This window comes from Saccopteryx bilineata, chromosome 2 (assembly GCF_036850765.1).
Source record: "Saccopteryx bilineata isolate mSacBil1 chromosome 2, mSacBil1_pri_phased_curated, whole genome shotgun sequence".
Taxonomy (NCBI): domain Eukaryota; kingdom Metazoa; phylum Chordata; class Mammalia; order Chiroptera; family Emballonuridae; genus Saccopteryx; species Saccopteryx bilineata.
In genome coordinates this window covers 220,470,353-220,676,114 of record NC_089491.1, presented here as the reverse complement: position 1 = coordinate 220,676,114, position 205,762 = coordinate 220,470,353, and the positions used below count along the sequence as shown (strand labels likewise).

The following is a 205,762-nucleotide window of genomic DNA, read 5'->3' as shown; positions in this document are numbered from 1 at the left end:
AGATCACTTTCAGGGAGCCGGGGAAATTACCACAGAAGTTGACACTAGTCAGCCCCAGCGGCAGCCATGAATTCTTTTCAGAGACAATTGGATTTATTTAAACTTTTAAGCTTTGTAATGAGAAGTTCATTTGGAGTTTTACTTTCTCATAAACTTTTTCATTTATTTTTTGTTGCATTAGTATTAGGACGGAAGTCAAACTGTGAATGAGATACTGAAATGCACTAAATTGTATTAAATTAAACTGGAGTTACTTGATACAATGAAGAAATGCATCTGATCTGCTTGTATTTATTGTCTCAGAACTGTACGTTATGACAATCAAATGTTACTTGCCTAAACGCCAGGAAATTCAACTGGCTTCTTAATCATAAAGACCGTCAGCAAGTATTGTACCATAAACTAACCATTAAACATGAAGACCGTCAGCAAGTACTGTCACTGGAAATGAAAACCTCTCCTTGGAAAACCACACAAACCATCGACTCAAGTGTGTGTGATGTTGGGATCTTTTTCTATTTGTTGACAATCTGCTGTAGCTGACCATTGGCCAGTTCCAAAGGGTGATAAATTGTATACAGGGTGCAAATGTGTTATATGGACATTCCTTTTGTACACTTCATTTTTACAAGTTTGCTACTCACAACCTTTATGTAGTTGAGGATAGAGGTATTTTTGGTCTATAGGAGCTGGGGGTTGGGGAGCTATCTTAGACTTTAAAAGCCTGTGTCCCACAAAACTTAATGTTTGCCATGCTCTGCAAAGATCACTTTGTACATGGGCATGCGTGAGCCTGCCTGAGTGGCACTATTTTCTAGATAAAATGCTGCAGGTGTCGCACTTGTTTATTAAAGTTGCTGCTGTGAAAGAGAGGGATGAAATATCCACAATATAAGAGAAAGTGACTGTTTGTCTCCTTTTCCTTTGTTTCTAGTCTGCATAGATTTTTTCCCCCAGGGAAGTCAAGGACATCGGGCACATACTGGCCTGAGGGGGTGCCACCTGCACAGGCCACTGCTGCTGTCCTCCGGGCTGCCCTGCTCAGTGCACTTTCCAAGCCCTTGCTCTTCCTGTCAGTTGCCTTTGGAGGGGAATTGGAGGAGCACCATCATCTGGCCAAAGCCAGGGAGCAAGTTGATGCCTAAAGTCTGGCATGACTCTGCCTAGAAACGGGTCTTAAAAGCCATCAAGAACAAATAAATGGGTTTCCTAAGTAGGCATGTATATATCAAAAGCTATTTTTTGTAAAAATTTATTTTATGGAGAAAACCAAGGACCCCTTTTTCTTTATAAAGAAAAATTCTTGTTAGAACCAAGAGTTATTCCAGGGTCATATTTGTCTGTCTGAGGAAAATAAACTGAGCTAAAAGAGCCATGGGCGTCACTTCTGCTCTGGGAAGCGCCGTGCTGACCTGCTCCTCTGCTCTGCTAGTAGTGGAAGCTGGGCCGGGCCCATGACCACACTCAGCTCAGCTCCTTGAGAAATGGAGAGGCTGGTGCAGATGGGCCATCACATATAGCTGCCGTTTATTTTTAAAATACATTCTGAATCCAGAGCATACATGTACCAGCACATGCACACGAACATGCACAGGTGTGGAATTTGTGGTGATATGATATGGGAGATGATAAAACCAAAGGGCCTTGGTGTCACTTGGTATTTTTGTTTAATCTTTTTTTTTTTTTTTGTATTTTTCTGAAGCTGGAAACGGGGAGAGACAGACAGACTCCGGCATGCGCCCGACTGGGATCCACCCGGCACGCCCACCAGGGGCGACGCTCTGCCCCTCCGGGGCGTCGCTCTGCCGAGACCAGAGCCTCTCTAGCGCCTGGGGCAGAGGCCAAGGAGCCATCCCCAGCGCCCGGGCCATCTTTGCTCCAATGGAGCCTCAGCTGTGGGAGGGGAAGAGAGAGACAGAGAGGAAGGAGGGGGTAGGGGTGGAGAAGCAAATGAGCGCTTCTCCTATGTGCCCTGGCCAGGAATCGAACCCGGGTCCCCCGCACGCCAGGCCGATGCTCTACTGCTGAGCCAACCGGCCAGGGCCTCACTTGGTATTTTTGAATGGGAGGGTTGGGTCAGACCCTTGCCCCCTGTTGCACAATTCTACTTCACTTGTGTGCCTGGTCCCATTTGAACACAAGTGTTTATGGGCAGAAACAAGTGGCTGTGGAAGTCACTGTTGGAACCTCAGATCCTGAGTATCATAGACATCTGGGACACCCAAGAGATGGGCCAAGCCTACCTGCTTCTGCTGGCCCAGATTCCACCTCCTCTTTGAATCTGCTGGGGGACTTGGTATGTAGAAATTGGCCCCTGACCATGTGACATGATGAAAAGTGTGTAAGCATGCACATACACATATGCCCGTGAATATGTGTACTTGCATACATACATGTACCAACACACAACCTGTGTATGTACACATACATACACATGCACCTGCATGCATGTATACATACACACCTGCACATATATACAGGTGTACCAGCACATGCACACAAGCACACCTGAAAGAGTAGGGGGGGGAGGTACTTAAGAAAACCCCATTAGGAAATGGGATGAAATCACAGCCTACACTCTTGTGTGTGTGTGTGTGTGTGTGTGTTTCTGAACTTAGAAGTGAGGCAGTCAGACAGACTCTTGCATGTGCCTGGCGTGCCCACTAGGGGGCAATGCTCTGCGCATCTGGGGCATTGCTCCTGTTGTGGCCAGAGCCATTCTAGCGCCTGAGGCGGAGGCCATGGAGCCATGCTCAGCGCCCAAGTCAACTTTGCTCCAATGGAGCCTTGGCTGTTGGGAGGGGAAGAGAGAGAGATAGAAAGGAGAGAGGGAAGGGTGGAGAAGCAGATAGGTGCTTCTCCTGTGTGCCTTGACCGGTAATTGAACCTGGGATTTATACACGCTGGGCCGACGCTCTACTGCTGAGTCAACTGGCCAGGGCCACAGCCTACACTCTTGAATCAATCTTATTTTCATGTTTCCTTCTGGAACAATGCCCAAGAACATTGGCATGTCCAGGTGACCCATATAGCAGTGGAATTTGTGGAAAGAAAAGCTCCTCTTTTTTTTTTTTTTTTTTTTTTTTTTTTTTTTTTACAGGGACAGAGAGAGAATCAGAGAGAGGGATAGACAGGGTCAGACAGACAGGAACTGAGAGAGATGAGAAGCATCAATCATCAGTTTTTCATTGCAACACCTTAGTTGTTCATTGATTGCCTTCTCATATGTGCCTTGACTGTGGGCCTTCAGCAGACCGAGTAACCCCTTGCTCAAGCCAGCAACCTTGGGTCCAAGCTGGTGAGCTTTTTGTTCAAGCCAGATGAGCCTGAGCTTAAGCTGGCAACCTTGGGGTCTTGAACCTGGGTCCTTTCTCACCCCAGTCTGACGCTCCATCCACTGCACCACCACTTGGTCAGGCGAAAAGCTCCTCTTGAAGAAAGTGTTCCCTAAAGACAAAAGAAATCAGATTGTCCTGGGGCATCTCAGAGGAGTTAGTAATGACACTCGGTCTGGGCTCCTGCTCCACCAGGGAGTTACACCCACGGGAACATCATTCTAGAGGGCATGCTGTGTGGAGAGTGGGCTGAAAGAACGAAATGTATGAAACGTGTGACATAAGGGGTATTGGGATGGTGTGTTCAGTACCCCCAGGGAGAATTCTGCATGTAGCTGGAGGGGTTCCCCAGCTGTGTGGAGCAGAGCCGGACCTAAGATCACTCTGTGCAGTCTGGTGAGGCCTTCAAACTGTCTTCTGGAAGGGTGTGTCTTGCAGAAGAACAGGTGTGTAGCCTGTGGCCAGAGATGATTGCTTTGTCCGGGAGAAGCAAGACCCAGTGCTGTCTGAGATCTGTCCCCATCTTCTCCACAGGCCCAGAGTGTGAGGTGAGGACCTGGGAGTCAGCGCAGGGAGTTCTGGGGACCCCAGAGCACTCTGAACCAGTAAGTGTGTAAAGGAGGCTAGGGGTGTCCTTGGAGACTTTAAACGGGCTGAGATGAGGGGAGGGGACAGACTGTTTGCAAAACCACTGTATATTCTAAGCCCCCCACCATGGGAGCAGCTTGAGGGTGGGGCTCTCCTTCCTCTGCAAGGGACAGGAGCTCAGAGCTGATGGCAGAGGTCAGACTTAAAAGGACTCAGGCTGCTGTGTGCCCTTGCAAAGCTGGGATGCATTACACCCCAGCTGTCTGCAAAGGTGCTGCATACCTGCTCAGAGTGTCATTCAGCTTGTCCCAGGTCCTCAGTCACTATTCAGGACAAGAAAGCCTCCAGAACATTGATCCTCCCCCCCCCCCCGACTGTTTTACACTTCCCGGGAAAGTGTTCTTATGATGTCTCTGAATGCTCAGTCCCCTTCCCAGGACTTTGTAAGAAACCTGACCCACATACCAGAAGGGTGAGGTACCCCGGTGGTGAAGGACTGTACCAGCCCAGCACTACAGCTATCTGTTGCCTTTGGTATGGAGCTTCTGTCCTGTCCTGCCAGGACCCCTTGGGCTGGCTGACCCTTTGAGGGAGGCCTTTAGTTCCCACCAGAACTGGGCTGAGGCCTGCGGGCGGCTTGGCCAGGACAGCCACCCAGTCCTCTCAGAGCTGTGGTCCTCACACATTGCTCCCACATTCCCTGAACGGACACAGGGGAAACTGGGTTTTTATTAATAACCATTAAGTTCTCTTAACACTCAAAATGAGTATTTATTATGTGTGGCTCTGAGTCAGTCAAGTTTCAAGAAATTGTATTAAATATTGAATGTTGAAATAATAAACGAATCATTGATTTTCAGTAATCAGGCCATAGATGCTTCTGTTTTAGGCTGTGGGGCAACCATGTGTGTTCCTCTTGAGTGGGGACTAGGTCATGTGCATGGGCAGTGGAACCACGGCCAACTCTGACTGAGCAAGGACTCAGGGTATAGGTGGTTTATTTGCCTGTGGCCCCAGAGAGGGGAGTAAAGGAGTGGGGAGGGTAAGGAGGGAAGGACAAGGAGCCATGACAGTGCCTGTCACTGCTGGTTATCTCTGTGGGCTCAACCCCTCTGGGCCCTCTCAGCAGCCGAGCACCATGCACTCTGAGCAAAGGGAGGCTGGCATATTTATTTACCCACTTGGTGTGGAAGACCTAATGGAATGCCCTGGCACTCCTGCTTAGCCTGCTCAGGGCCTGGACCTGGGGCAGGAAAGCAGAGCCCCTGAGGGTCCCAGAGGTAAGACCTTACCAGTGTCCAGGCCACGCCACTGCAGTTAAATCAGAGTGAGCTGAGGGCATGTGGCCTGGCACCAACATGTCTATAGGGTCTGTGTGCACCACACAGGCCACTGTGACTGGACAACTTTACATTGTGCCACTTAGGGAGGGACACATGAAAATCTGGGTTAGCTGACACTGACGCTACTCTTATTGCCTAATCCAATGAAGTTTTGGTGCCCTCAGAGGTTGGCATTTTGGGCAGCCTAGCCCTAAACCTGGCCTTTCCCTCACCTCTCCTCTCCTGCCCCTGTCACCTCAATATTAGATATGCCAGAGGCTGACACAAGAGGCATTGGCTCTGTTGCCAAAGGCTAAGCCAGGCCACAGCTGGCTTCCACTCCCTGGGCTTGACAATAGTTTGAAAAGATGGATGGTGAACAGATGAGGCTCTCCAGCAAGGTGGTCACACCTGCCCCCTGCCTCCCACCCCCACTGAACAGGAACACCAGTAAGGGGTGGGAGGCTCGGACATGGACAGGCTTCTTGGGAGATAACCTCAGCGTGAAAGGAGAGAACAAGAATCCAGGCTGTCAGAAAGCCAAGAAAAAAGGCAACTGAGCTAAAAATAGGAGCTTTGAACAGAATGTCCAGAAATGCCATCCACAGAGCCAGGTTTGATTCCATCATCACTGATTATTTGTCACATGATGCAGAATAAAACCTGGGAAGAGGACACTGTTTCTGTACAAATAAATATGGAGAGTGGGCTCTTTATGAGACTAACACACAATGCTGAGGAGGATATGTGGGCCTGGGGCCTGGGTTGCACTTTTCCTGCACCCTTGAACCCCTGTGCCTCTGGCTCCTGTATGAAATAGGATGATGACGGCAGCACTGCTGCCCTGCACCTTGGCTTTGATGACAACATGAGCAAGGGGCTCAATATTCTGCTGTGGCTGAGCCCCAGGCAGTGGTGGGATTCAGCCAGTTCGCAATGGTTTTGTAGAACCGATACCTTATTTTTTGTTGAGTTTAGTGAACCGGTCGTTAAAATGGCACTTGTAATCAGGGTTCTTTCTAAAGTGGGCACCTGGGCAGCCCGCTCAACGTGGAAATCACAAAGTTACATTCCTTACTCTTTTTAAACATTCATCTGCGCAACGGTGTATACTAAGTAGTAATGTTCATTCCGTCCACAGGTGAAAAAAATTGCAAGTGAGGATGCCAATCAAGAAGCAATATGAAAATATATTAAATAATAGTTTTATTGTTTTTTTGTCAGGTATTATTTAATTTTTTTATTAATATTATAAAACTCATAATCTAGTTCTGTGTACCTCTTTTATTGTTATTTAAGTATTAAATGCATGATATAATAAACTACCTTTCGGTATATCGTTTGTTTATACTTAAAATGGTCGTTAGAGCAGAGAACTGGTTGTTAAATTATTTGAATCCCACCACTGACCCCAGGGGTCTGCTCTCCCATAGGGACCTGTGCCTGTACTTCCCCATCTGTGAAATGGAGATAGGAATACCTTCTCATAGGGATTTTTTGAGGAGCAATAGCATAGGGTACATATCTTTGAGGGAGAAACTGTCATGAGCCCTGCTTTCAGATGAGGAAGTTGAGACTCAGGAGAAATGAGGAGTATTTTCGAATCCACATACCCTGCTCAGAATCGGCTGCCTAATCCCAGTGCGTGCCCTTTGCACAGACAGCCAGCCCCTACAGATCAGTGAAAAATGCAGAATGGTGGAATGCAAAGGGACAATCACCTCCAGCCCAGGATCATCACTGCCAACATTTTGATGTATTCCTTCCAAACTCTTTTGAAAGACTTTTTGTTTTTATGTGGTTGTGATTGTATCTGTCACCTGTTCACTTTCTTTAAAGCAGGGGTCGGGAAACTTTTTGGCTGAGAGAGCCATGAATGCCACATATTTTAAAATGTAATTCCATGAGAGCCATACAATATGTTTAACACTAAATACAAGTAAATGTGTGCATTTTATGTAAGACCAACACTTTTAAAGTACAATAAGTCTCGGTATTCTTTTTAATAATGTTGTTATGCTGTTGCTAACCAATGATGAATAAAGTACTTCTTACCATTAATGCAACTCCTGGTGCTGCATGGTTTTGCTGATGGCTTTGTAGTCTGGCTGATATGTGGTGAGGTTAAGTTTCATACAGGCGTTGAGACTTCCATCCGTTAAACGTGATCATAGGTTGGTCTTAACATTCTTTAAATGTGAGAAAGACTGCTCACATGCATACGTAGAGCCAAACATTGTCAGTACAGCAATACTCACACGCTATAGTGTGTGGTATGTGACGGGAAGCACATTCCAAGTTTTGACAATCAGCTGGTCTGCAGGTTGAAGTTTTTTCATTTCTCCCCACTTGTGTTTGCTCACCAACTCTGCTTGCTATCATGCAAGTCTTTCCAAATCTTCATTCAGTGACTTGAACTTATTCACCCACATGTCGGAGGCCTTCAGGTCAGCAGCTTGTAGCTCAGAATCTCTGACGGAGACACAGGGGATGTAACTCAGGTCAGCGCTGTCCACTGCACACTCATGTGGGTGGGTGATGAACTGAAAAAGACGAGTGTGCTCACGAAATTCTCCAAAGCGCGCTTTGAATGACTGCAGGAGATTAGATGTGAAGCCCGCTAGCTGCTGGAGATCAAGATGTTGAGCAGAGTCACTTGCTGTGCATGCATCTTTAAACTCTCCCAGTTTTTCAAAGTGTAGTAAACGACCTGTTTCAATGTTGGCAATGAAGAGTTCCAGCTTGTTTTTAAATGCAAACACTGTTTGTTGAAGGGATAAGACTGTATTTCCAACACCTTGCATTTTCACATTGAGCTGGTTCAAATGTTCAGTCATGTCCACGAGATAGTAGAACTTCAGGAGCCACTCAGTGTTAGCTAACTCAGGATGCTCGACGTTTTTCATTTCAAGAAAAATCCGGAATTTGCTCAGACAAGCCGCAAAATGGCTGAGCACCTTCCCTCTTGACAACCAACACACATTGCTGTGCAGAAGCAGACCAGGATAATTATTCCCAACTTCATTCAGCAGTGTTTTAAACTGGCGATCATTTAAAGCTCAGGCAACAATAAAGTTGACCACCTGAATGACCAGTGACATCACCTCACCAAGCTGTTCGTCACACATCTGAGCACAAAGCGCCTCCTGATGTAGGATGCAGTGAAAATTTAGGATGAGTCTCTTTTCATGTTCACGAAGAAGCGCTACGAATCCTCTGTTTTTCCCCACCATGCACGGAGCACCATCAGTACACACTGAAATAAGTTTATCCATTGGTAGATTTTTTTTCTTTAGCGAACTCAGTGAAAGACTTGAATAAGTCCTCCCCTCTTGTTGTCTCTTTCATAGGCAAAACAGCAAGACTTTCCTCACATAGTGTGTCACTGACAGCATACCTTGCAATCACGCTGAAACTGGGATAAATGGCTTACGCCTGTTGACTCATCCAAAGCGAGAGAAAACAATGGTGCTGCATTTATGTCCTTCACTTGTATGGCCTCAATTTGATTTGCCATCATGATGGTACGATCGTGAACAGTTCTTGCCGACAGAGGCATGTCTTTTATTTGTTTGACTATCTTGTCTTTATCCGAAAAGTCATCAAAAAGTTCATTGGCAACATCAAGCACGAATGTTTTGGCATACTCCCCATCTGTGAATGGCTTTCCATTTCTCACAATTGCTAAAGCACCAGCAAAGCTAGCTGAATTCCAGTTACTTTGTTGGGTCCAAACACGGAGTTGCTGCTGACTAGCTTGCACTCTGCACAGTAGCTCTTGACATGCTTTCTTCCTGCTGTTCCCTGCTGGATATTTTGATGCAAATGTAGTATGGTGTATGTCGAAGTGCCGCTTTGTATTTGACCGTTTCATTTTATCATTGCATATTAGACACACTGCAGAACCTGCTCTCTCCACAAAGGCGAATTCCTCTGTCCATCCCTGCTGAAAAGTACGATACTCCTCATCTTTTTTTCTTTTAGCCATCTTCTTCGTCAAAAGGGTTTCTGCAATTAGCTAGCTGACTACTTGATTAAAAGGAGGAAAGTTTACTTCCTGGCCTCACAACGACCCGTGTATATTATGCATTATTCAATAAAAATTTGGTGTTCTGGAGGACAGCTGTGATTGGCTCTAGCCACCCGCAACCATGAACATGAGCGGTAGGAAATGAATGGATTGTAATACATGAGAATGTTTTATATATATATATATATATATATATATATATATATATATATATATATATGGGAATGGAGAGAGATGAGGAGCATCAATCATCCATTTTTGGGACTCCTTAGTTGTTCATTGATTGCTTTCTCATATGTGCCTTGACCGTGGCCTTCAGAGACCGAGTAACCCCTTGCTCAAGCCAGCAACCTTGAGGATTTTTTTTGCTTAAGCCAGATGAGCCCGCGCTCAAGCTGGTGACCTCTGGGTCTCAAACCTGGGTCCTTCCACATCCCAGTCCGACACTCTATCTACTGCACCACCGACTTGTCAGGCAAGAATGTTTTATATTTTTAACATTTTTTTTTAATTAAAGATTTGTCTGCGTGCCAGATGCAGCCATCAAAAGAGCCACATCTGGCTCATGAGCCATAGGTTCCTGACCCCTGCTTTAAAGGCTTTTATTTTAGCTTTTTAAGAGTCTACATTTATTCCTTTTAAAATGCTCAAGAGACTTTTAAAAAGGTTCAAAAACCTAAAGATATTCAGGATTCAGATAAGATTTCAGGTAGGTGTGGACTGTTGGTTTCTCCATTGCTAAAGACTAAGTTTCAACCTGTTCAGTTCTATGCCTCCATGATTCTGGTTGGGAGTAGTGAATTCCTCTGATTTCTGGCAAAGTTCCGTAAAGATGGCCATTCTGATGAAGACAGAAAAACAATGGCAGTAGCCATTATTGTCACTGCCAGGCAGAAAGTTTCATAATCCAGGGATCAACTTCGCTCAATTAACATAACAGACCTTTCTCAGACTATCAGAAACCCTTTTTAAAAATTGTTTTGATGGTGACGTGGTTCATCAATGGACAGGACATGATTTATATAACACAGTTAATTGATATGTATTTTTAGGTTGTTTCCAATTTTTAGCTGATGCCGCAAACAACGCTGCCATGTTTTTATTCATAAAGTTCTGGGAAAGGATTTCTTTTTTTTTTTTTTTTGGACAGAGACAGAGAGAGAGAGTCAGAGAGAAGGATAGATAGGGACAGACAGACAGGAAGGGAGAGAGATGAGAATCATCAATTTTTTGTTGTGGCCCCTTAGTTGTTCATTGATTGCTTTCTTATATGTGCCTTGACCATGGGCAGACCGAGTAACCCCTTGATCAAGCCAGCAACCTTGGGTCCAAGCTGATGAGCTTTGCTCAAACCAGAAGAATCTGCACTCAAACTGGTGACCTTGGGGTCTCGAACCTGGGTCCTCCACATCCCAATCCGATGCTCTATCCACTGCATCACCGCCTGGTCAGGCAGGAAAGGCTTTCTTTAAAGAGCTCAGTGTTGTATCTGAGGATGAAAGGGTGTCACTACCTTTTAAAAAGGTGGCACCTTTGAGAGTCACTGGAGGCACCCTCCAGCCTGCTGGTTGCCCTGGGTTACCACACTTTCCCCTTTCTTGAGGTGTCCTTTTTTTTTTCTCTCCCAAGTGTTTGTTAATTGTAGGAAAAAAAACCCAGTTTATACGACATTTCCTAAATTATTCATGAGGCAGATTAATTCTTTATATACTTGTTACTAATTCTATTTCCTTTTTTGTTGATAATTTGCCCACCTGAAGATATTGTTTTTGGAAGGCTTGGTTAAATGTACACATTAAATAGATGGAAGATGACCTCTGACCCAGAGGCCCAGCACTGCGTTGCCCCTAAACACCTGGGGGGAAGGGATGAGGTGCTAAACAGAGGGGCAAGTGACACACAGGTTACCTTATAAATTCTTTGTGACTCACATGTCACTATTTTAAAGTCAGCTTTTTTTAAATTAAGCTTTTATTTTGAGATAATGTAGGTTCACTTGCAGCTGTAAGAGAGATCCCAGATCCCCAGGAGTGGCACCTTGCACAACTCTAGTTCAGTATCACATCCAGGAAGTGGACGCTGAGGTGGTCCAGACACAGAACATTCCACCCCCACTAAGCTTTTTTTTTTTTTTTTACTTTTTCATTGATTTGAGAGAGAAAGAGAGAGAGAGAGAGAAGGGAGAAAGAGAGAGAGGGAGAGAGAGAGAGAAAGCATCAACTAATTTTTCCACTTAGTTGCTCCATCTAGTTGTGTATTTACTGATCGCTTTTCGTGCATGCCCTGACCAGGGATTAAACCACAACCTCAATGCGCCAGGATGATGCTTTATCAATTGAGCCACCCGGCCAGGGCCCCCACAAAGATTCTTCCTCTTGCCCTTTTATAGCCACATCCATTTCCTGCCTTACCCTATACCCCCTCCTTAACCCTTGACAACCACTAATTTGTTCTCCATTTCTGTAATTTGTCACTTCAAGAACATTCTATAAACGGAATCACACACCATGTGACTGACTATTTGGGGTTGGACATTTTGCATTCAGCATGATTCTATCAAGAGTCATCCAAGTCATTTGTGCATGAATAGTTTAGTCCCAGTCTTTTTTATTGCTGCATAGTGTTCTATGGTGAACCACAGTTTGTCTAACTAGTTCCCATCAAAGGATTTCTAGGTTGCTTCTAGGTTTTTGGCCATTATGAATAAACCTGCTGGGAACACTTGTTGGTTCAGTGGAGAGGACCTGAGCAATGGGACAGAGCAAATAAACCCTGTGGTGCCTCTGTTTACACCAAGCATATGCAGCATCCCAATACATAATTGAACAGGCTCTTTTCAGCCCAGACACAATGTAATGGGCTACCAGGAAAGGCCATCTGGGCTCAAGTTCCAGCAATCTTTAAAAACAAAAACAAAAACAAATGCTGTCTCAGGGCACAAGGATCTGAAAAAAGAATGGACATCGATTAGTAGTAATACCACCATTTTCACCATGATTAAAAGGAATTGCTAAGCCAGTATTTGTGCTGAATTCAAGCATTTTCTAAATTTCCAAGAGAAAAAAGAATTTCTGATAGTTCTTCTCAGAGAAAAAACAGCCCAAGAATCCCCCTATTGCCAGTGAGCCCAAGTGTTACCTAAAACCAAGCAGGAGACCTTTGCCCTTCCCTTCCCTCCCTCCAGAAAGAAAACGCTTACACATCAGAGCTGGCCAGTGGGGCCAGGACACAGTGTCTGCCTTGTCACAAAAAAAGAGTTGTGACTGTCTTCTCAGAATCTCTGGACAATGTCTCTGTGCGAACAGACTAATGACATGGAGACCTGGGCTTGGTTGGAGTCTACGTTTGGTGTTGTCATGTTTAAAAAAAAACACTTATTTTAGCTATTTGAGTAGCTATGAAGTGAGATGTCATTGTCTCTTTAGTTTGCATGTCCTTCCTATCTACTGACTGCTGAACCTCTTTTCACGTGATGACTGGCCGTGTGTATGGTCTGCTCTGGTTTCCATTGGTCCGTTGTTCCTTTCCTGCCTTCTTTTGGGTTAATCAAATGTTTTATGTCTTCCCATTTCACTTGTTCTACTGGCTTCTTAGCCAAACCTTTTTTATTATCATGTTTTGTAGTTTTGCTCTAGGGCTGGAAATTCTTATATCAAATTCTATTCAAGTCACTATTGTACTACTTTACTGTTCTCTCTTCATACATGAGACTTCTCATTTCCCACTTCCCATTTCATATCCAAAAGTTCCCATTTCATAAGCACAACAAACTCCCAAATGTGAAAGTCCTCTGTCCACCCCATCCTTTGTGCTACTGTTGTTATGTCTTATACATAAATTTTCTTATTCTTTTTTTTTTTCTGCATTCTTCTGAAGCTGGAAACGGGGAGAGACAGTCAGACAGACTCCCGCATGCGCCCAACCGGGATCCACCTGGCACGCCCACCAGGGGGCGATGCTCTGCCCCTCCGGGGCGTCGCTCTGCTGCAACCAGAGCCACTCTAGCGCCTGGGGCAGAGGCCAAGGAGCCATCCCCAGCGCCCGGGCCATCTTTGCTCCAATGGAGCCTCGCTGCGGGAGGGGAAGAAAGAGACAGAGAGGAAGGAGAGGGGGTGGAGAAGCAGATGGGTGCTTCTCCTGTGTGCCCTGGCTGGGAATCAAACCCGGGACTTCTGCACGCCAGGCCGACGCTCTACCACTGAGCCAACCGGCCAGGGCCCTTATACATAAAATTTAAAACAATCACACAAATTATTACATATGTTTGTCTCTTGAGGAAATTATGGGGCAAACAATCATAACAAATATGTTTGCCCCCCTGTTGATTGCTTCCAGGGGTGTCCTTTCTTTCCTATATGTCCAAATTTCCTTCTGGTACTGTTTCCTTTCACACTGAAGAACATTCTTTAGCATTTCTTGTAGTACCTGCCCGCTGGTACCACTGTTTTCTGGCTTACATTGTGTCTGATCAGAGGTCAATGGAAATTCTTATCATGAGTCCCTTGAAGGTAACGTGTCTTTCTTTGCTGCCTGCTTTCAAGATTTTCTCTTTATGGTTTTTAACAGTTGGTTGTGATGTGCCTGTATGTGTTTTTCTTTGTAAGTATTGAGGTTTTGCTGAGTTACTTAATCTACAACTCAATCTTTTTCACCAAATTTGTGGATTTTGGCCATTATTTTTCAAAATAAAATTTCTGCCCTAGTCTCACTCTCTTCTCTTTCTAGGACTCTTCTGACATGACTCTTAGGACACATTATTTATATTGTCTCATAGACCTCTAAGACTCTGTTCATTTTTCTTCAATATTTTTTCTCTTTAGATTGAATAATTTGAGCCCTGGCCGGTTGGCTCAGCGGTAGAGCGTCGGCCTGGCGTGCGGGGGACCCGGGTTCGATTCCCGGCCAGGGCACATAGGAGAAGCGCCCATTTGCTTCTCCACCCCCGCCCCACCCCCTTCCTCTCTGTCTCTCTATTCCCCTCCCGCAGCCAAGGCTCCATTGGAGCAAAGATGGCCCGGGTGCTGGGGATGGCTCCTTGGCCTCTGCCCCAGGCGCTAGAGTGGCTCTGGTCGCAGCACAGCGACACCCCGGAGGGGCAGAGCATTGCCCCCTGGTGGGCAGAGCGTTGCCCCTGGTGGGAGTGCCGGGTGGATCCCGGTCGGGCGCATGCGGGAGTCTGTCTGACTGTCTCTCCCCGTTTCCAGCTTCAGAAAAATACAAAAATACAAAAAAAAAAAAAAAAAGATTGAATAATTTGTTTCAATCTGTCTTTAAGATTACTGACTCCTTCTGATAATTTCCAATCTGCTGTTAAGCCAATGCAGAAGGATTTTCATTTCATCTGTACTTTTAAATTCTAGAATTTCCATTCTTTTTTATACTTGGTATTACTCTGCAATGAGTTCCTTTCTCTTTAATGATCAAGACATTTTAATTCAATTATTTGAACATATTTATTATAGTTTCTTTGTGGTCTTTATCTGTAAATACAATATCTGGGCTATTTGGGGGTTGGTTTTTATTGACTACCTTTTATTTTCCTTATAGAGAGAAACATCAATTTGGTGTTCCACTTATTTACGCATTCACTGGTTGATTCTTGTATGTGCTCTGGCAGGGAATTGAACCTGCACCTATGGCATGTCAGGATAAAACACCAACCAACTGAACTACCCGGCCAAAGACTGACCACTTTGTTTCTTGACTACGGTTTATACTTTCTGGTTTTTGCATGTCTAGTACATTTTGTGTGTATATTGGACTTCGGTAAATTATAAGTTGTTGAGACTCTGGATTGTCTTCTACAGAAAAATCCTGACATTTGTGGTAGCTGGAAGTTCAATTATTGTCTTTATCACCTTGATCTCATATAGGCTTGGTTTTATTCCTTGTTAGGCTGGATCTGAGAAATGTCCAAGGTATCCCCTACTTGGCAGAATGCAATGTTCAAATCTCTCTTGCAGATCTTATTACCGCTTTGCTTGACACTTTGTTAAGGTAGGTCCAGTGTAGGCCTTATTTTAGGGCAGGGGTTAAGAGAGGGCTCACAGGTCTGCTTTTGCATGGCCTTGGTGTTAAGTATAGTTTTTATATTTTTAAATCATTTTGTTTTGTTTTTAAATCACAAGAAAAAATGTGAGACAGAAACTGTATGTGGCCTTAAAGCCTAAAATACTCATCTGGGCTTTCACAGATAGAGTTGGCCAAACCCTGGAGATGTGGTCCATAATCTAGTGTCCCAGTTGAACTGCGTGTTAGTGAGGTCTTTTTGGTTGCCCTGCCTGACTTCTTGTCTTGGTGCCATTTTCAACTATGTAACATTCTCTTCCTGGTAAGCCACATGGAGTTGTCCTACATAAGGGCTTACAGAGATCCCCACATAGATGCTGGCTCACCACTCCTGTCTAACTCCTCCTTCCCAGGACTCTGCCTGCATCACGGGTTTCCAGCCAAGCCACCCTCGCTTTGGTCTTTGCCTCCTCACCCAGCTACAATGCACCACACATTACCCCCACATACTTAGCAGTTGTGTTCACAAACTATTTCACGTGTACATATGCTTTATTTGCAAAAGTTACCCTAAGCATACTTTTCTTACTCAGGAACCTTATATGCAGTTACAAGATCTCATTTTGTGGCAATCTCATTGCTTACTACAGTGGTTCTCAAAGTGTGTGCCAGGGCACACTGGTGTGCCCTAGATTTCCTAGAAGGTGCACCCTATGGTATTCCAGAGAAATATGTGCCTGTTGGGGACCAAAAAACCAACAGGGTTTTTGGAGTTTAGATTTTTGGGGGGACAGAGGGGTGGAGAATTGGCTATAAACTGACAGTCTGCCCAACCCCCACCTCACTTGCCTGATTAGGTTGCAAAAGGCTGTTAAGCTGTGGTAATGGATTGTTTACACTACCCCCCATGTTCCCCAGAAAGACTGGAGGCAAGTTTCTTCTATCCTTTGGTGTAAAGTTAAGATGATATGTATGGTGGGGTTTTTTTGCACTCAGCACAATTAAGAGTAAAAAGAGAAGAATTCTTCAATGTATTGACGAGGAAATGAGAGTTTGCCTTTCACATATATGCCCAAACATTGAAGAAATCGCTAGGACACATCAGGTTCATGTTTCTCATAAACACAAGAATGAAAAAACTTAACACATTTGCACCGGGACCTGCCGAATTCACTAAATCTTACTAAGAATGTATCTATATATATAAAAAAATAACTTTTTGTCGTTTTAAAATTTTTAACCTTTTTTTTACGAATTCTAAAAAGTATAACTCAAAAAATGTAACAAAAATGTTAATGTCAGAATAAATTTAATTTTGTTGTATTTATTTTGTTTAATTACCATAAAAGCATGCTTGGACTTTATATATTTTTTAATATTTGACTTAATTATTATAACATATTTCTCAGAAATTTGTATATAGTGCGCCTACAATTATTTGTAGGATTTTAAATGCACCCTGACTTCAAAAAGTTTGAGAACCACTAGCTTACTCCATGGGTGAGGGGTTGGGGGGAGTGGAGACAAAAGTAAAAGGCACTGTCACAGTCCCTAAATTCAAACTTTTTAGTGTCAGGACACAGGCAATGAGTGCTAACAGAAGTAGAGTCACCTGCTGTGGAAATTCAGAGAGAGGTTGCTCATTCCAGTGATCTGGAAGGATTTGTGGCAAGCTGGCCTTGGAGGTGAGCCTGGAGGAAGCACTGGGTGCTGTAGGGCCTTTGGGTGTAGTGAGATAGTAGTAATCTTGTTCTACTTTATGGCAATATTACTTCATAAGACCAATGTAACAAGAACACAAAAGAGAGTTTTGCAAGGGCTAACTGCCATTCACCCCTGTGGTAGGAGTTAATGTGCTGTCTTAACTGCTTCCAGGGTCCAGGGAAAGATAACAAGACTAGGTTGTCCGCAGCAGGCCCACAGAATGAGAATTCCCTGTGTCCACATGCCATTGTCAGCGACACCCCAGGGTCACCCCCTGCCCACATGCTGTCAGTAACTTAAGGCTCATGCTTATGCCCATATGTCATTTTCAGCGACTCCCCCGCTGCCCCTCGCCTTCAGGTCACCCTGAGTCCACATGTTCCTGTCAGAGGCCCCTGGGTTAGTGCCTGTGTCTACCTGCCGTCAACGACACCCCTGTTGGCCGCTGCCCCCACTTGGGGAATCTGAGTAGGGGGGCAGGGATCGCACGGCGGGGAGGCCAACGTGCTTCACCCAGGTGCGGGGCGGACGCAGCGGAGGGGGCCCTGTAGTCCACGTGCACCCACCCTGGGCGAGGAACGATGTCGTGGGAAACACGGCTTCCTCTCCTCTCCCAAAGGTCAGGTGCCGGATCCACCAGAAGGAGCCGCCGGTCTCGGGGGCGGCTCCCAGCGGTGCAGGCACGACAGCACGTCACGCTGCGGGCAGTAGCCACCGCCCACTTTCGTTTGCCGTTGTCTTTCCATCTCCGCAAGCCCCGCCGCACGGCCATTTTCCCGTCGGAGGGCAGTACCCGCTGGGGTGGGGAAAGCCCTTCCCTTTAAGACGCGCGTCCCGGAAGCGGTACCACGGAAGCGCCGGCACCGGAAGTGGATGCGGCCGGCAGCTGCAGGCAGTCTGCTGGGGAGCTTTTTCCCGCGGCCGGCGGCTCCGCTCAGGCTCGGGCTGGCCGTGCGGCCTCAGGGCTGCCCATGGGGCGCAGGGGGCCGGGCCGGTGACGCCGGACGCCCATGGACGCCCCTGAGGAGCCGCTGCCGCCGGTGATCTACACCATGGAGAACAAGCCCATCGTCACCTGTGAGTCCCGGTCGGCGCGGGAGGGGGCGGCGGCCGTTACAGGCAGCCCGGCCCAGGCTCGCCTGCCCCTTGGTCCCTGCGCTCTTGGCCGCGCCGCTTCTGAATGGAGGTGTGGCGGGGCGGCGGCTGCGGCGGGGCCTCCGACCCCGCGGGCAACGTTGTCCCGGGCCGTTTCCGTGCAGTTTGACAGCGCCCGGGTTTGGGCGCGCTCCGAATGGAGGGCGAGGACGGGGGCTCCGCTGAACCCCGGTCCAGCCCCCTGGCTCGGCCGCTGGGCCTGCGACCGGAGGGGACCGTCCTCCTGGCTAGAAGTTGTGTTTTCTTCCCGGTCACATCGCTCCCCGACCCCGGGGAGGGCCCTAGTGGCTTGCAGGCTGGGGAGCGTGGACGAAGTTTGCGTGCGTTTATCGTGTTAGAAGACGTGGGTTTGTACTTCAGTAAAGTGTTAACCGTTGAACGGCGCAGGTAGTCCGTCAGAGCCGTGCAAATCTGCGCTTGCACCAGCGCGACCGCTCCCCCGACCGAGCCGGGTCTCGGGCGGCCGGGACTGCGCCGCGCGCATCCTCTGCTCGAGCCTGTCCCCAGGGCCGGTGAGGCCCGCGCCTCCCGGACGCTGTTACGGGGGAGAAACCTTTTTCACAGATGAGGCTGTAGAGGTTAGGCGAGCCCCACTCGTGAATCCGCACTCCGGACAACCACACTGGCACCTCCTTTTTTTTCTTCCATATTTATGCATACCCAGAGGAATTGTTTTTCTGTTACAGAAAAAAAAAATCCCCTCTATATTTACAGCTGTAACTTTAGAATTAAATACTTTAAAAACCACTAAAGAGAAGGGTTGAAATTATGGCTGACATTTCAATTCCTTGCAGAGAGGTATTTCAAACTTGGGCATTTTGACCTTTGACAGTATTCTGTATTTGCATTTAATTTTTCAAATGGTCTTCCTTACCCTGAAAGGACGTACTTCTAGAGCAAAATTTGGGTGGCCAGGCCATAGAAGACTATTTTTTTCTCTCTTTTCCTGTTTTGCTTTTTTTCCCCCCTTTCTTTTCTGATTAATGGACACATTTTTTGTATGCTCTCTTGTCAGATCCCTGAGAAATGGTATATTTAAAGTGTGTTTGCTGCTTCATCTTAGGTGGTACACTTTTTTAGGGAAATGGACAGTTTCATCTAAATCTGGAGACTTGATGGTTCAGCAGTAGCTGTTTTCCTTTTCCCCCAGAATTCTTGTAACTGAAAGTCTTCCTCAGTGCCTTACCTTGGAGAGGACTGGTCTGTGGAGTTGATCTGGATGCCCTACAATTCCCAGGCACTTTCTGGATCCTCAGAACACAGGAGCCAGTGCCATGCTCAGTGTAGTCTTCATGGGAGGCAACTTCTCCCCAGGTGGTGTGCACATAGTGAGCACTGCATAATAACTGCTTGTGGGGAACCCACATGTCTAATTCACTCTAATCCCCCTTAACAAACCTTTTAATAGCAATGTGTTTCTGTTGTGTCAGTACATTTTTGGGAGGTTCCTAAAGCTCTGTTGGATTCAACACGACCAGTAGTAGTCAATGTGAGATCCATGTTAGTGTTTGGTTTCATACATACATACATACATGACAGATGGCTAAGTGACATTTCCCTTTTCTGCAGATTTGTTATATTGGCAGTGGTTTCCCCCTGTGTTTTCCCTTGAGTGCTGTCTGCACTAACAGCATCTGTCTTAAAAGGCACCTCAGTAAAGAAAGTGGCTTCAGTAAACTTTCAGAGAAAGCTTAACAAGTGAGAAAGATCCCATTTAAAGGTAAATTTTAAAAAACTTTTAGAAAGGCTGCCTTCATAGTTCAGCCTTGAAATGACACTTTGGGCTGAAGCCTTGGTGGCACTTGTCCTGGTTCCACTTTATACTTTACCTATTCCATTCTTTAAGCTACAGGAGCTAGTCTAAGTAAGCAGTGCCAAGATAATAGCAAAATTGCTTTAAAAAAAAAATCCATCCAGAAGCTTCACATTTTTTGATATTATGTACATAGTTCTCTTAGTGTGTAACATTTTTGTTTTTAAAAGTCTATTTATATCTTCTCCTCAAATACTTACTAGCCATTGTGCCCTTACCAGGTTTGTGTTTGTTCATTTTAGAATGAAAGCAGGGTTTGTGCTTGTTTTCAGTTTGTTTGTTTGTTTTGTTATAGGATTTAGAATGTTTTACTTAAATGAAAATGAATTGTGTGTAGACCTTTCCAAAAAGAGTGTAGAATGTAACTGGTTCAATTCTGTTTAGGAACTGTTTATATGTAGCCATGAGAAGAATGGAAAGTCCCCAGAAATTAGGGGTAAATAGAATTCATTATTACTTGAAAACCTTGCTACATTATTTTAATATTATAAAGTTAAAATGTTTTTTTTTTTTTTCCTGAAGCTAGAAATGGGGAGAGACAGACAGACTCCCGCATGCGCCCGACTGGGATCCACCCGGCATGCCCACCAGGGGGCGACTCTCTGCCTCTCCGGGGCGTCGCTCTGTTGTGACTAGAGCCACTCTAGCGCCTGGGGCAGAGGCCAAGGAGCCATCCCCAGCGCCCGGGCCATCTTTGCTCCAATGGAGCCTCGGCTGCGGGAGGGGAAGAGAGAGAGAGAGAGGAAGGAGAGGGGGAGGGGTGGAGAAGCAGATGGACGCTTCTCTGTGTGCCCTGGTCGGGAATCAAACCCGGGACTTCTGCACGCCAGGCCGACGCTCTACCACTGAGCCAACCGGCCAGGGCCTGAAGTTAAAATGTTTTAATGGTCTTTGGTCCATTATTATTATTATTTTTTTTCTTTTCATTTTTCTGAAGCTGGAAACAGGGAGAGACAGTCAGACAGACTCCCGCATGCGCCCGACCGGGATCCACCCGGCACGCCCACCATGGGGCGACGCTCTGCCCACCAGGGGGCGATGCTCTGCCCATCCTAGGCGTCGCCATGTTGCGACCAGAGCCACTCTAGCGCCTGAGGCAGAGGCCACAGAGCCATCCCCAGCGCCCGGGCCATCTTTGCTCCAATGGAGCCTCGGCTGCCGGAGGGGAAGAGAGAGACAGAGAGGAAAGCGCAGCGGAGGGGTAGAGAAGCAAATGGGCGCTTCTCCTGTGTGCCCTGGCCGGGAATCGAACCCCGGTCCTCCGCACGCTAGGCCGACGCTCTACTGGTCCATTATTTCTTTAAAAAAGATTTTGTTTATTCATTTTAGAGAGGACAGAGAGAGAGAGAGAGAGTGAGAGAGAGAGAGGAGAGATGTGGGGAGGAGCAGGAAGCATAAACTCCCATATGTTCCTTTAAACAGGCAAGCCCAGGGATTTGAACCAGCAACCTTAGTGTTCCAGGTGGACGCTTTATCCACTCTGCCACCACAGATCAGACTTTGGTCCATTATTAAAAGTTTCTGGGCCCTGGATGGTAGCTCCATGGATAGAGTGTCAGCCTGGCGAATGGACATCCTGGGTTTGATTCCCGGTCAGGGCATACAAGAGAAGCAAACATCTACTTCTCTTTCTCTCCCTCCTGTCCTTCCTCTCCCTCTTCCCCTCTCATAGCCAATGGGACACTGGGAGCTCAATTGGTCAGAGCACATCAGCCTCAGGCACTAAAAATAGCTAGGTACTCGAGCATCCTCCCCAAATGGGGTTGTCAGGTAATCCTGGCCAGGGTGCATGTGGAAGTCTGTCTCACTATCTCCCCTCCTCTCACTTAAGAAAAAAAAGTTTCTGGCCCTGGCCGGTTGGCTCAGCGGTAGAGCGTCGGCCTGGTGTGCGGGGGACCCGGGTTCGATTCCCGCCCAGGGCACATAGGAGAAGCACCCATTTGCTTCTCCACCTCCCTCCCCCTCCTTCCTCTCTGTCTCTCTCTTCCCCTCCCGCAGCCAAGGCTCCATTGGAGCAAAGATGGCCCGGGCGCTGGGGATGGCTCCTTGGCCTCTGCCCCAGGCGCCAGAGTGGCTCTGGTCGTGGCAGAGCGATGCTCCGGAGGGGCAGAGCATCGCCCCCTGGTGGGCAGAGCGTTGCCCCTGGTGGGCATGCCGGGTGGATCCCGGTCGGGCGCATGCGGGAGTCTGTCTGACTGTCTCTCCCCATTTCCAGCTTCAGAAAAATACAAAAAAGAAAAAAAAGTTTCTGAGCCTTCTTCCTACCTGCCTCCTCTATACTGACTTCCTCAGCAGCGGATCTTCTTAGAACCAAAACAAGTTAAGCTTTTAAATACTGGAGTCAGCATCTGAATGATATCTACAGGGATGGTAGGTGAACAGTAGTGGTACTAATAATGTGAGGACATTGGGTGATGAATTACCTAATCATAGCAACTTGAATACCCATAGCATAATTCATGAAAAATGCACAGTGAAACTGAAACAAATCCAGCAGATCCATTTGATCCAAATTTAAGTTTTAGCTTAGATTTTTTCAACCATTGAGTCAGTTCTCTGCTTTAGAATAAAGACTTTGGTTTCTAATCCACGGATATGCTAGGAAAGATGTATTCCTTTTTCCATGGATAGTGTTAATGTGATTCCTCTGATTTATGACTTTTCTTTGTTGAGTGTTGGCATCATACCTAGAATGGCACATACTATTGACATGGTATTGGATAGTATCTAAAAAATAACATTCCGTCCAAAAGATCTGTTCTCACCAGACACATCTTATATTGCCTATTTCATGTTTCTGAATCTCTGCTTTTGGGATTCCAGATCTGATATTATAATTTTTGAAAGGAGGAAAAAGACAACAAAAATGAGCAGATCTATAATGCTTTGCACCTGTTTGGAGTTTGTGGTTTTTTTTTTTTTTTTTTTTTCCCCTCTGAACGTTAAAATTTTAAAATTTGTACATTGTACTTTTCCACCAAGCCTGAAAGTATGGTGCTTGTGATTTAACCACTGTCTCAGTTTCATTACCAGAAAAGTAATTTATAATACCCTTTTAAAGAAATTGGTACACATCAATGCAAGTCTTAGTCCATTTTGGGTTCTGTGTGTGTGTGTGTGTGTATGTGTGAGACAGAGAGAGTGAGAGAGACAGGAAGGGAGAGAGATGAGAAACATTCATTGATTGCTTTCTCATATGTGCCTTGAGGGGGGGCTTACAGCAGACTGAGTGACCCCTTGCTTGAGCCAGCAACCTTAGGCTCAAGCTGGTGAGCCTTGCTCAAGCCAGATGAACCCATGCTCAAGCTGGCAACCTCGGGGTTTTGAACCTGGATCGTCTGTGTCCCAATCTGACGCTGTATCCACTGTGCCATCCTCTGGCCAGACCATATTGGATTCTTAGGCCAATAACAAATCAGTTGAAAAGTGGAAGAAGCAGGTCTTCTTGGGAAACTTCAGTTGTTCCATGGAGTACATTTGGAGGGCAGGGGCTGAACACTACCAAATATGCTTATCTTGCTTTGTATGTCATTTTTACTGTGTCTGGTTAAAAGGTTAGGTCTTATGTGTGTGACCTACAGCGTTCCATAATCTTGTCCTCATCTGTGAACTAGGGAAAGTAATAGTACCAATCTGATAGGGGTATGGAATTAAAGTAATGAGTATTGTAAAGTCCTCAGGAGAGTTATCAACCTGCAAAAAGTGTTAGCTATTTAGGGAGAGATTCCTAAACTTTCTCTGTTCATGATGGCCTTAGTGTGTCAGTAATTTTCTCCTGGCACTTCTAGGCCAAAAAGTATACTTAATAATTCCATTTATTAAGTAGTTAGGTCCAAATAATTTTATTAAGTATTATATCCTAATAACAGTTATTTGAAAAAATAATACACATAAATTGGGGAAAATGTTTATTTCATTCTTAGATAACAACAGTGACCTACTAACAGGGTGGTTGCATCTCTTGGGTATTGCACAGCCCCCCCCCCCCCCCCCCCCCCCGGAATTTAGCAGCGGAGAGACAGAGCGACAGACTCGAGACTTCCAATGCTCCCTACCAGGATCCACCCGGCATGTCCACTTGGGGGTGATGCTCTGCCCATCTAGGGTGTTGCTCCATTGCAACTGGAGCCATTCTAGTGCCAAAGGTGGAGGCCATGGAGCCATCCTTAGCCCCTGGGCCAGCTTTGCTCCAATGGAGCCTTGGCTGCGGGAGAGAAAGAGAGAGACAGAGAGGAAGGAGAGGGGGAAGGGTGGAGAAGCAGATGAGTGCTTTTCCTGTGTGCCCTGACCAGGAATCGAACCCAGGACATCCACATGCCAGGCCGACGCTCTACCACTGAGCCAACCAGTCAAGTCCTCTTTTCTTTCTTTCTTTTTTCTTTTTTTTTTTTGTATTTTTCTGAAGCTGGAAACAGGGGAGAGAGACAGTCAGACAGACTCCCACATGCGCCTGACCGGGACCCACCCAGCACGCCCACCAGGGGGCGACGCTCTGCCCACCAGGGGGCGATGCTCTCCCCCTCCGGGGCGTCACTCCGTTGCGACCAGAGCCACTCTAGCGCCTGGGGCAGAGGCCGAGGAGCCATCCTCAGCGCCCGGGCCATCTTTGCTCCAGTGGAGCCTCGGCTGCAGGAGGGGAAGAGAGAGACAGAAAGGAAGAAGAGGGGGAGGGTTGGAGAAGCAGATGGTCACTTCTTCTGTGTGCTCTGGCTGGAAATCGAACCCGGGACATTCACACACTGGGCTGATGCTCTACCACTGAGCCAACTGGCCAGCACCACTGCACAGCTTTTCTAACCTGAGAGTCAAATTGGCCACTGCCAACCTCTTTGATTTTGTTTTTTTGGTGGTCTTCTTATCACCGCAGCCACCGTTTTGAGATTATAATGGTGTCATTGAAAAGAATGTACCATCATCTAATATTAAAACTGAATTCCTGAAGCAGGGTTTGCTGCATTTCTAGCGTTGCTGTTTCCTCATAAATTTTTTTTGTATTTTTCTGAAGTGAGAAGCAGGGGGAGGCAGACAGACAGACTCCTGCATGTGCCCGACCAGGATCTACTCGGCATGTCCACCAGGGGGCGATGCTCTGCCCATCTGGGGCCGTTGCTCCACTGCAATCGGAGCCATTCTAGCGCCTGAAGCGGAGGTCATGGAGCCATCCTCAGCGTCCGGGCCAACTTTGCTCCAATGGAGCCTTGGCTGTGGGAGGGAAAGGAAGAGAGATAGAGAAAAAGGAGAGGGGGAAGGGTGGAGAAGCAGATGGGCACTTCTCCTGTGTGCCTGGCAGGAAATCGAACCCAGGACTTCCACACGCTGGCCAACGCTCTACCGCTGAGCCAACTGGCCAGGGCCTCCTCATAATTTAAACTATTCTTGGGACCTCTGGGGGCTTGCTGGTACTCTGAGACACCTGAGTACACAGTTTGGGCACCCATGTTATTAGTGTATTATCCTAACTCTAGGGTGGATTTGAACTGGTAATTTAGAAGTGAAAATCTTCCTTTTCTAATTGAACTTCAGTTCATATATCTGATTTATAAGATGTGTTTCTGAAGAGTATTTGGTAAAGTAAAATTTGGTTTATGCAAATAAAACTCAAGGGTCTGGTTTTTTAAAAGTGCTGATGAGTCGCTGAAGTAATCAGGCATGGAAGACATAACATATAAGCCAGTCTTACCTAGAAAGGAACCGAATGTTTTGTGTGATTTACTTAGTGAGATAAGAAAAGCTGAGCTTTCCTTTTATTATTTTTTTTTTGTATTTTTCTGAAGCTGGAAACGGGGAGAGACAGTCAGACAGACTCCCGCATGCGCCCGACCGGGATCCACCCGGCCCGCCCACCAGGGGGCGACGCTCTGCCCCTCCGGAGTGTTGCTCTGTTGCAACTAGAGCCACTCTAGCGCCTGGGGCAGTGGCCAAGGAGCCATCCCCAGCACCCGGGCCATCTTTGCTCCAATGGAGCCTTGGCTGCGGGAGGGGAAGAGAGAGAGAGGAAGGAGAGGGGGAGGGGTGGAGAAGCAGATGGACGCTTCTCCTGTGTGCCCTGGCCGGGAATCGAACCCGGGACCTCTGCACGCCAGGCCGACGCTCTACCACTGAGCTAACCGGCCAGGGCTTTCATTTTTTTTAGTTGGAAATGCAACTGACTTACTTAAGAATTTTTTTTGTCTAAAAATGTTTCTGCTAATTTTCTAATTGCAAAATTTAGTGTGTGGTCTCAAAAGGGATCACTTGCAGATGTCCTATTCCCTCTGCTCTTACCTGGTGACTTCAGAGCTAGGTGACAGACCACAGGTGGTAGAGAAGAATGCATGGCCTTACTACTCTTTGGGGTGGAAGACCCAGACTTTTCCTCTGTCCCTCTAGGTTCTTCTGGCCGGTCCAGTTATCAATTGAATGAGAGGGATTAATAAGAGGAAATAACCAAGTTTAATTACATGGATGGTAACCGCACATCTATGAGAAAGTTACAGACCCCACATGGGAAATAAGGGACATATGACATTCTGAGCTAAGGATGAGGTAAGGCACCTGAGGCTACAGAAGGGAATCGGGTCAGTGCGGGATTATAAGAAGAGCAAATGTCCATTAATTACAAATTTGCCCTGCTCTATAGATAGGTCAGAAAAAGTTATATCTGGTGATAACTTATTTTGGTCAAGGTTCATAATTTAAATTAAGGGAGAAAAAGTTTCTCTTGAACTTGCAGGGCCTCAGTTGCCTTCACTTTAAAATAATCCACAAGCCAAAGTGGCACATATCAGGGAGGCCTGGTCCGAACCCCTTAAACCAGCGGTTCTCAACCTATGGGTCGAACGACCAAAACACAGGGGTCGCCTGAAGCCATCAGAAAATACATATTTATTATACAATACATTTTTAAATAAAATATGTATTTCTGATGGCTTTAGGCGACCCCTGTGTTTTGGTCATTCAACCCCCGCCAGGGTCGCGACCCACAGGTTGAGAACCGCTGCCTTAAACTATAGACACATCTCTTTCTGAACAGCCTCCTACTATATTTATTAGCCTCAGCTCTTCCGTAGCTTCTTCTCTTCCTTATATCTTACCTTTCTGTCTTCTGTGCCAATCAAATCTTCTGTAATTTTTCTTAATGTGAATTTTCAGTGTATTCACAGTATTTTGGTCTTAGAGAATATTTGGTTTTTAAATTAAAAATTGATGAGCTTGGAGTGATTCCTGACTCCTCTTTTTCTCTCACAGCTACCATTCGGTCTATGAGCAAATATTTTATCTTTGACATTTGTTTAGACTTCAGCCACTTCTCCCCACCTTTACTGCTGCTCCTCTGCCAAACCCAAGCCACATTCATTTCTCCTGGGACTACTCCAGCACCTCCCAGTTAGCCTCCCTGTTTCTATTTTAGCCCCTGGAAGCTACTTCTCTGTGGGATTAAGGGTGATTCCTCTAAAAGGAAAGTCATAGCATGTAATTCCTCTGCATGGACCCCTCCAGTGACTAACCACTTTCCCAACAGAACATTCACAGACCTTTCCATTGGCCACGAGACTCTCCCTGATTTATAAGCCCCTGGCCCCCCCAGGACCAGCTTCCTGGCTGTACCCTCTGCGGCCTTTGCGGCTGTGTTCAGGTAGTGCCAGCATGGCTCTGCTGATCCTGAGTGTCCCTTTCTCCCTCTGGTGGCTGCTTAGGTGCCACCCCTTCATTCCATTATTGTTTAGCATCCCTTTGACTTCATTCAGTCTCTCTGGCTCAGCAGCCCCTGACATAAATGTTTGTTTTTTCTTGGTTTATTGTTTCTCTACCTCTCACCCAGTTGGCCTACAAACTGGATTGTGAGGTTCAGAATTGCTGGATCTTTACCTATTTTGTTCACTGCTGTTTCTAGCACCTGGAACATGCCTGCACATAGTAGCTGCTCAGTAAATAAACACTGCTGTGTGTCGTTTTCTTCTCTCTCTCTCTTTTTTTTTTTTACAGAGAGTCAGAGAGCGATAGATAGGGACAGACAGACAGGAATGGAGAGAGATGAGAAGCATCAATCATCAGTTTTTCGTTGGGACTTCTTAGTTGTTCATTGATTGCTTTCTCATATGTGCCTTGACAGTGGAGCTACAGCAGACTGAGTAACCCCTTGCTCAAGCCAGCGACCTTGGGTCCAAGCTGGTGAGCCTTTTCTTTTCTTTTTTTTTTTTCTCAAGCCAGATGAGCCCGCGCTCAAGCTGGCGACCTTGGGGTCTCGAACCTGGATCCTTCCGTATCCCAGTCCGACACTTTATCCACTGTGCCACCACCTGGTCAGGCTGCTGTGTGTTGTTTAATGCTTCTGTAAGTTAGAAGCTTTTGATGGCATACACTTATTTTCTTTAAATACATGCTTTTATCAAGATAAGACAGCTTTGTAGAATATGCTTGGAGAGTTTGAATTCTGATTACTCAGACTTGTTTCTAGGTGAACTGGTATATACTTAGTTGTTTTGGTACTGGAACATCTCTGTTTGGAGTTTTTATCTGAGGAAATACGTGTTAATCCAGTAAAAGAAGTAAAGTTCCCTAGTGTGTTAGGGACTCTATTCTTTGAAATGGACTACTGAACTTTGTGTTCAGATACACTTTCTTTACTACAAGTCACTGGAGACCTATCTGCAACTGAACCGAAATATCCTTGGGTCACTGATTCAGCCTCTGAGGTGGACATTTAGGTTTGAGGACTTTCAACCTTGGCATTTGGATGAAGTCTTGAAAGAAGGTGCATCTGTAACTTTTTACAACTAAACTCTAAACCTTAAAAAATGCATCAATAGGCCCTGGCCGGTTGGCTCAGCGGTGGAGCGTCGGCCTGGCATGCGGGGGACCCGGGTTCGATTCCCGGCCAGGGCACATAGGGGAGGCGCCCATTTGCTTGTCCACCCCCACCCCTCCTTCCTCTCTGTCTCTCTCTTCCCCTCCCGCAGCCAAGGCTCCATTGGAGCAAAGATGGCCTGGGCACTGGGGATGGCTCCTTGGCCTCTGCCCCAAGCGCTAGAGTGGCTCTGGTCACGGCAGAGCGACGCCCTGGAGGGGCAGAGTATCGCCCCCTGGTGGGCGTGCCGGGTGGATCCCGGTCGGGTGCATGCAGGAGTCTGTCTGACTGTCTCTCCCCGTTTCCAGCTTCAGAAAAATACACACACACAAAAAATGCATCAATAAAACAGAAATACATTTTTTTATCATAAAGAATGGAATCGGCCCTGGCCGGTTGGCTCAGTGGTAGAGCGTCGGCCTGGCGTGCAGGAGTCCCGGGTTCGATTCCCAGCCAGGGCACACAGGAGAAGCGCCCATCTGCTTCTCCACCCCTACCCCTCTCCTTCCTCTCTGTCTCTTCCCCTCCTGCAGCCAAGGCTCCATTGGAGCAAAGTTGGCCGGGGCGCTGAGGATGGCTCTGTGGCCTCTGCCTCAGGCGCTAGAATGGCTCTGGTTGCAACAGAGCGACACCCCAGATGGGCAGAGCATCGCCCCCTGGTGGGCATGCCAGGTGGATCCCGGTTGGGTGCATGCGGGAGTCTGTCTGACTGCCTCCCTGTTTCCAACTTCAGAAAAATACAAAAAAAACCCCCAAAAAACGGAATCTAGGAGTAGAATTGCTGGGTCAGAAAGTGAGAGCTTTTTAAATTTTGAAAACTGCTTCCAAGTCACCCTGTGATAACACACTACTCCAAGTTATATTTACTACACTGAATCATATTCATTTAAAGATTTTTTTGGCCCTGGCTGGTTGGCTCAGCAATAGAGCATCAACCTAGCGTGTGGAAGTCCTGGGTTCGATTGCTGGTCAGGGCACACAGGAGAAGCACCCATCTGCTTTTCCACCCCTCCCCCTCTCCTTCCTCTCTGTCTCTCTCTTCTCTCCCGCAACCAAGGCTCCAATGGAGCAAAGTTGACCCGAGGGTCCTGAGGACAGCTCCATGGCCTCTGCCTCAGACGCTAGAATGGCTCCGGCTGCAATGGAGCAAAGCCCCAGAGGAGCTGAGCATCGCCCTCTGGTGAGCATGCCGGGTGGATCCCGGTTGGGCTCATGTGGGAGTCTGTCGACTGCCTCCTGGCTTCTAACTTCGGAGGAAAAAAAAAAAAAAAGACTAATTAAAGTTTTTTTGCCAGTCTGATGGATGAGAAAAGAACTACCATAGTTTTTTTAAAAAAATAAGTACATTAAGCTTTATCTTTATACTATAAAATTTATCTTTTCTAAGTGTACAATTCTTTGTTAATTTATTTTTAGAGTTGTGCAGCCATTGCCATAATTGAGTTGAATATTTTCATCACCCCAAGAAGTTCACTTGTACTTTTTAGCAGTTAATCTCTGCTCCCACGCCCAGGCATAGGCAGCCACCAGTCTGCTTTCTGTCTCTATAAACTTGCATTTTGTAGACATTTTGTAGAAGTTAAGTTATGTAGTATGCAGTCTTGGTGTCTGGCTTCTTTCACACAGTGCTGTTTTTGTGGGTCATCCATGTTACATCTTTTATCATTTGTTCCTTTATGTTGCTGAGGAGTATTCCACTGCATGGATGGACTGCAGCTTGTTTATCCATTTACCAGCTGATGAACATTTTAATTGTTTCCAGTTTTTGGTTAATAGGAATATTTGCATGTTGGTTTTTTTTGTGTGTGGACTTGTGTTTTCATTTTTCATGGAAAGATTCTTCAGAGCAGAATTGCTATGTTGTACGATAAGTTTATGTTACTTTTAATGAAACTGCCAAACTGTTTTTCAAAGTGGCTGTACTGCTTAACTCTCCCACCAGCAATGTAGGAGGGATCCAGTTTATCCAGATCCTCACTGATACTTCTCTTTTTTATTAGAGTTACCCTAATGGACATAAAATGGTATCTAATTTTGGATTTAATTTGCATTTCCCTAATGCTTAGTGATACTGAGCATCTTTACTTGTTCTTATTAACCATTTCTATATCTTCTTTAGTGAAATAGTTATTCAAATTTTTTGCCCATTTTTAAATTAGATTGAGTTGTGAAGAATTCATTGTATTTTCTGGGTACATGCACCCCAACTGGGATCCACCCTTTTATCAATATAGATGATTTGTGGCCCTGGCTGTTTGGCTCAGTTGTAGAGCATCGACCTAGCATGTGGATGTCCCACGTTTGATTACTGGTTAGGACGCACAGGAGAGACGACCATCTGCTTCTCCACCCCTCTTGCTTCCCCTCCTCTCTCTCTCCCTCCTTCTCTCCCTTTCTCTCTTTTTCTCTTTCTCTCTTTTTCTTCCCCTCCCACAGCCATGGCTTGATTGGTTCAAGTGCATTGGCCTGGGTGCTGAGGATGGTTCTGTAGAGTCTCCACCTCAGGTGCTAAAAATAGCTCGGTTTTAAGCATGGCCCAGATGAGCAGAGCATTGGCCCCAGACAGGGATCCCAGTTGGGGTGCATGTGGGAGTCTGTCTCTGTAATTTCCCCTCTTCTCACTTAAAATGATTAAAAAAATAAGACAGATGATTTGCAAATATTTTCTCCTAATCTTAGATTATTTTTTAATGTTCTTATTGGTGTCTTTTATTTACTTATTTATTTTAAGAGAGAGACAGAGCTGAGAGACAGGAAGTGAGAGAGAGAGGGAGGGAGAGTGAGGGAGAAGCATCAACTTGTTACTTTGTCTTAGTTGTGCATTGATTGCTTCTCATACTTGCCTTGACTGGAGATGCGACCTTGGGCTCAAGCCGAGCTAGTGATCCCTAGCAACCTTTGGGCTCAAACTGTCAATCTTTGGGATCATGTCAATGATCCCTTGCTCAAGGTGACGAGCCCATGCTCAAGCCAGATGAGCTTGCGCTCCAGCTGGTGACCTTGGGGTTTCGAACAGATGACCTCAGCGTTCTGGGTCAGTGCTCTATCCACTGTGCTGCCACTGGTCAGGCTTAATGGTATCTTTTGAAGTGCAAATGTTTTTAATTTTGATGAAGGCCAGTTATTAGTTTTTTTTCTCTTTGTGGATTGTGCTTTTGATCTTGTATTTGAAAACTTTTTGTCTAGCTTAAGGTTATCATAGTTGTTTTGGTGATGATTAGTGAGGTTCTTTTCATGTGTTTATTGGTGATGGGACCTCTTCAGAATTACCTCTCCATCTGTGCTTATTTTGATACTTAAGAGGCATAGCCAAAAACATGTCTAGAACAGTGGTCCCCAACCTTTTTTGGGCCACGGACCGGTTTAATGTCAGAAAATATTTTCACGGACCGGCCTTTAGGGTGGGATGGATAAATGTATCACGTGACCGAGACAAGCGTCAAGAGTGAGTCTTAGACGGATGTAACAGGGAATCTGGTCATTTTTTAAAAATAAAACATCGTTCAGACTTAAGTATAAATAAAACAGAAATAATGTAAGTTATTTATTCTTTCTCTGTGGACTGGTACCAAATGGCCCACGGACCAGTACCGGTCCGCAGCCCGGGGGTTGGGGACCACTGGTCTAGAAGATGGAATTGGAATAGGAAGCAGTAGGAAAAAAAAATGTGCATTCCATTTTTGTTTTTATGCTAGATGTATTAATTGAGGCTGCTATAACTGATTCTTTAGTATTCTTATATCTAGATACATTTATCCAAAAAAAATTTTTTTTTTCTGTTTGGACTCTCCAATTTTAAGTCTAGTTTGGTTTCTGAGTGCTAGAGGTGATTGACTGTTATGCCCCTGGTAACAAGTGTTCACTCAGACCTCTTTAACACTTAGCATGTGTGCTAATTACCTTTCCTATTGAAAAGAAAAAAGACTTTGGGGCTTTTTATCTTGTGATTATTCTCTCCTTATCAGCTGCAGTCCCCTTTCTGCAGAATATCGCAGTTTAAAACTTGATTAACACTAGTATACTTTGTACTCTTTTCCCCTTTGATTACACCTACCAAGGGAAGCAATTTTTACATAGACTTGGTGCTGGAAACTTGGGAGAAGCAGAGTGGGAGAGAGCCTGCCTGTGTGTGTCATTGTGTGTGTGTGTCACAGTAAGGATCAGGAGAAGGGCTAGATGGTACAAGAAAAGTGTAAAAGCCAGTGAGGAAATGGCAGGATGTACTGAGCTGTGATTTAAAATCACCTTCACATTGGCAAGCCAAAATGTGACAGGTAACAACCAAATGAAGTGAGTCCCATCATGCGATGATAGGAATTGCTTTTCTTTTCTTTTTTTAATAAATAGCTAGTTTTATTTATTTTTAAAAATGCTTATATAAATATATATATTTTTTATTTTAGAGAGAGAGGAAGGGAGAAACAGAGACAGGAACATTGATCTCTTCCTGTATATGCCCTGACCAGGGATCAAACCAGCAACCTCCGTGCTTCAGGATGATGCTCTAACTAACCTAACTACCTATCCAGGGCAGGAATTGCTTTTCTTTAAATTTGGCCTCTGTACAGAGCTATGGGAGGGTTCACTGCTTTCTTCTCAAATATGTGCCTTCCAATAGAGGGAGGATAGTGTTTTTGCTTAGAATGGGAATCAGTTGCCTAGTCATTTTAGGGGACAGACTAGCCTGGCTTTCTGCTTGTAGAATCTGGGTAACATCTGGAATTTTTTTGTTTTTTTCTCATGAACCTTTACCTCCTGTTTCCACTCCCAGTGAGAGCCTGTAATGTGCAAATGATCTGGGAGGGCTGCTGGGAAGGTTTCCATATTCCATGAGTGTGCATTAGATAATAGTTTTCCCTATGAATGAGCTTCCAGTTTGAAGCATTAATTAATTTTTATTACTGCATTGACGATATACATAAATGTAAGCAAATTTGCTTTCCACATTATTGAACAGGCTGAAATGACTTCCCAGTTTATGACCTTGGACATTTTTATTGTCCATTTGAAAGTCTGTTCTGCCAAAAGCTGTTGAGAAATTAATGTTTGGTTCTTGGACAGGCACATGTGTTCTTAGGGTCTCTCAACACATTTTTGAGTGGGAATGAACTGTCAAATCATGAACTGTGGCTTTCTTTTGTTAACAGCATACTTAAAGAATGGCTGTTTCTGTAAAATTTTCTATAAAGCAAATATTAGAAAAATTATATATATTTCCTTTGACTTTTTTGTTTAGAAGTAGAATCACATAATCTCTTGCTTGGAAGGGCCTTGAAATGGGTTATCTAGTCCAAGTGCAGCCATTTCACTGTTGTGTGGTCTCTAGAGTCCCAGTAGGAATTACTCCAGATGTGGGACACTTATCCCCTCCACATGTAGGTTCCTCTGTCTTAGTTCAGAGCACGTCTTTGTGTTGAGCTAGTCTCTAACATCCTCCCTCCTGTCTTTCAGCCCATTAGTGCTGAAATTGAACCCTTTTAGATTAAGACGTCTCTGGCCTGACCTGTAGTGCGCAGTGGATAGAGCATCAACCTGAAACACTGAGGTTGCCTGGGCTTGCCTGGTCAAGGTGCATATGGGAATTGATGCTTTCTGCCCCCCCCCCCCCTCAAATTAAGACATCTCTCATTAGATAGTTGAAGACAGCCATCTTGTTAAAGGGCTAAAATAATCTGGATGTCTTCAACAATTCAAGATAAAACGAGAGATGTGTTTTATTGGAAAAGTTACTATATTCCTTTAACTAAGATTATACTAAAGACTTTGAAGAAAAATTATATTGTATGAGAGTATCAACAAATGTTTAAAATTTATATTTAAGATCTTTTATGCAATATAATCTCTAAGTAAAAATACTGATCTTGAAAACATATGGTCTCAAGTATTAGGAAAGCTTATCTCAGCTGCAAATGGGCTGAACATTTTGTTTTCCTTTCTCATGGTTCTAGTTTCCTTCTCCTTTTATACTTTTGTGTTACAACTGTCACAGCATTGAGTGTTTAAGGGTTGGTAACAATGGAAAGCAGATGACAGAAATGTTCACTCTGTTGGTGGCCGGTCTTCTGGAAGCTATCCAAGCAGTGTTAACACAGCCACTGCAGATTCATAGCAAACAATAAAACTGAGAACAGAAAAGCAGCACAGAGCAGGAGAGGTTGTTGAGTCCAGGGCCAGGCTGCCTGGCTGTGTCAGTCCCAGCTCTGATGCTCATTACCTGCTTGACCTCGGGCCAGTTAGAGAGGTTCTTGGTGCCTTGATTTTCATATGTGGGATGGCACCCTCTCCTTGGGCAAGTGTCAGGGTTCAGGTTGACTGTGTGCAGAGTGCCTAGGGTGTGCCAGCTCACCACGCTGTCTGTGTGGACAGTAAACATATGGCCTGTTTTGACTTGTTAGCCGGCTCTCACCTGGTGCCAAACCCTCTGTATCTTAGTAAGCTCTCCTGTGTCAATCAGATCAGAGATTTTTTTTTCCAAATTAAATTCTTCTGTTTTTCCTGTTAAAATCTTTCATGTGCTTTTTTAATTTTTATTTTTTGAGAGAGATGAGAAGCATGAACTCGTTTTTGCAGCACTTTAGTTCATTGATTGCTTCTCATACATGCCTTAATGGGGGTGTGTGTGGAGAAGGGGCTTCAGCTGAGTCAGTGACCCCTTGCTCAACAAGCTGGTGACCTCAGAGTTTTGAACCTGAAACCTCAGCATCCCAGGTCGACACTCTATTCATTGTGTCTCCACTGGTCCGGCTCATGTCCTTTTTATAGTTGTATTAGTTTGCTGTAGCTGTTCTAACAAATTACATAGATTTAGTGCTTTATAAAAAGTACAGCTTTATCCTCTTATATAGTCTGGAGGTCAGAAGACTGAAGGGGGTCTCCTTGGGCTGAAATCTAGGTGTTAGCAGGGCTGGTTTTCCCCCGAGACTCTGGAGGAAAGAGTCTGTTTCCTGGCCTTTTCCAGCTTCTGGAGGCCCCCACTTTCCTTGATGCATATTCCCTCCTCCATCTTCACAGCCAGCAGTGACCAGTTCAGTCTTAGTTCTGGCTCTTCTGCCTCCCTCTTCCCCTTTCTGGCAGACTTCTGAGTACAGTGATCCCATTTGGATAATCCAGAATAAACTCGTTGTTGATGGTCAGCTGGTTAGCAGCAACCTTCATCCACCTGCACCTTCATTCTCCCTTGTCAGGTAATGTAACCTATTCACAGGTTCTGGGACAAGGGATTGGAGTTCTGAATGCCCTTAGCACCTGTCTGGGGAAGAAACATAGGAGTAATGATTTTACGAGTATAAAAACCCTGTGTCCTTCCCAGCTGAGAGGTAACTTTTCAGTTTAAACTTGTGTTCCCCTGAGGCATAATTTATAGTTTTCTCTCGAGCATTCAACCCACATTTGGTAATTTATGCTGTTTTTCTATATAGACTGTTTAGTGCCAAGTTCAATCTTACGTCATAATTGAGTCCTAAAATATTTTTTGAATTATTGCATAAACATTATAGGAACATTAACAACAATAAATTTATAGCTTTTGATCATAGATACAAACATTTTCTCTTAGGTTAAAGAGAAATATGTGCCTTTAATTTATTTTAGTTTAGACAGCTTGTGTTTCTGAACTGCAGAGAGTGACCACCTATAATCTCATCCCCAAAATGAGCCACTTTGGACAGTTTGGTGTGGACGTAGATTTTCAGTGGTGAAGCCCTGGCTGTGTGTCTTCTTTGAGGCATTTCACACAAAGCAGATGCCCTGGGACCCTCTGCTCATTTTCAACTTAATAATGATTCTGTTCTGGTTGCAGTTGACTATTAAGAATTCAAATATAAATTTTAACATTAAATAACTTTGTGACTTTGTAGTTTTAGTGGACCCAAAGTAAGAGGTTTTGTGCATAAAATGATTGACAAGAAACAGTCAATTAGGTTGAGGAAAGGTAAAACAAATGACCTATGACTGTGATGATAGTGTGTAACTGGTCCAACCATGTGCTTGGTTAGCAGCAGCATCATTGTTGGGTTTGTCTGGGCCTGTTACTAGGCTTTGGTTAGACTCTTGTTTTGGCTATAGATAGTATCTTGGGTCTAAAACGACTGCCTATCCTACAGGATTCTATTTTTAGTTATAATTGACTTCTTTGAAGACTAGAGTTGCTTTAAAAATGGCCATTTTCTTACTGTCTTATTGTTGGTGATCTAATACCTAAATGATACATCTATATATATAGTGACTTGTTTTGTAAATTGGACTCATATTAGTGTCTTTTTAATGTTGATGTAAGTTACTAATTTCTTTCTCTATAATATAGACACTAAGTTCTTTTAAAGATTTTAAAATGTTAAGCAGAATTTGTTGAAGTGTGACCCATTTATTATTCAATCACTGAAATCATCTTTTTGAATTTTTCCGCCATGTTAAATTAGTTCTAATCTGCTCTTAATGTAAAACATTTAAAATTACATGAGTAATACATAAATATACACTTGTAAAAATCTCAGAGAATGCAGAAATAATTCAGGAACTGTGAAGGTCTGTGTCAGTCATCTGACCGCTTGTAACAGAAAATCCAGTTAAAGGGCATGAATAATAGGAAAACAGGTTCATGTAATTGGAAACCTGGGGGATCTGAATTGGGCTTTCCTTAGCCTGTGGGCTCTTCCTCAGCCTGGAGGCAGGTGCCCAGCAGATCTGGGCAGAACCCAGAATGCCCATGTCCCTCTCTTCAGAGCAAGGTCCCCTGATGTTTTTCTTCACAGTTAGTGTCTCTTGTGCCTACTCCTCAGTCATCTCCCTGCTAGGGATACTGTGTGCACTGATATGGCAAAGGACAGAGGACGACTGTGTATACCCCTGGAGCTGCCTGCAAGTGCTGGGGTTATTGAATGTTCTGATTTCTATGTGTCCCCTTGTTAGTGATAAGAACTAGTAACATATGTGTAGACATATACACACACATAGGGAGGGATTTATGTTAATGGGACTGTGCTTTGAATTACTCTTATTAATTATTTTGATAAACCTCTCTCTCTCACAAAAAAAAAAAAAAAAAAAAAAAAAGATCTTCATTGTTGAAATAGTCTGAGTTGACTTTTTTAATCGGCCTCTTGAGTCCCAAACATGAACACAGCATATTTCTGAACAGGGTTCTCTGAACACAGGCACATCAATCTTTAGCCTCATTTTCCTTTTTTTTGGTGTGTGTGTATATATGTGACAGAGAGAGAAACAGAGAGAGGGACAGATAGGGACAGACAGGAAGGGAGAGAGATGAGAAGCATCAATTCTTCGTTGCGGCATCTTAGTTGTTCATTGACTGTTTTCTCATATGTGCCTTGACGGAGGGTGGGGGGTGGTGCTACAGCAGACTGAGTGACCCCTTTCTCAAGCCAGCAACCTTGGGCTCAAGCTGGTGAGCCTTGTTCAAACCAGATGAGCCGGGGGACCTTGGGGTTTTGAACCTGGGTCTTCTGTGTCCTAGTCCAAAGCTCTATCCACTGTGCCACAGCCTGGTCAGGCTTATTTTTTCTTTTATTAGCTATTTTCTGTTAACTGAATTGTTGCTTTTTCTTTGTTGCGGGTGGGATTAAAATGAAAACAGCCTGAAAGTTGTTTACAGTTCAGACCTCAAAGCTTTAATGACTTCCTACTTAGTGGTTGGGCTATTTTGGGAAGCTACAAGCACATAATGTTAATTTAATTACCTGTCACATGAGCCAAGATTTAATTCTTTTGGGGTTTTACACCTAAGCCTCTTCCTATCTTTCCATTTTGTACTCTGGCTCTGTATAGCACATTTTAAAAGGAATCTCTCATTTTCATGATAGTAAAGAATTAAGAGTATTATAATTAATAATAGCTGTGTATTCAGAGAAAATCACAGTGGCTTTTTTTCATTCTTGTTCAATGTAGAGAGCTTCAATGGGTTAGAAGAATTTGACTTTCAAATGTAAATTAGGGTACTGTGTTAGTTTTCCAGGGCTGTCATAACAAAATACCACACACTGGGTGGCTTAAACAACAGAAACTTATTTTCTGACAGTTCTGGTGGCTGGAAGTCCATGCTCAGCATATCTACAGCGTAGGTTTCTGTAGCCTCTTTCCTTGGCTAATAGATGGCTACTTTCTTGCTGTGTTGTCACATGGTCCTTTCATACTCCAGAGTGTCTCTGTGTGTCCACATTCTCTTTTCTTATAAGAACATCAGGCAGATTAGATCAGGGCCCACCCTATAGACCTCATTTTAACTTAATCTCCTCTTTCAAGACCTCATCTCCAAATACAGTTTCAACATATGAATGGGGTAGGGGGCCCCACACAATTCATAACAGGCACTGTGGTCAAATGGTCATGGTAAGTCCTCAGTATTGTCAGATGAATTCTTTGCCCTTGACAGATGTGTGAGTAGTCTATAATATTTAAAAATTAAATTTTGGGCACATAAACTGTTTATTTCATGATAGAATGTAAGAAAAAATTTTTACTTTATAGTCTTCGTTTAGACAAGTTTTATTTATTGTATAACAGGATTCCTGTGGGAGATAGCTTACGAGGTGGCAGTGTGTAGGAGGCACTTCACTTTTTTACTGTGTGTGCATACATTAATTGGCACTTATGTGAGACTTTATAAAAAAGCAAGTGAAAGAGGAGAAAGCTTTTATGTAGTTGCCCTAACTTCTATGTAGCAGAGTCATGATTTTTGCACATTAATCTTGGAACCTTTTAAAGAGGCAACAGAAATCGGCAAAGATAATAAATCTAACTAAAGATTTTGTTACTTTAACCCTTTGAGTAGTGAGTTTTTTGTTAACCCTTTGAGTGAGGACGTAAACATTCGTATTACTCAAGGGTAATGATTTCTAGAATGACTACCGAATAAATGAACCTGATGAAAAATGGTAAGTTAAAACAAAAATTGTTTTTATTTTAACAAAAATGTAGTAATAGGAACCCTTATGAAGTGTTTGCTTGGTATCAGGCCTTGTTCAAGGATGCTGATTGGTGTTGACTTCTTTACTCTTTAGCACAGCCGTGTGCTGAAGGAGGTATTTTTCCTTTCTCATTTCACAGATGGTCCCACGAGGCACTGGAGGGTTCAGTGTTTTCCCCAAGCTATTCAGAGAGTAGGTGTGAAGATGAGATGGGGATTCTGGTATCCAGGCTGGCAGTGTCTGTTGTCACCATGCCGCACTGCCTTACACAGTTCAGCTGCCCAGAGGCATCACCACTATCAGCAGTGACTTGGCTTTGTTAGTTTTTCTTAGGTTCATGATAGCAAAACCATCAAATGTGTTAATTGCCTCCATCACTTCCCCATGATTTCTTTAAGCTCAATATAAAGACAGTTTGGAAAATGGTTAGGATCCTTTTGAGTATAAGAATTTGAGTAATCCATATTAAAAAGGTTCTTATCTAGTTTAAGTGTAACAGTGTGGTTATATTATCATTTTATGAGAGTTAAGTGGGTTTTTCCATTATGTTAAAGCTACTGTGGAAAGAGCTGAGTGAAAAGGTAAATGTGTGTGCAATATAAAGTCACAGGCCTGGGGGTCATGACCGGTGTCTGCCAGTGTGGCTGTGTGCTCTGAGCGCCTTGACTCTCAGACCTCACCTTCTCTGGGAAGTCAGCTCAAGTTTGTCATGGCCTCCTTGGAGTTACTGTGGGGACCGAATGAGAGACTGCATGGGGGGAGCTCTACATAGTATGTGTGTGTGGAGCTGCCCTGTGTGTTTCTGTTTAATGACATTTTGATGCATATTGAGTTTATTTTGAGAAGTTTATGTGCACGTGTATAGCCAGTAGTCATGGCCATCGTGGCCATGCACATGCAGGTTCACATTAGATTCGAGCAGACGGTAAAGAAACAGTGGAGCCAAAAAATGGTGGGCCATTTCTTTATTAAAGTCTTGCGCTGGCCGACAAGCAACACACACAGGAAAAAACACTTCCCTTTCACTCAGGGCTCCCAAAGCCACTGACACATTATCTGGTTCTACAGCCAGGAGAATCTTCTCCGGTTTCTCCTAGAATCAAAGGCCCCACCAGTCTCAGTGGAGCTCACAAAGCCGCTCATCTCTGGTTCTCCATCTATATATCTTCTCCCTTCTGCACAAACTGCTTCTTCCTCAGCACTCTGCATTCTTTCTGCTCTCACTCTGTAAACATGGCTTCTCTTCCTCCAGCACACATTAGGAAAACAGTGGCCCTTCCCAAGCAGAAAGGTAATTTGCAATTTCACAGATCACATACCTGGTGCTGCCCAGTGCCATTTTTTAACAGTAAAAGTGAGCAAACTAAAAATATACAAGTTTTACAAACTCATTTGCCCAACAGCACGTCTCTGGGTTTCCTTGTCTGCCTGGAAAGTTCTTGCTGTTCTCTTGCAGAAAGCCACGGCTGGGGAGCAGATTCAGTAGTGAAATGGGGTAGAGTTGAGGGGGCTCCACCCTCCTGAGCTCTGTGGCTTTGGGCAAGTTACACAACTTTCCTGATCCTCATTCTTCTGGGGGGGGGGGGTGGAATCACATTTACTTCAGGGAGGTGACATGAGGATTAAGTTTTACCATATATGTCAGGGGCCAGGTTTTCTAGAGACCAGTGATTTAATGATATGAGACAGTCTCATTTTGTGGTGTCATTTTACTAAATATAAAATAGCTTAAAGCAGGGGTCGGGAACCTATGGCTCGCAAGCCAGATGTGGTTCTTTTGATGGCTGCATCTGGCTCGCAGACAAATCTTTAATAAAAGAAAATAATGTTAAAAATATAAAACATTCTCATGTTTTACAATCCATTCATTTCCTACCACTCATGTTCATGGTTGCAGGTGGCTAGAGCCAATCACAGCTGTCCTCCGGGACGACACCAAATTTTTATTGGATAATGCGTAAGGTACACGGATCGTTGTATGGCTCTCATGAAATTACATTTTAAAATATGTGGCGTTCATGGCGCTTTCAGCCAAAAAGGTTCCCAACCCCTGGCTTAAAGTTACCGATTTAATAAATTTTAGAGCCCATTTTGCCCATATTTATCTAAAAATAGCCTAACTGGATTTTTCTTTATTCCTGTTGTAGGTGCCGGAGACCAGAATTTATTTACCTCTATTTACCCGACGTTGTCCCAGCAGCTGCCAAGAGAACCAATGGAATGGAGAAGGTATGACGTGTTTGTTTTTTGGCTGTAATCTTCCTCTTCACTCTTTAGACATTTATGTGAACAAGTGAGGTAGTAAAAGTTAAAGTCTGAGTCCTAAAGTGCACTGTGGAGAAGCCGAGTGACACCACAACCCGTGGGCCAGGAATATATTGATTTTCTTAACAAGATAGAGGATGGAAGAAACAACACTGTTCTTTTGAGTTACAGGCTCTTTTACAGACTTGATTTGTGATTCTCCAGGGTTCTTCAGACTCAGGCTGTCTTACAGGCATAGGCATTGTGGAAAGGAGACATGTATTCACTCAGACGCCCTATTACAGCAGAACATTAACCTTTTATTTGCACTCCCCTTCATTAAGGATGAGAAAATATACAGAAAAGTGTTTGTAAAAGTTAGGAGGGAAACCACATCAGCCACCCCAGCGACCCTCCTCTGCGTAATTGTTCATTTAATGACTTGTTCAAAGGCACTAATAAACTTTGAATTATCTTACTGGAAAACTTATTTCTGATGAGGTATTATTTTTTGAAAGTGTTTGGATTTTGATTTAACACAAGTAATCCGATTTTAACAAGGTGGCTAAAAATTTTCCCATTGTTAGTAATATTCATGCGATTCTGATTCTTGCTACATTATTCCTTTGCAACTACCAGTTTGTACCTCAGTATCCTGAAGAACTAGAGTGGATTTCTGGGATGACTCACCCAGGTTCTCTAGTGAATCTAGTCTCATTTTTGTGCCTGATTATTGTGTTATAGGAATGTGTTTTAATTACCAATATTTAATATAAATAGTGTACAGAGTGGGAGAATTCTTTTATGAAAAAATTACTCAACCTTTGAGGAGGTCCAGTGCTGTGAACAAGAGAAAACCGTTCATTTAGCAAGTGACGGAACTTAATGTCTGAAGAAATGGAGTAATCTGGAAAGGATTTCAAATAAGTATATATTATTTAAAAATTCAGAAAGATAAAATAAAAAAGTATGTCCATGAAACAATAAAGGAAACGAAAACAATGTAGAGAAACTACACAGATTTAATATATATATTCATTTCTTCACTTTCCTGGAACCTCACTCAATGAGAAAAAGGACTAAAATGGCACAGATATGCACAGGGTGGAGAAAGGAGTGAAGATGGCGGTAGCAGAGAGATGTGCACACCTTTTTGGTGGAAGAAAGAGAGATGGAGGAATTGGAAGAGTCAGCTAAGCCCCATGTGTCTTTGGGGGTAGGTCCCTGAGGAACAGGCACTCTCTGACAGGTGACAGGGCCTAGGACCTCGGTAGGTGAGGGCAAGACCAGGCTAGAAAGGGTGGTGGGAGAAGGTGTGGGCAGGAAGCAGTTAGATACAGGGCCCCCCCCTGTCCTGTGTTTGCACTGTATGTCCCTGCTGGAAGCCAGGAGTGGGGTGGGTGGGTATTCCTATGAACAGAGAAGCTCCAGACCCTTGGATAAGAGGCACTGTAGAAAACGGGGAGAGGTGCCATTCTGAAACCAGCAGGTCTAAGTCTGAACAGCGTACAGCTGAGACCCAAGAACTCTGTGCCACATCCATGCTCCATAAGCAAGAGAGTAGAGAATTCATTTCAGGAGAAACTAGGTGGCCCCAGAGATAAGACCTATCACACTCCCTGTTTTAGGAAACATTGGGAGGAGGTGCTTGATCAGATTTAGGACCCAGATGCATTCCTGATTGGAGCAGCAGGACTGTAGGCTCTTGGGGGATGTCACCAGGGAAAAGGAACCGATAGATTACCAGATGCCTGACTATGTGGGTAGTACTCAGAGGGTTTACTGTTCTGTTGGAGAGCTTCGTAAGATTTAAAAATGTTGACACTGGGAACTAAGAAAATAAAAAATGCCAAGAAGAAGAAAAGTTACATTCTAAAGCTACTGCAAGCACAGAGTGTTACTTGTCTTATTAGTGAACTGTGTTGCTACATTTAATAAAGGACACATGGCATGTGGGCAACAAACACTTGTGATAGAGCCATTGGGAGCGGGGAGGGATAGAAGAGTGGACAGACAGCTGAACCTGCATCTTCCATCACAGATGGTCAAAGATCTGGTCTAAAATGAAAGTGCATGGGGAGTTATAGTGGGTTGAGTTGTGGCCCCCAGAAGGTATCTCCATCTGGAACCAGTGGATGTGACCTTATTTGGAATAAGGGTCTTTGCAGATATAACCAAGTTAAGGATTTCAGTATGAGCTCATCCTGGATTAGGCTGGGCCTTAAAACCAGTGACAGACACATGAAGGGGAGGCAGAGATTGGAGTGATGTGTCCACAAACCAAAGAACGTCAAGGCTGGCCAGAAGGTAGGAGAGAGGCAAGGAATGAATTCTTCCTCAGAGCTTCCAGAGGGAACCAACACCTTGATTTTGAATTTCTGGCTTCCTAAATGGTGAGAGAATGAATGTTGTTTTAAACCTCTAGGTTTATGATAATTTTTTATAGCAGTTCTAGGAGACTAATATGTAGATGAGGTAAAGAGGACCTGTGCTTGTGTATGCGTGTGTGTGAAAAGCTAATTCATACTGTTTGACATTGTCAAGTATATACGTTATTACTTTGATAAAAACTCAAAATTAGCTCATTAGATCTAGTAGCTAAAAGATTGAAGCAAAAACTTTGCTAGATTCACTAAGCAGCTGTTTAGCTGAAGAACAAATTAGTGAGTTGGAAGATCAAGCTTAGAAATGCTGGAGTTTAGTGCTAAGACTGGAGATGGACAGCATGGAGAAAAGCTGAGACATGGAAGCTAAACCCAGAGGTTTCAGCATCCCTCGAATAGGTGTTTCAGAAGTGAGGGCAGGCAACATTTGAAGAACTAACACTAGGATTTTTCTAGAAGTGATCAGAGATGCAAGGACCTGCAGAGAGGTGAGCAGAATGAAAGCAGAACAAAGTGAGCCAAAAACAGTGCCAGGAAAATGGAGGAAAGGGAAACCAAATGTGCAGTCTCTCCCAGCATTGAAAATGCTGCATAAAATAAAGCATTTAGTAAGTGTCTTCTCAAAGTGCTGAGGGAAATACCTTTGAACCTAGAACTCCAGAGTGCCATTCAAATATGCTGTTCACTGCTTGCTGTGACATGGAGACAGTTGGGAGTCAGTGCAATAAACAATAACAGTTTTGGACATGTGTGATGAGAAGCCTTACCACCCTGTCTGAAATAGTTAAAGTATATATCTCAACAAGGAGAATGAGCTCAAATTCACAAGATGAAGAAGCAGCTGCCAGCAAATTTGTCATAAAACATTTTGCTCAAGTTAAGGTATCAGTCCTTTTAAAAATGAAAAGAATTGCCTGACCTGTGGTAGTGCAGTAGATAAGAGTATCAACCTGGAATGCTGAAGTTTTTGGTTCAAAAACCTGGGCTTGCCTGGTCAAGGCACATACAAGAAGCAACTGCGGGTTGATACTTCCCATCCCCCCACCCCTTGAGCTCTCGTTTCTCTAAAACCAATACATAAAATCTTAAAATAAAAATGAAAAAAATCTAAAATTCCAAATGTGTGGAAGAAATCAGAGAGAAAGTATACTGTTTTTCTTGTCTTATTCAAGAAGGATACTTGTTTACTTTAGTCTTTGAAGAAAATGTAAGCTTATGCAAATTAAAATAAAAATGTAACCAACAGCAGAATAGGAATAGATGGTTAAGATCTAAAAAGAAAACGTTATCAATCTCATGAGAACAGAAAATAATAGCACGCAAATAGGATATAGACCAATTTAGGGGTGAAGCTGGTTATATTCAACACAACTGGTGTCAGTTTCTTAAACACGGGTGTTTCTGAGATTGGAGACACAGCCTCTGGAGGTGGAAAATAAGGTTGGGAAAAAAGACATGGTGTAATTAATATTTAGAAGTATATCAAAATAGTACCCATATCCTCTGATAGCTTTAGATTAGATGTTGTAGCTGGCGGGGTTTCTATGTTCTTTCCTCTTGGGTTGAGAAAAGGAAGAAGGGTGGTCACCACGGCTTTATTTGAGCTCTGCAAACAAAACCTGTTCTTTTTCATTGATAGTTCTCTTTTCTGGATCACACAGGTGACAGAAGTGTTAGTGCCATTTAAAGCTTTCATAGTTTCAAACTGTTCTTTTGACATTTGGGAAGCTTCCCTTATAGTGACTTAACAGATGAAGTTAAACCCCAGTACAGTCCATTTTTCTCAGAAGTCTGTATTGTTGCACATAACCCTGGTTAGGTAGCATATTCCTGCACATGCATGTATCATTAAGCAAAATGAAAGATTTTATGCACAAGGAGCTTTGACATGTAGCTGTGAACTGTGATTAAAATAATTTAGCCTGACCTGTGGTGGCACAGTGGATAAAGTGTCGACCTGAAGTGCTGAGATTGCTGGTTCGAAACACTGGGCTTGCTCGGTCAAGGCACATATGGGAAGCAACTACTATGAGTTGATGCTTTCTGCTTCTCTCTCTTTCTCTCTCTCAAAATCAATTAAATTAAAAAAATAATTTATAGAATTTTTTGAAAGACTCTTACAGGGTCAGAACTCAAAGAAATGATTAAATTCTTGTTGCATTTTTTTCTTTCTGCTGAATGTTCTTCAGTTGTTTTTCTCAGTGACTTTAAAATTGTTTATAGGTCCTATGGCCGGGCTCCCAAGATGATTCACCTAGAATCCAACTTTGTGCAGTTCAAAGAGGAGTTGCTGCCCAAAGAAGGAAACAAAGCTCTGCTTACATTTCCCTTTCTCCATATTTATTGGACAGAATGCTGTGTAAGTATTCATTTGGGGGGGGGGGGAGTCTTGGAATAGGGTTAAGAACTCATGCGTCTAGGTTTTTTTTAGACAACTACAGTTTTCACCTGTACTTTCTGCTGTCCCTTTTATTCCAGTGTACTATTTTCTCCAGTCCTCAGCTGAGGTGTGGCTTTGTTGTGTCTTTCTGCTCTGGTCCAGTGCGTTACCCTCGTGGTCACCCAGTACAGTCTTATTCTCTGTGTTCCGAGTTCTGTGAGCCGTCTCTCTGTGCCCCAGTGGCCACTAGCTAATTTTAATATTTACTTTCAGCTTTATTTTCATAATCTCCTATTTTACCATCATGGCAGATAATTCCTGTTTGTCCCTTGCTGGAGTGGTGACTTTCTGAGGGCCAGGCACTGGGTCCTCCCTCGTTATCAGGGCCTGTCACAGGAGGCACTCCAGGACTGCCTGTTGGGGGCACTGCTGCCATAGGCCTTCACTTGAACTGGCAGATGTGTACACATGAATCCAGAAAGGAACTTGTCTTTCTTGACAGAATTACTCTGTTGAACTAATAGGAAATTTTGTGGGTCATTTCTTCCAATTTGACTCTAATAAAGCAGACTCTTAGCAATATACTGAATATATAAATCATTGCATAGCGTGACATTTTAACCTGAATCTGAGGGTGCAGAAGCAGTTTTTGTAATTTTAATGAGAAAGAACTCAAGGCTCATTCCTGGTTTCCCTGGACTTTATTGCGTACACCTTTTGCTTTTGCCCAGTAACATGTGTGAGATGTTGTCTATTGGGAGCTCATCAGAGATTCAGCACCCAGGGTTTTTATCAGGGCTGCTCACATGGCTCCTCTGCCTGGCATGGATGAAAACTCTGGAGTCTTAGAGGGGTAGCAGATTCTAGCACAGCCATCATGTTTGTACAGACGGTTTGGGCCTAGTGAGGCACTTGCATCACATGTGCTGAGAACCCTCTGAAACCCACATTTCCAGGTGCCAGCCAAGGGCCAGCCTCGTGAGGAAACCTAGAGGTGGTCACCGCAGGCCTGGTAACTCTTCTCTCTCTAGCTCCTTCCTCAGTGGTAATGTCAGATTTGATTCGTGGTCCAGGAGTTGTCTTGCTTCTCCATGCTGTAGGTCCATTTACCCCTTGCAGTTAGTAAGCCATCCCCAGGGATCAGCAGTAAGGCTGCGTGTATCCTTCAGTGTGAGTGCCGAGATTGTGCCCCGGTGGTGATTCTTCCCGGACCAGCCAGTATAGACACCACTCCCTCAAATTTATCAGCACTGTTCTGCTCGAGGAAAGAGTCTGCATGGGTTTTTGTTTAACTTAATGCTTTATAGTCAATTAGCCTTACTTATTTGATATTCAAATTGTCCCAGATTTGTCCAGCAAGGGTCACTTCAAACTTGCTCCTCTGTCTTTTTTATTTATTTAAGTTATTCATTTTAGAGAGGAGAGAGAGGAGAGAGTATGAGAGAGAGAGAGAGAGAAAGGGGGGAGGAGCAGGAAGCATCAACTCCCGTATATGCCTTGACCGGACAAATGCAGGGTTCTGAACCAGCGACCTCAGCGTTCCAGGTCGACTCTTTATCCACTGCGCCACCACAGGTCAGGCTCCTCTGTCCTTTTGAGCATTTTCTAACTTTCTGGGACAATAAGATGTTCGAGGTTCTTGTACCTTTGCTTGTCCTGGAATCAGCTATTTCTTCACGGAGCACTGATTCCTTTGCCACTAAGGAGTGCCACTGCATTAGGCCTTTTTTGTAGACAGCTAAGAAAGGGTATCTCCAGGTATCAGAGTTGATACTGATGCTGGATTTTAACCTGACCTCACAGAGCTCTTTTCTGGCCTCCCCCATTTCATGTTTATATGCACCCTGGCTCTTGATAACATCAGTGCATCTGTGGGCTCAGTCCTGCAATATGCATAACGTGGTTTCACAATTGCTCCTCCTGTACTGCAGTACTACGGCAGGAAACATCTTCTGAAAAGAGTTCAACAGTTGTTTGCAGTTTGCACTTTGCTGGACTGACAGCACACGTCGTTCCTCTCCGCTTGGGCTAGTCCTCCTCAGGGTTGGTCCTTCCAGTGTTTTCCTAGTTGTTCTTGCCTGTTTGTTTTTCCATGGGAACTTCAGTGTCAAGTTCCTTAGCTCCAGATTAAAGCTTTTTGGGTATTTTTATTGGGATCACGTGAACTTTATAAATTACTGTATGCAGCTCTAACATCTTGATGATGAGTTGCTGTAACCCAGAACGAGGGGGGACTTTTTATATCACCCCTTGGTAGACACACAGGTCTACCTGTGTCTTTCAGAGTGCTTTAACCTTTTCTTCTTAATAGATTTTAAACATTTTTTGTTAACTTTATTTTGAGCATTTTACTTTTTTGTTACTGTTGTAAATGGGGTTTTCTTTACCATTATATATTCTAGTTTGTGTTTATTGTGTATATGAAGGCTGTTGGTTTTTTCCATGTAAACCTTGCTGAATTCTTTTATTGTTTGAGTTAGTGTTATCATTGATTCTCTAGGCCCCAGTAGGGTTTTCCAGGTATCCTAACATGCCATCTTCAAGAACAGATAGTCTTACCTCTTCTTTTTCAATTCTATGCCACAAATTGTTTTCTCTGTTCTCAGACATTGTTAAGTAGTAGTGGAGGTAGTGGCTGTTGCCTTGTGGCTGGCCTTGGGAATGCTTGTTGTGGTTCCCCATTCAGTAAGGTGTTGGCTGTAGGACTGAGGTAAGTTTACATGATCATGTGAAGGAAGTCCCATCCATTCCTGTTTCCTCAGGGCTTTTATTAGGAATACATTGTTGAATTGTGTTAAAGGCTTTTTCAGACTCAGTGGAGATAATCATGATTTCTTTCCACTTAGATCTACCAATGTGTTGAGTTATATTAATGGATTTGGATTTCTTATTATTAAGCCATACTTGCATTCCTGGTATAAATCACATTTGGTCTAAGTACTATTATTATTATTTTAAAAACTTTTTTTCCATTGATTTGAGAGGGGGCAAGAAGGTGGAGAGGGAGAGAGAGAGCGAGGGGGGGAGGGGCACCAACTTTTGTTCCATTATTATTATTATTATATTTATTTTTTGAGTGAGAGACAGGGAGAAAGAGATAGGAACATCAAGCTGCACCTTGTATGTGCCCTGACCAGGGAATCAAAGCAGCAACCTTTGTGCTCCAGGACAGTACTCTAACCAACCAAGCTATCCAGCCAGGGCTTAATTTTTATTGATTTTTAGAAAGAGAGAGGAAGGGAGAGAGAGTGGGGAGGGGGAAGGGAAGCATTTGTTGTTCCACTCAGTCATGCATTTTTTGGTTGCTTCTCATGTGTGCCCTGACCACAGATTAAACCCGCAATCTTATTGTTTCCGGACAACACTCTTAACTGACTGAGCTAACTCGCCAGGGCCGTTATTTCTAAATACTGCCATTCTGTAGAGAACACACAGTATATGAGTATGAGGACAGTAATTCAAAGAAAACTGAATTTTGCAAGATGGTTTTCCTCTTAATTTTTAACCAAATATATTTTCAGATTTAAATTTGCTTCTAATTTTACCAGGGACATAGTTTTACATATTAGGCTAAAAATGATAAGTACTGCCTTTTGGAGCTTTTCATTTATTAATTAAACCAAAAGTGGGACTGGGTACAGAGTTTGAGATTTAACTCATTTATGGATCAGTCACATTAGTATATGTCTGCAGGAGTGTTTTCAAGAAGACTAAAGAAAATCTAGTGATATGGTCAGGATTATACGAAGGACTCTTCCATTTAAAGAGGGAACGTGTATATTTAAGCAGTAAGCTATTAAGTATAGTGTTTAAAGGTTTTTAAATGTCTAATTTGGAAATGAATTAGATATCTTGGTTTTAGATTTTCACTCTGACTCTTCTAAGTGCCTTTAGGGATTTTATAGGCAATTATAAACAGTTACAAATACCAAGAACAATTTCTATTTCCCTGCTTCCATCTGGAAGAGACTGAGGTGGACTCGCTGGCTTCTGTGCACGCTGGATGCTCTCGTTGGCAGCTGATGTGTAGAATTCTGAGTCAGGAGCAGTATTGATTTTTAGGACCAGGACGCTCCCCTGTTGACCCATGTGACTCATGATAGCTTTCAAGAAGCTTCAGATTTTCCTCTTTCCTTGGGTTCACATCTGAGGCTGCTTTAACCCTGGTGTGGCCTGTGTGTAGCATAGAATTTAAAGTGGTTCTGGAGTTTGGCAGAGAACTCAGGGGCTGTGGAGGGAGCCACTGGGCAGCTGACCTTGGCCCTCCTATGGCAGCCAGCGACAGTGATGACAGGCTTTGCACCAAGAAGATCCGTGCACCTCCTCACTGGTGCAGGGTACACAATGGATTGGATTCCTGTAGTGCTTAGGCACAGAGCTTTGGCTGTAGAGACCTGGGTTTTAAAGTCCCAAAATTTACAGCTGACTGTGTCACTGTTGACAGCTTCCTGAGCTGTCTGACTCTTGGTTTCTTCCTTTGTAACTTTGGAAACTCTTCCCTCAGTGTCCCAAGTATCTGGAGATAATATGCAGGGTGTGGCGCTGAGCCTACCTGGGGACCTGCAGGGGTTGCTCACGCCTGGGCGTCACATCCTAGAACCAAAGTGCTGTGGCTGCTGTATTATCCCCTGTTGTTAGACACATTTTGCCATATAAATGGAAGGATTGATTGACTTGCTTTCACAGTGACTTATTTATTTTTAGGATACTGAAGTATATAAAGCTACAGTAAAGGATGACCTTACCAAATGGCAGAATGTTCTGAAAGCTCATAGCTCTGTGGACTGGTTAATAGTGGTAGTTGAAAATGATGCCAAGAAAAAAAACAAAACCAACATCCTTCCCCGAACTTCAATTGTGGACAAAATAAGAAATGATTTTTGTAATAAACAGAGTGACAGGTAAGTGTCTCTTAAATTTACCTCATTGGACTGATGCTAGGAGGACACAGCTTACTGGCTTTGGGCAGTGATAAATGTTTACTCTAAGCTACTGTAGCATGCCTGGCACTAGAGCATGTGATGATGGGGTGCTTTCCTGGTGGAGCTCCCAGTCTGGCAGATGCAACCTGTACACAGTAACCCTTGTGGAGGTGCCCTAGGGCCCACTGACTGTGGGAGAGGCCACACAGTGGGTCCCCTTTCTGAAGATTGATAATAATGGGTGTCAGCATGGCAATGGTTTCAAGGAGTCTTGCCGTTCTGGTGTGCAGCAGGATTCCTTCAAAATAGAAATTATAAAATGCTGACTTCATCTTCAGAAACTGTGAATGGGACTACCGAAGCCTTGGTGGTTACTCTGTTGCATGGACTGGGTCCCTTCTTACTTTTCCCTGTGTCCTGTTCTCTTTTGGGGTGGCACATTTCCTCTATTTTCAGTGATGCCGTTCCTGGCTGAGTTGGCTAGTATATTTCTTATGCCAGTGTAATTTTGTTCTGTAGCTCATAGTGTAGTTCTTTAATTCACCCAGTTCCTAGGGGTGCAATAGGAAGCTTGGTCCCTGCCCTTCTACAGCGTGGTAGTGGCGGAGACGGACATGGCCTCACACCTAGGTCCTCACAGCTGCAGTTACCACCATGGCAAGAGCTCAGACCAAGGGTTCCAGAGTGAAGCAAAGGCCTGGAGTAGGCACTGACCTGCTCTGGGGCTGGGGGGACAGAGTGACTTCCCTGAGGATGCAGTGGTGGGCTAGAGTGAAGGATGCGAGGGAAGAATTCTGGGGGTTGGCTGGGAATACCCACCAGACTGCTGTGCAGCTAATTTATGCTGTGATTGTGTCCTGTGTCAGGGTCGCCCAGTTGACAGTTCTTCAGGGGAAAGAGCAATATGTGGGTTTCCTTTTCAGTAATGTTCAAACTTGCTTTATTTATAATTTCAATAAAATATTAGATTGTTGAGCTTATGATGTATCTGAGAATTTTTGTGCAATGTGGACTTGTGTGGGATTTTTTTCCTGAGGCCTTTTATTCACAAATTAGCTAGCCCAAAGGAATCAGTTTAATATTTTAGCAAGAGGTTCTGTAACTGAGTGGCCTCTCCTCTCTGTGATTCAGGGACACTTAATGTTTTGTTCTAAAGAGGAAGAGCAGATCGCCATGAGCTGGAAGCAGGGAGGGAAGAGTGGGTGGCCTGGCATAAGGAGAATCAACCCGGGGGCCTTGGGGTGCTTTAGTAGAACAAAAGACATTTTGGGGGGATTTTATTAGGTAAATAAATGGGTGTTAATGGAGTATATTAGTCTAAACTTGTAAACCCTTGAAATTGTATAATAATTTTTTCAAAATGCCTGTTGATTACTTTTAATATAATTTTTATCTAATTGCTAAAAGTATGTTTCTGCTGAGCCCATATAAAACTAACTTGCTTTTAATGACTGTTCTTTATACATAAAATTTAATTACTGAAGTTTTTAACATTTATTTCCAATATTTAAACATGTCTTCCAACACTTTGATTTTCATTACTTTGCAAAGCTACCTTTGACAAATCTATATTTTTTAATGTAAAAAGCTAGGCCAGATTTTCATAAATTTGAATTCTGTATACTGTCTATTGACAGTTACTTTATTAGACAGTATAATTTCTGTCTTTGAAAATATTGGACCACCTGGTCCTGAAGTGGCTATTTAAAAAATATCTGATTATAAATATTTACATGTTTATTTTATCTTTTTTTTTTTTTTGTATTTTTCTGAAGCTGGAAACGGGGAGAGACAGTCAGACAGACTCCCGCATGCGCCCGACCGGATCCACCCGGCACGCCCACCAGGGGCAACGCTCTGCCCACCAGGGGGCGATGCTCTGCCCCTCCAGGGCGTCGCTCTGCCGCGACCAGAGCCACCCTAGCGCCTGGGACAGAGGCCAAGGAGCCATCCCCAGCGCCCGGGCCATCTTTGCTCCAATGGAGCCTCGGCTGCGGGAGGGGAAGAGAGAGACAGAGAGGAAGGAGGGGGTGGGGGTGGAGAAGCAAATGGGTGCTTCTCCTATGTGCCCTGGCCGGGAATTGAACCCGGGTCCCCCGCACTCCAGGCCGACGCTCTACCGCTGAGCCAACCGGCCAGGGCCTACATGTTTATTATAGAATTATTAGAGAAAGGTACTGAGCAAAAAGAAAATAGATATTAACTTTTAGTAGTTAGTATGTATTTTTCAGACTCTTTCTCTTTATGGGTATATATGTGTGTGCATGTGAGGTACTGTGTATGCATAATGTTTTGTACTTGCCTTTTCAAACTAAATACTATTGTACCTTGTAACAGTTTTTCCTTTAACAATAAATGTATTTTTACGCCATTATTTTTAGTGAGTTTATAATATTCCGTAGCATTATTGTATGATAAGTCATCTATACAGTCCTCTGCTGGACTTATAAGTTATTGTTTACTTATTATTATAAACACCAATATTATAAATAATATTCTAGCTCCAGTGTTGTGTATAACTTTGTAATTTCCTTAAAATAAATCCCCAAAAGGCAAATTGCTGGGTAAAGGTTTTGTGCCTTTTCAGGCTTTTGATAAGTATTGCTAAGTCAGAAGGTTGCCACGTTATTGGTGTGGGTCACTGGCATTGGTCCCGGCTGGGAGCTCCTTATTACACTGCACCTCCCAGCAGCTGCCTGGCATAGCCGTGTGGCTTCGCCCCAGACAGGCCCCCATCTCCCATGACTTGAGCTGTTTTGGGCTCTCCCTTTCTGAGTTAACTATCTAGGCTTGATGTGAATTTCTTCAGTGCTTTTTTATCATAAAAAGATCTAGTAACATTAAAAGTTGAAGGGCATACATAATAAGGGATAGAGAAAATAATGATTGCATTGTCTAATAAGCACCAGGTCACTGAAAAAACATTGTTTTGGTGGTTGGCATTTGCATTAGTTTTTTCCCCATCTACCCCTAGGTACAGGGTCTCTCTGTGTCTCATTCAGTGCCTGTTCGGAAATAATGCTGATGATTACAATCCTTGAGAGTCTTTTAAGTATAAACTGCCAAACTGGTAGATTCCAGCAGCTCATATGGGGACTGAACACATTAGTCCTTTGGGGGAGGGGGTGTTCGAGGTGAGCCAACTGGACCCCTCCATCTTTCAGGAGAAGAATCAGTGTCCAGGAGGGGGTGGGGTGGGTGGAGTGAATGGAATTAAAGCCAGCTACAAATTTTTTGATTTTCTTCTTGGTGCTGATTGTTCACTATGGGCTGCCTTCCTGCTTTTGCCCAGTGACTTAACATTCCATAGAATTAGCCCTTTCTTGAAAGGGTGTGAAGGGTATAGAGAAGTGAAACTTAGTATCTATTCGTTTTGCTACTTGTTGGTAGTTCAGGTAAAATATTTAGTGAGGAGAGATGTTGAAACTCAGTACATCAATATTTTACAATTTGAGTTCAGACTTCATCCTTTTTCTAAATTATTATCAAGGATAAAGAAAGTTACCTTTTCTAACCTGTTGGATGGATATGTAGCCATTTCAAATGGGAATTCTTTTAATGTTATGCCGTTTATAGTTTACCTGAAAGTCTTTTTGGAGAAACTGTATCATATCTACCTGTTAAGCCTTTATTTATGATTTATTTATTCACCCTACTCTTGAGGTGCTCACATTCTTGTGGGAGAGATGGATCTACAAAGAGAGCAAGTGTTCACTGGGGGTACTTAATGTGGGAAGGGCAGAGCAGCTGGGAGGTGATTGGGTGGGGTTCAGTGAGGATGTGTCAGCTGAGCTGGGTCTTGAAGGGTGAATAGGACTATACTTGATACAAAGAGGGGAGCGCATGAGAAGATCAGTGGGCTCCAACTGGGAACAGTAACAATTAAAGCTGGACAGCTGGGTTGGATCCAATTGTAATGGTCCTCATGTGCCATGCTAATTGATTTAAATTTTGTCCTGTCAGTTACAAGGACCCAAAAGAGGTTTTTAAAGGAAGCAGGGGAAATGAGTTTTGGTAACAGAGCATGACATGATCACCCTATTTTGCAGAGAACCTGGAGGCAGAGTCTAAGACTCAGGATTCATCTGTCTCCTTCCCAGTCTATTCTATAGTGATTCTCCTTGGAAGATCAGTTAATGCTCATGTGGCATTAAACTTTTCCTAACCTGATTTCTCACCACCTGCCTAATGATTTTTATCAGTTAAAGAAGGAAAAAGAAAGGAGTGAGGGAGGGAAGAAAGGAAGGAGAGGAAGGAAATCATTGGAAGGAAAAATGGGAGAGTGATGCTGTGCTTGGAGAGTATTTTTCAGTTCGGTCATGTCTCTGCAGGTGTATTGTGCTCAGTGACCCTTTGAAGGACTCTTCTCGAACTCAGGAATCCTGGAATGCCTTCCTGACCAAACTCAGGACATTGCTTCTTATGTCTTTTACCAAAAACCTAGGCAAGTTTGAGGATGACATGAGAACATTGAGGGAGAAGAGGACTGAGCCAGGCTGGAGCTTTTGTGAATATTTCATGGTTCAGGTACTTGACTAATGACAGAACTGGATGGTTTCCTTATTGTCCCCTCCCCCCTTTTTTCTCTCTAAATAAGGCAGCTCTCTTGTGGTAAGTCTTATTCGCATAATTTTTAAATCCAAGAGACAATATAGTAGCTAACAGACATTTCTGTCTTTCGGCTTATCAAGCAGGAGATCAGAGATGGTGTACTGAGTAATTATATCATTGGCTCCCTGGAGCTTCAGAGCTTGGCATTTGGCCTTTTATGAAATGGCCTGGTCCTCAGGGTAATATCAGTATCCCGGGCCTTTGGGTTCATCTACCGCGGAAATGCTGTACGCAGAGGAGCCCAGTGGTGGTGAGGATCCTGACGCAAGAGACGTCCACTGACTGCCTGGCCCTGTGATTAAGTTATGATTTCCTAGGAACATTTCCTCTGTGGTTTTGTTTTATAATCCATCTAGGGTTCCTGTAAAACCTACTTTAAGCTAGTTTCTTTACTATATTTTAAAAGTTTTTAAAGTTTTAAAAAGTTTAGCTTTTAAAAATTATAGTTTATAACAGCTCCTTCTTTGTTTTAAGAAGAAAAGTCTTAATGAACCAAAGGGATGTGTAATAGTATAATTAGGGGGGAGGGGACCTTCCTTGTCTGTGTTTACCATAGTTTGAAAAAGCTTAATTTTTATATTTAAATATCACTTGCATATTGATTACTGAAGAAATAATACAGTTTGAACAAATAAAAGACCAATTCAGATGAAAAATTTTGATGTTTATCTCTTGCTCTGTTGCTTATGTTGTAGTGGCCTTTGGATAATTTGGTCCACATAAGGGAGTTTGAATGTTCATAATTTCCTATGTAGCTGGCCTACTACAGACCTTTCAGATTGCCCTGTCTCTTCACCCTTTAAGCTTATTAAATGTAGTTCTAAGAGTTACAAACAAGGAAAGGGGGATTCTAAATGAATCCAGTGGTGTTGGGTTGGAATCGGGGCATCAGTATGAACCCACACTATGGTGGTTGGGTGGGTCGATGGATGGATGAATGGATAGGTGGGTGGATTGATTCAGAAATATATGTGTATGTGTTTGAGGATTAGTACACATGCATACTTGCTCTGTCTTCTGGCAGGGCCTAAGAAAAAAATGATACTTCAGTACCAGTGAGCACACCTAGTGCCAGATCTTGGTTTCCAAACTCCATTTTTCACTAAAAGGTGCCAGAGCTCCTTACAGATCTGGTTGGTTCCAGGGTTGTGGCAGGGAAGATACAAGAGAGACCTGGATATCTGTAGATCCAGCAGGTAAGGAAGTGCACAGGAACGGTGGAGATCTGTCTGCCAGAACATAAGCACCACCTGCAGGAACCTCCCCATGGCCAAAGCCGGACCATTTGTGCAACAAAATAAATAATGACAGAATTGGATTTTAACTCATGGAGTTAAAATGAGGCTGCATAGATATAAACAAATAGCTGGTTAAATGAGTAAATAGAGAAGAAGGCCCACCTCTTCCACAGAGAAGAATCCAGTTAAAAACAGGTATCTGGGATGGCAAAGGGAATGCCAGGCACAAGAGGTTACTTTGGTGTCCTGTGCTGCTGCTGAGTCATGGAAGGTCAGAGCTCGTCTTGGCTCTCTCCTCCTTCATTCCAGTTTCTTCTCTGTGCTGCACAAATGTTGACATGTCATTCAACTAGAGTGTACTTAGTGTAGTGTGTTATTCATAATGCTGCATAATCCTCTCTGCTACAATCTTTAATAGTACATTGTGTTTCAAAATATTGATTTATGTTTTTGCTTTTTTAAAACTTTGGGTGAATAGGAGGAACTCGCCTTTGTGTTTGAGATGCTGCAGCAGTTTGAAGATGCCCTGGTACAGTATGATGAGCTGGACGCCTTGTTTTCTCAGTACGTGGTCAACTTTGGTGCTGGCGGTGAGTAGTGACGTTTTATATGCAGATGCTTTTCCCACACAGTTTCCCCGCTTTTAAGTAGTCTGGAAGCTGTCATGTAGTCACAAAATAACTAAATCATCTTGTGTTGTTATTTTAAAATAAATTATATGGGATATATTCTGTGGTTCCTGTAGTAATGAAATGAGAATTAAGAATTAGTCCCTTTTACTTTTAGAAGAATCCTAAATAATAAAAGCATTTAAGATGTTGTTTTCAGGTATAAAATGTCATTGTTACAACTTACAGCTGGCTGGTGATGCTTCTGCTTCTGTGCCTCCTTGCTGGCATAAGGATGGGACTCTACTTCTGTTGAGAGGTCATCTTTGTGATATTTGAATGCTCATTGCAGTGAGTCTTACAAGACACCATTGTAATGGGTGCTCACTTTTCTTTTAAATGTTCAGATAATTTCTTAAAATTTTTTAAAAGTACAAAATTAGCACAGTGAAACCATATACAGAGTTTCTAATCATCTTCACTATTTTTTGGTTGATAATTTATTTTCATGAAAGTGACATTAAATATATAGATATTTGCCTGTAGCTTGTTGTTCTTATGAAGAGACTATCACAGGCATCTCTCCAGGTTAACAGCTGAAGTTCTAAGTCATTCTTGTTCATAGCCACACAGTGCTTTGTGGTGTGAATTCGCTGGTTTATTCAGCCATTCCCTGTGTTGGACGTTTGGGTTGTTTCCACTCTGCCACCACAAGCAGGGCTGTAATAGACATCTTTGTTGGGTGTTTTGTTTTGTTTTTATAACAACCCTTGTCATAGTGTCAAAGAAAGGAGTGATTTCAGGGAAGTACAGTGTCTGCTGGAAAACCCATGGGAAGGAGAGGTCTTGGGACAGTCCACTTGAGCCATGGCACTGTCCTTGCTCTGCAAATGATGAACTGTCACTGGTGATTCCTACTCCAAGCCAGTTTTTATCAAGTTCAGGTTTGGCTAGAGTTGCTGAGACACGAATATAAACATACGACCAAAGCAAAGTGTTTGCTAGTTAAATTATAAAAATCTAGAAGAGATAAAATTACATTTTTACATTTCACACATATATATATATATCTTTTAAATATCTTACATATTGCTTACATTATATTTTATATAATTTCTTTGTGCTCTCAGTTTTTTTTTGTTTTTTTTTTGTATTTTTCTGAAGCTGGAAACGGGGAGAGACAGATTCCCGCATGCGCCCGACCGGGATCCACCCGGCACGCCCACCAGGGGCGATGCTCTGCCCACCAGGGGGCGATGCTCTGCCGCTACCAGAGCCACTCTAGCGCCTGGGGCAGAGGCCAAGGAGCCATCCCCAGCGCCCGGGCCATCTTTGCTCCAATGGAGCCTTGGCTGCGGGAGGGGAAGAGAGAGACATAGAGGAAGGAGGGGGGGGTGGAAAAGCAAATGGGCGCTTCTCCTATGTGCCCTGGCCGGGAATCGAACCCGGGTCCCCTGCATGCCAGGCCGACGCTCTACCGCTGAGCCAACCGGCCAGGGCTGTGCTCTCAGTTTTAAAATAAATCTGGGCCAATTTAAAATCCAAACATAAGCCTGGTCCAAGTATTGCAGCTGACTGATAAGATTGTTCTCATTTCCCCCTTCATTTTATAGGTACTTTTTGGGCATCCATGATGTATCAGGCACCGTTCTTAATGCAATGGGGACAAAACAAAATCAGATATAGACAGATAAATATTTAAGTTAAAATCAGGTAGTAGCAAATATCAGTGCAGGCTGCAGAAAAGGGATAGGAATAGGGTGGGAAGCACTATTAGTTTTAGACTGGTCAGTTCAAGAGGCTCTCTGAGCAGGTGGCATTAGCACAGAGGCCTAGAGGAAAGGGGGGCATGTGCCAGGAGAATCTTGAGGGTGGGGGACTGGCAGAGGAGCCTGCTGGTGTCAAATCCTGAGGGCCTGGCGGGCACTGCACTACTGTGCACTCTCACAGCTCTGAGTATAGATTCAAGTTAGTAAGGGGTGATACATGATCGTAGTTGGCACTTCACACATTCAGTAATGTCAAGTGCCATTATAGAGTCACTTCTTGACATGAGCGTAGAACGAAATGGTTATAATACCTCTCTTTTGTAGTGAAAAAAAATAAATATTGAATGACTTGTTATTGTAGATTCTTATGTTTATTTTAAGATCATATTTGAGTCTTGAGGTTATAAGTTTAAGTTGAGAACATTGTTAGAAATTTTTGACAAGCAAGAATTTCCCCCTCTGCCTCCTGCTACTCCCATTTTCCTTTGCCTGCCATCCTTTCCTCTAAGTGCAGGACTCAGGTAGTTGGTGTGGTTGAGTTAGAGATGGTGGAGTAGAGAAAAGAGTGGAGACAAGGAAGACAAAAACCCTCATGGCTGCATGAACAGGGTGCCCTCTAGGTCTCGTGCCTTCCCTCAGAGCCAGCAACCACAGAGCCCAAGGCTTCCCAACCCCTCAGCCCGCCAGTCTAACTGCTTTTGCACCTGTTAATGACCTTGTGGCATGGTGGTGCTGGTGCCTAGGTCGTGTTACCCTGTGCTCATTGTCAAGTGACAAGTCCTGAGTGACGTGCTTGTGGTAACAACCCCATCCCTGCATCCCAAGACTAGTTTCATGCCAACTGGAAGGGGGTGGGCCGGTGCTTAGGGAGTAACTGAGTGGTGAGCTGCTCGTGGTACCTGAGGTCCCACAGTCCCTCGAGAGTCTCGGTGAGGTGAAGGGATCTGTAGTCAGCCTTTCATGATGTTTGTTTGTTTAGATGGTGCCAACTGGCTGACTTTTTTCTGCCAGCCAGTGAAGAGCTGGAATGGATTGATCCTCCGAAAGCCCATAGATATGGAGAAGCGTGAATTGATACAGAGGCAAGAAGCTACCCTGTTAGATCTGCGCAGTTACCTGTTTGCTCGCCAGTGCACCCTGCTCCTCTTCCTGCAGAGGCCATGGGAGGTGGCTCAGCGCGCCCTAGAGCTGCTGCACAGCTGTGTGCAGGAGCTGAAGCTCTTGGAAGTGAGTTGTCTGTTTCCCCAATTTACCCTTTTCTTGACTGTTCAAACAGAAATCCCAGGCATTGAACTTTTGTGTAGGAAAGAGTTTTCTTTTTCTGAATGTCCTTAATCTTTTGTATATAATTTGTTTAGTTATTCTTTACATTGATTAATTGCTGGAAAATATAATTTCTGCTCTCAATATGGTGAAGTTCATGTTGACCCAAAGCAGCAAGCCTCTTAGATCAGTTTCTTAATATAATTTTGCAGGTGCCTTTGGCTTATTCTGTGGGAGTGGATCTTCACTGATAGAAAGTACTCCTTGATGGACATGCAGAATTAGGGTTCACAGGTAGATATTTGTTTTATTTCAGAACTGTCTTGTTTTACACATGAACATGCAGGTAACAATGCAATATACAGCCAGCTGTGCCACATTAATTAGTAGTACGACATTTAGTAGAAGGTATGTTATGAATATGTATGTGTGTGAAAGAAACCACTTAGTGAAACTGAACATTGCTGATCCATAGTGAAATATCACCTATAAAGATGAGTTCACCCAGGGCCCTGAACTCTTACTGCCTTCAGGGTCATAAACATTGTAGTGAGGAAACTGAGAGAGGGCATTCTTGCTGTTTTCTTTAGCAACCTCTTTACTCAGAAAAATGCACACATGTACATACTGACTGTTGTACGTCGTTTCAGCAGATTCATATATACCTTGCCCCATTCCTCAGTGAAGAACTGACAAATGAGGGAAGTGGGTCTGGAGGTGGTTAGTGACTTACCCAGTAACATAACTAGTCAGAGAATCATCAGACCATCCAAGCCAGGTTAGTGGCCCTTCTCTCGTAGTCCACACCAGCACTCCCAAGGGGCACAATTATGGAAGGTCTTAGAGTATAATATTACCTTGTTAGCTAAGCTGTTGGGAGGAGTAGTTTTCCCTAATAAAGGAACTTTTGTGCACTCTAGAATACTGAATACAGGCTCAACACTTAGTTTGAAATAATCTCAAGAGGTTTAAATCTTTTTTTTATCTAAATGAAGAGAAATTATTTTAGTTAATTTCTAAAGGAGAAATACCATGCCCAGCTGTCATAAACTCAAGAATTTAAGAATTTTATCAATTTTTTTTCTTGCCTTAGACATCTAATAAAGCAAATGAGGAAAAATAACATTTTCCACCTTGAAATGATATTCTTTGGCTCCCTCTAACCAACTAGATTTAGGTCACCTATTCTGGCTGCTCCGATCTTGCTCTGCAAACCTGGGGGAGCTGTGAGGTGACCACCCATTAACAGGACAGGCTGTCTTGTTCTGTTCGTGTGTGCCTAGAGAGTGCACCTGGTGTAGAGATTTTTTTTTTGTCTAATTGGTGTACTGGGGGAAAGGGGCTGTGTATTAGAGTCCAAATTGGGATGACGCCAGGAAGGTTGGTTAGGCAGTTCTTCAGGGCTTGGGGCAGGTGTGGGAAACCAGAGGTGGCGCAGAGCCCTCCCCTTCAGTGCTTTGCCCAGCCTGTCAGAAACTCAAGGATTTAAGAATCTTCCCAATTTTTTTTTTCTTGCCTTAGAAAGTTGGCCAGTCATAGCATGGCTGCCAACCTGTAGAGAGGAGAGGAAGCATTGCAGGAGCCAGAAGAGCAGGGGGCCTTGAGGGCTGGGCCCTCGGTGAGGGATCGCTGTCCCTGGGGAGGGAGCCAGCGCTGCAGCCACTTCCTCCTCCTCCTGCCCTCCTGTCTCCTCCAGACACCTGGAGGCTGGAAGGTGAGGGAGCTCACTGATACATTACATATACGCCAGCAGAGGGGTAGTATGACCTGGGGCATCCAATACAGAGTAGGAATGGGTCATCATGCACAAGTGTCACTGTCCCACCATGGATCTCTTATTCCAGTGTGTACAGATATGCAGCGGGTTATGGGAGGATGTGTGGTATCCCACTTGTCCACTGGACCATGGCACACTCACCTCTTGTCAGCTTTCCCCGCACACTGCAGGTTCTGCTCCCCTTAGCTTGTCTGTGCACTCCCGTGATGCTTCTGGCCATGGTGGGAGTGAATGGAAATGGGCCAATTCTCACCCTTTGCCTGGAAAAGGAATATGCAAGTGGTAGGTGGTGTGGGCTCCTGACTTCCTCAGTAGTACTGTGCCCAGGTCAGTGCATCGACAGATGAGACTGGGCTCGTAGGGCCCCTTTCTAGTGTGCAGGCACACTTGGGCCTTTCTAAATGCCTTGTGTTGTTTTCTGCCTGTCACATTCAAGGTGGTATTTTATCCCTGGCTCTTTTTTGTTCTGGGTGAAATGGTCATTGTCCTCTTGATCTTTCCCCAAGTGGAGTGTTAATCATGTTTTCTGGTCTGCGATGTCCCTCTTGTGGAGTGGGCCAAAGCTGAATGCTGAATGCAAGGTGAGGACACAGTGCCTGCTGTTTGCTCTCCATTCTCTCTCCTCCTAACGACCTGACTTCCAGTTACCTGCTCTCATGCCACACACAGCCAGATGTTGTGTGACTGTGTCATCACTTGGCATCCCCATTACCTCAGTATGTGCACAGGGTCCCAGGGCCTCTTAAGTATGCTGTGCCTGTGAAATTACCTGGGAGTCAGCCCATCCCAGGGATGCCCTACACCAGGGGTCCCCAAACTACGGCCCGCGGGCCGCATGCGGCCCCCTGAGGCCATTTATCCGGCCCCCGCCACACTTCCGGAAGGGGCACCTCTTTCATTGGTGGTCAGTGACAGGAGCATAGTTCTCATTGAAATACTGGTCAGTTTGTTGATTTAAATTTACTTGTTCTTTATTTTAAATATTGGATTTGTTCCTGTTTTGTTTTTTTACTTTAAAATAAGATATGTGCAGTGTGCATAGGGATTTGTTCATAGTTTTTTTTATAGTCCGGCCCTCCAACGGTCTGAGGGACAGTGAACTGGCCCCCTGTGTAAAAAGTTTGGGGACCCCTGCCCTACACCATCCTCGCCTGGTACTTGCTCCCCTATGTGTATACTCTGACACGAATGCTGTCCACTGCAGTGCTTCCCGGGAACTTCTTTTTCACTTTAGAAGTGTTTCCTGTTTGTACCAGCACTTTGACTATGGTGTGGTCAGGTGACCCATGTGAGGTTTTAGGAAGACAGGAGGGTGGGCTCTGGAGTCAGACTGTCTGCACTGGGATCCCACCACACCCCTCCTGACTGGGACCTGACTCATTTACTTAGCCCTTGGAGCTCTCTTTCCCAACCACGAGATGGAGCCAGACCAGTAACTGCCACATGGGTTGTCAGGATCCATCAGGTGACATGTGTATAGGGAGTGTGTAGTGCAGGGCTGGCCTGGCATGTCGTCAGCGTTTCATCCAAGTCAGGTCTTAGTGTGACCTTCCTTATCAATGTCTTCTTGAATGTTTCTTTCAAACGATAGAGTGTTCCACGTACTTGTACGTGTTTTCATTTTAAAGACTGTAAAGTTCTGAGACACTTCAGCATGAAAATTTTCTCTCAGCTTTTTCACCTAAGATTCTTTTTGGTGGGAGGATTAAATTGTTATATTTTATATATTTTGCAGTCGAGAGTTAACTTGAAAAGCTTATTTTCAGAGTTTCTTTTAAAATTTCCTGGAAACATTCAAAAATCAAAAGACTTAAAATTATTTACACATTTGATTCTACTCAAAATCATAGTCATTTCTCTGTGTCTGCTCTGGCTTTCTGCTGGGTTGTTTTTCATATTCATGTCGGTGGCCAGAGGCCAGTGTTGAGCCGTGGCTCTGACACAGAGGGCTGAGGTGGCTCAGAATGATGCCATCCCTGGCTGTGGGCAAAGCTGTGGCTACAGAAGCCAGGGATTCCGCCAGCTTGTAGAATGGGCTGATATGTGATTCTGTTAGCATTAGGCTTATGTTTGTTAATCCTTTTTAAGCCCAAAGCCTAAATATTGCAACTGGTGTGCATCTCTAATTGTGACATCTCTTTAGCAATCAATGTTTACTTTTGTGGTAAGGCATTGTCCTGGTAACCTCCAGATTGCCTTATCAGTTGATTTGAAGTATCTTCTTTGAGAAGAAGAGGGAGTGTGTTCTCATGCCAGGTGCCATGAGAACGAGCCCCACCTCTGTAGTTGGGCCTGAAGTCCACCTAGGTATGTTGGGTAAGAGCCTTGGACCAGTTCCCCTGATTGATAGTGTGGAAAAATGGAAATTGTACTTACCCTATACAGCTGTTAGGGATCAAGGAGTAGCATCCATAAAGTTATAACAATTCTGTGTGGGTTCACATGATTCCATTACAGATTTTTTTCTTTTTGTCCTACAACATTTAAATTTTTTTCCCTCTACTTACCAAAAATTGATTATTTTCTCTCTACAAGTTTGGAAGCTACAAATACACAGAAGGAAATGTCATGCTTATTCTGACAGCAGGAGGTCCTTTTTAGCCTTGGCCTTTCTGTCCACAGAGGAACTGCAGTCCTTTCAGCCAGTCCTGTTCTGAACAGCGCTGCTCGGGATACTTTGCAGTGTCTGTCCTTGGACATCATCGGGTTGCCGCATAGTATACAAGTAGAAATGCTAGTTCAAGGATACACTGTTCTTAAAGCATTTAGTGTAAATCATCAGACTGCTTCTAGAAAGATCTCCCCATTTTCAGATACAATAGCAATGTCTGTTTACCAGTCTGGTAAGTGAGAATAATATAAGGAAGGTATTTTCCAGAAGGCCATTATATATTTGTTACAGCGACTGTCCAAATGTTTTTTCTTAATGTGTTTGCTGTGACACTGATTTGGTTATCAGCTTAGGTTGTGATTGTGTTCACTGACAGGGTAGGCCAGGAAGGATCAGGACTCCTTAGGGTCCCAGAAGAGCCACGAGATGTCATGACAGCCTATTGGCCAGATTGTGAGCAGGGGCTGTGTGTGGTGGAAGCTTCCAGGTTCATGTGGAGGAAACAGATAAGGTGGGCCATCCAGGCTGTCTGTTTGGAATTGGTGTCCCGAGGTTTGGGCCCAGCAAAGGATAGAAACAGAGGTGTGGCTGAAGACTGTAATTCAGGGTCATTGAGTCCTGGCTGTGTACTGGGCATTCTGCTGGGCTTGTTGGTAGATACATGGAGGCTGCTGCGACCTTGAGCCATGAGGACCTGAGCTGGAAGAGCAGTGGGAATGGACAGGAGGAGGTCAGTGCAAAGGAAGGGTGTTGCTAAGGAGGAGCCAGTAAGTACTGAGGGCTCTCAGAGAAGAAAGGGCTGTCAAGCATCGTTCAAGAAATAGGTGATTGCCCGTCAGGCTCTGTGGTTAACACGGGACACACATGAGGAAGAAACCCACAGTCGAGTGCACTGATTAGCCGTGTATGCATGTTGTCAGCACAGTATCAGAGCCAGGCGCTAAGAGAAGAATATCCAAGTGCAGAAGAGGTCAGGCGCAGGGGCCACTCTGCACAGATACGTCTGTTTAGTAAATGTTGATGCCATGCCTAATGTGTGTCTGGGAAGGTTTCTAGAGGTAGTCTTATATGAGCTAGGTTTTAAAAGATTCCCTCAGTCAACAAATATTCATCAAGCACCTATTTTATGCTAAGCAAGCATTTATTTTAGGCAGTGTGTTTTTAGTAGAGAGCAAGACAGACCAGGCCCTACCCTGTGGTACAGTTAGTAGGCTGAGTAAAGATTCACCAGGTAGACATGGCTAGTGGTGGCAAGTGCAGCACTGTAATGGATCTTAGTCTGGTTATAACAAGGGATGAGGCGGGGCTCGGAGGTGAAAGCTACAGAGGTACTGGAAGCAGGCTTGGAGGGGAGGTTAGATTATGAAAATGCTTATGTGTCATTTTGAAGGTTGAATTCTATATAGAGAGCTAAGAGGTAGCCATTTCTGGGTTTGAGGCAGGGGTGCCCTGAAAGGTGTTTGGACTTGGTGGGATGGAGGGCAGAGAGGGCGAAGAATTAGATGGAGGCAGGGAGAAGACTTAAGAGACTTCTGCCATAATCTCAGGAAGAAAGGACAAAGTTCTAAACGAAGGCAGTGGGGTAGATTTTAAATAAATAGATTCAAGAAGAATTTATTACATGAATAAATGGTTCAGAGTTAACTATATGTAAAAATAAGTTTTGATCTCACACTATACACAATCTCAGGTGGAGTTTGGACCTAAACATAAAAAATAAACAAGAAAACTTCTAGAAGATAAAATGGGAAAATACCTTCTTTACCTTGAGGTTAGCAAATGTTTCTGAAATAGCACCAAAAGACACTAACTATAAAGGAGGAGAGTGATAAATTGGACTCCATGGAGGTCAGAACTCCTCTTTGTCAGTAGGACCACTCAGTGGAAGGCAAGCAGAATGGAGGAGTGTTTGCCAAGTGTGTAGTTAGGAAGGACCCTTACTTGGAATACACAGGGAACTCCCACAAGTCACTTAGAAAACACTGACAAATCAGTAGAAAAATAGGCAAAAGATGATATCCAGATGGTCAATAAGCACATGAATCAGTTAGTCATAGTGAAATGCAAACAAAAGCCATAGCCACAGTACCCCCCCCCCCACCACTGCCACTGCCACTGCCTCCCCAGGATGGCTAAGGCTTGCCAGGTACCAGAGAGAGGGTGGAGACCCTGGAACACATTCGTTGATGAGTGTGATTGGTGCCACAACTTTGGAATATTGTTTGGCACCACCTGCTGGAGCTAAACACACACATACCTCAGTGTAGACAGAAGCAAACGTGTGTGTGTGTGTGTGTGTGTGTGTGTGTGTGTGTGTGTATACCCAAAGGCACATGCAGAGTGCTTGTGGAAGCATTACTCTTAATTGCTAGAAGCTGGAAATAACCCAAATGTCCATGACGTCCAAGAGCTGTGTATGCCATTGCACTGTGTTCAGGCCATGGAAAGCATCCATCGGTGAAAACGGACGAACTTGTAGTAGGCTAATATCACCAATGTAAAGTGGAGCTAAAGAAGTCAGACACAAGAATACGCTTTTGGTTTCCTGTATGCAAAGTTCAAGATTCAGCAAAAATAGCCTTGTCATGAGGGTTTGGCCAGTGAGGGTTTGTATAGGGGATGGTGATTGGCAGGGGGCTCAAATGGGGGCTGCTGCAGCTGTGATTTCCTGGGGCAGGTGGGCATGTTGGGGTTTACTTAGGATTCAGTATTTGGATTATGCTAAGAAATACAGGTTTAATAGGACAAAGAATAAAAATAACACCTTTATTTTTAATTTTTGAAAGCAATAAAACTGCTCCTGTGGTTATTAATGATATTGGTCTTGGGACAGGAAGAAGCTTTAAGAAAACTAAAGAACATAGATTAAGAAATTAGTTTAGCTCTGGCCGGTTGGCTCAGCGGTAGAGCGTCGGTCTAGCGTGCGGAGGGCCCAGGTTCGATTCCCGGCCAGGGCACACAGGAGAAGCGCCCATTTGCTTCTCCACCCCTCCGCCGCGCTTTCCTCTCTGTCTCTCTCTTCCCCTCCCGCAGCCAAGGCTCCATTGGAGCAAAGATGGCCCGGGTGCTGGGGATGGCTCTGTGGCCTCTGCCTCAGGCGCTAGAGTGGCTCTGGTCACAACATGGCGACACCCAGGATGGGCAGAGCATCGCCCCCTGGTGGGCAGAGCGTTGCCCCATGGTGGGCGTGCCGAGTGGATCCCGGTCGGGCGCATGCGGGAGTCTGTCTGACTGTCTCTCCCCATTTCCAGCTTCAGAAAAATGAAAAAAATAAATAAATAAATAAATAAAAAAAGAAATTAGTTTAACAAGTCTGTTGTTCACAGAAGACGTTATCCAAATGGCCTAGAAGTCTGGAAGACTGCTCAGCTTCCTTCTTGCTAGGGAATGTGAATTGTCAAGTGTCTCAGCCTGCCATCCCATTCCAAATGAGACAACAGGGCCCAGAGTTCAGCTGGGCGGGCTGCGCTCCCCAAGTGGAGCAGAGGCTCGCTCTTTGTCGGGTTTGGGGGTGTAGGATTCTGGGAACCTGCATGTATGTGGGTCTTGGGAGGGACCCAGGAGGGTTTCTTGGCACTTCTGGCATGTTTGTTGAGTGCATTTGTCCTATACCTCTGCCATTCCTGGATTGGCTCCCTAAGGTGGGCTCATGATCATTTAAACAGGTTTAAACTGGTTCTAATGGTTGTTACCATGGCTGCAGAATAACCAGTCTTTTCCAAAGTTAACGGGACTTTGAAAAAAAATTTCAAGCTCCACTGTAATGGATAAAGTAATATTTAAAAAATATTGACAGTACCAAATTTTAGGACACAGAAGAATTGGAACTTGAGTGTGATGTTACAAGTGGAAATTGGTACAACCACTTTGGAGCTGTCTTTGGCAGTGTCTGCAGAAGCTTAAACATATGCCTGCCCTGGGACCCAGCAATTTTATTTCTAGATACTCAAGAAAAATGAGTTGAACCAGAAGGCAAGTATGGCAGTGTTCAGAGGAGCTTGTGACCTAGCAGGAGGCTTTAACTGTGGTTAATTTCCTAGGAATGGATAAAGTTGCTGTAATTGTGTTCCTAGGCAATATGACTTATAATCAGTCACCTCTGGTTAGTAGACTATCTGGACTGGGAGACTATGGACACTCTATGATGAGGCCATGCTCTGGGCCTGCTCACTGTCCCATACAGCTGTTACAGGAGATGGGGACTCCATGGCTCAGAAGGCTTCCTGACGACCCAGTGAATACAGGGATTGGGGTCTTCTGGGCCCGAGAAGGCTACCTCCCCTAGAGGGGGGCAGCATTGCAAGTAGTGTTATCCACAGTAGCCAAAACCTGGAAGCAACCTAAGTGCCTGTCAGCAGCAGGTGGATGAAGAAACTGTTGATGCCAGAGAAGGCCTGACACCCCACAGTAAAGCACAAGCTGCTGCTGGATGCTCTGGAAGGTTGAGCTGTGCTGATATTGTGTCAAATGAAAGACATACGTGCAGAAGAGCTTATGCTGCGTGACTGGGTTTATATGAGGTTTGTAGTCAGGCAGATAGCATTGCTGGTGACAAAGTCAGAATGGGGGGTATTGACTGGGAAAGCGGCTTGAGGGAACCTTCTAGGACAGGGGTTGGGAACCTTTTTGGCTGAGAGAGCCATGAACGCCACATATATAAGACCAACACTTTTTAAGTATAATAAGTCTCTGAATTCTTTTTAATGTTATGCTGTTGCTAACCAATGATGAATAAAGTACTTCTTACCATTAATGCAACTTCTGGTGCTGCATGGTTTTGCTGATGGCTTTGTAGTCTGGTTGATACGTGGTGAGGTTAAGCTTCATGCAGGCGTTGAGACTTCCATCCGTTAAACGTGATCTAGGTTGGTCTTAATGTTCTTTAGATGTGAGAAAGACTGCTCACATGCACATGTAGAGCCAAACATTGTCAGTACAGCAATACTCACACACTATAGTGTGTGGTATGTGATGGGAAACGTGTTCCAAGTTTTGACAATCAGCTGGTTTGCGGGTTAAAGTTTTTCCATTTCTCCCCACTTGTGTTTGCTCACCAACTCTGCTTGCTATCATGCAAGTCTTTCCAAATCTTCATTCAGTGACTTGAACTTATTCACCCACATGTCGGAGGCCTTCAGGTCAGCAGCTTGTAGCTCAAAATCTCTGATGGAGACACCAGGGATGTAACTCAGGTCGGCGCTGTCCACTGCACACTCATGTGGATGGGTGATGAACTTAAAAAGACGAATGCGCTCACGAAATTCTCCAAAGCACGCTTTGAATGACTGCAGGAGATTAGATGTGAAGCCCGCTAGCTGCTGGAGATCAAGATGTTGAGCAGAGTCACTTGCTGTGCATGCATCTTTAAACTCTCCCAGTTTTTCAAAGTGTAGTAAACGACCTGTTTCAATGTCGGTGATGAAGAGTTCCAGCTTGTTTTCAAATGCAAACACTGCTTGTTGAAGAGATAAGACTGTATTTCCAACACCTTGCATTTTCACATTGAGCTGGTTCAGATGTTCAGGAGCCACTCAGTGTTAGCTAACTCAGGATGCTCGACGTTTTTCATTTCAAGAAAAGTCCGGATTTTGCTCAGACAAGCCGCAAAATGGCTGAGCACCTTCCCTCTTGACAACCAACGCACATTGCTGTGCAGAAGCAAGACTAGGATAATTATTTCCAACTTCATCCAGCAGTGTTTTAAACTGGCGATCATTTAAAGCTCGGGCAACAATAAAGTTGACCACCTGAATGACCAGCAACATCACCTCACTAAGCTGCTCGCCACACATCTGAGCACAAAGCTCCTCCTGATGAAGGATGCAGTGAAAACTTAGGATGGGTCTCTTTTCATGTTCACGAAGAAGCGCTACGAATCCTCTGTTTTTCCCCACCATGCACGGAGCACCATCAGTACACACTGAAATAAGTTTATCCATTGGTAGATTTTTTTCTTTAGCGAACTCAGTGGAAAACGTGAATAAATCCTCCCCTTCTTGTCTCTTTATAGGCAAAACAGCAAGACTTTCTTCACATAGTATGTCACCGACAGCATACCTTCCAGTCACGCTGAACTGGGATAAATGGCTTACGTCTGTTGACTCATCCAAAGTGAGAGAAAACAATGGTGCTGCATTTATGTCCTTCACTTGTATGGCCTCAATTTGATTTGCCATCATGATGGTACGATCGTGAACAGTTCTTGCCGACAGAGGCATGTCTTGTATTCGTTTGATTATCTTGTCTTTATCCAAAAAGTCATCAAAAAGTTCATTGGCAACATCAAGCACGAATGTTTTGGCATACTCCCCATCTGTGAATGGCTTTCCATTTCTCACAATTGTTAAAGCACCAGCAAAGCTAGCCAAATTCCTGTTACCTTGTTGGGTCCAAACACGGAGTTGCTGCTGACTAGCTTGCACTCTGCACAGTAGCTCTTGACATGCTTTCTTCCTGCTGTTCCCTGCTGGATATTTTGATGCAAATGTAGTATGGCGTGTGTCAAGTGCCGCTTTGTATTTGACCGTTTCATTTTATCATTGCATATTAGACACACTGCAGAACCTTCTCTCTCCACAAAGGCGAATTCCTCTGTCCATCCCTGCTGAAAAGTACGATACTCCTCATCTTTTTTTCTTTTAGCCACCTTCTTCGTCAAAAGGGTTTCTGCAATTAGCTATCTGACTACTTGATTAAAAGGAGGGAAGTTTACTTCCTGACCTCACAACGACCCGTGTATGTTATGCATTATTCAATAAAAATTTGGTGTTCTGGAGGACAGCTGTGATTGGCTCTAGCCACCTGCAACCATGAACATGAGCGGTAGGAAATGAATGGATAGTAATATATGAGAATGTTTTATATTTTTAACACTATTTTTTTTTATTAAAGATTTATCTGCGAGCCAGATGCAGCCATCAAAAGAGCCACATCTGGCTTGCAAGCCATTGGTTCCCGACCCCTGTTCTAGGATAACAGATGGTCTGTTTCTTGATTTGTGTTGAAGTGACAGATATGTCCACTGAGCTCTAAATTTAGGGTTTGTGCCCTTTACATACCTTACTGTATGTATTTTGCAACTTTTTTTTAAAGTAATAGAAAAAGTATTAATAATAATTACATTTCACTAAAATTTCCAAGTCTTGGGTGACCCATAACTGAAGTTCTGACTGCCGTGGAGCCGATCAAAATGTATGGAGAAGGAGTGGGATTGCAGGCCCCTTTGGGGGATTTATTTGAAGTCTGGATGAGAGCTAGATAAATGATACTGAGAAGCAACAGATCACAGGTGTCATAAGATACCATGTGACATACCAGTCCATGTGCAGATGTCTTTCAGTAAAAACTTAAATTTAAACTGGCATGTGTAAGAAATGTAGGAAGCTGCGAAAGTCTGAAAATAGGGGCAATTAATTAGAGCACTGCAGTTACTGAGCAGACCTTGCAATAGGAGCATCGTGTGCCCAAGAGGCGGGGAGCACAGGGCGTGTGTGTCTCCCCTTGGGCGGGACTGCAGGGGGGTTTCAGATTTCACTAAAACCAACACTGCATCTGGACAGTAGGGCAGAGCACCCTAGGTCAGTGTGTTGTGTCAGCATGCCATCTGCTGGCTTTGGCCTCTTTCAAGTTGGAAGTGGAAGCTTTAGCTACGGCCTTTAGGTTTGTTTTTCACCCTAGAAAAGCTGCTGACTGTGTTATTTTTTACATGCTGTTCTTCAAGCTTACCAGGTGGTACTTGCTCTTTGCAGAAAACAAATAAACTCAGAAAGTATCTGTGCTGTAACCTTTCCACAGAGTGACCCCCTGTACCCATCATGGCAGGCGACTCTGCTTCCCTCACACAGACATTCACAGACGTGCATAGATGTGCCCTGTGGGTCCATTGCTAGCTTTCTGCTGCTTTCACTCCCACAGGCTTTGGAGAGGAACCCAGGACCCTGGTCCCAGAAAACCAGCGGCCTGCCCCTCGTCCTTGGTACTGGCAGCAACCAGTTCTTCCCTCTCAGACTCCCTGCTGTGACTGCTGGGTTTCCTCCGTGTCCTGAGTCACAAGACGCTGGACCTAATACATTGTGTAGAGCCCTGCCCAGCTCATACCCTTCATCCTACCTGGCAAATCACCAGCGTGTGTCTGAGGAATGGGCCTGTGTAGCAGAAGTCTCCATGGAACTGGCACCTGTGTTGTGGTCTTTTATTTATTTATTTATTTATTTCGTTTTAGGGAGGAAAGAGAGACAGAGAGAGATAGATAGATAGAGAAAGGGAGGAGGATCAGGAAGCATCAACTCCTATATGTGCCTTGACCAGACAATTGCAGGGTTTCAAACTGGCAACCTCAGTGTTCCAGGTTGATGTTTTATCTACTGCGCCACTACAGGTCAGGCGTGGTGGTATCTTATGAGGTGAAAATACCCAGATTGCCTGGCACCAGGAGGCCCTATGAGGTGAAGCCAGCCCAGCTGGCACACTCTGGTTTGATTGAGGGGGGGAGGAATGTGCTCTGTCCAGGATCCTGAAGCGGCGAACTGTGACTGCCAATTCTGTGCATCCTTTTGTTATGGCCCATTGGGCCAGAAAGTTGTACCACTTTATGAAAGCGGCTTCTTGATCATGTAATTTTTTTCTATGCTGACTTTTTTCTTTCAAAGGCTTCAAGTAGTTTATCTCATTTTTCAGAGACTAGGCAGTTTTGCTCTTATAGGAACATTTAATGCATCCCTCTGGTTCTTTCCAGTTGGTTCCAGGTCCTTTTATTTGTGCTCAGGGTGTGCTGAAAGAGTCCTTCTTACACAAGTCAGTTTCATCAGCATTGTGCAACCCTTAACTCGTTAGCTGACAGAGAGTTGCCTCCTAGGTTACCATCTGAACAGTACCAATGACCATCACTCTAGAACTGGGGTGCCAATTGTGAGCTACCCCATCATGTTAGTGCCACCAGGAAAGCAGTCAGCACTGCCAGCTGTGAGTGTTAAGATGTTGCTGATTGTGAGACACATTCAAGGATCAGAGGTGCTAAAATGTGAAAAAAAGTACCTTTTATAAATACTTGATCATATATAGTACATGCTTTTGCATGATATCACATTTGTTTTATTATTTTTAATGGAACAACTCAACTATATACTAGAGAGGATAGTATAATGAACTTCTAACATCACCAGCTACAGTAGTCTCTAACCAACATGTGACTAATCTCTTTTGTTATCTATGTTTCCGTTCACTTTCCCCTATGTTTTTTAGGCAGATCCCAGGTACAATGTTTTGTTTGTGTGTGAATATTTCGTTGTCTCTCTCTCAAGTAACAGGCTATTTTTTAGAAACATAATGGCATCTAAAAATATGAACTGTAATTCCTAAATATCATCTGATATCTACTTAATATTTAGATTCCTAGTATTGAATATGATTTTTCTGAAATGTGACCCAGAGTCATCTGAGTTCCTAGCTTCCTTTCTTCATAATATGTTCTCTTCAAACTGAGAAGTGACCAGATCACCAACTTAGAGTTAGTGATGATAGTTGGCCTTCTTGTAGGCTTCTTTTCTATGGTGGTAGGTTACATCCCTGCCAAGTCACTCATCATTATTCAAAATATAGAATCAAATCCTGTGTTTGGACATGGATCACTCTATGCTATTTGTGTGTGAACCAGTGTAATTGTTATTGTCCCCTTTTTCTTTTCTATAGTTTGGCAGGTGACAGAACCATTCGACTGGGTAGCTGCTTGAAGGGGTAGACTAGTGCCCTCCTTACGCCTCCGTTCTTATACCCCTGCAGGTCTCCGTCCCGCCCGGTGCGCTGGACTGCTGGGTGTTTCTGAGCTGTCTGGAGGTGTTGCAGAGGATAGAAGGTTGCTGTGATCGGATGCAGATAGACTCGAACATTGCCCACACTGTGGGTTTATGGAGCTATGCCACAGAAAAGGTAACTGTCCCTGAATGCAGACATGGCCATTGTCTGTGCACTGTGCCTTGCAGGATGGATGGAACAAGCTGTTTGGAGAAGTAGGGTTCACTCAGGCATTAACCCAGGTAGTTCTAGTTACTCTTAAGGCATGGCTGGCAGCAGCCATGGACTTCCTACTTGTATCACTTTATTTATCACAGATCAAGCACTTGTTATGCTTATGCTGAAGGTGTGGTTCTCCATCAACAATTGGGAGGCCTGCAAAGGAGGATGAAGTGTGAAATGTGCAGAAATGCAGCAAGGGAGGTCATGGGGGTGCAGATTGGGCAGGAGACCTTGAGAGCTTGGGAGAGCGGAGGCAGGTGAGGGGCATAAGCTGAGACTTACTGACCTGAGCCACTCGTAGAGTTACTGTATGGGAGGTAGGATTTGAAATTATCCCAGTGAGATATCTTTTTATATCCAGATAAGGATTATTTAGATGAGATAGCTAAATTTTTCTAAAATTTACTTGGATTTTAATTTTTATGTTTAAATTTATAAGTTCTCCACTGACTCTTTTGGGTTTTTATCTCAACAGCTAAAGTCCTTGGGCTACCTGTGTGGACTTGTGTCAGAAAAAGGACCGAACTCAGAAGATCTCAATAGGACAGTTGATCTTTTGGCAGGTTTGGGAGCTGAGCGACCTGAGACAGGTACTTTCTGAGATGTACCTGTGCAGGTAGTACAGTGGAAAGTAACGAAATATTGGTTGTAACTTGGCACATGTAACTCAAGTTCTAACAATATTATTACCATTTGGAAACGTGCACTCATTATTACCTGACCAAATTAATAATATGTAGGATATTTACATTTTAGGAACAGAAAGAAGTGTAAGAACTCATTTAAGAAATTGTTGGAAGGTTTCCTAAAACTGTCTGAATTTACCATGGGCTTACAAGAGCTGTTTATGACTTCTTACAGCCCATGTGACTTTGAAATGCCCCAGTCTCCCTGTGACATAATAGGTAATCTGGTGTTCCAATAATATGGCCAGACAAATCCTTTCCTCAGTAACTTAACTCGTCGATAGTGAAGCACTTTGAAAGCAGCATTACTAGTGTTTTTGGGTATGAGTATAGTGATGAGTATGATGTATCCAGAACTGTTGTTGAAGTCAGGAATGCCTAAGGAACTGGAAGGATTCCTATTATATTGAATACATTTGAAAGGGAAAATGTATAATATTTATATAGCACTATTCTCCTCAGAAACCACCTCAGATGATTTTAGCAGTAATTTAATTCATCAGAGGATTTGTAATACATACTTTTAAAAATTCTATTCTCAAAGACAAACGTATGATATGAAGGGTTTAGACTTTCATGCATGTATTAATTGGACAAGACTATAGGTAATGCAGTCTGCATAGCTATGTTGGTATTTCCACAAGTGTGAGACGAAGTCATCTACCTGCAGCAGGTGAGGGGCAATGTAGACTCATGTGTTAAGAAATAACAAAGATGAATAAGCACTCTTCATTTCTTCTTCTTTAAGCCAACACAGCTCAGAGTCCTTATAAGAAACTCAAAGAAGCATTGTCATCAGTAGAAACTTTTGAAAAACACTACTTAGTAAGTATTTTATATGTTGTTCCCTGTCTACCCAGGCAGAAAACTCAATTCTAGAAGACTTTTGCTTCTCTGATCTTTTGATTTGGGACCTCCTCCTTATTGGCTTTTGCAGTTTCTTTGATACCCTAGGGAGTTGTGGGTAAAACCAGGAATAGTTGTTGTTTATCTGATGTTTATTAGTACTCATGTTGCCATACATAGATATAAGCTTATCTTGAGATACTTATAATTTTGTTAAAAATAGAATTGCTTATTACAATAGATAGAACTTGTAAGAGAGGATGGGCATGGTTTTACATGGACAGAGGAATAAGTTTGACTTGAACAGAGCTATTGTGCTTGATTTTAAAGGATTTAAATTTGAGACCTTAGCAAGCAGTGTAGGTAAGTCAGCTGCATACCTAAGAATCAATTAACTCAAGAGCATTAGACAGTAGTCCTAATAATTTGTCCTTGTTATCCAAAGGGTGAGAAAAATACTGGAAATGTTACCCAGTAAATAAAGTACTTTGACAAGTTAAATATTCTAGGCCTGCTGAGTTTGTATTTCGTTGATTATTCTTCATAATTTTATGTACAAGTTATTACGTCCTTTGCTTTAGCTTTGGGTAAATAAATGTGAGATTTGTTTAGCATTAAGTTACAGAATTATGTGGTTTGTTTTTTTTTAACTTTTCTGCAGGATCTGTCCCATGCTACCGTTGAAATGTATACAAGTATTGGGAGGATTCGATCTGCTAAGTTCGTTGGAAAGGATCTGGCAGAGTTTTACATGTAATTGATTTTGAACTTGTCTTTGAATTTCAAACATTTCAGATGTGTAGTCAGGGAAGATTTTTTATGTATGGAGTTAATATGAGGTATACATAAATTTATGGAATGAAAAATGTAGAATCTTTTAACCAGTCATCTTTTTTTTCTCCCAGTTTCTTCTGAAATCAAATGGTAGAGAGATTTTTAACTTGTTATTCTTAGTAGCTGTTACTGATTTTTGCATTTCTTTTATTTAATTAAATTAACATAATGGGCCCTGGTTGGTTAGCTCAGTGGTAAAGCATCGGCCTGGCATGTGGATGTCCCGGGTTCGATTTCCGGGAGGTCAGGACACACAGGAGAAGCGCCCATCTGCTTCTCCACCCTTCCCCCTCTCCTTTCTCTCTGTCTCTTTCTTCCCCTCCCACACTCAAGGATTCATTGGAGCAAAGTTGGCCTGGGCACTGAGGATGGCTCCATGGCCTCCACCTCAGGCACTAGAATAGCTCCAGTTGCAACGGAGCAATGGCCCAAATGGGCAGAGCATCACCCCCAAGTGGATTTGCCAGGTGAATCCCAGTTGGGCGCATGTGGGAGTCTGTCTCTCTGCCTCCCTGCTTCTCACTTCAGAAAAAAAGGAAAATTAACATAATGAGCTTATATAATATATAAAGTATGTAGGTAAGTGTTAAATGTAATATATATATTATTATAATTACATTTATTTAACTAAATTATGAGGAAATGCTTAAGAATCTTCATCCAGTGACAACTAGGTTAGTATGTAGATTCTTAAATATTTTATTCTATAGTGTTTTCCCCAGTTTATATCAAATGCTCCCTAGGAGTTTGAAAGCCTGGAGGTCAGTGATGTAAAGTGACTGCATGTTATGTCATGAGAGAGAGTGACTGTGACTGAGTGATGTGTACAGATACAGAGAATGTTCCTTGTCTTACTCCAGTTTTGGAGTTGGATTTCACAGAAAAGATTCAAGATAGCATATTTCGCATGTGTTTGATAGAATAGGCCTGCCGAAGAGCAGAATCCCCAGCTGGCAGTGTATGTAATTGCTATTTGGAAGCATTGGAAAGAAATACACATAATAAGGGAAGAGATATTTAAGATTATTCAGATGTGTGTCTTAAATGATATCTTGAAATCTGTAGTAGTTTCATTAGATGAAACAAGGAAAAATAATGTATTTTAACTGAAATGGCCACAAAAGGGATTCATAGCTATCTAAGAGAACTTCTGGTCTCCCTACTGTGTGTGGAGCAGCTGGTATACTGTGATTAATGGCAGAGCCAGGACTGAGATTGGCTCTCTTGAGCCTCCATTTAGTGTCTCTTAGGAGTAAGTAATTGGTGGGGCAAAGAAAGCTGTATCTTCAGATTCTCTCTGAGTGGTGCCCACCTGGACACTGGTCCATTCTCAGGCCAGGAGCTACAGAGAGTTGGGGCCTGGTTTCAGTTTGGCCACAGACCAGCTGGGTTACTGCTGGCCTCCGTTTCTCGGGGCGGGGTGACCAGTGGTCTGTAGACTCCCTTCTAGTACTTGAGTGTAAGAATCTTTGGCTACAGATAGTAACTGAAGAAGTATGGAAGGTTCAGACCTCTTTAAAAAAGGGTAGGGTGGGAGAGTATGATAAAAGTGTAGAAAAGCTAACACATATAATTTCATAGCTTTCAAACTTACTTGATTTTAGGATTTGAGAAATGTCATTGCTTCAGGAATAGGGTAATAAAGACAGGATGTCTCCTGAGGCTACCTATTTAGTGCTAGTCTTTGTCCTGTGACTTCATTGGTCACATGGGACCCATTCAAAGTGCAGCCCAACTGGTAGTTTTGTTTTTGTTGTTTTTAATTATTAGGAACTCAAAAGGAGATCACACAGTGCCTTCATTGGCACCCATGTTGTCATAGAGGCTTTGGCAAGCTCGTTATAATTGTGCTTTGAACTTTGCTTTGTTTTATTCTGAACATTGTGAAGGTTTGAATTGGGAAGATCCTCTCCTGGTTGATAAGTGCTGCTATTTATTTGTATTTTTCTGAAGCTGGAAACGGGGAGAGACAGACTCCTGCATGCGCCCGACCGGGATCTACCCAGCACGCCCACCAGGGGGCGACGCTCTGCCCACCAGGGGGCGATGCTCTGCCCCTCTGGGTGTCGCTCTGCTGCGACCAGAGGGGCAGAGCATCGGGGCAGAGGCCAAGGAGCCATCCCCAGCGCCCGGGCCATCTTTGCTTCAATGGAGCCTCGCTGCGGGAGGGGAAGAGAGAGACAGAGAGGAAGGAGAGGGGAAGGGGTGGAGAAGCAAATGGGTGCTTCTCCTGTATGTCCTGGCCGGGAATCGAACCCGGGACTTCTGCACGCCAGGCCGACGCTCTACCACTGAGCCAACCGGCCAGGACCCAAGTGCTGCTATTTAAATTCTTTGTAGTTGTCTGTAAATCAGAAACCTGCTCAGTGCTCTTTGCCCAAGCTGCCCACTTGGTTGGACCATGTAGACTGCTTCTGTGTTTATCTATCTTTGGTAGGTAGGTAGCACAAAGCCCTGATTTTGTAGCTTCCTTCTTAACAACTGTGTACCTGTGAATAAATCCTTCACCTTTTCTCTCCCTTGTCATTCTTATATATTAGCTTGAAACACTGAATGGTGCCCTCATTTTCTTCTCCTGAGATTCAGCTGTGAAATTCTTTGACTAGGGCATGACGCTGGGCAGACAGTGTGGGGATCGTCACCATGAGCCTATTTCTCAGGCCCAGTGATGCATGCCTGATCTGGTGCTCTTCCTCAGACCAGGCAGTGCTCACAGAGGGCTGGCTGAGATGATGCAGAGGGGTCATGGTGGATGGTCCTGAAGGGTGGAAGGCAAATCATGAAGATTATGTCTAAGTTTGATTATTATGAACCATAATGAAGGCTTCTATTTGTTGATTTCCAAGGAGGAAAAAGTCTCCACAAAAGGCAGAAACCTATCTTCAAGGAGCACTGAAGAACTACCTGGCTGAGGGCTGGGCACTGCCTATCACACACACAAGGAAGCAGCTGGCAGAATGTCAAAAACACCTTGGACAAATTGAGAAGTATCCTTTAAATGCAGTATTTTCATGAAATAGGAAAATTGGTTTTTGTTTAAGTAGCAATACCCACAATTGAGTATTTAATCAATACCTAATAATTAGGAAAGAAAAAGCCAACGTATACATAAGTACCATGTCAAATATATGTTAAATGCCTAGTCCACATATTTGATCTCCTTTTGAGTTCCTAATAATTAAAAACAACAACAAAAACAAAACTACCAGTTGGGCTGCACTTTGAAAGCTCTGGGGCCTGCAGAAACTGATTGTGTGCAGGCCACTTAACTCTCCGTTCCAGCTACCTTCAGACCAGCAGCCTTTTAGCTAGTGATCATCACTTAACTGAAGAGGAACGGAAATACTTCTGCCAAGAGATACTCAACTTTGCCAGCCAATACTCAGATATCCCAGGTAAGACTAATTGTTAGAACTCTTTTTTATTTTTCCGAAGTTAGAAGCGAGGAGGCAGTCAGACAGACTCCTGCATGAGCCCGACTGGGATCCACCCAGCATGCCCACCAGGAGGCAATGCTCTGCCCATCTAGCGCCTGAGGCAGAGGCCATAGAGTCGTCCTCAGCGCCCGGGCCAACTTTGCTCCAATGGAGCCTTGGCTGTGGGAGGGGAAGAGAGAGACAGAGGAAGGAGAGGGGGAGGGGTGGAGAAGCAGATGGGCGCTTCTCCTGTGTGCCCTGACCAGGAATTGAACCTGGGACTTCTACACTCCAGGCCGACGCTCTACCGCTGAGCCAAACAGCCAGGGAGAATTTTTTTTATGAACACTTTTAAATATAGAAAAGTAAAAAGAATATGCAACATATAACACATACTAACCACCTAGATTCAACAACTAATAACATTTTCCTGTGTAGCAAACATGTATCTATATTTTTCTTTCTAATTTTTTCTTTTTGCTGAACTTCAAAGCAACCTCAGACCACTTGTTGAGGTGGTCTGAAGTGTTGAGACCTCAACACTTCAACTTGAACTGTAAGACTTCACCCTGAAACAGTGTAGTCTGTGTCTTCAAGGGCAGTCCCCTAACCATGCCCAGATGGACAAGGGACAAGGTTCTACCTTCCTGGTACTCATTAGCCCAAATTCAAATCTCCTCATTGTTCTTATACATTATTTTTAGGAGAGCCTAATCAGGGATCATATATGACATTTGATTTTGTATCTAAATTTTCTTTTAACTTGGAACAGTTTTTCCCATCTCTTTCTTTTTTTTTTAAGACACTGAACAATTTTTTTTAACATGGCAGCTATATTAAATTAGAATTTATATACCTTATGATTCATTGATGTGCAGTTTACAATTCAACAGCTTTTAGTATATTTAAATATATCATTTCATATTATTTAAATAGATACTGTCTTGGTCAGCTCTGGTGACCATAACAAAATGTCACAGACTGGATGTTTAAGCAACAGACGTTTACTGTCTCACAGTTCTGGAGTCTGGACGTCTGATCAAGATGCCAACAGGTTTCTGATGAGGCCTCTTCTCCTGACTTGTCCTTACAGGACAAGAAGAATGGGGTGTTTGGGTTTCAGCTTAAGAATTTGGAAGAACACATTCAGCCCATAGCAGTTACTAACTACTTGAAAGCCAGTGTTTCACAGGTTTTGGCTTTAGGTTGATATGGTCATTGGCTGCTGGGGTGTTTCACTCACATTTAGTCATTTGGATGGGTTTCTCAGAAGTAACATGGCATGGATTTGTTGGTTTGTTTAAGGTCATTAATGTGTCCAAACTGGTCGTTGGTAGAGCCGTGTGCCGTATCTGCTGTGTATGACACGTATATGAGCCTTTGCAGTTACGTTTTTTTCCTGTCAGTTTTTTTTTTTTTTTGCTTGTTTGTTTGCGTGTGTGAGTGTGTGATAGCATCAATGTTGGCAAGTCCTTTAGTTGATTAGTCTTGTATAGATACTACTGCTCAGTCTGGCAGCCCTGTGGATTTTTTTAAAACAAACCAGGTGCTTGTGGAAGGGGATTGGAGAGAGCAGTGGGTTCTTCTCACTTGGGATTATGGGGCTGGGACTGGACTGCCTCTGCAGTTCGGGAGGCAGGACTTCCTGCTCCAGGAGCTGATGTCATGGGCTAGCAAACACCTGGGTTGTTTACAGATGTACAGGGCTGGGTACGGGTGGTTGGGCATCTGCATTCAGGAATTTCATTGTGTAGGTAGGTGGAAAGTGGTGGAGATCCTTGAAACAGCTGTAGGAAGTGAACTATTTAAAAATGTTTTGAAATTGAGGAGTTGATGTGTAGTTCTCTTTGGTTTGTCAAAACAGAACTTAGAAACCTTGATTTCTTCAGATTTTGTGATTTCCAGGGGTTATATAGGCATGCAATTATGTTCTTCTTTTGACAAAATAACTCTGGTATGTGAAGAGGGTATGAGGTTGGGCAGTTTTAAACTCTCATTTGAACTTCAGAGCTTCTTGCGTCTCATGTTGAGCATTCTTCCGCTGGCTCAGTGGTCACCAGGGTCCTGCTGCCTCTGCATCTTCTAGAAGTGTGACTTGGGAAGAAAAATGTGGTGATATGTATTTGCAGGTCACAAAGTCGTACTTCCTATGCATTCTTTTGCACACCTGAGAGATCTCCGTTTTACCCCCTCCAATGCCGTGGTCCACGTGGGTGGTATTTTGTCTGTGGAGATAACTGTGTGCAGTCAGATGCCTGTTCCTGTCCATGTGGAGCAGATTGCCATCAATGTCCACTTCAGCGTTGAGAAAAACAGCTATCGGAAGACTGCCGAATGGCTTACCAAGCATAAGACGTCCAACGGGATCATTAACTTTCCAATGGAGACCTTGCCTTTCTCCACATCCCAAAATAGTTTACCAGCTCTGGAGTTGTATGAGATGTTTGAGAGAAGCCCTTCTGATAACTCCTTGAACACCACAGGGATTATATGCAAAAACGTTCACATGCTCCTGAGAAGGCAGGAAAGCAGCTCTGCTCTGGACACACCCTCAGGGGTAGCTCTGGAGGAGGGGGCCCATGTGCTGAAGTGTGGAGGTGTAACTCTGGAACCAGGGGCCAATACAGTAATGTTCAGGACGCAGGTATGTATTAGGGGAGTTGACTTCATTGGTGGTCAGCAAGGGGTGTTGGCTTGCAAGAATTGTCTGAAGTATGGTGAGAGTCAAGTGGAGGCCTCTGTTTTTTTTAACCCTGGGTTTTTTTTATCCTTAAAGAAAAATAGACTGACAGATAAACATTATTTTATACTTATACAGTTTAAAGGCAGTTGATAATTCTGAATGAAATTCTTAACAGAATTGTGTTTTCACTATATTTAGGTTTTTTGCCTTTATATTAAAATACACCTTCATCTGGTAAACTGAGATTTCAAAGAAGGTGGCATCCTTTCCTGTTATACTTTATGGAAAACCTTTCACAGCTGCATGGATGTCAAAACAGTTGCTTCTGGTGCACTGTGACACATGTATTTTTTCAGTGGTTAGTGTCCTAGAAGTCCCATTAACCAGGGATGTTGCCAGTGGGAATGACAGATGTTTGTTACATTTGTTTTAGACTAGTCTGAGAGCAGGTCTTTTGTCTCATGCTGAAGGGCTTCATTCAGAAGAGAATGCCACAAATAAAGTGTGTTAAATTGAAAATATATTATTAGAAGCATAAAGTCAAATTTAAGTCCCATTTACCCAGAAAGACATTAACTGAGAGAGTCTTAGGCCCCTTTGAACAGCCTGCATGTAGATGTGTGAGCACAGAGCAGTGGGATGAAGAGGGTAAGAGAGATGATCATTTCAGAGATTATGGTCCAGCTGCTCTTAGAGTGCTCACAATTATGCTAGTGGTGATGACTTTATCAGTGCTTAATCTGACCCTAGGCCAAGGAGCCTGGAACGTACACGCTGCGGCAGCTGTGCGCCTCAGCAGGCCCGGTGTACTTTGTCCTTCCACACCTCTACCCGCTGGCCCAGTACGACGTGTATTCCCAGGAGCCTCAGTTGCATGTGGAGCCACTGGCCGGTGAGTGGGCTGTACAAAGCTAGATTTCTGGTGGTTCTGGGTTGCACATTACTCTTTTGGGAAGGAGTCACATGAAAGCAGGGCTTTCTGCACCATCAGACTGCCATTATGTTGTAGCTGTATTCTTCTGTAAGAGATGTTTTGGGTAGCATCAAGGAAATTTTGCCTGGGATCCAGCTGACTGTGACTCTTCTGTTCATTGAATGCTTTTTTTCCTGTGATTGCTAACTTTTATGTTTAATAAACATGGTGTATCCAAACATAAGAAAAATAGAAGAAAAATTAGCTATCAGTTAATGTCTACTGCAGAGAACTTAAGTAAATATAATTTCCTATTTAGAATGTCATTTCAAAGGCTAAAGGCTAGATTTAGGTATGTTCTTTATTTCTGATCAAAAGATTTTTTCCTCTGAAAGTGTTAAGTAAACTTGATCCCCTCACATTGCATTTGAGAAATTCAAAGCTGCTGTCCTTTTTGTTACACCCTAAAATTGGAAGGAATTGGTGTAAACAAATGATTTAAAACCACACATCACTTAATTAAAACAGTAATGAGTGAATGTTTCAGTTGTTTATACTGAAACAATGTATTTATTGGCTTGTTTCTTCCATTGGAAAAACAATCTAGGGAAAAGCATTTTGTTTAACCTCCTGTACTGTTTTTCTGCTCACTTCTTCCATGGCCACGAGGAAAGGCCCTCTGATGCTGAACACAACAACAATCTCTCAAATGATTCCAGTCAGAGAACCTTTTGTGGAAAAGGCTTTAACTTGGTTCCTGGGAGGGCCTCCTGAAAACTACCCAGGGAGACCAGCCAGCCGTTCTCTTGCCCGTCCTGCAGCCCTTCACTCCCTCTCTTGCCCTGCGCCTCCTCCATTCCTTTGTCTCATCTGTTTATTTTTCCTCCTTGTTTCTTTTGCCTTCTTTATTCTTACCTTCCCTGGATTCTTAGAAACCTCAGCTCATTTCCATGTAGGAGAAACCAGCAGCCATACTATTAAAAACTGAGCTGTTTTTAAACCAAAGATCTTGAAGGCCTAACCTGAAACAGCCGGAGAAAATTCTGAGTAGTATTGCAATAGCACATGCAGTTTCATCACTCTGTTCTTTAGTGTCATTATCTGATTCTCTTTTACTAACTTATTAGCAGGTAAAATTTGAGCCCTTCATAGACATGGTTGCCAACAGGATCCCTGACTCTTTAAACCAAGGTGGTGATAAGATCCCCTCAGGCTCACAGATTCTCTTGTTTCCAGCAAGGGCTCCTCAACTCTGAAGTCCATGTAATTGAGATGAAAAGTGTGGAAACATTGAATTTGAGGAACATCTAAAGTGAACAAAATCATTTCTAGTAGAAGAAACAGTGTTTTTTAGCCTCTTAGTTGGTCCTCTATGGTATTTTTGGTTGAGAGATGCTAATTGCAGTCTTTTTTCTTTTAGACAGTCTTTTGGCTGGTATTCCTCAGAAGGTCAAGTTCACTGTCACTACTGGCCATTATACAGTAAAAAATGGAGACAGCCTCCAGCTCAGCAATGTGGAAGCCATGCTTATCTTGTGTCATGCAGAGAACAGAGCAGTGATCTATTCTAACACAAGAGGTAAGGTGGCACAAGTGGACTCGCAACATTGTTGTGCACCATGAGGATGTAAGGAGCTGTCATCCCTCTCATCTTGTTAGCATCTGAGGCCTGCTTCTGCCTATGGCTCTTTCATGGCAGCTTCCTGCCAGTGGGTGGACAGTGAGCCTGCCTCTCGATGGGGCGTTACCTGTGGGGAAGATAAATTGAGAGCCACACAGGTGTTCAGTGGCCAGGCAGTGCTGACCTTGCTAGGACTTGTGATGCAGCATAGGCCCATGCTTGATGGTAACACCCTGTGGGCCTTCAGCCTTCTTCAACCCTCCCAATCTCTTCACCAAAAAGCGAAAGTAAATTAGCCTTTTTAGGCATTGGTCAGAAGCCCTAAAGTCTTGTCTCCCCTGATACCTAGCCATGAGGAATGGAGGGGAGGATGCTGCTCTGTTTCTGAGAGGAAGTTGGTCTGGCATTGTAACAGAGTGTGAGCATTTTGTGCAAGGACACACATAGTACTTGGGCAGGCCATGTAGGAAGTGTTTCTTTTTTGTATTCAAACTGAGCACAATGACAGTTTTCTAGCCTCTGACTAGCTGGCTTTCATGCAGTGTTACTCTGTTTTAGGGGGTTTTGTTCCTGATTTTCCTGCCTCTTCAGTCCCACCTTAATCTTTTCTGGAAACATGCTTTTATGTGCATAGGATCAGCAAGAGTTGGGTTGAAACTGCTGGGCCCATCATCTACTAGAAGAAAAAAGGAACAAGGAAACAGACGAAATGTGTTAGAAGTGACTTTTTCTATTTTTCTTAGAAAAGGCTTCTGATGCGTCACTCCAGGTTCAGTCATCTGACAAGGTCACAAGCATCAGTCTGCCTGCTGCACCTGCATACCACATGATCGAATTTGAACTGGAAGTTCTGTCTTTACCTTCAGCTCCAGCAACTGAAGTGGAGAGCAACATGCTGGGGATGACAGAGGTCCAGAGGAAGCATAAGGACACACAGAAAGCTGGCCACTACATGGCTACCATGGACCACAAAGTAAGGAGGGGTGGGGACTGCTCAGCCTGTGCTGGCAGCTTCTGCATGTCCTACTTGTTCTGAAAGATAGTACATAGAGATGACTTCTGCTGAAAGGGCAGACTTCCAGTTTCTGAGACCACGAGCTCTTGTTGGGTTTAGCACTTATATCTGAGTCATCCCTTCTTAGGTAGGGATACATACAAAAAAACACAAAGATAAATAGGCTCTAACTTCTGTCCAACTCAAGAGGGAAGGAGGACAGTTTACTATGAGAAGATAGAGTATTTACTTAGGGGAAGCAACTTGGTCATAGTCCATTTGTGTTGATGATTAGTCTAGAGGTAGTTCTGTGTCTTGGTATGCTTTAGTTTCTGTCCACTGAAATGTGTCAAACTTAGCAAGAAGAAAGCTCTGCTTTGGTGTTGGTATTTATTTGAGAGATCCATGACTTTGGTCTCATATCCACAGCCCATCAGCTTATGGAATGTGTTGCCTAGCATTGTGCTTATTCTAGGTGTGTCTGTGTCCTGTAACACAGATATTGGTTCCAAGGGCTTCTGACCAGCCCAGGTGTAGAAGGGTATTCTTGTGGTTCCATACGACTGTCTATATTTGCATACTTTTGAAAGCTGCTAAGGGCCTGACTTTATAGTCAGCATGAATTTAGGTGGTGAGATCCTCCTCTTTGGGACACTGACAGTTCTTGGCAGACAATAACTGGGAGTTATTAAAAACAAAATGGCTGCTTGGAAAAGCACAAAGATTTGAGAGACAACCAAGAGCTGAGCCAGGGTTGAATGACAAGGTTCACTTCCTATACAAGGCCATTCCTTCAGGATGAGAGAGGTGGTGTTTCATCTACTACACAGAAACCAACACAGTGAGTCAGGCAAAATGAAGAGACGTAGGAGTATGTTACAAAGGAAAGAAGAAGAGAAAACTTCGGAAAAAACTTTGATGATAGGATGATAAGTAATTTACCCAATAAAGAGTTAAAAGTGATGTTTATAAAGATGCTTGCCAAAGTGATGAGAAAGGAAGAAATGAACACAGTAAGACCTTCAACAAAGAGATGGGAAATAAAAGAAAGTACCAAGTGGAAGTCACAGAGCTGACGAATATAATAACTGAACTGAAAAGTCCACTAGAAGGGTTCAGCAGCAGACTAGATGGAGCAGAAGAAAGGATCTGATAGCCTGAAGACAAAGTAGTGAAAATCATCCACTGAAAGAAGCAAAAAGAAAAAAGAATGAAAGAAAGTAAAGATAGCTTAAGGGACTTCTGTGACAACATCATACAGACTGACATTTGCATTATAGGGTTCCCAAAAGGAGAAGAGAGAGAAAGGGGTATAAATCTTATTTGAAGAAATAATGACTTAAAAAAAAAAAAAAAAAAAAAAAAAAGAAATAATGACTTGAAAAGTCCCCTAACCTGGAAAACAGACATCCAGATATCCAGGAAGTCTGAAGAGTTCCAAATGAACTCTTAAGAGATCCATATCAAGACACATTCTCATTAAAATGTCAAAAGTTAAAGACAAGGAGAGAATCTTAAAAGCAGCAAGAGACTATCAGCTTATTATATACAAAGGAATCCCTAGGACACTATCAAATTTTTCATCAGAAACTTTGCAGGCCAGAGGGAGGGTCACTATATTCAAAGGGCTGAAAAATATCAAACTTCCAACCATGGATACGCTGCCTGACAAAGTTATCTATCATTCAGAATTGAAGGAAAGAGTCAAGAGTTTTACAGAAAAGCAAAAGCTAAAGGAGTTTTTCACCACAAAACCTGCCTTACAAAGAATATTAAAGGGACTTTTTTTTTTTTTTTTAATTTTTTTTTTTTTTCTTTTCCATTTTTCTGAAGCTGGAAACAGGGAGACACAGTCAGACAGACTCCCGCATGCGCCCGACCGGGATCCACCCGGCACGCCCACCAGGGGCAACGCTCTGCCCACCAGGGGGCGATGCTCTGCCCATCCTGGGTGTCGCCATGTTGCGACCAGAGCCACTCTAGCGCCTGGGGCAGAGGCCACAGAGCCATCCCCAGCGCCCGGGCCATCTTTGCTCCAATGGAGCCTTGGCTGCGGGAGGGGAAGAGAGAGACAGAGAGGAAAGCGCAGCGGAGGGGTGGAGAAGCAAATGGGCGCTTCTCCTGTGTGCCCTGGCCGGGAATCGAACCCGGGTCCTCCGCACGCTAGGCCGACGCTCTACCGCTGAGCCAACCGGCCAGGGCCTAAAGGGACTTTTTTAAGATGAGAAGAAAGAGCACTAATTAGTAACAACACATGAAAGAATAAATCTCACTGCAAGGTAAATATATAGTAAAGGTACTGGAATAATCACTTATAAAGCTACTATGAAGTTAAAAAATAAAAGTGAAACTAACAGTGATTACAATAATTAAGGAAGACACAAGATAAAAAAAAAACATAAGCCCTGACATAAAAAACAAATTTGGGGGTGGAAAGTAAAAATGCTGAGCTTTAGCATATAATCAAACTTAATTATCAAGGTAAAATAGGTTGTTATAAATATAAGCTGTTATATAGAAGCCTTACGGTAACTACAGAGCAAAAACTTACAGTAAGTACACAAAAGGTATCTAAGGATACCATTAAAGAAAGTCATCAAACCACAAAGGAAGAAAACATAGGAACTAAAAAAAAAAAGCCTGCTAAAAATATCACAAAATGGCAATAAGAACACATCTATCAGTAATTACTTTACATGTAAATTGACTAAATTCTTTAATCAAAAGACATGGAGTGGCCACATGGACAAAATCAAGACCCATCTAAAGGCTGCCTATAACAGACTCACTTTAGATGTAAGGACACACACAAGCTGAAGGTGAAGGGATGGAAAAAGACATTCCATATAAGTGGAAACCAAAAGATAACTGGAGTAGCTCTACTTATTTCAGACAAAGTAGACTTTATTTATTCATTTTAGATAGGTGGGGGGAGCGTGAATGAGAAAGAGAAGGGTGGGGGGAGGAGCAGGAAGCATCAACTCCCGTATGTGCCCTGACCAGGCAAGCCCAGGGTTTCAAACCAGCGACCTCAGCATTCCAGGCTGATGCTTTATCCGCTGTGCCACCACAGGTCAGGCCCAAAGTAGACTTTAAAACAAAGACTGGCCTGACCAGGTGGTGGCACAGTGGATAGAGTGTCGGACTGGAATGTGGAGGACCCAGGTTCGAAACCCTGAGGTCGCCAGCTTGAGTGCGGGCTCATCTGGCTTGAGCAAGGCTCACCAGCTTGAGCCCAGGGTCACTGGCTTAAGCAAGGGGTCACTCGCTCTGCTGAAGCCCCCCCCCCTTCAAGGCACATATGAGAAAGCAATCAATGAACAACTAAGGTGCCACAACGAAGAATTGATGCGTCTCATCTCTCTCCCTTCCTGTCTGTCCCTCTCTGTCTCTCTCTGCCTCCGTCACACACAAAAAATAATAAAAAAAATAAAACAAAGACTGTAATAAGAGATAAAGATGGGCATTACATAATGATAAAGGGATCAATGCAACAAGAAGATAAAACATTTACAAACAATTATGCAGCCAACATAGGAATACTTAGATATATAAAGCAAATATTGACAGACATACAAGGAGAAGTAAGCAGCAATACAATAGTAGGGAACTTTAATACCCCAGTAAAAGAAAAGAATACACTTTCTCAAGTGCACACGGAATATTTCCAAGGTAGGTCATATTAGGCCATAAGTCTTACTGAATTTAAGAGCACTGAAATTATATCAGGCATCTTTTTCAACCACAATGGTATGCAAGTAGAAATTAATTACATGAAGAAAATGGAAAAGTTCACAAATATGTGGAGATTAACATGTTACTGAACAATCAGTGGGTCAAAGAAGAAATCAAAAGAGAAACTAAAAGAATGCCTTGAGACAGATGAAAATAGAAATGTAATATACCCAAACTTATGGGCTACAGCAGCGGTAGTCAACCTGGTCTTTACCACCTACTAGTGGGTATTCCAGTTTTCATGGTGGGCGGTAGCAGAGCAACCAAAGTATAAATAAAAAGATAGATTTAACTATAGTAAATTGTTTTATAAAGATTTATTCTGCCAAACTTAGCGAAAATCCAACATAAAGTACTTGGTAAGCAATTATTATTATATGCTTTAACTTGTAACTCTGCTTTATAAATTTTATAAAGTTACTTCCCTACTTTATAAATCACCATTACTGTGGAAGAGATACAAAAGTGGGTGGTAGGTATAAAAAGGTTAACTACCCCTGAGCTACAGCATTAGCAGTTCTAAAAGGAAAGTTCATGATATTGCCTACCTTAAGAAACAAGGGAAGTCTCAAACAGCCTACCTTTGCATTTCAAGAGACTAGAAATTCCAAAGCAGTAGAAGGAAAGAAATAACAAAGATTAGAGCGGAAAAAAGAGAGACTAAAAAGACAATAATAAATGAATGCAGGAAATAAATTCAGTATATAAAACTTGCATTTCTAATGCACTAATTATGAACTATGAGAAAGAGAAATTAAGAAACAATATTTACAATTGCATCCAAAAGAATAAGAAGGTTAAAAATCTGTATATTGAAAACTAGAAGAAATAAAAGAAAATGAAGATGACACAAATACTATAAATAGGAAGTAATTCATGCTCATGAGACAGATGATTTAATATTGTGAAAATGCCTGTATTACTCAAAGCAAGATACAGATTCAGTGCAATCCTTTCTAATTCCAATAGCATTTTTTACAGAAACAGAACAGTCCTAAAAGTTTTGGAACTACAAAGACCCCAGGAAGCCAAAGCAAATTTGAGAAAGAACAAAGCTGGAAGCATCACACTCCCTGATTTCCAAGTATATTACAATTGATAGTAATTAAAACAGGATAGTATTGGCATAAAAGGAGACACATAGGTTATTGGAAAAAGAATAGAGAGCCCAGAAATAAGTCCACACTTACACGGTCAATCTATGACAAAGCATCCAGGAACATACAGTGGGAAAGGACATCTTGGATAGTCACAAGCAAAGAAATGAAACCAGACCACTATCTTACACAAAAAATAATGCAAAATGGAGTCAAGATGTGAGGTAGGACCTGAAACTATAAAACTCCTAGACGAAAACATAGGCAGTAAACTCCTTGACATAGGCCTTGGCAATGATTTTTTGAAGCGGGCATGATAAGCAAAAGCAACAAAACAAAAACTAGGCAAATGGGGCTATGTCAAACTAAAAAGCTTCTGCACAGCAAAGGTAACCATCAACAAAATGAAAATGCAACCTACTACTAAATGGGAGAAAATATTTGCAAATTACATTATCTGAACTATATGAAGAACTCATAACTTAATAGCAAAAAACAAACAATCCAGTTAAAGAATGGGCAGAAGATCCGAATAGATATATTTTTAAAGAAGACATACAGATGGCCAATAGACACATGAAAAGATGCTCAACATCAGTAACAATCAGGGAAATGCAATCAAAACCACAATGAGGTATCACCTTACACCTGTTAGAATGATTAAAAAGTCAAGAGATAAGTGTTGGCGAGGATGTGGAGTAAAGGGAACCCTTGTGCGCTGTTAGTGAGATTGTGAATTGGTGCAGCTACTATGGAAAACAGTATGGAGTTTCCTCAAGAAATTAAAACTACAACAACCATATGCAGCCCAACTTCTGGGAATTTATTTGAAGAAAACAAAAACACTAATTTGAAGAGATATATGCACCCTATGTTCATTGCAGCATTATTTACAATAGCCAAGATATGAAAGTAACCTAAGTGTCCATCTGTGGATGAATGGATAAAGGAGTCACACAGACACACACACACAGACACAACACACACAAATGTGGAATATTATTCAGACATAAAAAGGGATGAATTCCTGCTATTTGCAAAACATAGATGGACCTCTCTGGTATTATTCTAAGTGAAATAAGTCAGAGAGAGGAAGGTGAATACTGTATCATCTCTTAAATTTGAAATCTAAAAAAACAAAACGAAACTAAGCTTGTAGATATAGAGAACAGATTGGTGATTGCAGGTGAGAGAAATGGGTGAACTGTTTTTTGCTTTTTATTTTAGTTTTTAAATGACTACTTAAAAAAAAGTGCATTTCAAAGAGATTATGGCATAGAATATCACACCAGTCAGCACCTAAAGAATGTTTCTATTTTTCAGTACTTGAAATTTTCCTCTTACAGAGTTCAGGAGACAAAGATGATGTTTATTTCAGCAAGAGCATACAGTCATGCTGAATGAAGTGCATTTTCCATGTTCAGTATGTTTGTTGCATGGAAATGAAATAAAGCTGGAGGCCTGGTTTCTGCCTTTAGAGGAATCAATAGCTTGGTCCACACTGTGCCCCCAAATTGATTGGTCTTCAATTATGCATTTGGCATCATGTGGATTAAGTGTTTGGGTAATGCATTTTGTAATAGTTAATGAGTGACTAGTGTCATCTGGATATAAGTAATGAAAAGCACTTTGACCTAACCTCCTATGCAGTAAAAAATGTGTTTGTCATCGTGACCACACGTGTGAGGGTGTCGAGCTGAGGCTTGTGCTGCTTGCTGCAGCCTTTGCTCCACAGCCTGAGACCTTTCTGGAGACTCCTGGATGCCCTGCCAGTCTCACGTCCATTTTTCTTGATTGTGTATGTAGCATTTGTCTCTCCTGTGTTTGTGCATATGTTTAATGGAGTTTTTATTTTTAATAAAGAATTGTAGAACCATCAAGTGCGTAGGAAAGTGACACCACTGCAGACTTGGATGGGTGGTGGTGGCGGCTCTGCCATTGGTAAGTAGTCTAAATGGGTATCTCTTTGTTTCTCCTCAGGTGTCCATCGAATGCCCATGGTCCATCTACTCCACTGTCATCGCACTGACATTCAGTGTGCCCTTTAGGACCACACATGCTGTGCTGTCAGCTGGGACACGGTAAGGGAGGCCCTGCTTCTGTCCCTGGCTCTTTGACATAGATGCCCTTGCTGTTCAGAGCTTGGCCTCGGTAAACTTGAGCATGTTTTCTTACATGACCATGAGTGCCATTGTCCACTTTAGCACTCAGTTTACACTCCGATCTCCCCAGCTGTCTCTGTAGTGACTCTGTAACAGCTGGTTTGTGAGATATAAGATCCAACCAAGTCCCTGTGTGATTATCAGGTCCGTTTTTATCCCTCCTTCCCTGGTTCTTCAAGCCTATGACCCATTGACAGACAAGGGTCAGCTATCCTCTAGAAGGCCCACCATTCTGCATTTGCCTGGTCACATCCTTTTGGGTATGTTAAACTAGTTCCCCTCTAAACCACTAGTAACCTCTAGCATGCCTTTTCGACCTCAGCACTGCTAACACTGGGGGTCAGATACCATTTGCTCTGGGCACTGTCCTGCACACTGCAGGGTGTTAACAGCTCACCTACTTCATGCCAGTTGCACTCTCCATCCTGCCCACCCACAGTGTGACAACCAAAAATGTCTCCAGACATTGCCTGATGTCCCCTGGTGGGGGTGGGGGAATTGCTGATAGTTCAGAAGCACTCTCTAGAGCAGCAGTTCTCAACCTGTGGGTCGCAACCCCGGCGGGGTCGTCTAAAGCCATCAGAAAATACATAATGCATATCAGGTATTTACATTCTGAATTATAACTGTAGCAAAATTACAGTTATGAAGTAGCCACCAAAATTATTTTTTGGTTTGGGGTCGCTGCAACATGAGGAACTGTATTGCGGGGTCATGGCATTAGAAAGGTAGAGAACCACTGCTCTAGAGGCTTGATTAGATCCAGAGTCAGCCTTTGGAAAGGCTGGAATCTTGGAGGTGGTGTCCTGTGCTTCATATGTCATGGCATCAGGAGACACAGTGTCCAGTTGTCCCCATAGGTGATGATGCTCACATCAACCACTGGGCTTGGGTGAGCCTGGCCTCGCATTTTAAACAGCCCCTTCTGCTTTATTCATTGGTTATTTGGGTAATTTGGAACCAAAAATGGCAGAACTATATTTAGAGTGGAATGTTATTCTAGCAGCTTTTTTCCCCTTTAGATTACAATGAGGGAACTGTAAATGTTAATGGTTAAAAACATCAGTAGTTTTGGCCTCAGTCTGCTCAGGAAATTTTGGGAGATGTTGTTTACTGTAGTCTTCCAGAAATTGGGACAGAATTGAACAAACAAGATGAGTTTGGTGTTTTGGAAAGTATGAAAGCTGCTCATGAACTCCACCCTCTATCAGGAAAAGTAAGAGAAGTTAGTGAAGCTCCTGTAGCAAGTCCAGGACTTGTCAATAAACTTTGTTAGGAAGATAGTTGGCTGATCAAGGTGACACTAGTAACTCTTCAGAACTAGACAACCAATGAGTGAAGAATGATGTGAGAAATACATAAAATCTACTGAGGAGTGAAAGTGGAACCCCACTAAATAAAATAGTATGAAATAACTTAAACTAGTGTAATTGTCCTAGTGGTAGATAGAATATTTAATACAGCAACTTTTAGTAAAACCAATGAAAAAAGGAAATTCAACAATACTACTGGAAGAAAATACCCCATTATTTTTTAATTATTGCAGTTAAACACAGTGTGCATCTTTTTCACGACACCCTATGATTTTTAGGCTAGCTCACAGTTATAATATTCAGAATTATTCAAATTATCTTTGCTAAAATCAAGGTATAAAATTATGTATTTCAAGGATAGCATATATTCTTATAACATATATATCTTAAGTCTTATATAATATTTTAGCGTACTTAACATCACTCTCTGGATTTGGGTCATAACAGTGATTTTTCCATTGGGAATAACTAGAGCAGTGGAGAAAAGTTTTTGTTGTTACAGTGTTAGATGACAATAGACTGTGTTTGCTGGTGCTATTTTTTACAATGAAATAGCAACTTTTCAGGAAAACAAGAAAGTTTAATAATAAAACATTCAACTTCTTCATTTAAAAAATGAGTAGTTATAAGCAGAACCTGAGTTGCTTTAAGACCAGTTTTTCAAAACTCCTCTTTATATGTAACAGAAACTAAACTGAACCCTGTACTTAGTTTTTCAGTGAGTAATCCTTACTTTTGATCACTGCTTTTTTCTCCATAACTCATTGTCATCTAGTATATATTTAGGGAACTCATTTATAATCATGCAGTACTATTGTATCAGAATCAGAATGTTCTTTGCTCTGTTTTACCTCAGAAACAGCTCCTTAGAAAGGTGTATATTTTCTGACCTTTTTACCTAGGAAATAAAAAGATGGAACATATGTAACAAGTGATTCTTACTTATTTTACTGTGTCACTTTTTTGATTCCACAGAGAAGGTTTTCTTAACAAAGCCATAGTATATTTCATAAAGTTCTTAAATATCACAGTCATATTTTTTATTTTTCTGCTTTAGGAAGTATATTCAAGTTTGTGTCCAGAATTTGTCGGAACTTGACTTTCACCTGTCAGACAGTGATCTTGTAGATACCGGGGATGGTACTGACCTGCAGCTACTACCACTGAACACGACATCTCAGCAGGTAACCATTTTCTGAAATCGAGCATAAACTCAACAGAGCACATGAGAATACATGTGTAATGACCAAGCCACCCATAATGTTTTGGTGGACATGACTGTGTTTTAGATCAAGCCTTTCCATGTAGAGAATGGCATGCTGCTGATCAGTAAGCAGTGCGTGCTCGGGACTGCTTGGAACAGCTGGTCTGTGCTGCGGTGTGTGTGTGTTCATCCCACTCTGCGGGCTGCACGGTGCAGTGGAGAGATCAGGCAATGGATTGTTATCATCTCACTAGAAGAATTAAGTCTTATACTTGTTTTACCCTACACACGGATTGCTGTAACTACATACTTATTCTTAGTCTCATGTGCATGGGATGGTAGCTGTTCCATTCTGTGTGTCATTAAATGTCTGCCTGTGCCCCGGGAAGGAATCAGGAGGTGTGGTGTAAGGGGATCATATTCATGTTCACACTGCTTGGCTGAATCCTGATCTTGTGTTTTATGTTCACTTGTCACATGGGATTTTAGAAGTAAATGCTGAGTGTTTAGAAGAGCAAAGGTTTTCTTAATGGGTGCCTGATCTTTAGCAGTTTCAAAGGATTTTCCCAACTAACATTTGACCCGTTTCAAATGCTACCCAAGTCTGTGGCTCTGCTGTAGGTGTGGACTTCATGCATGAGGTGGTGCTAGTTCTTCATTTTACTTAATGTTAAATACAAAGTAGTTGGCATGAATGTAGATGTCCTTTTTAATTAGTTGATGCATTTCTGGTTTTGGAAATGTATGGGATACTATGTACTAATAAATGTTCTGTAAGCTTCTTAATCTCCTATGCTCTGAGGCTTATGAAATCTTTAAAAATTAAAGCCTTTTATCAACCTTGTACAACCTCCTGCAGGGACAAGGACAGGTGGAAGGAGAGGGGGCAGTGTTGGGGGTGTAGGACTTAGTGCGGCACACTCTGTCAACAATGCACACGCTGGGCTGTCTGGAGCAGGGCTGTTTGGGATCGCTTCTTCTCCGTCTCATCTGGATTCCCTTTCTGGGAAGTGCATTGTTGCCAAAGTGTGGTTTTGTCCCTGTGTGTGCATGCATTGTTGATGTAGTGTGGCTGTGACCCTGTGTGTGTGCATTGTTGATGGAGTGTGGCTCTGTCCCTGTGTGTGTGCATTGTTGATGTAGTGTGGCTGTGTCCCTGTGTGTGTGCATTGTTGATGTAGTGTGGCTGTGACCCTGTGTGTGTGCATTGTTGAGGGAGTGTGGCTCTGTCCCTGTGTGTGTGCATTGTTGATGGAGTGTGGCTGTGTCCCTGTGTGTGTGCATTGTTGATGGAGTGTGGCTCTGTCCCTGTGTGTGTGCATTGTTGATGGAGTGTGGCTGTGTCCCTGTGTGTGTGCATTGTTGATATAGTGTGGCTGTGTCCCTGTGTGTGTGCATTGTTGATGGAGTGTGGCTGTGTCCCTGTGTGTGTGCATTGTTGATATAGTGTGGCTGTGTCCCTGTGTGTGTGCATTGTTGATGTAGTGTGGCTGTGACCCTGTGTGTGTGCATTGTTGATGGAGTGTGGCTATGTCCCTGTGTGTGTGCATTGTTGAGGGAGTGTGGCTCTGTCCCTGTGTGTGTGCGTTGTTGATGGAGTGTGGCTCTGTCCCTGTGTGTGTGCGTTGTTGATGGAGTGTGGCTCTGTCCCTGTGTGTGTGCATTGTTGAGGGAGTGTGGCTGTGTCCCTGTGTGTGTGCATTGTTGACGGAGTGTGGCTCTGTCCCTGTGTGTGTGCATTGTTGAGGGAGTGTGGCTATGTCCCTGTGTATGTGCATTGTTGAGGGAGTGTGGCTGTGTCCCTGTGTGTGTGCATTGTTGACGGAGTGTGGCTCTATACCTGTGTGTGTGCATTGTTGAAGGAGTGTGGCTGTGTCCCTGTGTGTATGCATTGTTGATGGAGTGTGGCTCTGTCCCTGTGTGTGTGCATTGTTGATGGAGTGTGGCTATGTCCCTGTGTGTGTGCATTGTTGACGGAGTGTGGCTGTGTCCCTGTGTGTGTGCATTGTTGACGGAGTGTGGCTCTGTCCCTGTGTGTGTGCATTGTTGATGTAGTATAACTGTGTCCCTGTATGTGTGCATTGTTGATGTAGTGTGGCTGTGTCCCTGTGTGTGTGCATTGTTGACGGAGTGTGGCTCTGTCCCTGTGTGTGTGCATTGTTGATGGAGTGTGGCTGTGTCCCTGTATGCATTGTTGACAGAGTGGGGCTTTGTCCCTGTGTGTATGCTTTGTTGACAGAGTGGGGCTGTATCTCTTTGTGCATGCATGTGCATTGTTGATGGAGTGTGTCCATGTCCGTGTGTGCGTGTGTGTGCACTGTTGGTGGAGTGTGGCTGTGTCCTTGTGTGTGTGCACGTGCACTGTTGGTGGAGTGTGGCTGTGTCCCTGTACAATGACAGTTGACTCTCTTGCAGCACATCTACAGCCAGCAATCAGTATTCTTTGTCTGGGAGCTGACGTGGACACAAGAGCCTCCCCCTTCACTGCATGGCCGGTTCTCCATGGGATTCCGCCCAGCTTCTGAAGAACAGCTGTCTATCTCCTTAAAGCCCTATACTTATGAATTTCAACTAGAAAACTTTTTTGTATGTATTGTATTATTTTGTATTATTGTATATGTGGGGTGCAGGGTGGGAAAATGAAAGATGGCATCGTATTTTTTATACTTTAAAAAAATCAGACAAAATCTTTCAATATAATGAAGCAACAGATCAAGGAAAATAGATAACACTTGGAGTAGTTAAATCACTGATTTGTATTTGAACCCAGGTTCTTTTCAGGTGACTTGCTGATACCAGTCCATGCACTATTGCTGATGGCTCTAAGATGAGTGTTTACAACCATTAAGACCCAAGACTTCTTTTTGCTTCTCCCTTCTCTTCTGTAGCTGATATAGTAATGTCCTGGAACTATTCATTAGAGTCCTTCCACTTGATCATTAGCTACTACACAGGGGTGAGGGGCGGGGGTTGCATTATAAAGATATGTCTTAATTTTCTTAAAGAAAAACAGAAAAATCATAAAATTTACTTAATACTGGAAAGATTTTTGTATAACCTTATGCATGGAGCTAAAGGTAGTCTTCAGCTAGGTAAGTATAGATAGTTGGTTTCTTTTTGTTTTTCTAGTGAGATTATTGAATTTTGTGTTAGGTAAGTGAAAATGAAAATATACAGTTGACCCTGAACAACTTGGAGAATTAGGGGCATTCACTCCTATGCAGTCGAAAATCCACATACAACTTTTGATTCCCCTAAAGCTTAACTCATATAGCCTACAGTTGACCAGAAGCCTTACTGATTACATAAACAATTAACACATATTTTGTATGTTATGTGTTATATATTGTATTACAATAAAGTAAGCTAGAGAAAAAGAAATTTTACTAAGAAAATCATAAAGAAGAGAAATGCAGCATTTATTGAAAAAAGATCCATGTATAAGAGGACCTACCTGTACTGTATTTTTCAAGGGTCAACTGTACACAGTATTATGGTATTTCCTTTTCTTCTTTTTACTACTGAAACACTTTGAGGACTTTATGTTGACAGCTCTTAGTATTAGCAATACTTTTTTTCAACCAAAATCTATATGGTTCGACCCTTTATTTTAACTCTTCATATTGGCTTTGGTGTTAAACATGATCACTAGCAAAATTGTCTTTCTCTAGTACAAACAGGTACCTTTTTGATGGGTTAATAGCAGCTGAACATTAAATCGTTCACATGGTAGAGAATCTGCAGAAATCTGATCTGGTTTGTTTACTACAGATGATTATTAACTAGTTAGAAGTTTTCATTGGTATTGTCTTTTTTGCTCCTTCTTCAAATGAAGAATATAGAAATTTTTTTCTTCAGAACTGTAGAAGCTGCATAAAAGGCCAGAAAAACTGTATGGTGGATTGTTCTTTTCAAAACTGATATTCTGAGGAACAGATATATGGATACCACTTTTTAAAAAAGTTTTTTGAGATACAATTGGTATACCATGAAGTTCACCCATTTAAAGGGTACAGTTTGATGGTCATAATATGTTGACAGTGGTGCAGCCATTGCCATAGTCTTATTGTAGAACATTTTTGTTATTCTAAAACCATGTGCCCCATTAACAGTCACTTCCCATTCTGTCCCCTTCTCAACCCCAGGCAGGCATAGCCTACAGGCTAGTCTGTCTGTGGTTTGCCTATTCTGAAGAGTTCATGTAAATGGGATCATATTATGTGTGATCTTTTTGTGCCTTGGGAATAATGTTCCCAAGGTTTATTCATTTTTGTAGCAAGATCAGAACTTCTTTCCTTTTTATGGCTGAACAGTATTCCATTTTGTAGATAGACTGCATGTTTGTTTGTTTTTTCAGTTATCTGTGGCTGAATATCTGAGTTGTTTCACTTTGAGGCAATAGTGAATAATAATGCTATGAAAATTATTGTGTAAGTTTTGTGTGTGCCTATGTATTCAGTTTTCTTGGTTAAAGACCTAGGTGGAGTTGCTGGGCCATCTGGTAAGTCTGTTCAACTTTTTGAGGAGCTGCTAATCTCAGAAAGAGTATATAAAAATTTTTCTGTACTCTTCATTTGAAGAGGGAGCAAAGTAAATAACTATACCAATGAAAACTGCTAACTAGTTAATAACTATTCTTCAAAGAGACATGACTTTACATTCCCACCAGCAACATATGAAGGTTCCAGTTTCTACCTCCTCACCAAAAACAAGTGTTTTTGTTAGTTTTTTTACTATAACCATCACAGTGGCTGTGAAGTGGTACCTCATGGTTGCGATTTGCCTTTGCCTGTTTTTGTTAGTTTTTTTACTATAACCATCACAGTGGCTGTGAAGTGGTATCTCATGGTTGCGATTTGCCTTTGCCTGGTGGCTAATGACATTGAGCATCTTTCATGTGCTTATTGGCCACTTGTATATCTTCTTTGAAGAATATCTATTCAAGTCCTTTACCCTTTTGTGTGTGGTGTGTGTGTATGACAGAGACATAGAGAGGGACAGATAGGGAAAGACAGTAAGGAAGAGAGATGAGAAGCATCAGTTCTTCGTTGCAACACCTTAGTTGTTCATTGATTGCTTTCTCATATGTGCCTTGACCAGAGGGCCACAGCAGAGCAAGTGACCCCTTGCTCAAGCCAGTGACCTGGGGCTCAAGTCAGTGACCACGAGTTCAAGCCAGCGACCACGAGATCATGTCTATGATCCTACACTTAAGCCAGCAACCCCGTGCTTAAGTGGTGAGCCTGTGCTCAAGCTAGATGAGCCCGTGCTCAAGCCTGCGGCCTCAGGGTTTCAAAACTGGTGACCTCGCTCTATCCACTGTACCACCGCCCAGTCAGGCCTTTACCCACTTTTTGTAAGGTTGTCTTTTTATTACAGAGTTGTAAGAGCTCTTTACATATTCTAGATGTCAGTTTCTTATCAAGGATATGATTTGCAAATATTGTCTCCCATTCTGTGGGTTGTATTTTCACTTTTTTGATGGTGTCCTTTGAAACATGAAGTGTTTTTTTTTTCTCTGAAGTAAGAAATGAGGAGGCCGGGAGACAAACTCCCATATGCACTCGGATCAGGATACCCGGCATGCCCACCAGGGGGCGATGCTCTGCCCATTTGGGGTGTTGCTCCGTTGCAACCGGAGCCATTCTAGTGCCTGAGGTGGAGGCCATGGAACCATCCTCAGTGCCCAGGCCAACTTTGCTCCAGTGGAGCCTTGGCTGTGGGAGAGGAAGAGAGATAGAAAGGAGAGAGGGAAGGAAAGAAGGGTGAAGAAACAGTTGGGCGCTTCTCCTGTGTGCCCTGGCCAGGAATTAAACCCAGGACATCCACACGCCAGGCAGATGCTCTACCACTCAGCCAACCAGCCAAGGCAGGAACACGAAGTTTTAATTTTGAAGTCCAGCTTACCAATCTCTGTTATTTCATATACTCTTGGTGTAGGATCTAAGATATCATTGCTTATCCCAACATCAAAAAGATTTTCTTCATGTCTTTTTCTAAGAGCTTTATAGTTTATACTTTGAGTTAGATATGTGTATGGTGGCAGGCGGGTGTCCAAATTTATTCTTCCCACGTGATTATTCAGATGTCCCTGTACCATTTGTTGAAAACACTGATCTTTTCCCATTGGATGGTCCTGGCACCCTTGTTGAAAATCACTTGGCCATAGATGTTAGAATTTACTTCTGAATAGGCTTATCTATTTCTAAATAAGCCTTTTCAGAAAAAAACTCACTGTTCCTAAAGCCTCTGCAGCTGCTGTCAAATGTGGGAGGCACCTATTAAGTTAGGTCCGTGCTTCCCCTCAGCTGCTGTTCGCTATCCTGCGTGCAGCCAAAAAGCACTGCTCAAGGATACACAGGTGGGAGCACACTCCCTTTCATCACTGTTTAACTGCACTTCCTTTCAAGCTCCAAGCAGAATTCACATTCTGCTTTGGCTGCACTCAGAAGCAGTCCAGACTGTGCTGCACTATCAGCTTCCTGGGAGCAGACTTCCCAGGCAGCTCAGCAGAGGTCAGTCCTCTGCACAGTGTGGCTTCACCTACTGCCACTGTGTCCCCCAGGACACAGGCGTACGTCTCCTTGGCTGTCCAAAGAGTTGTGTTCCTTTGCACGTGCACGTGGAGGCTTTTATGTCTAATTGGAGAGCTGCGTAAAATCCTGGCACAGCCCCCTTCAGATTGGTAAAGGTCTGTTCTGTCCCCAAACAACCATAATTGGATGTTTGACGGGAAAGCCACTGATTGAGGCCCATCAAGGATTACTGCTTATCCTCATTAGCTCCTGGAAAAATGTGTTATCTGAGCAATAGGCTTTTTAAAATTCTGAAATCTTTTCTTTGAACATTTTATAATACTGACAGAACGCTTTAAATTGAGTTATTCTGTAATTACTTTATTTGTTGGTTATGACTTTGGTAAATTAACACTTAGTAAATGCAGCACAGGTTGCTGGATGGTGAGCTGTGGTTTAACATTAGACCACAGGGGAATTGAAATGGAGAAGTCTATCACAGGTCCTGGAGGAGGTACCCTGAATGCCTGGAGGAGCCATATGCGGAGGCCAAGGCAGAGTGCAGACAGAGGGAGGGCAGGACTGGGGGCTCGTGCCTTTATTACAGTCTGTAGATGGAGTGCTTTGAGGTTCCTGGGCTAAGGCTGTATTGGTCCTAAGGGGCACAGGGGAAGGCGCTGGGAGTGGGGGCTGTTGATCTCAGGGTACTGGAGAAGTTGTATTAGGCTTTTACATTTGCTTGTTACTTTCTGGACTGTTATTTAGGGCATGGCTTACATGAGGGGACAATGTTAGTTTAGGGTCCCTGCTGGCCAGTTGCCCAACCGGCATGGAAGGTGAGGCAACAATACCATGGAGTAGCTGAGCTATACTCTCAACAGTATGCTCAAAGCAAGGAAGGTTCTCCCCACAAGTGGAACTAGAAGTGTACGGCAGGTGGGCGCTATCCCCTGCGCAGGTTTTGGGTCTCTGTCCTGGGTGGTAAGCAAATGTTGGGTGAATGTGAATAGGTATGAATATCAGATAAACATGTTATGGAGAAGGAAACATTGTGGAGAAGTATGGTAATGGACTTGATTTTGGATGATCCTGAGGAAGTAATGTTAATTTTGCTAGTCATGATAATGGCATTATGTTTTGGTAAGAAAACACCCATGTTTTTAGTAATACGTATGGAAGTATACATGGGTAAAGTGATACATTGTATAGAATTTGCTTAAAAATACCCTAGGTGAATACATCAAAGTAGATAGATGGATAGATGAGGAAGCAAATAAACTTAATGTGGATAATCTGGAATTTTGGTGACTGGCACACACAGAGTCACTGTACTGTGCTGCTGCCTGTGCCCGAAAGCGTTCAGCATTCAGTGAAGCAGGACTGCCTGGGAACATCGACTCATTCAGAGGAAGTTCTATGTTCAAGGTCTGTGGGTAGCACCTCATCTGTCTTACAGAGCATTCTTCAGCTTTGTCTTCAGTGTTACACATTGTTTTTGTCCATCTTTTTTTTTTTTTTGGTCCTCTTTTTGCCTAGACATTATATAATGTGAAAGCTGAGATACTGCCCCCTGTGGGGACGGAGCTCTGTAGGACAGGCTCTCTCTGTGCCCTGGAGGTGTCCATCACGCGCCTCTCGGACCTCCTGGAGGTGGACAGGGATGAAGCACTGACGGAATCTGACGAGTATTTTTCAACCAAGCTTATGTATGAAGGTAGGTGTAGAGGCTTCTTTTATCTTCCTGTTGTGCTAATAATCTAGTGCTCTAAGTGATTGAGCTCTCTCTCTCTCACAAAGTGTAACGTTCCTTGTCAGAAGAGAGTACATTCTACAATTAAAAGATCTCATTGAATATTTCATTAGAGGCCCTGGCCGGTTGGCTCAGTGGTAGAGCATTGGCCCAATGTATGGTTGTCCCAGGTTCAATTCCCTGGTCAGGGCACACAGAAGAAGCACCCCTCTGCTTCTCCAGCTCCCCCCCTGTCACTTCTCTCTCTCTCTCTCTCTCTCTCTCTCTCTTTATCTCTCTCTCTCCCACGCCCCTCCTGTAGCTGTGACTCAATTGGAATGAGTTGGCCCTGGTGCTGAGGATGGTTCTATGGCCTCTGCCTCAGGTGCTAAGAAGAGCTTGGTTGCTAAGTAATGGAGCAATGCCCCAGATGGGCAGAGCATCTTTCCCAAGTGGGCTTGCTGGGTAGATTCCAGTCCGGGCAGATGCAGGAGTCTGTCTCTCTGCCTCCCCTCCTCTCACTGAATAATAATAATAATAATAATTTATCATTATATAATATGGTCCTAGACTCACAGGAAATTGAACTTAGCTGTTATGGAGTCATTCTTCTAACAGGTATTATCAAGCAGTTGTTGGGCTCAGAGCTGAGCACATGGTGGCACTTGGAGCTGCCCTTTTCTTTCTGCTGAGATTCAGTGTTTACGCCACTCCTGAAGCAAAGTCCAAACTCCACTGCTTAGCAGTCCAGGTGTCCTCCAATCATGGTTCCTGCCCGTTTCCCTCCAGCCTCCTTTCATCCCATTTCCATACTTCCCCACCCCCACCGTGACTCGCACTGTGACCACCCTGTGCTCAGGCACCTGCTCCATCACTGATTGTTCAGACACCCCTTTGCAGCCCTCCTCTCCCAGGGCTTGGCTCCTGTAGTAGCAGGTCTCAGACATCCCTCTGCAGACCTCCTCCACCAGGGCCTGGTTCTTGCACTAGCAGGTCTCAGTTTTTGGTGTCAGGACCCTTTTATTCTCTAAAAAAAATGATTGAGGAACCAAATATTTATTTACTTAAAATAACTTTTCCAAAACAAAATAGAACAAAAAGTAGCTAGAGGAATGACATTGTTTAATGTCATTAATGTTGGGCTTCCTAGAGATAACTTGAGTTTTCCTGTCTGCTGTATTCAGTCTGTGGTGACATAATCACATTGGTCATAGTACATGAAGAAACACCAGTCTCACACACTTACATAGTTGGAAATGGGAGGAATATTTTAACAGCCTTCAGATAACTAGATATTCTTCTTTGATACTACATCAAAACTTGACAAATGGCAGTTTTTTACAGGCTAGATACTACATGGAATCAGATCACACGAATGACCTTTTTATACCTTTCATACTGGGTTTCATTAAATCTTTGTATTTGTCATGCATCTTGGAAGGCATCGCTTTGTAGCACCATTCATTCCTCTGTCATGTAGGCACCATGGTTCCTGAGTTATGCAGCTCCTCTCAGTGTTAGCACCTTTCATTACACACTGTCACAAATTTACATTGTTTCAAACTCACACTGAACTCATCAGAGTGGTCTGATTGTAGGGCCACTGTCAAGCTCACAGTGGCAAGTACAGGTTTTCCAAAATTCTTATTTTTGATGAGAGTTTCAGATTGTATTATTGGCCACTCCTTCGAAGGGACAGGCTCACGTCATTCAATTTCAAGAAAATGTCTGTAAAAACCCAAGTCTGAGTAGCTACAGCTGGCAAGGGAGGGCAAGCTCAGCATTCTGCCTCCTTGCGCTGTGCAGTTGCCCATGTCCTTGGAAATGGTGAAGCTGGGGAGGTGGGTGGTAGATGCACGGGCCTCTCCCATTTGCAACTTATGAGTCTATAATCATTTCACAAATTAGAAGAAGATATATACTTAAGACAGGAATATGAAAATGGCTTTGACCTACCCTAAGGACCACATTCTGGAAACTGCTGCTCCAGTGTGTCCTTCCCAGATGCTGTATGTCCTCTGCACACCTCTGCATGTCCTTGGCACCACTCATCCACTCATCCTCAATGGCTGCCCCATCTTCAGGGAGCCCTTCCTCTGCGACCCCCTCTTTGCTGCCCATGGAACTCTACTCACATGCTCCTGGGCTTTTGCTTTGTATCCCCATTACCCAAAGACTGTGACCTCTTTGCAAGGTCGTCTGCTTTTTGAGAACATGGATGCTGTCCTACATACTTTGGACTGACTGCTCAGTTAGGTGTTTGAATGCACGGGATTACATACAGTTGTGTTATAATTAGTGTTAATTATAACACATACTGTGTATTTAGACTGAGCAGCACTTGTGATTTGGACCCTTTGCTCTGATGCCACTATTGAGAAGACGTCATCCCTGGTCTCGCCCCATTCCTCATTTAGCAGCTAGGCAGCCATGCTGTTGAAGTAGCATACACATAGGTTACAAGGTGACTGCAGTCAGCATTGAATCCTTGTTTGTTTATTGATGAGAAGCCTGATTTCCCCAGGCATTGCTGTGTGTCTTGGTTACTCCACCATGTGTATCTTACTGGAAAGTGCAGTCACAAGACATGGAGACAGATGTATGTCTTAGTTTGGGATTTAATACTGAGTGTGACACTGTTGATGATTTTATTTTGGTATGAATATGCATGCCCTTTTTTTTTCAGTGGTTGACAACAGTAGCAACTGGGCAGTGTGTGGGAAAAGTTCTGGAGTCATCTCCATGCCTGTGGTCGCTCAGGCCACTCACAGAGTCCACATGGAGGTGATGCCCCTGTTTGCAGGCTACCTGCCCCTTCCCGATGTCAGGCTGTTTAAGTACCTCCCGCATCACTCTGCGCACTCCTCACAACTGGATGCTGGTAAGAACTCAGTGGTGCAAGGAGCAGGCCTACTGATCACAGCATTTTTCCTGGGCTAGTGAAATCTAATGCTCACACTGGTCCGGTTACAAGCCTTAGGCACTTGCTTTTGAGCTTGATTCTTTGAGGACCTGTGTGCTAGGTTCCCTTTAAGGGGTTGCCTCAGTTAACATGCTGCTACACTGAAGGTTGGCTTGGATGGCTCACTACTCCCCATGGTGGGTAAAGGGCCCATGGCTGTGCCGCCTGTACCTCACTTCCTGTGTGTTTTGCAGATAGCTGGATAGAAAACGACAGCCTGTCAGTGGACAAGCATGTGGATGACCAGCTGGACAGCAGCAGCAGCAAGAGCAGGGGCAGCGTGCACTCAGCTGCCAGCACCGAGCACAAAGGCTTACCCATGCCCCGGCTACAGGCGCTGCCGCCTGGCCAGGTCTTCAACTCCAGCACGAGCATGCAGATCCTGGTCATCCCCAGCAAAGATGACCATGTTCTCGAAGTCAGTGTCACATGACCATGTCTCCGGTTACCACGGCCAGACCCTGTATGAATGCACTCAAAGGGATCCTGACTCGATTGTTCTCCATTGTAACACTCTAACTCTAACCAGACCTGGGAACTTTGGCCATGAAAGCATCAGTGTACAGCTGGCCAGCAGAGTCCGACCTTAACTTTGTGTTGTCAGTAGTGTAAGGTTATTTGTTACTTTCTCATCTTTCTGTCCCTGTACTGGAGTTCTTCAGTGCTGGCCCAGAGCCCACTTCCTTCTTCCTTACTCTCTGCTCATGAAAGCTCTTTATAGGGGTCTGTCAGCTGGGCAGTCTTCAGTCAGTGGGTTCTTTGTGGCAGTCCAGTGTCTTCCAAGGAGACATACAGCAGGGCTTGCAGTCTTATTAGTGACACGTGTGTGCCTTTCTGGTCACACAGCTGCCCAATTTCTGGACCAGGTGGATTTGTCAATCTCCTAAGGGGTAACAGACCTTTACCTCAGCTCATCTAGTTGTGCTTTTCTAGAAAAACACCCGTTTAGGGCAGGTAGTGGGGCTAAGGGGTGGGTGGGGAGGTAACATCCCCTTCTGCTAAAGGTACTTTAAGAAGACTAGAGCAGGGCCTAAGGAATAGCTCAGTATTGAAACAGTTTAGAAATAAATGTTTCTGGGACCCTTTTACCCTCATAATGTTGATTGAATATCATATGCACTTGAAATTAAATATATATTTATTTTAATTATCATATATATGAGGGTTAATATGTTTTCTTTCACCTTTAAAGTCTTTACATGCAATTGTAACTGTATAATTAATATTTTTCTTTTGCACCTTAAATCTTAGAAATTAAGATGTTTCATTCAAGTGAAGATTAGAGGGGTCCTCTCAGTGTATTTCTAGTCTGGTTGTAGGAGTGGCGAAAGTCTTGAACTATTTTCTGCTGGTCCACTAAATTATAGTCATACCATACCAACGAATTAATTTGCTTTCAGTTGTAAATTTAATTGTACATATGGTTGATTTATTTTTAAAAGTACAAACTAACTGATGTAACATTTATGTATAAGTTGCACCAAAAATCAAGGACAGAATAAATATGTGTTTGTTTTTATTGGTGTGAAAGTCACAGCTTGTAAATAAGTGTTGTATGTATTAAACCTTTTCCAGCTCTCCAAAGCGATGTATTTTTGTACATATAAAATAGAAAACTCTTAATTCACTGGGAAAATGTGGTTGGAATTGAACTTGACCAGATTAATGTGTGACCTTGTGAATAACCTCAAATGTGTGAGCTTTACAGAAAAAGGAGCCTCCTGCAGCTGCTACTAGCCAGGCTTGTACCTGCTTGAGAGAGAGGTCAGATCAGTGCATACACAACAGAGCAGTCGCCATCGCTGTCCTGTAGGTTGTCTATCCACTCATTCAAGAAATAAAGGCGGCGTGATTTCCCCATCATATCTTTTTTATTTATAGAAATTGGAGAAGTGTGTAAAGATAAATATTTGTTTGTTTAATTAAACTTTCCAGTAATTTATCTTCCTCATGAGCAGTTTAAAACTAATAAACTTGGTTAACTAGTTAGGCAAATTAGAACTTAAGCATGTACTGATGATTTAGGGTTTCTAAAATAAGTGTGTTTTACTGTAAAAAAAATTGATGATCGCCTCAAGATTTCCTAAGACCTGTGAATGAAGAGGTCTTTGAGATTTGATTCTGTCAGAAAAGCTCTTGTTTACATGTTCTGTCTCTGAGCCAAGGGGACCAACCCTTCCTCCATGTGTAATACAGCTCTCCCTCTTCCTTCTGGAAGGGGCAGTGTGATTCAGTGGTAACCCGACTTCTGTTTGATTTTTGTGTTGGGTTCTAATCCCAGGATGAAATTCTTTAATTATATAGATTCAGAGGGGAAAAAATGAAGGGGAAATCCAAAGTGTTTATGGTGGTTTCTTACTGTCTGGAAATGTAATGAAATCAGTTCATCCCAGGTTTATTTTTTTACCCCAACTACCCAAAAGATCTTTTGCGATGTAAGTTACATAACTGCCTTTGTTTTTATTTTTTTTGTTTTTTTACACAAAAGAATGTCACCTAAAAACATTTCTTTAAACTGTAATTGGATTTTTGTTGTGTTCAAAATAAAACAAGGCTTGTGGGTTTGAGACAAGCTGGTTTTGTTGAAGATGTAGCAGCTGTTAAATTAGGAAGCCTGATATAGAATGCATCTAAAAAACCCAATATGCAGCCACTTCACAAATATGTGTGGAAATGTAAATATTAGCAAAAGGAAAAGAAAGTTATAATTTTGGTGAATTTCATGGGAGTTCCTATGATTGGAAAAATTATAACTTCTAATTCTAATGTGAAAATTGTATTTAATCTGAAAATGACTTATACCTACAGTTCCATTGTCAGCACAGGCTGTAGTGGGTTGGATACCTAAATTAGTACATCTTAGTTGATGAGGATAGATATCCAATAAAGAGCCAGTAGAGAAAGTACACACAGGCTTCTATTCAGTTTTTCTTTGTGTTTAAAATACGATTGTTATAAAATGAAGTTAAACACTCCAGGTGTGTATATAAAATGAAAATACTTTTTATAAAAGAACTAGGCTGACAAAATGTTTCACTGTCAACTATGATCTTTAAAATAAATCCTACATGATTTTAAAATTTGATTTTTTATGAAAATGCCCCTTCAAATTTATTCATCCTATACATCAGACTATAAGACCAGAAAACAATGTTAGTAGAATTTGCTGGAATTCTGTGACTGGAAAAGGTGACAAGTTGGTGACTTTGACACTGCAGGTATTAATTCCATTTTCATGATTTATTATAAAAATCATTTTTCACATTCTGTAATATATTGTTAGATTAAGACCACTGTATTAAGACTGTTTAAGCCTGACCAGGTGGTGGCGCAGTAGATAGAGCGTCGGACTGGGATGCGGAAGGACCCAGGTTCGAGACCCCGAGGTCGCCAGCTTGAGCGCAGGCTCATCTGGCTTGAGCAAAGAGCTCACCAGCTTGGACCCAAGGTCGCTGGCTCCAGCAGGGGGTTACTCGGTCTGCTGAAGGCCCACGGTCAAGGCACATGTGAGAAAGCAATCAATGAACAACTAAGAAGTCGCAACGCGCACAACGAGAAACTGATGATTGATGCTTCTCATCTCTCTCCGTTCCTGTCTGTCCCTGTCTATCTCTGCCTCTGTAAAAAAAAAAAAAAAAAAAAAAAGTGTTTAAAATGTAAGCATTATAATTCTGAAAATACACATTTTAAGAAGAAACTTTCCTGATTTGAACTTCATTCATTTGCTTTGGGGTGTGAAAATTGAGTGTAGAGTTATTTTTTCTCTCCCTGACCCTTGTTTCAGACTCTAAGGGTAGTATTAGGGATTTTTTTTTTCATAATTTATTACCTTGTAGCTCACAAGAGCTAAGACAGTTGAGTTTCAGAGCTTTCGATGTTTTTGTAGACATTTGCCAACGTGATGTTTGGTTGCATCGCTAATACAATTTCTTCGGAAAAGTGTGGTTTTCAACTGATTCAGTCTCGTTCTTTTTGGTCCTCCTTTCATAATCCAAAGCTATTAAATAGCGCGCGGTCCGACCCTCTCATCGTAGTGCGTGAATGATTCGTCTGAGAGGCGGGAGGAGTCCAGCCCAAGCCGGTGAAGACCGAAGCCTTTTGGCGCCTCTTCCACTGAAGTGCGGAGCTTGGGTAAGACAAGGAACAGGGCTCGCGGGCTCAGGCTGCACCTCGGGTCGAAGGGTGGGCAGGGAAAGGGCCTCAGACTCCGTCTCTGGGCGGGGCGTGGGCGGTGCCGGAGGGAGAAACACGGTCTTGTGTGGGCGTGGCCAGGGTTCAGGCTCCGCCTTGGGTGGGGCGTGAGCTTGCTTGAGGAGCTGGGACTCCGCTTCAAGCTGCGCCTCGCCTTCGAGACGCTAGGGGCGCTGTGGTGCGGGGTCGCGGTCCGGCCCGGAAGTTCTCGGTAGGCAGGCGAGCCGGCACGAGGCTGTGTAGTTCACCTCGGCAAACTTTCCGGGGTGTGCAGCAGATTTTCTGAGGTGTACGGCAGTTTGCTGGGTGCGCCGCTGACTTGCGGGGACTCGCGTGACCGATACCGCCGGCGCGCGGAGGAGCTGCGGGCGGCACGCTTGCTGTGGCACACATTTCTCCCGCAATGAAGTTTGCGTACCGGGTGAGCGTGGACGCGGATTGGCACACGGGCTCCTCGGCAGCCGGGGATCTTGGGAGAGCAGAGGCAGGAGTGTCGGTTCCAGAGACCTGCTCCTAGTGAGCCAGAGAACCGGACCTGGGTGGGTGCGGCGTCCGGCAGCACTGGCCTCACCGTGTAACCTGTGGGGGTGTGGATCGCGAGGCTGTAAGCGGCAGCAGTGTCCTGGACCGGGAACGGCACTGGACGCTTGGAGCGGCAGTGTGGGGCGTGTAGGCTATTTCAGAGTTGAAATCTCGGTTACCAGTGACCGCGGTGATGGGGCAGGCTGCAGGCGCAGACCGGCGGATTCGTGTCGTCGAGCCCACGACATCGCTCGGTCTTCGTCTTCCTCATTGGCTCAGGATCATTGATACAGGAGCCAACCTGCTGTTCCCATTGCTCCAAGGCTGTTTTTCCGCAGGGTCTGGTTCTTCTGCCTGGTCCGTCCCAGCTCTGTGCTGACCCCCCAGCAGCTGCATCCCATACCTGCGCTGCCCCAAATTGAACCTCAAACATCTCCTGAGAGTGCTTCTGTACCCAATACAGGGTGTGTGGCTTGGAGTGGCTGAGTCTCTTTGGAAGAAAAAGGTTTTATTTTTACTTGTGACAAGTAAAGGAACCATTTCCAAAGCTGTTACTTACACACACTGGTTAATAAGGTGTTGATCTCTTCTTTGCATTTGGCTAAATTTATCTAGTCATGGTTCCAGTAAAGCTCATCTGCTGAATACCATGCTACATGTTAGCATTTAGGTAGAATAGCATTTAGTAAGAACCACCCAGACTTGGAGACCCTTGTCCTATCTAACACTCCCTGTGACCCAAACCCAAAGGGCTTCATCTCTGCCCTTTTCCATCCCAGATGCAGCTCCTCTCAGGGACCTGCATTTCATCCTCTCTCCATTCCTGAGGTCACCTCCCTGGTTAGGACACCTTTACCTTCTGTGTGGAATAGCACAGAAGCCTAAGTGGCTTCTCTGCTTCCCCTCTTGCCTCCATGGTCATTGGAGTGGACTTCAAAAGTGGGAATTGGATCATGCCGTGCCTCAACTAAAAACCTTGGATGACCAAGCTCTCCCGCTCCCTGATGCGTATCTGGGGTTCTTTTTTTTTTTTTTTTTTTTTTTTTTACATAGGCAGAGATAGGCAGGGACAGACAGACAGGAATGGAGAGAGAGATGAGAAGCATCAATCATCAGTTTTTCGTTGTGCGTTGCGACTTCTTAGTTGTTCATTGATTGCTTTCTCATATGTGCCTTGACCGTGGGCCTTCAGCAGACCGAGTAACCCCTTGCTGGAGCCAGCGACCTTGGGTCCAAGCTGCTGAGCTTTTTGCTCAAGCCAGGTGAGCCCGCGCTCAAGCTGGTGACCTCTGGGTCTCGAACCTGGGTCCTTCCGCATCCCAGTCCGACGCTCTATCCACTGCGCCACCACCTGGTCAGGTGTATCTGGGGTTCTTGGGGCCTTCCTGACCAATAGCTCCCAATGCTGGACTGGCTGGCTTCTCATCCAGGTTCCAGCTCAGGCAGCCCCTCCAAGGTTCCCTCCTTGACTACTCTCTGAAATACCTCTTTTATTTATTTATTTATTTATTTTATTTTCTGAAGCTGGAAACGGGGAGAGACAGTCAGACAGACTCCCGCATGCGCCTGACTGGGATCCACCTGGCACGCCCACCAGGGATGACGCTCTGCCCACCAGGGGGCGATGCTTTGCCCCTCCGGGGCGTCGCTCTGCTGCGACCAGAGCCACTCTAGCGCCTGGGGCAGAGGCCAAGGAGCCATCCCCAGCGCCCGGGCCATCTTTGCTCCAATGGAGTCTTGGCTGCGGGAGGGGAAGAGAGAGACAGAGGAAGGAGGGGGTGGGGGTGGAGAAGCAAATGGGTGCTTCTCCTATGTGCCCTGGCCGGGAATCGAACCTGAGTCCCCCGCACGCCAGGCCGACACTCTACCGCTGAGCCAACTGGCCAGGGCCCTCTTCTTACTGCTGGGGGTTGCTGTCTTCACTGTACTCCATGTGATTTTGTAATACATGTGTCTCCTTCACTCTGCCTGCTGGACATTGATTATAAGGGCATTGTGGGCAGAGACTCCGTGCACAGAGATATCTTGAGGAAATACGCACCTTTGGTGGTTGAATAAATGAATGAGTTAATAAACAGGATGCTGGCTGGCAGGCTCCTCTGTCCAAGAAGCGTTGTACGCAAGATGCACTTTGGGCACTGTTCCATTGTTGCAGCTTTTTTTCCTCCTGAAATGTGGATCCTGTTCTTTCCTTCACCTGGCAGATACCTCCTGTCTGTGGAGGCTTCCCCAATGCTCACAATGGGAGCTTGGGGCTCCTGGGGATTGGGCTCAATACTCTTTCCTCTCTCTTGCTCAGGGCTGCTCCACATAGGCACCTAGTAAGTGTCCTGGGGATGACTAGAGGGACCCTATGAATGACCAGGAACCCTGTGGGGGTTCTGCACCATTTCGTTGACCAAATGTGTTACTTAGTTCTTTTCCAGAGATGAGACTCTTTGTATACTCTTTGTATTAAGACAGCTTTGTTTTCTTTTCAGTTTTCGAATTTGCTGGGGACAGTCTATCGGCGTGGAAACTTAAACTTTACATGTGATGGAAATTCAGTGATCAGTCCTGTGGGAAACAGAGTCACTGTATTTGACCTTAAAAAGTAAGTACGCTAAAATGATGTTAACAGTAGCAATCATTATTGTTTGCACGTAAAAATCAATGGTGTTTTTCTCGACTTCCTCTTAATAGTACGCCTGTTGCCTGAGCTGCAGGCCACAGGATTACATATTAGATGGGTCAGTAATGGAACTGGCATTAGGAGTCTTGGTTTCTTCCTTCTACTTCCAGTGCTAAACCCGGTATATCTAGGTTGTTGTTACCTTCAAGGTACAGATCACATGACTCTCAGCTAAAGAGTGTGGGATGGGGTATCGGGGTGTGGAAGCCACCCTGGACTCTTGTCCTATCAGCACAGAGCTTGCTGTATATCAGAGTTGCTTGCTCAGTTATACGCTTTTTCTCCTGAACCAGAGTGTAGCTGTGTTCCTTTCTTAAGGGAAGGACTCCTGCATGAGCTGTCGCTCCTTCCTAGACTTGTGCAACTTGAAAGAGATCCTCCTGTTTCAGAGTCTGCCCTGCTCTGCAGGCCTCACTTTCCCTGTCTATAAAATAGGATGATAGTATGAGTGTTTTCTGTGGGTCCTTTGCTGTACGTAGTGCCTGAGAGCAGTGCCTGTGCAGGGTGTGCCCAATGCCAGCTGCTGGCATGGTTATTACCGTCACTATTTTGTTTAAATGACATCTGACGGGCTCCTTAGAGTATCTATCACATGTTCACCAAAGAAAAACTAGAAAATAAAGAATAAAATTAGAATCTAACCCAATGTTTACTTGTTTTTAACATTACTTATTTTTCTATTTTTGTACATTTTCTGTGAAAACAGTTTTACATGGATGTGCTGTCCTTGGGGTTAATCCTCCTGTTGAAAGCTGACTTGTTTCCAGTTTTCTGACTATAGATCTGCAAAATCTTAGCATGCAGTCCTAGAAGCAACATTTGACATGTGCAAAGCTAATTTTTAAGGTTTTTAATATGCTGTGCCAAGTTTTCTCCAGCGATTTGTCTTACTTTCATTCCCTTCAGCAGGGAATAAGGGTTAGCAATAAACTCTGGCCCAGGCGACAGGAGGGCTGTGTTGTGGGTATGGGTGGTCTCTGCCTCCCCATCTGACAACATGAGACCACGGCTCTGGTTTTTGTCTCTCAGCAACAAGTCCAACACTCTGCCCCTGTCCACGCAGTATAATGTCAAGTGTGTGGGGCTGTCCCCGGACGGCCGTCTCGCCATCATCGTCGATGAAGGTAACCACCAATGACCAAGAGATAGGAGATGGTGGTGCAGGGTGGTGGCATACGGCACAAGCTGAGGGGTGAGGGTGGGAATCAGGGTGACACAAGACCTACTCCAGGCCCCCTGGGGATATAGGCCCGCACAGTCCTCTCCCCGTACTGCTTTCACATCTGGGCCCTCAGTGTGAGGGTGTGTGTTAGATGTGGACATGCCTGGGCATCCTCCTGGCTATGTGCCGTTGGCATGGGGGGGATAGGGCAGCTGGGCTTCATGTTCCCGGGGTCACTTTCTGGAGTCCTGGTGGGAACACACACACCTCTGTTTCAGCTGTATGTCAGGTGAATACACAATGGCCGCTCTCCTTCCTGCAGGGGGAAACGCACTGCTGGTCAGCCTGGTCTGCAGGTCCGTGCTCCACCACTTCCACTTCAAGGGCTCTGTACACAGTGTCTCCTTCTCCCCTGATGGCAGGTAAGGGCCTTTTGGCTCAGGACCTGGTGTTGTCGAGGGCAAGAATTGGCTGGTGCAGACCTGGAGGTCTCTGCCCACTCAGGACATCACTGGGAGCCTGTGCTGGTGCCTTATGCCGAGTGCTCCTGATGGGTCCAGGCCCCTGCAGGGCTGTCCCGGCACAGCCACTCTTCTCCCGCTGCTCCAAGGCTGGTGGACACATTAGCTCGAGAGTGAGCGTGGCCCTCTGAGAGTCTCACAGTCCCCAGACAACGGGCTGTGAAGGAGCCACCAGCTTTGATGTCATAGTGAGGACGTTGTGTGGGGCAGGTTCAAGGCCCAAGGGAAAGAGGGCTTGTTCTCAGGTTGCTCACACTTGGGCTGACCTGGATATGCCCTGGAAGGGGCTGCCCCAGGTTTTAGCTGAGTTCCCACCCCACATTCACACTCAGAAACCCCTTAGAATGGCATCCAAATTGGTGGCCGCTCCTTGGTACCTGTCATGCAGAGCTGGTATCTTCCTTTTGAACAGGACTGTTCGAACTTGTCCTGGCTTTGGTGACTTGGTCAGCGGAAGGGAGTGCCTGATAGGATCTCTGCTCAGGGCAGGGTAGAGCGATTTGGCCGTGTCTTCTGACTCCGTCCACCAGTCAGCCTGGGTCCCCATGGGAGAATAGGGATGTTGGGGGCCAGAGAGAAGCAGGCCTCTCAGGTTTGCATTTTGTAGGAGACTGACCTCAGAGCAGGTGAACTGTCCTCTCAGAGACCCTGAACTGGCCTCAGGACTCTTGCAGGTGTTGATAATTGACAGCTACCATTTCTGTCACAGGAAATTTGTCGTCACAAAAGGCAACATTGCTCAGATGTACCATGCCCCTGGTAAGAAGCGGGAGTTCAACGCCTTTGTCCTGGACAAAACCTATTTTGGGCCATATGATGAGACCACTCACATTGACTGGACAGATGACTCCCGGTGAGGCCAAGGAGGGGATGTTGGGTGGCCTGGGAGGGGCTAGAAGGGATGCTTGTAACCAGCCTCTTGTGAGAGACAGAATGCCAGCTAACTGTTGTCATCCTTCTCCCAAGCCTTGTGTAGGGTTGAGTTGGGTCTACACTGCCTGGCATTGATCACTAAAGCCAGAGAGCAGGTTAAAGGAAGCTATAACCCAGTGCATTGTAACTGAGTTCATGCCAACAGATGTCTTAAGAGCTATGGTCAGTGGGCACATTGGTGGGCCTCTCCCAGTGGGGTGCTGGCATTGCTCTGGCTCCTCCTCTCATGGCCGTCATCCCTTACCATCCCAGACGACACCTGAGAGTCACTGGCTTTTTCTCAGCTCCCTTCGTTCTGTGTCAGGCAGTAGTGCAGTCTGGCAGTGGCTGCTGCTCTTTACATTGGACCAGCTGGTCTCACATATCCTGAGCCATAGTTGAGGGGACAGCCACCAGGCAATGTGCCAGTGGGAGACAATGGTCTCACGTTCCTGGGGGATTTGGGGGATAGGTCTGCGGGGCAAGGGTGGGGTGCCGCGAGACCAAGCTTTTCTTATGAGGTGCCTGGGTCTGGCTCTGTTATCACCATAAGCAGAACTTGTTCCAGCTGGGATCTTACGGGCAGTCAGGGAGGCTCTCAGGGCAGGTTCTCAAGCAACATCAGCGGGCTTTGCGATCAATTCTTGGGGCTCCCCAGGCTGCCCCTGTGAGGGACTTCTTTTTGAGGGAGAACAGTGACACATATACACTGAGGCTCCTGGTCCCGGGAGATGCACAGATAGATAGATGTAGCCAATGTCCCTGACCTACCCCCACCTGTCACCCTAGGGTGTCTCCCCTGTGCTTGGCTGGGAGCCCCAAGGATGAACTATGTTTTCTCCATCCAGGTGCTTTGCCGTTGGGAGCAAAGACATGTCTACATGGGTGTTTGGAGCTGAACGCTGGGACAACCTCATCTACTACGCACTAGGGGGTCACAAAGATGCCATTGTGGCCTGCTTCTTTGAATCCAACAGCCTAGATGTATGTCCCTGCACCCATAACCCCTATCTGCAGAGTCCCGAGTCACAGCAATGAGTGGTGCACTGGGCCCTTCCCTTTAGATGTTGGTGCTCCCTCCCTGAGGTTCTCCCAGGTCAACTGGGAAATCATTGGTGGCTGTTGGCTGCCTGTTGAAAGTCATCTCGCTCTGAGCATGGGGGCGCTTTGGCAGACCTCATAAACCGGGTTCTTGTCATGACTGCCTGTGGGTGGTATGGGCTTGGGGTCAGGGTGACCAGTGCCCACCCATGTACTTCCACTTGCAGCTCTACACGCTCAGCCAGGACGGAGCCCTGTGTGTGTGGCAGTGTGACACCCCCCCTGAGGGTCTGCGGCTAAAAGCCCCCACGGGTTGGAAGGCGGACCTGCTGCAGAGGGAGAGGGAGGAAGAGGAGGAGGAAGATGGGGAGAAGGAGACCACTGTCCGAGGGAAAGCCACGCCGGCTTTGGAGGAGCAGCAGGGCAAAGTGAAGTACTCTCGGCTGGCCAAGTAGGTCTCCCTTCCCTTCATACACACTCAGGCTGAGACGTGACATGCTCCCATGCACCCTTGCCTTAGAAGGAACCTGGGTGGGAGGTCGTCAGGGCAAGGGCTCACAGGCATAGAGAACAGGCCGTTTCTCTGCAGCCCATTGAGGAATCATAGCTCTGGGCACAGCTGAGGCTGCCTTGAGTCCCAAGTGTGGGGTCAGGGAGGCTTAGGGAGTGGGGAACCGCAGACACGAGGAAATGGGGGATGGCACGTGAAGCACTGTTGTTAGGCTGACTGCCTGCGTGCCCAGCGGGGAGCGAGGGCTCTGGCCTCTGGGTCCTGGGTGAGGCTGTGAGACTAGCTGGCTTTCTGGTCCTCCTTCCACAATTCTGCTGTTCCCTTCTATGTATTTAGGTACTTTTTCAATAAAGAAGGAGATTTTAACAATCTGACAGCTGCAGCATATCACAAGAAAATCCACCTCTTGGTCACTGGTTTTGCTTCTGGAATCTTCCACCTTCACGAACTCCCAGAGTTCAACCTCATCCACTCGCTGAGGTGGGTGCCTTTGCTTCCTGTGGTGGGTGTGGTTATGTGCTTGCAAGTCTGAGGGAGCAATGGCAGGGAGACCAGCTAGAAACTGTGCTGTGCCTGCCTTGACCTTGGGCCCTGCAGTGGCTACGAGGCCTGTGGCTGCATGAATGGCTCCCCAGGACAGCTGCCCTCATCTTTGTCCTGGCCAGGTATGCCATAGTTGAAGGGGACTCAGGTGTTGATGCCCTGCTCCCATCTCAGATGTGTGGTCCTTTCCCCTGGGCTTTGGTGACCATGTGTGGGTCACATAATTTTATTTCTTTTTTAATATTTATTTCATTAATTTTAGAGAGATAGAAGGGGCAAGAGGGAGAGAGACAGGAATATCAATCTGCTCCTGTATTTGCCCTAATGGGAGATTGAACCAGTAATGTACTCAGGAGGATGCTCTAACCAACTGTGCTAGGGCGTCATTTTTATTTTTCATTTTTTTTCCCTTATGTCCTGCATCTTTGGAACATAGAGAAAGTTAAAATACTGGTTTCATAAAATCATGAATTTTAAAGGCTTTGAAAGTGGGTGGTACTCAGAGTTTTCTGGTGCTTGACATGCATTGAGTTGTTTAGTAAGTGAGTGGGGCAGAAGTGCATGGGTCACCCCACAAGGGGGGGCAGGAGGCACTTGTGCTCACTGAGTCTTTGTTTCTGCTCAGCATCTCAGATCAGAGGATTGAGTCTGTGGCCATCAATAGCTCTGGGGACTGGATCGCCTTAGGCTGCTCAGGTTTGTCTTCCAGCCAGATTGTGTGAGAACAAGAAGGAGCTTCTGCTCTGGTACACCTTTTGCGGCCCCATCTTGGCTTTCTGGGATCCTCCTCCAGGCACTGGGAGATGCCTTCCCTGGGCCTGCTGTGAGCACAGTAGGTCAGAGGCGGCTGGTGTGAAGGAGCAGTCAGTGCAACTTCCAGAACAGAGGCTCTTCTGGCCGGCTACAGCCGGTGCCTGCATTGTCGGACCTCTCTGCACAATGCTGGCTCAGGAGGTTGGCTTCTCTACACTGGATCCCTCATTCAGGTGGAGGGTGATGGCAGTGTCTGCCTCCAGGTTAGATGAGCTGTCAGGGTGCCAGCATGAATCAGGCCACACAGCCCACCCAGAATCTCACGGACACCAGTACCTTCCACCCATGGTGCAAGGTGTTGTGAGCGGGTCCCCAGCTCCACCCCCTGATGTGCCCCTTAGGCCTGGGCCAGCTGCTGGTGTGGGAGTGGCAGAGCGAGTCCTATGTGCTCAAGCAGCAGGGCCACTTCAACAGTATGGTGTCCCTGGCGTACTCCCCTGATGGACAGTACATTGTGACTGGAGGAGATGACGGCAAGGTAGGACTGTGTTGCCTCAGAATTGGGCTGAGTAGTGGTGAGGGAGCATGGCCTGGCTGGGAGGTGCTGTGGGGTCCTGTCCCTGTCCTGCAGGCCAGGGCACTGGGGGGCCGGGGCCAGGCACCGATTACAGGTTCAGCCTGGAGCTCATGAGCTCACCTCATCTAGTTTGGGCTCGTGAAAAGAAGTTAACAAACTTACCTGGATCTGAGTGGAGAAGTTTCAGGTATCTTTCTGTAATTTGGGCTTGGGCTCCCATGCATGTGTAGCTGCTTCGCTGAGGAGGGGTTTGTGGTGTTAGCAGCCACCATCTGGTAATGGGCAAGTGCTTGCTGCACATCCCAGGGTGACACAGGACCCCACACACTCCCCCAAATCCCCTCACATGGGGATAGCAGGAGGAGGAGAGGGGCAAGTGGTCTCTCCAGGCCCCGCCACCCACATAGGATTTGTGCACGTATGTGTACGTGGTGCATGAGAGGGAGTGAGCCTAAGCTGGGGCACACCCGCTCCTCACATCCTCTCCACTGCAGGTCAAGGTGTGGAACACCCTCAGTGGCTTCTGCTTCATCACTTTTACGGAGCACTCGAGTGGGGTTACTGGTGTGACCTTCACTGCCACTGGCTATGTCATTGTGACCTCTTCCATGGATGGGACTGTGCGGGCCTTTGACCTTCACAGGTAACCTTTCTTCTTAGGCTCTGGCTCAGAGCAGGTATTCCTCTGCGTTGGGCTATGAGAGTGAGGCTGAGAGTTCCAGGCCTGTGGGAATGATGTAGAGTGGATGGAGGCTTGAGGTGAAGCTGCGGTATTTAGGTCCTGGGAACACATGTGATGTCTCTTCCTGGCAGGTATCGGAACTTCCGCACCTTCACGTCCCCAAGGCCCACCCAGTTCTCCTGTGTGGCAGTGGATTCAAGCGGGGAGATCGTTTCTGCCGGGGCCCAGGCCTCTTTTGAGATCTTTATCTGGTCCATGCAGACAGGCAGGCTGCTTGAGGTAGGGGCTGCTCATCCCATGAGCTGTGCTCTAGAAGCTCAGGGTGATGGGGGACATGCAGTAAGAGCACCTCTTGAGGAGGTAAGTGTGACAGAGGTCACAGTGATTACAGTGTTCTGGTCTGGCCTCCCTGACTCCTTTTTCATCCCACAGCCATGAGTGCTTAGGGGGGTCGTGTTTCAGCAGCCACAGCATCTGCGTGTTCCTTTATCCAGCATGGAGCCACCCTTCAAAGATCTTATCTCTCAAACCTCCTCTATGAACTCCTGTAGGTCTTGTCTGGCCATGAGGGGCCCATCAGCGGTCTATGTTTTAGCCCAATGAAGTCGGTCCTGGCCAGTGCCTCCTGGGATAAGACAGTGCGTCTGTGGGACATGGTGGACAGCTGGAGAACCACAGAGACGCTGGTACTGTCCTCCGATGGTAAGATGCATCATGGGGTTAGCAGTCAGGAGTCATGGCCCAGGATAGGAGGTCTGGTGTCAGAGCCAGTCCTGCCCTTGGCTGGTGTTTGAATGTAAACCCAGGACTCTCAAGGGCCCCACAGCTGTCAGGGTTGGCAACCCTTTCATGTTACTTTATATTGGATTCCCTGCTAGGAGAGTGAGCTGGGGCCTGGACTGCAGCTTCCTGCTACTTTCTGCACTGGCTGGAGGCTTAACCTTTGTCCCTAGAAAGCAATAGGTACAGGAGGACCAAGGGGCAGGCTGGGTGAGTCCTGCCACCTGGAGTCCCACCACCTATGTTTGTGCATGAAGTTGTACCTGTACACAGCCAGTGGAGTGTGGACATCTCATCTGTGGCTGCTTTCCCTGCGGCAGCAGAGTTGATTGGTCATGGCAAAGACTGGACAGTTTGCTGTCTGGCCCAGCACAGAACACATTTGCCGACCATGGGACTCCAGGTCTCTGCGGGCTTCTCTGCTTCCTGCTGCTCAATCTGGCTTTGGTTCAGTCTTTTATCAGCTAGCCTCCTATGTCTTTGTGGGGCCTCCACACTGACCTCTACCTCGAGTTACTCTATTTCCAGTTTATCCTACAATTCCATCAGAACCTTTGCTGTGACCTGTGTGACTCACCTGTGCCCGGCCTTGCCTCCTACCCTGCGCCTTCCCACCAGGCTGGCTCCCTCTAAGTCCTCCCTGTACTCCTCTCGTGGCCAGGCCTGGAGCCCCTTGCCCTGAGGCAGCTGGGGTCCTGTCTTCATAAGAACCTGATGGCACTGTGAGCTGTTGGTGCTCCTTCCGGGGTGGAGTGTCTCAGGGAGAGCTTGTGGCTCCCACCCCCACCCTTCTCAGACCTGTCCCTCAGGAAGCTGATAATGAGGACAGCGAGGGTGTGGCCTGTCTGCTGGAACCGGAGCTTTTCCTCAGGCCCCGATTCTGCATCTCTCTTCAGCGCTGGCTGTGACCTTTCGCCCTGATGGTACAGAGCTGGCTGTGGCCACATTGAACTCACAGATCACCTTCTGGGACCCTGAAAACGCTGTGCAGACAGGCTCCATTGAGGGCAGACGCGACCTCAAGACTGGCAGGAAGGAGCTGGACAAGATCACCGCCAAGCACTCGGCCAAGGGGAAGTGAGTGACTTGGTGGGAGCAGGACATCTTTCACAGATGTATGGCCTTGGGGCATGGCATGGCCCCTGGAGCCAGGACCCCCAGAGGGAACACTGAGCCTGTGTTGGGGTTTTGTGCAGGTTAGTAGGTCCTTGCACTTAGGCCACATGAATAGCGCTGCTCTGAGCATTTGAGGACAGGTTTGTGTGGACTCCTGTTCTCTTAGGCCTGTCCCTAAGTCTGAAGCTGCTAGATGACTTAGGTGACACTCACTTTTTTTTTTTTTTGACACTCACTTTTGAGGAATTGCCAGGTTGTTTTCCAAAGACACAGCACTATTTCCCATGGCCCTCAACAGTCCAGGAGGGTTTCAACTTCCCAGCATCGCATAACTGTCATTTTAAATTACAGCTATTCTGGTTGGTGTGAGGCAGGCTCTCGTGGGTTTGATTTGCATTTCTCCAAGGACCCATATCCTGGAGTATCTTTTCTTGGGCATGGCGGCCATTTGATTGATTGTCAGCCCTGGAGAAATGTCTTCAAATTATTTGCCCATTTTAACTGGGGTGTCTGTCTTTCTCATTGAATTGAAAAGATATAAGACTCTTATTAGATAATATGATTTGAAAATATTTTCTCTCATCATGTGGGGTTGTCTTCACTTTCTTGGTGGTGATTTTGAAGCACAAAGGTTTTTAATTTTGAAGATATCTAGTTCAAAGGGTGTCCTCCTTTTTATTCAGACTTCAACAAGGACACGGAGACTTGAGCCACATGGTCCTTTTGTGCCAGAAGTTGTGCCTTCCTTGAGGTTGCAGTCCACACCCCCCCACCTGGGGGTGGTGCTGCTTCAGGAGTGGGACTGGACGTTGTGGACTGCAGGTTTAGCGTCCTGTGGTGCCAAGGCTGTGAGCCGTGGAGGCTGCTGGGAAACATGGTGAGAGGACCCTAGGTGGTGACTAAGTCTGAGTCCCCTGTGCTGCAGGGCCTTTACCACTCTGTGCTACTCCGCGGATGGCCAGAGCATCCTGGCAGGAGGGATGTCCAAGTTTGTGTGCATCTACCATGTCAAGGAGCAGATTCTCAGGAAGAAGTTTGAGATCTCATGCAACCTGTCTCTGGATGCCATGGAGGTTCGTGAGCAGTCAGGGCTCCAAAGCACAGATCTGTGGGCTTCTCAGGACCTAGGATGGTCCTGGGCAGGGCTGGGCTGGGCTGGGCTTTGAGCGCATGAGGTAGGCAGCTCGCCCCCTCCTAAGAGTTTCTGGGGGAAAGTGTTCTTGGCATTTCCTATGGACATGTAGCCAGGTTGGGCCTGACAGTCTGAGGGAGCAGCCTCCCATGCTCACCCCCCTCACAGTGGTTCCCGGAAGCCCTTAGAAGGTTGAGTTAGAGAATCCAACCCCCGTGGATGGCAGCTGGGGCTCCTGCCCAGCAGCATTAGGCTCTGAGGGAGGTTCTGCCATGAAATTGGTTTGTCTCTTTCTCTTCTCAGGGTCTGTGTCCTGTGTGCATTCCAGACAGGGCTGGGGTCTCTTTCAGTGTTCATGCACACTAGTGAGGGGGGGACATCCCTACCTTCCACCTCTAGCAGTGTGATGTCTCGGGTTTTGCTCTTCTAGGAATTTTTGAACCGGAGGAAAATGACAGAGTTTGGCAACTTGGCACTAATTGACCAAGAGGCTGGGGAGGAGAATGGAGTTGCGATACCATTGCCAGGTGTAAAGAAAGGTGAGCAGAGGACCCCTTGTGTCCCCCATGGATGCGGCCACAGCAGGCCACGCTGTCCACCTGCTTTTCCTGGGCAGCAGCAGTTTTACTCCTTTGTTGGTGCTGCAGAGGCTGATATCTGAGAACTCACTGCATAGGTGTGGTGTTTTCTGGAGGCTGTGCCACGGGGGGCCTCCCTGTGAGTTGCGCAGCTGTGGCATCCCCACCTCCCTGGGCCACTGTGTGCTCCCTGGCTCAGGCCCAGCCCTGAACCTCACCCTCCGATGTGAGCCACAAGGACTCCAGTGTTGGGGAGCTGATAGTCCAGGAGACCTGAGGGGTGCATGTGCCTCACAGGGACACGGCAGCAGAGTTGGGGGCCCTCGGCTCAGGTAGTTCATCTTAGAGGATACCCGTTAGCCAGAAAGCCTACGGTATTGCAGCAGCTGACCTGGGCCTGGTTCATTCTAGCTCTGGCTCGTACCCACTCTAGGCACCAGAGGCCCACTCTGCGGGAGTGAGGGCACCTGAGCAGCTGGCAGGGTGATAGGGAAGATCAAACAAACTGGTCGATGCAGGTTCCAGAGCAGCTCCCTGCACTGCTGAGCACAGAGCACTCGCCTCTCTGCACCCGATAGCAATGGGCTAGTGCAAACACGTCTTCAGGACCCACATACTGAGACTGGTCTTCACCTGTCCCGGGACATTGTGATTGTTACAGCTTTGGGAGAGTGGGGTTGTTACTGTTGGTATTGAGTGTAGAGAGACCAGGAGTCTGTAGGACCCACAAAGACCTGGCCCCAAATGTTGGTCATGCGGAGGTTGAGAGCTTCCTAGCAACATATTTTGGGGCTGGGGCACACATGGGACATGACTGTGGTAGCCTCCAGGAAGGGCTCCAGCTGGCTGAGGGTGGAGCAATAAGGAGATGGACTTTTCACAGATCACCTTTGAGTCAATGAGTTTTCATGCCATGGGAACATATTGCCCCTTAAAAAGCAAATTTGGAAAATAAAGTGCTAGGAAGGATTCGTGTGACAATATCCAGGAAGGATGAGCCTCCACTCCATACCTGCCCTGGGTAGCCGTGTGGCTTCTGCACTGTACTGGGTACCTGGCTGAATGGGCAGATGGGTATGGGAACTACGCTGCCTCATAGCCCTGGCTGGGCGGAGGCCTCTTCCTGGGACAGATGACCCATTTGCTAGCTGCACGGCAATGGGAACGTCTGCTCCAGCAGCTTGTTCATGCAAGTCAGAGGCGCCCATGAAACGGCATCTGAGACACCCACACAGGACTCAACTGCTGCATCTGTGACCAGGGCGGGAGGGCCGGGGCAGGGGTGCCACTCTTTTTTTTTTTGTATTTTTCTGAAGCTGGAAACGGAGAGAGACAGTCAGACAGACTCCCGCATGCGCCTGACTGGGATCCACCCGGCACACCCACCAGGGATGACGCTCTGCCCACCAGGGGGCGATGCTCTGCCCCTCCGGGGTGTCCCTCTGCCACGACCAGAGCCACTCTAGCGCCTGGGGCAGAGGCCAAGTAGCCATTCCCAGCGCCCGGGCCATCTTTGCTCCAGTGGGGCCTTGGCTGCGGGAGGGAAAGAGAGAGACAGAGAGGAAGGGGGGGGGGTGGAGAAGCAAATGGGTGCTTCTCCTATGTGCCCTGGCCGGGAATCGAACCCGGGTCCCCCGCACACCAGGCCGATGCTCTACCGCTGAGCCAACCGGCCAGGGGGTGCCACTCTTGATGGGTCCATAGCCACCCCCGGCTGTGTAATGACTGGTGGCTCTCTCGTCAGGTGAGTAGCAAGGGATGTGCTGCCCTGTAATTGAGTGGTTCCTTTGATTTATAGGTGACATGAGCTCTCGTCATTTCAAACCTGAAATCAGAGTGACTTCACTGCGCTTCTCTCCTACTGGTGAGCCTGAGCAATGGGTTGTTGGTGTTGGAAGGAGGGGTGAGGGTGAGGCTTGGGGACTCACACTGTGCACAATGGGCCTGTCATCACCTCTGCTCCCAGGGACAATGTTGATCTCAGTTTATAACTAGCTCAGGGCTGCACTATCCCCTATGCATTAGACATTGTCATCTTTGTCCTTTCTGGAGGATGGCTATGAAAGCTGTGACCTCAGGGAGGCAGTTACCTGCTCTGAGCATCCCTCACATGTGCCATTGGGACTATCCTGGAAGGCTGCCTCATTGCCATCAAGTACCTTGCTTCCCCGCCCTATCCCACCAACAAGAGTGTCCAGGCCATCTCTGACAGCTCTGGTGGGTCGATAGCCCCAGGGCTGGGGCCATTAGGTGTGTGCAGTCTGCAGACTAGAGAACAATGGGACTGCAGTGGACTTGTCTTTACTAGTTGATTGCTGACACTCTCCAACATGGAGTAAGTGATGAGAGCACTAAGGTTCAGAGCAGCATGTGGTATTGTACTGCTCTATGTGTGAGCCAGGAGTGCAGACTGCGGCCAAGGGACAGATTTGGTGACCGCCTGGTTTTTTTAAGTAAAATTTTACTTACCAGTCATGCCAGTTCCTTTACACATTTTGTCCGGGCATTGTGGTGCAGTTAGGACATTATAGCAGAGATTGCATGGCTTGCAGAGTTGGAAATATCTGTCCTTGACAGGAAAGTCTGCGAGGCCTATTGGTGTAAGCAGGCAGGGAGGACCTGTGCATGCCTGCTCCCCTGTGCACACAGTGCTCGGAGGATGGCTTGCTCCAGAGACCCAGGTGTTCTTTACACAGGACCTGGTGGCTGGGGCAGGAGCAAGAGGAAGACATACATCCCCATGCTCCTTTCTGTGCTGCTGCATTGAGGTCCATGGGAGTGTGTTCAATACCTGTTCCTTATATCAAATGAGGAAAAGTAAGAAAAACTGGTCAGGAGCCACTTGACTGCATCATTTCACAGGGCGCTGCTGGGCGGCCACCACCACAGAGGGGCTCCTCATCTACTCCCTGGACACTGAGATGCTTTTTGACCCATTTGAGCTGGACATCAGTGTCACCCCCGGGCGGATCCGGGCAGCCCTGCGCCAACGGGACTTCACCAGGGCCATCCTCATGGCCATCCGGCTCAACGAGAGGAAGCTGGTACAGGAGACCCTGGAGTCAGTGCCCTGGGACGAGAGTGAGTGCTGGGCCTTGCCTAGGTGGGGTGGCTTGTGGGGGGCGCTGCCATGACCCTGTGCCCACACCTGCTGGCTGGGGCTCTTGGGTTCCCTGTATGTGCAGAAAGGGCATAAGCTGTAATCGGCTTTGCCCCTGATTTGTGTTCTTTCTGGAGTGAGCATGAGTTTCTTCCTTTCTCACAGTTGATGTTATCACTTCCTCCCTTCCTGAGTTGTATGTGGAAAAAGTGCTTGAATTTTTGGCTTCATCCTTTGAAGTGTCTCGCCATCTGGAATTCTACCTTATTTGGACTCAGAAATTGCTCATGGTGCATGGACAGAAGCTGAAGTCCAGGTATGATGTGCTTACCCACTTGTTCATCTGTGACTCCTGTCACTTGATCAGCTGATCTTTGCAGATAAAAAGGGAGACTTTACAGGCAAACATGGCATGAATTTAGGCCTTTACGTGGATACACAGCATGAAGGGAGGCCTCTACATGCACATGTGCTGTGACACGAAGCCTTTAGGTACAAGTACACCACTAAGTGAGGCCTTTACATGCATGCACACCATGTGAAGTGAGGCCCGTGTGGCATTTCATAAATGCTGACGTCTCCTTTCCAGAGCAGGGACGCTGCTGCCGGCAATTCAGTTCCTTCAGAAGAGCATCCGGCAGCACTTGGACGATGTCTCCAAACTGTATGTTTTGCCGGCATTGTTGGTGGGCAGGATGGGGGTTGTTCCATCGCCAGCTGGCTCATACTAGGGTCTGCACCCCATGCTATCATTTGGGGACAACGGGTACCAGTCTCGGAGGTGTTGTTTCCTCGCAGCTGGTGAACTATCTGCCAGGCCTGCTCGCAGTGGGACTTGAGTTTGGCCAGCTTCAGATTAGCCTGGAGTAGAAAACAAAGAAATTGCTCAATGAAACAATGAGTGCTTGCTGTGGTTAGACAAGTGGAGGAGGGTGTGCTATAGTGGGTTCAAGCCTTCCTCGTTCTGTTCCTGGGTGGCTTTATGGTTCTTGCACTTATGCACTTTCTGGCCCCTCCCCTGAGGCTGAATGGAGCCAGGAGGCTTCTTAGCTTGGCTTCTCCTAGAGGGTGGGGGTCCTCCCTCCCTGCCTTTGACTGGGTGACTGGAGAGAGGTAGGGTCTGAGGTGCTGTTGTTTGGATCGGTGGCCAGGCATCCCGCATCCCAGCTCTGTCCCTGAATGTCTGTCTCTGCCCCTGCTCATGTCTGCCCAGTCTGAACCCAGGGTCCCACAGTCCGTCTGTCCCATGGTTCCTCATTCTTTACATATCTAGAACAAGCCCTTTGTCTGTGAGGCTTTTTTCCCGAGTGTCCTGGCTGCACACAGGAACAGGAACACCAAGGTGGAGAGGGGCTGCATTGACTGCCACCCGCCAGGAAGAGCCTTCCTTTTGTGGACACTTCTGTGACTACACAGAGCTCCTTCCAAGAGGCCAAGTGCCTCCTGTTAGATTGATCCTTGTTTGGGGTTAATGTAAACACACTGTTCCTTGGACTTTGATATCTAATCATTTGTTGTTGGGGGATACCACTGGCTGTTGTGTGTTGGTTTGGGGAGGCTCCATCTACGCTGCAAGACTGTGAGTCTGTTTCAGAGTTTGCAGAGGTGCACTTTTCTCTCATCCTTTCCCTTGTAGATTGTCCTCACTGGTGGGTTCCTACATTGAAATGATTGTGACATTTTTCTCTTCATTCTCTTAATGTGGGGAATTAGTGTCCTGTCTGCTTTCTAAGCCAGTACTTCCTCAGGTGTCAGGTGGTAAAGTTGTCTGGGTCAGGTCCAGGTAGGGCAGGGGCAGTGAGGACAGACCAGGATTGGGCCTTACAGTTGGGTCCTTGAAGGACAGTGCTGCAGGGCTCAGTGGGTAGATACCGGGTTGCGAGGGCAAGGATGAGAAGAGTAAGCACAGGGGCAGGTGAGGCCTCACGCAGCCCATCGCTAGTTTTTCTTGGTTACAGAAATGGTGATGGGGACCGGGTGAGCCAGGGCCCCCAGTGTAGTAGAAATCACTGCTGCTTTCACTGACATGACTGTGCACTTCCACAGCTGTGACTGGAACCGCTATAACATTCAGTACGCTCTGGCAGTTTCCAAGCAGCAGGGCATGAAACGTCCCTCAGAGCCACTGGGAAGTGAGGAGGAAGCAGATGCATCCGACGATGATGACAGTCTACACCTGCTCGGTGAAGGAAATGGGGATAGGGATGAGAGGGACAGACTACTGGTATAGAGCTGGCTGTGTTGCAGTCCTGCTCGTTTCAGTTAAGACCCTGGAAGAAATTGATCCGTGGCTGCCTGGGCCCAGGAAATGAGTGGAGGACAATCCAGGTAGCGGTGTTAACCACATTGCGGAGGACTCTCTTTGTGTAAGGACCAAGCATCTGAGAGGTAGCTGACCAGTCCCTGGTCAGCATAGACTTGGTACCCAATGCCCACGACCTAGTGGTGTGAATAAAAGTGCTGAGTGTCTGCTATTGAAAATGTCTTTTAGTCTGATCTGTGGTGGTGCAGTGGCTAGAGTGTCAACCTGGAACACTGGAACACTGAGGTCACCAGTTCAAAACCCCAGGCTTGCCTGGTCAAGGCATATAGGAGAAGCAGCTATGGTTGATGCTTCCTGTTCCTCTCCCCTTTCTCCTTTTCTCTCTCTCCCTTCCTCTCCAAAAATGAATAAAATATATTTTTTTAAAAAGGGAAAAAATGTCTTTTAGAGAGGCAAATGGAGTCATATATATAAACTCATGAACTTTGTATGAAAGATAAAATTTTGATGATAAATTTAGGGAGAAAAAATGAGAATTTCTAAAATGTAAATATGGATTAAATCTAAACTGAATTAAAATGTTTATAATGTATCCTGAGTGTTATTGTTATGCTGGGGGACCAGGACCACCCACCCACTGGCCTATCAGTTCCAGGGGAACAGGTGAGCAGGGCAGGTGGATCACCTGCCACACCCCAGCCTAAGCGACCGGTCCCTTAATCTCTACAGAGGGTTTGGGCAAGGAGCATCTGCTTGACTCTGACCTTGGAGAAGGGCTAATTGGGCTTCCTGGGGAGCTCAGTCAGACCTGCTGTGCCAGCTCTGCCCTGAGGTGGCCCTTAGGAGCGGTTACTGAGAGTAGCTTGGACCAGCTTCACCACAGCCAGGTTCCTGGCCACCCTGGCTCAGTAGCAACAGCCTCAGGTGCAGTGCTTCCCTGAGTTTGCAGGAATGGTGTCTGTGAGCCCCAGCCTGTCCCTTGTCAGAGGTGTGGCCTACAAGTCACTGGACAGTCCAGCTATCCTGTGCTCCTCAAAGTGGATACCTGCCCATCTCCCTAGGCTGATGTAAGGCCTAATGGGCCAGGTGGGGGGTAGTATATGTGACACCTGGTGCACCACAGTATCTGCTGCCACCACCACTGTCCAGCAGGAAAATCCTCCACTGCGGGCCTGGTGCCTGCTTTTGGGCTCTGGACCTGAGTCTGCTCAGCCACAGTGCTGGTGCTCTGGCTGGCAGAGCTCAGGCCCTGTGTAACTGGGTGGTCGTTCCTACACATCATAAGTAGACTGGATAAAGAGGCAGAGTATGTCCTCCACCTGAGTGAGCTCTTTCAGTAAGCTTCACATGTGCACCGTGAGGTGCAGCTGAGCAGACCCCCCCCCCCCCACACACACACACACAGGGAAGAAACGAATAAAAGTTGGAGTTCAGCCTGTGGGGTCCAGGAGCAGCAGCCCTGGGTTGTGTCACAGTTTCAGCCTGTTACTTACCTGGGACCTCCAACTTTGGCCATTCAACTTTTTCTTAAACCTATGTTGGTTTGAAACTTATTAAATCAAGGGAAAGGATAAAGCATATACCCAGGCATTTGTATGTGAAACAACTAGATAACCAGGGTTTTTCTTAACGTTCGAGTTACAGCTGGTACCTGAAGGAATGAGAATGTCCCCATTGTGCAATGATTAGTGGTAAGGACGTACACTGTGTATCAAGGGCAGGAAGGTAACAGACCTCATGGATTTCTCATGAAAAGAGGCGCCACCCTTGGCCCTGGCCGGTTGGCTCAGCGGTAGAGTGTCGGCCTGGCGTACGGGGGACCCGGGTTCGATTCCCGGCCAGGGCACATAGGAGAAGCGCCCATTTGCTTCTCCACCCCCCACCCCCCTCCTTCCTCTCTATCTCTCTCTTCCCCTCCCGCAGCCAAGGCTCCATTGGAGCAAAGATAGCCCGGGCGCTGGGGATGGCTCCCTGGCCTCTGCCCCAGGCGCTAGAGTGGCTCTGGTCGCAGCAGAGCGACGCCCCGGAGGGGCAGAGCATCGCCCCCTGGTGGGCAGAGTGTCGCCCCTGGTGGGCGTGCCGGGTGGATCCCGGTCGGGCGCATGCGGGAGTCTGTCTGACCGTCTCTCCCCGTTTCCAGCTTCAGAAAAATACAAAAAAAAAAAAAAAAAAAGAGGCGCCACCCCCCGGGGCTGTCCGAGTGGAGTGCAGTCTAGGGTGGCCTGCAGTATACACCAGACAGGAGAACAGGCAGTGTCAGGGATACGCACAGGGAAAGACCTACGTGGGCGGAAACAGAAGGAGCGGCATGTCCAGAGGGCGACGGGAGGACTTCATCTGGATCCCCACGCAAACCCAGAATGGACACCGAGGAGCCTCAGACGTCCTAACTCTGGCTCTCCGCTGTTCGGGAATCGCTTTTAGGAATGAGACGACACTAAGACTATTTCAGCGCAGTGATCCAGTCCTGCGCGGTCCGGGGGATATACTTCTGGCACCGCCCTGAACCCGACAGAACCGGGAGCGTGCGGCGGAACAAAGCGCAAGGCGGGGCTGGAGGAGACCAGCGAGGCCAAGGGCCAAGCTTCCCCAACGGCTGCGCGATTGAGGGATGGAACCACTCGGTCCAGGCGGGCTGACGGCAGCACCGCCCGGCTACTGCGCAGGTGCGGCCCCACCCACTGGCGCTCCAGCAGAGCGGGATAGGGCGACTGCGCAGGCGCGGCCTGGCTCGTTTGGTGCGGGGCTGCTCCCCGCCTGTGACCCTCCGACCCCTCTGTCTTCGAGCAACTATGGCGGCTGTCAGGGCTCTGGTGGCCCCCCGGCTGGCAGCGGCCTCTACATTCGCGCCATTCTCCGGTCTGTGGCCGCTGCTAGCCAGTAGACCAGCGCCCTCTTCGCGTGCGGCCTTCCATGGCTCCGCGCCGCGGCCCGGGGCCAGAGTCGCGCTGGTGAGTGCACGCCTGCGGGGACATGGGACAGGGCTGCCGGAGGTCGGGCGCCACCCACCCCGTACGCTGGCTGGAACACCCCACCCTCCCTCCGCTCGAGGTCAGCCACCCCCACCAGGTGGACTCCCGGTGACCTGCGCCCCTCCTGCAGGTGCTGTCTGGGTGCGGAGTCTACGACGGGACGGAGCTCCACGAGGCTTCAGCGTAAGCCCCTCGGGACGACTTCCCTGGGGAAGGGGGTTGCCTTCCCCTCAACTGTTTGGAGAAACGGTAGAAAGTGACTGACAAGACACAGGGAGTCACAAAGGGAAACTTTTACATTATGTCTGTAAAATACAAAAAAGACACAAAATAAGCCTAAGTATCATAAGTAAGCATCATCAGTCACCAGAATAAGCACTTCTCCCTTCTGGTGTTTTGAACACCCACGTGTTACAAATATTGGGATCATGTGGGTGAGTTTTGGGACTCTTCTGCATAATCCTGGTTTCTGTCCCAGCAGCACTCTTGGCTGTAGACTTCCTGTCACTAATGTAATCCATCAGTTGTTGCTGAGTACTTTGTACTGGTTTTTAATCTTGTTATAAAAGGTTCCTGTGAGCAAGGCCAAGGAGGGGCTGTCAAGTTAAAGAGTGAGTTCCAAGCGGTCCTTGACCCTCCCCTCTCAAGCACAGGTCCTCATAGGCACCCAGAAGAGCCTGGGGCCGTGTGTGGCCTCAAAGTCCCTCCAGCCTTGACACCAGACAAGGAGTAAACTTTCGAGTGTGTGGAGCTGGTGGGTGGCAGAGAGCCAGGAGAGTTTCCTGATGGGGGGTGGGGAAATCAAGAGTGGAAGATGCAAGGAGTAACCTGGAACAGCTCAAAATCTCCCAACATGGGCAAGGAGTTGTACGTGGGACTTGACGAGCAACAGAACCTGAGTGAGTACCAGGGCAGCCCTAGCTGCACTGGGTAATGCATCTGTACCTCTTCCGAAAGGGGGACAGTGACATCAGCGAGTCTGGGACTGACTGGTGCATTATCACATGCCTCGCACAGAGTAGTCCTTTGGGAAACTTACATGTCTCTGTCTCCCACCTCCATGACAGCAAAGTTGGGGGACACCAGGAATTGAACTTATATCATGACCCAAAGCTGCCCTCAAACCTTTGAGCTGATTGATTGGCCTATGGGAGGAAGACACCCTGCAGCAGCCTGTCAACCCAAATGTCTAGACTGTGACACCAGCCCCTTGCATTCCAGTTTGTGAAGGGAGTATGGAGACTAGCTGGTCTGTGCAGGCTAGTGTAGTGATAGTGAATTTAAATTGTGGGTGTTTGGGTCTTTAGCAAGCCTACCACAGCTTTTTGCAAAGCAAGTGAGATGTTAACTACACAAAGAATTTATACCTGGTTAAATAACTAAAACTCTGTTTTTAAAAACACTTAATGGGTGAAGCTGGGCTGGGCCTGTCTCATAACCTGGTGTGATTTCCTTCTTGCAGAGTGCTGATGCACCTGAGCCGTGGCGGGGCTGAGGTCCAGATCTTTGCTCCTAATGTCCCTCAAATGCACGTGATTGACCACACCAAGGGGCAGCCTTCTGAGAGCGAAACCAGGTGTGAATTTTACCCTTCTGGTCCTCAACTGTGAACAGGGGCAGGCCAGAGCTGCACACTAGCTTTTCACCCCAGCCAGGGCCAAATCTGTTCACATGAAAATTCTTCCTTAAGTGCCCTCATCCCCAGGCTGGTCTGTACTGATGCTGCCAGCCTTAGAGTGTTACCTTCCAGTCTTCATCAAAACAAAGTCCTGCTGAGTGAGCTCCATACTTTGTTCTGACCAAAGGTGTGCACCTTGATTTGGTTGTCCCCTCACTCACCTGTCTGGGCTCCATATGTCTTTGAGTAGCTCCCAGCAGTGTTTCTATTCCTGAGACCCTGTGGGCTCCTCTGCGATCTGCCTCTTGCTTCCTGTCCTGGCAGGAGCACAGGGCAATGGCCCCTGGAGGCTGTGGTTCCCAGACACCTTTCAGTTGGGTTCAGACAGTGGGAGATGGGCAAAGGAAAGAAACCGCAGGTCTGCCTGTTGGAGGCGGTGGTCTTAAATCAGGACCCCTGTATTTTCTGCCTGGGACCCTGGCCTAGGGTAGCAGTAGCTTCCACTGTGGTTGCTGGATTCACCCAGCCCAGTAGCATCCTAACTTACCCACCACCATTCTGCCCTTCAGTTCCTCACATAAATGCTGTCTGCTTCAGACACTTGGCGGTCTGTCTTTCTGGTGGCCCCTGACTAATGCAGAAGGCCCCAGATGATTCGGGTGGGTTCTGAAGTGCCAATCTGAAGAGTTCCGGGAGACTTTTAGAGGGTAGACTTAACATTACTGTAGCTCTATTGCCTTTTCTAGGTAGTATTGACATGAAGTTCATGTGTGAATGCTACTCCCTGGGACCGAGAAAACATAGCCTCTTATCTTGTGGACTTCTTCCTGCCCTTCTCACATCTGCACTGAACCTTTTCTTAGCCTCTTTTTATGTTCTTTCCTAGGAATGTTTTGACTGAGTCGGCAAGGATCGCCCGTGGCAAGATCACCGACCTTGCCCAGCTAAATGCAGCCAACCATGATGCCGCCATCTTCCCTGGTGGCTTTGGCGCCGCCAAAAACCTGTGAGTGTTTGAGCTCAGAGCCTTGTATTTTTCACCTTGAGCGGTAGATGAAGACCAGGTGGTGACGTGAGCCACTGTTGGGGTCTCAGGGTCCAAACAATACAAGTAGCTGCTCTAATGGGGAACCACTGTGGGATGGAGCTTAGATCACATTTTGGCAAGACTCAAATTTTCCTCTCCTCTGTTCCTTTCTGAGTCCTCCTGGCACCTGGCCACTGTCATGAGTGTGACTCCTTCTGAACGAACCAGATGCAGGTGGGTCTTCTCACGGCAAAACCAGTCTTTGTTGCGTGTTCCTGCAGACACCTGCACTCTTGTGGGCTATGGGGTCTGGAAAATGGCTCTTCTAGTCACTGACCGTCTTGACTGGAGGAAGGAGCCCTTTCCTGCTTTGCCCTTTGGGTTATTGCCACAGCAACTGGATAGGAACCTACCATCATTACTATAACATCCTTTGGGTTTCAGGTTCTCTTTCTCTCCTCTCATTCCTTGCCTCTCTCTGTGAGTTCCGTGGAAACTTTCTACACGAGCCTCATTGTCATAGCACGTCTCCCCTGCAGAGGGCACAGGGCTGCTGTGAGACAGAGAGGATCACTGCATAACTGTCACAGCTCTGTGAACATACAGTGTAGTATGCATGACAACCTGACAACATGTGTTTGATGGAAATGCAACAGATCAGCAAATTGGGTCCTGGATCAAGCATTGTCCTGTGTTACTTCTAAGAATGTTCCTGTCCCAGGCCCAGGGGTCTGTGTTGACAAAAACGCTTGGCTGTGACCTCAAGCAGCTAGCCCCAAGGCTTGCCTTCGCCCTGACTAGGCCATATCTGGGGCTCTGCAACTTCTTGTTCCCCACCCCCTGCTGATGACACCCGCTTGCCACCATGGTCAGCACTCCAGGAATCACCACTTCCTCTTGTTTCTCCCACTGTCCTCTTTGCTCTCAGACTGAGTGGGTGCTGCTCTTCGATCAGCTTTCCGGGCCCTGACCCTTCAGGTCCTCAAACGTGCTGCTCACACCTCCCTTTTCAGCTGTCCAGCCCATCTCACTTAGGCACTTCCTCCTCTCCGTGACTTCTTTGAGTGCTGTCAGGCCTGCCTGCTGGGCCCTATTCTCCCCAGCTGCTCCCTTGTGGAATCTCTGCCTCCTTCCTGCACCCCCTTTCCCTACTCCTCAGGAATTTCATTCTCATGTTGCCTCAGCCGGTACCACATCAGGACCACAAACCTCCCCCTTCTGACCCACATGTCCAGCTGCCTGCCCCAGAGTCCTATTGGAACATCTTGACCTTTAGAGCTGAGTCCCTCACCTGCTCTCACCTGCCCTCACCTGCCATCGGAATCAGACCCTCCTGTTGGGAGGGGAGGAGATGGGCAGGCGAGGCTTCAAACCTCAGCCAGGGTTCTTGTGCTTACTATCCCCTCTGCACCCCCTGTTTGGACAGTTGACCACTTGGCAGATGCCATTTCCCCTGTAGAAGCACAATGACTGCCATCTGGCTCTGAGGTCCTGCACCCAGAAGTGATGGGCAGAGATTATTAGATTCCCTAAAACAGCGGTTCTCAACCTGTGGGTCGCGACCCCGGCGGGGGTCGAATGACCAAAACACAGGGGTCGCCATGGCTTTAGGCGACCCCTGTGTTTTGGTCGTTCGATCCCCGCCGGGGTTGCGACCCACAGGTTGAGAACCACTGCCCTAAAGGCTGACTCTGCTCCTGGCCCTTCTTTATCCTGGTGACCGAGGCTCCCTTCCACCTGCTTCCTCGTCCTGTTTTCTTCCCCAGCTACTAGAGGACTTCTGTCCCTGCCGGAAACTCTGCCCCCACCTTACACCCACTCCCTGTCCCAAAAATGAGCCTCTCAGATGATTTCCACTGTCACCATCCTCACGAGCCTCCTAGTAGGAGATGGCAGAGAACTGTCTGGATCAATTGGCCTTTCACTTCCAACAGGACTGGGGTTCCTTTCTCGGAAGGATGAGCTAGCGTCACAAACTGCTGAGCTCACCTCTGACGTTCAGCACCAATGCTGGGTGTTGCCTCAGCGTGGCTGACACCATACCTGGTTGACTTAGGAGCTCAGAGAGTAGGGGCACCGGATTCTTGGTGTCTCAGTGTCTCAGTATTAAGGGTGTGCGGTGCCCTGGGCCAGCATGGATGTGAGTTCATATCATCTTACGGGGAACTGTGACTTCAGGGTCACTGGTCCCATTCTTTCCAATCTTCCCAAAAGCCAGCTCCTGCATCAGTGGTCTCCTAATAGCAAGTGGCAGTGGGCAAGTTCAGGGGTGACAAAAGTCATTCAGTTCTTCCTACTTGGGATCCCCAGCCCCCTCCCTGGCACTGTTACTAACTTTTGTGTATATTTCCTGAGATATTTACATATGTGGTTGAGTTAAAAGTCTAACCAGAGGGCAGCCTCTTAAGCTCCCTGTTCCTCACTTTGTACCTTTCACTTCATAGTGTGGTTTATTGGTCTGTTAATTGTCTAATAACTGCACACATGGTCTCACTGTGTGGATTACCCAACTCTGATGAATGCTTATAATGCCTACTTCTTTGTTTTTATTTTTTAAAGATTTTATTTAATGATTTTTCAGACCAAGAAGAGAGAGAGAGAGAAAGTGGGGGGAGAAGCGGGAAGCATCAACTCATAGTAGTTGCTTTCTGTGTGTGCCTTGACCAGGCAAGCCCAGGGTTTCAAACCAGCGACCTCAGTGTTCCAGGTTGATCCTTTATGTGCCATGGTAGGCCAGACTCTGTTTTCTCTTAATAGTTTTTTGCAGGTATAGTTGATATTCATGTATTTGAAGTGTAAAGTGATACATTTTGATGTGTTTACATACCCTTAGAAACCATCACCATGTCAGGATAGTGACCACCCATCATCAGTCCTTTGTGCCATCATCATGTAGGTGTCCCAGGATGGAGCAGTGGGACCCACAGACAATACAGGGAAGCCCAGAGTATGGCTCTTGGCAAAGAGGGTGGACTTTGAAATTTGACGGGTCTCACCCAGTTGCCTTGCATAGAGATGGTACAGGCAAGTGCATAGTTACCAACTGTGAGGGAGAGTATCCCAGACTTCTCAGTTGCTCTTGCTCGGGTGAAAAAGATGGTGTTTTACTTAATTTTCATTTTTTCCCTTGTTAGTCAAGTGGAGCACCTGTCACTGGTTTTAGGCCAATTGCATGTCCTGCTCTCTCTTGGTTTCTGAGCCAGACTTCTAAGGACCATGTGGTGTGGCTCGCAGTCTGAGCCACGGCGTTGGTTTGCTCTGGTATCCGCTTTCCCACCTCACTTCCACTGTCCGACCTACTTCCTCCTGCTTTCCATGCTTCTTTCTCTTTAAAAAACAATATATGTAATTACATGAGAAGCCACATACACGTACATGCGCACATGCACAGGCTAATCATTTCCATAGCTGAGGAGTTAATGGAAACACACATCAAATCTCAGATGTTGCAAAGAGACGGGCTCTGAGTTGTAAGGAAGCCTCTTCTCACTGTAGGAGCACATTTGCCGTGGACGGGAAGGACTGCAAAGTCAACAAAGACGTGGAGCGTATCCTGAAGGACTTCCACAAGGCTGGGAAGCCCATCGGGTACGTTGTGCTGGCCGCAGGAGCTGGCCTGACAGGGAGGTGGGGCCTTGGTGACTGGTGGTGGGGGATGGATCTGTGGCTTGTGGCTTATAGCTGAGTGGTGTGGTCTTGAAAGCTCTTGGCCCCTTTCCTTGTGTGACTGAGGGGGTTTCATAGGTCCCTTCCAGCTCTGAAAACTTTGTAGTCATGTGGTCACATTGATTTCTTTTGAAGACTTAATAGGAAGGAGGGTGGATGATTGTCGGCTTCTAGGGTGTTCCCCAGTCGTCCTTCCCTGACCCCAGCCTTTCCCAGCACCCCTTCCCTAGCCTCCATCTGCCCTCACGTCATCACTCAGCTAGTTGTCCCTCATTTTCCACTCTCATTGCTGCTGTGAGCACCATTCCTGCCACTGTGTCACTATCGGCTGCCCTCCATTCCTTCTGGAGCCTGGATCCTCCATGAGACCAGCCATGCACCAGGGTCCCCTTGCTCCTCTGTACCCCCAGGTACAGCTGTTGCTCACATCATGGCCCATGGTCCTTGGTTCTGACAGGCAGGCAAGGCCTACCATACCTACAACCAGGAAGGACTCAGAGACCTGTATGGAGACCCTGTGTTCAGACCTGATTTCATCAGACTTCCAGTCCATGAGTGTCCCAGTGGTTGCCTCTCGGGTCCTGTTTTTGGTTTTTTTGTTTTGTTTTTGTTTTTTGTTTTTTTCATTTTTCTGAAGCTGGAAACGGAGACACAGTCAGACAGACTCCCGCATGCGCCCGACCGGGATCCACCCGGCACACCCACCAGGGGCGAAGCTCTGCCCACCAGGGGGCGATGCTCTGCCCATCCTGGGCGTCGCCATGTTGCGACCAGAGCTACTCCAGCGCCTGGGGCAGAGGCCACAGAGCCATCCCCAGCGCCCGGGTCATCTTTGCTCCAATGGAGCCCTGGCTGCGGGAGGGGAAGAGAGAGACAGAGAGGAAAGCGCGGCGGAGGGGTGGAGAAGCAAATGGGCGCTTCTGTGTGCCCTGGCCGGGAATCGAACCCGGGTCCTCCGCACGCTAGGCCGACGCTCTACCGCTGAGCCAACCGGCCAGGGCCTCGGGTCCTGTTTTAATGCCATACATGGTTTGTCTACATCAGTGAGCCAGTGCGTGCATCGCTTGTCTTTGGATTCGGTCACTGTGGGAGAAGGCTGGACAGGGGTGCAGCAGTGCACACACTCTAGGACAAAATTGCAGGATGCAAACCTGAGGCCACTTCCAGCTCCTGTGGCTGCTGCTTGCTGCCATGTTACTGGGGAACCAAACATGACCAGCTGTGTTAGACCTCTTCATCCAAGTAGGTGACAAGCTTCAGAGGACAGTCCCATGGTGGTCAGCATCTCACAGACATCCAGTCACTTACCCATTCACCATCCTGGGAGTCCCTCAGCACTACCGCCACCAGCCTACGGTCTGAGCCTGAGAGTGGTCTGTACACAGCGCCTCCTGCCAGCGACCTCCCAGACTGGGGCCTGCGTGGAGAGGGCCAGCACCCACCCATGCTGCACGTCTTTCTCCCTGCACCCCTGGCCTGGTGTCCACCTATACGGCCCTGAGCTGACCCTGTTCTACTTCACTTTTCAGCTTATGCTGCATTGCTCCTGTCCTTGCGGCCAAAGTGCTCCATGGCGTTGAGGTCACTGTGGGCCATGAGCAGGAGGAAGGCGGCAAGTGGCCATATGCTGGAACCGCAGAAGCCATCAAAGCTCTGGGTGCCAAGCACTGTGTGAAGGGAGTGACCATATCCTTCCCAGCATCTGGGGGTGGCATGTGACATGGGGTCACCCTTTTCTGTGGCTGGGTAGGCAGCATCTCCAACCAGGAATTGCACGAGTGCTGTGGGCAGAGAGCCTCAGGCGCAGGTGGACCACATCCTGGGTCTGCACCTGGACCTGGAGGATCTGACCAGCTTGAGTCAGAGGAACAGGACATTATAGTGTCCTAGAGATGACCATGTCACCTTCTGGGGCTCTGTCTGGGCTGAAGGTGTTTCTGTCATCCTGGAGTCTTTATGACGGTCAGTTTCAAGTGTCTGTGCTTCCTCTCTCTCTGGCACAGAACAGCCAGCAGACCTATGGTAGGTCAGTGGGGATGGGGCTGGCCTGGGGTTTGGTGTAGGTCCCAGGATGGTGGGGGTGAGGCCAGTTCTTTCACCTCCCAGGGTCTACATGATCTGGGGCAGGAGCCGGGGTGGCGAGGTGGGCCCAGGTAGAACTGTCTCTGCTCTTCCGTCGCAGTGGCACGCAGATGAGCACCCTCAGTTCTCTCGATCTGACAAGTGGAAATGCTGCTGCTGCCTTCAGGGTTGTGGTGTGTCCTGGGCCGGCACCATGCACACCCAGCCAGGGCTGTGGAGCCGTGGGTCTGTGGGCGCCCCATGGGGGCCCTGTGGCATACTGCTGTACAGCTTCATGAAGCCGATGCCCTTTGCTGAGGTGTGAGTTGTTTTCTTCCTCTTGGAACATGTCCTCTTCTCGTTTAGTTCAGCCACAGATGGTGCACAACGTGGGGCCCTGCCGGCATATTCCACTGGGAAGAATGTCCCTGCCCCTGGTCACATTGAGAGGACTGTGGCACTTGCTCTCAGGGCAGCTGGGAGTAGTGCCTGGTGTGTCCTTTATGCCTCAAACTCCCCCTCGCCCTTTCTTGGTGTTTTGCCCTAACTTCTGTGCACGAAACTCACGTGGACCAGAAAAACAAGGTGGTCACAACTCCGGCCTTTATGTGCGAGACTGCACTCCACCACATCTACGACGGGATCGGGGCCATGGTGACAAAGGTGCTGGAACTCACCAGGAAGTGACGCTACAGTGCCCTGAGCTCTACCTCATCCACCAGGTGGAGTTGGTGGCCAGTTTTCCTGTCCAGCTTGGACTATGGCAGGAATTCATTTTTATGTTTTGTGACCCACTTGGGATTGGGGTAAATTGGTGTGAGTGTTGTTCTCAACGCAGCTTGCTTTCCTTCCAGAAAAGGAAGGGGCTGAACACACTCACTGTCAGGGGCAGCTGGCAGTTCCCCTGCCTGTGGGATAGCAACTCGACTCCTGTGCATCTTGAAAGTTAAAGTCGGAGTCAGCTTTCTCAGGAAGCTAATCAGGTAGAGATAGTATTCTAAGATCTTAGGTTTGGCCCTGGCTGAATGTCTTGGTTGGTTAGAGCATTGTCCTGAAGAACAGAGGTTGCTGGTTTGATCCTGGTCAGGGCATAGACAGGGACAGATGATGTTCCTATCGCTCTCATTCTCTTCTCTCTCTAAAATCAATAAAAATAAAATAAATATAAAAAACTAAATCTCAGACTTGGTTTGCTTCAGAATACTTTGTGTTTGAAAGGGAAAAATAGTTTTAAGTTTATAAGTCTAATAATTAGCCCCAAACCTGGCTATTGACAAAGACTCTCTAATCTGGACTAAAGATGCACTACTTAAAATGTCATGGGGATTTTTAGAGCATGCAGCTACATGTTGGGTTTTCTGAAACTGGCAAATGAGGACTGTAAATAGGTTTCTTAAATTAGTCTCAGTTCTCTTAAATTTCAGGAAGAAAGGGAAGTTGCAGATACTCAGCCTGGGTAATGGACATGCTTGGTCTGAGGCCACAAGCAGCGGCTGACCTGAGATGTATACTGAAGGAGCAGTAAATGTAAATTCTGTTGTGTCTCCCTGTGAGTGTGGTTTCTATACTGGGGAGAGGGCTTTTGAGGTGGCTGCCTGAGTATGAAGCACCTTTCCTCTTCAGGTCTGTCTTCTATGTCCCAGAGGCACCCTGTATGCATGGATGCACAGTGTTCGTGCGGTGTTTGGTTTTGAGAAAGCTTTTGGGTGGAAGCAGCTGGAGTGTTTCGTATGGTTCAGTTTACACTGCACTGTGTCAAGGCCAGCCTGGGGACGGGTGCAGGGACAGGCTCCGCCCCTCCGTTCCTCCCCCACCTCACTGCTCTAAGGTGAAGTGATGGACACCTCTCCGCTGGTGTTCCAGGGTGTAATGCCTGACACTACGCTTGCCCAGGTATCTTTCTCAGACCCTGATGTTCCAGTCCTTCCTCCACAGGAACCCTATTGTTTGGCAGCCAGTTATTCTATTAAAACTGGGCCCCATGGGCAAGAGCCCCCTTCACACACCTGCTGGCACCAGCCACAGGGCCAGGCCTGTCCTTGTTCATGCAGCTAACGGGAGTTTTGCAGGGCCTGTTGGCAGATAACAGGTTAAACTCTCCTACCTAAAAAACTTGTTGACTGAGACACTTTTTCTGTGTGTGTACATGCATGTGGCAGAGCGCACAGAGTTCAAGCGTGCACCTTGTTTAGTTTGCAGGGACCCGGCAATGACAGCCCCCAGACATGAGCCCACAAGTGACAGTGCATCTCGGCTTGTGCACAGTAGAGCCTTGGCTATGTGGCTTCTCTTTATGGGAGAATCTCCAAATGAATTTCTCCAAGGTGTTGCCCACTTTTTACGCACTTCCAGGAATGTCTCATAGAGTTCGTTGTACTTCTGTGGGTTGCAGGGTTTGTTCAGCTTTCGTGGAGACTCAGCAGAGCACCTGTGTGTCCATGCTGTGCACCACTAGACAAGTATTCAGCTCATCCCAGCCTGCTGGGTGTGGTCAGGCTGTCTGTCCCTTCTCATCCTTAGCACCCTGGTGGTGGATGGTGTTTCCCATGGCTTTCTTTAGCATTTCCCTGATGTCCACTGAGGCCAGTCACCTTTTTGTATGTTATTGGCCCTTTTGGCGATCCTCTTTTATGAAGGACCTGTCTGACTTGGGTGTTTCCCAGTCTGGTTGTCTGTCTTGTTATTGGAGTTACAATTGTCTTTTGGTTACAAGTCCATCATTGTCAGTTAAGTGGATCACCTGTATTTTCTCCCACTGTTTTTTCATTCTCAAGGGTCTCTTGATGAGCAGATAATCCTAATTTTTATAATTTTTTTTAAGTGAGAGGAGGGGAGATAATGAGATAGACTCCTGTGTGTGCCCCTACTGTGATCCACCCAACAACCCCCATCTTGGGACGATGCTCGAGTCAGTTGAACTATCCTCAGCACCTGGGGCTGACACCCAAACCAATCAAGCCACTGGCTGTGAGAGAAGAGGAGGGAGAGAAGGAGGAGAGAAGCAAATGGTCACTTCTTTTGTGCACCCTGACCGGAAATTGAACCTAGAACATCCATACGCCAGGCCGATGCTTAATCCACTGAGCCAACTGGCCAGGGCCAATTTTTATATGGCCCATTTATCAGCCTTTTTAGTTGTGTTTCTGTTATTCCTACCCTCACCAAACATTTTACTGTTTTATCATCTGTTATTTGTTTTGCCTTCCTGTTCAGGTCAGTGGTTCATCTAGAATTAAAGTTTGTGACTTTGCTCTGCAGTTTGGTTTGGCTCTTCTGGTAATGCCAGGGGATGTGCCCTTGAAACCAAGCCCTGGTGGGGGCAGCACCTACCCAGGGCATACTGCTAAGGGCCTGGCAGTTGTAGGTGCTGTGGACAGAAGTGCCCGAGATATGGAGCCCACACTCAGGGAACAACAGGCTGGCTGGGTTTCACCTCCTCTCACTTCTACTTCACCTGTGGTGACCTGGCCAAAGGGCAGGTGACCAGAGAGGGGAGGGAGAATTTACAAGGAAATCCCAGAAAGTGTTTGTGTGTTTCTCAGTCCTCGGGCACTTCCTCATGCACTTGGTTGTTGTCCCATCGCTTTTCCACCAGATGTCCAACAGCCTGAGTCAGATGGCACTGTGGTGCCCTTTCTTCCTGAAATCCCACTGCACTGGGGAAATAGGTTCACTGCCAACACATGCGGCTTCTGCTCCTATACTTGAGCCCATCTCACTTGCATCTGCCCCCATAACCCTTAAGGCAACCCTGGGAGGTGGATTCCTGACTGTCCCCTATCTTAAGGCTGAATTGGAACTCAGGTCGGGCAGAAAAACCAATACTCAAATCTGAAATGTTGGAGAGCCAGAGAGGCCCCAGCAGCCTGAACCTGAGTTCAGTCAGTTTTTCATTTGATGATTGAGTGCTTCCTGCAGGCCCAGAGCCAGCCCTAGGGAAACAGTTGGACATGACCCTAGCACTCACGGGTGGGTGGACGGCTGGTACATGAGCAGGTGAGCCTTGGAGCTAATGGACAGTGGAGGGCTCGTGGACATACTGGAAACAAGGTTCCAGTGGACTGGGTGGTCAGGAAGGGGGCAAGGCACCATCTAAGTGAGGATGATGTGCAGTGACCAGGTAGCTATGTGTGAAGAATGTTCCACTGTTCAGAGGCCCAGTGGGAGAGGCCAGGAAGTTCAAGGGCAGCATGGGCTTGGGGCAGCAGGGCCATGAGTAATGTGCTTTGTAGTGATCCCTGGAGGCTCCTTGATCAGGCCAGGCTATGGAACATGCCTGTGATTCAGGCCCTGCCACCAGGGGCGCTGCAGAGCTGTCCTCAGCTCTGGCTGCAGACTTCCAGGTTGACTCAGTGTGGATGGATGCCCTGCCTGAGCCTCCCCTGCAGCCTCCACTAGGGGCAGTAGCCTGCGTGGACCCCACATCCCTTGCACCTTCCTCTGTCTGGTCCCCTTAGTGGGCACCTTTTTACCACCCCTCCCGTCCCTTCCAGCTGCAAAGCCTAGCCTCTGTAATCATCAGCCCCCTTTACTCCTCAGTGCCTTGCTTCAGCGTCACTTTGCAGAGGACTTCCTGTGCTCCCTGGCTGAGGAAGTGCCCTCTGGGCTGCTATCATGGACTCATGGTCTGTAACTGCACTCACGTGAAGAAATGTGTGCCTGTGTGATCATTCATGTTACTGGCTTGTCATCTGTCCACACATAGATTGAGAGCCCCAGTAGAGAGGGCCTAATTAGAGAACCTTGCTGTCCCCAGGGCCAGCTAGCAACCTGAGGGTGGTAGGCTCAGTGTGAACTTCTCCAGCATGAAGTCCTGATGTTCCCTGGACAAGGCCTAGAGTCCACGCAGAGGCCTATTCCTGGGCCCCCCTAGCCCACTCAAACAACTGGGAAGAACCTGTCCTTTCTCAACTTCCTTTTTCCTACATTTCATTTCCCTCATAACACTTTTTTTTGGTTTGCTTTATAGACTTTATTTTATAATGCAGTCTTAGATTCACAGCCAAATTGACTAGGAAATAGAGTTCCCACACACTTCTCACCCCCCAACACACACATCCACAGCCTCCCCACTATCAGCATTTCTCACCAGAGGGTGCGTCTGTTAACACTGATGAATTTACACTGACTTGTCATCACTCAGTCCCTAGTTACTCTCGGTGTTGTATTAATACATTCTGTGGATTTGGACGAATGTGTTCATCCTTACAGTATACGGAGTAGTTTCACTGCCCTAAACATCCCCTGTGTTTCAGCTACTCACTCCTCCCTCCCCCTCTCCCTCTCCCCTCCCCAATCCCTAATCCCTGATGACCACTTATCTTTTTACTCTCTCCATGGTTTTGCCTTTTCCAGAGTGTCATGTACATGCGACACCTTAGTTGTTCATTCATTGCTTTCTCATATGTGCCTTGACTGTGGGGCTTCAGCAGACCGAGTAACCCCTTGCTCGAGCCAGCGACCTTGGGTCCAAGCTGGTGAGCTTTGCTCAAACAAGATGAGCCCACGCTCAAGCTGGTGACCTCAGGGTCTCGAACCTGGGTCCTCGGCATCCCAGTCCGACACTCTATCCACTGCGCCACCGCCTGGTCATGTACTTGGAATCATACAGTGTGCAGCCTTCTCAGATTGGCTTCTTTTACTTAGGAATGTGAACCTAAGGTTCCTCATGGCTTTGCATGGCTTCATAGCTCATTTCATTTGATCACTGAATAATATCCCATTGTTTGGATGGGCCGTGGTTTATCTGTTCACCTGCTAAAAGGCATCTTAGTATGAAAGCTTTGAGTTTTTCAGGTATGATGTTAGCTGTAGGTTTTTATAGATTTAATTGAGTTCTGGTAGTTCACCTCTATTTCTAAGTTCCTGAAAGTTTTTTTAAAACATAAATTGGATTTAGAATTTGTCAAATGTGTTTTCTTTGACTATTGATAGGAACATTGTTATTTTTCTTGCCTAGTCTGTTGATGTAATGGATTACATTAGTTGAAAATGTCAAACCAGCCTTGCATACCTGGAATAAATCCCACTTGGTTGTAGTGTTTAATACTTTTTAAACATTGTAGATTTGATTCCATAATTTTTTTTTTGCATCTTTGTTTTCTTGTAATGCATTTGAAGGTTTGGGATGTTGGCCTCATGGAATGAGTTAAGAACTATTCTTTCTGCTTGTATTCTTTTGAAGAGATTGTAGAGAATGGGTATAAATTCTTCCTTAAATAAATAGGAGAATTCACCACTAAACCCATCTGGGGCTGGTGCCTTCTGTTTTGGAAGATTATTTAATTATTACTTCAGTTTCTCTAATACACATAGGCCAGTTCTGATCATCTCTGTCTTCTTGTGTGTTTTGGCAAATGGTCTCTTTTGAGGAATTAACTGATCCATTTCATCCAGGTTAATCTGTGGGCGTAGAGTTGGTCAGAGTATTTCTTACTATCTTTCTAATGTCTATGGAATCTATAGTGATGTTTCCTCTTTCATTTCTGTTATTAGTAATTTGTATCTTCTCTTTTTTTTTTCTTAGACTGGCCAGAGGCTTATCAATATTACTGATCTTTTCAAAGAAGAACCAGCTATTGGTCTCAGTGATTTTCTTTGCTTCCTGTTTTCAGTTTCATTGATTTCTGCTCCAATTTTTACTTTTTTTCTCCTGCTCGCTTAGGACTCTTCAAGTTTTCTGAGGTACAAGCTAAGATTATTGATTCTAGGTCTTTTTTTTAATATATGTGTTTAATGCTATAAATCTCTTTCTAAGCACTGCTTTTACTGTCTCACAAATTTTGATTGTTGTATTTTTGTTTATTTAGTTCAAAATATTTTAAAATGTCTCTTGAGATTTTTTTTTGTGTGTGACACGTGTTCTTTAGAAGTGTGTAGTTTAAGGTACAAGTGCATAGAGGTTTCCCAGTTATCTCTCTGTCACTGATTCCTAGTTTAATTCCATTGTGGTTGAGGGCAGACATTGTGTGATTTCCATTATTTTAAATGTGTTAAGGTGTGTCCTTGGCCCAGAATGTGGTCTGTCTTGGTGAATGTCCCATGTGAGCTTGAGAAGAATGTGTGTCCTGCTGGTATTGGATAAAGTGGTCAATAGATGTCAGTTAAATCCAGTTGACTGATGGTGTAGTTGAGTTCAGCTTTGTTCTTCCTGCCATTTGTCTGTTTGGTCTGTCCATTTCTGAGACAAGGGGGGTCAAAGTCTCCAACTATAATAGTGGGTTTTCTCCTTGTAGTTCTGTCACTCTGCCCCAAATAGTTTGATACTGTGTTTTTAGGTGGACACGTGTTAAGATTTGTTATGTCTTCTTGGAAGATGTGGGCGAATTAGGGCCATATACTAAACCTGACAGGCTCAGGGGAGGCCTGCGTGGTAAACCTGACAGATGCAGAGACCTAAAGTAACCAGAGGATGGTCTGAAATGAAAACTTCTGAACTGGAAGTGAGTTGTGGCAGCTGGTCATGACCTATGCCAGTATTGTCCTTGACAAAGGTCAGTCTTTATTTTAACTGAGCCTGTTGATTGTCGATTGTCTTTTTGCATCTGTGATAACATGCCTTTGGAATGTCAGGGTAATCCTCTTTTTCCAGGACCCTGAGGGCATAATCTCTTACCAACCAGGAGAGATGAAACCCCTCATTGTACTCCCACACACCATCTCTGTGTTGTAAATGTTAATTGTGAACTATCCTATACCAGCCAATGTAAGTGTGTCTGCAAATTTTACTTTTTATCCAATCCCAGAGTTCCCTGCTTTGCTTTCTCCCGCCTACCTAACCTATCATTAGTAAATTTCATGTAACCCTTTTTACATCTTCCTCTTCAATTCTGATTATAAAATAAGGTGCAAAACTTCTATTCTCCAGAGCATTTTCTCAATCCCTTGAGACTTTGCTTCCTGGCAGTTGTCATCAGTTTGGCGCAAACTCATAAAAATTCTGTCTGGGTTTGAATGTTCTTGCGTTGACAAAGATTGACCACTTTATCATCATGTAAGGCCCCTCTTTATCCCTGATAAATTTCTTTGTTCTAAGGCGGCTGTGTCTGAAATTAATATAGCTGTTTCCACTTTATTTTGACCAGTGTTAACATGCAGTAGGATGTCTTTCTCTACCCACTTGTAATCGATATGTGTCTATGTGCGGGGGGGGGGGGGGGGGGGGGGGGGGGGGGGCGGGGGGGGGGCGGGGGGGGCAAGAGCAAGTTTCCAGTGGTGAGTATGCGGAAGTTTATTCTTGTATTATTATTTATTAATTCTTGTATTATTTTCCATATGAACAACTGGAAACCTACTTTTTCCCCACCCTGTATTTCAGGTGGATTTCTTGTAGACAACATGTAGTTGGGCCTGACAATCTCTGTCTTTTAATTGGTGTATTTAGACCATTGACATACAAAGTGGTTATTGACATAGTTGAATTAATTTCTACCATATTGTTACTATTTTCTATTCACTGCCCTTGGTCTTTGTTCCTATTTTTTGTCTTCCATTCCTTTTATGCCATCTGTGGTTTTAACTGAGCATTTTACATGATTCCATTTTTTCTCACAGCATATTAATTGTACTCTTTTATACTTTTCTTAGTGGCTGCCTTAGAGTTTTCAATACATTTACATCTAATCCAAGTCCACTTTCAAATAATAGTAACATTCTGATTACAGAGTATTCCTGGTCCTGCCCTCTCTTGTATGCATGCTGTCATTCATTCTACTTATATGTAAACTGTAATCATTGACTACATTATTGCTGTTATTTTGAACAGACTGGTGCTAGGTCAATTAGGCATAAAAAATATTTTTTTTTCATTGTTCTTCTCCAATCCTGCCCTTTATGCAAATCTGAATTTCTGACCTAGATCATTCCCCTTCTTTCTGCAGAACTTCTGTTAACATTTCTTTCAAGGCAGGTCTACTGGCAACAAACTCCCCGTTTTTGTTTGTCTGAGAGTTTTTCTCCTTCACTTTTGAAGGATCATTTTTCAGGGTATAGATTTCTATGTTGGTGGGGTTTTCCTCAACACTTTAAATACTTCATAGCTTCTGAGGAGATGAAAGCTGTAATTCTTATTTTTGCTCCTCTGTAGATCAGGTGTTTAATTCTGTGGCTTCTTTCAAGATTTTATCTTTTTTTTCTGAAGTTTGACTGTGACAAGCCTAGTTCTAGTTTTTGGCGTGACATCACCCTTAGCGTGCTGTATATTGAGGGCAAGATTCAGCCCCTGAACCCTGCATACAGTAGGCAGACGTCTTGTGATGGGGACCCTGGCCTTCCCCTGGCAGTGCTATGAAACTCTTTGTTCCTGCTGCACTTTCACAGGAAGGGGATGTGGCTTTGGAAGCTCCCTCCTTGTGTCTGCTTCCCTCCTGAAGCCAGCTGGCCTGATGGGAAAGGAGTGGGTGGGCACCAAGGGGGCTGCTGGCTGTGTTGACGGATGGGTTGGGGATGGATACTGTCTGCCATGTACTTTAGCCCCAAGCCCACAGCCAGGTGCTGCCTTAGAGACAGGAGTGGGAACCCTAGTAGTGCCACTCTGTGTGGCAGGCCTGGTGTGTGCAAGTACTTCTTTTCTGACTGTGGGCTGATGGCTATACCAATGGCTAAGTGGCTGCAGGTGCCTGAAGGCCTGGGGAGAGTAGCTCGAATTACTGATTCAGGACTGTGAGCAAATAATGTGATGGTTGGTGGTTTTTTATTCAGTAGAAGGCAGTTGATACACCCCCTGCCCCAGACTGGCCTAGGGGCCAGTCCAGCGGGGGCTGCCCTGAATCGAAGATGCTGTGTCTGGCTGACCTCCCACAGATGGGGCTCTCTAGGGGGCCAGATGGTTTTCTTCTTCCTCATATTCAGTCCAAGTCCCCAGCTCAGGGCCTGGTGTGAGGGACGCATTGACTTACTGTTTGGAGTGAACTTGAACACCCCGAATGAACCTTTCTGCCAGTCTGTTTAGATGGCAGAGGCCTGTGCCAGGTATCAGCAGATTTTCTGGATACCTGCACATCTAGGTAGGTAGTAGAAAGGAAGGAAGCAAGATGGGGTAGTTGGGGTACAGAAAAGGCTCCATACCTTAGCAGTCCAAAAAGGGACAGGTTGTATATACTTCAGGTGAACATCATACCTACCCAGGTGGGCACTGGCCCTGTCCTGTCCTGGGTAGCTGGCTGTGCACCTCAGAGCCCTGGCCCTTGGCTAGGCCATGTGTGTGCCTCCCAAGCAGGTTTGGGCTCAGGGTCAGGAGGAAGGAGAACAAGGGCAGATCATTGGGCAGAAGGCGCTGCTGGAAGGACTGGCAATGTTGCTGGGTGAGTCTACTGTTAGGCGGACCATTGGGGTCCACTGTGCTGGGAGTTACCCTGCTGTGGCTTCAGGCTGGGCTTCTGTCTGAAGGATGGCGGTCAGGGCCACCTTGGCAGATGTCTGCTTTTTGTCCTCAGCAGGCTTTGGAGAACACTCACCTTGTGTTGGACTCTATCCTATTTAGAGTCTCTTAGAACCCCCGGCAGCCCCCTGATGGGGTTCTGGGGCTGTGGAGGGGGGCACTGTATGCCTGATGTGTCAGGGACCTGTGGCTTCGTAACCACTTTAGGCTGTTTTCCTGCAGGGAGATACCACTCCCTCCAGCCACAGCCTTTCGCTGTTCTCTTTTGTGTTCCAGCACCCTCAGATCCTATGCGTCCCAAGTGTGCCTTAGTTCTGGGTTCAGAAGGCTGTTCTACAGGGATGAGAAACACAGGGAAGACTGTAGGCGACATGAAAAGAATTTATAGAATTGTCTTCAGGTTACATAATCTGCCACTGTTATAAATGTTCTCTTTAATATTTTCTGTCTCATTTTCATGCTTCCCTGCACTTCCTGGTTTGGACTAAGGTCAAATAGCAGAAGTACTGAAATATTTCTCATTAGTGTTTCATGGTGCTTCTGATCTGGCCCAAAACAGGAAGTTCTGTGAGACATGTCGCCAGCAATCTCTGTGTCTAGTGTAGGCTCTGTGCACGACCTGTATTTCGAGTCCACACCCTGGGGTCCTGCAGGGACACTTGGACTTTCAGCCCAAGGTGTCTTCTTCCAGGCCTGAGGAAGATAGCATTTGTTCACTGGGGTTAATGAATGGTTTGAGGGAAACTTAAGAACCCAGCTATAGCCTGACCAGCCGGTGGCGCAGTGGATAGAGCGTCGGGCTGGGATGCGGAAGACCCAGGTTCGAGACCCCGAGGTTGCCAGCTTGGGCGAGGGCTCATCTGGTTTGAGGTTTGAACAAGGCTCATCAGCTTGGACCCAAGGTCGCTGGCTCAAGCGAGGGGTTGCTTGGTCTGCTGAAGGCCCACGGTCAAGGCACATATGAGAAAGCAATCAATGAACAACTAAGGTGTCGCAATGAAAAACTGATGATTGATGCTTCTCATCTCTCTCCGTCCTGTCTGTCCCTATCTATCCCTCTCTCTGACTCTATCTCTGTCCCTGTTAAAAAAAAAAAAAAAAAAAAGAACTCAGCTATATTAGTGTCCTAAGGGGACCGTGACAATCCCACAGACCTGACAGCTGAAACAACAGAGATTCATTTCCTCACAGTCCTAGAGGCTGGAAGTCTGAGATCCAGGTGTGGACAGGGCTGTTTTCTCCCAAGGCCTCTCCTTAGTTTGCACAGCCATCTTCTCCCTCTGTCCCTGCATGGTTGTCCCTCTGCGTGTGTCTGTGTGGCCATGACAGCAGTCAGATTGGATCAGGTCCCACCTTAATGACCTCATTTTACCTTAATTATTCTTTAAAAGCCCATCACCAAATATAGTTTGAAGTCACAACTATATTTGAAGTCATGGGTGTCAGGGTTTCAATATATTTTGGGGGAATACAGTTCAGCCACGAAACCATCTTTTTTCTTTTTAAATTTAAGTCAGTACAGAGGCTGAAGGTGAAGCTGCTAACTGTTTTGGGTTAAAGAGTGGGTACACCTGTGACCAGTGGTGGCACAGTGCATAGAGTGTCAATCTGGGATGCTTGAGGACCCAGATTTGAAACCCGAGGTTGTTGGCTTGAGCATGGGCTCATTTGGTTTTTAGCACAGGGTCTCTGGCTTGAGCATGGGATCATCGACATGATCCCATGGTCTCTGGCTTGAGTCCTAAGGTCCCTGGCTTGAAGCCCAAGGTGGCTGGCTTGCCTAACCTGTTGTGGTATAGTGGATAGAGCATCAACCTGGAATGCTGAGGTCACTGGTTTTAAACCCCGGGCTTGCGGGCTTGCTTGGTCAAGGCACATACGAGAAGTAGCTACAAATCGATGTTTCCTGCTCCTCCCCTGACTCTCTCTCTCTCTCTCTCTCTCTCTCTCTCTTTCTCCCCTCTTTCTTAAATGAATAAATAAAATCTTAAAAGAAAAAAAAGGGTGGGTGCACCTTTGACAGTACAGAGCTCATTCTGGGTGGGACTCTGAATGAGGCCATACTCGGGACCCCCTTGACAGCCTCATGGGACCTCGCCCAAAGCTGGCCTAGCACAACCCAGGACGCACAACTGTGAAGTAGTCTCCTCAAGTCTAGAAGTTTTTAGGGGTACACAGATAGCTGTTAATTGTGGTAAAATACGCATAACCCAAGAGTTACCATCTTATCCCCCTGCTTGTTTTTAAAGCTGTCTACTCTGGGTGGACATGGGTTGGAGCCTGCAAATTCTGAACTGGTCCTCAGAGAAAAATATATATTTAAAAAGATTTAAAAAGAAGCTGCCTAGATCTCAGCTTGCAGCTCTGCCCTGAGCAGGTGGGACCTGGGCCATGCCTAAAGTGCGTTCTGCCTGTCTGCCCCTCTGTCCGTGAGCATGCAGCAGCACCTGGGGACTTAGGAGAGTATTGGACGTGCCAGTGATGGCCGCACTATCCCTAGAGCCCTCCTAGATCTTCCTCTCACAGCGTCCTGCCAGGCCTGGTACATGACCCCACCATGCCCATGGGTCCGGCTTCAGAGCCCTATCTCCTAGCTGGCTCTTCCGGACCAGAAGCCACTTGAGACAGTTCAGGGATTTATGGAGGAGAAACACACACATGAGGAAGACAGGTGGGAAGACAGGAGTGGGGGCAGGCAAGTAGGACATGTTTCTGGATCATGGGGTTCTGAGGGTGGCCCAGCCTCAGGCTTCCCTGAAGCACAGGAGGGTAGGGATTTCTTACTCCAGCCCTGTCCAGTGGTCCTGGGACACAGTCAGGTTCCCAGGTGCCTCCAGGCTCAGACTAGACCCAGAATGTCCTCCAGTGTGTGGGGCAAGAAAGAGCAGAAGGGCTGGAGGGGATTTGGGAGGATTGAGAGCATCGCCCCTCCAGCAGACTTGGATGGGACCTGTCCTGTCAGGTCTTGTCACCTGCCCAGCTGTCCCTTCAGGTGACATGGGCATCATAACCCTCGCTATCTCTGGAGGAGGCCTATAAGGGATTCGGGGGGGGGGGGATTTCCAGCTGCAGATCAGCTTTTATGATGGTGCTGTATGGATGTGAAAGGTCAGGGATTAATCAAATGAGTCGTGCTAAAGAGAGACACTGCTGCAGTGCCTTAGGTCTCGTGCCCAGGAGAACTGGGGGCAGGGGTGCCAGGCTCTCTAGGGCAGCACAAGCCAAGGCTGCAACCAGCCCAACCCTTCACCCTCTGCTGGCATCACATATTTGATGGTCAGTGTTATATGTTAATGTAACTGCCCCTCAGAGGGCCTGGATTAAACATTATTCTGGGTGTGTCTGTGAGAGTGTTTCCTAATGAGATAAGTACTTGATTTGATTAACTCTCTGCCCACACCCCTGCCCCTGCAATCTCAGCAAAGCCAGACAATAGAAACCAAAGCAAACACCAAACACCAGGCCATGTGGAACTGCAGACATGCTCCTGTGGGTCTATGAGATTTGATGTGGTCCCCTGACCTGGCTCTGGCAGCCTCCTCTCTGGCCAAGTCCAAGGACCTCAGGTCTCAGTGCTGTTGTGATGAGGCCTAAGGCTGCCCAGGCCTCCTCAGGGCCTCTCAGGAGCCTGAGCTGGAGGGTGGGGGTCTGTGGGCTGCCAGGGTGGGGAGCTCTTCCTCTCCCTTAGGTGGGTACTCCAATGGACACAGAGACAGCTTTTCCCCAATGGACACAGACAGCTCTTCCCCATGGAAAAGCCCTTAACTGCCCCAACATGGTTCTCTCCGTTCTGACAGGGAAGAGTCCAGTGATGACACCAGCGTGGGAAAATAGAGGGCGGGGATGTCCAGGGCCATCCTAGAGCCAAGCTGCTCGCAGTTTTGATATTTAATTATGTCATTATTGTGCAAGTACCACAGCCAAGTTGCTGGAAATTTAAAACAAAAAAATAAGCCTTGCCTCTAATCCTGCAGCCTGAAGCTCCCAGGCTGCCTGCGTCTGGTTTTCCATCATGTGTGAACGACTTATGTACTGTCTCTGTGTGTGCAAGTTAGCATGTTTTAAAGATCACTCACAGCCCTGCTGATGGCCCTGCTGGGCCATGACTCCCAAGTGGCCGGGTCCTGTGATGTTTTCTCAGGGTGTTCATTCCCATTGGTATTCCCATTGTTGGCAGTTTTTCTTGATTAAAATAATGTTGGGAAGAACTTTTTGTTCTCGGAGACCTTTTCCTTGGGGCAGTTTCTCAGAAATGGGGCTACAGAATCAAGGTTAGGGATTTTTTTTTTTTTGCAGCCACGTTGCCATAGAGAAAGGTTCTCACAGTGTGAGCTGTTCCTTTGGTGGTTGTTTACTCCCACATGATGGGGCAGTTAGGGTAATTGGCCTGTATCGTGAGGGCCTAACTCAGGACCCTCCCACTTGTCCTTCCCCTGTGGGCTGGGCCAGGAGGGTCCCTGGGCCTTCTCAGGAGGCTTCTACAGTGATGCCCTTCACCCAGAAACCCTGCTCCCAGGCTTCTCTGGCAGGTGGCTTATGATGGGAATCCCCACAGTATGTGTCCTCACGCCTTTGCCAGGAGGTTTGGCACACTGGGGGTCAGCCAAGTGTAGGTAGAGGGCCCCCCTTTCTTAGTAACAGTTGAAAAGAAGCCAGTTCCGGCCACATTGACTTGGCAGTCTGTTGACAGGCTGCCTACCAGTGAGTGAAGGTGGCTGCTCTGGGGAAGGTATGCTCATCAGCCTCTTGGGTCCAGCCAAAGGCAGCAGCAACAGAAGCAGGACCAGCAGGCTGGGCTGGGCTCTGCTTTGGCGGTGGCTCGCATACAGACAAGAGCCCACCCTGCGCCCTCTGATTTACCACTGCCCTTATTGCTGAGTTCAGAACATTCACAGTTCTTGGCAATTCTGAGATGCTCAGAGCTTTGGGGCTCCCTATGGCCTCTCTGGGGGTCCAGGGCCTAGCCCTCAATGTCGCCTTCTCTGGTGAGACTTTTTCTGGAAGCTTTGGCAAATCATGGTGCCTGACTTGGAAGGACAGCTTGGCTTCCCATCCCCAACCAGGTTCACCATTCTCCTCCTTGGGGACACGTGTGCCTCTGCTCTTCACACACCCTGCACCGCCTCCACATTCCAGCCTCACCTCTGCCAGCTGTGTTCATTCATCCTTTTCAGCAGGGACAGAACCCATCTTTACATTGTGACCCACTGACTGAGGCTGGATGAAGGCACACTCCTTGAACTGACTTTAGTTGGGCTCCTCCATGACCTCTGTCGAAGGGGTCTCTCCCTAAGACTCCAGGGTCTGGCCCTTGGGTTCAGTTGTAGCTGGGTCAGTTTATAGAGAACCCACCTCAATACGTTGTCAACTTTGATGGCTGATCGGCTGCAGGTCTCTTGTGCCACAGAGGTGTCTGGTCACCCTACCTGCCTACAGTTTACAGAAACAGACCCCCCTCATGTAGTCCCCTCTTTGTGACCCTCCACTGACCTTGTCCCCAGACCTGCCTATACACCCCCTCCCATCCCTGCTATCCTGGGAGCTGAGCTGACCTCTAGTAGCATGTCCTGAATAAAGTCTTCCTTTATTCACTGTTTAACAAGTGCTAGAATAACTTTTCTTCAGCTGGATCTCTCCCGACTGAGCCAGGGTGATCTGGAGTGTAAATTAAGGACTGGTTTCCGCCCTGCTGCCTGAGGCAGCCCCTGAGTTCTTTCCTGAGTGCCTGTCCCAAGCCTAGCAATTGGCGGTAGTTCTGAGGCCCTGTGAGTTGGTCTGGTTGCTTCCTGTAGTCCTGTCCCTCATCTTACATCTGAGGGCTTCCTGGTGCCCTGAGGCTGGGGTGAGAATGGATGAAGAGTTCGACAGGGTCCTGCTCTGTGGCCAAAGGGTATAAGGGGGTCACTGGATCAGTGCAGAAAGGCCCACTCCAAGGCCCCAGCTCCTTTGGAGCAAAGGTCTGGTGTCAATCAAGGCACACATCCCAAACAAGTGTCTATTCCTGTGCAGGGGTAAGCAGGTACACTGTAGAATGCTAGGTTCAACAGAGAAAAACAGGTCCCTTTAAGGTCGTGAGTCTGATGAGAACCTCCCAGGCATGCTGCTTCTCTGTGCGAGAAATGTGTCCACCCCAGAGCCTGGAGTGGAATGAGTCCTGGCCCCAAAAGATATGTCCACCTGGAACCACAGAATGTGGCCTGCCCTGGAAGTGAGGTCTTTGCAGGTGTGATCAAGCTTAGGAGCTGAGATGAGGTCCTGCTGGATTCCTGAAGTTGGCCCTAAACCCAGTGACAAGTGTTCTTATAAGAAACACATGGGAGAAAGAATGAATGATGACAGAGATGGAGATGGGAGTGATGTCGCCAGGCTGGGCCCCATCCCAGAGCAGCCCCAGGCCTGATGCCAAGGATACGGGTGCCCACCTGCACCTCAGAGACTGGCTTCAGGGCGCTGTGTCCCTGAGGAGCGTGGACTCACCAGAATGGAGGGGCACTTCTATAATATTCTAGAACCAGGCAAAGGAATGTGAGTCTGAGAGTGAAGCATAGCCCTCGTCATGGAAAGGCAGCAGCTGACCCCGAAACTGTGACTCAGGTCAGACAAAGGAGTTAGATGCCCCAGGCAGCAAATAGGACGTGCAGCTCCTTTCGGGGTGCCCCAGGGCTGCAGAGGCCCCAGAGTGTGCAGGAGCCTGGAGCCCTGCCTGCTCTCAGCTGCTTTGCTGTGGTGACGGTGTCCACTCCTGTCCAGGCCCTAGGACAAGGGAGACACACACCATGGTCCCAGATGGTTTCTAACTGGTGGCATCAGCTGAGCCCTCCTGTCTGTCCCCGGATGTTGAACTTGGTCAGCAGGCTGTCCTTCTCTGTTGTGAAATAATGACCTTTATTGCTGCCTGAATGTGCAGTCAGAAGCCCCACAGTCCAGTCCCTGCAGAAGCAGAGCTTTAACAGGAGTGACCCAGAGGGTGGTGCTCCCGCCCCAATCCTGGCCCTTGGTAGGGTTCAGGGGTTCAGGAACTTTCTAAATCCAGCCCCACATCATCACTGCCATGGAGGGGACGCTCTCTGTTCAAACTGGCTAACCAACCTTATCCCATCTCTTTGTGCTCAGAGCCAGCAACTTGTGTAGCTGGGGCCGCAGTTTCTCCACTTCCCACAGTGACGTGAGGAAACCCAGAGGGAACCCTTTGCAAGAGGCAGATGCAATGGAATTATCTTCCATTCTAAAAAATATCAGGCCACAAGCGCCACACCAATGCTGTCCTTGTGGTGTGACTGAGGGCAGCCTGTCCACAAAACCATGCAGTGACAGTCTAGGAAGCTCGTGGCCAGATGGCCATGTGTCACCGGGCGTGGGGCTGCCCTTTCTGGGACTACTACCTGTCCTGAAGTGGGTTCCTTCTCTGGGGCCACCTGGCTCAAGACGGAGCCCCCACAGCTCTGAAGAGGGTGAGGGGATGAGTCAGACCCACCAGTTCCCAGTTACCTCTATGTTGCCCCCTTCCAGCCACTCTCCTGCCCCTGGGTCCCTGTGCATCAGGTCAAATTGGATGGTGCTAGTGCCATGCTGGTCCCCATCCCTCATTTCCAGGCAGCAGCCAGCCCAGCCACACCTGACTTCTCTCCTCCCACCTCCACTTCCACAAACAAGTTGCTGGTCACCTCTGGACAAGAGAGGACACCCCCCAGAATGGGGATGAGGTCTGGGGTCACAGAGCCAGCCAAGGGCAAGTGAGTAGGGTGGTGGGAGCTCTTCAGTGAGCTGCTCCATGAAACCCCTCCTCCCTAGCCTCAGTTAACATCCCCAAGAGAGACCCCCACTTCCAAGAGGAGGTGGCACTGGATTGAGTCTGTGGATGGAGAGGCCCGGAGGGAGGTGTGAGATGGCACAGGCCAGGTCCCCTGCTCTGGGAGAGCCATGGGTAAGGCCTGTACAGAGACTGTGGGATGGGCAGTGGTGCCCATGAGAGTATCACCCTGTTGACCACACTTCCCTTGCTGGGTGCCCCATGCTGGCTGCAGACTCAAGCTTGGTTGTCCTGGTCCCATATGCCCCCCACCCCACTCAGCCCTACAAGCCCTTCTCGGTTTGGTATGAGCTAAGAAACAAAGTTAAGTCTACACAGCATGGGCCGCAGGGTGGATGAGGAGGCTGCCCCTGGAGAGAAGAAGAAAGAACTCTCTGAAACAGGGGTGACTATCTCTACACATTCTGGGCCAGTGTTGGTCCCTCTCAGAGCTGAAAGTCTGAGGCCATGGTCTCAGGAAATATTCAGGAAGTATTGGGAGGCTGGTGGGTGGTGGGGCCTGAATTTCAGGATGACTGAGCTGGCAGCCTTTAGAGAACAGAGCAGAAGTCTGTGCCCCCCACCTGTACCCCTCCTTGGTGGCCCAGTGACAGGAGCAACCAGGGTGTCAGTTCCTCTTTCTTCGACCTCCCTCCCTCCCTCCCATTCACAGGTGGCTTCTGTGGCTACATAGGCAGGGGTTGAGGTGACCGGGATTTTTCTCCAGAAAGGACCCTGGGGTCCAAGAGAGAAGTCAGCTGTAATGCTAGAAGCTGTGGTTCAGACATTGGACATTTTCTCAACCTTTTTTTGTGAAAACCTTTAAAAAAATTTTTGATCAGAAATTTATTTCAGTGTTTCCAAGTTTATAGAAACTTATTACCGCTCTAGTAACAATTTGTATCATCAGAAAGACCCTTCTGAAAATTAAATGTTGTTAAAAATTATCAGCAATCTGGCACTTGCCAAGAGTGACTGACATTTTCAATTATATCAATTAAAAACAAAGTTGCTAGAAGTATAAATTTTAGCAACCTAAGAAACCAATTTGCAGAAAACCAAGCCATAAAAATCACATGATCAAGTGATATTACATTGATAAAGTATTATTCATAATACTACATAAAATCATACCCCCCAAGTGTAAACTTTTTTGAACCAATATTACCTTTTAAAAATTGTAAAATAGACATAACATAAAGTTTATCATCTTGCCCGACCGGGTGGTGGCGCAGTGGAGAGAGCGTCGGACTGGAATGCGGATGACCCAGGTTCGAGACCCCGAGGTCTCCAGCTTGAGCGCGTACTCATTTGGTTTGAGCAAAGCTCACTAGCTTGGACCCAAGGTCACTGGCTCGGCCTGCTGTAGCCCCACGGTCAAGCACATATGAGAAAGCAGTCAATGAACAACTAAGGTGTCGCAACGAAAAACTGATGATTGATGCTTCTCATCTCTCTCCATTCCTGCCTGTCTGTCCCTCTCTCTGACTCTCTCTCTGTCTCTGTAAAAAAAAAAAAAAAAAAAAAAAAAATATATATATATATATATATATATATATATATATATATATATATATATGGCATCTTAACTGTTTTTAAGTGCACAGCTCAGTGGCATTAAGCACAATCACATTGTTGTGCAGCCGTCACACCATTCATCTCTAGAACTTGCCATCTTCCAAAACTGAAACTCTTGTCTCCATTAAACACTAATTCTCCATCCCCTCTCCCAGCCCCTGGCATCCACCATCCTACTTTCTGTCTCTGCACCTGACGACTCTACGGACCTCATATAAGTGCACTCAGACTATTTGTCTTTTGTGTCTGGATTACTTCACTCAGCATAATGTCCTCCAGGTTCAGCATGTGTCCAAATTTCCTTCCTGTTCAAGGCTGAATAATACTCTGTTGTGTGGCTGGACCACATTTGCTTATCCATCATTCATGGATGGAACTTTGGTTGCTTCTGCCTTTGGCGACTGTGAACAATGCTGCTGTGAACATGGATGTGCAAATATCTCTTCCAGACCCCGCTTTCACTTCTTTTGAGTGTATATTCAAAAGTAGAAATGCTGGCTCATATGATAATTCTATTTTTAATTTTTTGAGGAACCTCCATACTGTTTTCCATGGCGGCTGTACCAGTTTACATTCCCACCCACAGTGCAAAAGGGTTTTAATTTCTCACTTCACCAACACTCGTTTCTGTTTTGTTTTGATGTAACAGCCATTATAATGGGGATGTGCTGTGAAAACTGCAGAGTATATAAAAAATTTAAAGACTAAGACAGTGAATGCCCACCCTCCCCCCACCGCCAGGAAAACGGTACATTCACTGCCTCTCTCAGTGTTGACAGATGAATGATTCTGATGTGCTGTCCTGAAAGCAGTCTATAGACATTTGCACAAGAAGTGCGCACTTCTGGGCTGAGGAGAATGTGCGCATGACCATCTGGCCGCCCTCAGAGCATTCCGTAGTATTGTCTGCTCTCTGGTCCCTGTTCGCAGGTCCTCACTTCTCCCAATGCCTGCCAGGTTCCACGCTGGATCCACCCCCAGCTTCTCCGTCTGGACTCTTCTTGATGACTGTGCTGTGGACAGTGTACACAATCCAGATCTTGCTCACTGCCCCTCCTGGGGTCTTTAATTTGTCTGCTGCCCCCTCCCTGGCTTCCAATAACCTGGAAGTTAGGTCTGCAGTGGTTGTTCTTAACCTTAGCTTTGCCCCCCGGGAGATGTTTGCCAACACCTGGAGGTCTTTGTGGCTCTCACACTGGTGGGGTGATATTCAACACCTTACAATGTATAGGGCAGCCCTGGCCCTGCAGGGGTCGCCATCCCAGATGGCGGGGTGGCCCTGGTCGGGAGGCCTGCTGAGCTCCCTTGGCATGCTCTGAGTGCTTGCCTGTGAGCACCCAGGGGCCGATGTTGGGCCTCCACTTTGGCCTCTGAGACGAGGGTGCCTGTGACCATCCACTGCACAAGCATGTTCCCACCTCGGCAACCCCCAAGCCACACAGGGTGCCCCGCTTTGGCTTCCAATAGTTACTCTGATCCCAGGACCCTTTCACCTGGTGGCTTCTGCTGCCATTGCCAGTCCTGGGATCAGTCAGGGATCGTATTGAGGCTGTGGGTGAGATGCTCTAATCCATCAGTGCCTCTGCATTTCTTGGATGACTTGTTTTCTTAGAGAAAGCCTCTCTTCACTTCCCCTTCCCCCTAATCTCTGCTTTTTATCATTTGGTTTCCGTTTTACATTTTTAACCAATATTTCTCTGAATTTGTGGATTTTTACTCATCAGTGAGTTGCAGTCATTATTCCGTTTGAAGTTCAAATTGTCTAAAACTTAGCCGCTGGAACTCCCTCGGCCGTTCTGAGGTGCCAGCCTCGCCTGTGCCCTCAAAAGCTGGGCTTTGCCACGTCTCCTGGTTCCTTTCAGTTGGGGATGGAATTTCAGAACCCAGACCCAGGCAAGAGGGAATGCCGCTGGTGTCTTACAGTTATTGAACTATTCCACAGAACTAACCTGGGGTATGTCTACAATATATAGTATATAAATATGTAGAGAAATGCAAAGCTACATATCAACATCCCATTTCAAATGAGCGTTATGAGGACTGTTAACCTCATTTGTTGCATATCTTCGTCACCCTCTACTTATACTGAAACTCTTGGTTTCCAAGAACATTACCTTATTACTCATCTGCATCCACAGTCTCAGCATGAGTCTTGGCCCTTCTAGGTGAAGAGTTCCCTGAATCCTGCCCTGACCCTGGCCCTGCTGAGGAGGGGCCACCACAGACCTTTCTCAGCCATTATTCTCTTCTTGGAGTGGCCATGCCATCAGTCTCAAGAATATTTGAAATTTAACCATTTCCTCAAAATACAAAAATAATGCTTTTCAAGGAGACATTTTTCTTTCAAATCTTGGAAATATTTTGAAAATGCACCATACCCATCCCCCACCCCAGAAGAAGGGAGGGGCTGCCATGAGCGCACAGGCTCCACTTGCCGCCCTCCGTGCGCCTACACATGCTTGTCTGTGTTGCTCCTATGCAGGGTCTTGCACTGACAGCCCCCACTGGAGTCTCCGCCTGCTCCCTGGGACAGTGGGCTGTCCAGGTGCCTGCAACCAGGCCCTACCTGCATGGGAGCATTCAGTGGCCACTCGGCCCTTGCAGGGCTAGTCCATGGGGTATGTCAGGCTTGGATGGCACCCTGGGCTTTCCCGTGTCCTTCTCCTGCTCACCTGCCATGTGGGGCAGGCATTCCATGGCAGCACATGTCCTGGATCCCAGCTGCCCATCCAGCACCAGCCCCCTGTGTCTGGGGGGCCTTATCTTCCATTTTGTGTCAGTGGGAACACGCGGTAGCTTGAGCATTCTCCTCCCAAGCTGCATGCTTCCCTTTGGAGTTGTCCCTGCTGGTTAGGTATCAGACCCAAAGGACGGGGTGGGGCTGAAGTGGGGGGCTGGCCAGGGCTGTACTATGCTCCAAACAAGCACTATTCTCTGTGCTGTATGGCCTGAAGCAATCTGCCCATGTCTCTGGGCCTCAACTTCCTCACTTGAAGTGAGGAAGAAATAGAACGAAGAAGCTACTTGCTGGGTGCATGAGGGTTGAGGATTTGGGTGAGTGCCGCAAGCAGAGGGCATAGAGGTGCCAGGCTATGGACCCTGACATGTGAGGACATGACCAGGCTGTCAGGGAGTAGACTTCGAAGAATGGGACAAGATTTGCTCATGTCTGAATGGCAGGTGTCCACTGCCACTGTTCATGAGAGGATGCTATCCCCTTGCCGAGGGCAAGCCTGCTGGGTGCAGATGGAATGAGGTGTGTGCACAGGAGGGGACAGGTGAGGGTGCCAGGGATGTCCTGGGACCAGGGTCTGTGTTGGAGCGGGAGCACAGGACATCATAGGGTCTTGAATGAGGGTGCTTATATGGACAGAGCAGGGCTAGGAGGCAGTGCTCCAGGGCATCAATAAAGCACAGTGAAGGTCATGTCCAAATTGCAGACATGTGTCCCTGTACCTGGCATTGCCCTGAGGACTCTAGGGCGCAGGCCAGTCAGGGTGATAGTTGGAGCACAGGCACAGGGACACACATCCCAGAGCCTCCCACTTACTTCCTTCTGTCATGTTCTTGTCACTATGAAATGGGCCTGCCTGGAGTGGAGGTCATGGTCATGAAGGGAGCTCAGGCTCTGAGGAGGAGAAAGGGAGGAGGGGGCACCTGGGGCCCAAAGGGCACAGGGTGGGCCCAAGGCACCCAAACTCCTTTTAGGGGGCCAGGGGGGCAGTGGAGCAGTGAGCTCTGGGGCAGGAGCAGGGCGCTGTCAGCAGGGCTTAGCACCCACACAGGCTAACCTATTGGCCAGTCTACTGTTCCCGAGTCCTTTCCCATCTCCGTGGAAAGCGTGTCACTCTGAGCTCCTTTCTGGCCCAATCTGCCCACTGGACGATGCCCAACTTCCTGTGTGTGTCTTTGTAGACACAGCCTTCTGCTGGGTGACGGGCAGTCTGCTTTCCCCCAGCCTTTCAGGACAGTGTGCTGACCTACCTCCTGAATGTCACTGTATAACCGAGGGCCAGGCAGTGCAGAGGCAGGGACATTAGCAAGAGGCAAAGGTGGCCCTGTTGTCCCAGCAGGAGAGGACCTGATGGGTGCCTCATGGATCTGTAGGCGCTCTGTGGTATTACTGAGATCCCTATGCCCTGAAGTCAGATCTCCAGGGGCCTCAGGACCTCTACAGGGCACTGAGGACCTGGCTTTACTGGCCTGGCTGGAAACAAATTTCTCATTGACTGTGATCTGGGACTTTCCTGGTTAGACTCCTTGCCACAGAGACAGCGCCTGGGGAAACCCCATGTGAAAGTGGAGTCACCCAGGTCGGCCAATGATAAGGGAGAGTGCAGGTTGGGCCAGAACCCTTAGGAGAGACCCACCATGTAGGAGTAGCTGGGAGGGCACCTCCCAAACCTGGGTCAGATTTCACTTTCCCAGCTCACTCCCTAGAAGAGTCCATATGGCCAGGCCATATTCATTCTGCTTTGACCCTTGACCTTGCTGAGCTCAGCCACTCTGCCCTGTCCAAGTGCCTCTGCCCCCAGGGCCTTTGCACTGGCTGTTCCTCTGCCTGGAAGGCCTGTTCCCATCCCCACTGGCCTGGCACAGAGTGGATACCCATTCCAGGCTTGTTGGATGAGGTCAGTGAATGTCATCTGTATGGACTTGTTCAGAGTTGCAGAGAGAGAGATCAGAGACCAAAGAGAAATGTCCCAGATGAAAGAGATAGGTGACCATGGGTCTGGGAAGGCTGGACCTGGGGACTGGAACCAGGGAAACTGAGGCCCAGGAGACACCATGGAGGTGAGTCCAGCTCCTCCAGGGTCCCCTTGGGCCCCCACACTGGTTGCAGCCCAGGACACCCTCCTGCTTTGTTCTGTCACTTCCCTCTCACTCCAGCCATCACTGCTTCTAGTCCCCTTTCTGCAGCAGCCCCTGTTTCCTGAGAAGGAGGCTCTGCCTTGCTTGGTGTCGCCCTGCTGCTGCCCTGACCAAATACATGCAGACTCTGTCACCCCAAGAAAGGCCTAGAACGGCATGATGCAAGCTGGCATGTCTTAGTGCCTTCAATCATGGAGTGCAGTGGGTGCTGGCCTTGGGGTGGCCCCTCACCTCCTCTAGGTGCAGGGAAGGTACCCTCTCCCCGGAGGCTGTACAAAGATCTGGTGACGGCCAGCATTAGGGTTGGAGTAGGACAAACAGCAGGGAGGTGATGCCCATCAGCCTCTCAGGACAGAGAAATCCCCTTTCCTACTTGGGCTAAAATAAGTCTGGTGAGCCTTCTGGAGGTGATTGGGACTTTGCAGGGGCTTTCCTGGGAAGCAGCCTGGGACTTGCCCTGACTTTCATTTCTCCACGTGGGAGAGCCTGACCCTGCAGCAAGCCCGGCAGGCAGGAAGTGAGCTGTTCTTACAGAAACTTCCGGCTGACACCAAGCTAGGTGGAGGGAGGTGTCCCTGCCAAGCAAAGCCCTCGGCACAGGGAACAGTCAAACAGGAGGAGGAGACCGCCTCACAGCCCCGCCTCCAGCAGCCTCTCTGTAGGCGTCCTCAGACCCTGGCCTCCAAGAGCAGAAGGTGCTGAGAGTAGTGTCTGGGCAAGATCGGAGGCCACCCCTGAACTGCTACTCAGTGAGCTTGGAAGATGACTTGTCACCGGGTTGAAGTGTTCAGACTCTGGGCCTGGCAGCCTGCGCTTACCCTCCTGGCATAGAAACATGGCTCCTCCATCTGGCCCAGCCTCAGTTTCCCCAGTGGAACCTGCAGCCTTCAATTCTTCTGTTGGGGATGGGTTCAGGTGAACAGTAGGCCTGCGGTTTTCCATCCTCAACAGCTACTGTGGCTCCCGCCCCTGGGGCTCCCAGACCTTTCCCACTGTGGAGTGTGCCCACTACTGCTCTGCTCATCCCAGCAGCAAGGTACCTAAGGAGTATATGGCACCCTGGAGACTGGGACAGGGCAGGAGGTAAATTAGCAGACAGGTTGAGTGCTCAGTCCTGTGGGTGAATGGGCACTGAGCTCCTGGAAGAAGGCACTGGGCAGCCAGCACCACACTGCTCTGCCTCCAATCTCAAATGGGGAAGGTATCTCCTGCTCATGGGTCCCTGAATCGGTGGGCCAGCCACCCCCACTCCAAGCAGCCTTCCCAGGCCAGGGTGGCCACATCATGATTAGGTCAACATCTGTTTGATTTCTATAAAATAACCAACACAGAGAAGAATTTGGGCAGACGACATTCCTGTAAACCTGGAAGGCACCCATGTGCTCATAGGGTGGCTTGGAGGAGCCTGCTCAAGGTCAGGTTCTTGCCCCAGATGGGCAGACCATTGCCCCCTCGTGGGCATGCCAGGTGGATCCTGGTTGGGCACATACTGGAGTCTGTCTCTTTGCCTCCCTGCTTCTCACGTCAGAAAACTTAAAAAAAAAACCCAAAAAACCTACCCAGAGAACTTCTTCTTTTTAAAAAAAAAATTTATTTTTTAAACTTTATATTTCAATTACAGTTGACATACAATATTATACTACTAGTTTCAGGTGTACACCATAGTAATTAGACATTTATATAACTCACACAGTGATCCCTCGACAAGACTTTCACCAACCTGGCTCCATACATGGTTATTACAATATTATTGACTATATTCCCTGTGCTGTACTTTACATTCCCATGACTGTTCTGTAACAGCCAATGTGTACTTCTCAGTCCCTTTTTCACCCAGCCCCTCAATCCCCTGCCTATCTGGCAACCCTCACTTTGTTCTTTGTATCTATGAGTCTGTTTCTGTTTTGTTTGTTCAATTATTTTGTTTTTTTAGACCCCCACCTATAAATGAAATTATCTTTGTCTGATTTATTTCACTTAGTATAATACCCTCTTGGTCCATCCATGTTGTTGCAAATGGTGAGATTTCACTCTTTTTATGGCCAAGTAGTATTCCATCATATGTGTGTACAGTGCCTTCTTTATTCACTCCTGTATTGATGGTTAGCTCTGTGTCTTCAGCTAGGTAACTTCTTACGTGTTAATTCAAAAATTGAAACACAGCTCATGAGGACAGAGTGTGTTCATGTTTGCAGCTGTAACATGAATTTAAACATCAATCATTTTAGTCTAGGTTTGGTTACCAAATCAACCACATTATAGTGCATTTAAAATGTGATTACTTACAAAAACACATTTTCTAACATAAGTGAAATAAGTGATGGTTTCTGTGATAAGCAGAGGTAAACATTAATCTCATTCATACTTAGTATTATCAAATCCTCAATAAGATGCAGACAGAAAATCAACCTATTTTATTTTATTTTATTTTATTTTATTTTATTTTAGTTTATTTTTGTGAGAGAGACAGAGAGAGAGAGAGAGAGACAGAGAGAGGACCAGATAGGGACAGACAGATAGGAAGGGAGAGATGAGAAGCATCAATTCTTTGTTGCAGCTCCTTAGTTGTTCATTGATTGCTTTCTCATATGTGCCTTGACGGGGTGCTACAGCAGAGCGAGTGACCCCTTGCTTAAGCCAGCGACCTTGGGCTCATGCCAGTGACCTTGGGCCTCAAGTCAGTGACCTCTGGACTCAAGCCAGCAACCATGGGGCCATATTTATGATCCCACACTGAAACCATCGACTCTGTGCTCAAGCTGGTGAGCCCGTGCTCAAGTTGGATGAGTTAGCGCTCAAGCTGGTGACTTGGAGTTTTGAACCTGAGTTGTCTGCATCCCAGTCTGATGCGCTATTCACTGTGCCACTGCCTGGTCAGGCAAAAAAAAATCAACCTTTTTAAAAAACCTAAATTCATGGTTTTATTGTGGGCTCTTTAAAAGGGGCAGAATGGTGAAGTGGTTAGTGAGCCAGAAGCTGGGGACTGGGGTCCTGGGACTACAGGTGGGGCTGAGGGCATGGGGGTGGCGGCTGCCCGGTGCAGTCCTGGGAAACAGGCTGACAGAGAGGTGCTTGGCACCCACACTGGGCAAGCAGAGGACTCTGACTGGGGGGAGCATTGTCTGTGGGTCTCTGTCCTTGTGAGGGCCTCGGGCTGGGTGGGTGGGGGAAGAGCTTTTCTGCTCTTGCTGCTGTGGTGGTAAGGGACATGCCCACAAGAGAATTGTGAGACATCCTTGTTGATGGGACCCAACCATTGGTCCTGAAGGTCCATCCTGGAATTGGAAGCTGCTTCCCGGGCAGCAGGGCCCTGAGGTGAGGGCCAGGACTCGGTTGGGAACAGCCCCATAGACCAGGCAACTGAACCCCCAGTCACTACCACCATCCCAGCTTGTCCCCGCACTCCACCAGGGACACAGCCACAGACAGAGCCACAGAACTGCCAGCTACTAACTGCATACCTGCCCACCCACCGGGACCCTCGGCCTGCATTGATCCTTGTTCAGGGATCCCCCAGCCCAGCTTGTGTTGCTGGGGGTGGGTCCCCAGGTGCTGATTCCCATTACTGTCTTTCATAGGCTTGACACAGATTAAATGTCATTTATAATGGTCAATTCTGTTTTAATTCAATCATCATTTCAAAAATTGGGAAGGAATACTTAAACACTGGCAGTTGCTGGCCACAAGGGTGATTTTTTAGATTATTCCCTGTGTTCTTTTGTACTTTCCAAATTCCCCACGAAGTGCCCAGACTGAGATATAAACAGGGAGAATACTGTTTCCTTTAGCAGCAGTGGAGAGGTGAGCAGCGCTGTCTTACATGTCCATGTCTGTGCTGTACACTCACTGTAACGAATATTTCCTAACAGGGACACTGGGTCCTGTGGGAGAGCTCACACCCTTTCTCTATCACCGCCTCATCAAGGACACTCGAGGCCCCTCCAGCAGGGCTGAGGTTTCCTGAGCCCCACGGAAGGGCCAGGCATTGGCTCCTGGGATCCTCTTTAACCTTACAATATGAGCACTGTCTCACCCCACGTTACAAACTAATGGGATGTTCAGACAGATGAGGACACCTCTGCAGGGTGCCAGCTTGCAAAGCCAGGGGCATGCACTAAGCCAAGCTTATGACCTCCATGAGTGACCAGAACTTCATTTATGTTTCTTATTTAAAATGGAAAATATTTTAAATAAGAAAGCTGAGGCTGGCAGACCTGAAGGGAAAAAGTTAAGACTTGGTTAATTGTACTTCCAATTATTTTAATGAGCAGAAAGAAGATTCTAGGGACAAGAGTTTTGGTGTGGTCAAAGGAGGACCTGAAATGCCCCCACCTCACCCTCACCCAGTCCCATTTGGCTCTAGGAGGGGATGTGCTGGTGGCCAATGTAGTGTGGTGGGCCATACTCTCTCATATTGCAGATTGCTAGGACACGTGCAAATATCCTCTTACATGCATTCACTTGCACTTGGATGGATGGAAGAATTCTCATCTGCTCAGAGAGGCACTTTGCAGGACCTCCTCTCCAGGAGGGGTGGCACTTGTGTCAGGACCCTGTCATTGGGCACAGCAGATCAGAAGTACCCGAGGTGACAGGAGCTGGAGAAGGGCTGCAGCCTTTCTGCAGCTTTCTTGTTATGAACCAGCAGTGCTTGCCCAGAGGCGGTGCCTGGGGATCCGGTCAGCCCCTCACCTGCTCCAGAGACAGTGCTGACCAGCCTCTTCCCACTGCGTGGAGTCAAGCCCCTCCCCTGGAGAACTTCCAGGATGCAATGCCAGCCAGGATGTCCAGAAATGCCCAGGGGAAGGTGTCCTGCTGGCTCTAGATGCCCCAAGTAAAAGCAGGGCAGATGCTTTCCTCCCTTCCTGCCAGGTAGTATGGGCTTGCTCGGGGATCTTTGAGACAGGAGAAAAGGTCACACTCACTTCCTCGCAGTGTCTGAGATTTGCCCTGGGAAGAATGTTCTCCTGACCTCCTTGTGCTGGGCAAGGAGTTTCCTGGGCACAGGAGAAAGTGAACCAGGTTGGGCGTGCCTAGAGGAACAGACCACTCGTGGTGGCCGGGTCTTTGGTGAATGTCCCACAGGGACTTTCCGGGGCTCCTATGGCCTCTGGCAGAGACCCACAACTACTTTCTCCGGTTGTGCCCTCAAGGACCTACATTTGGTCCTCAGCGAGTTTGGGTAGGTGGAAAGTTGTGGAACTACATAGAGGCAATAGTTATACAGAACTGTTAATTCACTTAATGCCACTGAATAGTTAAAACGGTAAATCTTATGTCATATGTACTTTACCACAGTAAAAATAAATAAGTGGATGAGCAGAACCCCTCCTGTTTTATCAGCTTCGCCTATAGGTCATAAGTCCTGCACTCTGGGAGCAGGCTGGAGCTCTGCTCAGGGTTTACCAGGCTGTGTCCTCACCTGGGGCATAGGGCCTGTCCAGGCCACTCAGATTGTTGGCAGAACTCAGTTCCTGGCTGGGAGGACTGGGCCTATTTTCCTGCTGCTTGTTGGGCAGGGATTACCCTCAGCTCCGAGAGGCCACTCTTGGTCCTTGCCTAGTGGTTCCTCCATCTGCAAGCCAGCATACCTGCCTAGTCCTGGCTTTCCCTCTGAGCCAGCCAGAGGGAACTCTGCTCTCCAGGAATGTGTGTGATGAAGTCAGGCTACCAGATAATCTCCCTGGTGGCAGGTCAGCTGGTTAGTAACTTAGCTACACTGTCAGGATCCATGACCACAGGGGCAGTGTGGGGCAGAGGCCACGCCCGACATCCTAGAGGTTGGCCTCCCTAAGGCCCCTTGCTGACTAAGTTGCTGAGGTTAGTTTGTTGTCCCTTCAGAGTCCTGTCCACTCCTGGGCTTCTCAGAAGTGATTGCACAGGCATCACCAGGGGTCCTGTTAGATGCAGGTGCTGGTTCGGTGGGTCTGGGCCCACACTTCACAATACCTGGGCTGTTATCCGCGGCCCACACTGTGAGCGTTTCATCTAAAACTCACACCCCATGCTCCCCCTCCTCTGATGGGTACTTGGCACTCGCCTGCTTCCTACCCTGCCCTGTCCCTCCTAGGCTGTGCTTAATGCTGACCCTGTCAGAGTAAAGCACCCCCACCACTATTGTGCTTGGATGCCATGTGTGTATGCATGTATCTTTGTATGTGTGCACGTGTATCTCTGTGTGTGTGCATGCATGTGCTGTAACCCAAGCATTCTCTCATGGACTGCCTTGGGTCCAGGGAGGCCCAGAGGGTGGCCTGGTGAGACCACCACTGGCACTGCCCACACTGTCCTGCTTCTGGGTCACTTGTTCCAGATCCAGACTCCTGTACAGGAACATCTGATGTCCAAACTCAGGCCCCAAGTCAGTGACCCCTCAAACTTGTGTTTGCAGACTGCCAACAATTTAGTGCAGGGCAGCAACGTGCCTGCGCAAACAGCTACCCACCCAGTTACACACTGCAGTTATGGGTGCACAACATGACCCATGGGATGTGGACAGAAAGACCAAAGGCCCTGGGTCTCTGATGGTGTCCTGAGGCCCTGTGCCAGTGTGGATGTCTGCCCAAGGGAAAGGGATCCCTGCCGGTCTAAGCCACTGGTTCTTGGGGTTGGGCTTCTACCTGTGAGTCCTGCAGGTGCATGTCCTCCTTCATGGGTTTGTGTTCAGTCTGCAGAGGATTCTGGCCCTAGTCCCTTACAGTTGCTCCTGCTGAAGGACCACGGAATAGGGACAAGCTGGTCCTGCTAAGCCAAATCACAACTATTGAGCTGGTATTGTGATTGTTACTGTTTTAGCCACTAAGTTTTGGGATGTTTGTTTCAAAGCAGTGGGTAAGCTGAATGCAGCCAAAAATCAAATTCAGGAAGATGAAAGGTCAAGTTTCTGGAACTGTGCCTACATCTCTTTGGTTCTGGCCTCTGCTTTTACCCTTGAGAAAATCCTAGGTCTTCTGGGGCCCTGGGCCCACAGATGCTGCTTAAGCCTGCCTACACTCCATCCTGCCTGAGCGGCAGCCTGCAAGGATAAGCTGGACTCGGTGTGTGAGCCCAGGGTGGGCAGCTCTCACAACCCATGTTTAGTGATGTTTGGCGGCTTGACATCAGCCACGTGAGTGTATTTATGCCATGGACATGGGCAAATGCTACAGACCAGGGCTTTTCCCTCGGAGAGCTGGGTTGTTCTCTGTGGTAACCAGAGGCCTGGTGCCTCTCTCTGGGTGTTAGGGAGGACAGGTCTGGCCTGTCTCTGTTTACCCTCCCTCACTGCTGGGTGGGTGAGGATGAGCGGTGCTGGCCTAGGGGGCTGTGTTTGGAGCTGCTGGCTCGTGACCTGAGGTGGGGCGGGGGGCTATGGGGTGATGTGAAGACAGTGATCTGGGAAAAGCGAGAGGAGGAACTGCCACTTCGAGAAATGGTGGCATGCAATGAAGCCCGGGGTGCGTCAGCCAAGAGCTGTCCTCACATCCTGCTCTGTTGTCTGTTCAACAGGAAAAGGCCCTCTTTCTTCAGACGCAATCCAGCAAAGGACTTGTTACTGGCCCACACTGTGAGGTCACTCAGTGTTCTTACCAGAGTGTGAGGATGGGGCATCCCTCAGTGTGGTTGTGGTACCGGTGAGGTGGGCGGAGGGCAGTGTAGGAGTGCTGCCTGGGATGGGGCAGCCTCAGTGGACAGAACTAGCTGAAGTGCCCCACCTGACAGTGGACAGAACTAGCTGAAGTGCCCCACCTCATCAGGTTGTTGCCTGCTCATGGTGAGAGAGCAAGCCTGGTGGCAGCAGACCCGCTCCGGCCACGGTGAGGATGCTGCCGAAGGCAAAGGGGACAGACAGTGGGCCCTGCTAGCATCCACACATGCCTTGCCATTTAGTGCTGGCACTTGGGTTTCTTACCAACATCTGTGAGCTATATTTTATGCCTCTGCAGGCCAGGCCACCTTGGGGCTGTGGGGGCTTGAGAGGAACAATGACAACCCAGGGTCTTCGGATCTGCGGACCCACAGGACTGGAGGTGTGGCCCCAGACACGGTGGTCATCAGAGTGGAGGTGGGGACAGCAAAGGCCGCTGGGCCTGTGGGCCACATGGGAAGCTTCCTCGATGTTGATGTGGTAACACTAGTATCCAGCCTCCTGCTGGCATTCTCCGGGGTGAAGCCCAGACTGACTTTTGTAAAGAGCTGCTGGGAAATGGGAGGTTTATGAGAGTTGCCAGCATGCATTAATTACTGCTGGTTGTGGGGTTATATAAGTCTTTCTTTGTAAGGAACCTTTTGTTGTTGTTGTTGTTGTTTTGTTTGTCCATTTTTACTTTAAGTCATCTAGCCAATATCAATGTACTAATTTGAAATCACTGGCGAGAAACTTGACCCCGAAGGCGGTCTTGGCCCCATTTCAGAGCAACAACTGGATTTCATGTTTTTTATGATGACACAACTCTACAAACTAACATCAGCTACAGGGCGCTCTTACCAAAAATATTTAACTTGAATCTAACAAACTTTAGATCCAAGTTCCAGCTTCAGGAATGACAGAGGATCGAGAAACCAGTGACCAGACAAAGCCAGGCCATGGGCATTCTCCAGGACAGCTGGCCCATCTCCAGCTTGTCAGTAACAGGCCCGATACCCCGGGGACAGTACATCTGTGAGTGAGGCCCAGGTAGGAGAGACCAACTGTAGAAGATATTCTTGGCAACATGGGAAAATTAGACATTATGAAACAATTTGCCCTGATTTTGTTAAGTGTGAGGATGTTATTTGGTTGTGGGGGAAAATTTGTATCTTTTTAGAGATGCATACAGAAATATTTCAGGGAGGCATACCATGATGGGTGATTTGCTGTCAAATTTCTTAGCATTAAAAACATAAATAGAAAGAAGATATACTAATATTGAGAGAGATGAATACTTTTCATGGTCCCTTCCCCCTGCCCCAACTACGTAATTCAGAATGGAACATGATGCTCGTGAAATGTAATTATAAATATACACATGAATGATAGAAATAGCTCATGTGTGAGGTAAGATTAGGTGGTTTACTCTTTGGAAAGGGGAATATTTGCCTGTCCTTATAGCTTCAGAAAACTTAATTTTTAAAGGATTAATAGGTTGTGATGGTTAATTTTACACATCAACTTGGTTGGACCATGGTGCTCAGATATTTGGTCAAACATATCTGGATATTGCTCTGAAGATATTTTTTGGACGAGATTAACATGAAATCAGTAGCATTTCAGTAAAGCCTAATGTGGGTGGACCTCACCCAACCAGTTGAGGGCATTAAGAGAAAACATACCGGGGTCTCTTGAGGAAGGAGGAAGTCTCCCTTTAGACCAGAGCTGCACCATCAACTCTGCCCTTGGTCTCTGGCCTGCCCTGCTAAATTTGTGTGCCAGGCACCACAGTCACTGAAACCAATTCCTTAAAATAAATCTCTCTCTAAATATAAAGATAGAAAGAGAGAGCGAGCTAGGTCCCCTGTTGGTTCTGTTTCTTTGGGGAATCCTGACTACAGCACACAGGAAATGAGTGGAATGAATGTTACGAAGCTGCGAAGCAGAAGGAGGTATGGAGGGGCCTGGCAGGAGGTGGTTGGCTGAGCTAAGCGTGCAGGTGATGGGGTAGGATGGGGACCAGTGTTCTTTCTAATGTGAGCCATGTCAGAAGGGTCTTGGGGAGGTCAGGGACACTGAGACTCTGGTGCTGACTCTGGACCCAGGTTCTACCCACGCTGTGCATCTTCTTTCCTTTGTGGTGTAATCCCAAAGAGCCATCCTTTCTAATAAGGTGGAGCAGGCTTTAGCTTTACAGAGAGATAGTTTGTGATTTTCAGGTTTTATTCACAAAACCTACTTGTACTTAACTCTACTTCAATCACTTGTATTCTGCCGTCCAGCATTCCCTGTTTGTAGGTCTTTATTTTAAGTCACCCCTATTTGCCTGGATAAGCTTCTGAGTTGGTTTTTCAGGGAGACAATGTTCTTAGCACTGTTTCTGATCCTGCGTGTTGCTGACGTGCAGCTGACAAGCAGCAGGCCACCTGGCAGTGACCCGGCTGGGTGCCAACGCCTGGGTTTGCAGCCGTGACACTGTGGCCATTCTCATTCTTCTGGGCCGCTCTGTCTTTCTTTGTACTTTTCTGATGTTTTATATCTGAATATAAAACATTCATTAATTTTGTTTGCTACCCAATGAGTTCTTTTGTTAAACAGATTGAGGTCTGTCTCCAGCTCAGTTAAGTTTATTGTATCTTTGATTATTGTTTCTGTTCCGTTTATTCATGTTTCTTCATCTGGAAAATTTGTTATCTACCTGATGAGTCTCTAGTTTTTCTCTTCGAATGTTCCTTAAAGTCATCATTGTGTCTTTATCCTTCATTATTCCCTTATCTCCATTGGCTCTCATTTCCCTCTGCCTACTCACAAGCTCCCAGTCAGCTTTGGTCTGTCTCATCTACACCTCAGTCCTTATTTCCTACCAATAATGGTTTAAGTTTTATTGAGTAAAATTAGTAGCCTGAATGTATTATTTTTACTTCAAAAATTTTTGTTCGCAAGTCAGTGCTGTGTTTTCTTGGGTTTATGCTGTTTTCCTGGGTTAATGACCATGCTAGTTTTATTTTTCTTTTTACTCCTCCTGGGTCATCGGAGTTTTATGGAGGCTGGTTTTTCCCTTGCAGGAACAGTGGTTCTTCCCAACTCCCGTCCTTTTCATTCGGTGGTTCTGTTCCTGCTGTTCCTTTTGTGGACGGTGTTTGCCGTTGATCTTCAGCTGCTCCAGGGCAGGGGTAGGAGAGGGGCCCTGGGAAATTCCACCAGGGGAACTTCATGTCTCAGTGGCTTTCTCTCCCGTGGACTGAAGCCCAGTGTAGGCTGGGCCCTGTGGCTAGCCCCCCTCCACCCTCCACTGGCACTCATCAGGGCTGTGCTCCAGGTGCAGCCACTCAGTGGGTCAAGGAGCACTTTCCTGCTCAGGAGAAAGCCCTCTGCCCAGCTTGAGCCTCCTGCTCAGCTCCCACGCCCTAGGGCCACCTGTGTTCAAGGTGCTGAGGTTCCTTGCCTGGGCCTTTGCTGTCCTCAGGGCTCAGCTCCTACACTAGGGCTCTGAAATCCCAGGGCTCTATTCCCCTCCTTGGTGCCCTCAGCTTCCTTCAAACAACCCAAATGAACACCAACACCCAGGAGCCCCCTGGGGGAGGCTCTTCACTCCTAGACCCACCACGCCTGGGTTTTAGTCAACAGTGTGCTTGGGGGCACTGGTTCACAGGCCCGTGGTGTGTCTGTACTTTGGGGGCACCTTCAGAGGAAGACACAAGACCCTTTGCCCACCTAGCTCTGGGGGTCCAGCACTCCTGCTCCTCTTGCTCTCAGGGGCCCAGAGAGCCCCATTCTCACGGTCACATACAGATGAATGTGGCAGTGGGGCCCAGGGACAGGGCTGCTCCTCCCAAACACACTGCACTGTCCTGACCTTTCACAGGTAAGAGAGCAGGTGAGGTGTCAGGAGACCAAACCGGAGCTTGGGTACTTGGGTGGCTAATTGTCTGAATGTGGGCAAGTTCTGCCTCTATTTCCCCATCTGCAAGATAGAGGCCGTCATGGCTGCCCCTCCCATCAGATGGCAGGAGGATCAAAATCATTGTAAACACCATGACTCTCAGAGCTATTTTGTTCATTTTTACTATTATTGTGACCCCAAATACAACAGACATAAAACATCCAACTCTTTTGAGACTCCAGCATAACCTCAGCTGATGTGATTTTGGCCCAGCGTGCCTGGGTGCCATTTGCCGCCTCCGGTGAGGGGCCAGGAGGCGAGGAGAGGATGGGGAGAGGAGCAAACTGAACTATTAAACTCCTGTCCCGGAGACAGCTTGGCCTGATCTCTGACCAAGATGGTTGCCGTCTTCCTCAGGAGGGTGGACTGTGGCTGCAGCTGCCTGCCCATGATACCTGGACAGAGGGATGAGACATTTTCAGATTTTGAAGGGCTTAGGTCCCTGCCCTGTGGACTAGAACCGTGGAGAGCAGGAGTGTCAAGGAGGGTGACATCCAGCCCCAGAGAGGAGTAGAGAGGTGAGCTGAGACCAGGGTCCAGTGGTGGATGTCCCTGACATCAGCTACACATGGTCTGTGGGCTTGGAACACCCATGGTCACCCCTTTAGTAAATTCCCTCTCTGCATCTGCCAGTTTGAGTTGGGTACCTGTGACCTGCTGTCATAACCAAGAGAAAGCCCTTCTCCCATTTTAGTCACTCCACCGACACCATGTTCTCTGTTGCCCACAGTTTTCCCCCTCTGTGGCAGGATGAGTCTTATACCTCACTTAGCAGTGTCCTTGCTCCTTAGCCTGGGCTCTCTGCATCTTTCCTCCTTCACTAGTTTTCCTTCTTAATTCTATTGACATCCTGTTCTTGAACCATCCTTGCACTGCTGAGCAGACCCTGTGGTAGTATAGATCTAGATATGCTGACACAACATATTTGATATGTTGGGAGAGTCATTTTGCTGCTGTTTTATCCAGAGTGTTTGCCTCTATACACTTACTTGGAGTAACATTGTTTTCATATGCTAGTTTATGAAGTTATGTTTTCATAAATTAAAGGATACTTTTCATCTTTTCTTGTTGTCTAGAAAAGTTTATACAAGATTGAAATATCTATTTAAAAAGTAAATAAAATTCAATTGGACTGAATTTTTCCAGAAGTAGATCTTTAATCACATTTCTAATGTCTAATACGGAAGTTGAACTATTTAAATGTTACAGTTTGTCTAAGATTGATATTGGTAATTTCTGTTTTGCTAGAAGAGCAGCTATTTCCTCCATATTCTCATGGGGATGGGCCTGACCCCCTTCATCAGAGTCCCCAAAGTCCTGGAGCAGGTCTTGCTGCCATCCCAGGCTCCTTGCCCACTGCTCAAGCACATCTCTGGGCAGGGCCAGTGGAGCTCCCTTTGGGCCACATCTAGATTGTTACATGGCTGTGCTTACTCTCACTTTTGGAGCAAACAGTGAATGGGATGTGTTCTCATGGCAGTGGCAATAAGAGACATTTTAGGGAAACTGAGCAGGGTGGGTATCCCTGAGGCGTTAGATTTCACGCACATTTTATTTCCAGTATTGCCTCTTACTCAGCCCACTCTGTCCTTCCTCACCACCCTGGGGTATCCATCACCAGATATTATCTTCCTGTTTGAAAACAAGTCCAGCTGGTTAATCAAGTTCAGGATCTGCAAGCTTGGATACTCCCTAGCCTTCCCCAGGTGGTTTGTGCCTTCTTTATATTGATCGTCCTTGATCAGCTTCTTATTAAAGGTAAATTCTTTGAATGTTTTGAGTTTGCTTCTAACTTAATGTATTCATTTTTCTTTTTCAGCATTTCAAGTGCCTGGCAAGGCATTTACAACACAAACCAACTGTCTCAAACACTTAAGTCACTCTTATTTATCTAATAAATTAAGCTCATAACAAGTCAAGTCCACTTACACATTCTAATACTTGTTTTTCAAAGCTTAAATTATTTAATATATTTCAGCTTAAAATCACAGCTCTAATAGAAATAGAAGTTCTGGTTATTCCTAAACCTCACTTTAAAGATAACTGATACAAAGAGGTTGACATAGTCTGCTATTTCTATTAATTTTTTTGTTCTTTCAATGCACTATGGTTTAATGCTAATTTTGACATTACTATAATTTAATGAGCTATAAAGCTTAGCATTTTTATTATGAAGAAATATATGTAGTTATGCTTAGGCAGTTAATTTTTTAAACTGTGGTAAAATATATACAACAAGTAATTTATCATTGTAATTATTTTTAAGTTCAGAGTCCAGTGACATCAAGCACAATCACACTGTTGTGACCCACCAGTGGCAGTCATCCCTTTTCTTCCCCTATTCTCTATGGCACGTGAGGCACTTCAAAAAGGTGGTGGTCACTCATGTATTCAGAGGGGATATCTTTTTGTTTTTTAGCTAGCTTTTGAAATTTTCTATGAAATTAGTGAATCCAGTCCAGGTGACTTGTTGATGGGAGAAAGACCTGCCATTTCTCTCTTTTATTTATTTATTTATTTATTTATTTATTTATTTATTTATTATTACAGAGACAGAGAGTAAGAGAGAGGGATAGACAGGGACAGACAGACAGGAACGGAGGGATGAGAAGCATCAATCATTAGTTTTTTGTTGCGCATTGTAACATCTTACTTAGTTGTTTATTGATTGCTTTCTCATATGTGCCTTGACTGTGGGCCTTCAGCAGACTGAGTAACCCATTGCTCGAGCCAGCGACCTTGGATCCAAGCCAGTGAGCTTCTGCTCAAACCAGATGAGCCCGCGTGCAAGCTGGCAACCTTGGGGTCTTGAACCTGGGTCCTCCGCATCCCAGTCTGACGCTCTATCCACTGTGCCACTGCCTGGTCAGGCCATTTCTCTTTTTTATGACCCTGTTCTCTATTCTTTGGGGTCTCAGGCCGCATGTAATAGAGATGTTTAATGAGACCAGGAAAACTGTGTGATGTGTCTTTCATTTTAGGACAGCACAGAGAGTCTGGGTACCACCATCTGCCAGTGCTCTGCAGGGCAGGAGAAATGTTGGGCATACGGCCAGCACCAGGTATGTAATGTAGGGATCAGAGCCCCACCTTTCCTTTAGAGAGGAGAGGGTTGGATATTTTTTGAAGTGAAGTACAATATTTTGAGTCATTGGGTGAGATGTTTAAGGACCCATTTGAAAATGTGGTCCAGAGGCTTGTGTGTTGAAGATGATGATAAGAAGAAGTAAGTAGGAATTGTGCATGGGTTTTGCCCAGTGTCCCTCCCAGCAGCGAAACAGCAGACAGGCCAAGGGCCGTGTATAATTTGATTCACTAGGATAGTCTTAAGTAATAGCTTCAGGCGAGGTATATTTGGGATGTTTTTTTCCTGGCAAAGGAATAGACACAACAAAATCCACGGTGACAAGGACAGCATGGAAGAAGGCTATGACAGCAAACACACGGGAAGTTTTGAGAGGCTGAGAGTAAGAGTAGGTCTGGAGTTGACCAAGAGCAAGGCTATATGTTTGGGAGGTCATACTCTCTGTCTCCCTCTTCTCGGCTGTTAATCCCATGGGGGAGCTGCTGCAGGGAAGGGGAGAGCATTTGTTTGTATAGTGTGCTTTGCTGTATGGACATTTTCTTCTGCCTGCCTGTTTTCTTCCCCAGCCTATGACCAGCTTATCCCTTCATGGGAGTCTTCTAGTGCTGAGTGCCCTAGTAGCTTTTAAGTGCTCAACCTAGGCCCGTGAGGTGCAGAAATATCGAGAGAGAGAGAAAGAGAGAGAGAGAGAGAAAGAAAGAGAAAGAGACACACACACAGATAGAGAGAGCTTCAGCAAAACCAATATGTGTGTAAACTGGATTTGTAACTTGTCAATAATCTGACCAGGAGAGGACCCCGGACTAGACAGAGTAGTAATATTGAGCATCTTTTTATGTGCGTATTGTCAATTTTTATCTCTTCTTTGCAGAGATTTCTCTTCAAGTTCTTTGCTCATTTTTAAATCAAGGTTGTTTGGGGTTTTTTGTTGTTGCTGATGTTGAATTTTAAGACTTTTTTGTGTGTGTATTCTGGATATTAGTTCTTTATTAGGTACATGACTTACAAATATTTTCTCACATTCCATGGATTGCCTTTTCCTTCTGCTGATTATGTCCTTTGGTACACAGGAGGTTTTAATTTATTTATTTTCTCTTTTGTCGCTTGTGCTTTTGGTGTCATATCTGAGAAATCATTGCCTAATCTAGTGTCATGAAGCTTTTCCCTTTTGTTTTTGCTTAAGACATTTATAGTCTTAGCTCTTCCTTAGGACTTGGGACTAGTTTGAGTGAATTCTTGTATGTGGTGTGAGGCGAGGTTCCAGCTTCATTCCTCTGCACATGGACACATTGGGAGGCTCTTCCAGGAAGAGTTCGCCGTGTTCTTCGCTGCAGACATCCTTGGGCTCTTGTCTTGCTTAGTGTCTGGCAGCTCTGGCAGACTATGGATCTGGGTCAGAGTGGATGTTTAATTAAGGCCATTTGTTTAAACTTGGCTTGGATTTATAAGTAAACATACTTATACACAGGCCCAGATATCCAGAACCACACAGTGAACCTCAGCTGAAAACAATAAAAATTCACACAGATGGAATTCTGACAATGTAAATGTTATCTGTGGCCACTGTTGCTCAGTGCCTAGAATGTTGAGGGGCCACAGGAAAGTGGATGATGCGTGAATTCCGGTCTGTTATCATTGTGAAGTCGCTGATCTTAGCAGTCTGGAGGCTGTCCCATTGCCCCTCCTGCCTACTTCCTCCTACCTATCCATGGTCCTGTCCTCTCACCATGGTCACCGTCCTGGAGAAAGGACTTGTTGACTTTGGGACCTGGCTGTGTGTTCCCCACAAAGGTTACCCTGTGAACCTCCCTCTGTGCATTGACCCAGGCCATGCTTGCCTCTGGTCCTCACATGTGAGGGTGTCAGTCACTGCGTGTGCCCACCTCTGTGGACTTGGTGAGCAGCCTACTCTTGCTGTCCTCCCAACTTCCCTCCTTCCAAGTCCAGGCAGCTCCTTGGCTCTGTCAGGGTTCCAGGTCCTCCTTTCCCTGCTGGGCAGGACTCTCCCTGAGGAGAAGGGCTGCACCTGCCATGATCCTTGTCCCTACCGTGCACATGAATCCCTATGGTGGGAGCGAGGGGAGACCATGCATTTTCATTCATCTCTTCCTAGTGAGCTTCTCCTAACATATTTTAATGCTTGACAGTCTTTTCTTGATCTCCTTTTTACTTTTTCTGCAGCTGAAAATGCAAATTAATGGGAAATGAAGGTCACTTATATTGAATGTGACCATGAGGCTTAGGTGCTAAAAATTTTTTCTAGGTTGTGAGCATTACAATAATTATTATGCATTTGATGAAAATAGTGAACTTGTTATCATTTAGAGAAATAATTCTTACATGTAAGAGATAACTCTTACTCCGAAAGCATCCCCGTTTGGTGTTAGGGCTCATTATCTCACCATGAGGTCCTGTTTCAGGGCTTTCTCAGTGCTGCAACAGCCCAGAGCTCAGTGACAATTCTGTTTCCACCTTCATTTCTACAAGTGAATGAGTTTCGTAGCAGCAAAAATTAAAAATTAAAAAATTAACTCTATGACTTCTTTCCCAGATAAGTGCCCAAACTCACAGGACAAATGGTTGGTGAGGTTCTGCCCCATGCCACCTTGGTGAGGCCCTCCGTCCTAGTCTGCACTGGGCATTTCCTGATTGATAAGTGCATTGGCTCACAGCTGTGTACCTGAGGGCCCAATTTCTGGGAAGCCCAACAGGGCTTTGCTGAGACTCAGGGGATGACTGCTGTTTCCAGGTTACTCTTACACTTACATAGAGGCCATGCATTCAATGGCCTGTTCACGAAACAATGGGGGAAATGTTTTTTTGGGTTTTTTTGCATTTTTCTGAAGCTGGAAATGGGGAGGCAGTCAGACAGACCGCATGCGCCCAACCGGGATCCACCCAGCATGCCCACCAGGGGGTGATGCTCTGCCCCTTTGGGGTGTTGCTCTGTTGCATCCAGAGCCATCCTAGTGCCTGAGGCAGAGGCCACAGAGCCATCCTCAGCACCCGGGCCAACTTTGCTCCAATGGAGCCTCAGCTGTGGGAGGGGAAGATAGAGACAGAGAGGAAGGAGAGGGGGAGGGGTGGAGAAGCAGATGGGCGCTTCTCCTGTGTGCCTTGGCCGGGAATCGAACCCAGGACTTCTGCACGCCAGGCCAATGCTCTACCACTGAGCCAACCGGCCAGGGCCTGGGGGAAATGTTTTTAAAATCCTATTTATTTCTCTGCTCGGTATTTTTGTCTTCTATGTGCCTTGAATGTATTTTTGTCAAAACACACGAAGCTACAGATTTTGTGCCCCAGGAGTGGAAAACAGACACCATGTCACTTCCCTCTTGTCACACCAGTTGATGAATGGAGCTTTCTGTCTGAGAAACAGCATGGTTTCATCTGTCAGTTCATGGATATGAACTAATATGAACTTCATAGAGAAGTCCAGAAGCAACTTAGATGTAAGGCGCGGAGTGCGTGCTGTCCGAGCCCAGCAGCGCCGAGATGGGAGTGATGGGCATTCTGTGTAACTACAGAATACAGACACATGTCAAGTCTAAGTGCTTCCTTTTCCTCCCTTGTTCTCAGCGATGCAGTGGAGTGCATGGCCGAAGGTATGAGCTCTTTGTGAAAAGAGGAGCGACAAAGGCCTGGCACATCTGGTGAATGTGTCTGTAGAGTTAGCATTTGCACCTTGCTCTCTGTGCTATGACTCAGGGTCTCCCCCATCCAGCCCCAGGCCTTGCTCTCTGACCACAGTGTCCCAGCATAAACCCCAGAGCAGGAACCAGGGACCCCTCTGAAAGTCGCCTCCAGAAAGGACCATATGAAAGTTGAGGCTTTGCTACCTGGTCCCCTGTCTGTGCCCCTGAAAAATGTTGGGTTGGGTACTTCTGTGCCCCAGTTTGAAGGCCACGGCCTATAGAGCCCCCTCTGTCCTGGCTCCCTGCCCCCCCCCCCGGTTCCCCTGGCCCTTGGTACAGCCTTCTCTACCATGTGGTCACCTGTATCATAGCACATTAAATACAGGTGCCTTTCTGCCCACTGCCAACATGTTGAGGTATATAACATTCTTTTTTTTTTAATTGAAGAAGTATTATGAAATAACTGTACTTAGTTTAAACAAAAAGAAGAAGAAAATTGAAACCTGAAGGCTCATTAAGAAAAGCTATTCTCGCCTGACCAGGCGGTGGCGCAATGGGTAGAGCATCAGACTGGGACGCGGAGGACCCAGGTTCGAGACCCAGAGGTTGCCAGCTTGAGCGTGGGCTCATCTGGTTTGAGCAAAGCTCACCAGCTTGGACCCAGGGTTGCTGGCTTGAGCAAGGGGTCACTCAGTCTGCTGAGCCCCACGATCAAGGCACATATGAGAAATCAATCAATGAACAACTAAAGTGTCATAACGAAAAACTGATGATTGATGCTTCTCATCTCTATTCATTCCTGTCTGTCCCTATCTATCCTTCTCTCTGACTCTCTCTCTGTCTCTGTAAAATAAATAAATAAATAAATTAATTAATTAATTTTAAAAAAAGAAAAGAAAAGCTATTCTGTGTTCCTAGCTGTCTTACTCCAGTGCTGTCCCCTAGAGAAGACCATTTCTGATTCTTTTGCAAGGGTCACTGCTGATATTCTTTATATTTTTCACCTTCAAATACTTTCCTACTTAACTGAAAAACTTTGCTACAAATCTAGTAGGCTAAATGATGTCTCCCCAGGGGTCTGCGTTCTAATCCTAGAACCTGTATGTGACCTTGCAGGATAAAAGTGACTTTGCCTATGGGATTAGATAAAGAATCTTGAGATAGGAGATGGTCCCTAGAGAAGGAGGCAGGAAGGTCAGAAAAAGAAGATACAATGATGGAAGCCAGAGAGGGAGAAAATGTTACTCTGTTGTCTTTGAAGATCCAGGGAGAGGCTAGCCGCCAAGGAATGCGGGTGCCTCTAGAACCTGGAAAAGGCAGGACACTGATCCCCGTCTCCCCCATCCCTCCAGAAGAAACTAGTCCCACCAACATCTTCATGCCAGCCCACTGAGACTGACGGTGGACTTCGACCTCCAGAACCATAAAATCATAAGTGTACGTTCCTTTAAGCTACTAGATTGTGGTGATTTATTCCGGCAGCCACAGGAAATGAATGCATACACTATTATCAATGTTTTCATACCCACCACCACCACCTCCTGAAAAAAAGAATTCTTTTTAATTCCATAAAACATGCTTGAGAAGCATGAGACTGGGAATGTTTGTATAGTGGTTACAAAAACTTGCATAACAAGACCACATTTAAGAAAATCCAAATAAAAACAAGCATTATTTCAATCGTATCCTAGTAAACAGCTGCTGATACATCTTAACAAATGGAGTGGCCTCAATCCAGAACTTGACACTGTTATTCATTTTGCCACCTGCGATGACTTTCATTTCAGTTGCATTATTAAGGATGTTTCCACACTGTTTTCTTGCTGGCAGCTCCATCATAAACACATCTTATCCTAGCCTGGCCAGCTGGGTTCCCAGTATCTGCGAAACATGGGCTCCAGCTGACTTCCATGTGGCAGAGTGGCCACTCCGGGAAGAGACTAAGACCTTGGGCTGCGCACCAGGAAGGCATTAGCATGGGTCAGGTCGGGGCAGGGAGAGTGGAAGAAGGAGAAGCCCCCCTTTACTTCCCATCTGCCCCCACATCGCTGGGGTTCCTGGAGACCCCAGTAAATGTAGCCACCACAATGCAGGGGCTGTTGGGGAGTCCCTGACACCTTGAGGAAGCTCCCTACCTTCAAAGGTGCTCCCCAGAGCAGCCAGCACCTTTGCAGAGCTAGGAGTGACTTTATCAGTAGTGCAAGAGCTGAGGCTGTTTGTGGAGCTGAAGCAAAGTTCCACTTTCTCCTCACAGAATGTGAAATTCCCTAGAAATACTGGGGTGTTTTTTTTTGTTTTTGTTTTTTTAATTTTTGTGCTGATGTGGGGTGTAACTGTTAATAGGATTCCTGCTGCTTCTTACAAGAAAACAAAATTTATCCACCATGGCCTATAAAGTGAATATGAAAATTTCACATAGATTGTCAACAAACAAAGCATTCCCAGCCCAGGTCTGGGCAGCAGGCTATTTTGTGTGATGTCCTCTAGGGCCCTTCTGGGATAGCCCAGCCTCCTGATACGACATGGAGCAATTTCTGAGCGATTTTGATGAAGTATGAGGTTCTTTCCTTGGCCCTGGAACCAAGGATCCTCAGGCTGTGGGGGTTTCTGTGTACTCATTTGTGTCTAAGTTGGTCTAACAGCAGCCACTGAACCATCTTTTATTATCTGTGAAATGTCTCTGCCTAGAAGCATCCATAACCGGCGGTCACAGCAGGGATTCTCTTTTTGGCCAAATAAAAATAAATCTGCTGTGTGCTCCCAACCAATTAATTCATCACAGAAGCAGTTTAAACGCCTTAAGTTGGTCTGAGATAGTCACTTTTTTTTTTCAAACTGTGACTTTAATTTTTCCCCAGATTTGTTGGGTTATAATTGTCATATATCACTGTGTAAGTTTAAGTTGTATACGAGGTACTGATTCAGTACACTTATATGTTGCAGAATGGTGGCCACCATGGTGTTAGCTACCACCTCCATCCCATCAGGTGGTTACCATTGCTGTTTTGTGGTGAGAACATTAGGATCTATTCTCTCAGTTAAAAGCATATAATGCAATATTATTTGCTATAGCCACTATGCTATACATTGGATCCCTGGAACTCATTGGTCTTATAACTGGATGTTTGTGCCCTTTGACTGACATCTCCCTATGTCCCCCACCCCAGCTTTTGGTGACCACCATTCTACTCAGTGTCATTTCACAAAAGAGTTACACAATCCAAGTTTTTCTCAAAAAATAAAAGGAGCAAATTTTCTAAAAATAGATGCAAGAAAAATCCAACTTGTAGAATAAAAGTTTAGAACCAGTATCTCCATTAAGAAGAGGATCTTCTCTGAAAACACACCAAGCGCACATACATTCCATGCAGACCAGAGCTCAGGTTATGTAAAGCGTGACCACAGGCAGGGTATCCAGCTTTCCTGGGGTCTGAGCACTTACTAAGAGGCTTCTCCTTCATGTTAGCAATAAACATATAAATACAGCTTACAACCATATATAATTTTGCCAATTTACATAATTTATTCAGAATTTTAAGCTTGTTGTTTATGCAGTCATCTTTTCAATTTGATACTAACAGGTTAGAGAATATCAGCTCTAAAATGGTAGTTTTCAAGCAGGTGACTTTGCCCCCCACCCCAAGGGACACTTGATAATGCCTGGGGACATAATTGGTGTGGTAGCTAGGGTGAGGGGTGCCATTGGCACTTATTGGGACAAAGCCAGAGATGTTACTGGACACCCTCCAGTGCACAGGATGGCTCCGCCAGGGAACGCTGTTAGGTCGTCAAAGGAGGGACGCACAAGGCCTGATGAGTTTTATAAGAAATGTATTTATGCATCTGCGAACAGATGGGCTGAGACCCTAGTGGCATCAGCTGCGAGAGGATGAAAAGCCTCAGCCTACACTGCTCACAAAAATCAGGGGATATTTCAAAATGAATATGAAGATAAACATTCCCTAAATTTTGTGAGCAGTATATATGGGACTGAGTTTGGCTGTATTTCTCGCCACAGAGGGAACACTTCTGTTACCCAATGGTGGTTAAATGACGGGAGAGGGAGGGTGGTTGCTAAGTAACGAATGTTCACATAAGTGATGGGGCAGTGACTGATTGTCAGGATGTCCCAGGGTCCGGCGGAAACAAGACATCCATCAGGGTTGCTCAGGTGGAGAGCTATGGGAACTGCCCTGGTGCTGGGTCTCCTAAAGTGACCTGGCTGGTTGAGGCTTTTGGTAGGGGCTCTGGACCCAAACCTAGCAAGCATCAGTAGTGCTGAGGGTAAAACCGTGTTCTAGAAGAAGATGAGTAGTGGGGTGTGAACTCCCTTTCGTGTTTCCACTCGGCTCCTTTCTTCAGGGCACTTACTTTCCTATTTATCTTAGTCTCACTCCTTGAAGTCATAGGTGATCTTAGGTTGTTTGCTCTCTTCAAGAAGAAGATGATACTAAGAAGTTTTTGCTCAGCAAGGGAAACTGATAACAAAATAAACAGAAAGCCAACTAAATGGGAAATGATATTTTCAAACAACAGCTCAGATAAGGGCCTAATATCCAAAATATACAAAGAACTCATAAAACTCAACAACAAACAAACAAACAATCCAATAAAAAAATGGGAAGAGGATATGAATAGACACTTCTCCCAGGAAGAAATACAAATGGCCAACAGATATATGAAAAGATGCTCATCTTCTTTAGCTATTAGAGAAATGCAAATCAAAACGGCAATGAGATACCACCTCACACCTGTTCGATTAGCTGTTATTAGCAAGTCAGGTAATAGCAAATGTTGGAGAGGCTGTGGAGAAAAAGGAACCCTCATACACTGTTGGTGGGAATGTAAAGTAGTACAACCATTATGGAAGAAAGTATGGTGGTTCCTCAAAAAACTGAAAATAGAACTACCTTATGACCCAGCAATCCCTCTACTGGGTATATATCCCCAAAACTCAGAAACATTGATATGTAAAGACACATGCAGCCCCATGTTTATTGCAGCATTGTTCACAGTGGCCAGGACATGGAAACAACCAAAAAGCCCATCAATAGATGACTGGATAAAGAAGATGTGGCACATATACACTATGGAATACTACTCAGCCATAAGAAATGATGACTTCGGAACATTTACAGCAAAATGGTGGGATCTTGATAACATGATACGAAGCGAAATAAGTAAATCAGAAAAAAACAGGAACTGTATTATTCCATACGTAGGTGGGACATAATAGTGAAACTAAGAGACATTGATAAGAGTGTGGTGGTTACGGGGGGGAGGGGGGAATGGGAGAGGGATAGGGGGTGGGAGGGGCACAAAGAAAACAAGATAGAAGGTTACAGAGGATAATCTGACTTTGGGTGGTGGGTATGCAACATAATTGAACGACAAGATAACCTGGACTTGTTATCTTTGAATATATGTATCCTGATTTATTGATGTCACCCCATTAAAAAAATAAAATTATAAAAAAAAAAAAAAAAAAAAAAAAAAAAAAAAAAAGAAGAAGATGACAAGCCCTGGGTGGTTGGCTCTGTGGTAGGGCATCAGCCTGGTGTGTGGACATCCTAGGTTTGATTTCTGGTCAGAGCACACAGGAGAAGTGACCATCTGCTTCACTCCTCCCCCTCCCCCTTCTCTCTCTCTCTCTCTCTCTCTCTCTTTCTCTTTCTCTCCCACAGCCATGGCTCAATTGGTTCGAGCACACTGGCCCCAGGTGCTGAGGATGGCTCTGTAGAGCCTCCGCCTCAGGCACTAAAATTGCTTCATTGCAAGCATGGCCCCAGATGGGCAGAGCATCAGCCCCAGGTGGGGATTGCTGGGTGGATCCTGGTCAGGGCACATACAAGAGTCTCTCTATCTTCCCTCCTCTCACTTGGAAAAGAAGAAAAAAAAAAAAAAGAAGGAGATTATAAGGACCAGCTGGGAATTACTGATCTCGTGCCAGACCCTCAAAGTTCCAGGTAAAGACAGACTTTGTGACATGTTCTTTTTGTTCACATGCCCCAGGCCAGGACTGTTGCCTCCACAGCCCATCTTGGTGCCTGGCACAGGGCTTTGGGAGGGAAGCTCCCTGGCACGGTGTGTGTGCGTATGTGTGTGTGTGTGTGCGCGCGCGCGCACGTGCACGCCAGAATCCACTTGGAGTGTCTTCTGTCCCTTGGCCATTGAGTTCCCTTCACACTTTAGCCAAGCTAGACAAAACTTGTCCCTGCAGTACAGGAGCCAAAACAAGTTGGGGTTTTTAAAATGTAGGAAATATGAAGGAAGAAGAAAGAGCAGAAACTTTCAGAATATACCCCATGGAATCAGGCAAACTTCACACAAATATGTGTCCACACGCAGTTAGTTGAGAAGGGGTCACCATCTCCACGCCCTCTTGCACCCACCCTGCCCTGTGCTGACCTTTGCTGACTGCTCCCCTTCTAAGTATGAGGGTGCAGTTTAGTTCTTCACCACCCCCTCCACCTGCCCTGCTTCCTCAGCCTGGGCTCTTCCAGCTCCCTCCTCCTCCTCCCTGACTACTCACTCTCAGAATAGCCACCCCCCCCCCACTCGCATATCAGCTCCAGCACCACGTGGAGGCTCTTGATGCACCAGAGGGCTCTTTCCTGCTGGTTTATGCCCCTGTATTCTTTCAGAGACCCTGCCATGGGAGGGGCTCAACTGAGGGAGAGGGGCTAGAGGCCACCTAAGGACAGAGGTATTGTCCTGCGTGCCTCTTGGCCTTTGGAGTCCAGAGCCGGCATGGGGCAGGCATAAGCACTCAGTGAATGCTCACAGAGGACTGGCCAGAGCTTGGCCAGGCAGGTGCTAGAAGCAGGGCCTCTGAGGGCTGGTGGACCCCGCCATGAGTTCTTGCTTCTGTTTTCTTTGCTGGGAGCCATGAACACAGGGGACTTGACCCCATCACTTACAGTCAGAGTACAAATTTGGAATGTGTGTCCGTGAAACAAATTCAGTGGCCCCAATCTTTTGGGCTTTCTAAGTTCCTTGTGCAAGTTTGGGGACGAAAAATGTTCATTGGCCTCCTGAACAGACTCCTGTGAGCCCCCACCCACCCTGACCATGGAAAAGGCTCTGGAGACGCTTCCAGAGCGGGCGGGGTTGGGGGCAGGCAGGTGAGGTGGCTTCCAGGAAGAGGCCAGGACTCAGGGCACTGCCTTCTGTGCCTCCAGCTGTTTCCTCTAGGCCACACCTGCTTCCCTGTATTTAGCAAAGGGAGGTCTGGTGTTCTTCCCTGAGTCTGGCATACACCTGAGTCCACAGGGCAGCATGGCTTTGGCTCCTGAGCCCCTGTCAGTTGGGAGGTGCCCAGGATCAGGGTGAGCCAGCCCTGTGCACTCACTGTGTCATGGTTGTTACAGCAGGTCGCAGCACCCCCAACCTGCTGTCCTCTCTTGTGGTCCCTCCCCAGGGTCCACCTCCACCCACCCGGCACCCTCCACCCAGCCTTGTTCCCTGTGAACATGCTTCCCTCCCCAGATACTGCTGGCTGTGTCCCCAGACAGAGGGGACCCCAGGCATCACTTGCCCCAGGACCAACCCAGGTAGGGAGTGAGGCCAGCAGGTCTGCACTTGAGACGGACCTGGGATGGAGAGACGAGGAGGGAGCCATTTCTCCCCCAGGCAGGAGGACTGAAGGCTCTTTCCTCATCCATCAACAGGTGTTATTTGCTGAGCACTTGTGGTATTGACAGTGATGCCTATGGACAGGTGCTGTTCTAGGCACTGGAGAGGTAGGATGGAGAGGACAGGGTCCTGCAGAGCTTGAGGCCTGTGGCAAATGCAGAGGGTGTGGGTGTGTGTGCTGTGGGGAAAAGACAGAGTTGGGGAATGGGGCCTCTCAGAGCAGAGACCAACTAAAGGGAGGAGAGTGTGCCCTCAGGTACCTGGGGAGGAGTGTCGGGAGAGGGATGAGCCAGTGCAAAGTCCTGAGACCAGAAGACCCTCTGCAAGTGAAGCCACTGTGGGAGGGGAAAAGGAAGGGACAGAAGATTTGGGTTTCTGGTGGTGGTTGAGTTTCCAGGTGGGAGTGATGCCTGCAGTCGTGGTGTTGAGGGGACAGATGCAGGGAAGAGGGAGAAGGGTGAAGGCTGGGAGAGACAGGGAACAACCCTGGGTAGAGGCCAGCGCTTTCAGGTCCTTCTTTGGGAAAGACCTCCACACCCCACCCCAACCCACCGAGGCTGCCCAAATCCCAGCCCCCCATTCAGCCCCAAGCCTGTGGGTGCTGCAGATACCTCCCACAGACCCTCAGACCCCTGTCCACTACACAGTGTACCAGGGCCCCCAGTCCTGTGCCTGCAGCCCTTGGCTGGCATCCTGGGGCCTGGAAATGATTTTTGAGAACTGAGTGTAAGGAAATCTGGAATAAGCAATAACGAAATGACAGGGCGTCTTCAGTGGGAGCAGTGACCCTCCTGGGGTTTCTGTCTAGCCTTTGAACATGTTCATGCTCTGTAAATTATAGAAATGGATAGCAGTACAGACTCTTGTTTGTCGACAGTGGGTTGAAGAATAACCCCCAAGGAGATAGGCTAATGTCCTCAACCCTCCAACAAGATGGCTGTGACCTCATTTGGACATAGAGTCTTGGCAGATGTCATTAATTTAAGGATCTTAGCATGAAATCATTCTGGATTTAGGGTGCGGCTGAAATCCAGTTACTTATACTTCTAATCTAAGAGAAAGGAAAGGAGCTCTGAGCCACGTGACACAGAGGAAAAATCCACGGGAAGGTGGAGACAGAGATTGGAGGGATGGGCGGCTGGCAGCACCCTCTCTCGGAAGAGGTAGGAAGATCCCTACCTCAGTGCCTCCAGACCGAACCAGCCCGAGGCTTCTGGCCTCCAGAGCTGTGAGAACTCCAGTCTCTTGTTTTAAGTCACCCTGTCTATCTGTGGTACTTTGTTGGAGCAGCAGCACAGAGGACCAGAACCTGCTTTCTGTGCTTCCTTCTGTGCTCCGCTGAGCTGACTGGGACCTTTACTGTCCCCTCACTAAAAACGACTCAACATTGTTAACATGTGTTCCTTTTATGTCTGTGTGAGAGTCCTGATTTTCCTCCTTGTGAAGATTATCTTCTAATGTGAATAGTTTAGGGATTGCGAAATTAGAAACTTCAGGATATAAAATATAGTCAGCCTCTTGGGGGTGGATCCAAGTGCTTGCAACTGTTGTTTACTCATGATTGAAGAAAATGAATAAATCACAGTGCTCATGGGGAAATGGTTTTAACCCAATGAGACATATCAGCCTGAAACCAGAAGGAAGTGACCCCTTCGAGCAGGTCTGTTCAGGTCTGGTGAGGCCCCGGATATGGGCCCTGAGGCGGAGACACACACCGAAGCTTCAGGAAACAGTGGGACCAGTTTGTCCGGGGTGCCAGTGGCAGGACACAGGGTGCTTTCCTAATGTGACAGCCCACCAGGTGAGGTCACAGGGCAGGAACCCTTCAGGTCCACTCCAGGGCCTCCATACCAAGGTGATGCTGGGGGCCAATGGCCAGTCTGTGTCCCCTGCCGGAACAAGGTGGGGCTGTTCCCCTGCGCCCTGGGAACCCCCTCGGTGGCAGTGCAGGGAGGTCAATGACTGTGGTCACTGCACCTGTTCAGCTTAGGTTTTCTTCAAGCAGCTGGATGGACGAGCAGCCTGCAGCCATGTCCCAACATGGCACCAGCCCCTCCTTGCCCTCTTGCACCTCATCCAGCTCTTCCCTCTCCCCACACTCAGTTGCCAGCTACCCAGCCCCTAGCTGCTGAAATTAGTAATAGCACTGACTACAACAACAACAAAGGCAATAATAGTAATTCTAGAGGGCGTTGGTGGGAAGCTGGGATCTGAATCGCTCTATGGGCCTCATGGAGACCCTGGCAGTAACTTTTGCCTCTTGCTGAGGTTTGTTCTGTCCTGTCTCTCCCCATTAATTCCCTGCCAGCTCCAGGCCTGGTTGTTTACATCCTTTACACAGATGGCCACCGAGGCTGAGGGCAACTCCTTTACACTGCCTGTGCCTCCCGTGAGACTCTAGACTCTGAGGCCCAGCAGCATGTGCAGGGTCTCAGGCCAGCTACCACCAACCTGGTCCCCATCTGTGCAGAGAGGGCTCTGCTCACAGCTGTCTGCAGGTGGCGGCTGCCCGGGCATTAATGCGGCACACTGTTCTCTATTTCCTTCCTTTGACAGCACACCTGCTCCTTTTCTAGAAGTTTTTGAAGGGGTTTTCCAAAGTTAGACAGTGAATTCAGCTCCAGGGCTCAGACAGGCATCTGTGGTGATGAGCAGCACGCAGACGCAGCCTTAGTCACCTGGGGCGCGTCTACCTCTCACCCTGGTTGCTGTTCCCTTCGTGCGCTGGTTGGTTCCCGCAGTCTCATTTGTCCACTCCCTGGTGTGTCTGTCCCTAACGCTGTCTCAGATGTCAGGAGGGCAGAGGATATCCACCAGAACCATTACCAGTGGCCTGGCCGGGTGACTCAGACCCTGCAGGGGCAGACAGAGTGGACGCAGTGGTTATCTGGGGGCGCAGCCTGGTCTGCACCAGGGTTCTCACCTGGGATGAGTTGGACCTATAAAGTCTGGGGCCATTTAGGTGGTCGCTGCTGGGGTGGGTGTTGCTGGCACGTAGAGAGTGGAGACCCATAGAGCAATGTGGCCCACATGTCGTGGTGCTGAGGGAGAAGCCTGCTCTAGACAACCCTGGGCTGAGCTCCCTAGACTGCGCGGGCTCTGGCCATCACTGGCGTTGTTGCCCTGTCTGAGGCGACTCCCACCTTGCGCCCGTCTGTAGCCCACCCTCTCTAGCATGTCTCTCGTGAACCCGATTTTCTTCCTTTTCAGCCATGGCACGGTGGACCCTCCACCCATGTCTGCATCGTGGTCCCCACCCCGTCTCACTGGCCCCTCTGGGGGGCTTTCTGATCTCTTCCCTGGGATGCACAGCATATCAGAATGAACCTTAAGTGGTAAGGGCATTGACACCCATGTCATGGGTGCAGGCCAAGCTAGGTCAGAACCTCATCTGCTCCTCATTCTACCCCACAGTCTGTGAAGGATGCTGGGCCTGGGTGACCCACTGGGGCCCAAATCGTCACTTTCTGCCTCCTGTGGAGGTGATGGGATCCTGTCATAGCAGTCACCACTGGAGCCATAGGGAAGGCTTTGTCAGAGAGATGGGGCTTCTGGGGCTCCTGAGGCACCTAGGAGCTGGGTGGGTGCAGGAGGGAGAGGCAGGGCAGGTGAGGAGACATCTTGGTGGGAAGTCATGGTGGCTGAGAACAGGCCTCTCGAAGGGCCAGGGACTGTCCAAGCCCATGAGGTGGGGTTGAGGGAGCAGTGGGCACTGACTGGTCATGTGGGCCCGAGAGACTGGTCTTATCCTGCAGGAGGTGTGGAAACTGCAAGTCTAGGGGACCCGTAACACCATGTGTGGCTGGAAGGTTCATGAGGCCCAGCCTTAGGAGGCTAACCAGGAGGGTGTCCCCTCATGTGTCCATCTGCATGGCCCTCCTGGGCCCACTTTCTGCTCACACAGAGTCAAATCCCCTAGGCCCACAGGCAGAGTTGTTCTTAATGGGTTATCTTGAGCATGTTATTCTAAATCTTGCTTTCTTTAATGTGTCCAGGTCAGAAGATAAAAGTCTAACTTGTTCCGCCCTGGCCGGTTGGCTCAGCGGTAGAGCGTCGGCCTAGCGTGCGGAGGACCCGGGTTCGATTCCCGGCCAGGGCACACAGGAGAAGCGCCCATTTGCTTCTCCACCCCTCCGCCGCACTTTCCTCTCTGTCTCTCTCTTCCCCTCCCGCAGCCAAGGCTCCATTGGAGCAAAGATGGCCCGGGCGCTGGGGATGGCTCTGTGGCCTCTGCCTCAGGCGCTAGATAGAGTGGCTCTGGTCGCAATATGGCGACGCCTAGGATGGGCAGAGCATCGCCCCCTGGTGGGCAGAGCGTCGCCCCATGGTGGGCGTGCCGGGTGGATCCCGGTCGGGCGTATGCGGGAGTCTGTCTGACTGTCTCTCCCTGTTTCCAGCTTCAGAAAAAAAATGAAAAAAAAAAAAAAAAAAAAAAAAAAAGTCTAACTTGTTCCATCACCACAGAGCAGGGCCATGGGGGTCAGGACCACGGAGCAGGGCCCCGTGGGGGTCAGGACCACAGAGCAGGGCCCCGTGGGGGTCAGGACCACGGAGCAGGGCCGCGTGGGGGTCAGGACCACGGAGCAGGACCGCGTGGGGATCAGGACCACGGAGCAGGGCTCCGTGGGGATCAGGACCACGGAGCAGGGCCCCGTGGGGGTCAGGACCACGGAGCAGGGCCGTGTGGGGGTCAGGACCACGGAGCAGGGCCCCGTGGGGGTCAGGACCACGGAGCAGGACCGCGTGGGGGTCAGGACCACGGAGCAGGACCGCGTGGGGATCAGGACCACGGAGCAGGGCCCCGTGGGGGTCAGGACCACGGAGCAGGGCCCCGCGGGGGTCAGGACCACGGAGCAGGGCCCCGTGGGGTCAGGACCACTTCCTGTGGCTGGAGCACAGGAGCAGATGATGTCAGGAATGGTCTAGGAGCAGATTCTAGAGGAAGTTCCTCGAACTCCTGTCCAGACTGAGTAAGAGACTCAGGGTTTCCTCCTTCCTCCTCCCTTCACTCACCAGGGGAAATCAAATCGTTGACTCAGAGCCGAGCACACCACCACCAACCAAAAGCATTACCCCTGCCCTCCTGGCAGCAGACACTTCCAATGCTAAGAGCCTAAGATTTGGGCCCTTTCCAATAGCTTGTAGTGGGGGCACCTCCCACCCTGCTCACCCAGGCAACACTCTGAGGGACATTGTGCAGATAGGTCATGCTCCAGGTAGCAAACTCCATAGGGGCCTATCAGGCACCCTCGATGTGCCTAACCCAGGACCCTTGTGGTAGAGTCTCCTTGGACGAGATCGGGCGCGTTCAGGGTGGTATAGCCGTAGACTGAAAGAGTCTCCTTGGATAGGGGGTGAGGATTCAGGCAAAATAACGCATGACCAGAAGTGGGAACAAAGAGAGTGAAAACAAGGAACATTCGCCCTGTCAATGAGTAAACGTCCTTGTCAACTTACAATATGTTCCTTTTTTTTTTTTTAAATAGAGAGAGATGGGAAGTATCAACTCATAGTTACAGCACTTTAGTTGTTCATTAATTGCTTTTTTTTTTATTAATACTTTTTAAAAAATATTTTTATTTTATTTATTCATTTTTAGAGAGGAGAGAGAGAGACAGAGAGAGAGAGGAGAGACACAGAGAGAGAGAAGGGGGGAGGAGCTGGAAGCATCAACTCCCATATATGCCTTGACCAGGCAAGCCCAGGGTTTCGAACCAGCGACCTCAGCATTTCCAGGTCGATGCTTTATCCACTGTGCCACCACAGGTCAGGCAATTGCTTCTTATACATTGCAACCTTGGGGTTTTGAACCCGGAATCTCAGCGTCCCAGGTCAACGCTCTATCCACTGCACCACCACCGGTCAGGCTACGTTCTAACCTTTTAAAGAAACTCACTAACCTTGAGATCAGCCCAACCATCCTCCGTCTTGGGGAACGGGTCAGGGGGCCTTGGGTTCGGCTTCCCGTTGGGCAAGATCAACCCCAGAGGGGGCCTCTTTGCCTCATTAAAGATCCTACTCCACAGGCCTCCTCCAACCACTGTGGAAAGAATGTTCTGGTTTCTTAGTCAATCCTATCATTGGCCCAGGTCCACCTCCTGGAACACAAGTGATGACTGAACTTATATCATGTCTTCAGTTGGTCACTGCTCTTCAGCAGGAGGTGTGAATGTCATGGTGGCCAGAATGAATCAGTGGTACAGGGGAATAGGTGTAGACACACATCACCTCCTCAGAAACCTCTACAGAGCTAAAAATAAAGGTCTGGTCCATCACCTTCTTTGTCTGCTTCCGGAATCCTGACCTCTCTAACATTATCTCATTTCCCTGACTTCTCTGAAGCCCACCGGCATCCCAATGCCTAGCACCGTTCTGGCCACGGCCCCAGCACTTGGCGCTCGGGGAACATCCCTGCTTTTCTAGGGGGTGCACGTTTGGATGAAGGAATGACTAAATGAGCGAAGCCTGGAGGAGTGAAGGAATGGTAGGTGGAATGTTGGATGAGTGTTGGATGAAGGAATGATGAAACAGAAAGCTACCTGGGTGCTGTGACAGAACCGTTTTATGAGAAGAGACATCTCTTGGATCTTAAACCTCACAAAGACAAACTGGAGGCTTCAGCTCAAAGTGTTAAAAATATAGAAGCCGTTAAAAAAATTTTTTTTAACAAACTGATGGAAATTCCCTTTATCAAAAGGAGCTGCTGTAAATCAAGCCACAAAAGTGATGTGCCCAGGAGCTGAGGACTGTTTCGTGAGCTAATAATGCACTCTCTGGGGACTTCCCTGTGGAGAGCCTTGTGACAGAGCCCGCCCCCACCTGCGTGCAGCCAGGCTGACCCATTCAGGTGATGTCCTATTGAAAGTAGTCATTCAAAAAAAAAAAAAAAGAAAGAAAGAAAGAAAGTAGTCATTCAACATTCATTAAAAAAGAAAAAAAGTCCTGGCTGAATAGATTGGTTGGTTGGAGTGTTGTCCTGAAGTGCAGTGCAGAGGTTGCTGGTTCGATCCCTGGTCAGGTCACATACAAGAACAGGAATAGATCGATGTTTCTGTCTCTCTGTCTCTCTCTCCCTGCCTCTCTCTGAAAAAAAGAAACTGACAATTCCTTCCTGGATTTTGCAGGTAAACATTGGCCCCATGGAAAGGGTTGTTATTTAGGGAAAATGCCTCTGGCTGCTTTGTTCTGAGGATGTTTTGGACAGAAGAGCACTTCAGCAGGTAGGACATCTGGACAAGAAATGCAAAGGTCGAGGTAGATAATTTGGGGAGGGTCCTGGGCTAGGAGTTGGGTGTCAGAGACTAGGGTGTTTTTTGTTTGTTTGTTTGTTTATTTGTTTTCACTTTTCCGAAGCTGGAAACAGGGAAGCAGTCAGACAGACTCCCGCATGCGCCGGAGCGGGATCCACCCGGCATGCCCACCAGGGGGCGATGCTTTGCCCCTCTGGGGCGTCGCTCTGTTGCGTCCAGAGCCATTCTAGCGCCTGAGGCAGAGGCCACAGAGCCATCCCCAGCGCCCCGGCCATCTTTGCTCCAATGGAGCCTCGCTGCGGGAGGGGAAGAGAGAGACAGAGAGGAAGGAGAGGGGGAGGGGTGGAGAAGCAAATGGGTGCCTCTCCTATGTGCCCTGGCCGGAAATTGAACCCGGGACTCCTGCATGCCGGGCTGATGCTCTACCGCTGAGCCAACCGGCCAGGGCTAGGGTGGTTTTTTGCTGGTACCGTGGCTCTCAGAGATGACAGTGAGGCATGTGCTCAGCCTGATGGGCACGTGTACCAATGCCTGTCATGTGGATGCTCCTGCCTCCCGCCACAGCCTGTGTGAGCTACCAGCCCTTTCACAGCGGCCTGCAAAATTCTCAAGTTTTTAAACAACTGATTTTTAATTATAGTAGACATACAATATTACATTAGTTTCAGGTGTACAACATAGTGATTAGACACATATATGCCTTATGAAGTGATCACCCTGATAAGTCTAGTACCCACCTGGCACCATACGTAGTTATTACGGTCTTATTGGCTATATTCCCTGTGCTGCACTTTATATCCCCAGGACTGTTTTTATAACTGGCAATTTGTACTTCTCAATCCCGTCCCCATTTTCACCCTTTTCCCTCTCCCCCACTCTGACGACCATCAATTGTTTTCTGTATCTATGAGTTTGCTTCTGTTTTGTTTTGTTTGATAATTTATCTTGTTTTTTAGAGTCCACATATAAGGATCATACTGTATTTATCTTTCTCTCTCTGACTTATTTCACATAACACAGTACATTTCTCCAAAGAGGACATACAGATAGATGGCCAACAGACACATGAAAAAATACTCAACACCACTAATTATCAGGAAAATGCAAATCAAAACCACAATGAGCTATCACCTCACATATTAGAATGAGTATCATCAAAAAGTCAGCAAAAGGTAAGCATTGGTGAGGACGTGGAGAAAAGGGAATTCTTGTGCACTGTTGGTGCAGAATGTAAATTGGTGCAGCTACTATTGGTGCAGCACAGAGTTTCTTCAAACAATTAAAACTAGAGCGATTGTGACTCAGCAATCCCACTTCTGGGTATATATCCAAAGAAAATGAAAACACATTTGGAAAGATAGATGGACCCCCATGTTCACTGCAGTATTATTTACAATAGCCAAGATATTGAAGCAACCTAGATGTCCACCAATAGACGAATGGATGAAGATCTGGTACATATATACAATGGTATATTACCCATTAAAAAGCATGAAATCTGCCTGACCAGGCAGTGGCGCACTGGATAGAGTGTCAAACTGGGATGCGGAAGACCCAGGTTCGAGACCCCGAGGTCACCAGCTTGAGCGCGGGCTCATCTGGTTTGAGCAAAGCTCACCAGCTTGGACCCAAGGTCACTGGCTTGAGCAAGGGGTTACTCGGTCTGCTGAAGGCCCATGGTCAAGGCACATATGAGAAAGCAATCAATGAACAACTAAGGTGTCACAACGAAAAAAAAAAAAAGCATGAAATCTTGCCATTTGCAACAACATGGATGAACCTAGGGAGGATTATGCAAAATTCCTGAATATTTAATCACTGTTTCCCACTGCCTTGGTCAGGCAGGGCCAGACTTGAGACAAGGTGAGTTCGGTGCCCAGAAAGCCAGCAGACCTGATGGAGGAGGCACTGGCATGTTCAAGTGCAGGCTTGGCCCCCAGGGGGACCACTGCCTTAGACTTTGCACCCTGGGAACTTTGCTTGTCTCATCCGGGTCCAGCCCTGGTGTTGGACCAACTTAGGCATAGCCTTGGGTCACAAACCCCCTGAGCTGGGACTCACGGGCTGGGACCTTGTTCTACTGCCGTGATAAGCGGCCCTCCCCAGTCTGCAGAGCCAGGCTTGGTGCTGGTTCCTGAGTATTCACAGTATCTTTCTCCACCTTGTGAGCTTTGAAAAGCCAATACCTGGGACCCACCCAGACCTTGTGACGTCCTGGGCCTGGGATAGCACTTTGCTGAAAGCTGCCAAGCAGTCCTAATGAGACACTGGGCTGTGTACAGAAGTGGATTAAGGTCGTTGAGGCCTCAGGTGCAGAAGAAAATATTGGGCCCTTTACATTAGAAAAAAGTGTAAAGTTGGGGTTTTGCGGGGCCCTTCAGAGGCCAGGGCCCAGGGCACATGCCCCGTGCGCCGCAGTTAAATCTGTCTCTGGGTGTGTATCAGCAATTTAATCCACTGTGGGTGTAGCAGGGACATACATGAAATCAGGAAATACTGCCGTTAGCAGTGGGTGGGTGGTTTGATTCAGCTTCCTGGCTACTGGAAAGGGCAATCATGCCTGTTCTACCTGTCATGACAATGTTATTATGAAAACTCACTGAACTATGACTTCTGCTGTGCCATGCAAATGCTCACCATTCATGCTTGGTGTGGCTTCAGGGAGACACACATGCAGGAGGCTTGTTTTCAAAGCTGGGGGTGCCCACAAGTGACAGAGCATGACCGCTTCAGTCCAGTGGGTGAGCATCTGCAGAACAGCCACCACAGTGATCCAGACCTTCACTAGGGTACGGCCTGGCCTCCCAGGAGGGAGCTGTGGGAGATCCCGTCCTTCCCCTCGGCTCCATCCCCACTGGCTGAACCCAGTAGGAAGGGAAGGGCTGGCAGTGGTCCTGGGACAGAGGCCCTGGGTTTGGGCACAGTCTCTAAGCTGTTCTTATCTGAGTAAAGAAGCCCAGTCTGTGTTCTGTGGAGCATGACAGAAGACTGGCCTGGGCCTCTTGCAGAGTAACCCTGGCTGTTCTGGAGTTTTTCCAGAAAAAATGTTGCAGGAGTTTTGGAATTTGATACAAACAGAAATTAGCTTATGTATTTATCTAGTCATACTCTTTGGTTCACCATGGTCTCCTGTGTAAACCTTAACCTACATGGCTCTTCATCCCTGTGCATGCCTCCCTCATCTACCTGCTAACATGTGTGGGGTTGGGGCACTCCTATGGCCTGAATGGGACAGACTCTGGAGTATGGCTGCACGTCCTGACCTGCTGGTGGCCCTGGACAGACCATCCCATGCACAGTGACTTCTTCTGCAAGACCACAGTGGGGATGCAGGAAGGTCCTGACGCTGCTTCCTCAACCTCAATGGCTTTGCCTTCATAGCAGACCCTTGCAGTCTCGGGAGCCCCAGGAGTTCGGTGGAGGGAGCCGGATGTCTTAGGGTGGATATGTTGGGTATCTCTGGAAATCTGAATTCCATGTTTCACCTGAGCCACGCAGGTGGAGTTGATTCCAGCTGGCACACAGGCAGAGTCCCCCCACGCCAACAAGGGGCTTCAGCCTCCCAGGTCCTTCCCTCACCAGTCCCCTGCCCCAGGGTGGGACTGTCACAGTCCAGTCCAAGGACAGCCAGAAATTTGGGCCAGACAGGGTCCTGTCCCCTGTCCTGATGCACAATTCAGTCTCAGAAAATTCTGCCTCCCTCCATAGACGGCAGGCCCTTCCCCCTTACACAGGTCGTGGTCAAGCTTGTGGCCAAGGAGGAGGAAGATAGTGGTGATGATGCATACCTAATGTCCTGTAATATCTGTCATTTTCCAACACACTGCGTGCCCTTTCTCCTTTTGTCCTCACAGAGACCCCTCCCTTCCCCCTCCCCCCACCCTATCCCCATCACTGGAGCACAGGCACTCCTTACATTTTGCAGAGAGGAGCTAAGTCACTTGGCTGAGTGCACAGTGAGGTGGAGGGCCCTGGCTGGCACCCGTCTCAGGCCCTGGCCCCAAGCTATGGCCACTGCAATGCCTTCATACATTTGTTGTGGACAGAATGCCAGGACCAGCTTTTGGAAACCTATGTGCTTAAGGGGGTCTTTTACAACTTAGCTTCTTGGGCTATGAAAGTGTCACTTCCTCTTTTAGACCCTAAGGCAGACAGGAAGTTTGGGGAGGTGATTTTAACTAAAAGCCTGTTGTGTTTTCCTCTAACGGGTTGGGTTTTATTGCAATCCCCCCAATGGCTATTGGCCCATGCTCTTGTCTTGGAAGCCTGTGGCCACACAGAACGTGAGTGATAGTTAGAATCTGTTATGGAGTGGCCCCCCACATCTGTCCTGGGATTCAGAAACTGGTCCCCAAAGCCCAAACCCTCCCAGAAGCAAGTGCTCACACAGGACTCACCTCCTCGGGGGCAGGCCCAGCTCTCCCTGAGGGTGAGGGCAGAAGCCGCTTTCAGGCCAAGACCTCAGCTAGCAGTGACCCCAAGAAAGTCCTGAACTGGAGTGTCTAGGTGCCGAGTTCACTAATTTTGATTTGTGTCATGATGGAGGAAAATCCAGTCCAATCCTTTCCTCAGTGCATGGCAGGCACCCTCTAACCGTGGGTCTCCCTGTATGGCCCTTTCTGATTGAGGGGTCCCCTCTTACTGTGTGGTCTCTCTCTGTTTGTGGGTCTCTCAACTACAGCCAGCAGCCTGCCCCAGACTTGAGCCCTTGAATTCACAATTCTTTCAACATGTGCCTGATTGTTGCCATTGTTGCCTGTTACTACTACTTTTTCTTTATGCTTTTATTGTAGAAGGAGGGTAAGGGATTCCTGGGTGTGTTCCACCAATAAGGAATGTTTATAAAAAACCCTCCCATTTTGTAACCGTTCACGCCCCTTTGAAGCACAGAGTATAGGTTTCCCACTGTCCCTAATTCTCAGCCCTTGACCCCCCCCCCCCCCGGCTACTTTTTAGATTCCACATATAAGTGAAATCATATGGCATTCGCCTTCCTCTGTCTGACTTGTTTCATTCAGCACAGTACCCTCTAGGTCCATCCACGTTGTTGCCGGTGGCGAGATTTCATTCTTTTTTATGGCTGAGTCATATTCCATTGTATATATGCACCACTTCTTTATCCATTCATCTGTTGATGGATACATAGTTTCCTGCCATATCTTGGCTTTTATAAATAATGCTGCAATGGACATATGGCTGTAAATGTCTTTTTGATTTAGTGTTTTGGGTTTCTTTGGACAAATACCCAGAAGTGGAATTGCTGGGTCCTTCTTTGTCTCTTGTTTTAAAGTCTATTTTGTCTGGTATGAGTATTGCTACCCCAGCCCTTTTGTTTTCATTTGCATGAAATATCTTT

General features: G+C 46.6%; 3 protein-coding genes across 4 annotated transcripts; all 3 read left to right on the top strand.

Moving 5' to 3' along the window:
* The first annotated feature begins 17,811 nt into the window (after positions 1-17,811).
* Positions 17,812-111,313, top strand: TRAPPC10 (trafficking protein particle complex subunit 10). Of its 2 annotated transcripts, none has more exons than XM_066259243.1 (23): positions 17,812-18,065; positions 41,853-41,934; positions 46,557-46,692; positions 51,418-51,614; positions 55,967-56,162; positions 57,963-58,074; positions 60,841-61,088; positions 75,290-75,436; positions 75,999-76,113; positions 76,958-77,034; positions 77,717-77,808; positions 80,736-80,876; positions 81,172-81,284; positions 83,435-83,949; positions 84,739-84,880; positions 86,322-86,480; positions 87,389-87,495; positions 94,329-94,429; positions 96,881-97,007; positions 99,443-99,613; positions 105,079-105,256; positions 107,958-108,152; positions 108,428-111,313. In XM_066259243.1, the coding sequence occupies exons 1-23, from the start codon at positions 17,999-18,001 to the stop codon at positions 108,664-108,666; spliced, it is 3,657 nt and encodes a 1,218-aa protein (XP_066115340.1). In that variant the 5' UTR covers positions 17,812-17,998; the 3' UTR covers positions 108,667-111,313. The 2 variants fall into 2 exon arrangements, with proteins under 2 accessions (XP_066115340.1, XP_066115339.1); XM_066259242.1 differs by having other exon boundaries at positions 17,813-18,065; positions 87,266-87,495.
* A 1,304-nt stretch (positions 111,314-112,617) lies between these two features.
* Positions 112,618-131,848, top strand: PWP2 (PWP2 small subunit processome component). Its single transcript, XM_066259240.1, has 21 exons — positions 112,618-112,845; positions 115,427-115,539; positions 116,647-116,741; positions 117,102-117,201; positions 118,010-118,153; positions 119,061-119,196; positions 119,481-119,704; positions 120,101-120,244; positions 120,933-121,003; positions 121,462-121,598; positions 122,132-122,280; positions 122,451-122,598; positions 122,871-123,021; positions 123,996-124,176; positions 125,141-125,288; positions 125,778-125,886; positions 127,724-127,789; positions 128,788-129,006; positions 129,191-129,341; positions 129,615-129,689; positions 131,072-131,848. Exons 1-21 carry the CDS (start codon positions 112,828-112,830, stop codon positions 131,253-131,255), a joined length of 2,763 nt encoding a protein of 920 aa, XP_066115337.1. The 5' UTR covers positions 112,618-112,827; the 3' UTR covers positions 131,256-131,848.
* A 2,118-nt stretch (positions 131,849-133,966) lies between these two features.
* Positions 133,967-143,809, top strand: GATD3 (glutamine amidotransferase class 1 domain containing 3). The gene is made up of 7 exons (XM_066259241.1): positions 133,967-134,239; positions 134,391-134,443; positions 135,723-135,836; positions 136,765-136,884; positions 140,401-140,493; positions 142,101-142,257; positions 143,191-143,809. Exons 1-7 carry the CDS (start codon positions 134,081-134,083, stop codon positions 143,317-143,319), a joined length of 825 nt encoding a protein of 274 aa, XP_066115338.1. The 5' UTR covers positions 133,967-134,080; the 3' UTR covers positions 143,320-143,809.
* The last annotated feature ends 61,953 nt before the right edge of the window (positions 143,810-205,762 follow it).

Coding starts and splice junctions, on each gene's coding strand:
- TRAPPC10 (XM_066259242.1), top strand. CDS start 17,999: ATGGACGCCCCTGAGGAGCCGCTGCCGCCGGTGATCTACACCATGGAG. Junction 46,693..51,417: donor TTTATTGGACAGAATGCTGT/GTAAGTATTCAT, acceptor ATTTATTTTTAG/GATACTGAAGTATATAAAGC. Junction 108,153..108,427: donor CTCCTCACAACTGGATGCTG/GTAAGAACTCAG, acceptor TGTGTTTTGCAG/ATAGCTGGATAGAAAACGAC.
- PWP2 (XM_066259240.1), top strand. Junction 121,599..122,131: donor CTGGAGGAGATGACGGCAAG/GTAGGACTGTGT, acceptor TCTCCACTGCAG/GTCAAGGTGTGGAACACCCT. Junction 127,790..128,787: donor ACTGCGCTTCTCTCCTACTG/GTGAGCCTGAGC, acceptor ATCATTTCACAG/GGCGCTGCTGGGCGGCCACC.
- GATD3 (XM_066259241.1), top strand. CDS start 134,081: ATGGCGGCTGTCAGGGCTCTGGTGGCCCCCCGGCTGGCAGCGGCCTCT. Junction 135,837..136,764: donor CCTTCTGAGAGCGAAACCAG/GTGTGAATTTTA, acceptor GTTCTTTCCTAG/GAATGTTTTGACTGAGTCGG. Junction 140,494..142,100: donor AAGGCTGGGAAGCCCATCGG/GTACGTTGTGCT, acceptor TTCACTTTTCAG/CTTATGCTGCATTGCTCCTG.